The sequence below is a fragment of the Tyto alba genome, unplaced genomic scaffold, assembly GCF_018691265.1.
Source record: "Tyto alba isolate M040663 unplaced genomic scaffold, T.alba_DEE_v4.0 Super-Scaffold_16, whole genome shotgun sequence".
Lineage (NCBI taxonomy): Eukaryota > Metazoa > Chordata > Aves > Strigiformes > Tytonidae > Tyto > Tyto alba.
Window position 1 is genome coordinate 21,564,780 of NW_024881278.1, and position 288,358 is coordinate 21,853,137.

The 288,358-nt window shown below is 39.4% G+C and overlaps 1 protein-coding gene across 5 annotated transcripts; it reads left to right on the plus strand.

Annotated features, from left to right (window-relative positions):
* Positions 1–27,897: 27,897 nt before the first annotated feature.
* On the plus strand, positions 27,898–194,086 carry EML4 (EMAP like 4). Of its 5 annotated transcripts, none has more exons than XM_042789489.1 (24): positions 27,898–28,232; positions 118,237–118,419; positions 129,855–129,984; positions 135,605–135,778; positions 137,860–137,988; positions 141,042–141,067; positions 141,528–141,560; positions 154,367–154,490; positions 159,573–159,722; positions 161,215–161,284; positions 162,668–162,778; positions 165,127–165,222; positions 167,381–167,515; positions 167,733–167,868; positions 169,668–169,819; positions 170,942–171,067; positions 171,187–171,318; positions 171,946–172,013; positions 178,998–179,086; positions 180,266–180,363; positions 184,739–184,826; positions 186,084–186,182; positions 190,522–190,652; positions 191,172–194,086. In XM_042789489.1, exons 1-24 carry the CDS (start codon positions 28,208–28,210, stop codon positions 191,634–191,636), a joined length of 2,970 nt encoding a protein of 989 aa, XP_042645423.1. In that variant the 5' UTR covers positions 27,898–28,207; the 3' UTR covers positions 191,637–194,086. The 5 variants fall into 5 exon arrangements, with proteins under 5 accessions (XP_042645423.1, XP_032845110.1, XP_032845108.1 ...); XM_032989216.2 differs by lacking the exon at positions 27,898–28,232 and adding an exon at positions 96,851–97,060; XM_032989217.2 differs by lacking the exons at positions 27,898–28,232; positions 141,528–141,560 and adding an exon at positions 96,850–97,060.
* Positions 194,087–288,358: the final 94,272 nt, after the last annotated feature.

Genomic DNA, 288,358 nt, shown 5'->3' on the forward strand with positions numbered 1-288,358 from the left:
AGCACTGGGCTGGCTCTTCCTGCTCCCGTGGGTCCAGGTGATATCTAGGGTGTGCTGTGAGAGTCTGATATTGTGACCCATGTGGAAAAGGATGCCTCCCTTCCCCTACCTTCTCAAGCACGGGGTGTCACTGTCTAACCTTTATCAAGAAAGTTAAAATACAGGCCGATGCAGCTCCCTGTGCTACTTTTAAATTTGAAGATATGCAAATACACATGCAAGCAAGGCATGGCCCAGGAGACCTGGTCTGCTGACAGGGTACAGCTGCAAAATTGAGGGGGTTCCTTGATTAGGCAATTGCATGACTATTCCCCTTAAATAGTCTAATAATTATAAGATAAATTCTCTGGATGAGTCAGAAATGTATTTCTCTTCCTTCATTCCATGTTGTTGTGATAGACCCCACCGGCACAGTTTTTGCCTACAAATGTATCACAGGGAGACAGGTGAAGATGGATAAATGAAACCATAACTTATTAAATACACTTTCTACTTGTTTAGCCTGTACACTATCCATTTCCAGATGTCAGCTTTTCCAACTATGTTTTATTGATAAATTTACTCAGTATCTCTCTGATTTCATACTTGGCGCAATGCTTGTGATGCTCCCCAGACAGAGTTGTGTAAGACAGCACAGAAGGCATCATTTCTGTTTGCTGGCTATAGGAGATAATTAAGCTTCAAAAGAAAATAAGCATGATTAGGTCAGGTTCTAGAAATAGGCTCATTTATTTGAAATGTGCAAATCTTAGCACTGGTAAATCTTTGTTGTTAGTGTATTGCAAAAATAAAATCTGGAAACAATTTCTTGGTTGCTTATTTACTGAGCTCAAATAAAGGGAAAGGACTTTTGGTACAGACAAACAAATGTAGAGTGGACTGGAGAGAGATGTTTTTGCTTCTGAATTTTTCCTGTGTACCTCCTCCTGACAGTCCTTAATAACAACTCTTCCCTGAGACTTACAGCTATTGATCCTAATTTGATTTGTTAGAAATATCAGCTATTTTGGATAGACAGTCTGGCATCTCATTTGATGTTTGAATTCAACAGTTCAATTGAAGAGGTTCTGCAGTAGCTGAGGCTTTGGAATGTCCTGCCTCCCCTGCATACCATGCAGGTGTTTCCAACAAGTCCTTTTCTCTTTTCATGCCTTGTCAAGGCATGAAATGCCATCCCAAGAAGTGTTCTTCAACTTTTTGTAAAGTATCATCAATTAATTAGCAAATGTTCAAGGCTTCATGAACAGGCACCTATATTTGCATATGCTTCCCACTGGTTTATCTTGCAGATCCCTACACTCAAGATGATAGAGTTTCTCTATTTGTCTATCTGCATTTTAGTGAAACAACAGAGCTCAGGAGAGAAGCATCACATAAAACTGAATTGACTGGCAAAGTTTCAGCCCTTCTCTACATAAGTCTTTTACACAGTGCCTGTCTGAGCTGTGGAACTCTGTTACAGGGTGCTGCAGTTCCTAAAGGATGACATGATTTCATAAAGTGGGTGGATTAAGATATGTAAGTAAATATTTGGGACTGTGAAAACCAAAACCATTACCTCTAGGAGAGCAAGACTTCAAGCCATGCTTTTCTAGAGTTGGAGGAGATACTCTCTGGAAGTTCTTAAGCTTCTCGCCAGGACCTGATATTGGCCACTGTCTGTGGGAGGACAGAGAGTGAGGCTAGACAATCTTTGATTATCCCTTGTCCTCTTTCCTTATCAACAGATGCAACATATAAGAAAGATCTATAGGTATTTTAATTCACTTTAAATTTCCCAATTGACCTCTGTATGCCATCATACAACAGCCAGTAACAGTGCTTTTGGCTTGTCATGTTTTCTTCCCTGAAGCTAGTTCTTGACAGTTTTGCAGAATCTGATGATCCTGGATCCACAGGAAAGCTCCAACACTACCTGAGACCAACAGAGAAACTGAGGAGTTCTTGAGCAAACCTATTCAGAAATCATCAGTTACTTCAATGTAGAAAGAACTGGCCAACAAGAAATTGGCTGAGAAGTCAATCATTTATATCTAGGACAAGTAAGAGGATGAACGTACTCCTCACATGGTGGAAGGTAGAAAATGTCCATCAAGCCATGACCATGAAAGGGAAAAGAACTGAGTAAAATTCTGCATAGCTGGAAGACTCGAGCAGCATCAGTAGCACAGAGAATGTAGAAAGCAGCCTTGAAATTTTAAAAATAGCAAGTGACAGGAAAAAAGGAAGTTTATGATAAAAATATGCATCGGAAATGTGTTTCACAAAGCACTGTAAAAACTTGAAAGGGGAAGCAAAAGAATTAAGGCCAGCACAGTTAAGAACAGTGAGAAGAGATTTTTAAAAGATTAGGAGTGAAAGGACTAAGTAATTCAGTGCATGTATTGGAACAAACAGTCAACTTCGAGAAAATGGCCAAATTTTCAACAGTGATAAACAAGTGAGAATGGCTGATATTAGTGGGAAGGCTTGGACAATTTCTATTCAAGAATTTTACAAGAACTGGCTGAGGACTTTTCTGAACTCCCTCCTTGAGTCATTTTTTGTTGTGGGTTTTTGTTTTTCTTCAGTAGCTGTTGGAATGTAGGGGAAAACCTGGGAAGAGAGGTGAAAATCATTTAGGATTGTGCCAATATTTAAAACAGGTAGGTAAGATGAAAACTATTACATGGATGCTTGTCTCTGAGCCTTAAAGGATATATCCACATATCTCTTATCAGTCTTAAAGAGTATATCTATATTGCACAGTGCAGCTCTTTGCTGAGATAAGATCTTGGTTTCAGGAACAATATAGCTGTATCATTGCAGACTCTGCCCAATTCTAACTAGCCTGGGCATACCACTGCACTGATGCATCTGAACTGTTCCCAGTTCTGGAGCTGGTTCAGTTGGAGTTCTGTCAGTTATCGTAGCATATATTGGTATTGCACTATTAAGACAGAAAGGCTAGATTCCATATGTCTGGCCATGTAGTATATTGCTCAACAGAGGGGTCATTCCTGTACCAGTAAAGAGAACTTCCTATTGGAAGAACAGGCAACAATACAACATAAATCTCACCAGCTATCCTTCCAGCAAGATAATTTGTACTTGTCTCCAGCAATCGTGCACTTAGAGTGTTACAAACAATGATACATGAGCATTCATGTGAAATATGGTTTAGATGTTGCCACCATATCATGAACTACTTTGGACAAGACTTCTTAGTGCAGATGAGGTCAACAAGAAGGTTCCAGCCATGATGATTTATGCACACAGAACCAAAAGGAAAAAAAAAAAAAAATCTTGAGAGAAAACTCTCAATTAGAAGGGGAAAGAAAAATACTGAAGACATAAAAAATCATCACATATTCTAGAGCATGGTTTGTTGAAGAATATAAATTGGATCTCTCATCTGTGTATCATTTTGTTTTCCTTTTCTGTAGTTAGATTTTTAAAAATTATATCTCTTGGAGTCTTATGGGACTTCTTCTACAGTAACTGCCCTGGAAGCTATTATCCTAATTGCACAGATAATTTGTGCAACCCACAGGCTAGTACTTGGGCTTGGCTTTCCCTTCTGCCAACTTTTCTTTTTTCCCATCAGATTTTCTTCCTTGTTTAGTGCCACACTCGTCATCTTTCTCTTTCCCTCCCTGCTGTGAAAATATGTTTCTTTTCTGCTCTCTCTAAATCTCCTCTCGCCTGAGGAGATCTGGGATCCTGCAAAGCCATCCACAGGCTGCTTGTAAATGGGAAAACAGCGGCTGAAGCGGCCCCTTGCAGGGTTTGCTGTCTGCCTGGGGCAGTACCCTCCCAAGGTACCCAAGTCACCTCCAGCAAAGCCCTGCTAGCTGAGAACCATCACCAATTACTCCCAAAGAAGTGAATACATGGCTATCCTGCTCCCGCATACCCTTATGACAGCCGCTGAGAGAGGCCTGGTGCCATCAGCCTCTGATGGTCAGGCTCTGGCGCAGCCGGCACAGGCATGGCTGTGCCCTCCACAAGCATCTGCTGGCACAGGGGAAACCCCCGGCTCGGAATGTGTATGGCCACTTTGCTCTGAAGAACATCAGCACCCCAACTTGAACATATTTAATTGCTTTCATCATTCAAATGAGAAGCAGATAGGATTCATGGGAGCACAGACTAGAGGTAAGCCCACCTGGGCACAACAACCAGCCCTCCCTCCTGTCCTCCAAAACATAACACAGATTACAGACTCCCACTGCTATCTGCCCTGATGTTGCTTGGCGTCTGTCCTCAACATTCATGAACTTTCACTCCTAGTTACTAAACATACTTTCAACATTCCTGAATATGCATGTAAAATCTTAAGAACAAAGCCATAGGAAGAAAGAATGAGAAAGAAAAAATACTGTCTCTATCTATGACTCCTTCAATGAAAGGGGAAGAGTGAGGTAAAGTACAAAGGGAAGCCCAAGACTATTTCATGGTGGCAGTAAGGCTTTCCTTCCCAAGCTAACACCCAATCTGCTTCACCATGAGATTAAGGAAGGAAGAAATACAGTACTCATGATTAGTTCCAGAATTTGCAGAGAGAAGCTTAGGTCTCCTCTTGTAGAAGGGCTTTTGTGTGTATACGTATGCTTTTTAAAGTATTTGGCAACCTCCCATCAGTACAATAGATTCACTGCAAACATATGCAGCATATTAGTAAGTTATATTGTCCTTTACCTTCCCTCATCATGTCAGCAGTATCAAGTTCTGGAATTAATTTGATGTCCTCTTTCTTCATTCTAATTGTAATAAAATAATCCTTCCCAGATACTCATGTAATATTTTGAGTGATATATTTCTAAATCTTACCTTTTGAAGGTTTGTTGTATTTTTTTAAACTCTGGTTTCTAGAGTCCTGTGGGTTTCATTTAAAAATTAATTTGCCCTTGGGATTGCAGAGAAAAGTTGAAATGAAATTGAAAACATCTAACAATCCAAAGCAAATGAAAAGAATTGCACAGCTGGTATTTTTTCATCTCATGATTTTTAGACCAATCTAGTGATTTTTGTGATCTGCCTTTTGCTTTTTAAATGTAGAGGGTTGGTGCATCTGCTTCAGTCCCTGTTGCACTGAGTGGGCATGATGTTCACACACTGAAATTCTGGCACTTCTTAGAGAAGAAACCTCTTCTTTGGAGGTAACTCTGCCACGTAGTTCAGGATGATGCCCATGTGCCCTGAAGAAAGAATCAAATACTGGGCAACAGCAGCTCCAGCTGAAGGATTGTAGGTGTTCTCTTTTCTATCAGTAATTAAAGGTGGATTTTTGTTTATTAATTTTCTGCCCATGCTTCTTGTACTCGCTCAAGCATTACCTCCCAGCCTTTGCTCTACGAAAAGCTTGCACAGAGCAGACATGAGTTTTCACTTATCAGACAAGGATAGCCCATTCCTTCAATTTAGATCTTAACTTCACTGGATCAAAAAAACATTACTCCTGATTTACATCTTTACAAAGTAGGAACAAATCAGGTTTATGACATCCTATGTTTCTCCTGAGTTTTTTTCAACAAGTGAGGTCTTGTTACAACTCTGTAGGCACAAATCAGGGTCCGTCAGCGCAAACTGCTCATTTATCTGTCCCGTGGACACCCGTGTACTGCCAAGTCTCAACTCTAAGCCAGTTCCCAATACACATGCTGTACTACGCAGCCCAGTACATATGCATAGTTGAAGTAAAACAAGCCTTTTCCTGCATTCTCTGCACGTATTGTGTATCTATGTTTCGTACAGCTATAGTAGAAGTTATTCCAAAAATGAAGGTGCTAAAAATATCTAGACTTCAAAACTGAAATGGCATCCACATACTGCAGCTTTTTTTCCTCTAGGTATAGGCCCTTCTTATCAAGAAATGTTAATAAGAGTCCTGTACACAACCACATTACAAATAAAACAATAGCACACGTCTTTTTTATACTATTATATTTTTTAACAGCATATACACAGACATCTGACTAATAATCATTGGAAGACATGGCACAATACTGCCCCAGTTCTTGCATTTATACAAAAAGCTGAACCAAAAGGAATCTAGAATACTCTTCCTCTCTTCTTTAGTTTCTTAAATTAAATACATAACATGCCCCTTTTGGAAAATGCACACCACATTTCCAACATTTAGTCATAATGAAAACCAGAAGGCCACAGTCTGGCTGCTCTGGAGCGTGTGTACACTGTGGAGAGAAGGAACAAGGACCATTTCCTCTGTTTGCATGTCTCATGAAGGAGCTGAAGTCTCTGAAAAACGGTGGGATTGAGAGGCTGCAAGCTCCATGTCCTGAGGTCCAGCCATGTGAGCCCTGCAGGGTCTCAGCCTCGATGGACATCAGGGCCAGGGAGGAAGAAAAAATGGGGAAAACCCCCCAGCTTTTATATATGAACAAAATCTGATTATAAAAGCTCCGGGCTGGAGGAGTAGGAAGTGTCCCTCTCATCTCAGCTGCATGCTGATGCACATGTTGGCCCCAGAGCCGAGGGCTCCGGAGGCGATGGCCATGATGGAGACGGCACCAGCAGAGACCTGGGATGGCCTCGCCGTAGCTAAGCGGTGTGTGGGCAGCCGGGGGAGTGCAGGAGAGCCCCTGGCTCTGTGGGCCTGCCGGCAGAGGGGAGGCCCAGGGAGCTGCAGGCTTCCCCACCAACCTCCCGCCTCCCCAGGTGCCTGAGGACCCCCTGCTACCACCACCACCTCCACCTCCACGGGCAGCAATGGGAACAGGGACCTCCTGCCTGCAGCACAACTCAGCCACCCGTGAAATGGTGAGGAAGTGGCAGTTACTGGTCCACAGAGGTCTTTTAAAATAATTTTTTAAAATTGGATAGGAATATAACGTACTCTTAGCTAATATAAGTAAGAGTCAGCTGGAGCCACTGGACACAGCCAAATCCTTTTCTCCCTCTGTAAATACACATGATTTCCCTCTGTCTGTGCACAGCACGGCCGGATAAGAACAGCCACAAACTGTACCGAAATGTACTTTCCAAACAGTAATCAAATTTTCTTAATTTATATTCACATCCTTTTTGGATCCTCCTTCTGAAAACATCCTGCTAAAAATGTCTCTTTTCAAGACCGTTCATGTCGAAAGATCAAATGCTGTAGAAATTCATAAAGATACTATGTAAGGGTTTGTAATTGCAGATTTGCAGAGACTAAGGGGTAGGCTGAGATAGAAGGGTGTCCCAGTCAGGCATTGCTGGGTCAAGAGCTGGGTGTCAGGCTCGCACTGATAAAAAGGTACCAGCAGGAGCTGGTACTCAGGTGTCCCTCTTTCACTGGGGGTCTGCCTATGCAGAAGCCCATCTCCTGCACCTGAAGTGAACTGAAAACTTGGGATGACTGCATGGAAAAGGAAGAGGCTGAGACAAACATAAATAATTAACTCCGTTGCCTCTCAGGGAGACTAAGAGCCCTCTCAGGCTGCGAGTAACACCATTAAAGACCATGACTGGCAGGAGAGGTATTTCGTTGTGAGGGAAGTATTCGTTACCCCCTCAGCATAACAAGTGGAAAATTATAAAGAAGGGAGAGCACTAAATTACATATGCAATCTGCTTGAGGAACAGTTTGGAGACATGGAAAGTCAGAGGTGATGTACTGTTGACAAGCAGAGCACAGGAAAAGGAAAACATTGTCGTGCTAAACACATTACACCACTCTCCAAGGACTCGCAGGAGAGAACACTGAATTCTCCAAAGGATGCCAGCATGGAAGCAAGCAGGAGTGAAGTTTCTTTTCTAGGAAGCTCATCAAATCCGAACATTAGACTTTAAAACGATAGTAAAGGGACATTTTAAAAGACCACTGAAATAAAAAGCAATTCCAAGTATTTTACCCAATGAACCATGACACAGAAATTAATGGTTTGACAGATGCATCCAGATCAAAGCTCCAGATCACACTGTTTAAATAATAAGTGTGGTTATTTTGTTAGCATAGAAATAGTTCTTGCAAAATACGTTCTACATAATTAGAACAACCCATATATTCACAGTCTATAAGGAAAATGATAACTACACTGTAAATACAAACAAACACATAGCTTTGGTTTGACACTATATGCTGCTGAAATATGCTTAGATTTGCATGCACCAGAGGTGGATCCAGGTTCCGGTGATTTTTAATGCTATTTCATGTTAACTGGTGCAGGAGATCTGATGGTGTTCCCATCTATTTGCTCACTCGAAGCAAGCACAAGCGATCTCTCAGACACACTTTCTGCCATGGATTAGGAATAAAGATTGGGCTGCTGACAGGGTGGCTGTTGCAGTGAATCCATTGATGTGATTAGGGCATTACAATTGACAAAAGAGGAAGAGAGATTTTTATCTAACCATTATCTTCCCAGCCTTTTCTGCCAGGTAACATTTTTGTATGCCAGGTAACATTATCTGTTTGCCACTTTATAACTCTATAGCACTTTTTTCATCATAGATATACCTGCTTGAATATAAGATTAAGGATAACAGCTATATTTAGAAGGATTTGGATGACATCTATATTTGAAAGGGAATCTTGGTAATGGGAGCTTTAGGAAAATGTTAAATATATACGATATGGCCAAGCAAAAAGCTGTTAATACATTTAGACAGAGAGTTTTGTCATGAAAAATACTTATGGATATTTCATACTTATGGTTTGACTACAAAGAGAGGATATGGTGCAGTAACAGATCGTGTGAAATTATAGAGCACCAATTATCTAGCACTAGCTTCCTGCCTGGACACCCCTAATGCATAATGGATGTGAGGTACCTTATTCAATTTTTTAAAGTAAAAGGGGTAGCTTTCATATGAATACGTAAATCCAAGACTTTGTCTTCTGTGGCAGAGTGATAGAGAGGATAGAAGAGGCAGTTCGCAGAGAAATGTGTTACTAAACTGTTATCTCACCCTATATCCTAGATGAAAACAAGGTATCCAGAGTGTTCACAGCAGGTGCTGAAGAGGGTTCAGTATGATGCCACATACCTGTGCTTGACCTCTCTTATGTTGTCCAGTAGCAAATGCACAGCGCTGTAGCTCTGTTTTATTTTCAAAATGAGACAGCAAATGTGCAAGAAGAAAAAGGCCATTGTTTCATCTCTAATGTTAGAAAGGCATATTTTCACTGTGTGCTTAATTTCCCTTGCATAACCTTTGTGGGTGCAAAGCACTGAAGATATACTGGAAGGGTGAAAGAAGTAAGGTGAGCCATCAGTAGATATCGTGCTGGTCTGTTCTTGTCTTAAAAAAAAAAAAAAAAAAAAAAGACAACAAAACCAGTGGGTGCCTTTTCTTCACTGATATTTTACGATGTTATAACAATCCCACAAGCACTAGTTGACTTGTAGAAACCATCCTTGGTGCAGTGAAGAGAAAGGACCAGGTAAGGTGAGTTAGTAGGAACACAAAGCTCTACTACATGAAAGGGACCAGTTTTTCCAGAGAGTAGTAAAGCTTCAAAACTTCTTAATTCAATGCAACATTAGCCCAGCAATAATTTTCAGCAGAGTCATATACGTGTCATCTTTATGCAACTTCTTGCTCTAATGCAGCACTATTCCAAATAAAAAAATGTTGCATTAAAGCCAAACTCTATGTGGTTTAAAAATATATCTTAGATTTTGACTGATAGTGCTTGGTGAGGAATAAATTCCTCTTTTGATAGAAGACAGGAAAAACTGATTTGACAGCCAACACAGGAATAGGAACACTCTTCCTCCCAGAATAATAACACCAAAAGGACTACAAGAATTACTGTGGATATTAATAAAAACAAAGAGGCACTGGAAATTTATACCTGATATTTATTTGTGAGTTCAATCATGACCCCTTAAAAGGAAGGAAGAATAAGAAACTTTTAGGTTCCCACGGTATCGTTATAATCTTGTACTACATATCCCACCAACTACAGGTAGAACTGTAGTGGGAAACAGGAGTTTGGAAGTTTGAAGACAGTGCAGGAATGTCTTCTACCAAGTCATTTATGCAAGCAGTGAAAGGGCATAGGCTATGTCATGGTAGTTTTCCAGTACAGGTAAACACCTAGAGAAATAAATTAAGATAACACAGATTAGGAGGTGGATGTTAAAATCTCTTCCGGATTTTTTTTTTTTTTTGCATGTTCACAACACTCAGTGCCTGAAATGTGAAACTCTGTCTGTGTTTATCAGACCAAGATTCAGATTATCTTGACAACTGATGGCCATCTCAGCATTGCCTTGGGAGATTCAGATAAAAAAAAAAAAAACAAAAAACAAAACAAAAAACAACAACCAAACAAACAAAAAAAGCAGAAAAAAAAGAGCTGATTTTAAACAGTGAAAGAAAAAAATAATTTAATTAAGGCACACAGTGTCCTAAGAAGTTTTTCTTAAGTATTTCTCTCTTCTGTATGCAAGCGAATGTAGCTGCACAGACTTTGAAATCTCTTTTAAACAATAATGGGGACATATAATTATATAAATTGAATTGAATTCCTGGTGGAAGGTTATCTTTGCAACCACTGGCATTAACACTTAAATAAAATTGTAGTTTTATCATTGACTTCAAAGAAATCAGGATTTCATCCTGAATTATGTTTTTCAAGTGAAATTATAGGGCTTAATACAAAACCTTCTGAAGCTAACAAGAAAAGAATGTGGTTGATGTCAATGGATTTAGTGTGAGTAAGTGGTAAATTAACAATGTATAAAGGAGCTACTGAAAATATGCAAGAATATTTCCCACATCTTCTAGAATGCCTGTTTCAAATTCTGTACAGTAGATTGGTTATTCAGACATATACCAGTAAGTGTGGGTGAAACAAAAGGAGTGTTTTAAAGTTTGAGCGTACTGTTTTTGGAGTAACTGAAGCTTCGTCTCTCATTTTTATTGGAAGCAGTCCTAGCCCTTTCCAGAGCAGCAAAGCAGAGCAGATAATGAAGTGAATTGGCAAAACAGTATTGCTACTCTAGGTTTTTTTAATTAAAATTATTCTTGTGGCCTAGTGTTTGCTAGACACAGATCTTTCTTCGTTTTTATGTAGTTTATCACAGAATCTCCTTATCTCAGAAATTATTTCATTAAGCACTCAACTGATAGTTTTAATTTGTTCAAGAAAGGTTGGAAAAGCACATTCATGTGGTACCATATTCGGTATCTTTGCTTTTCTTGCTCTTACTATGCAGATTTGCCCTTCTTTTCAAAGACGTGAAGAGCCACATGTATTTATTCCAAATAAGGTCCAAACTCAAGGCCTCCGCTCAGCAGCCAGCCTGTAGTCCCTTCTTGCGCTGAATGTCCCTGACTTCCCCAGGAGTCCCTCGGGCAAGGCCATGAGCTGGGGATGGTGTCCGTATCAATCACAGCCAATTCTTCCTCATAAGGCAATGCTGGTGTGGTGCAACTGATAAATAACAGGTGGTTAGGGCAAAGGAATGCAGGCACATAACAAAAGCTGTATAGGGTTAAAACATTGGGATTTTGCCGGCAGCTGTCCACAATAAATATGCATAAGTTCATTTTTTGCTTAGTTATGGATTCATCCACCTGTTTTCTTGAGAGTGCCAGACATTTTGCACTCTAATTATTACCAGGTCCTATCCAAAGTCCATTTAAGTTGACACAAAAGAAGTCGTCAGTGATATCAGGGAACTGGGATCAAGTCATATGGAGCAGTTTCACTAGCATATTTATATTACAGGTTCTGAGTTTTGACCTTACAAGAGCAAGGCCTTGAGAAAAAAAACCCACATCCATTCTCTGTGCAAACGACTTACAGATTCTGTGCTCTTCTTATTTCCACATAGTTTTTAAAAATAAACCTGTGCTCCTGTTAAATTATTCCTGTAGATATCTTTGCAGAACCACAAAGCCAATGGAGTGTTCAAAGCTGCGGCCCCAGTCAGCAGAGACTGAGGTTGCTCTGCTGATGGCTCCCATCCCAATTCAGGCTTCAGCCCTTCCCAGGTCAGCTTTCACACTCGCCGGAGCTGCGGCACAGCGCTGCAGACCTCCACTCCTTCAGACCACCACTTTTCTCCCCACTGACACTTCTGGTGCTTGTTGCTTTCTACCTGTTCTCTTTGACTGTTGTCTTACCAGTTTATGACTGATGATTATATCTCTATTGTCTTTGCACCCAAGGAAGGCCATGTGGTATCCTACAGGCATAGTTAATCAGTGAATCCACAAGCAGGATAACAGCCCTCAGAAATATAAACTTATCAGAAAAATACATGTAAACCGTGAACGCTCCAGAAAACTTCACATATAGGGGTCAAGATTTACCAAAAAAACCCCAAAAGAACAAAAACAAAAAAGGAATACCTAAAGGTAAGTTCCCATAGGCACAATTCAACAAGTCTGTAGATAACCAGATGTACAAAGTATCAAAGTTACCAGTTTCCAGTGAGTTTCAGAATCCATTTTATAAATCTGGAACTGCATCACATAATATACTATGTATCACTTAATAATATATTTAATGATGTAAGCCATCACATCATGCAACCTGGCCTTCTACATACTCCATTTTCCCGCTTAGTGAAATAATCAGTGAAGCATTTTCGTGAACTCAACACTATGTGGCTACTCAGAATCATTAAATCTCATGCCTTATTTTATAAAAAACTCTGTAGTTAATCAATATCAGACTTATCTCTTTTTATTACTGTCTGGTTTTGACACTGAAGATGTTGGCTAGCCTTGAAACTGAGGTGGTAGAAATGTGGTTTACATTTAAAAAATGAACCCATGTTCACTGACACCTCTCTGCACAATTATTTTCTGGTGTGAGTCCCTTGGGATGGAGATCCTTGTCAGCCAGGTTTTGGGAGGTTCATGGATATGATTAGGTGACAGTGTCCCAAGTGGCTAGTGCACACAAAACAATATGAAATCAGTCTTCCAGTCTTGGCAAGTAAATGGAAGAAGAGCTGACGTAGACTTTTTTCTTTAATATAGCTTCAGTTGTTATTTAATTTTTTTCATTCCTCCTTGGTACTTACATTAGCAGACTAAGCTAAAATTTTATGGGTAGTTTTCCTCTCTGCAATATTGTAATTTGCATTAGCTGTTAGCGCAGACCTACTTATGTGACCTGTCAGTAGCAATCAATGGTTTGGAGCTGGAAAAAAAAAAAAAAAAAAAGGGAAGATTATTTCCCCCAATCAGTTTGCTTTTTAAAGGCTGGAACTGAAAGTTTTAAATATCTACTTGTAATATCACGTTGGTGAGTCCAGATGTATTTGCTTGCTGCTGACTACTTTTCACGCAGTACTCTCATGACTACTTGTGTAAGATGAGCAACAGGGCCTCTCTGACCCCAGGCAGGATGGGAATCCCTCCGTCGGATCCGGATGCAGAGAAAGACAGCAGCTTGCTCAGGGTACCCCAGAAGAAGCTGAGGAGAGCTTAGTTCTTTGCGGTCCAGATTAGTGCCTACCCAACTGATCCATGTCCTCTCTTGCTAAGTGCTGTGTAATCAAATCTAAGATCAGATCTATTCCCTTGATAGATGCATTTTTCAAAATCAGAAATTGCACTATGATTATTTTGGCATAGAAACACCGTGCGGCATTTTCTGCTTCTGAAAATTGCTGCAGTTTTGTGGATGTCTAATGATTTACTCACTGGGAGTTTTTTTGAGACAGACATCAACATTTCAGAAAAGGCTATAAAGCCTAGTTATAGATTTGTATTGCAATATATTGCATTAAAATACAATGTATATATAGAATACACATTGCATTAGAATACAATAAATACATTATTACATATCTGTCATACCATTATTCTTGTCATAAGCAATTAATATTCTGAAATTGATGGTGAAATTAGAAGTTTTTTCTGAAGACCTGAAAATACGAATTCTGATAGAAGGGAATTTCAGGTATCAGTTAAAAGCGATTTCCATCTCCCCTGGTGTGAAGAAAGCTCAAAAATCTAACCTGAATGCAAACTGAACAGACCAAAGAGAAGAAAAATACACATATTTGTTAAAGCCTTCAGTAAGTTGATTTCATTCAGCGACTAGATGCCTGGTAAAAGTTGATTAGATACCTGATTGATTAAAAATAGTAAAAATTTCTAGCAAGGAAAAATTGAAATAATTCTTTGCACAGGTATGAAGACTGTTATTGAACTCTGGTATTGAAGCCTGAATGCCGTCCAGACTTCTCTGGTATGGCCGAGAAATTTTAAGAGCCATATTTTCCTTTTAAACTAATATTCAAAAGAAAAAATAAAATAGGACTTCTAGAAAAGAATCTCCTGGGAGCTGAATAATGTTTTTCACTGAAGTTTGCTGCAGCAAGTCAGACTATACCCACTACTGCTGAGATTTAAAGAGGTAATCAGCAAAAAAAACAGAGAGAAGTCTAACTGGGTGAAACTGTACAGCTCCGATGCAATCCACAAAGACTGCCAGGACAAGGTGAAGACAGAGTTAAGACTTTGCTTTGTATTTTCCTTTGATATAAAAATACATGTGCGTAAGATTAAACCTACATTTTTAGTAAAATCATATAGCTATAATACCTGATGCAAAATTGCACTTGGCTTTAGAGGCCTGGCTCGCATCATAAACCTTATGTATGAGAAGTTAATAATTGATTTGGCTCTGTATTCAAGACAAAGCCGTATTTCTCAGAAGCATCAGCATATGCTGTAAAGGGACTTGAAGCTTATGGGAAAAACATGCACTGCAGAAGCATGCTGATTTTACCATAAGTGATTTGCCTCAGGAAAAACGTTCTGTAAAGAAATATCCCCTGAACTTAATAAAAATACAAAGTGCTTATTCCTAGTAAGCCTGAACTTTTTCTGGTGAAATTATCCCATGCAATAAATTTGGCAGGAATCAGCCCTTAAAAAATTAACTGGTCCTACTAAGCATCACGAATAATGTATTTAAAATATAAGACATATATGCAAAGAGAAATTAACCTAGCAAAAGAATTCTGAATCTTGCATCAAATGATTTTCCTTGCGGTTGAGCATCCAGAATAATTTCAGTGTAAGTGGACATCAATAACAGAAGACTTAATGGGCACTAAGCAAGAATTTATCCTTGTTTTTCATAATACTTCATAGGTAATGAACCTAAGAACGTGGAGTAGAATAAACTACATAGTACTAATGCTAGGAAAACTAGTTCTGTTTCATCTAGTTAATGGTAGTAATATTGTTTGCAAGTGTGGATGTTGGTATCTTAATGATAAGAAAAAGGATCTTTTATAATTTAAGTGTTCTTTTATTAGTGTCTTCAAAGAGCTTTAAATAAACTTAAATTGGGATAAATCTAGTTTAACAGTGAAAATCTTGATGGTCTGTTTTAACGCTGTGTTTGATATTTCTGTGTGTCCTGAGACACTATGAAAAGATTACAACATTCAGAATCTGATGTAGCAAATAATCGAGTATAATTCTGCTAGCAGATGAATCTACTATTGACTGGTACTGATTCTTCATCATTTTGCATCTAGTGTAATCATTTAGAGATGTACAGAGTCGGTGCAAAACATCACAAAATTAGAATCAGATTGTTCCAAATCCTTTATGAAGGTGAACAAAATGTAACACAAGAAACTAGAAAGTCACTGCCAGTGACTTGTGGATCTCCTACTGATACTGGGCTGGATTCTAATTTTATTCAAGTAAATTCTGCAGATCTGATCCATTTTACCATTAATTCACAGTCAAAGATTAAATTTATGGACCTGACCTCACAAGTTCAACCATGTACAACATGGCTTCTCTGAAGAAAAAGTAACCAGCAGTAAACAGGGACAGACCCTCAACTATTCTCCATGAGGTGTTATTTTTAGGCATTTGGTAGAATTCATACAGAAAGAGTCTGCTCTGTGCATTTTGCTGGAGAGAATATGCACAAAAATATTTTCAAACTAAATGCAGCTGGTTCTAATCCTCTGATAATTCAATCTACATGCATCTCTAGCTTTAACATGAACCAAGCCATCTGTAAAATGTTAGTCACATTAGAAGACACGAATCGAGTTTTTGACCAGACCCAGGCCAATCAATATGACTTTCTTTCTTTGATCTTTGTATTTTCTGGAATAATGGCAAGAAACCAAACAAAAGTCACCACAAAAATCGATCCAAGCCATAATGCAGTCTTAAAACTACTAGGAGCTTTTTGATGAGGGGCTTCATTGCTGGTAGAGTTTCTCTGCTTGCCACATGCATTCCAGTGGTGATTCAAATTCTTCTGCCAAAGTGTACTTATAAGATAAACTGTATTTGCAATTGTATAGCAAGAACTAGGAATACTAAAAAGGAAACACAAATTTTATCTTAAAAGGCATATATGGCCCTCCTTGCTTTTTTCAGGTAAATCCAGACCAAATTTGTTTAAAGCACCAGTACAGACAATACATTAACTGAGCACAGGAAAAATGCTGAGAAAATATAAAATGCAGCCAATTGCAAGTATACCAAAAGCATTTTATTCATACTGTATGTTCACATTACATTCAAACTGTGCTTATTCCATGCTCTCACATTCCAGCTATAGTGTGGTTTCAGCAACAAATAACAGTTTGTATTTAAAAAAAAACCCAAGATCGATTTGTTAAAAAGAAATGAGTTTGCAAGACAAATGCCATTTTTTTGGTGAAAGTCCCTTTATGCATCATGTCTTTTTCCTCCATTTGTGAGATGCATATTCTTGGGTCAGAATTTTCACCATCCTACATTTATTTAAGTGAGAGCTAGCTAAGTAGGAATGGGCATAAAGCACTGCTGCTAGACTAGGGTAGTGTTTTGATTTTGCTTCATGCAATTGCCCATGCAAAGGACAGATGAGCTGAGTGAGAAACTGGTAGCTGCCCACCAATTCCTCTCTGGACCTGGGGGAAAGACAGTAGCACTTGAAATGCCCTCGATTTTTCTGGCTACATACCAAGATGATTCAAATGCAGCTCTTCACTTGCTGCCTGCAGTACACAGCATGTTTTCAGCAGTATTCCTCCTATGAACCTAAACCCATAAGGCATGGAAAACAAGAAAAAGATGACTAACTTGACTCCAGGTCTGCTAAAGAAAGGCTGTTCTGTTCCTTCCATTATCAGGCATAATTAATAAGTTCTCCATTATGTTTTGGTTTGTTGTTTTTGTTTTTGTTTTTTTTTTTTTTTTCAGTTGCTGCAATCTTGTGTTTTTCTTGCCATTTTTCTCAGGTTTATTAGATTTAACCTACTTTTTTTTTTTTTTTTGCAATCCTCAAGATCAGTCACTCTTTTCTACTGATGTGGAACCAGCTAAAATAATTTTAAAGCCCTTCCAAATGCGTGTCATCACAACCAAACTTTTACTGTTTCATTTACCTGAAATCCTTATAGTCTAAGTAGTGATGTTTTCATTTCGACTACTAATTAAGGTCTACTAGTGCCTAATGGTGCTTTCTGTCTTTTCCACTATCTGTTATCTCTACAGTCTCCTCATAAACCAGAAGACTGGTTGCTCATCCCCTCTTCCATGTTGGTAAAAGATTTGGGCAGATTCCATGCTTTCAGCTACTCTGCTGGTGTGGTGTGCCATGGCAGAATGGGTGGAAATGGTCTTATCCAGGTATATGTTGAGTACAGGTAACCCCTCTGGTACTCCCAGCTCTGAAGGATGCTGGAAGGCTGACATAGTTAGGGAGGGACATAACAAAAAAAAATTCAGTGCAGATCTGGGCTTCAGAACATTACCTGATGCACAAAATATAGTAGCAGTCATACTGAAGTCAGATGAATAAGAGAAATAGATCAATTCCCCCTTTCCTATGCTGCCACCTGTCCTCTCCCAGCAAGCTTCTGGTTTGACAGTCTTTGTATATAGAACATTTAAATCAGATTTTGATCTTCATAAATCATAACACCTGGAACAGCAAAATATAAAAGAGCTCATGATGGTTTTCCATATGAAGAAATGCTGAAGACATCTCGAAATCCTTTGATTTGGCAGAGAAAAATGGTATGTATAGCCAATATAGTCTGTCTGGTGCATCTTTTATTCAGAAATAAAATGTCATTCATTATCATGCATATGTCAACCAAAGCATGCAGAGATACAGAAAGAGAGAGGAAACCTTTAAAAGGCTTACACAGGAAAAAGAAGAGCACTGTAACTTTGAAGTCACTAGGAGACCATAAGAAGTTTTCTTGTTTAAAGCTGCAACAAAGAATCTTCAGAAAACTATTATCAGTTCTGAACTGGGACTGGCAGGGCCATCTGAGCCAAAAAACCAACTCTTATATCCCACAGTAGACAAGAACATGGTGAGAGAATTAGCAGAGTAAAGAGAAAAAAAATTTAGAAAAATATGGCTCTGAAGAGCACTGCATTGCCTGATCCGAAATGTGGTAAAGGAATCTGCAGACTATGAGACATGTACATAGGTAGCATATAATGTGCAGGAAGAATAAGAAAAAACTTCACATAAGAATGTCCATCAAAACAATGGAAGTGGGGAAGTTGCTCAAAAAAAAAAAAAAAAACAAAACAAAACACCAACCTAAAAACCTACTGTTCATAATGTCACCAGATTGGTTGAGACATTTTTGCTAAATTTGACTCCGTACTGTCCCAATGCACTTGCTTTCCTCAGCTATGAAGCCCTAAAGGAAACTTGCCCTTCTCACAGTTCAAGCTCTATTTCCTTAACACATATTATACCTCTGCAGAGATGGAGCTGCAGAACCTAATGTTGATGCCCTGAACTACCAGTGGAAATCTTAGCTCCACTGGCTGCTCTTTAAAGGCTGAACTGATGAGCACCTGGATATTAAATGAAACTTTTATCTTTAATGCCTGTCTCACAACTTCAGCAATATTAGTTTTTGAATTACATTTTTCTTTCTCTTTTGAAAACCATCGCCTTTGTCCGTGACTCCATTTACTTATCACATGATGCTCAAGCAGCAATTTTCTCATATGTTGTCTCCAGTCTAATATATTCTCTGCATCCAGCAGTAAACCCTGGGAGTTGTGGCCCTGACAACGTGAAGGACTTTGCCTGAGAAGTGTGTTTAGAAGGAGATATGTTCCTATTCACCAATATTATATTTAAACAAAATAAAAAGATCAAGTTACCCTGGGCATTCACCCTTGCCTTCAGCATGATTTCTCAAGCATTATAAACCACAGAAAAGGATACTTCACTGCCAGGCCAGAGAGACTTGAGCCAAAAAATACCTTTCCAGGATGAAGATCACAGATATTGAGATCACATGCCTAAAAGAAATGGGAATTTTCAACTTTTTTATATTTTCATGACCAACTAGAAGATATATTAGCCAAGAAATGATCCAAAGCCTACCCACCAAAGCAAGGAAGGCAAATCCCAGATCTGGATGCACGCTGTCTCTCTTGCTGCCATCTGCTGTTTTCATGTGGAAGCATGGAAAATTTCAAATACTATACTGTGATTCCTCCCTCTACTTACTGCATTAACCCTACCTATAATTTGGCAAGCCTTCAAGAACCATGTGGGGAGGTATCATTCATACCGATTCGTTCACTCTGTGGTTCCAGAAAACAGCAAGCACAGCTCTTCCATTTGCAGAGCTACTGACAGTAGCTGCTCTTACTGGAGATACTGGACTCACATCACTTTTCTCGTAAGCACCAGCAAGAAAACCGACCTGTGGATAGGCTAACACTAGCTGCACACCTGAAATGCTCTGCAAAAGCTGCTCTGTTCATCCTTCAGGAGCAGAAGGGCACTGGGAATGCACTAAAGGGCACTGCTCAGGACTGAGGAGCTGCAAAAGTTATTGTACATATTACTATGGTCTGACAAGAAACTTTTCATGGATGCTGCATGAAAATTGTTCCCATGGTTAATCAGAAGACTATATGCCAAGAAGCTTTTGGAAGTAATTTTTAATGTGTCTTTGTTTGGGAAGTACCTGGTAAATTTTGCTCATTAGCTTTAAAAAGAAAAACTGAAGTAGTTCATGGTGCTATTATTGAATGACTTGCTTTCTCCAAGATATGGGCCATCCTGTGACAGAGGTAGCTCAATCCTGTGATGTTTTTCTCTTGACATGAGGGGGGATTGGTATTGTGTAGGATCAGACCACATTTTTTCAAATTTTAAATGCAGTTATATAAGCAAAATTAAAGCAAAAGCTTTCATTTTCCCAATTCTCTATTTAAAAACTGTAATTTTCTAATTTGACCTGGGAATTTTTCCTTTACTTTTTCTGCCTATTTCAGGTGTTTTTTTAACATGAATTCCCATTTGGGGCAAAGGGCAAGGTTGTTCACTTCTGCTGAAAAGCAAAGCAAGCAGATTAATAGGGGAAATAATGTATTCATTCTAGCGTATTATATACTTTCTATGAGTAAATTTTAATTGGACGACTTGCATAAATGGAATGTAAATGTGTCTACAGCACAGCATGGGTCTGGTGCTTTAAAAGCCAAAGTTCAACTCCTGATGTCATTAATTAGGAACTATAATTTGTAAATGTCGGGTAGGTAAAGGAAATTAAAACAAATGTGCTTTATTAACTAATTCTTCAGGCACAGGTAAATCTGATTCAAAATGAGTTCATTCACCCCAGCTACACACTGAATGCCTAAGACAGCCTTATTATGAATAAGTTAATAATCTACTGCCTTTGACTACAGAATATCTCACTCCTTGGTTACATCTGTTAGGGACCCACATTCCAGGAATCACGGTGTAAGACAGGTTTGAAGCTTCATCTTTGAGTCTTTACAGATTTGGTCCAAAGAAATCAGCTATCACCACCCCCATTACACTATCTGCGTAGATGACTTTGAAGGCCTTCTCAAAGCGGGAGATATTGAGATGAGACATATGTTTTGATGACCGTTAGGAAACCAAGATTAGAGTTTATATTTTCTTGATTGACAGTGATGGTCCTGATATCATTAATTCACAAAGATTCAATCAGATACCTCATTAGACTTTGCAAGTAATACACCATTTCTGTATGACCCAGCCTGCAAATGCAGTAACAGTGTAAGCGTGTCTGAGAGCCTGGCAGAAGTCTCCTTCCTAGATCCATGTTTTCTCATGGAGTAGTAAAGTAAATGCCTGATATGGTAGACGTGGAAGATATCAATACCTAAAAGCTCAGTTGTGCACTGCTGGTATACAGAGAGCAGCCATGCCCTTAATCCAAGCTGTCTATATATAGTTATTATTTCAGGATTAATATTTTTTTAATGGGAATAGAGTTTCTTCTTATTTTATTTCACTTTAACCTATGCTGACCTGGTTTTGGTCATCATTCTCCAGCCTATGGGCTTACATTGACATCCTTGTTGGTGTTCTCAGTCTCTAAAATGGAGGATGATCACTGTGCTGCTCACTGAATTTGGGTTCTAACATTATCATTTCTAAAAGAAAACATCGCACACCTGCCCTGCTAGCTAATAACCAGGCAATGGGATGGTTGTCACAGCTTAAAAATGTAGAAATGGAAATGGGAAAGAATCCCAAACTCCCAGAGGGGAAAAGGCCAAATATAAGAGAGAAATTTATTGCTGAGTAGGGCACAGCTGAAAGACAATAAAAGATTCCTTAAACTGGGCATAACAGCAGGACAAAAGAAAAACAAAACCTCCTAAACAATGTCTGTTCATTTTTATTATGGGGACGGCTGCAGACTGCCAGCCTGTTTTAAAATCAACACTTCACAGCAAGAAACTATACAGTAATGTATCACTTCTCTGCATGCACTTCCTTCCACTGACAAATGGCTCAAGCGGAGTAATAGCTTAAACAGAATTGCACAGAGGGGTGACCAGTACTGATGAAGGATCTGTATGAGTGTATTTATTTACAGATACATACACATGCACACAAGCTATTGTGTGGACCAGCTTCTTCTTGTGGATAATGATCTGTATAAAATGCAAAACTACAGGAGATGTTTTAACACTCAAGGGAAAAAAATATAAATTACACATGTAATGCTAATTTACTCTGTCTCCAGGGGGAATCTCCATAAGCTCATTGGTCTAAAAATCAGCTCCTCTTCCAGCAGTTTTAACACTTACTAGTTAGCACCCCCAGTTAACATCGCTAACCTGCTAGCTTTACCTTTTCCTAATTTTTCAAAGTAATGAGAACAGAAAAGGGATTGCTCCAGAGCTCATCATAGTGCTCCTGAGTACAAGCTGAAGCACATTTTTTCCTGAGGTAGAGAAGAAACTGCCCCCTAATGTAAATGGCTGATACAAAGCCAATGCACCAATTTATGCCTCAACTAAATCCTTAACTTAGCACTTATGTAAGACATTAGACTTTTATAGGGCTTGGACCAAGGTATGAATTTCATGAGGAGCTCACTAATTTGAGAAAACAACTGAGTGTGCTCTTTGGTATGACAAACCAGACCACTTATCCATTGGGGAGAGATGAAGGAAGATAAGAATCTATTTTTCCAGCTTTCCGAAATGTTTTTCAGATTTCCTCATTTAATACAAGCTCGATACAAACAAAGTTTCAGAATAATATTTTTAACCTGCTCTCTAGATAAAATGCTAAGCCTTTCCCCTCATAAGAAAAAAAATACTGTGCACACAGTGTTTCAACTATCTCTGTTCAAATTCTGCCAGTTTTCAAATGCTTATAACCACACTGAATCGGCTCATTCCCCACCTGGGCTGGTGAATGAATTAGCACTAGAACTCTGCTATTTTTCTCTTACTCAGTAGTCACATTTCTAGGAGACTGACGTTTTCTAAATACATTAATACAATGATGTGAAATCTAGCTTAAGCTAACAGGGTTTTGTAGGTTCTACACTTGAATCAAAATGTGCATTTAATGAGGACCCCAGGAAATTATGCAGCTCTTGCCAAAGTTTCATTAATGTCTTGGAACTGCAATTTCGGGATAATCAATAGAAAGCAGCAAACTGTTGCTTGATTTTTCAGGAAGCGGGTGTTCAGCACTTCCTCAAAATAAAACCATCTCTATTGAGTGTCCATAACGGAGGCCCACACAAACCATTAGTATCTTTATAAAATATGGGGTTTTTTTCCTGACCCTCAGTAAATTGTATTTATCCTATTAAATGAAGACATTTCTGAACTTTTAGGAACAACTTTGCAAACAGTGATCAAAATCTATTTGCAATGAACTGAAAAACTAAATGTGCAGAAGAAAATTAAAGATCAACTATATATAACTGCAAAACTTAACCCTGAGTCTTTGAGTTTTTATGTTAATCAACAATGAAGTAGTAGCATTATAGAAATAAGACTATGATCCATCCTACTACAATAAAGTCCACCTAACCAGAGTTTAACCAGTTGAAACTTTTTGTCAAACTTTGATATTTTTGTTTCAGAAGACAATTTCTGTTCCTACTTTATACCACAATGGAGGAAGACTAGGAGGTGCTTTGGTATGCCTTAACCTCAGACCTCTAGGATTAATTTACAAAAACGAGTGAAGCAGGTACACAGCAACAGCAAGAAGACTGGCTTCTAATGTGTATTATACAGTAGCAGCTAGGCATCTTTATCAATGAGCATAGATACAGCAGTTAACAAATTCAGCCCCATTTTAAAAGCCCTATGTCATCTTTTCATTAAACACATAATTAAAAGCTTTAATGGAAGCTCTCTAGTTCTCAAGTCCTTGGCAAGACTCCTAGTGCCTTCAAGCCCATTCAGCATTGCAGGTGCTGATTCATGCCCCTGGGTAATTTAGAGGGACTGAATCTTATGCTGCTTCTGTGGGGAGGCAAAATCCCAGCCCAGAAAGAAAAACTCCAGAGACTGTGTTGGAGGTAAGAGGAGTACCCTCTATAAATCAGGAAGGAGTAATTTAATCTTCCTCTAGGTCAGGCATCAAATTTTTTCCCTTACATCAGTGACCCCTGGGAACTTGTTATAACTCGAGCCTCACTTGGGAGAATTAACAATATCCCATGCCTTCTGGCAAGCCAACAAAGTTGTTCCTCTTCAAAACCAGGCACCATAAAGAACCCCACATATCTGCAAAGGAACATGTCAAACAAGCCTGGGGAGTGACCCTACACTGATTACACCACACCCCCCCCAGCTGCGAGGCACAGCTTCTTAGAAAGAGCAGCATTTTTTCCTCCTTTTTCAGCTCTGTAGGTGGGAGCAGGGGCAAAGGCAGGATCAGACCTGTGGGACTGGGGCTCTCTGGCTGCTCCTTGCCATGCATCCAGGCTCTTGCTGCTCACCCTGAAGAGGTGCATCAGAAAAACTGCAGGAGGGAGAAGATTTCCTTCAGATGTTTCCACTTTGGTCCAGGAAACTAGACATCATTGTAAGTAACAGGAGGCAAGTACTGTGGGAAGCAGATTCCTCTTTCTAAAGGGTAAGATGAAGCAGCTCATACGTTCAGACTCCGAGCTTCACGTACAAGAATCTCAGCAATTTCATTTTCAGTTGTTAGTCATTTTTATGTTTCCTCTGTGGAAAAATGCTTAAATATAATTTACATTCAAGCCACCAAAAAGTTACAAACAATACCCAGGCTGAATGTTGCCAAACTATGTCAGTTAAAAAAAAAAAAAAAAAAAAAAAAAGAAAACAAACAAAGGTATTCTTACAAGAAGTACTGAGTACTGTTCAGAAACCTGTAGTCCAAGGAAAATGTGCCAGAGGAATGAAACAATGGGGGAAAAATAGCCTATTTCCTTCAAGGGCTGGGTAAAAATCTCTGGAATGTGTGTAGCCTCCACTGTGTACTTCAGGGTGACGTCTTTCTGTGGCTTTCGTTTACTGTAAGTTTCTTCTAGCAAGAGGGAGATTCCACACGTATGCCCGGGCCCTCAGCACGGGTACGTCAGCCTTGTCTGACGAAGTCTGTAACGCCAAAGCGATTTTTGGGCAGCGGGGGTGCGGGCTGGGTGCTCGGCAGCTGCTGGGAGCGGTGCAGGGCAGGCTTTGGCCTACCCCGGCCTGGCCGCCTCCTGCACCGCCGGCACCCGTAAGGGTCAGGCTGCGCTGCCAGGAGAGGGGGAGGCTGCAGACGAGAAATTTTTGCATTTCCTAAACTGTCAATCTGTCAAACGGATGTAAAATTCCTGCCCTGCGGTGTTGCACCTGTCTTTATTTACTATCTCTGTGTGCAAGAAAGCACTGGACGTTTAGCTGGTTTGAAAGTTGAGGTGACATACTCTAAGTTTACTCCAACCCTGAATAATGGAATCTTTCTTTAGCATCAAAAAGTAAACTAAAAGGAGACAATCACTGAGATTGTTAAAACTTTGTAACAACTCTTTGGTTCATGTTTTTGAATCCTTGTCAAGTAAGGAACAGAAGTTAAACCCCTTGCAGCACTGTACAACTCCCTCCTCCAAGTTAAGCACTAGGTAGTATGCCAGAGGTAAGAAATCACCTGGTCCTTAGGGTTTGCACCTGGAACAGTCATACTGTTTATTAGTCTACAGGCTATATTGAGTAATTTGCCAGTACCTGTCTGAAATATACATTAAAAAAAATAAGTTATTTTTGCTTTAATTGTAAATTATTCTGCTCAGCAGCCAAGTAAAATTGTTAAACATTATGAACACACACCCATATATGTATTTACTGCAGATTTTCTGCTAAAACTCTGATTGTGTATTGTCAATACCACAATTACATCAGTTGTCTACACTGCAAACACAACCAATAAATAAATAAACTCGCCAACCCCCATCTAAATTCAGGCAGTGTTCAGAAGTTGGCTTAGACTGAAGAAGGTAACATAAGAACTTAAAAGCTGGATTTTGCCATATTTTGTTAATTCCTCCTTAGTATTTACTCTTCAGAAATTCCTGATTAACAAGTCACACAGAGGTAAACTTCCTTGCTTTTTAATTTCCTTAGTTTTGTTCGGTTCCTTAACTGCAGCAATTATAGAGCTTTATTTTTAAAATGCTAGCACCAAAGTTTAGGTGTTCCACAGTATGTGAGTAACAAACGCATCTTGGGTTTAAGACAATATTATGGAGAGCTAGCTTTCTTTGCAGCTCTTGAATTTTTTTACGTACTTTTATGCAAGCTCTGCAGGACTTGGGTAATAAAAGGAATTCACTCATGTTCCTAACCACTTTCAGTAGGAATTAAACATCTAGATAGAGATCCATGCTGTTGTCTTGACCTCAGTGCCTCAGTTTCCAGTCTATAGAATACAGGCAACACTTCTTTACTTACAAACATAAGGATGTTTGTAATAACTCAGTGTATCTGAAGGATGGTCCTGCTGAGAGATCAAGAAGGCAGCTGGGCATGCCTTTTGTTTGTTTGGGGCTTGTTTGTTTAACAAAAAAGCATACTGAAGCACACAAGGCTCACCACAAGCATCTACATAAGGCCCTGCCTCAGAGGGAAAGGGTCCTTTTCTGAAGGAAACTGGCCACAGGCTCTGAATTCCCTGGACACTTTTCCTAGCTAGAGATTTATACCTCTGTACTCCCAACGCTGTAAACATCTTGAAAACCCGGCCTGAGACAGGTAATAAATAGGGGGTAGGGAGATGGGACTGAAGTTGTCGTGACTTGTTGTTCTTGCTTTTGTTTGTCAAATAAAACATTTTTGAGGGACCTTTTGCTGGAGTGAGTGCAGCACTCCTTTTGCCATGGCAAAAAGACCATGGAAGTAGGCTATACAGAGCCGCTCTACAGCAGTAGACCCCATGAGCAGCTAGGAAGTCTAATACCTGCTAGTAATTAAGACCAGAAAAAATAACAACCAAGGAAATTATTGGCTAATGATGTCCCATTTATAGCGTGTTAACTGAAAGGCACCACTTTTGAGAAGACTACAGGATGTATGAAGACGGATTATTTATGTTTGTAGGCAGCCACACTCAAATTCATAGCTGTGCCAACTGTGCAGTAAAACTTGCTGGAAACTCTGCTGGAGATTAGGTTTTGATGGAAAATTTCAAGGTGTTTTCCTCAAATGTGAGCAAGCATAAACCTCTTGGGTTTTTTTTATATTGCAGATCAGTAACAATGCTTTTGCCTGAACAGATGGAAGGTGCTAGTGGAAACGGGTGCTGCTGCTGCCAGGCCTGTGCTGCTCTCCAGCAGCACGTTTCTCCCCAGGCCTGTTCAACAACATCCACAGACCGTCATCAGAGCACATGGCTGCAAATGCCAGGGCCACAGTCAAGAGGCAATTACCCGTTTCTCTGCACGACTGCAGCACTAGCACTCAAATGCGTTACAGGAAAACACTTACAGCAAAACAGGATGTTGCAATGGGTACGTAGCTTTTCCTGACCAAGGGGAAAGCACTGCGTCACACAACTTGATGATGTTGCTTAACATACGAAATGCTCTTGGCTAAGAGATTAGATGGTGGGCAGCATGGCTGACTCGAATTTCTGGTTCTACTTTCTATTTTCCCTCATCGCCAAGCACATGCGCAGGAGACCACAGAGTGCAATGGAAGGAAAAATTGCCTGCACATGCCATGAGAAGCCTAAGGTTACAGAAATGACAGTTCCTCTGGTTTAATAGCCAGCAAGGAAAAGCTTCCCCAAACTAGTTTCAACGAACGTTTTTAGATTAATCTAAGAAAAATCTCTGTTTTGATCGCTGGCATCATTACATTAAATCGCCCAATTAATCCTCCCACAAACCGCCCGAGAGTATCGACTTCTGAACGTCAAAGCGAGACGTTACTCCTCACTGGCTGATCCCGGCGAAGGTGTGCTAGCAAAGACGGGGCAGCGTCACCCCCCCGGCGGCGGGCAGCCCCCCGTCCGCCCCCCACGCCCCCCACTTCCGCGGAGGCCCTTTGCGGCGGGCGGGCAGCAGCCCGGGCTGTGGCGGCTGGGGGCTGCCCGGGGCCGGGGCCGGGGCCGGTGCCGGGCCGCCCGCAGGGGAAGCGGCGGCTGCCAGGGCGGGCGGAGTCGGAAGCACGACAGCACGGGGCGCTGGGGCGGCGCTGGCGGCGGCGGGAGGAGCTCGGCACTGGCTGCCGTGCTGGGGTCGCGGCGCACGGACGGAGCCGGGCAGCGCTGCCGTCGGCCCCGCAGCAGCAGCAGCAGCAGCAGGAGGAGGAGGTGGAGGAGGAGGAGGAGCCGCCGGAGCCGCCTCCCGACGCCGCCGAGCGCGGGGAGCCGCCGCAGCCGCTGCCCCGGGCGGCTCATGAGCGCCGGGCTGCGGCGCCGCCGCTGCCTGCCGCCGCTCCGCGAGTGAATGAACCTGTCCCGGCCGGCGACGGCGGCTTCGCCTCGGGCTGCGGCACCGACCTCCCCCCGCACAAAATGGACGGTTTCGCCGGGAGTTTGGGTGAGCGGCGGCGGGAAGGGTGAAGGGGAGAGGGTGGGACGGGGCAAGGGTGCTGACAGCCGCCCGCCCGCCCGCCCTGCGGCGGGGCCGGGGGGAGCGCACCTGCGGGCGGTGGGGTGCCGGGGCCGGGCGGCCGGTGGGGTGTGCCGGGGCCGGGGGCTGCCCTGCGCCGCGGCGGCGGCCGGGGGCGATGCGGTGCCGACCGGGCCGGTGCGTGCGTGCAAACACTGGCCGCGCCGCGGCGGGAGGGAAGGAGGGAGGGGGGGGGGATGCCAGCGCGAAATCTGGTCAGCTTCAAACCATCTGTTGCGAGAGCTCCGGCTGCACTTGCCTCCTTTGTTCTTCCCTCGCCGTGGGCTTGCGCTGCCCCAGAGTGAGTTGCTTGGGTTTGGGCTGTTGGTTTTGGTAGGTGGTTTTATTTATTTATTAATTAAAAATTTTAAAAACCATTATTCTTTTATTTTTCGCCCTTCCCTTTTGCCGCGGGGGTGGGAGGGACCCCGGCCGGGCGCCGCGCTGCCCTGGGAAGCGGCGGAGCAGCTCTGCCCGTGGTCCCGGCCCGGCTCCGCGGGGCCGGCTCGGACGCCTTAAAAGTTTGGGAGCGGTGGCGGTGGCCGCGGAAACGTCCGAGGCGGCGGGTGTGTGTGTGTGTGTGTGTGTGTGGGTGTGGGTGTGTGTGTGGGGGTGTGTGTGTGTGTGGGGGTGTGTGGGGGTGTGTGTGTGTGGGGGGGTGTGTGTGTGTGTGTGTGTGGGGGGGGTGTGTGTGTGTGTGTGTCCTCGCCTTCCCGGTGGCTGCGCATCCCTCGGTGAGCCCCGGCAGTCCGCCCGGCTCCCCGAGCGCCAGGTTCCTCTGCGCCGAGCTCTGCCGTGTGATCAGAAATATTTACTGCTTGTTTATCCAGATATATGCCAGAAAACTTGGCAGGCTGCGTTCTCCTCAGTTTTGTTAAGGCTGAGGCAAATTGTCATCGGCTTCTTTACGAAAAAATACTTTGCCATCCCACTTTCTGAATGATTTGGAGGACGGATTGCATGTAGTATGAAGTCATCCCGATTAAAAGCGTGGACTGAAAAGGCATCCAAACGTAAGAATGGTAAAGCCTGTCCATTCCTGTATGTTTTCTGCAGATTATAAGGGTGATATGGCCCTGACCGCTCACTTTGCGGTGAGGTTGCATGTGGTGCCTACCTGCCGTGCTCTTGTGTTAGCTTTCTGCACCGCCGCCGCTGTGCGGGCGGTTTGGGACCGGACTCACTCCAGTTTTTGTAGAAGCATAAATCCGTGCCTCTAAAAATTAGATTAATTTATTTTTACAGCACTCCTGTGAAATCTGTAATAATAGTGAATAGTTCTCAATTTTCTGGAAAAATTGACTCATTTAAATACTTCTGAGTGTGATCCTAACCTTTCAGGTTTTTGAAATGTCAACTCCAGCATTTTGGGCACCTGTCCAAACCAAACTGGTGCACGGTAATTAACAGTACACTTTGGTAGTTTGGCTCTTTGCCTGATACGCTCTCCTCGCTCAAGTAACTTCCGTGGTCATTTTATATCCGATGATCAAAAAGTGACACAGGGAGGATTTGTACGGGTTCTGTTCCCGGTTTTCAGAGGGAAGATTGTGCCTGTGGGTGACATAAGCAAATGTGCCATGGTTAATATTTATGAACCTCTTTACCCGATAGTGGAACCAATCACCATATCAAAGGGCACCGATACTGCTTTTAACTCATGGAGTATTGGCCCCACTGAGGCTGGTATTTAGAAATAACTGTTTTCTGTTGGAAGTGGGAAAAAACCCAATAATTTTGAAATAACAACGCATCATTTTCCTGCGCGGAGGCTGCTCGCTGAGCAGTGGTGTGGGCTGGTTGGGTGGCCCTGTGCCGGAGCAGTGCCCGGCTCTCCAGAGCATCCCGCTCGCCTTATTAAGGGAGGCTCCATCTGGACCTTTAATTTGTTTCGCTGTTTGGTCAGGAAGGCACTGTGATTTTATTAGAATTTAATGAGGATTAAGCTCAACTCAACCTTTTAAACTGTGTGTCAGGATATTCACTGTTAGTTGGGCTTTGATTTTGTTTTTATGGCAAGCACTGGTGCATGGTGGTTTTCTGGACTTGGCCTGAGGAGGGGGCATTCCCAGAATCTTCGGCTTTGAAGTATGAAACTTTATATTATGTACTTGTTTTCGGGTTTGAATCGTGCTGCTTAGTCCATTTCTATAAGCACTTGTTGGTTGCTCTAGCTGCTAACGAGCATGTAGTGTTCAAAAAAATGTGTGAATTGTTCTGACATTTTTTTTAAAACATCTCTAATCAAAATCTAATGGCTTGAATTTAATTAGCTGTCTGCTAAATGTCTTTCAGGAAGGCCATAAATTAATGTAATTTAGAACGAAATGTAAAAATTAATTAAAATTATAGTTGGCAAAACTGTGCTATCTATGTATGTGCATGCTCAACCAGTCAGGCGAGCTTATTAGAGAGCAAGTTGTCCTTTTAATGCCTTTTGTCATTATCTGGAAGGCAGAATGTTATTACAGATTGTGCCCTCCAGCACAGGCAGAAATACCTTCTTGCATGTCTCTTGCAGTTGAAAATACTTTATGCAGCTGTTTTCTTTTGGCTTTCACATTGAAATTTTTATGAGAATAAATGGATGAAAGAAACCATTTTATATGTAATTTAGAAAATTGTTTTGGTTATTGATTTAGTAAATGCTTATATAGCACTTTACTTGAGTATACAATTACTGTATACAGTAAAAAAACAAAACAAAACAAAATCTATGTTATGAGTTAACCTGCACAGCCAGTGCACTTGCACAGAAATAGGTATTGATTTACTCTTTTGATAAAACTCTGAGTTATTTCACATTTGCTGGGATTCCAGTACCTTTTGAATATCATCACCAGGAGCAAAGAGGTTATTGAATCTCATTTATTGTCTCAGGTAGGACAGTCATTTGAGCATTTCCAACACAACGGTCGTCAGAGGGCTCAATGAATTCTGGCCACCTGCTTTTTCAGATGCATCCCTCGAAGTGAAAGAGCGTGCTTCTGAATGGGAACAAGGAGTCCGGGAACTTGGACTGAGCGCTCGGACTCTCGCCTCATGCCCTGGCCGAGACAGGAGCACAGCATGGGTGTCTGGCTTTAGCTTTGCCAAGTTCTCTCCTGTCTTAGGGTCCTGATCAAAACAACCTGAAGGAGGGAAATAGTACAGCCAATCCTGTTCAGCCCCCCTCTCCTCTTGGTGCTGCGCCACAGCCCTGCATCCCTCCCACCCTCAGGCTGGTGCCTGCAAGCCCGTGGTGAACTGGTTCAGAGATGCCCATCAGAGAGAGGGCTGCAGGGCTGTGGGAGAGTTTTGCCAACAGTAATTATTTTGATTTTTATGTGTCATCATGGATTATATTCATTTACAGCCTTCTTGCTCACCCCAGCTGTTTTGGTGGGTTTCTGTCTAAATTGTCTCCTTAGAGGGTAGGAGAAGCGTGACAGGTAGTGGGAGGGAAGCGTGGGAGCCCTCGGCTGAGGGGAGGTGGTACCTGGTGGCACCACGCGTAGCTGGCAGCTCATGGGTTGGCTCTGCTGTGTTGTCAACCTGCTGCAGCGTGGAGTGGGATGCCTTTCTTGGGCCTAAAATGTAACTTTGTGGTTCAGCTAATGTCCACCTTCAGCTGAAAGGTGTCTTGGACTGCTGTCGTAATATGAAGCAGTTGTCACTCTGTCACCTCTCTGTGGCAGCTCTTAAGCTGTTAATTTATTTTACTTTCTGTAAAGTTAATTGGCTAAGGTGTGAGATCTACTAGATTTAGGTTTATAAAGAGTGACCGGCTGCCTGGGGCTGGAGAAGGGTGCTCTTTGGCGGACAGTTTTCTATTGCTTTTAGCTGTCACATTGTTTTTGCTTCTGAGTAAGATTCTGCTAACTGAGCTCTGTAACAATAACTCATTGTAAACAAAGATATGGCAGCATTCATCAGATTACATTAAAAAAATGGCTATAGCTGTTTCCAAGTTTGTCACCAGCGTGTGATAACAACATGGTATAAAGCATTTCAATGGGACTGTCTCCAGCAGTGAGGTCTGTGGCAGAATAGTAATGCATAAAAATAAATGAAAAAGTCTCAACTTCTGAATTCTAACCATGGTTTCTGTTCAGCTGTGCAGGATGCCCTGAAGCTTAGAAGTAGTCTTTGCTGAAAAAGTCTCTATGATTGATTTTAGTTTCTCTGTGAAAATATTTTCAATCTCCTTGAAGTCTCAGGCAAACAGGATAGTTTAGGATTTTTTTTAAAGAGTAGTTGAGCTTATGCAATTTTTTCAGGGAAAGAAGGTAAAGGAGAGCTGTAATGACTAAATGAAGACCAACGTTCTGCTCTGCTGCTGATGTTATTGGAGAACTGGAGAAGAAAAGAAAAATTCATTTTTTCATTTTATGTAGGATCTACATACTGTTCTGTCACTGTACATGTACTGCTACTAACTACAGTATATGTACTAACTATTTACTGAAGGGGTGGCATGTAGATCAGTTCCTGTTTTTATTTTCCCCGTTTCTTTTACTGGGTATTGTAGAAAAGTTGTTGGAAAACATTCTTGTTCTATAGGTATGTCAGGACTGCATTGGGTAGCTACTAAGGCAGTGTTACAAGTATGTGCTCCTCCGCTGCACTGGAGGAGCCAACAGTGTCTGTTGAACCCATGGCTTTGCTAAAATCCAGTAAGTCTTCTCTAAAGCCCCCCCAGTGATGTGCAGGCAGGTATACTGGAGGGGGCGGGAGAGCTGGAGCAGAGAGGATCTTGTGGCTGCCGGTCCTCTGAGCATGTGTGCATTGTGATTCATCCATGGCTGGGTTCAGTACCAAGAAAAATGAGCATGTGGAATGAATAGCTACAGCAAGTCGGGGTATTTGTCATTTATTTGGGCTAGAATATGAAGTTTTATGGTTGCCCGTCTAGACTGCAAAAGTGGTTGTGGTGCTGCAGTGCAATTGCTCATAGTGACAGCAAGTTCAGCTTAATTCATGGGGCTTTGTTTGTGGGATCGCTGTGTGCTATTGTCAGTGTGCTAATCTTCTTAAAAATAAAAACTTTGGCAGGATGTCAGTCTATCCTGCCTGAGAAGGATGGCCTTGGTTGGTGCCAGGGGTGATTAAACTATAGCAGCAAGGAGGACAGGCTGTTTGCTTTAGAAACTCAGCGGTGGCCCACCTTGTGCTAAAAGGGTCTTTAGTTACTGGGCAGCGAGGAGGAACCCTCTGCTCTGTAGCCAGCTGAGAAGCAAAGCATTGTGTGTTTAAAAAAAACAATCCTTTTTTTGCACTGAGCAATTGGCAATATTTGGCCTGGTTGTGAGTAACATTCTTGCTTTTAAAAACAAGGAAAGAAACAGAATCCCAAACACAGGAGTCTGTATTAGAAAGTTTCTCTTCTCTCTCCTTTACAAAGACTTTTAATGCCTGGGATGCTGAGAAGAGTTTTTGGTCTCACAGTGTGTTTTCCATACTGCTTAAATTAATATTTTTGATAGCAGAAGCAGTTATCTGACAGGATTTTTTCTTGCCTGAATAACCTACTCTGAGAGATTTTTTTTTTTTTTTTTTCCTGTGCTTTATATCTTGAGGTGTATAAGAGGGGAAAAAATTGGTCAAGAACAGTGTTCTTACAAATCCTCTGAAGCGTTGTTTTGTTTTGTGAGCAGCATTATGTTGCTAATTGTGCTGTTGGTAATATACAGGGAGATCTGTATGTCACTCCTTGCTCTTCAGAGTAGCTGTCTCCTTTCTTGGTGTAGTTTTCTGTCAATTACTGAGGTTTATTTTTAGCTCCTCTTTTTAGGTCCTTGCTAAATCTAATCCTTAATTAATATGATTTTGAGGCCAAGAACTGTACCTGTTTTACCCATACATAATGTAGCAGGAAGGATGTTAGAGGATAATTAACTTTATAGCACATGGCATGTATGATGACAGTGCAAGTCTGCTCTTTCTGGTATTGAGCATTTCTAGTAGGGACAGGCTTCTGCTTAGGAGATGAGAAGCACCTGATGAACAACTTTTTATAAGCTTCCCTAACTACTTTTTCAAGAAGTCTTTTGGCAGCTTCTTATGAGTGAGTGAGCACAGGCACCAACAGTTTAAAAAGGAATGGTTTACCTTTTGTCTTTCATCAGCTTGTTTAAATGGATGCAGAATTTTGGTTTTCCAGGCTTTTCTTTCATTGGGTGCTGAAGGATGGATACCTGGAAACACCACGTGGTGATGTGCAAGCTCTTCTGAGAGTTTTGAGTCATTTTTAGGAAACACACATGCATATGCTCAGATTTAAAAAGGCTGTGTTTGTGGAGAAGCTTGCAGTCTGAGCTGGTAATTCAGACAGTCAGTGGAAGTAAATGGGTGGTGCTCCTGGAGGGGTGGGATGTGAAGAGAGACACCAGAGTCATTAAAGGCCTAAGTTTATTGCTAAATCTTGGAACATACAAAATGTTTTTCTCTTCTGGTTTTGCCTTTTTTTTTTTTTTTTTTTTTTTCTCTTCCTGTTTTTTTTTTTTTTGTTTGTTTGTTTGTTTTTTTTTCGTTTGTTTGTTTGTTTTTTTTTTCTCATCCTTCCCATTCCCCCTTGCTTCTTACTTTCATTTAATATTTCTTTTTTCTTTTTGCCCCAAGTGATAAGTATTCCTGCTACATACCATCAGTGAGTACTACAATATTCTTTTTAAGCTTTCTGCCTTACGACTTCCTACTGAGTTGGATGAACTAGGGTTTTTCTATTAGTTTATTCGTTGTTTTGCCTCTCAGTGGGTTGCCTCTTCTGGTCATACATAGTCAATAGTTTCAGCCTAACTTGTTTACTAAATATAGCTGTGTCTTAATGTTATTTAACTACTATTTTCCTGACTACTCTCCTAACTTTTTAATGTCTGTACTGCTCTACTTTGTATGACAGTGCTGTTCACCGAGAAAGACAACATTTGTTTTTAGGAAGTGTTGGAGAATCCAGTTTCTTTGGTTAGTGGTCTACACTGCCTTTCTGCCCCACCTAATGATGTGGATTGCATACTCTTGATGCTTTTAGGCAAGATACTTCTGAGTGCGAATCTGTCTTATTGTAGAACTAGTCATACTTTTTGCATTTAAATTTTCTTTAGCTTTCTGGAGCTGCTTGTACATGTGAGTGACTCTTAATGCGTAATAGAAGTGCAGTGGAAGGGGCAAGAGATGAAGCAACATAGCTATGCTCTATAAACGGTTGCAGTATATTTTGGAGAGGTACAACTACCTTGGATTTCAGATGTTGTATTAAATTTAAGTACTCGCTGTTGTCTCTCGCCTGGTTCTCTCATGTTTCACTGAAGCTCAGCCTGTAGCTGTGAATGCAATGCTCCAGCCTGGAGCTGCTTTCTGCATCTGCCAGTTACTTTGGGCTTTTTTTTTTAAAAAAAGGGGAGGGGGGAATGAAACCAATCTGGTTTTATGTTTGAATGTATTTTGGATGTGTGTAAACAGTTTTAATGCATCAAGCTAAATTGGCAGGCTTTCGTAATCCTCTGGGAAAATTGGGAGTTTGAAACCCAGTGGATAAATTGAAGACACAAATGCTTCTAAGCCCCAGATTTGGTTCCCTAAAGGGGTGCTGTAAATTAGTTAGGCCTAGAAATGTGGTTTAGTTAAAGTAAGTGAAAATGCTTTTTCATGAGAACTTTATAATTTTGAAGACAAAAGGGTTGGATTTCTTTATTCTGAGTTGAGGAAACAAAAGCAAGAAAATGGCTATTAGCAAGAGAAATTTCTATCTGATGTCCAAACACAAGAGATAATGATTTCACCACTTTTTATGGTTTCTAATGAAATTATGACATAAGGGTAATAGAAATTTTTAAATGCTTAATTTCAGTCAGTGGCTGAGGTAAGCAAACCCTCATATGTGTAACTAAACTAACAATCCCAAATATATGGAAAATAAATGGTAGAACTATTAGTTTGCTTATGGTTTACTGTATGTTACTTTTCTCCCCCCCCCTCTTTTTGAGAACAAAAGAAAAATGTTGCTTTTTTGTCAAGGTTCTGACGAGCTTTGCACCCATCGCTGTACAAAACAACAGCAGTAGGGTGGGCTCCAGTTTGTTTCCTTCCCCCTTATTCACAGTCACAAGCAGACCATGCCATTTGCTTAAGAGGTTTCCTGTTGTGTGCGTTATATGGATCTTTAGTTAATTAGATCTCTGAATTTCATTGGCAAGCTCTGTTTAAAAATGGCAGAATATAGCCCAGTCTTGCAAGTTCAGTTTTTAATAATGGAAGTCACCTCCCCAAACTAACTGCTTTTTCAGACTTTTATTCTACATCTTGTAGTACTTCTGGCTTTTATTACTAATAGACAAACTTCGGAGTGGCTTTGAATTGTAGACATAATCCTTTAGGTAGGGCATGGCCGACCAAATTCCTTTCCAGGAGCAGTAGGTATTGGAAACCTGACCATGTAAAACAGAAGGAAAAGTGTTGCTGTAAGAGATTTTCTCACACATCTCTGGGTTGATGTAGCTGTGATAAAATCACGCTTTAGTAGAGCGGTTCTGAGATGACTGCTACACAGTGTCTATCTGGGCTTCTCTGGAAGCAAAGTCCGCTTTAGATGTGTTAGCATGCATTGCAACTGTTACAGTTTGGGGGTTTTTGAGTGCACTTTGAATGAATGAACATTCAGGAGAGCATTCCTAAAAATGTGCTTCTCTGTGTTTCCAAAGAGGTGTGGAAAGGAAGAACCTTCAGTGGTAGCAACCATAAATTAAATTCTTTCAGCTGCAAGATTCAGACACATGGCAATACTCATGTCTGCGCAGTATCACTTAGCTTTTTTTAAACAAGAACTCTAACAAGGAGACAATTACAACTTTGTTTAGCTATGAAATTGTGCATTGAACGGCTATTGCCTCCTCTCCCAACATGTACTGTGCAAATGCCATCAGAGGGATCTAGCAGGAAATCAGTGCTTTGTACGGCTGTAATGCTGGATTTCTGAACTCGAAATGTGTCCATTAAAGTCATGAGGCAAGAGGGACAACAATAGCAAACAGTCCAGATGATTTGCCCACCTCCCCCTCCTTTTTTTTTTTTTTTTTTTTTTTTTTTTTTCCCTGAATAGGATAAGCAGGAAAGATCTGAGAGTCCCTACTGTCAGGTTTGCGATAGTTGTAATAAGCACTGCATTGATATGGTTTTAGACTTGCATGCATTGTGATTGGTGGTGGGGAGGATTTCTGCATGTCTATTTTCTAAACACTTAACATGTGGGATGACATTGTTCCATGAAAATGGTATGTCATATTTAAGAGAGTTGATTTGTTGGCAGTGCTGTTCTCCAGATCTGAGTTTTTTGCTGTATTTTCTATAATCTGTGTCCATAGTATTTTCTGAAAGTTGCTCAGAGGGGTGAGGGGTTGGTTAGCATGGATAAGGTAGGAGTTAGGCTGTGACTGTACTAACAGACTGCTTGCTCTTTGACTGCCACAGGTCTTGGACTGAATCCTTGTTAGAGGAGTGAATGTATAATTACTGTGAATATAGAAGTTGCTTTTGGAGGTACATATGGTGAAATGCTTAGGAGCTTGATTTCTTTGAGTTTATTCTTTACACTAAAAAAACAGAGTAATGAGGCCATTTATTTAGCCAGTGTAGACTTGATGGTGGTTTTCCTGATGTAAATGTGATTTTTTTTTTTTTTTTTTTTTTTTTTTTTAATGTACTATCTTTCACAAATGTTTAGCCTGAAGCTAAGAAATACCTGAAATCTTTTTTCTGAGTTTGGTACATGTGTTTTGTTTTCCAGGAAAAGCTTTCTGGAGGATATATGCCTTTTCTGTAGCATCCCTCCCAGGTTGTTTGTCACCTGTACCAGAAATCTGTTGTAGCAGGTGTGGCTACACGAGGCCTCAATTTTTGACAGGCTAGGTTAGAGGAAATAGGAGCTGCACAAATAGGTGTAGGATTTGTGGTGAAATGTGATAGGCTGAAGGTACAGTGTGCCCAGTGGTGATGAGGACAGACCCAGTAAGGCAGGGTAATGTAGGTATTTATATAATTCCTTGTGACTCCAAGTTCTGTATAACATCATAATATTCTTTAATTCTACAGTTAAACCCATGTTTCCTGACTTTGGTAAGCTAACGAAGCTGGATTCTCACAGTTTGTACTGTTGGTTTGTTTTTTCCTTTTTTTTTTTTTTTTTAATTATTTTTTTCTCCGCAATGTATTTAGCCTTGATTTATGCTTCTTGTTTCAATTCTGCTCGAATTTTTAAATTCTATGAACACTCATGTATTATTGGTATTGTGAAGTTAATGGAAGCTATAGCTATGAAGTGTTTAGTGGCTCTGTAAACAAAGAGGTAAGTGATTTGAGGTATTTTCAGAGTAGCCTTAAAAAAGAAATTGCTTGTTTTCCTGTTAAACATAGAGAAAAATGGGTATTAGGCATAGTAGTAGAAAAAGGTGATTCAGATCCTTGGAAAAAACTTTTTTTTTTTTTTTTTTTCGGAGCACTTGATCTGGCTTGGTAGGGTTTCATTAGAAATGATGCTCCAGTGTGGCACTATTCCTGTGCTGTTTGCTAGTACAGCTAACCCGAATGGTCAGGTACAGGTGTTAAATAGGTGTGTATCCATATCCATTACTGCTCGTGTGCCTCTTCAGTTCTGGAAGTGAACGTGCTCACCAAGTGGGACCAGTACAGCTGGGTAACTGGGATGCTCTGTGGATCGTAAGCTAAGGAGCGTCAGCGATGTGCCTTTTCTGGGGGACTACAGCACCACAGAAACGAATCATCTCCCATGTCTTGTGTGCCAGAGAGTTGGGAGCTGCTGTGTCAGGAACTCTGTCCTCGTCCCATGGTGGGTTTGGGAGGAAACAGTTGCTGAACCCCTGGTTCAGTACAGCCTCGGGTGGTGCATCTCCAAAATCTACCCAGCACCTTAGTCAGCAACGGTATTACAAATTGATAAACATTTTTATGATTCGATTTGAAAACTTTCAAAGTGCGCAGAGTACAAATGATTTCTGTGTGAGATTAACATCAGGCCTCAAGATTTTCCATACTAGCTGGTTTAGATGCAAAGACAATGGATCTAAGCTTGAAGTCTGCAAATTTATAAATTCTGACGTTCAGAACAGCTGCAGCCAAGAACTTAAAAACAATCCAACTTTATTTATGATGTTGAAAAATATATACTAGAAGTTATTGTTTAATCATAAAATGGTTTGGGGTGGAAGAGACCTTAAAGACCACCTAGTTCTAACCCCCCTGCCATGGGCTGGGACACCTTCTACTATATCCCGTTGCTAAACTGTTCCAGGTAATCTGCGTCAGTTACTTCTTTACAGCTGTTAGGTACACAGAGTGCATGGCACAGGAGGGGAAATAACCTTTCTGTCCTGGTCTTCTGAATGTGACAGTTTAATACATTTAGATGTAATGTTTTCAAGAGTCCTACCTGTAAGAGGGGGTAGCTCTTGTTACACTATTGCACGCCCTTCTGGGCCGTTAGGCCAAACAGCTTTGTCACTGTGGGTCTTGCAATTATTTGGGGTGTATTTTTGGATAATTTTTTAAATGATAACTTGACGTATGGCTCTGCTTTTCTCTCTGTTGCTATTTAAGTAGAGAAATGGGATCCTGTGCTCTGTTGCATCAGTAAGCATCCTACTAAAAGTTCTATTTAAAAAATATTTCCAACCTATATCCTAACCCTACTTGGCTTTTTTGTTTGTTTGTTTTTTCTGTGCCAGGCCAGCAATGCTTTACATGATATCAACATGCTAGTTTCTGCCTACCTGATTTTGTGGGCCCTTTTGCAGTAAAGCTGCCAACCCTTTCCTCAAGTGAGAACTCAGAGTTGTGGTCCAGGCAGCTGGTTTCTTTGTGCCTCAGTGGGAACCTAAACTCCAGCTCTGAGAGAGGCAGGGTGGAGGCTGGCTCAAATTTGTAGAGGATGCTGCAATCCTTCATCTGCAGTGGAACCCACAAAAGGTGCTTGCAAACCTTTAAGAATTGCTGACGATGCTGGTAGGAGAAACGAAATGTGCGTGCAGAGTCTGTTTTGTGTGAATGTATTACCAAGGTAACTGGTGCACACGTATTTAAGCTGTGGGCATCAGACTGGCAGTTGTTATCAATATCTGATCTTGGTGTACTGCAGAATCGTTTCTTTTGGGTTAAATATCCTGGTGTGCACTAGCAAACGAAGAAAATATGATTCACTTGGAGACACCTTATGTTGCTTTTTCATTGGGATAATTTGTCAGTATATATGGTATTGGGTGGGATTTAATCTGGCATCCTACTTTCTGAACTGGGATGAGAGATAGTTTGTTTTGGGTTTTTTTTTTTTTTTTTGTATCATAGAATACCAGGTTGGAAGGGACCTCAAGGATCATCTGGTCCAACCTTTCTTGGCAAAAGCATAGTCTAGACAAGATGGACCAGCACCCTGTCCAGTTGAATCTTAAAAGTGTCCAGTGTTGGGGAATCCACCACTTCCCTGGGGAGAGTATTTCAATGGCTGATTGTTCTCTTTGTGTCCAGTTGGAATCTCCCCTGGGGTAACTTGTACCCATTACCTTCATCTTTTCCATGTGACTTGTTGTAAAAAGGGAGTCTCCATCTTTGTAGCTGCCCTTTAAATACTGGAACATGGTGATAAGGTCTCCCCTAAACCTTCTCTTCTCAAGGCTGAATAAACTCAGTTCTCTCAGCCTTTCCTCACATGGCAGCCTTCCCAGTCCTTCGATCACCTTTGTGGCCCTCCTCTGGACCCCTCCAGCCTGTCCACATCTTTTTTTGTATACCAGGGACCAAAACTGAACACAGTATTCCAAGTGTGGCCTGACAAGCACTGAGAAGAGTGGAATAATGACTTCTTTATCTCTGCTGGTGATGCCCTTGGTGATGCAGCCCAGCATCCTGTTGGCTTTCTCTGCCGCAGCAGCGCACTGTTCACTCATGTTGAGCTTGTTGTCCCCCAGGTCCCTTTGCAAGTCATCTGAGTTTTGAACAGACTTTAAATAATTCAGTTTGCATGTTTGTGCCAAGCTTGTGGTTCCGCTACAAAAAAAGCGTTTGTATGTGTGTATTGCGCTCTGCTCTCAGAGGAATATGGGTGAGCATTTATTTCAAATTTTAAGTCAAATGTTGAAATGGTTATCCATCTCAACCATGAAAAGTGTAAGTTGTTTACTACAGTGTTAAGGTATTTCAAAACACGTGCATGTAACCGTTGCAAGCTGTGCAAGCAGTGTCTCTTTCTCTGTACCTGCAGAAAGCCCTACAGCTTAATGTGAGACTTGTCCCAGAATATGGCTGGAGCTGTAGGAGGGGAGGGAGGCTCTGAGCTGCAGGGTGAGCGCTGCGGTACGTCTGTGCTCTGAACCCGGGGCGCTCGCCTGGGACTGGCCAGGAGCTGTGTTGTGAGAGGGAGGACATTGCTTAGTGGGTTACGCAAGAGAGCATCTCTCTGAAGTACAAACCCGCAGCTTCCCTGTGCAGGGATCACTCAACACTTTTTCCTGTTGCTTCTGCAGGGGGCTTGGACCTTTGATGCCCCTGTATTCAGTCCTTCTCCTCCCATTTACTCATCAGGTCTTCCTATTTCAAGTGGTACCAAAAGTGTGGGCCACCAAAGAGTTACATGTCTGTCCTTTAACTTGGGTATTTATGGGTTGTACACTGTGCATTTGAAATGCTGGCTGTGCTGAAGTCAATAATAAATAAAAAAAGATGTCCTGTTAGTGTTGACAGAGCGAAGATTGTTTCTGTTATTTCCCTGCCCCGAAGGAGGTCCCGTTCCTGTCCCTGTCCTGGGCCAGTTCTCTCTCAGCACGGGGAGTCCCTGCTGGCCCCTGTGGTGCCAGAGCTGAGCGCAGTGCGCTTCCCCGAAGCCTTACAAATTTGAGGTAAGGGCTGGAGAAAGGTAAAGAGGGGAGATGATATCTGAGCAGGTGAGATTTGAACCCCAGGTGGGACTTACTTGATCATCTTCCCCCTCTCCCTCCTCAGCATATCTAAATAATGGTGATTTGATACCTTCAGAAATATGAAAATGAGAACTACTATTTGTGTGCTCGCTGGATATCAGTTAGTTATTGCCTAGCTAAATAATACAGGTACATATTTAAGGATTCTTGCTAACATGCTTTTAATTATCTGCATTTATGTAATTATTATTTGCAGTAGAAATTTCAATTTCCTGTTCCTACAGCTGTAACAGCTTTACCAGCAAAAGGGCTCTACCTTTGCTGCTGTTTCTGTGAATTAACGGCATTTACTGTTTACCTTTTATAGACCACAAAGGGATGTTTTTTTCAAAACTATAGATAAAATGACAAAGGGAATTCTGAGGAAGCAAAAAGGAATTGACAAGAAAGCATGCATAGAGTAATGCAGCTTATAGCATACATTATATTTATCAGTATGTGCAGATCTGTGTTTTACAGCTTCACTTATATCTGCCTTTCGGCCTTTAGTTGAAGTTAATGTCAACAGATAAAATGTGTGTGTGTGTATTCTGGACAAAATCATTATATAATGCTCGTGTAATCTCATTAAAATATATATGCATTCTTCAGTTGAAACATTTCTATTGTATAGCCATATTTTTGGGTACCTTTTGTATGTATGATTAATTCATATTTTAGTTTCTTTTCAATATTACTGGGTCTTGATTATCTTATGCATTGAAGTATGTATTTTGGTTTTACAAAACTTTAAGCTAGCTTTTTTCCTCTTTGCCATATTGCTATTTACAAGTCTTCTGCATACAATGTATGGATTACAACTCAAATACCTTAAGCTAATTGGCAGGTAAAAGAAGATAGAAATCTTTATTAGAAAGAAGTGATTTGCCTAAGATGAACAAGAAGCTACATTTTGGGGAACAGTTCTGTACTATCATATGATCTTTGTGCATGTATTTTAGAATAAAAATTGATAGGGATGATGTCATCTAAGAGTTGCCTATTCACTCATAACTCTTCATCATCAGCTTAATTGCTCTGGGATGTTTTGGATGGTTAAGTTGCAGTACTGGCTGAATAGCCTCAGGCACTGGCTTCTGCTTTTGATCTGCACTATTGTGGAATAGTGGTGTAGAAATAACCATTTCATAGTGATTGTCATCATCTGTTTCACTGGCTTTGATGTGTGTGTGTTAACGTCCCTTCTCCTACGCAGTGCCTAGTACACGTTGTGTCCAACATTTTCCTTTAAGCTCCACGAGGAGTGGCTGATGGGTGGCCTTGAGCCACGTCCTACCCATGGGCACCGTCACGCTGGGGAGCAGAGCTGGGTCTCCGCTGGGGTTTGGGGTAACATATCTAGGGGAACATACTCAAGGTGTTGCTCAAGATGAAAACTATCCTTGTGACTGTTTGCTAGTCCCACTGCACACGTGGTCCTAAGCGGTGTCTAGGGAAGCTGGAGGTGGGTCGTGTGACAGCAGAGACTTCTGTGTGCTTGCACAAAAATAGGGGTAACGTTAATCATCAGATATTAAATACAGTTTTGGCTTGCTGTGAACAAGCAGTGTTGTAGCAGGGAAGGGAAACGCAGACGTCCACCCCTGGGAGAAAGGCCTCTGATCAGAGACTGTGGGAGCCATCCTTGGCTACTCTCTGGGAAGCATCACGGGGATGCTGACAAGCTGCAGCTGGCTGGAGTGGTGCTCTGCAGAGCAGCTCCTGTTTCTTCCTCTGTATTAGGCTGCCATAACATGTGCTCCTCACTATAAACGCCAAGGTTGTCCAAACCTGTATAATTTTGTAGAACTTCCCCCAGTATCTGTATGGATGTTTTGTTGTGGGTTGTTTTTTGTTGTGTTGTTTTGTTTATTTTTTAAAAAAAACCTTTTGTTCCTTGGGGAATACTATTTTCTGTTTTTCACTGACTGCCATTTAACTTCAAGTTTTTGCTGAAAAATTTTTGGGGTGGGTCTTGAGTATTTTTGCTGTTAGCTTAGCAAGTCTGCACTCTAATCCTCCAAGAGGAGGCAGGGAAAGGTGATGACCATCTTGCCAGCTATACCTGACAGCAGAGAAAGATGGTACTGTGGTCTTCCTTCACAGTGATGCTGTGCCAGGGAGAATGGTGGAGGTGACATGCACTTTACATTTCTTTTTATACATTAAAAATATATTAATTTTGAAATGGGGAGTCCATCTGTGCTGTCTCTAACTGGTATCTCATGAATTCCTTAGCCCCAGCTGGTGACCGCGCTCCTGTTGATGCCCTGGCTTGGCATCCCTCACAGCGTGTCCCGGACCTTCTGGTGGTGACAGAATAGTCATCCCTCAAATCTGGGGGCCGCTGTAGCATGCAGGCAGCAGGGCTAGCACAGCCTTGCTCTGCAAATAATTCCGTTCGTCCAAACCTGGTGGTGCACAACATGCACCCCTTATTCTCCTACTGTGCTTTTGGTTGCCATATGCTGTTTTATGTCATGTCACTCTTTTTCTAACCTGTGCCCTCCGTGGATGCTGACTTTGAATGGTTTCAGCATTGTAGAAGCAATTTTCTGTCATCTGAAAGCAGCTGTTAGAATAGGCTTAACCATTGATATTCTCAAAATAGAAAACAATCATGTTGATGCTCCGAGAACTTGATGTGTTGCTGGGCCAATTCCAGGGAGCTTAGAGCAGGAGGGTGCTGCCACTGCAGCATTGTACTGACTGTTCAGTCCAACAAGAATCTTCAATTTTCTTCTAATCAGAACCATCCTCTTTACTATGATGGCTGCCATATGCCTTTCTTCTTTCCCCTCTTCCCTTCTTTTAATTTTGCATGTGTGCTCATGTACTAAAAGCATCAGGAAGACCATTTTCCGTGCCAGTATAACACTGAAAGTAGGTAAGTTTCTACTTGTTTTTCAGGACAGTTTACTCATAGCTTAGTGAATTAAGAAAATGTTTTGCTGATGTTTGTTAATAGACTCGGAGAGTTCCTGAAGACTTTTACATTTTTGGGGTTGTTTTGATGTTTGGATTTTTGATGTTTGGATTCTTTTGTTTGCAGAATGGTTAATGCATTTTAAGGTAACTAGCTATGGAAAAATGACACATGTTTTTGCAAAATAGAGCTATGCTTTTTTAACACATAACGCATAATCTTATTTTTAAAGCATTTACATTGGAGAAGAGTGTTTTTTTATACTGCAAGGTACATTCCACTTCTTTGTTAATCATTACAGTTTGATTATTTTGTTTGACGTGACTCATTTTTCCAAGGAGTTTTATTACAGCGATTACACATGTACAACAGGAAGCTTAGAAGGAAGTGGAACGTCAGATCACTGAAGATTCTCTGCAGCTTTTACAGCTAAATTTAATGTTTGGTGATGTTAGTTAATGATTTCTTGCTGTGCATGTTCTGTTTCATATGCATAGTGTATATTCTGTCTGCTTTATCACTGGGAATATTTTTTTGAACCCACATGCATCAACATAATTACTAGGAAACTTATCTTTGGTTTTGTAACTGAACACACAGTTGTACCTAAGTGCTTCCTAGTGCTGCTTCTTTTGTTGATCTAGGATGTGGTCTGCAGTAACCATATAAAATACTTAAAATTATCAGGAGGTGGTGCAGCTCTTCTGTTACATATCGTGTCTTGTTGTTGCCGTATGTTGTCTTCTGCACTCATTTTGCTTTTTTCTTTCTGCTTCCTTTTGAGTAAGCCTTAGAGAGGAGCTGCATGTTCAGCAGTTCAGCTAGTTTCTACCTACCAGAAAAAGCTCAGTTTTAGTTTTGGGGACGTGTTTATAATCCTTTGGTAGGTCATTGCACCTGTTTGGTTAAAAACATTACTAAAAGTGTCAGCGAGAGCAAACCAGATGGACTCAAGTTCTGGTTGCGTTCTCACTATGTTCCTGCCTTGGACCATGGACGATAAGCTGTTGCCTCTGGGACGGTGCTTTGATCTGCGTGTGTAAGCTCATCTGTGTGGTACCATGCCATGCTGGACCCAGTCTGGAGGTGTTCCCTGATACTCACGACTCAGACTGCATGCTGTGTGAGGCTGTGTTGGAGGACTGCATAGGGCGGTTCTGGCAGCAGAGGACAACAGGCTGCCCAGTCCCATTCAAGGAGAGGGCTCCTGAGGGTGGCTCTCCTGCCTTGGGAAACAAAGGTTTTTTTTTTTTTGTTTTTTGTTTTTTTTTTTTTTTTTGTTGTTGTTTTTTTTTTTTTAACTAGTTTGCTTTACAAACCCTCTTCAGGCGGAGGCTGAGCAATGGCTGCATTTAATGGCAGAGGGATGAGAAAAATGAAAGGTGAGTACTTAAAGCCCAAATGATGTCTTGTACAAAATGTTTAGCATTACCCATGTGCCCATGATAGTGGGTACATTCCTGCATCCTGCAGAAAATTGACTAATTAATGATTTGGGTTGCCACACTAGATGGTTTACCTCATGGTAACTGCTTTCTTACATGTCCAGGGATGGCAACAGTAACTATTCTATCCTTTCAGTTATGCTGGAGAAGCCTTCCAGCCTTTCTGAGGTGCTTTGAGACTCTGAGCCTTGTAGGCTCAGCTTTGCCGAGGCGCAGGAGGTAGCGCTAGTGTTGTACCAGTGCTGCTGTTGACTTTGGTAGGTCACTGTTAGTGACTGTATAGGAGATTACTGGGAGGATCAATTTATCATCTTATCTCTGAAGGACAGAGGACTTGAGTCTTGGAAGTGAGCAGGCAATGGTGGTCTGAAACCTTGGTTTGGAAACTGTAGAGATAACACTCTGCCTTTGCCCTTTTGAAGATCTCTTGAGTTGAGGAAAAAGAAGTTAAAGAAGGTGCCCAGCTGTTGTATGCTGTCTGGTATGGCCAGCCTGTGGGCTGGTCCTCCTTTGCAAGGACCTGTTTGTATCCGTCGGGGAGCTCCTGTCTGCCAGCATGGTGAAGTTGACTCACTTCCTACCCCAAAGGTGAAGATACCTCCTTGAGTCATGGCTGCAGGGCTAATGCTGAGAGGGAGGAAAAAATACTTGGTATGGTCGTAAAGCAGTTGGGGAGCCAGTTGGGTGCTGTTGAACATCCCTGTTCCTCTCTCCAAAACCTTGAAGCTTTCTTCTCCTTCTGTTCCTTTTCCTCCACTTCTTCCCTTCCTTCTCCTTGTTGCGCCATCCTCAAAAGGGTGTGTGAAAACAGACACCACGTGCTTCTGTCTTGGGAATGGATTTTCCTTTCCAAAGCCTTGTGAAAAAGGTGGATGTGGAGCATTAGGCTATGTCATTGTGTAATCTCAAAGATCATATATGAGCAAATGTATTACTGTTTCTTGAAACAAACAAACCCCAATCTTAAATGCAGCTAATGATATAATTATCCTACTTGTTTATCATTATTTGTCTAGGTGTCTTTTTTAAGACCTTTATGCATATGTTCCAGATGAGAAGATATATTTTAATGTAGTTTTACTGTTGCTGTGTTCTAAAAATAAAAAGAAGCCAATCTCATTCAGTCTCTTAGCATGTATATGTTTTATGGAAATAGTCTCAAATTAATGAATTAATAACTTTAACTTAATATTTAGTTTAGAGGACCAGATTGCAAGCCCCATATTCTAAAGCTAATATCTTGTGGAGCAGCTAATCATAAGAAAGGCAAATAAGTATCAGATTACAGAATTTTTCTACATTAAAAATATGACCATATGTGCCTTTGAATAATTCCAGATGGAAGGCTGCTGGTTTATAATTTGTTGTTTTGGATTTAATTCCTTCAGAACTTTTTTTTTTTTGTTTAAACAGGCCAATCCATAGGTATATTACAAGCAGAAGAAAATAAAGAAATGTATTTGGTTTGCTAGTTATATAAATCTAAACTTTTCACCTATTCATTCTGCTCTCCCACCACCCAACATTTTGGTTGCATAACTCGGCTATCAAGGACGCGTCAAGTGTAGATTGGTTGTATAAACCTTTACATATATTATCTTTATGTGGTCTCAAAGTCATCGCATTTTATGGTATGATTATTTTTTTAATATGTATTTTTAAGAAGCATATTCAGATGCTTATTGAGAGCATTCCCAGAGTGAATGTGAAACCTTTCAAATAAAAAGGTAAATATTTGAGAAGGTTACAAACCTCTAAAACCGATATTATAGTGGAAATTGTTCTACAACCTTGGCTCTGGCTGCCCACATGAGTGTACCCTACAACTGCTGTTGAAAGAAACGTACTCTGAGAGCTTCCCATCTTACTCTTTTTAATGATTCACTTCTGGGAAAAAAAAAAAAAAAAAAGTAAAAATTGAGTACTTTGTGTTTATCAGGTAATTTTAAAGACCCTTTTGTTTTAAAAGGAACCTTAGAAATAGGCATAAACTTTGTTCATGTTGTCAAAGGCAGTGGTTAAACACTCTGTTTCAGTAATCGCAACTTCACTTTCATGTTAAGGTGAGAAGAATGCAATTCTGTGTTAGAGTTAATAAAGTCTTAATGGTTCCTGTATCTGAGGCCACTTGGGACTCCTTTGCTTCAGGAGCGGTTTGTAGTAATCCTCCAGTGCTCTTACGTCCTGCCCTGGGCAACTTGATCATTCTTGATCCCCACAGGGAATGCCTGAACCACGTTTCAGGTCCTTACTAGTCCTTGTTTGCTTATTCTTTACGATAAGGCACTAGGATATCCAAGGGTAATTCAGGATGATCATTGTAGTTCTTCATATGCATGCCTATTTGTGTTTTCCTTGGGGTTTTTTATTTACTACTTCCTCATACAGTTTTAACAGGATTTTATAAGTCAGTATTGTAGGAAATAATAACTATACCCCTGTTGATAGATTCTTTATTTTTATTTCACTCAGAGCATCACATGGGGTCCGTGTGTGACCTATTAATAACACAGATGATGGGTTTGGCATCAGAAGTGCCTGTTCTAAGTTGCTTTTTCTTCATGCTCACTTGTTTTATTTTTGCTGCCACAGTCAAATTTCTGGAGTTTAAGAAAGGCTATGTACTGTATTTACTTCATGGCAGAGAAAGGTATAGGATTTAGTCTTGGCCATGACAGTTACAAACTCAGAATATCTGGAAAACTCATTTCCATGGCTGAGAACTTTATCCTTCTTTTACTACTTCTTGGGGCTAAAAATATTGTTTATTGATTGTTCAGGAGTCATATGAAGTATAAAACGGGACTTTCAGAGCCTTGTGGCTTTTAAGCCTTTATAAGCTTGCCACAATGACTTTCAACTGGTTGTTGTGTAAAGACATTCTTTGTGTGCTTTGCGGAGGCATTAGCTGTTCATGTCTGCAAAATGTGGGTTTTCTTTATATAATGTAAGAAAACACTTCTGTGATATGTCATTTTTACAATAAATGTAAATGTGAATAAAATTTGACGTCTGAAAAAAATCATCAGTTTCAACCAATGTTACAAGTATGTGTGAGTCAAGAGAAATCATCATGATTTCTCAAGAAGCATCATCTTTGTGGAAAAGTGCAATTTGAGTAAAATAGTTTCTGGAGTACAGAACCTACTGTACAGTGCTATTTCTGAAATATCGCTAGGAAAGAGGCCAGGATTAGAAGTAGAGCAAAAATTAGCAGTATGGAGGACTGGGATTGCTAACGGTAAGCATTTTCTCATCCTTGTGACTGTACCGTTTTTACACAGCAGTCTTAAAATTTTCAGAGGGGAGCGATAACGTGATATGTCTGTTTGGGCTCAGGTATTTCTGTGGTCATCCTTATCTATGGTTTAGACTTTGTGGGGTTTTTTTGTTTGTTTGTTTGAATTCTGTATTCTAAAGAGTTCTGTCACTTTTCTGTGAAACTTTTGCCCTGGCCCTTCAACATATTAGATGGAAACAGTCCTTTGCAGCTAGATATTCCTGTTGACTGGCTTCTGTGTCATTCAGTGTGTAAGTTTAAACATGGTCACAAGCCCTTGTATATAATGAGGAGGGTATTTCCATGCAGTTGTTTTGAGAAACAGAGGACTCAATGAGCTTTTGCAATATTAGGCTTGTTTGATCAGTCACTATTGTAAGAACCTCCTCAAAAATGCTGCTTTGCAAATGGAATCTTACCTACTGTTCGATTCGTTTTGAAATTACAGATGACTTATTTGGTAAGCAGTTAACCTGGAAAACTTGCCTTGACGTGTAAGGCTGGTCAGCGTGTATGGTGCAGTTCTCCTTGCATGCATTTTTAAAATTTTTAAACAGCTGATGTAGCAGCAGTGAGGCACCATCTGACATTTTTAAAGCTCTGTTATTATTCCTCTGCATGTGGGTTTCGGGAGGACACTGTCACCACACCCACCGGCAGCTCCCTCTTCTCTGGGGACTCTTTTTCCTCAGATTTCCTACAGTACCTGTGGGATTTAGCCATTCAGAAGTATTTGTTTGACTCGTTCTAGAAGGCAACAGGATTTTTGCTCCAGAGTCAGAAGCCCTTGAGCAAAACTTGCAAGCTGACAAAATCTGCCAGCATGTGCCCTTGCAAGGAGTGTGAGGCTAGTGGGGTGTGTGTGTGCACCTACAATCTTGGAGTAATTTATGATAGAAACTGTGTTTTGGAGCAGAAATGCGTAGATCACTCAATTACGTCAGCACCAATTTTCTGTGCAGAGCATAAGGAAGATGCTGTGGGGTGGGTGCATGGACAGCTTAACCAAAAAATGGCTGAATCAGTTACATTCAGTCTTACTACAGAAATTGCCTTTGGGTAGAAATTGGGCATGAAGAGCACAGGCCAACGTGGAAGTAATTTGCTGGAGTTATGAGTAATTAAGATTTGGAAAAAAGACAGGGTATGCTGTAACAGGAGATGCAGTCACCTCCCCCAGCATATCTTTCCACACAAATTGTGTTCCTTCAGGTAAAATGTGGGCTAGCAGAAGACAAAAGACAGCATTATATCTCTAACCAAACATTTAAACATTTAATTAATATACCAAATTAATCTATGTAAAACTGAAGATGTGTGGAGGAGAGGATGCATTAGGATCTATTACAAAACATTGTCAATACATTCCTAAAGGGAGATGGCAGAGGTGAATTTTATTTACTTTAAGAAGTAAAGATTAATTGAAGAAATATCAAATATTATTACAGATATGAGAACCTTGTTGTCCTCCTATGCAGAGCAAAATTTGTTATGTAAGTATGGATTTTTTTAATATGTAGTAATTTTTATGCTATGCAAATAGTGTGTAGTCTCACTTCTTTATAGTCTGGGTTGCCACAGGCAATTGCAATAACCAAAATGTGTTGAAAGACAGGGTGATGCATTGCATAAAAATCTGGAGTTTTGTTGAATGACAAAACTTTGTGATACAGTTAATTTCTTCATTGAGAAGTTTCTCTGGGTTACTCAAAAAACATGGTATGGCTTTTGGCACGGATATGTTTATAAATAGATAATATTTGGTCTGAAAAGCACCTTTTGATTACTTTGCTCTGCCTATATGAGTGTGTGTGAAATTTTTAGTTTGAGACCTCTGAAGAAGGAAATGGTAGGCATGTTCTTGATTCTGCAAAAAGTTGATGGACCTGACTAAAACTGTTAACAAGGGGAGTTGTAACTGTTTAAAAATTACCTGTGGGTAGGTGTTCTCAGGTTAGAACCCTTAAATATATAGAAATGTTTAAAGTTTTTGTTTTCCTAACTGAATTAGACAGTGGTTTCTCCATCATTTTTTGGTGGTCTAATCTGATTATTTTAATTGTCCAAATAGGAAAATCTTGAATGACATAAGGAGGAGACCACTGGGGGACAAAATAGTGCAATTGTAGAATTAAGTTTTCTTGATATTTTTAGTAGATACATGTAAGCCTCTAATCTGTATAACCTTCCTAGTTTAATGAAATGTGATATTGTTATTAGATGCAACTACATACTTTCTTCAATTGTCCAAGTGGTTCTTCAGTTTTTCTCTATTTTCTAAATGGATTAACCAGATGCATCTTTTAAATCCTGAATTTCAGATGCCATGCTACCTTGAGTCATGAAGTGTCTCATTCACTCAGACTGCATTTTCATAAATGGTACTTGACAAGCCTGCAGACAGGAATTTAGAAACTGATAAGTCTTGGCATCTTCAGTCACTGATCAAAATCTGCCACACTTGCTCTCTCAAAAGGCTTTAGTGTTCTGAGGGTTTTTTTTTTCCCCTCCCCTTACATCTGTTCATACAGGGCTTGTTCTTTGCTTGTTAGCTGATTTGCAGACATATGTTAGTTCAGTTATTTTTGTGTTTATTTCTTTGCAACCAGGGAGCTAGCAAAAACTGTTGGAATTAATGTGTATTTGCACATCGCTTATGTTGTTGGTGTAGGTGGTTTTGCTTTGCATCAATGTAATGCATGCTCAAAGTGTTAATTTGCAACTCAGCAAGAGTGGTGAGGAGTATAGTGTTTAACATCTTTCCCACGTTTTTTGACAGCATTCCTGCAGTACCTATTCAACACGTTTGAATGTACTCTTTTCATCAGATGTCTCAGAAGACTTAGTATTTTGGCCAGCAAAACAGGGAATCTTCTGCTTAAATAATTCTTCCCCTCTTCTCTACTATTTTTGTGATTTTTTTTTTTTTTTTTTCCCTTTTCTTACATGTATGCTCATATCAATTGCACCCAGCTCAGTAACTTTCTGTACAGCTCACGCAGAAACTCTTACCATAGGTGCTGTATTTTCCAAATGTCAGAATTGACATTCTTGCTAATGGTTGAGTATTTTCTCTGCAACATGCCTTAACTTCCTACAGACCTTCTAGTGCATAAATTCTGTGGTATTTTAACTTCTAAAGTCACTTTCTCCCAAGTCTGGTCATTTCAGTCTCCTTGATTTGTTTGCGGGCTTCTTGTTTGCAAGTGCCCACAACCTTAAGCAACATGGAGTGAGTGAATATTTTTTGTGGGGTGTAGTGCTGGACAAGCCTGTTTGCTTTTATCTCCCTGCCTTCTCACCCCCAGGCTATCAACATTTCCTATCCCAGAGCAAGGATAAGATTTAGACTCTGCAGCTAACAGCACCATATTAACCCTTTAAAACCTGCAGTCCCCAAGTGAAAACAAAATTATTCAAAATAGTAGTTTTCAAATTAAAATAATGTTTTCAGTAGAGTAGATGAACAGTGTGTCCTTGTAATTACAGGAAGCAGGAAGATCAGTATCTGTAAGATCCAGCTTATTACTGGCTCTCATATTACCAAGTTCTACTGGTACCTAAATTTTTTATCAGTGCAGGTTCCTCTTACTTGTTTCACCTTGCTAGGAAACCTAAATTATGGCCAGATTCCAGTCTTTGTAGTAAATTTCAATTAGTCTTCTAAAGCTCACATGGACTTTAGATACGTAGTATCTTAATTATATTTATTACCAAAAAGCAATAATCACTTCTATGTATAGACTGGTTTCACAGTCTTCAAAAAGGTGGTATACTTCTGTCCACCCCCGATTTAAACTATCAGACATTTAAATGACCAATCTCTTATCCTATTCTCCTTAGCAGACTGTTGTGAGGACTATCCACCAACATAAATCAAATTTATCATAACAGACTTTACTGATTTTTTTTTTTCAATACATGCAGCAAAAGCACAGCAGGCCAGATCTACTCTCCATGATGAGTTTCTATTGGTTAACATCAGCTGAATTTCTAGCCCAGCATGTCCAGTGCTCTCAATTCCCAATCATAGCCAGACTAGCTCTGAGAGACACCAGGAGGACATGTATATTGGAGGAAAGTTTGTTGTATCAGCTGTGTTACAGAAAATCTATTTTCCCTGAGCTCTTTGTTACAGACTTTTTATTGTGACCTTGGCTAGCTATTGGGTGCTTCTATTGAAGGAAACAAGTTTCTTTCCTGAGTTTTTCTCAAGATGTTCTGCAGTGAAGTACCTCTGACTGAGACAAAATGGGTGATACATATGTATTTAATAAGTGACATCAGGATTTCTTCAAACACATTGGTAAATGAGTCATTGAATTGTGACTTTAGATGAGGTTCTAGTGGGAGTAAAGCAGCGAAGGGCATCCTAAAAAAGAAAATTTCCCTTTCAGAACACTTATCTTTTGTCCCAGATATTTGTTCTCCTTCAAGCCAAGTCTGTGCTACCAGCACCTGCGCTGCCTGTTTCTGTTGCTCAAGAGTGAGCTGCAAAAAGGTATGATCTGCTGTATTTAAGGTAGAAGTCCTTATGTACAGATGTGGCAGAAAAATTCTCTTTGCTTTCTGGATTTTTATTTTTTTTTTATTAGTTCCCCTTGCCCTTTGCCATGAGTTTTGACCCAGCATTTTGGAGCATCTGCCCACAAGGTTATGTCAGAAGTTTGTAGAGTAGTATCTTCTATTCTTGTATTTTGTCTGGCAGTTCATTTTGACTTGCTGGTATATTACATTTGTAATCCTATGCCATGCATACCCTCCTAGAATAGATCATAGAATCACTGAAAAATGTAGTTTGGAACCGCTGGAGGTCATCTGGTCCAACACCCCTCAGCCCTGGCAGTGCTGGCTTCAAAGACAGATCGTGTTACTCAGGGTCTTGCTCCAGTTGAGTTTTGAATATCTTCAAGGAGGGAAAGGCTACAACTCTGGGTACAAAGGAAAACTGGATTGAGAGCGGTTAAGAGCTAAAACAGGTTGCTGAGTTGGTGTTTCCCTTGTTGTAACTTGTGATGGTTGACTTGTGCATGCCCATTCCCTTTGTACTTCTGAAGAGAGTTTGGTGCACTTTTCTCTGTAGCCCCTGACCTCCAAGGTAGTGAAGAGTAGAATTAGATCCCACTTCAGCTTTTCTCTAGGCTGAACAAGCCCAGTTCTCACAATCTCTGGTTATACATGCAGCCACCTTACCTTTTTTGTGGCCCTCCACTGGGCTCTCTCCAGTTGGTCAATCTCCAACGCTGTATTTGGGCACCCCAAACTGGACATATGTCTAGCTGCCACCCAGAAGGGAGTAATAATTTCTGCCAACTGTTGGCTGCAATTCTGTACATACAGCCTAATATGTAGTCAGCCTTGGCTGCTCAAGGGTGTTCTGATGACCCCTGTTCAGCCTGTCCACCTGGATCACCAGCTCTTTCCTGCTGGTCACCGCAGCCCGTGCTGCTGCGTGGGGTTATCCTGGCACTGCTGAAAGAATTGCATTTGTCTTTGCTGAATACTGTGAGACTTCTGTCAAGCCAGTCTTCCAGTTTGTCCTGATGCTGAAGAGTGGCAGCCCTATGCCCCACCATTTCAGTCCTTCCCCAGTTTGATGTCAACCACAAATAGGATGAGGGTGTGTCCGTCCCATTGTGATGACAAAGCAGTATTGATCTTGGTACTGACCCACGAGGGGTGAAATCAGTTGCCAGTTGGACCATTAGACCAGAACCATTGACATCTGGTCCTGAACCATTAGACCACAACCACTGCATCTGAAGCCTGATGAGCCAGCTGGATTTTCACCCAACTTCTAAAAATGATCACGGATCTTCTCTCACCCAATCCTTGCATTTCAGAAATGCAAATACAACAAACAGATTAGTGGAGAGCTGAACAGTGGAGTAGAAATTGTTTGTATTGTAGATTTATAAGAATTCATTGTTGCTTTTAAGAGGGAATTGGGAATTGTTAGTGAAAAGGACAAAGTCCAGCAGATGAACGATTATTTTAATTTTTTTTTTTTTTAACCAGCTTATATTCATGTTGAAAGTGATACATTCAAAGTGGTTTGAACTGGAAAGAAATTAAAGGGAGAATTGCAATTGTTTGGAGTTAAATTTTTTTGGTATGAATTTACATTGCTTGAGCTTTATTGCACTGGTTGCGTGTGGAGGACCTTTACCGGAAAAGCTATTGAGGAAGAGCGATTTTAAAGGAAATACATGATAGTAAAACCACAATGTATCAGGAGGGTTCAGCAGATTGGAACTATTTTAAAATTTTTTTTTTGCTTTAAAGTCACTGAAGTTTTAAAGTCTTCTTTATGTATGACTTTTTTAAATTTTATTTTTCTTTAAGATTTGGGAGACCCTTTTTGCACAGATGGTGGCAAATTATTGTTAGAATTTGTTCTGTAAATTTTTCTTCATCTGGAAATGAGCTCGGGTCTGGTTGGGTAACCCCAAGGCCTGTGAGCGTGGCTGTCCTGAGAGGCCTGAGCTCACTGGAGCGGTGTGGTGCGGCGGTGAGCAGGGTGTTGCTGAGGCATGGTGTGCACGGGAGGATGGTTTTCCCGCCCCATGGGACACCCTTAGAGGGTGTTAGGAAGTCACAGCTGAACACTGTGGAGCTGTGAACTTGCTAGGGGGAAAACCGGGATGGGAGAGCATGTTTCGAGCTTGGGAACAGCTGATGTCCGTGAACTTCTGGGAGCGTTTTCCTGACATATGAATGTGAATGATGGAGCAGGGAAAATGCTCTCTGGGCAGAGGCAGGGTTTCCAACATTGCACAGCAGCTTAATGCTGGAAGACTTCAGTCCAACAGTCCTGTTCCAAGGGAAGATTCATATGAAAATCCCGTGTTGTGTTGACTGCAGGGATTTTATACCTCTGTTCCTGTTCTCCCTCCCTGACACCTCTGCCTCCATCCCCCTTCCCTCCTCGGCGCCCACCACAACCTGCCACATTCACAGGCACGTGTGTTCAAACGAGTATCTTGTTTTTCAGATACATACACATAGCTGTGCATAATTCAGGTAGGTCTTACATCATGCCTTAGTACATCCATTTTGTGAACCTCACTAGTTCCATTATTACTTACACATTTTTTCCTTTTTTTTGTTTGATTTGGACTTGGAAAAGTTTGCTCAACAGCAAAGGTGTATTTGCATGTCTTTTAGCTACGCCAAGCAGCTTTGATCGTCAAAAGATGCACAAGTATGTTGACTTCTCAAGCAGACAAGCATTTGGTAGTTGAATTAGATGGATCTATGGAAAATCTCTTCTGTGAGGCATCTTGATGAATGAACGTTCATTTTCATTATGCCACAACTGATTTGTATTATCAAATTAAATGCTCAGAATATCAGGCACGAAAGGAAGTTCTGTGGCAGAGATCAGAACTAGTGTTCCGGAAAAATTATTATTGAAAACTTGCATATGAATTTTTGTGTGGTAAGCATTGATACAATTTGTTTAAAGGTTATAATAAAACTGTGTAAGACATTCTCTCCAAATAGCACTTTAAAGAAAAAAAAAAAAAAAAAAAAAGAAAAGAAAAAGGAAAAAAAAAAAAAGAAAAAAAAAAGAAAACCAAAATCCTAAGAATTCTTGCACTAAATTTGGAAAAACATACAAATATGAATTTATAAAGCTATGCATGGTACTAGAGATGTTGACTTGTCAAATATAAAGGAGGCTGGAGATCCACTGACCTTTTATTCTCAAGTTTGCTGGAAGCACAGAATAAAATTATGATCTGTTGCTTAAGGTGCTGGACATATAGATTGATGCCATCAGGAGTACTTATAATAAAGGGAATACCTTCAGTTTTGAGTAGAAGCTTGTTTGCCATACCTGGAGGAGTAGTCACTCTCCTAAAGATAATCCTCTGTGAAATATTAATATCGCTGTGAGAGCTATCAACTTGCAGTCTAGTTTACCTAATGGAAGATGTGTGATTTTTCTATTTAAATTTTCTTTAAATTATTTATTTTCATTGTTGATATCGGAAAGTAGTGGGTGTTTTGTTTGGGTTGTTTTCCCCTCTCTACATGTTGCCTGAATCTTATCTTGATGTGGTTGAGTGTGGAATTGGTCAGCAAGCTGGAAGGAGCTGCAAGTTCACCTTTAACTGCTGTTGCAACAAGAGAGGACTTTGGGGAAAATGGGATGGGTCTCTGAGAGGGAAAAGCATGTGTGCAGTTGGGAATTTCCCTTGTAGTGCCACAGGCAGAAATAATGTATTCTGTTTTCACTGAATACGATCGCTGGAGATCTTGGTCTTTGTAGTGACTTAGTCAAGGTCATGTTATATCTTCAAGTTTCTGACACATCAGTAACTGTAGTTTGGAGAAGACCACTAACTTTTAAGCAGTTATGTTGATCAACAGGTACATGTGCTGCACAAGGGCTGTAACCCTTGATTTGCAGTTACAGAGGTATTTAAAAAATCTTGGTCTTTCAATCTGATTTAAAAATCAAGTTAATTGTGGAGAATATAATTGCTATTCTAATATAATTTGCATCTGCATCAGTTTAAGGAACACTTGTGTTGAGCTTTTGGTTGATTTATCTTTTGTGCCATTAGAAATAAGCAAAAAAACCTTCTGATAAAAATCTGACTCTGATCTGTAAATTTGGTAGACGGAGCTAGTGAGGCTGAGTATGACTGCATCTCACAATTTTTCAACACTCAGCTTTGTAAGAAATTCCAGAGGAAGAAGCTTTATCAGGTTGCTTGTAGGGTTTTATACATTATTTTTTTAAAGACAGAAATATATTTGAGGGCACTGTTATCTTGAGAGCTTGGTTTTTTACTGACAGCACCACACTTGTGCTAAATAGAGGTCTTTAATTAAAAACCAATTTAGATGTGAAAATATACTTGTAGCTTGTGAATGTGATACTATGTAGAGCACATTATTAGATAATGATGTAAAAGTTTTGCTCTTTCACTAAAATTTTTTTTTCCTCAGTGCAATAAACGACATGGTATAAATATTGCACTCCTTTTGTCAATTACACAGGTTTGAATTTTAGTAGCAGTTTTGAGAAAGATAAATGCTAGAAGCTCTTATTGTGGTCCTCCAAAAACACCCTAGTATTTCACATGATGCTGAGCCTTAAGCCTACTATTCTACTTTTTTTTTTTTTTAAAGCTTTGCATAATTTCAGTGGATCCTGTGTTTTCAGCAGGTATATGGCAGTGGATTCTAACTAAAGCACTTGAGCTCTGAAAACATCAGGCTATAGAACCTTCTCAGGTAGAAAACTGGCAATGAATTTAATATGAATTTTGAGCTTGTCTTTGTTATAAATTGCTGAAACAAAGGAAAAGTTTGTGTGTTGTTGGAGCTGAGCTTTGCTACCTTCCTGTTATAAGTGGTTTTATCTGAGGTTGCCTAAAGCCAGTTCTGTAATGCAGGATCTCTTGGGGTTTTCTGTTGTATGGATGCAGCAGATCTGGAGCTGGTGTTCAGTCCATAACAGCATTACATTTTATATTCAGTGAACATCATGATACAACAGGAAGAGGAAACTTAATTTCTGCAGGGGGCAGAAAGCCTACAACAGAAAAATATTATTTTCTGTTTCTGTGGATTACATCAAGAGATGTCCAGAAACTGTCAGAAGAAATGAGAGCATAGCTAGAGTTAAAGAAAAAATGGAATTAAAAACAAGGTTGGAGCTTAAAGGCAATTTAAGAAATTGGTTCACTGAATACTCTGTGACCAGTCCCCAAGATTCATCCAGTTAGACAGGTCAGTCACTTTTACCACAAAGCAAAAGAGAAATGTAAAAGTTCCCATTACTTTCCTGAATGTTTTTTCCCCTTGCAGATTTAAAGTGCTGACTGGAGTTTAATCTGCTCTGTGTGTATACATATATGTGTGTCTACCCATAAATAAAATTCAGACTGTTAATAATACTTTGTAGCACGAGAACTGGAGATCTCCCTTGGTGATGCACAGCCCTTTTCTCCCCCACCATCTCTTGCTGTCCTTCATCCCTCTGCTTCCCTGGTTCGGCTGCTCCATTTTCTTATTTCCCCAAGGTGTATGCAGGTGCTTAAAACTACTTGCTGGCAGGGACCAACAGCTTTTTCTCTTTGTTGGTGGGATTTGGTGAGATCACACGATCACTTGCTCTGGGAGCTGGGAAACTGTGTTGCAGTCTGTTCCAGTTAGGTTTTTATGAGTAATCACAAGCTTCCCACATCTGTATTGTCTTAAGGTTTTCTATTGTTAATTGATTCAGTCACATGAAGCTGTGACAGCTATGATAAACCTTACCATTTTTACTTCCAGTTAAATATTTATAAAAGGTGAATTTCTCTGTATGTGGCTTGAAGGTCAGATGAGGAGTCTCTCAATGCATTTGTTTAACCATCTGTAGCCAAGTACAATTAGCATGTACTGTAATGGCAGGGTTAATTATCCTGTCTAGAAAGCATGCAGAATTCTTTCTTACTGGAAGGTTATTTTAATATTCTCTTGGCGTAGCTTGGGGCAGCAGGGAGGTGGATCCCCATGCTAAAAATAATAAAGAAAGAGGTGCGTTTGTCTGTTGCATCAGCTTTCATCAAGCTTAAAACAATGTGTTGTGCAAGAACATGTCTCCTTCAGCTGATTCTGTAAAGACTATCGACAAGTTTAACTTCTTTGGACAAACACCCCCACCAGTGTATGTACACAGGAATAGTTCATAAGGAGAAAGCTGTGTTCACCATTCAGGTTATAAAATAATTCATTTTTATGTGTTGTTCAAAATTCAGGAGGATCTGCACTTCAGGTGCAGATTAAATTGCACTGAGGAAAGGAATCTGTAAATTTTATCAAATGGTGCAAGTAAGAGGTGACTTTAAATGTCTCCTGGCAAACCAAGTTTGTTTGCAGTTTCTTGCTGAATGAAAAGGCTAGTGGTTTATTTATGTGGAAAAGAAGAGGTAGTGTTAGCTTTAACTAAACTACATTCTTTTGAATTTGACTTATTTGACATGAGCCCTGCTCTAATTAAATAAGTGCTTTCTGAAAAGGTTGTTTAGGTGTCCATGTACTTTGGTTTCTTTGCTCCCCATGGAATAGAATTGGAGAATGGATGTGTAATGTGAAAAAAATGTTTTGGAATGTTACTGTGTGTGGGGGGCTTGGTCTGGATTTTTTGTTTGGTTGGGGTTGTTACAAGTGAAATCATATATGAGTGTTTTGTCAGTTTTGGATTTCTGGGTAGTCAAGGCTTATTGTATTGCTTACATTAGAAATGATCCAGTCTTATAGCCTATTTATGGGACAGGACAAAAAATAGTTAAAGGATTGGGTACAGGATGGAGGAGATCACTCCCACACTAAAGTACTTCTAACCCTCAGCTTGCTGTTTAGGGAAGAGAGAACTTGCAAAAAAGTTGTTACTGTAACTTTTCCAAGTTGAATGGATTATTGCCCTTGTTGATGTTTGAGTCAATACTGAAACACAGATTCTAATATCTTTTTGTATTGGCAGTGGAGCAAAATGAACCCATTTCATGGAAAGACTCACTGAACTTTTTAGTTTTAACTTGCTGTAACAGGACTGATTTGAAATCATATGTCTCTAATTCTGTGTACTAGAACCAGAATCTCTTGTTTACAACTCTTGGAGGTTTAGCAATAAATGCATCCTTCCTCAAATACCAGTTAATCATTGCTGCGTGTACTTGCTTGTAAGTTGACTAAAGGAACTGTAATATGAAGTATCTCGTACAACTTCTACAGAGGTGCTTAAAAATAACTACACATTCCTCTTTTCTCTTTTGCTTTAGTTCTAGAGTAATATTTTTGTTCTCTGCTTTGGCGAGTTTTGTGTTTTGCTTCAATATAGTTGATATTTTAAAAAAGAGCATAAATGGTTGTTCCAGTAGGCTAAGTAGCTATTGACCTAAATGTTTAAAGCTTATCTTGAAGATACAAAATTAACGTATAAATTCCATAAATGAAGTGTCAGCTCCAATGTTTGAGACCATTTATTTACTTTCTGCTGTTTCTCACTGTGATTTTTTTTTTTTTTTAATATATAAAGTGACAATAGTAACATTATTAAGAGCAAAAAACAATGCAAATGTGATTTATATCTGTTAAGATAGTCACTTACACGCACAAGTTCACATACGCTGTTTCCAAGCAGGTATTTTCCTTCTGAGGCATCTATCTCCCTCAGCTGGACCTTGCTTAGTGTCGTACATCACTGCTCACTTTGGTGCTTCTCTTTTAGAAGAAACATGAGATCGCAGCAGGCTGTAAACCTTATCTGTAAACTCCCCAGGACCTTTTGTCTGTCCCATGCTTATTGCTATGATCTTCATGAGGAATTTCTTGGGGCGACAGCACTGGAAATAATCATGTGTACAAATATCTAAACTCATCTGACTTGAGCAATTGGTCTGTTGGACATACAGTGCGAATACACGTTGCAGTATAGGGTTGCGTTTAAAAAGTATCAGTGGATAGTAGTGATGGGCTCTACTGTACGTTACTTTGTTGGGCAGGTACTGAATTGTATAACAGGTGTGCTTGAAAAAGCAGGATTACATTTAACTTGGAAGAGAAAAATGAAGAAGCTGAGTAAAATGTTTTAGAGTTTGATTATAATACTGTAGAGGAGGCACAGCGCAGAAAATTGCACTTTTGCCCACGTGGTTTATTCATGGTCTCAGAACCAGGGAATAGGTAGGCATGAAAGAGAAGGTCTTTACCCTCTAAACTGTTAAATAGAAACTAATCCTGAATAAGGTGATTTTTATATATTTTTTTTTAAGGAAGATGTATATATGCTTTCAAAACATGAATAGAGAGTTGACATTTCAGTGCTTTTGTAAAACTCTCAGCATGTCTAGCAAAGTGAATTGAGACAACAGATCGATGCTATTTTATGATAATTATTTTCTCAACTTGAATCAAAATTTGAACTTGAGTGTAGTCGACAGAATAGAATTAAAAGTGCAAAATTGATTTTTGTTTATAAATAATTAAAGGTTTCCAGATATTACCACAAATGGGAGTCTGAAGTTACAATTAATACTCTGTTAAACTATATTAAAATACTGATATATTAAAAAAAATAAATCCATATAATGGTGTGGAGTAGAAATGATGCCGTATGTATTGGCTCTTGATGTCCTAATGAAATTTAATAGTCTACAGTTAAGAGTAAATAAATATAAATCAACACTTGCTTTTTTTATGGCTCAAATTTTACATCAAATTATATTATAAGGGCCTTAATCGTGAGCCCATTGCTCTTTACCTCTACTTTTATGTAGAGTTCAAGGTCTTTTAAAAATAAGTAAATAACCTCTATCTACACAATGAATGTTCCCAGCCTTAACTTTTTACTGATACAGATAGTATCAGAGGTGTAATTAGAGTTGTGTACCTTAGGGGGTTGGTTTTTGCTTATGGTAAATGGAATATTTTCTCATACTTCATTCGGGTTAGCTTTAGGATTTTAAACCTCTCACTTTTGAATGACACTTTTTGTGTTTTGCTACTTCGTGTTTCTTATCACTCAGAGTATGAAGGAGGGGGATTTTTTTGCTAGTATAAAAACTATTTTATACAATTCTGCATTAAAAGGTATTTACTGGATTTCAGTTGTATTTACTAATCTGGAAAGATGAGCTAAGATGGGCACTGTGCTTTAACAGGTCGCTGCAGTTTTGAATTCTTGCCTTTTGTGGGCAGTAAGTACAGAGGCAACTGATTGGGGTTGGCCAAATTCTGCCACATCAGTTGCAATTTTTTAAACTTAGATGTGCTAGCTGTGATTTTAAAAAAAAAAAAAAATCAATCAACATTTTAGAAAGGTCTCCTTTTCTATCTCCCTCCCTGCCCCCATTTAAAGTGAAAGTAGATTAGCTTGGAGTAAAAAATGTTTTGAAAAATCTGTGATAGACAAAGGAAACTAAGCCATGATAATTGTCTTTTTTATATATGAGAGGTTTTTCTAGATATTTTTCTAAATAGAACGTGCAAGAGTACTGCTGAAGTGGTAACCCCGAACTACTAACTAATTCCATGCCCAAACAAGCCCAGTGAGTTTATAGAGGATGGATTTAATTCCTGCCTTCCTACCCCTTCAGACAGAAGTGTGTCTTCAGTAATTTCACTTGGGAAGCAAAGAAACTTGGATAATTAAATTTAGGTCATAAATATTTAAGTAACTTCCAGTCTCAGAAAGGATACATGTGTTGGGGGGGCGGGGGGGGGCATGCAGGGGGAAATTAAAGACAGACGGAAGGGAAGCAGGAAGACAGAGTGGTATACCAGGGTTGAGTCCACAGAGGCCCTCGAGAAAAGGGGAATTCAACCCTAGTGAAACCTACAGAAAACCATAAGATATATCAGACAAACCCATGGGAAGGAAATCAGAAGGGTGATATGTGTATGAAGCAGATGGTCACCATACAAAAATAGGAAGTAAATAAAATAGTTCCTTCTCCAATAGATAAAGGAAAAAATTAGATGAGACTTTGTTAAGTATTCTAGTTCTGTGGGAGTTTTGTGTTGCCTTGTTTTTTTCTAATTTTATTTTGTTTTGGTTTTTGTCTTGTTAATAAGAATTAATTACTGTCAGGCTTCAGGATGTTAAATAAAAAGATGCTCAAGCTGGTGCATTGAAGCAGAGCAAACTGTCGTGACCAGCTGGATATGCCAAATAATCCTGGTAGAATTTAAGGATGACAGGGTTGCTCTGTTTCAAACGTGTGTGTTTTACTGTTAGTGTGAGCAGCTTGGTGAAATGACAAAACTTGTATGAGAATAGTAAGTTATTTAATTTGGTTAAGACTAGGCAGGTTTATGAGAAAGTACAGTGTAACCTGATGAAACAGCATCAGTGAGCAACAAGGAGACAAGGACAGCATGGTGGGTCGAGGATTTACAGGGGCTTAATTACTGTCTTAATTTTTAATTATTGTCTTAATGTGTGAAGGAAGGGGGTAGGACAAAAATGAATTTACAGATAAAAGAAGACCTTGATGTAGATTCTAAATCTAGAACTGGGCAACCAACTTGTAAGTACATGGAAGAAAACAGATTATTTTAGTGCTTGTCTTCAAGGGATCAAAAAAAAAAAGGGGTGGGGGAAGCATTATGAGACAATGGAAAGGTAGAATGTCTGTGAACAATGAACACTCAGTGAAAATAAATCCAAGGAAAAGGAAATATTCCCACCCGCTCTTTTTTCCTTATCCTTGTTCTCACAGAATTAGTGTTTACATTGAAAAACACATCTCCTTTGGAGGATACTGAAACTGAGAACTCTCCTGAGTATTGAGATGATTTAGACATTCCTGTGAGTAGCAAGGAGGAGGTGTTACAGTAAATAATCTGTTTTCAGAAAAGCATAGAATTGTCACGCTTTTGAGCAGAAGCACATTTCAGAGGTGTGGGTTGTTTTTTTTTTTTTAAAAAAGGTTTTTTTTTTGTTTGTTTTTTTTTCCTTCAGAAGAAAGCATCTCTGAATGTGTTGTTAACATCAATGGAGAAGCAAATGCTGTCCATTTTTAGAAACGTGGTGTAGGTTAGATTCACCAGTAGTCTCACCAGACTGAAATTATTTTCCTGAAGCACAGCCCTACTGCATGGGCAGTTCATGACCTCAGTATGTGTCAGGTCCTCCTGAGATGGGAAGAAGATTCATTTGCTTCCTTTAAACAAAACAAACAAAAAACAAACAAACAAAACAACCAGAAACCCCAAATCAAATGCTTTGATTTGTATGTTGCTTGACTTTTGCTTGGGAAAATCATCAGGAGCAGCTTGTCTTATGAACACATGAGTATCTTCTCTTCTGCTTTTCCAAAGTTGGTACAAGGCTGTAGCATGAATGGAGATGTCATGGGCTATTAGCTCTGTGAATATAAACAGAATTAAACAGGAATTACTCTGGCTGGAAGCTGAACTGCCTCAGCAGTTTGAGTGCTTCCAAGCAGTAGTGACTGTTGGAGCCACGTTGCCTTCATCTGCCCAATTCTGGTTACTTTTCAACCACTGCTGTCATCAGGGAAAAGACTTGTGAGGAGATCTTGAGTTCTTGAGAACTTGAGATCTGCCCTGTAGCACATGAATTTGCATCTCAGATATGCAAATAAAAATCTGAGGGCTGAGCAATGGCTGGTGCAGTAGAGTTGGTCTTGAAGTTGTCAAATACACCTCTTGACGTCTTTCTTCTCTTACTAAATAGAAACGTGAGTTAGTTGATGTCAGGTTGGGCATGTTGGACCTTCTTGTCTTTCCTTGAGGTTTCTGAGATCTGCTGGGCAGCTTCAAAATATGTAGAATTTATAAGCTGAATTTGTATGACACGGGTATTTTGTCAAATCACACTGGAGAACCATCTAATCTAGTGCAGATGGTGGCTGGTTGTCATGCCCCCCTCTGGTGGCACAGGGAGCTCTGTAGTTTGTGATTATGAAATCACCTTCTTTTGATCGCCAGGTGAAATCCTAACCAGTTGCCATTAGTAAACAGTAAATGCAATGGAAAGTTTCTTTAGAGGGGCTTTAAACTTTATGGTGCACTTAACAAGTATTCTTCTCTCATTGCCTATGTGTTACAGAGCACATCTGCAAAGCAGTTTACATGCCTACTGCATTTACACTGGATTGGTTATATTTTTTTACCCAGGTATGTGTGTGTTGTAAATCCTTGATGTGTGAATTGCTCGTGCAGATGTGTTCAAGTAGAAACCTCACAGTTAAAAGTCTGCATGTTACTGGTGTAAAGAATTTTCTTGGGTATGAGGAGGCCTCATGTCAAAGTGTTATCTAAATACACATTTCTGATACTTGTAAAAGGAAGGTGCTTAACTAACTTTTCTGCTGGGGGGGGGAACCCCACCTTTTATTACTGTTTGCATTGTGTTATGGGAGTTAATAATTGCTTGTGTGTAGATGTGTGTTGACAGAGAATGTGTTCACTGAAGGCAGTAAATCTAACGATTCAAGTTGTTTTCTTCAGCCCTGTGGTCTCAGTGAAATATTCAAGTATGATTTTCCTGTGTTAGGTGCTTTGAAAAGCATTTTTAAATCCAGTAACCACTGGTGAACAGTGTTTTACCAAAAATACTCATGTAATGTTTGGGTAGTGTTGTATATTCTGAAGCATAGTAAGGCTGAAGTATAGTTGTGCATCCTGAAATATAGATAAATCTACCAAAGCATTAGATATGACAACTCATACGTTTGTCAAAGGCAAAAAAAAAACCCCAACCAGCAATTGCCTAATTTTTTCCATTATCACTCAGTAGTGGGTTGGCAATATTCAGTTTACCATAATTGAAGGATGAATACACAGGTGAATTAAAAGAAGCTGCTGCTTTTAACAACTATATAGGAAAGCCCTTAATAAGAGTTTCTGCGCACCTGGTGACCTTCAGCATGTTGTCTGTCTAGTCCAGTATCTTGTGTTTAACTTCAGGCATCATCAGCCGATGTTGAAAAAGGTGTTAAAACCACCCTGCCAGACAAATGTGAAATGATCTTCCTCCTTATTCTTAACAGAAGTTGCTTTACATCCTTAAGAAGGGTGCTTTGTATCTCTTTTAAAGCACTTGTGTTTGGGTTTTTTTATACTCCTCCCTGTCATGTCTGTTTTTAAAACTGGCTTTTCTTTGTAGCTTTTTTATGCCTGTTTTTGTCAATAGTAATCTGAATGTATTTATTGTCCTGAAAAGAATAAGTGGTACTTGTAGGAATGGTTGCAACTTTTGACTTTGCATGTATTAAATGTAAATGTTTTTATTAATATAAATACAACAGTATTTGTAATTAGAATGTTGTTCTCTTTTTAAGGAGAATATTTATACAGCTTACATAGCCTAACAATAACAAATAAGAAAATGTTTTTTTTCCAAATATACATTTGCACTGGGGTTCCTAATATAAAGGAGAACAAAGTCCCCAGTTAATATTTTTTCTCCTCTTAAAATTTTTTTAAAGGCAACATTTTCTTATACCTAAATCATTAAAACAAGGCATTTAATTTTGTTTTACTTTGCCAATACAAAATTAATTTTGATTGTAAAGAATGTTAAAAATTAGGTGTAATAGAGAAGAATATGAGTCTCTGAAATATTGATTGCTTTTTAAATGGATCTTTTTATTAATGTTTATTTGTGGTCAGTTGGAAGGAAGTAAGCACTTTGTATCCTGCTAAGCGTGGAAGGCTTTAAATATGTATTGCTTGGTGTTAACTTTTTAAAAACATTACTTATGAGTGACACATCCTGGTGCAGTTTGCTCTTCCTGCTAGTGACCTTGAAAGCACGCCTGTGCAATAACTGCTTATTGCTGGAACAAAAGATAGTTCTGTCTAAGATTTGTTTGAATTCAAGAAGGTGTGTTTGCCAAAGGAAAATCTTGGTGACGCAACTATGTCAGGTTTCAGCAGCCACACCTCTGCTAAGCAGTTTAAAGTTTTCAGTTTTAACCTTTGTTCATGGCTATATTCCTTTTCCAGCAAAACATCTGAGGCGGTTTTCTTCCTTTTGCAATGGAGCTGTGCTAAAGATAATGCAGAGTTTCAGAAGAAAAAGTAACAACAAATACTGGTGAGGTTTGTAGTAGTTCTGTGTTAAGGTAGCTGGTTGGCAGAGGATAAATGGATTCTCCTCCCAATCACTGTGGTAAGGATAACTCTCAATATTCATAAGTATCGAATGGTATAGATGGTGTGGTTTTTGTAGAATAGGATTGCATAATGAGCTATACTTGATACCTGAAAAACAATGTGAAATGCCACCACTGGGCTCTGCCTTCCATCGTGAAGAGATACTAGATCAAATTAAATACATACATCTTCACTGTCATAATACAATTTTCAGCATGGCTCGAGGGTATTGCATTAACATTTGTCTTTGGTATTGGTGTTTAATGCAAGAACGCCTTTCTAATGAGCCATGCTGCTGAAAGTGCTCCCTCTAGGACTGTGTGAATGTAGTTTTCCCTGCTTTATGACGAGGATTTGCTTTTCTGTAATTATGGATTTGTAAGAATCCCTTAAAAATTAATATTTTTTGGATAGCAATTACAGTTCTGAAGCTTATTTCACTACTAATGTGCTGAGCTGCTGAGTTGGTCCCTTTGTCTGTGTTGTACTTGCATGTACTGACCTCTGATCCCGTGCTGTACGTGCTCTGGTGAATGCAGGACTGGGCCTCTGATTAGCGTAACTTCTCACCATTATCAAACTGAAAGTGAGCATGTAATTACAAATTAGCTGTTCTAATTGCTTTTGGTGAAAACCAGAGTTTTGAAATCAAGTCCTGAAGGATCAGCATTTCAAAAGCAATTCCATCCGTTTCTGCCTGGAGCCATCCGTATTTATGCGTGTGCATACACATGCTGCTTTTAATTATTAAATACCGAAGTTTTGTACTAAGACTTCTGAAATTTGCCCCTCAGATGCAAATGCTAATTTTTGTCAAGCCCGTAAGTGCTTTAAGCATCCTTTTTGAATGTTTGCTGAAATCAAGAGTAGTGGTCTTGGAGAGCGTTCAGTGCATCATTAACACTCCTCTCCAGCAGGATGCGATGCCAGAGGTCGAACCCTTGTTTACAAGCAGCGGTATATAAAGCACTCTTTTCACAAATGACTTGTGAAGAAGTGGTAGTAGTAGTGTGTGCAGCTTCCATAGTTTGTTGCTGCATTCATCCTCATCTTCGTACTGCCCCAATTTACTGCCAAATTACGGGACAGCTGCCAGAGACCCTCACTGAAAGCAGTTTGTAATCTTCTTCTGTGGTGAGTTTCCTTTAAATATGGCACCACATTGAGTACAGTGTGACATTCATCAGCACAGTCCACTGTTGTTAAGCTAAAATGGGCATGCAAAATTTGTCATTTACAAAAATCGACGTGTTTTTTTTCTTTTTTTTTTTTTTTTTCCCCTTTAACTTGCCAAGAATGCCACGTTTCTTTCTCTTTTCCTGCTTTCTGACTTGACTTTTTCCAGGGCTAATCAACACTACTCCTTTGCAGAGTCCCTTGCAGGAGCTGGTGAAGTATACAGTTATATTGAGTGCACTGAGGGACTAACCTGTAGTTTCCACTAGGCCCGGACTAGGAAAATTAACTTACCAACTCAGGGTTTTTTCATGCACAGTACTGTCCCACTAACGGAGTGGTCACCAGATTCAGAAACTTTTTTTTTTTTTTTTAAAAAAAAGATTTTTATATGGCTACCAAAATATTTAATGTGGTTTTCCATTAGAAAAAAATAAATCAGTTTCCTCATTGAATACATTCCCAGTCATTGATATATGCTGACTTGTCTGCTGAAATGCAAATAGGGATCTACTCTGATCAGTGTGGCCAGAGCTTGCATTTGTCTAGGAGACAGTGTGTATCTGCAGAGAGAATAGCTTCAGCTTTACTTGAAGTAAATCTTACGTTGTAGATAGAAATGACACCTGGAATGAGATCCAGATGCTCAAGAGTGGTGTCTCCCAAATGGTAAATAAAAGGAAAACTCTGCATGCTGCAAGTTGTTTGGGGAACGTACTTTCGCCAGGAATCCAGATAATTTTTCAAGTGATGCTTATTGAAGGTTTCCTTGAAAAAAATTGAACTCCCCCCCCTTATAATAATCAGAGATTTCAGGTCTCACATTAAAATTAAATAAAAACTGCTTGCTGTAAAAGACAGTGAGAAAGAGGAAGTATACAACAGCTGTTATAGATGAAAACCCTCTTTCAGCTTCCAGGAGATTGATCCAGAAGATTGACTCTTACCTTCCCCTTGGGCTGCAAAGTGGTGAACGCTAAGGCGATGTGAAAATGGGATGGTAAAAAACTTGGAAAAAGCATGAAATAATCTAATTTAAGAATGTTTTAATCGAGCATTGGTTTTCTGGCTGTGTTTAGCTATAACTGATACCATTTACCTAGTGTGTGACAACCTCTAAGAAAGGCTAGGGTATACGGTGGGGTTTTTTTGTGTAGTTAAGAAATATGTAAAATTAAGAGCACTGATAATTGTGTGCTTAAATTTATTCTATGCAGATGTCGTGGTTTGAGCCTGGTCAGCAGCTAAACACCACGCAGCCGCTCACCAACCCTCCCCCTACTTGGGAATGGGGAGGAATCGGAGGGGCAAAGGGAGACTTACGGGTTGAGATAAAAACTGCTTAATAACAGTAATAGAGTAATACGGTGACAGTATAAACGGGTGATGTACAATACAGCTGCTCGTCACCCGCCGACTGACACCCACCCGCCTGCTCCCGGCTGGCGATCCCCAACACAAAGGCTCCACGGCACCGCTCCCGGAAGTGATGCCACGCCCGGCCCACTCCTGCCTTTATATAGTGAGCATAATGTCACATGACAGGGGATATCGGCCAATCCGGGCCCAGCCCTCCAGCTGTGCTCCCCCCACCCCCGCACACAGGTGAGGGCACGTGGAGCTGGAGAGCTGCTGGGGTCTCGGTGTGCTGCAGCACTCCTCCCGCTGCCAAAACAAATGTGAACTCTATTCCAGCCCGAACCAGGACAGCAGAGATGATCCTTGTACTCGAAGACAGCTTTACGTGATATTCACAGCCCATAAATCATTCTTGCATTGCCTCCCTGCAAGGCTATTGGCAGTAGTGTATGTTACTGAAAATATGCCTGTTTTCAATTAGCTTGGGTAAAATTCTCTAGTCATGGAAAGAACATCCATCCTCTATTACTTGCCCCTCAAATTAAACACCCAAATAAGTTTGCGTGACGGTTACCAAAGTTAGTGTGCATAAGTGGTGATAAGCGCTGATTTTTAAGAAGAAAATAGGCAGATTTAACAGAACTGCCTTTGAAATGTTTCTGATCCCAAGACTCGGCGTTGTGATTGGTTGTGGGATAGCTCCTAAGAAATGGAGAAGGGCGGTGAAAAGTGTTTCTGGCTTGGAAAGCAGGGAAGATTTCCGAGAGTGCCTGTGGCGAGCCCGGCGTGCGTGGGAGCTGCTCGGTCACTGCTGTGGGGTGCTGGGATGGCTCCAGCATGATGGTGAGGTGGGGTGCTGCCTCGCTCCTCCAAAATCCCTCTTCTCTGCCCGATGGGAGAGCAGGGCTGGCACCTGTGGCTTCTTCTTCTCTTTAGCGGCAGTTTTCTGTATGCTCTGTGTACAACCTTCTCTTTTTATCTCTGGGGTGAGAGCGTTGAGAGCTTTTTAGTTTTGTTCTGTCATGTCTTCTCTGTACAGCAGTTAAACACCCTTGCTTTCTGTTTGTGGCTTTGAGCATTTCATCGTGCTTTGGTTAAAAAAAATTGGTTGGTCCTTGCACTTAGAGGTGCCAGCACAGATGGTTCTGTGCTCTCACGGTGTTCCTCCTATAGCTGGTTCCACCAGCATCGACTTTGTTCTCTTAATTGGAAAAAAGGCAAGGGGCATTGCCAGCTTTCACATAAAGTTGCTTTTCTTCCAAGGGGAATTAAAATAGTTTTGTCTGTGACTTTTTCTATTGAAAACCAAGTTTGTGTGAATTGGCATACTTAGAAATGAACAATGTCCCATTAACGTGGTCAATCCTAAATCCCTTTTTGAAGGCAGAATAGGTGATCTTGATTTGTGCGACGTTGCCAAAGTAAATGTCAGTTGAAGGCTTGTGGCTCACACTTAGTTGGAACAATATACTGGGCCTTTAAATAAAGCTTTTTTTTCATTGCCTGATCCAGGTTGAAGAGCTAATTTTATTCTGTTTTGCTGTTAGTGAACAGACTTCTAAAGGTATCGAACTAATAAGCACAACTGTTTTCTGTTTTTCCAACGAAAAAGGCATTTACTTCAGCATGTACATTTTGATGTGTAAAACTTGTGATGAAGTTAATGACATTTTTAGGACCATCCTGTGAGCCTGTTCTAGTGGGGAGTACAGGCTGCTTGTGAGCACATGTGTGTGTGTGTGTGTGTGTGTAAATTTGGAGGAGTCTGTTTTGTCAACGTGTGTCTGCTGTTTCTAGAAAGTGAAAACTTCCATAAAGTAATATTGCTACATGTGTTTAGATTAAAATCATGGTGGTGTTAGTTTGGGCTGCTAGGGAAATCGTGTTAGGTAGAGTTGAGGCTAACAACTGAGAGAGGTCCTCCTCCTTTTTGAGCTAGTGGGAGCTTTGCCCTTGACTTCTGGGGATGGGAATGGGTGAACTCCCAGAATAAGTTGAAATCTGTGTAAAGCTAGAATTATGTGCATCTTAGATGTCTTAGTAGTTTGTTGCTGTCAGAAGTCTTTTCTAGAAGAATTTTTGTGAGGGATTACTGGGTTATCACCGCAGCCCTAAATAAAAGCTGAAATGTTACACTGGGCCATGAAAGGTAGGCAAAACTAGCACAACCCTTTGGGTTGCTTTTCAGGAACTGATGACACTCTTTAAAAAGCTTTTTTTATGCCTTCCAGAGAGCAATTTTTGAATTTAAACATCCTGTCTCTTCAGGTTGTTTGAATAGAGCTCACACAAGCACAGGGAGGAAAGAATAGATGCTTTATGCATGAGGAAGCGCTCTGTTTAGCATAATCAAAAGCTGGTATGTGCCAAATACATAAAAGCAAGAAAACTGCTCTGTATTACTGAGAGGTTATGTATTTAAAAAGGAAGGAGGGGAATAAAAGGAAAGGAAAAAGTATGATGGTTTTCTTCCAGCCCTGGCTGATAGAATCTCTGTTGCTTACATAATTTGTGAAAAGGAAATAGTCCTAATGGTTTTTCATGGATCATTGGTTTATGGGCTTGGCTCCAGAAAACCTTCTTGTAGAGAATAATTTAGTTAAAATGGTGACGCTAATCAGGTGAAACTGAGAGGGTAGATGCTCAGCAAGTTCAATAACAGGATGTTGGTTCTTCTGTTGATACTGTCTCCTGAGTGCCCTGTGGGCTTCCTGGCGTTACTTGACTTTCCTAGGTAACACATGAAAGCTTCATCTAATTTTTTTTTTTTTTTTTGTGTGTGTGTAAGTGGCTGCATTTGCCAGGAACCAGGGACCTGTGCATACACCAGGGTCCAGCCTGGAAGGCAGAGGATCTTCAGTGAGCCTTCTGAATTTGAGGCGGTGCTTTTTGGAACTCATTTTCCTTAATCTGTGTCTGAACCACCTTTGGCTCTAGCAGAGACAATGTTTTCTAGAAGACTGAGTGTGCTAGCACCAGGTCCTGCTAATTTTCTCAGAGCAAGGAGCAGCAGCAGACAGTGCCCAGATTCAGCAGAGGGGTCCTGGCTCCCAACCCCATATGTTAATGGGTCTTTTCACCATCCTTGGTGGTCTTCCTCTAGATTCCCTAGCATCTCCCTTTTGCTGCTTGGCAATGAATACAGTTCAAGAGTGGATCAGGTCAAAAAAGCCCCAAATAGTGGGACATTTGAGATTCCCAGAATGATAAAATTCCTGTTGCCTAAAAGATTTTTTTTTCTTTTTCTTTTTTTCTCCCCCCCTAAATGCTATCATAGTTTTCTGAATGAGTTCCTTTTTACTGGTAACTCCAGTACCCTTCCATGAGCAGGCTTATTTTCTCCAAGTTACAAGCTTGAGCTAGAAATGGAGATTTTGTTCTTTGGCTCTGATGTCAGGTCTCTGGAGCAGAAGTAGGTGGTACCACCAGCCGGTATGAACATGTGCACAGGAGATGTTGGGACTAGCAACGCAGCGGGGGAGGCAGTAGCTCCTTCACGTCATACTGCTGCTAGTCACAACATCACGGGGAAAAGCTGTTGGTGATAGCTGGGTGGTTCCTCTGTGGTTTAAAATGAGTTCAGTGCGAGCAGCAGAATACCGGTTTGAAACCTCCCCTGAACTGTGCATCAGCCAGTTCTTCCAGTGGGGTGAGGGTACAGTGCCGGGTGGGGGGGCTCTGGTGGGGCCCCAGCCCGTCACAGACATGCAGGGCCAACGTCTCCTTACGCTCCCCCCTGCAAGCCAAGGCTGACCTTCAGCCTCTCTCCAACAGTGAAACCCAGCTCCCCGTTAAGCGTGGCGATGAAATCCAAACCTGCCGGCTCTCTGAGCAGTAGCTTCCTGTATTATTAAAAGGCTAAAGGATATAAATGGGGGTTTTATGCATGAGATTATCTGCTGTTCATGCGGGTGCCAGATGGGTATCAGCTGAAGGATGTTCCATTATGTCGGTGGAAGAAATTGGGAATGATTGCTAGAGGAAGTTTCAGATGGCACCAGTATTTAACCACTGGTGGTAATAAACCCCATATTTAGCCCTTTCTATTTAAACAAAACAATTTATATATCAGTTTTCTGTGAAAATTTTCAGGCTATCTGAGTTTTCCTTCTCTTCCTACTGCTTTGTGAAACCAACAGGTTTGTTCAGGAAGAGGTTTTTTTTGCTTTTTGGTGTGGAGGGGTGGGTGTGTGTCTGTCGTGTTTGCTTTTGTCTGCATATAATCCCCAAACAAAATAAATTTGCTGCATATATCTTCAAAATCGATTTATAGCAGACAGAACGTGTTAACGTGCTGTCAAAAATAACCACGTGCTCCTATGGAGGAGGGAGAGTAAGGACAGAGTTCTTGTAAGCGGGACTAACTGCATACTTGTAAGGCAGAGAAAGCTGGTGAGAGACAAATATTAAATACTCTGGACAGTTTTGAATAGGTTGTATACTTTCTTTATGCTTTTCTTTAATAAAAAACAGCAAAACATCCACTTCTGCTCTGTAAAGATAGTTTTGTGAAACATTGCTAGTGCTTCTTCTAAAAGCAAAGAAAAAAATAATTAATCTGCAGTTAAAGTATTAACTTTTTTGTTTGAATTTTTTTTTTTTTTTTTAGGCTGCTTGTCCTACCCAACTGCTTTTCTTGTATCTTGTATCCTTGCTTACTTTATCAGGTTTTGAACAGCAGAAACATGAACTTTTCTTATACACCAATCTTGTCAGGGCTTTTCAGTGAGGTTTGAACCTCATAATTTATACATATTAAAGAATGAGAAAATAAAAAATGCTGAAGTAGGATTAATAAAACTTTTGCCCTTTATTCTTCCTTTCAGTTATCTTCTGTTTGGGTTGGTTTGTTGTTTTTGTTTGTTTTGTTTTGGTTTGGTTTTTTTGTTTGTTTGTTTTTTTTTGTTTTGTTTTTGTTGTTGTTTGTTTGTTTGTCTTGTGCTTTTTCTTTTTCTTTTATAAAGTCACCATAGAGCAGGGATAAAATCAGAATCAGTTATGCAAGTGAAGTGCACTTTCTTCCTTTCATAGTTCATCTTACTGCTTTGGACTTTGACAGTAGCCTGCTGCTTTTGGACAACTACAGACCATCTTCCACAGCTTACCCTTATAATTTATTAAAAAACAAAACAAACACCACTCCTACAACCCCACCCCTCCTCCCAACTCAAAACAACTAAGGATGGAGAGCTGAAGTTCATTTTTAAATAGGGTGCAGACATCTTTGCAAATTGGAGAAAGGAACGTTTTTCAAAGCTAACTACTCCAGAGTACTATAGCATATGTCAAGCTGTACTCGTCTTAAGAAGAAAAAAAGGAAAAATAAAAGTAGCGGAGAGGGGCGGGGGGAAGGATGGATAGAGTTTGCCAGAAGAATACTGTCATGCTTTCAAGTAGAGGGTAGGAATAAAGGTATAGTACATGCAAAGTAATATGTAAATTTGCTGAAAAACAATAGTTTTGGGGCATGCATATAATTTCTATTGAAGTTTCATACAGATATCTTTTTTTAGGTCTTATGCTTGCCTTACCAAGAATATGAAAACAAGTGAAGTGTATGTACGTTTAACTTGAGAATTTAATGGTTAAAAATTAATTTTAGATGCTACAGTATTGTACATACTACACCCAGTGCATGTAGTCCTGTTTCCTGGGTGCCATGCAAACTTGGGAAGATAACAAAAGTTACTGCGAGACATTGCTAACCAAGTGAATCCAAACGAAGTGTAGGTTTTGTTGGTAATCCAGAACAGTTAAACATACCAAAAGTGTTGGCAGTCAAATGGGGTTCAAATTCACTTTGAAACATCTAGAGTTTGTGTCTGTGAGCTGCTAATCGTGTGAGCCTGCCTTGTGGTAGGGTAAGTTGGGGGGGAGTTCCAGTTTAATTTTGAAAACTTATTTCTGTTTGAAATAAAAACCTAAATAAATATTTCCTTTTGTCTTTTAGCACTGAGATTTTTAGCGGCGGGGGAACTTCTTGTCAAAGTGCTTAGTGCATACCTTGTAATGGAAATTGTGGGAGAATGTGAATAGAACAGAAATAGACCCAGCGTTTATCTGATAGTTCCACAAAAAGTAAATATTGAGATTTGTTTCTCTTCTTGTAATGGACTATTAAAGTACAACTGACTTGGGAATGGAGGGCTGAAGGGGGGACAATTTCCCCAAATAGTCATGTAATAAAGAAAAGTTTAAATCTAGGTGGACCTGTTGCTCCCTCTCCCTACGTGTTCTAAGAAATTTAAAGCCTTAATAAAAGTCTGAAAGAGTGAACAAATTGTAGTGTGCCCTAGGGAGACAGCAAAAAAAGATCAGACGTTTTTTCTACATCCCTGTTATAGCAGGGAATGTACTAAATGTAAATGTCTAGCTGAGTAGGGGAACAGACCATACCTAAACTACAGAAGTACGACCCAGGAAAGATTCACTCAAATGGTAGTAAAAATATGAATGAGGTGCCGTGCAGACCCTGCTGAAGTTTGTTTTCATGTTGAAGTACAGCTTGCCCATCATCTTTCCAGCTGGAGAGATGCTTGCCCCTCTGGCATCTGGGCAGTGGTAGCCCTTCCACTCCTGAGCCAGGCAGTGGGTTGTTGGAAATTTTTCTCTCAGATAATGAGCAGAAGCTATCAGTACAGAATTTAAATTACTATAACATAGTATGTGGCATATTAACGAATCTTCTTTGAACTGCCTCTTAGGAAATTGGTCAGATTGAACACCTGAAGCCTCAAACCAGGAGTGCTTGGGTCGCCTTTGTTCCTCGCATATTTGAGATTCTGTCTTGAAACAGTTTTTACTCCTTATCTGCCCCAGCCAGTTTGACAGGCACTCCCACTCTCTGTGCTGTGACCAGCCTCTGCTTTTCCCCCCAAACAAGCCTTCCTTTTCCTGAGGCCTACTCTGCTCTATGCAAGACCTACCTACAGAGCTGTGTTGCTTTCAGCATTTAACTGCTAAACAAGAGCATCCCAAGTGCTTTACCTTCCCTTATGGAATAGATTTTCTCTGTCCTCTATCAAGTCTTCTTGGCACCTGTTTCAGTTAAATTGATTTTGGGGGAAGGAATGTGGTTTTGATTTGCTGTGGACTAGCTAGCCACAACTATATATGTATAAACTTACAAACAGTGGTTTACCAACACTTTATATAATTGATCAATCCTGATTTTCTACTAAAAATACATTTGGTGGTTTTTTTTTTTTTTGTTTTTTTTTTGGTGCATAGAACTATTGCAAAGAATCAACATCAAACAGATGTTAAAAGGGCTAATAAGATCCTGTGATCTTTTGATGCTCTGACATCTCCTTTCTCCCCTTTATCTCCTGTTAATGAGTCCCAGATCACAGCAGAAGTCATTATTTATAATTGTCTTTCACTTTATATGCTTAAATTCTGTTGCATTTGTGTTGTGCTCCAGCTAGCCCAAAAAGACTGATTTCTGTGCGATGCTTTCACAAACAGCGAATTCTCCAGACTTTGGTCTCTGGGAAGTCATTAGTGGATACCTGCTTTTTCATATGGTCACTCTGCAAGTTATTTAATAGCCCTGATCTCACAAAACTGAGGGAACACCGTACCTTCTCTTTGTCTAGATATCTTATCTTTTAATTGTCTGTCTTTAAGCTAGTGCTTTGTTCATCTTTTTAAAATGTCACAGGTCCGTACCTCAAATATTATTCCAAGGGATATCACATCAGTTCTTGCTTTAACTCTAAATTAAGTTCACTGTAATATCCTTTTTTGAGGAATAAATTACCCAGGTAAAATCAGATTTGCCTTGTCCTCATTCCACTGTTCAATTACATTTCCTTGATTTTTTTTTTTTTTTTTTTTTTGGTTCAGATCTTGTATTATCAAGATCATGCTTATGTGCTTGTAGTGCCAAGATTGTTTTCTCTTCCCTCCCAGACTACTTCCTTTCCTCCTCCCTCTTTTAATGAATTTTGGCATATCTGTCATTGTTGTGTGTGCTAATTATTTCAGTGCTGTGGGGTGGAGATTATCCAGATCCCCTTATTTCTTTATTGTAAATGGTCTAATTTTGTTGCCACACTGTATGTGGTAATAACCATCATCCTATCCTCATTTTCAGTGTATCATTTTATTATCTTTATTGAAATGGAAGCCAAAAAAATTTGCTTTGATTGTTTGTTCTTGCTTATTTTTTTCCTAAACATACTCTTAAACCTCAGTGTGTAGGTAGCTGCCTTTCTCTCCCGCTTTTGAAGCTGCAGTGTGTAGTAACAGTGATGCCCCCAGTATTTCCTTTGCACAGCTGAGCTCAAGCAGGCTCCCAGTTGGTTTTACTCTTCTGTTTGTACCTTGTAACCTCTGAAACATGCTTTTCCTTCTTAAGCTTTTTTCCACATGGGAGAAAAGGTTTCCCTGCTTATTTTTAGCATTAGAGGTCAGGTTTTTATTCGTTCAGGTAGTCTGGAGTTGTCCTCACCAAATTTGTTCTTTAGCTTGGAAAACAAAGCCAATGCATGGAAACGGGTTTCAGCTGGAGTGCAAATACCCTCTGAAATCTGTCTACTGCCTCATCACCCCCATTAAGAAATTCCAGTTTTTTCTTGAGCTTTGTCGTTCCCAAATGTCAGACTGTTTGATGTGTCACTGGGAAGTGACTGAAAATGGTCAGGATTGTCTTGTGATCTCTCCTGTCCAACAGTGTGAACTGACTTTGAGATGGTATCCCTGTTGACCAAAGGAATCCTGCAGCAACCATGTCCATGCCATTGCTAACATTCATGGGTTGGTGTTTTGTTTTTTTTTTTTTTTTTTTTTTTTGTTCGTTTGATTTTTTTAATAAAATATATTGGTTTCCCAGGAGTTCACACTTTTCATCAGGATTTTAGGAGGGGGGTAATCTTTGGACCACAGTCTGCATGCAGGTGTAAGTCTCTGTAGAATCCCAGTTGCTCTCCAAAGTGGTAACTGCCAAAAGTCTGTTATGTTTCAGATGTTCTTTAATTCTTAACTGCTCCATTGGTATACTGTACATCCTCATTCCTTTTTTTTTTTTTTTTTTTAATTTTGTTTTATCCAGCTTGAATACCTTGCAGCCTTTGGTGCCTGTGTTGAGGTTGCTGTTGGTGTGTAGAGGACAGATGTTACCAATGTGCTGCTGCATGGCAGCCAGCTCTGCGTTCTGCAGACAGCCTCATCCTCCTTGGCTGTAAAACAGCAAGCTGAGCTCTTAAACTCACTGATACGGTCAATTGCTCCATCTTTCTACACTAGTCGGTTTTGATGGATGATTTTGATCCACTGATGAAGATCTGTGTGTGTTTAGTATTACTCTTCCTTTATTTTTTCTCCTCCCTTGTTGACCATTATAGCCAAAAATTTTAGCCATTGTGTAAGTATTGGCTACCTCTCACGTTTCTCTTAATCTGCTTCTTGTATTTCATAATGTGGCAACGGCTCATCTTTTGCGAGACTAATGCTTTTTCATTTGAATCTCTTAATTGCCCGCTGTGGCAGGACACTCCAGTGCTAGCGCTGTCTTCTTAATGTGGAAAACAATTCATCATACAAGAGAAATGTGTGGCTGAATTATTTTCTGTGTGTGTTTGAAAAAACCTGTTCTGCAGGAGACTAGGACCAAAGACTGTGTAGGAGAGCTGAAATTGCTGGAAACATGTTTATAGGGGAAATTCTGGCAGATTTTTAACTGCCATACAAGAAGTATAGCTGTCTAAAAACAAGAAGTTGTACGATTCCTTCTCCAGATGTGATCCCTTTACCTTTAATTGCAATGTTAGTATATGAAAAGGTTTAGTAATGGAAAGACTCATATAAAATGCCTTATCACACTGATAATTACCTCAGTTTTTTTCTAACTCCATGTGCACAGTAAATGCATCTGCTTGAAGGTGCGTGTATTGTATATGCAGTTGGTAGTGGTTATATCTAAAAGTGGAGTGATAGTTGTTAATTGTGCTGTAAAATCGTGTAAGCTTTGAATGGTTAAAATTTATTTGTACATCTGGATGTGTTATATATGTTGGTATACCATTTCCGAGTGCTCCTTTCATTGAGTTGCCCAGACCATCTTCTGTGCTTGCTGGGTCTTTGTAGCTTTGTTCTCTTGTGTGTGTTTGGTTTTTGTTTTCACTTTTTCCCCTTTTCTCTTGCCTTTTTTCTGCTCTTTTTTTTTTTTTTTTTTTTTTTTTTTTTTTTTTTCCCTTAGCTTTACTTACCTTGTTTTATTCTTCTGAGTTGATGGTGAGGAGAGATTGGCAGAGGGATAGCATTAGCAATTCGTGATGTCTGGCAGGGTTTGATTGCATTTGAAATAACTAGTTGTGATTTATGTTGTTTAGATTTTGATGAGGAGGAAGAGGAAGTGGGACACGTCCTGCCCAACAACTTCTTGTAATGCTTTATGATTTATCTTTGCAGCATGTGCAATACTGTTCGGATTATTTTACGTGTGAAAAATGTTCAGTATTGTCAACTGTTGAGACTTCTGCCTAATGTTGTCTGTGCTGGTGGACAATTCCAGGCTTGATTCTTCTCTGTAGACTTTTGTAGTCAAGTAGCCCCAGGCATATTGTTGTTGCTGCTTTTTCAACAGGAGAGTGTGTTTTTAATGTTAATGCCATCACATACAGGGAAGGATGTAGGGTGATTCAGAAGCAGGGTGAGACAAGGTCTCTGTTACTCTTTCTAGAGCTCTACAGAGATGTTAGTATAATCTGCCTTTGACCAGTGACTCGTACCAGAAAAAGGATCTCAAAGCTTTTGAACCCAGAAATAACTCATTTATAAATATTATTTTGTCTTCTCACTTAACACAGTACTTCCTTCCTCTCCTTTATGATCACTGAACAGATGCAGCACCTGTGAAAACTCAGTTGCATTTTACAGTACAGAGTCTCTGCCTTGGTGCTAGGTTTGTCATTCATGCTCCCTGACCAAGCTGCTCTGAGGGGCCAGGTAGGTACCTGGCTTTGCAGGTCACAGATGCACACGTGCATATGTACGTATACGTGCAAATTGGGCTTGCAGGCTGTTTTAACCTAAATTTGGTGTTAAGTTGCTTCAGGGCTGTGGTGGTTTAAGGTGCTACTGACCTGGTGGGGCACGTTGCTCAGCGTTGGTGTCGGCAGCTGTCCGTGAAGCCGGCTCGCCCCGGTGAGCGCTCCCCTCGCCCGCCGTAGCGTGAGGTTTGGGGCGCAGCCGAGTCCTCGTACCTGCCCCGGCAGCAATCAGGGGTTCCTCCATGGCCCATCGTGTCTGTAACTGCCACAGGGGCATGGGTTACATTGGGGTGATAAACTTCTTAAAGCAGTCTGCTAAACCTCGAAGGCTACTTTTTTTGACCTCTGTGCAGGTGGAAACTTGTTTGCTCCTATCACTAAGTGAACCTGCTTAACCCCATAAGCAGGTTATTTCTAAGGATGACTTCATGTTGAGATCCAAGGACTATTATAACCAAGTCCTGCTTTGTCAAGAAAGGGAGCTTTTGGCCTTTATTTAGGGAAGTACAGATCTTACTGAGTGTTGGGTTCTGCTATTTGCCGGGATTAGTGACAGGTCTTTGAACTCTCTGCTTTTGGGCTGGGGAGAAGGGAGAAAAACAAGAATTAAGCATTTGAAATAAATCTTGTTAAAGTTTGCTAATACAGGTGTAGGTTTCATTTTTATCAAGGTCCTTTTGGGAATGTGGAATGAAGTGTAAATTTTAAATCTCTTTTAAATCTCTTTTCTCTGTCTGTCCTTTTGATGCTCAGGTGGGGCTGGATTTGTGTATGTTGTGAGAAATCCTGGACTAAGGGTATATGTTTCTAAGCAGAAATACTAAGAAACTTATGAGATTGAGAAAGTAAAAAATACCATATCTTGGCATAATAGGAGTCTCAAAACAGTTTCTATCATCAACAATTCATGCATTAAATAGGCAAGAAAAGCAAAAACGGGATAAAAGGAAATATTTAAAGGAAATAAAGGTATTTTGTTGGCCCTCCGTTCTCCCCTCATTGCCAGTCCCCTGTATATTATTTTCCTGCTTGGTGCTTAGTGTTGAACAAGCTCATTTTACACTATCTCTGTTCCCAAAGCTGTGGAGTTACCACCTTTGTGCATGTTGACAAAGAGGAGTGAACAGTTTTAGTGTCATTATTTAAAGGCAATCCCTGGAGGAATTTGGAAACGGACCCTTTGTGTAAGTACTGCTTGGGAGTCTGTGGCATCTCTTTCTATGGTGCTCCCAGGAGATCGTCATTGTTTTGGAGAGACTGTGGGGCTGGTGTCTGTCACGTCTGTCACTGAGCTGGAAGTGGCTCTTGTATTTGCTAGAAAAGCATTGCAGCCAAGGGTTCACCTTTGGAAGGGCCTTGTTCAGTGCAGGGCTTGGGAAATAAAATACTGACTGAAGTAGAGAAATCCATCCTATCGCTAGGAGAGAATGGGGGGGGGTGTGTGTGGTCTGTGTTCGTGTACCTTGTGTTTTGGTTTTTATTTTGTGTACCTGGAGTACTGTTGTGTACCTCTGAACTGTTGGCCATGGCTAATAAATGACTACTTTGCTAGATTTTTCCAGTGGATTGGAAATTTGACTGTTCCCTTAATATGGAAGAAACATGAGTTTGTTTTCATTGATACGTTTTACTTCTTTGTTTTCAGGATCTGCAAGGGAATTAGAAAATTGTAATGGGCACAGAATTTTGGTGTACATCAAGAAGAATGAATAGAAGCAAAAAATATGCAGTCTTGTCTGGCTTAAAATGAAACTTTAGGCATTTTGCACTGATAATTCAGAAATGTGGATTTGCTGTTAATACGCAGCCCCTCCTAACTATGCTGGAAATAATCCAGCCATGTCAGCAATTTCTAGAGTAGGGTATGTGGTTATTTTTCAGGAACCTGAAATTGTGTTAATCTATGGGAAGGTTAGAAATGCAAACTCGTAATTCTTCCTTATCAGTTATGTGTTTTGAAATTACTTTGGAAATGTACCTGCCCATATATTACAACTACAGGTTATTTTGCAGAATGACACACACTTCAGTCCTGGCTGATACAGCCACTTGCAATTTAGATAGGTTAAACAGAAAAGAGTTTTAAAAGTTCTCTGCTTAATGCTCCAGTGAAATTAAATCCTAGCTTTGTTTGTAGAAGATACAATCAGCATGCATTGGAAAAATCAATATGACCCATAAAAATAAGAGGCTTTGTTAATTTGTTATGAATGTTTGAGTAAGCCAAAATGAAGTGAGCTTTACCAAGAGCTGTCTGTTCAGGGGCTGAACTCCAGCAATCCTCCTGGTAGAGGAGGCCTTGTAAAGCTCATGACACGGAGTTTTTTACAAAATCACCAGCTCTCTTGCTAATGGGTATGACTTTGTTGTGAATGTTTCAAAAGTTTGGTTTTCCTTAAAGCCACTCTTGGTAAAGCTGTAAAGTAGGAGGAAGATGATTTCTGTGTTTGTTTAATAAAACTGGGAAGTTAGTAGCCCTCAGTTGCAAAATGAAAAAGCATGAGAATCAGACATCTCAGGGATGCAGTGTTAAAGGAAAAAAAAATAAAATCCTGAATTAACAAACACAAGATGACAAAAAAACATTGCCCTTGTCCCAGTAATTCAGCATTCCAAGACTGGCCTTGTATTTAAGATCTGATTCACAGATTATAAAAACTTGGATGTGGTAGATACCTGTCCTATAGCATATGGTTTAAACAAACGTTTAATTTAAACTAGCACTGTTTATAGCTGTTCTCTTCAAGCTGCTGTCTCACTGAACAGATCCTGCTATCCAGTGGCTACAACCTCACTGACCTCTCGGGGGGCTTCACTCTGTTCCAGCTACCGCATATACTGAAAAATACTTTTGCAATTGTAGAAGCAACTCCCCTACCCCAATAGGAGCCTGATACTCCTCCCAGCCCCACTCTCTGGAGACATCAGATCATTTCAAAAGCAAACCCGGAGTACTGATGCATCAGTGGCTTATGTCAGCTGTGGTGAGGTCAGGTGAACTTGAAACATGGATTTACCTGTGCTTCTTCTGTGTTTTGTGAAGCTGTCAGAAGGCTTTGAGTAAGTTAATGCTTTGTGTAGGACGGTGCACCGTCTTGCTTATGCTGCTTAGGTTAGATCATAAAGAAACCCAAAGCACTGGAACATTTGGGGAAAAAAAAAAATATATATATATATATAAAAATGGAATGCCTTGCTTGGGGAGTTAGTTTATATTATTCCATAACATGAGGGGTGGTTTCTACAACAGTACTAGGGCAGCAACCTATAGGGGGAAAAGATGGCTTTCTGTTATTAACTACAAAGATATTTATTTTTCAGACTTCAATTATACCATCTTACTTGTTCTATTTCAGATAGAGCTAAAACATAAAGGACAAATCAGTGGCATTTTCTCTCTAAGGAAAATGTCTCCGACAGTAAACTAGTGTTTCAGATTTTAGTAATGAATTAACAGATAAGGACCAGTTTTCAGGTTTACAGACTCCTAGAAGGCAAAACTGTCATTAACATATTACTATATAATACCAAATAATTTTAGTATGTAGACTCACTTACCAACATTTTAATACGCATCAGTGGAATTCATATGGTGAAGAAGCAAGTCAGTAAAACCTGTGCTGGTCCTATTTCATGGGGTACTCTAAAGCAGTTTTTTCTATGGAATTCAAAGTCAGCATATTTTTGATTTTGTCATCTTTATGAATTTTTTAAACATTTTTGTCTTCTAGCAAAACAAGTGTGAGAAATAAAAGTACTTGAATAATTTACAAAAGCAATTTTTTTTAACTGATGCAGTAATAATATTAATAGCCATTCTTTTTACAAAAGTATCTCAGTTGATCATTTGGAGCATGGTGCTATAAAAGAAGGAATGACAGTATCATTATAAAATTTAGTATAGCCCAAGTTGTCCAAATGCTATGTAGTCATACATTATTAAAATGATGTTTTTCAAAAGACACTTGTACCTGTGAGGATGCTGCATTTTAATAAGTTGTTGGAATTGCCACGTTATGTTAAATTATATCAGAGTAACGGGTGTAATAGTCTTGAGGCCAGTCCCAGTTCTATTTTCAGTCAGCTGGAGTTTCTCACTGTTTTTTAGCCTGTCCAGCACCTTACTTTGAAGATGGTCTGTGTTCAGAGCTGTGTCCCCCTCCCGCCCAGTGCCGCAGCTGCCAGGCAAACTCCTGCTGTACAGTTTTGCAGAGAGGATCTAAGAACCTCTTACCAAATCAAATCTTCCAACAGTGAATCTAGTTTAAATGACTAATTTGCTAATGATCTGAACCAAAGTCCTGACTCAAGAGGTTCGTGCCAAGTACGGGTTATTTCCACTCTAATCCTTTTACTGAAGAGTGGTACCTTGAAAGCAGTTATCTGCAGGCATTTTCTGGCGTGTTCTCAGGGGTGGCTGGATTCGTTCCCACAGCCGGTGCCTGGTTCCATCCTGCCTGTAGGCGAGAGGACTTGTGCTGAAAAGCCACTGCGCGCTCCCCACCTGCCTCAAGGTGCTCCGCACCCGGTGTACGTGTGTGCGACACAGCCAGGGTGGTGCTTTGGGCTTGAAAATCAGTAATGTGTTCTTGTAGAGTGGAGGACTTCACCAATTAACATTTTAAAATTATTGCTACTACAGATTCAGGCAGCTTTTATTTTTAAAGAAAATAAATGTCCAAGTTCTCTGTAGACCAGGTGCTCATGACATGTTGACATGTGATGCCCATGCTCAGTGGCCACAGATGCAGTCTATCTGCAGAACATTTTGTTATAGCCCTGGGGGGGGGGCAGTTAGGATCAGATTGCAAATTCAGTTTATTGTTTTCCAATGTCTATCCTGCCTAAGGGTAGCGATTGATTTTTAAATGAGAAAAGGAAGGAGACAATGCAAATAAGATGTGTTCTCTCACATCAGTTTTAATGCCACATACCTGATTTCATCAGTGGAGACAGAAAACAGCAAGATACTTCCTCCAAATTGTTGCTTAATTTAATCCTCTTCTCTCCACCTCTCCCTGCCTCCCTTCAATGCACGTATCCTCCATGGGTTTTAAGGATGCTGCAAGAACAAATGGATTTTCTCTGATTGCAGCTATGCATTAAAACCTGTAATTTGCCTTAATGGAAGGTAATGCTGACCACTTGAGAGCAATGAGGCAGATAAAATCAGTTACCTGATTACCCATAAAATGAGTTAATCATTCAATCAAATACTCCTCCTTTGGTGAAACAAAATGAATGATTTGAATTCTGTCAAGAGATGAGCAAAGATAAATACTGAGGTATAAATCCTCTGTTAAGAAAATCTTGAAAAGTATGATGTATACTCACTTGCAATCCACAACTGCTCTCTTTTGACCTTGTTTTAAAGGGGCTGAGGGAGCTGCCCCCTTGCGAGCCACCTTGCAAGGGGGATAGACAGTTTTCACCAGAGATGTATAGCGACAGAAAAAAAAAAAAAAACAAAAACAAAAAACAAACAACAAAACAAAGGCAAAGCACTTATTTCAACAATTACTTTTGAGATATGAATGTGTTTATGTTAAAATGTAAATATCCTAGCTGTTCAAGTGTAGGAAAGTTGCATGAGTTACTTGGAACAATTCATTAATTCCTGATATTGAGCAATTTGACAGAAGAGTAGAAACCTGTATTTTTGATTGGATGATGCCTCTAAGGTTACTTCAAATGTGTTACATTAAAAAACTGAATGCATCCTTAAATGATGCCAGAAGAGAGACAACATTTAGTGAAAACTTCAGAAAAAGGGACTGGAATTTTCTTTTACTTGGTATTTTAGCCTGTCTTCTCATTGCTACCTATACCATTCCTTTTGTTTGGTTGTCCTGCAATATAATTTAGTAGTGTGTGCTTTCCTGTAGAAGGATTTTCATTTACATTGAGAATAGAAAAAGTGTATTCATGCTGTAAATACAGCCAGTGGAGATATATAATACAATGTCCAGCATTACAGGTTTGTTACTTTCAAGCAGATGTTGCTGCAGGCTCTGTTATGTGAGTAATTCTCTAGCGCTTGGTTGAAGGAAATAGCTGAGTCTTCCTGTTTATAGAGAGAGCAGACAAAACATTTCTACTAAATAAAACTTAAGCTGAAAATGGAGTTTTGTCAGTTGCCTAGTGTCCTGTAAACTCCCATGTCAATTACAAACTAACTGATAAATAAATCACTGTTACGGTTTGTCTTCTGAAGCTTTGTTTTGACAAAACCTTTTTTAAAACAATGAAATTCTTTTGGCTTGGGGATAGAAAAAGGAAGAATGTGGGAGTTTTGGGGGCTTGCATACTGGACTGAGTATTTCAGTGGTCAGTTGTGGCAGACGGTATATATGATTTAAAAAAAAAACCCAGTAACTTATTTTTGTTAACTAATGTAGAGCACTTCACTAAGATTTGGACATCTTTTATGTCTCAAGGCTGTCTTCAGATCAAGTCTCACTTACTTTAAAAATTTGGAATATGAAAGAAAAACATAGACTGTGAATATAATGATGTTTTATTATGTCCAAAAATTAAAAACTGTGTAGCCATGTGCAGTTACCATTCTGTGATCCTCCGTTTGGCTTTGTGGGGTGCTTTAAACATCGTACGAGCTGATACGAGAAAAAGTGTTCGCAGCCCATTACATTGGGAATACATAATTCAAATCCAAGTTGTATGTTCAGGTTGTCTGTAGGATAAAACTTTGTGTTAAAAAAGAAACACACACAAAAAAATCCCAAAAACTTAGATTAAAAAAATAATGTGTAAAGGTATTTGTCAAGTTTCTATCTAAAAGTCCTGTGGTGGAATTTTGCTCATATCAGTCTTGATCGTGTAAACTTGCACGTAAGCAGCTAGTTACAAGAAGTGTACTGACTTTGTAGACTGGGGATACCCTTGTCTAAAGGAAAATACAAATGCCACCATAGTCTGTATTTCAAAAAAAGACAGGGGAGACTAGTTTTTATTCTTTTCGTTTACTTCCTATTCAACTATATATAGATTATTCCTTATCCTAAGCCCTCAGGAACTTAGAGCAGTCAGCACTGTTGTCTCTTCTGCTAGAGCAGAAGTTGCTTTTAATTATAGTCCCATCACCCCTGGTATTTTGTTCACTTAGATCATGGACTTTCATCCTTTTCAAAGAACAGATGGGTAAACTCTTCATTTGAGGTTTGATTAAATTCCTGTTAAAGTTGTGACTTCAGTATGTTTTGGGTTGTTCTCTTATTTTCCAGCTCTTCTTACTTGAAGATGACTGGGTAGATCTGGAATACAGAATATCTTGTGGTGAAGTAAGGGCATGGCAAGCTTGGTCATACACTGCTGTAAGTAACCATCCCTACCTCCAAGGGCCAGTGGTTTCGCAGTGTATGAAAATGCCTCTTATGTAATACGATACTAGCAAATTCCTGCTGCTTCTGACCTTTAGTGGGTCTCCTGAAGCTTTGGTAATTTGGGTTCTTGGAAATCACAACTGCATTTCTTAAAGCCACCAAGGACCTTCTCCATTTTTCTTGGGAGGTGTTTTCCCCCACAGCATGGTGTGTCCTTGCCTACACCACAGCTGTTTGATCTGTCAGCTCAGTGAGAGCTCTGCCGCTGCACACCAAAGTTTCCCATCTCTCCTTCTCCCTCTCTCTAATTAGCTTTTTTGTTCTTTGCTTTGACTTTTAGCTGTCGTAACAGGATTGATGATCCAGGGGAAGAAATTATTTTTTCCTGATCTACAGAATGTTTTTTCTGGCAGTATCAGTACACATTTCTGTAGACAAAAGTTGACCTTGGTCTTGACCTGTGAAAGAGCTACCAATTAAAATGGTGGGTTGCTTGTTGTCTCTTGCTGTCCCTTGTTTTTTTCTCCAGAGGGGCTGGCAACAGTATCAGTTGTGTCAGCTTTTTGTAACATTGCTGTTCCTACGGGAAGGATGAATTGGAAACAAGCACCTAATATTGTGTCAATAATGTTGTTAAGACTTTGAAGTTAAGTGTGACTTCTAGTCTGGCAGGTTTAATTTGTTGATGTAGTTGAAAGGTCTCTTTTGACCTCTGTGTGTGAACCAAGCCGGTTCCTTCTAATGACAATTTTTAATCAAGGAATTCGTGGAAACAGTGTGGCTTGTTCTTCCCATTTTATATTCACCAAGTTTTAAAGCAAAACTGAGATATAATACTGAGAACATTAGTGAAAAACAAGAGAAGTAAACAAGAGTTTTTGTAGGTGTTTTTTTTTTTTTTTTAATAAATAATATATGTATATATTTTATGTTCTTCCAGCAGCACAGGTCATAAGCCCTGTCTGAGGATTTCACAACAGTTCAATCATGTATTTGTAAACAAGCCATGATGTTTATTATTGTGACCCATTTTTACTGAGAGTACAAAATTATTATCAGCTAAATTTAAAGGAATTACATGGATATAAAACTGTCTTTACAGGTTCCCTTTAAACCACTGTTTAGTAGTCTGTGCCATCAGAAGGCTAATTAATTTATGGACTGTACAGCTGCTATATATAATATGTCAAAGCTGTGTGGCTGTAAATGATCTTTTGATAAGGACAAATTCTGAAGTGTTGTAATAGTTTAAGGTCTGACACCTACATCACGTTTGCGTGTACTAGGTAATATTTAAACCAGAGATACTGTGTTTATACTGCGTGGTCACAAATGGAGATGATCACCCCACCCCTCAGGTGGAAGATTTGGGTTCTGCTGGCGTATGCAGAGGTCTGGAAGCCAAAAGATGTTCTTTGCCATCTAGATTAAGCCAGACAAGCGTCTGTGGTTTTTCTTCCTCATTTATGTGCTGTACCAAGACACGTAGTTACATCTGAGCCACGCTCTGGGATGCATTTCCCATCCCCGTCCGCTGCCCACAGAGTAGCTCTCAGTGCACGGCAAGGTTTGCATCGTCCCAGCACGCTGCCGGGCCGGTCACCCGCTGTGCGAGCCCTTGGTGCCCCCGCAGCTCTCGCGCTGGACATCCTCAGTAAGAATTAGTTTTGTCTGAAAGATTGCCCTTTTATTGATGGTGGTGTTTTCTCTAAGACTCAGCATCTTAAAGCAGATAGTGAATGAGAAACTCTCTGGTCTCTGTCACAAGTAGTGGACTCTTTCAAATTCTGTTGGGTTTTTTTACACTTAATTTAGTTTATTTTTTTACTACTGGTAAAAATAGTCAATATTGTTAGTGGAGACAGCCAACATTTGGAGATGTTTTGCTATGCAAGAATGACATCTTTTTTTTTTGAAAGAATACAAAACTCTTCATCAGTGTTCTAGAAGTTCTATAAGTAGATACTGTATTTTGAAAGTGCTTTGTTAGAAGACAGTTTTGCAGTTGGTATCTCCCCTGCTGTTAACCCACTTCTGCGTGGCAAAAGCAACATTTTTCTTTCTGTTGACATGAGCTAAATGATTAGACAGCAGTTAACTGTAGCTAGTCCATAACCATAGCTTTGGTATGACTAAGACTTACCAGTTAATCATCTTTGTTAAGAATCAAATCTCTACTGATTGCTTTCAGAAAATGGAAATGCTTCATCTTTAACAACTTTGTGTGATTTACTTGTAGCTTTAAAATTTTCACTTATGCAAAACTGCTGTGTTCTTGACCAGAGACAAAACTGATTATCTCCACAAAAATACAGATTGCACCTAATAAGGATGCTGCTGTTCAGACTCTTTCCTTTTCTCAGGGACAGGGTTGCATGCTTTCATGGGCCACCATGCAGGGTACGTGGTCTGGACTGTGGTCTGCAGCATATGCCCAAAATAAAAATTTACAGGAGACAACTTTTTGTGGATGTGTTTTAGATTTAATACATTTTCATCGTGTTTGCTGGCTGTTTCTGTATTGCACTTGATAGGTAGGCAGGAAAGCAGCTGCAAGCAGTCTGCTGTGCAAGTGCTCCAGGCAGGCAGCGGAAGGCATGCTATGGCTGTGGTTTGATGTTATGCTCAGTGAAACACCAGCCTTAATGCCACCTTTCCTACTCTCCACATCAGCCTGCTGCCACCTCCGTCGTGTCTGTGCAGCTGCCTCTGCAGGTCTGTGGCAAACCAGAGTAAGCAGTTGATGCAGTGGAAGAACCACCTGATGAAAATAGGTGTTCAGGTGGTTATTCTTAAAATATGCCTGTGCATTTGGAGGGCCTTTTATTGTTTGTGGGTGTTTTATTTTTTCAAGTTAGGTAATGTGGGTTTGGGAAAAAAAAATCCCCCATTCAGATCCCTTTCCCGGGATGGTTGACCTCATGGACATGAGTATGGTTTAGTTCTGGAGGACAGCCTCAGGACAGCTTTTAAGATAGATGTGATGCACACCTATTGCTTTTTGTGTTTTCTGCGCACTAGCTCTGTTTCAGAAAAATACCCGTAAGACGAAGGAGCTCAGTTTGGAGTGTCTGGGAGGGGTGATAAGGGACGGCCTCTGGCACGTCTGTGTGCTCTCTGACACGTCCTGCCCTGCCCTGGCACCACTTGCTCAAGGACTTCACTCTCTTCTGTATCAATTCTTGTTTCACTCAGTTTTCTGGCACTGAAATGTAATTTACAAGTGTAGCTGTTTCACAATCACCTTAAGTCATCCAAGGGCAGAGCTGCTGTTGATGGACATGGTTCCCACTGCTCCTTCCAGAGGGGTGCTGCCACCTCCCTGCTGCTGCAACACGGTTCATTGTGCCATACGCCATGCGACCGGCCTGGTAAGTTTTCCAGATTTGGTGTTGATGGGTTAGTTTTCATGCTGTTCGGTCTCCCAGTGTGCTTCCCTGTGCAGCCCCTGCGAATGGTTGTGCCAGTGGCAGGAGCAGGATGAGGCTGGGGATGATGCTGAAGGGCAGGCAGGGATGCTTATTTTAGCAGTAGCACTGCCATATGCCAACTATAAGTGACCTTAATCATAGCTGAAGGTCCTTTCTTCCGTCACTCCTGGTGTGAATGCTTCAGAGAATGGGACTTCAGTAGGTTTTATCACAGTGCCAGCACCTGCAGCGAAGAGGAGGAGCGAGCAGAGGCTGCTGCATCCCACAGGTGTTAGTGAGCACACAGGCTGCTGCAAGGCTGCCCTGGTCCCTCACAGCTTGCTGACCTCTGTGCACTGCAGCGGGCATCCTTAACTGAAGCATGGGTTCTAAAACTGTGCTTAAGTATTTTTTTCCTCATCTGATGAGATGGTTTTGATCTGTTGCTCTAGTTAGGTGATTGCAGATAAAACATGGTTTTAAAAACAGTCTGTTGATTTCGGAAAGGATTCCACCCCCCCCCCCAAGGAAGAAGGAATAAAAATCTTCAAGTCTTTAGGAGTTGGGTAGTTATTAAAGAATTCATTGTTACTCTCTCTTTTCCATGGGGTAAAGGTAATACTGGAACAGAGATGCATGCAGCTGCTGAAAGGTGATACTGTTTGGCCATGAGATTAATTGCCAACTGAAACATTACTGCAGTTTTGTTAAAGAAAGAAGAAAGCAAAATAATTGAATGATTGTTTGCCAGTGCAAACACAATTAGTTTTACACATATGAAGAAAAAAAATTAACTAGTGCTGCCTTCTTGCAGTTCAACAGCAAGACAGTCATTAAAGCAGTGTCAGTACAGTTACCTCTTTATATCGTTTAGGTAGAGTTACAGCTGCAGGTTTTCTGAAGGAAAGGGAGGTAGGGGGAGTTTCCAGTAATCCTTTGGAGGGAAGATAACAATGTGATTGCCTCACGCAGCAGCTCTTGGATCTACACTCTCCTAAATTTGAAGGAGATAGAGACCCATGTTCTGTGAGAACCCGTTTCCAGATTTCATGTATCTGCAGGTATTTTCTTAGTAGCAGGATAACTTGCCAAGGAAACTCAGTAAATAATCTTCCTCTTTGGTTTTTAATTACTAAAGGTATCCTGGGGATGAGGTGTCTGTTCTGCAATCTGTGCAGCTGGGGGTGCAGTGGCTTTGGCGGGGGCACCCCGGTTTCCTTCGCTGGCTCTGGGTCACCAGAAGGCAGTGCTTGAGGTGTGGGGCAGAGGGCCCGCTGCTTCTTCCTCTTCACAGGGAAGTGATGACTCCAGAGAGTGCATGGCTTCCCACGGCTCTCTTCAAAAGCTGGAAGAACCATTGGCTCCCACCTCTGAAGAAAAGGTGGGTTGGAGTGGTTTTTGGTGCGTGAAAACCTGAAGCGTGTCTAGAATTATTCCTTTTTCAGGTTCATAATCTGACTGATGCTGCTGCGGTCTTTGAGACATCTGCTGTTCTTGCCAGATACATAATGTTCCTAAATATATGTATGTTGGGGACAGACAAACAACAAATGAATCTGTATTTGTGCAATATGCAGAGCTCTGTTCCTGATCTTTAATTGGCTTTATTACATTAGATTGAAGAGGGTTGGCTTTTCTCATGGTGTAACATTGTACTTTGCACCACTAATATTCAGAGGTTTTTTTCTAGGCAAGGGTTACTTGTCTGCATCAAATGCATTTTATTTTGGTCTGTGCCATATTTTAAGTACTTGTTTCATCATTTGTGTCTACGTAAAATACTTACGAAGAGTACCTCCTCGTCCCCCCATCATGCATGTTAAATAACAGCAGGGAAGAGAAGCCTGAAAAGGTTAGAGGTAGGCAGTTGTTGAAGACAACGAGATTGCTTAGCAGGAGAGGTATGGGCCAGAGCTAGAAGAGTAAAAATCCTAATGAGGAGTTAGAGCTTTCATGAAAGAGTTAAAGGCAAGTCAGGGAATTTTGATCCAAGTCCTCAGTCCAGCAGGGAACAGGCAATGGGTAGATTTGGACTGCTTCTGCCATTTGCAGGGTGAGCTGTATACAGTGGGCCATCTGAAATCTTATTTAAAATGTTAGCATTCAGAGGATCATTCTGAAGGTGCTCTAACATTTGCTTTCGTTCCTTCTGCTTCACCCGGTATGCTCTTGATTCAGCAGGCACTAAGCTCTGTTTAAAATACTTAATGTAATGCAACTTTTTTTCCAATGCTGAAGAAATCCATTCTTTTTAGAGCTAAAAATGGATACCTGGAAATCTCAGTATTTCATATCTTTTAGTACAGCAGGAGATCTTAACGTTTTAAATACAAAGTGTTTTACTTTAAGCATGAGACATTCTAAAAAATTTTTTTAGTTTGAACTACACTGGATGCTTCTTGCCAGTTGTATGTAATCTGTTGTAGTTTGGAGCATTGTGGCCACTTAAAATGGCAAGTCAAGCATCTTTCTGCTCTCAGTGCCAGTCTTTGCCAGCACATACAATGTCTGTTTGGCCTCATGGGGGATTTTTGCCCGCAGTTTCTTTCAAGGCTTCATAGTTGTATTTGGAAGGATGTTCAGTTTGAAGGGATACCAAAATGTATGTCTGTGCATGTTAAATAATTCCATGTGTCCAGCCCACCCAAGGCAAGACTCAGCATTTCATCTTGAAACGATTGTTTAATCTAACAACGTGATGCAATGTAGTAGTTGGGACAAGTTGAAATCCCGGGTTCTTGGTCAATCTCAGTGCTGTGGCTGTGTGGTGAGGCCCATGGCTTCATTAGGGCTCTTTTCCTTAATTCTGTGCCCTTGTCTTTTACCCTTTATCATCTTCCACCATTCAGTTTCTTACTCCCTTCCTTTTATTAATCATGGTAGCTATCTGGCTGGCTTCATGCTGCAGAGCTGTGTTCAGCTGCCTGCCTTTTTTTTTTATGTCACTGCAGAAGTCGATCCCTCCAATGTGTCAGGAGCCGCTGAAAAAGGTAGTTATGTAGATTGATAATTCTGGGGGAAACACACAAAACCTATTACATGCTGTCTTAACTATCGTTTTTTCAACAGAGACATGGACTTCCCCCCCACACCCTTTTTTTTTTTTTTTTTTACTATCCCAATGTTCTCTGGAAATCAAAACTTTAATCCATAGTTATTTAATATGCTTGCAAAGCTTGAAAATAGTAAACTATTTGAAGTATGATAGAGCGAAGAAGCACAATATATGCAGTACATAATCACAGATCATTTTGTTTTGACATCTATCTTGCTGTAGTCATTCTGCCAATTGGCTTCAGGCACGGCTACCAAAAGAATGAACACATGTTGCATTCATTAGTGCTCATCTGGTTGTGGTGCTTCTTGCAAGGCAGACAAAATCATGATCATGCTAAATAGATTGTAACGCATTCGTAATATGAGTTCGCTTCTGCCGGACAGAACGGCAGCTTTGCAGAGCTGCTGCTTTTAAGCCACGATCTTTTGCTCCATTTTAATATAATGGATAGGAGTATATTGCCAGTGATGTCATTGCTTTTTCGTCTCGAAAGATGTCATATGAAAAATATTCAACTATAATACTAAACATGCACACACACGGCCCCCTGTGAACTTTTCACGTCACGTTGTGCTTTGGCTGACGGGAGACCTGTGGTGTTGCTGACACAAACGCGCTTCGGAACAACAATGGTTTATCTGAATCGGCCGAGTATAAACCCCCTTCTCATTAGTCAGTTGGTGGTGGCTCTTTATGCTCAGGGCGAGGGCAAGGCGACCGCTGCTGGCTCTCCATCGCTCGCGTCGTCACAAGTCTGAAACCGGCGAGGTGTGGGGGGGGATGGCGGCCTGCCGGGGCGACCGCTTCCCGCGGGCAGGGCGCAAGGCCGCGGGTGGGTGCCCGTGAGCCGCCGCCGGGCCGGGCCCCGCCGCCGCGCCTGAGGGGCCGCCGCGCCTGAGGGGCCGCCGCCTTCCCGCCCTGCCCGCGCGGGTGCGCGGCTGACGTCGGAGAGTTGGCCACGCCCTGCCGCGGCCCCAACCGCCGCGGTTTGTCGCCCGCCCCACTCCAGCCTCTGGCCGGGGCCGCGGGGAGCGGCAGCCGCCAGCCCGGGGGCATGCCGGCCCGCCCGGGGCGCGGGGGCTCGCCCTGAGCCTGGCCGGGAGGGCGGCGGAGGGGCCGGCGCTGGGAGGAATGGAGGACAGCCTGCCCTGCCTGGCCGCAGCCTGCGACCCCTCGGCGCTCGCCAGCTTCTGCGCGGGTAAAGTACCACCGCCGGCCCCGCTCCGCCGGCGCGCAGCGCCTGCCGGGGGGGCTCTGGAAACGCCCTCCAGCTCCGTTCGTTCAGCAGCTCCCTTCCCTCGAGGGGAGCCTGTAAAGTAAATGCCGGGGGAAATGCTTGTCTCTGTGATTAAGTTAACTCTGCGCCCTCGCTAGCAGCCGGTGAGCGTGCTTACTCCAGGGCTGAGGTGGCTCCCTGCCGCGGAGCAGCCAAACCTTCAGAAAATAATAATTAAAAAAAAAAAGTTTTTGTTTTTGTTTTTTTTTTTTTTTTTTTTTTTTTTTTTTTTTTTTAACGTGTGCAGATAGCAGAGAAAATGACAGGAGGATAGTGGCGAAGTTAACACTTGCTGGACAGCACGCCGCGGCAGCGTGGGTCCCGCCGGCGTCCCCGCCCGGCCGCCGGAGCGGGAGGGGGGAAGGATTTTGTGCACGCAAGAGACTCCTTGCAGCCCTCGGGAAAGAGCTGCCTCTGCCTGCCCAAGTCTTTCCCTTTCGACCCCCGAGGTTCGCGCGGTGCGAAGGAGAAGGGCAGGCGAAGCCCCCGCGGGGCTCAGGCAGGCGGCAGCAAAGGCTCGTCCGGAGCTGGGAGCTCCAGCGCTGCGCCTGGCTCCCCTCCTGCCCCGCGGCTCTGGAACGCGGGTTTGCGCTTCAGAACTAAGTTTTATTTCCCCCCCCCCCCCCCCGCTTTATTTTTACTAGTCTCGTCGTAAAAATGAACGCGTACGTCCTTTCTTTAAACAGCAGCTATCGAACTAGCCTCTCTCGGCTGTAAATCGGGCGATTACTTGCAAGCATTCTAGCTGCATCAACCTAAGTATGCGAGTTAAGTCTTCAGAAGACCAACCGAACAAATAACCCCTACCAACAAATCAGACCAGGGATAAAATGTATTGTTGCTCTTGTACATGGCGGAGAAGTGTGTTACTGTGAATGAAACAAACGTCGCTGAGCAGCTCTTGTTTGCTGATTTGTGCCGTGAGGTTTTGATACTAATACAGCATCTTGCATAGAAAAACTTGGACTTCTGGCCTAAACTATGATGGTCAACAGGAGGGTTTATTTGTGGTTTTTTCTTTTTTTGTTTTTTTTTTTTTTTTTTTTTTTTAAGTAATAATAATAAAAAGAGGGCAGGTATTTACTGCATGGATTTCTGTGTGTATTTAGTGGGAGAAAAGAATGACCTTGCTACAATGTACTTCCTTAAAGTGAGCAATGCACTGTACTTTATCTGCTTCAGCATTCAAAGCATTTGGTTTAGCATTCAAAATGTTGCAACCCTCGGGAAAGAGAGAGGGTGAATTGGAAATTTTAAAATTATGAGCACTTTATACAATGTTTTGCAGGCTTGCAAGGAATTTTTGCTGTAGGAACGGAAGGCTAATGTTTAGCTGTTTATCTTCAGGACAAAATTCAAAAGAACAGCAATTTTTACGGCTATTGCTTGTAACTTTGTTACTAATGAGTAAATGTTTATGTTAAGACATTTCCATTGACCTTATTGACTTTTAGCAAGAGTTTCTGTGATCATCTGTAAAAAATATAGCAGTGTTTCAGACTTCAGGTTGAGGCATATCTTGAATTTCAGATGCGAATGTGGCATAATGGACTAACCTTTGAGATTTGTCTAAAAATCCAGCAGAATATGGTGCCAGAAATACGTTCTTTCTCAGTGCATATGTTCTACTGTAATTTTTTTCTGCATCTTGGAAAATAATTTTGACTTGATGCAAGACTGAGGATTTTGCTGAATAATAGTTAAAGACAGCATTTGTAATTAAACGAAAATGTGGTTTTGGATACTCTTAGCAGTGTAATGTATTCTGCTCATTTAAAACTTGATTCCTGCTTCTTAAACCTAATGTTTCTTTATATAAAGTTTTCTGAGGAATGTGTGTTGGTGGGCAAATAAATTTACAGTGATAAGAAACGTATGGTGGAGAATCAACAAGTGCTTTGTTCATACGAAATTTCTAACCTTATTCTTGAGAGCTCCTTGCCTTCAGGGCTTTTAGCAACTTTACAGTGGTAATAGGTGGGAAAAAGCCTGAGATTAAACTGTAGAAAGAATTAAGTTGTGGTTTGGTGTTGTGTTTTTTTTTGTTTTTTTTTTTTTTTTTTGGCAATACTTGCTCATTCTTGCTTTATTCAAAGGAGATTAAGGCTTTGTACTAACAGTAGGGTATTTCAGCTGAGGTTTTGGGAAATAACTTAGCTTTTTTAAATATGTATCCTATAGCGATATGCTTTTCTAAAGGAACTTCTCTACTTCACCCTTAATTGTGATTTGTTTTGTGTCCAGTTATTATTGTACTTATGTCCAATTGCTTATGTCTTGCCAAAGCTAAAAATAAATTCCTAATTCAGTGAAGAACTAGAACTGCCTTTTAACATATGGGATATCAGTGCTGATGGGCAGCTTAATCAGATTTTTAAAATATCTTGTTTGATGTCAATAAGAGTGACTTATTTTTTCTGCTTGTATTTAATTAGCCTTTTATAACTAAAGCTAAGGCAAGGGTTTATGTCATAACATGTCACTTCAGGAAGACCTTCTCAAATTAGATCTGGGCTGGAATTTAGCTTAGGTGATAGAGATCAGGATAGAAAATTTCATTTGACCAAGTAAAATATTTACCTGTAAACAAAACTTTAGTTTGGCATGCTTCTTGATTAAATATTTGCCTCCAACTGGCATTGTAAACAGTATTTATAAATAAAAAAAAAAAAAAAAACAAAAACAAAACCAAAAAACCAAACACCCAAAAAAACAAACAACCAGCATCCCCAGATTTGTAAACTACTGCTTCCAGACTATTAAACTGATTTGGATACATTTATTTTAATAATGACCAATAGTGAGTTGGTGTCGGTGCTGTTTCACAGTGAAGATTTGCTAGTTGCTGGAGGTGATGGTGTGGTGACTCTGTAGGGTTTCGCAGGGGTGAGGCAGAGTCCCCTTTGGGCTTGGTGCCTCTCACCCAGGGGTTGTCACCGTGCCTCAGTGGGCACCTCGGCCGGCACAGTCTTTGCCCTCTGCCAAGCTGGCAGCGGGGACAGAGAAGTAGTACTTACTTTAAATTACTACCCAACGTAAGGAACTTTGCTTTAAGTATTTAGATGTTACAGGGATTTTTTCTTTCTATTGCCTTCAGGCAAAATTAGAAAAATTTGACATAGAAGTCTTAATTTCAGCTTGATATTTTACCTAAAATGGTTAGGTACTGGATGGGGACCTGTTGAATAAAGGTAGGATCAGCCTATGTCGGGGGATTAGCTCTCGCTAAATAATGTTTTTCTTACAGTCCTGGACTGCCACAACTACAGCGTTTGTGTGTTGATGCAGTGAAGGCTTTTTAAATGAGGCGACTTTTGCTGTAATTGCATTGAAGACTTTTGAGCTAGCCTTACTCTAGGTGCTGCCAGTAATAATGATGATAAATATAATATAATCAGTCCACATTACTGATTCCATCTCCCCAGAGTATCAGACGCGGAGCAAGCGCTCCTCCCTTCAATTGATACACTATTATGAAGGAGGAGAGAATTCCCATGAGCGTGCCTTACAAACCTATGCTGGCTTACCTAGTACAGGAATTCCAGCTGGCAAGAGCCGGGAAAGCTTTTGACTTACTGTGAGTGCTGCTGCGGGTCCATATGCAGTATTCAGTGAGCAGCCCTTTGTGCTGGGGGATGAGGGTCAGGCTTGCTGAGTGGCCCCAGACTCATGTAAGCAGTTTTTCTGTCGGGAAGTTATATTAGTGAGGAGGTTTAAGGAATTAAAAGCTGTATGAAGATGATATTGTTTGCAGTCCTGGGATAGAAATGTGATGTTTCTCTGAACTTGGTTTCCTGTTTTCCAGAAAAAAACGTATTTGATAGTAGCACACTTAAAGAACCACAGTGTTTCCTGGGTGAAGGCGGCAGAGTATTTTATTTTCTAGACATAATGAAATGCAACCCAGCTATTCCACAAGAACTGGGGCTTCTTCAAATGCTTTAGGCTGTATTTTGGGAAAATTCTGTTTCCTATTGATCCTCCAACAGAAGGGCAAACTGGTCCTGCCAGGAGGAACAGTAGTCACCAAGAAGTGAATGCAAAGGGTTGCATTTTTCTAGACGTGGACATTCATGCTTATAATAGAAGAGCTTAAGTGCCTGGAAATGGGGCTTTCTGAATGTAGGGATGGGTGGGATATTACTCTCCTTTTGCATGTTTCTTTGCTTATTATTCCGTACTTTGGAGAAGGAAATTTTGACAGCTGCTGCTCTTTACTGGCATAATTTTCCACATCAGTCTGACATCTTCAGCTAGGGTCCTTGTCTTACGTCTAGGGGTGAAATCCCATCTCATTATAGCTTGTGAAAATACCATTGCTGCCTCTTTTGCAGCTGTAAGTCTACTAGAATTTGCAGGATAAGTCATACTTGTTTTTAAGTTCTACTTCCTTATCAGGTTAATAAAGTTTTATTTACCACCTTGTACTAATTTGGCAGAGTTAAATGAAGCTTTTATTGAGTGGTTATACTGAGTAATTATAAGCATAATTGGACTAAGCAGAGTTACTTGCTTCATGAGTTAGCTGAGCCTGTGCTTAATGAAGCTGTAAGCTAGATAGGCTAGCTGTTTCCAGGCTTCATTACATGAAATTTATTGTCCAAATGCTATTTCCTCTTCAGATACTACCTCCTTTTCCAGGTAACCGAGGGAAGGGACGTGCCCAGTCGGACCCAGCCATGAACAGTACAGGCTAGTGCAGTGGCATCGCACAGAGCCGTGGGGATCCCTCTGTCACGTCAGACACAGTTTTTTGAGTCTGCATATAGCCAACTGTAGATGTGCTGTAATTGTTTGCATGTACACAGCCCATTAAAAAATCTTTCTATGTATGCGTTGACTGAGAAACAAAAAAAAGTATATCTAGTACATACTTTGGTAAATAACTGCATTATTACTCTATAGCATGTGTTACAGTCTTGCACTGTAACAGCAGTGCTATGTAGATAAGACATAAAATTGCAAATATTGTAAAGGTCTGTAGGGGTTTTCATCTCCCACTGATTAGAATGTTAATACCCTGACTCAGTGGAAAAGTCTAATTTCTTTAACTTGATAGTTACCTTTTAAAAATGCGGTTACATTTTTTGGTAATGTTTCTTCTGCTTTGCCTGTTCAGGTCTCTATCTTGCTTCTAACAGTTCTAGGAATATTATTAGTCATCAAAAGGGGGTTGAGAAGATAATGATGACTGTGCAGGGTAACGGTTAGCATTTTCTTAGCAGTTGCAGAAAGTAATTGCAAGGTGAAGTAACTGCAAACCATGCTCGAAGTTGCGGAAGTTGGTGAAATATCGAAGGTGCAGTTGATGCAGCAAACTTGTCATTAAAGGTCAGATAAAAAGGTTCAGACTGCACATGCTTTCTCAGCACTGAGTCTTTGCTCTCAAATTTTGATTAATGCCCAGATTAAGAACCCTAAGAAAGTGTTTTTGTGAATGCTACATCACACCCCTGCTTCACACAGATAAGTAAATTAATCAGGAAAGCAGCAGCATTGGATACCTCCCTTTTGCAGCACGGAGAACGAAAGTGCTGCTTCAATGTACTCCTTCTGCAGTGAGACAGCGGCTCTGAGAGCAGAACTTGCAAAGAAACGCAGAAAAACTGCTGGCCATGCAGATATTGCCCTGTGAGCAGGGAAGAAGAAGGAATGACCAGAAACAATGATCATTAGTCACAGTTGTTTATTGTGTGATGAGAAGATGCTCTGCTGTATCATAAAACCAGATAGAATTTAGGTGCCATGTCTTCTGCCATTGCTCTTCTCTCCCAGCACCTTTTTTGTTCTTCATATGCTCTAAAAATACATGAATTTGTTGGGTTTGCCCTTGTTTGTCTGTGGTGCTCTTCAGAAGCATTTAAAACCATGAGAATACCTACAGCCAGATTTCTGATACCTATGAAACGCATCAAAGGGAGTGTTTCCTTCCACGAGAAGCTGATTGAGTTGGTCCTTCAGGTTTTTGCATGCTGCTGCCACTGTTGCTTTTACCAGTTCTCTCCATGGCTTAAGTGGCACGATGTCTCAAGCAATAAGGTTTTTTTGAGGGTTGGTTTTCTCAGATGATAAAGGGGAAGAAAATCCGAGCTGGAAGTGTCTTCTGATTCCAGAGTGGCTCGTGCTGATCATGTGCAATTTCTGTTTCGGAGTGGCATTACACGGGTGGTGGTAGAGTGGCCCTGGGGGCTGTCTGGCTGGGGTTTGGCAGGAGCTGGGTGGGGGCAAAGCCATGTTCCTGGCTCTGCTCCCTCCTCACCAGAGCAGTGATGCTGCTGGGGCAGGGTCGCTTGTCCTCTCCGCCTGCGGGTTGACGCCAGGAGGTCGTCCCCAGCCCTCGGAGGCGTACAGGCTGCGTTTCATGTAGCGCACTTGTACGAGGACTTTTTGCTGTGCAAGCTGCGGGTCACAAAGGATGGTCACACCTAGAGTGTGGGCTTGCACATGAATTGCAGAAAGGCTAAGTGAACATGGAAACTTACAGCATATTGACACAGTAGGTTAGTAAATGTGGATTAATAGGTTAAACAACCTGGCATGTGGTCTTGAGTAAGAGTGTGCTCTTGAGTAGTTGCTACATGAAAGCTGTGATGCTGTTAACTCCCTCTTGGTCTCACTGCCTCGTAGTTCATGTGGCTGTACCCCAGGTCATAGCCCACAGAACATGCTCATACTAGCTCACTTTGAATTCTTTCCTGCTAATGCTAAAAATAAAGTAAAATTTGTAAAATAAGATTATTAGAAAGGTTAGAAGATGCTGAAAATATATAAACCAATTTTGTTCTTATTGATGTATTCTGTTGTGTTGTGGGGGATCCTTTTCATGTTTGAAGGTTCTTGTTATTTTGGCTGGCAGTATTATGCAGAAATAGCATGTTCTGTATGTTTCTTTTATATGTATAAATAACTGAATTAGTGTAGCTAATGCTTAATAGGTGTACATAGAATTAATCTTAAAACATAAGCATTAAAGGAATAAACTAGGTAATTCTGTGGTTTAGGATGATAGCTACTTTCAGAATATTATTTTTTTGGCTTTAGATTGTGTGTCACCCATCCCCCATGTCCGTGTGTCCTGTCCGTTGTCATCCGTCTGTTCCCCCACCTGCTATCAAACAAAATTATACAAATCTCCAGGATTTTGAAAGGGAGAACTGAATTGCAAACACTGGAGACCTACAATATATAGCCCTTCCCAGTATATTTTTCACTTCATTAATTTGAAGTATGTCAGTATGAAACTATAAAGTTTCTTTTTGTGGGTTGCAGGCAGGCCTTACCTAGCATTGCTGTTCCTGATCTGTTATAAAAAGCTGGAAGTGATCCCCAGTGTACTGAAGGCTTTGAGGTAGGTGTGCGAGGGAGCGATGGCCGGCGTGGCAGTGGCAGGCTGAGCGGCAGCGTAGAGGCTGTCTGGGTGCATCGGTGCTGGTGTACGTTTGCAGAAAAATGTTCCTGCATTTTTTGAACTTGCATATTTTGGCACATAAAGATTCCTCTTTCTGAGGAGGCTCTGATTGATGCCAGTTCTTGATTAATTAATGCCTTGATTTGGAGGAAGAAGGAAAAAAATGGGAAAAAACGCAGCTTGTGTCTGGTTTGTGACATGGATGTTACTTAGTCCCAACCAGATTTAATTCTTGTTTCCCTGTCAAGTATTTGTAGCACTTGAGCATTTCTAATACCAGACACATCCATGATTAGTCCTACCTCTCTTGCTATTTGTAGGGATGTTGTCTTTACCTAAAAACTGTTGCTTTGTAGCAAATAGTGGGAAAAGAAACCTGATGGTTTCTTTCACTTCAGAGGCTCCATCTGTGGAAAGAACAGAGAAGTAATCTGTTTATGATACAAAATGTGATGTATTTAAGCAACTTTGATATAAATCTGGTCCCTTTTGAGTTTACAAAATTTGGAAAACATTCTGCATGAGAAAAATGTCTGTTTTCCTACAGGGTCCTTTGAGAAGGAAGGAAAAGGTATCCCTGTGAAAAGACATATGTTTTTCCTGTGCAGGCAAATTCCGTGCACGCATTCATGGTGGTTTCATATGATCTATCATTAGCAACTTCAGTTTTGTGTAGGACTACATAAAATATGCTCAAGGTGAAATTTTAGAAGGTCATAGCCTGCCAATGTCATCCAAAATGTTCTGTTCAGTGATTGATTTTTCTTTGGGCAGTTGTAGTATCACATAACGCTGTTTCTCTGTGTGTTTGCTTGTAGGTCAATTGATTCTGAAACCTGCTTTGTGGCTTAGCCTAAATAAAGATGAGACCTAATTCCTCCCTTTCCAGTGGAGTTTTCCATTTTAGGCATAATAGTGCCAGGATTAGCAACTGAAATTATCAGTGAAACTGGTTTAGCGTTTATGTATTAATTTCTGTGGAAGCAGCCTTACTATAGCTTTTTAAAATATATGTGTAGTCACATACATAGGAGTCTGTCATGCTGTTCAAGAGTTCTTCCTCTTTGCGAATTAAAACCTCATGTGCTTGTATAGCATTTGTTGAAACCTACTGTTGATAGTGTCCATGCTGAGGAGAATGTGCTAACACTGGATGGTAGATCTACAGTCTAAATTGTTTAAAAGAGTATATTTTTTTGTGAAATAATAGACATTAATATTAAATGTTTCTATTAAATAGTTCCACAGCTGTCCAAACACAGCATGTTGCAGAATGGCAGGACTGATGATGACCGGGCTGTCAGTCTCCTGTCAGGCAGCAGCAGCCACAGCGGCAGGAAAGGTGTGAGCAATGCTTTCCACCCACATGTTGTTTATAGGTGTTAACTTCAAAGCTTCACTGGGGCTGTTTACTTGCTAACATACTAAAACAGAAGGAGCTTAACTAAAGAACTAGTCAGTTTTTTAGCTGTATTTATGATCAGTTCCCCTTTTTGAGGATGGCTGTTGATTTACCTACCTTGGTGTATTTCTGCTTGCTGTCTGGTCTGAAATGTTTTCTGTGACAGACAATGTGCAAATATTCCCTCTGTTTCTCAATACTTGCTCCTCTGTAGTAACTGAAATGGAGATTGTGACTAATGTGTGATGCATAATTGCAGATACCACCTTACAGGTTGGCTGTGTGGGAGTCATGCAGCTTGTGCTTTATCCTTGAAACTAAGCAGATAGCTTAGCAGCGTCTGTACTGTGACTAGTCCATATGGCAACTTTTTAGTTCTTTTCTATGCCAGAGAAACCCCGAAACTGCTGTTGATTTGGTTCCACCTGGAGTAAGCATTAGCGGTTGTAGAGGTGTTCCTCTAGTACCAAAGCTGCAAGTAGTTGCAGAAGTCGGGGAGGCATCTTGGTGGAGGTAAACAAAGTGGGATTTTGACTGCTGCAGTTGGAAGTGTCATCTTGGATCTAGCTGGTAATGAGAGAGATTTAGTCTCTCACTCCCAAGAAAAAATGGACTTTTAAAAATATCAAAAGCAAACCTTATGTCCGTTCTTGCCTACAAGATACAGGAGAGGTTTAATGACAGCGAGATGGTATCCCCTGCTGCAACAGCGAGCATAACATTTTCAGCACAGAGCTGGGGTAAGGGGTGCCTTCTGCTGGGGATGGAGCACGACAGGCATGGAAGCACAGCCGGTTGCCCTGGCCTGGCTCGGCAGCGCCTCAGCCCTGGTGGGTGGTCACGGGAGAAAACTTAACACTGGAATTAATACTCCTCCAGAGGGCTTGTTTCCTAATAGAGCTTATTTTTTACAAGGGAGGGAGTGTATTGTCATCTTTAGCTTTTGGATAAGAAAATGACAGGGAGGACAATAATTTTTCAAGGTCACTGTAGCTTGTCGGAGAGAAAGTTGGCATTTTACTGAATGAGATCTGGTATTGAGAAGTAATAATGCAGTGGTCACATAGAGCTGTGAATAAGGGAAAGAATTGTTTTACCTGAAATATCAGAAAACTAAGACAAGGCAGTGAGTTGCGAAGTCTCTTTCCAAACAGGTTTTACCTTTATCTGAAATCACTGTGTCCTTTGACATGGAAAGATAAGAGCCACCAAATACCCAGCTGTGTACACCAGCCCTGGTGCCTCTCCCCTTTGGTGTAAGCACATTTCTGCTGAGCACAAAAACCCACTAGATCCTGCTCTTCCCAGCAGAGACAAAAGGGAAGGCTTCCCCTCATGAGGGAGAGGATTGTTTTGGGAGAGGGAACTTCAAGTGCCTGGGGGATGCCAGCTCCATGGAAGCAAATTGTGGTGGGTTGGTGGCCTGTGAAGAGCCGCCAGCCTCCCTGGGAAGGGGGTGCAGGGCTCAGGCCCATGGGAAGAGCATGACATACTGCCCCACTGCCCTGGCACCCATGAGAAGTTTGCTGTGAATTTGAGAGAGTGCTGATAGCCAGGGGTGTCTGCATTTTAAGGCTGAATTTTAAGCCTGGGATGACACTGCAAAGGACAGGCTTGGGCAGCTTCCCCTTAAGCATGAAGGAAGATGAAGACAAGTGTGAACAGCAGTTGCTGTGCTCTGTATTTAATATCAATATCAAGAAGTGCATCTCTTTAACATGTCAGTACCCTAATACTGATATTTCATATGCATTTCCATCAATCCAATAGAAGACTATTTTTTTTGTGTAAACATAATACTAAATCTACAAGATAACATCCTGTTGCCTGTGAAACACAAGCAACTGCTGACAGCTGCCCAATCTGCACAGCCCAGATTCATAAGTGGGCAGTATGGACAAAAACATATTTTTGGGGAAAGGAAATTAATAAAACAGGCCAGGCCTAGATTTTTCCTGACTTGATGGAGTTTTGCATAGTGGCATTTATGATAGAGTGCCTTAGAATAGCACAGAATGAGATCAAAGAAACTTAGTTTGTACAGTGGTATTTTTGATGTTACAAATTAGTTAAGTCCTGGGGGAAGGAAAAAAGAGCAGCACAATGAAGCAGCCCATACAACAAATTTCAGAAATGTTCCAACACTTTTATTTACAGACATAATGTCTAACTTGATTGCGAGATAACAGAAGCTGGAGATTATTAATTTGTGTTTTAGGATTTGAGATGAGTAAAATTTTGCAAATAAACATTCCATAGTACAAAATAAATTGTATCCATAAAAGAAGAGGGTTTGTTGTTTTGCCTGATGTTATCTCACTTAATGATTTCAGTTCTTTTCTGTTTTGCTGCTGAAATTATACACTGGAATTGACAAGAGTATAGCGAGCTTAAGGAGTAGAAAGAGCTTTCCTCCAGGGCAAAAATGTACTTGTTAAAAGCACACCACAAACAAAAACTCAGATTAGTGTGTTGCTTGAATAAGCAATAAATATTTAAGATGTTGGCAGGTTTCCGTAAATTTCAGATTAAAAGTATGTTTATACTAGTGAATTCAAATGTTTTGCAGCAGAGGATATGCACTGCAGTGATAGGGAGTGTTGGACTTGCCCTGTGTTGTAATCTAAAGTTTGACTGGTTTTCAAACTGGATTTTATTTGCATGTTTCTGGAAAAAATATATTGTAAATACATTTTGGAAATACAGCTTGGAAAATCAGAGGTAACCTGTATGAATTGGGGCTTAAATTCTAAAAAAAAAAAAAAAAAGACACCCTAAATATACAGACACTTATCTGAGAGGAATTAGCACCATCACTGACAAAAGCAGTGATAAAATAAGTGGCTCCTGGGTGAGGAAAGGAGGGGTTCAGAGAAAGGTGGATTACTGGTTCTGCTCCTCTTCCCCCCCCCCCCCCCCCCCCCTCCATTTACCAGCTTTCACACCAACTTGTCTACCAGGTAACTGGTGGATGCATGTCTGCGTGAGTTTGCAAAATACACCAGGAAAACCAGTGTGTTTCAGATGATCCCCTGTTTCTCTGTGAACTCTTTACAACATTTGCTGGACTTTGTGGTGTTTTGGATAGTGGTACTTTTGTCTGAGCCTGAATGTGGTTATTATCATTCACTGTGTTAAGCAGTTCAGAGACAATTAATGCTGCTGTCTTTTGTAGATTTCTGCAGTAATGAAATATGGCTGAAGTGTTGTGAGTCAAAGACTGAACATAAAAGCCAGAATTGGGGTAGTCCTTCAAGCCTATATTTAATCTTCTGGATCATACAGGTATTAAGACACAGCCTTTAATTACTTGATTGTAGTCTACCCCAACTCAGTCAGTACTTGGAAGAGGTGATTCTGCCTAAAAAGCAGTTGCTCAGTGTTGTGAGTTGCCTTAATTTTCTTTGCTTGGCTCCCTGTTATTTTTATGTCAAGGTTCTTAGTCTTCCTTTTCAAAGAAATGCATGAATTTCAACACTGACTTTGCTTCAGCATTTTTGGTAGTGCCTCAGTAGCCCATAAGCATTTATTAACCTTTATGTGTGTGGGAGGATGCTTACATTTAACAGATAGAAAGTGAAGTTAAATAGAGATTAAGGTCAAAAGCATCTGCTAATTACCCAATTTTCCAATTAAGAAATTGCCCAATTTGAAACTTGGAAAACTTGATTGTCAAAGTGCACAGGTAGGGCAGTCCTGTATGCTTCAAAGGCCTGATTGCTGCTGGTGTGAGGCTCCTGCCAGAGCTCAGCACTTCTCCACGCTGATGTCCCATGTTTCAGGTTAGGCAGAACATGCAGGTTCTTCCCCTGTGTGGCCTCGGGAGTGCGGGAGGGATGCTGTCCTGCGCTCACTGTCCTGCTCGGGCCGCCCTGGAGCCCCAGGCAGCTCCTGGCTTTGCCTTCCTCCGGCAGAGCCCGAGCCCGCTGGGCATCTCCCTGGGGCGGTGGGCAGCGGCAGGGCCCCTGGTGAAGAAGAGGGCCTCAGAGATGCGGTCCCTCTTCAGCGTGTGAAAAGTGGTTTTCTTAGAAAATTGTAACTAGATCAGTTTGGGTATAAGGAAGGATAGGGGAGAGGAGCTCCAAGCGCTGGAATCTTTAGCCTGTGTAGTTTCATGCTTGGCAGAGTTATTAATTTGTAACTTTTAGATTAGCGTTTTATCATGGGAATGTTCTAACACTTAAAGCACAGCATGAAATACTTTTGACAAAGGAATACTAATACATGTGTGCTAAAGTGTTATTTTTAATGCATGTGTAACTTACAATAGAGCAGTTTGTCGCAGCTGTCTCTGGTTGCTATGTGAAATTCCAAGCATATGTGTTAGAAAAGATGCTCTCTGCCCCTTGTTTTCTTACTGTGACATGAAAATAGGGTGGCATCAGATATCAAAAAGAGCTTGGGGTGAGTGGAATTGCTGCTGAGCAAATTGTAAGGGAGATCCCAAGCAGGTGCCTGTAGCCACCATGAATTCCATCTATGGCGTGTAGAGGTCACTCATCTGTTTGGTAGAAACGTCATTTTGGAAGGTACAGACCTGTCCTGCTGGTTGAAGGCCAAGGGTAGAGGAGTCCTGAGCTTCAGAACAGTATCAGGAGTATCAAGAGCTAGGCAATGCTAGGGGAAGAAAAATACTTAAAAACCACAAGGCTTTTTAAGTAGTGGGTGGTAAAAATCCCATGAATGGTCTTACTGTTGAGGTGCATCTTAATGAAGGTGGAGCTGGTACAAAGTATGCAGTTAGGGAAGGATACATGAGAGAGCCAGCACAATTACCTCCTTCGTCAAGTAATTATATGGATATCCATGTCAAATATGAGAAGTGTATATAAGTGTTGGCTTTCTTTTGTTTTCCTGATCTACGTATCAAAACTACTATCAGCATGTATAAAGTCTGATCTGTTTCTTCTTAAAACTTGTGTGCCCAATAAATAATACAGTTACTGGAAACTCAGGCAAGCTGAACACTCATACGTTGGTCAGATACAACAATGGGTGGAGTTGTGCCCTGTGAATCTCATGCTGATATATTTCTGGATTATCTGTATTTAAAATAATCCGAGTGTTTACAGCAGCAGATGCGCAGGATTATCATAAAAATATTTTTGTCATAACGGCTGTAATTTGTGGTTATTATGAAGTTATTTTTTTCAGGATGTTTTTGTATCATCTTTTAATCTTTCTCCTTCCCTTTATTTTTCATGTCAGAAAAAAAAAAAAAAGATCTGAAAGCCTTGGTGCACGAATCTGTTTAGCATATGCAAGCAGAATTACTAATTACTAGCAATGAAGTGTTAGATCATCTTACATGTCAGACCAACCCTTTAAAGTGAGATTGCCTGAAAAGGCAGGTGGTGGTCTCTATAATGTAGTGGTGCAGTAGTAGGCTCACAGGCATGAACTTGTTTTAAATAAACCATAAAGCAATTCACAAACAACAAAGATCAGTACTGACTATTGCATTGCAGAATGTTCCTGTGCTAGGGTAAGATCTTCTCATGGATCATCTACAGGCAAAACGTTGCAGTTGTGTAAAGTATATATGTTGTGTTTGATTGAAAAGTCCTAAGGAAACTTTGTCCAGTGTAGTTAATATATCTTTTAAAATTTAATGCAGTGCATCTGTGATTTAAATGTGTAGTTCATGGCTTTTTTTTTTTTTTTTTTTAAACTGAGTTTTGGGGTGTCTGATTATCTATATACAGATATATACAGACCTGTATTGATCTATTCCAGATGACGTGGTTTACGTTTATTCAAGTCATGCATAAAGTCTTCACAGCATATTCCTTTCAGGGTTTTGACTGAGGTTTTTAGGCACAGTCTAGATTTTGAGACTTGAGTGCAGGTTTGGGTTTTTTGTTGTTGGTTTGTTTTATGGCCAAGTTCTGTATCCATCAGTTAACATAGTGGATTGCACTGTTATATTTTGAAGTGAACAATAAGCAATCTTTTTATATGGCTTATGATTAAAAATGCAGATTAGTCAATGGGATGATCACTTTTGATGTTTAAGGCACTATCCTCTAGATGTTGCACTCTCGTTTTATGGTCTGATTCTGCAGTAAGATCTGTGCAAATAAACATACTGCTTACTGTGGAGTTGTGTTTAAAGTGGCTTGTGAAAGGCCAGTGGAGAGTAATACATCTTTTTTAATTAACTAGCATGTAGGGGACTAAAATAAGATAGGACTACGAAACATTAAATCTAATGAGCTGCACAAGGAGTGCAGTTTTCTCAACATGATGGTTCTCATGCAGCATCAACCCTGAGCAAGTGAGTGGTGTGTAACAACTTGTGTTCTTCCTGAAAACCAGACAAAATGTCTGTGGAAGAGAAAAATAGAAGACTTAGCTAGTGTTGGAAGTACTAGCATGCTGCATATTTGAGAGCTGTGAGTTGGGGACCACTGTCTGCAGACAGTGACTTAGGTGTACCCATCTCAAAGCATCTGCATTATTGTTCTACAGGAAAGTACAGAAAGAGCTTTTACCTTTGTCTTCACTAATTAATGTGAGATCAAGCAGTGCATTGTTTTTAATTTTGAAAGGAAAAATTGTGATGCCAAGCAAAGATAATGGAAAAGTAGGAAAGGAAGTAAAAAATATCTGGAGTAATCCGGAGTGTTAAAGGCCAGAGTCTTGCATTTGCAAGAAAGGACAACTTGGGGACAACTTCCCACTCCATGCCACCAGATCTATCATCTAGGGACACATGAGAAGTTAATATACTATCATTTGGGGAAGAGGGGGAAAAGCTTTTTTAATCTTCAATGTTTGTGTTATGTGTTTTAATTCCCATTCTCATGCTTCTTCCCTGACTCACGTCCTTTACAAAATTGAGATAATTTGTGTGTGCTGGCATTTGGAGGAGGTAAGGGAGATACTGTGGGCAAAAGTGTAGAGTCTAACTCTGTTTTTTTGGTTTTGGTTGTTTTTTGTTGTTGTTGTTTTGTGGGTTTTTTTTTTTGTTGTTGTTATTTTTTGGGTTTTTTGTTTTGTTTGTTTGGGTTTTTTTGTTTGTTTTTGTTTTTTGTTTTTTCTAGATGTATGTATTAGAATTATGATACAGAATTCCTGATCTTTTATAAGCACCTTTTCATAACCTAGTCTTAAGTAGGCTGCAGAAAACTGTAGAGAATTTTATTTCACTTAACATGGTAGGAAAAACAAATTTGTCAGTTATCTCCCTGGAAATACAGGCTTCATCCAGAGTCAAGTTATTCATGGCTTTTCAGAATAAAAATTACAAGTTGTGTAAATACATACCTTCCTGCACACATGGGCAAATCATACTCCTAGTGAGAAAGGGTTCTTTAGGACCAATTACCTCCTGAAATTGAGAGCCAGACCTTTATACCAGTCCAAGTAATTTGTTGGATATCTGTAATAAGACTTGTACCACTTTGGGGAAAACATAGAGAACTCTGTGGGTGCCTTGGCAAGCAGGGATTTAAAAATATCTGTGGTTTGTGTGGCTTCATTGGATAAAATGTAGGATTTTCCACCCTGTGGTTTAAATTTCCATGTGCTGGAGTTTGTAGAATTTGTTTTTCTGAAATGTTGCTTATATCTAAAATGAAGCCCTTACTTATGTTTAGTCAGGGCTGGGAGGAATTGACTCAGAGAAGTGATAATGGATACGCTGGAGTTGTTGAGGGGCCTCCAGAATAGATTGTTCAGTAGTAAGATACTTTTTTTTTTTTTAATGCAGCCAGCTCAATTTTCTCCTAAGCAGTGAGTGATGAAGGGTGATACTTTTCAAATGCTGTTATCCTCACGTGCCTGGTTGGCAATGTGTAAGGAGAGGAGTGATATGTGGGTTGGGAGGTTTGTTGAGTACCATCTCTATGTACTGGATACCCCTTTTGAAGTTCCTGGCCAAAATCTAAGGGGCAATTTGAGCTACTGCTTTGTTCAATCTGCTGGGAATGGTTTGATGTGTGTGACTGTGAGGAGTCCTATGCAGTGTCTATTTAATGCTGTTCATTGGCTATGAAAAATGAACCCTAATTTTTAGGGTCATCCAGATGTCTCATGAATACTGAATGCAAGCATTCCATGTACATCCCTGCTTACTCCAAAAGCAGGGGAAGAGTTGATGTTTTAATGGCTAAAAATAAAAATCAAACTAGTAAGCTATGATAAAATAACAAGACATCTTATTTTGAAAGTTACAGTACAGTATATTTTCACTTAGCATGTTTTTGATGTCACTGGAGTACCTGTACTCTTATCTTAAACCAGTTTTTATGATTGAAGGACCTTAGATCCACATCTATGTGGGTGTCTCCTCACTGCTACCAGCGAGCACTGCAGATGGTGCATTTTTCACAGTGGATCTTGTTCCCAATGGCTCTCCTGAAGGCATAGGTCATGAACAGCTTGGGAAATGTGACTAACACATCAGAAATGATGCTATTTGGTTATAATAAAAATAACCAGATAACTAAACAGGTCTCTTTAAAATTAATTAAGTGAATGAGTCAATAGTCAGCTGCACTTAAAAATGTCTTGCTATATTCCTGTAACTGGTTTCCCTGTTTAAATCAATGAATCAATCAGTCAGTCTCCCTCTGGTTTAGTAAATTGAGTGGCTCATGGAAGGCCTGGATAGATTTCTGAGGCAGCACAAAGGAAAGGCCAGATGTTTAGGAGTGGCAGAAGAGGAAGGGAGGAGATGGACTTCTGCTTCGCAAGTGACTGACTTTGTACTTGCATAAGAGCTCTTTCCTCTCTGAAGGTGGAAGGGCATGCTCTTGAAGGAAACTTTTTATTTAAACTCTTTTTGAAGTAGTTCCTTAGATTATAAGAATGTATTTTTAATGGAAGATTAAATCTGAAAGAGATTTTGAAAACTACTATTAAAAAAAAAAAAAGGTATAGTTCTGCATTGTGCAGATTTGTCAAAATGATCTCAAGGATTGCAGTTGTGTTTACTTTCAAGGCATCTTCTTTTACAGTAATCCCTTGTTGATTTACTTTTCAAGACACTGCCAAGAAGGGCATGTTGGAGTTCAGTTGTATTTTTGCTGTCAAGGATGAGGTATTTGGGTTGGGAATCATTCATTTTAATTCTCTAATAGTTGCCAGGGTAATATATGATTGTCATCACTTGAAACAGATGCTGCTTCTGTGGAGTGATAACAATAAAATGTCTTCTCCCAGTGCTACTATGTTCTTTGATCAACCAAAATATTCTTGAGTTCATAGTGATCTTCTTGCTATCCAACTTATATCAGTTGCTGTGTCTCATGTGCCCTCTCTGCAATGCAGAGTAGCTGCTGATGGTTTGAAACATCTTTTCTCCCATTGTACACACACATCCCATGACTGCCTATTTTTGAATTGGCTAAATGGCTTAATCTTCTTGGTTTCCTACCATTTATACAGCTGCAACCTCTGACAAGATATTGGGATGAAGTTGAGTTTTGAGGGTCCTTCTGCCTCTCTGTGCCATTTCTAGGCATTAAGCCTCCACAGCACAGGTCACAGAAGAACACGGTCTCATTTGATGTGTTGAGGAGGTCAAAGCATTGCAGCTCACCCTTACAGGGCAGAAAGATTTGCTCTCCTGTTCTCATTTGAAATTTCTAATTAGTGACATAGCTGTGGCTTTGGTAGCTGCAGGAACCATCGAATATGTCCCTTTTTTTGGGGTCCTGGGGTTCAGCAGAAGCAGTCTAGTCAATGTTAACAGTCGGTGGGAAAAAAGCTGCCCACATCAGGCAGAGCACTTGCATCTGTGCTCATGAGAGAGACCCATCAACAGTGGAGCCTTTCCTGGTTTGGTAATTACTATTATTTGGACTCCACACAGGGAACATAGTAATGTCTGGCTTCTAAAATGATGATTTGACATAGCTAGTTACTCCCCTTACACATGTTTTATAGTGATCCGCTGTATATTTATACAGCGTGGGAATTTATCCACAATTTATCCATTATAAGACCTTTTAATAGCTTATTAATTGAAGGATTTGACAGACAAGAAAGGGAAAAATTAAGCTTTCCTTTTATTTTTTCTTTTTCTTTTCTTTTTTAAGGAAATTTCAAACTTCTCTCTTCTGTTTAGACTGTTGTCCAGTGTAAGATGAGTTACAAAGATCATAATATTTTGAAAATAGTTGTCATTGTTTTCTGCTGTGTTCATTTTGACTGTTCCACTGCATATGTTTAAAAGCTAATATTGTAAGAACAGCAAAAGTATGAATTATATGGTACTTCTTCAAGTCCAGTTACTTCCCTAAAGTAAAAGCTTTTCTTCATGAATTAATGTAAATTTATCTTAGTTCCTTTTTATATGATGCATAGGTACGTGTGCTTGGAGGAACTTCTCCTCCTAGGTCCTTAAAAGAGATGGGTTTTTATGTTTTGAAAATGCAGGTTTTAATAAAAGAATCTTACAAAGTGCTTCTCAACCCGAGGTAGCTGTCACTGCTCTGGATTTGTAAAGTGCTATTGAGAGGGCATTGGATATGCTGGGCTGTAGAGTTGTTAAAAGAACTTTTCTGCATATAGGAGCTACAGTTCTGGCTGGTGATATTAAAGTCATTTTGTTCAGAGTTGTTTTGATCTGTTGTCTCTGGATCTCAATGTGATTACATGCCTTATTAATTTTCCTGCAGTTCTTATTTATTAGTCTGAATGAATACAGTATTAACCATGAAGTGATACACATCTGCTTTTGGTTTAACCAAATATTGACAGTTTTGCCTATTGATTTAGTTCGTTTTGTAGGATTTGTTTTATCAATGTAGTCTTAACTGTTTCAGCTTAATAATGTGAATATATTTCACTACTATTATTAGCCTGTTTTACTAATTCCTTGTAGGAATTTTGTTAGTGTTGTGAAAGTATTTTTGTGATTTTTGGTTGGGTCAATTTTTGGCCTATATTAGTGAGTGTCGTGTTTTAACTGAATGGAAGTTGGCATTAAACTCTTAATCTCTTTCATATTTAATTAATTGGAGGGGATTGGCTCAGTGTTTCTTTTGCTTACATTTATTTTAAAAGTTCCCTATGCAAATATTTCAAAGATTAAGGCTTTTTTTAGTGAAAAATTGAGTTTTAGGATTATGGCTTGTATTAACTTTTTTCTCCCTTGGTATGTCTACTTAAGATTGGTGAACTAAAATTTAGATTGTGTATAATCATAGTAATAATGTCAGCTTTTTACACTTACGTGTACATTTGCTGTTTGTATATATTTCATAGAGTATGGACTTACACTATCTGTTTGTATAATACAGGTAAATTTCATAACCTGTATTAGAAGTTCCTTCCTGAATTTTTAGTAAGCGTAGATCAGGTTGGATAAGGAATTTAGTGTACCTTGTGATTGAGCAACATATTCTTTTATGTTTGTGTTGTGAGGTTTTTTTGGGGGGGGGGTGTTTGGTTTTTTTTTTGGTTTTTTTTTTTTTGGTGGTTGGCCTTTGATTTATTGGAACAGCCAAATACAAAAATCTCTTACGTGTTATTTTGGCTTGGCAGAAATAATGCAAAGAACTGTCAAAGGCAAAGAGTATGCAGAAGCTGTCATTTCCTTTTTACCACTGAAGAATAGATTTGTCTGGATTATGCCTTCAATGCTAATCTATTTCTGTGTGGCCAAACAGATTTTTGGAACCTTTTGGTAGCGTATTTATTTTCTATTCGCTTCAAGCCAAATGCTGTAATGTCATATGTTTTTTTGGCACATACAGGGTGATTATGTGAAAAAAGTTAGAGAAGGACTTTGAAGTTAAGAACTCTGATTTAGACCACTTAAATTGAGATTGCCACTTAATGCAATTAGGTCATGGCTAGCATTACTTGTACGTTCAACTGTGGATTTTTTTTTTAACTTTACAGCTTGCTTTAATATTAAGGATCATAGTTAAAATTCCTCATCAGTTCCAAAAGAACATATTGCAAAATTTTACCACAGTTTTATACCTTTTTTGTTAATTCAGTTGGCTATTTAAATAAGCTTAATTTCAGTCTTCCTTCTACTGGTAAGCATGTTTTTCTTTCTATACTGTTTCAACAGAAAGCACGTTGCCTCTTCTGATTGTAATAGGGCCATGCTACTGAAGCCTTGTGTCTTAGCTAATGATTATAACATTTCTGTTTTGAGGCATTGATACGTTTAACATAATACCCATTCTTTATTTGTTTGAAAGTCTTCAGTATTTCAAAATGATGTGACAGACATGCTCACGCTATACATGCTTCTTTCTGCAGCTTTTGGTTTAGAATAAAACAGTTACATGCCTCTTTCTACTCTGCTTTCCCACTGTACAGATGACAGCATCTCAGCTGCGAGCACGTCTGATGTCCAGGACCGTCTTTCGGCCCTGGAGCTGAGAGTACAGCAACAAGAAGATGAAATCACTGTGCTAAAAGCAGCACTGGCTGATGTGCTAAGGCGGCTTGCTATCTCTGAAGACCATGTAGCTTCTGTGAGAAAATCAACACCCAGTAAAGGTAAGCCCATATTTGACAAATTCTTCCTAGAGTCAGACTGCTATAATTTAAAATGTTCTCCACTGATCACTTCTTTTTTACCTTTTCAATCTCATTTTCAACAGCAAGTATATTTTGAGTTGGAGGGGTTGTTTTTTTATGAGTGGCTTTATAGTATATAGCTAATAGATACCCAATATATGCTCATTAATTTCTCTGTTTGTTAACATTTTTATGTACTTAACACCCCTGAAAATCTACCTTATTTCTTTTTAAAAGGTTCCTCTTTTAATTTGAATGGTGAAATGCTTTACAGCTACAGTCTTTAACCTGCCACTGGGGGTTCTAGGGCTTATGGGCAGTTCTGAGTCTCAGCTTTTACTTCACCTAGAAGTTATTCCAATGGAGGAGCATATTAGAGGCTACATTTCCCTCTGCTCCTAAATTAAAACCAAACCAAAACAAAAAACCCCAAAACACATTGCCACCAAATAAGGAAGCTTTCTGAATATAGTTAATTTTTGTTTGCCTACAGAGATAACTCACTACCAGTAGGTTTCTTGCAAGAGGCAGCCATGTAGCCACTCAGTGATATCTCTCTTGGTTAGTGCCTAGTAACTTTTACATTGCAACTTTGAAGTATATAGGATTGTTTAGAAGGAAAGAAACTAGATGCTGTTTGCACTAATTTTTATATACATTTTTTCCCTTGTAGACATTTCCTTTTCTATTCTGAAAAACTATTAAAATAGTTATTTGCATTTACTCTAACTTAAAATTATGTATTTGGAGAGAACTGTAGCTATTCATGTTTGTGATGTATATTAGGCCTCTGATGAAATAAAAGGTTAGGTCATATTTCAGATAATTCACAGTCCTAATTCACCATAAATGCATGTATCCCTATCAAACCATGCAGTGCGGAGTTCTCTGGGCTCAATCCCTGTATTTCAGCCTTGAAATACATCTATTACACCAATACCAGTAAAATACTGAACTGACCCATCATAACCTATGTTTGTTTGGGTGGCTATATTATACAGGCTGAAAATGCAAAAGCTGAAAATGCTGAAAGTTTGAATTATTTTAGATGTGGCGGAGAGATCAAATTCCTTAATTAGGTGTTTTTGCAGTCTCTCTGCCAGATGGAAGGAAGTGATGATGCTTAATTGGCTTGTACTCTGAATCCTGCCATTCTGTCTTGCTTGCTAAATGGTAGGCTGTTGTCATCCCTGCTTATAAATGCAGCTTTTATCTACCTGATAAGGTGTCTCTAGTCTCATCAAGATTGAGACTTCCTTCTCTAACTGTGTAAATAGACCTTTAGCAAGTATTTAAAATAAATCACTCTTTGCTGTCTGCTGTCCATTATTACAAAAAGAAAACATGCAAGTGGAAAACTGGGCAAAACATGCAACAGAGGACCTTATTCTTCCCATTTAGGTGCAGAGGAGCTGGGATACACACAAATGTGGTTAAAGACCTTTGGTTTGGAGCTAACACCCAGCAAACCCCATGCACAGGCAGGTCAAACTTGCTGTGTTCTGCAGAATGCCTTGGGCCATCTCCTTACTGGGACTCTGGGGGTCTTGGGGCCATACCAAGTTCTCCAGGTGAATTTGTTCAGTGAAAAATAAATTCCTTCTTTCTTGGGGGGAAGAGGAGGGTGGAATATCTAAATATCTTCAGCTTTGTGCTGTTACTGCTCTACCAGTTAATGACAACAGCATGTTACTGTGAAGAAAGAGATGGAGTCGGCGACAGAGATGTACGCATATGAGCTAATACTCTGAACTTAAATGAGTTATGACTTATTGGCATTGTATTTAATTTGTGGTGGATGTGTCCCCATTGTGTTCAGTTATCCAGTACCACTAGGCAACACATTAACTTCACTCTTTATCGTGAAATCAGATGTATATAGATGGCATAAAGATGTCACAAAATAAAATGTTCACATATAGTTGCTAGAATTTTGTACAAATCTAAAGTGAGACTTGAAGAATGAGCCTGAGATTAATATTGATTTAAACCTAAACATCAATATTTTAATAAATATGTCAAACCAAGTTCGTACATATCTTTTTGCAATACCTTAGGTTCAGCTTTTGATTTCTGTATTTTAAATTCATTCAGTAGATAAAGAACTCTTGAAATGTTTTAACAAAGAGAAATGTATTATTTTCGTGAACGAGTAAGATTGGCAGAAGATCTGAATTGTCATACAAAAATAGTACTTGAGGAAGTAATTGTTAATTTTTCTTTGAAGTATTTTGTGGATACATAACAGGCTCTTACTAGTCAAGTCATGGTTTCTGCAAAGGTAATTGTACTCCTCCAAAACTTTTTGGTATTTGTGGTCCTATCAAGAATCTGGATTTCTGCATTACAACAATTGTAGTTTCATGGTAAATATTACAGGTGGGTTTTCTTTAAAAAAAAATGCTGAGGCTTTGATTCACAGAAGTAATTGCAGCAGCCCTTTAATACATGCTGACATGAAAAATGAGTAAAGAGAATAGATGTGTATATATTATGTGAATACACTGAGAGAGATGTATTTAGTTTGAAGTATACCAACACAGTGAGATAAATACTTTTAAATAAGTTGAACTTAAAAGACTCATAGTACTGGAAAAAGCCATATTGAATCTTTACATCGAGCAAGAGTTTTAATCTGAGTAAGAGATACTAACCTTGTTTGAAGGAGTCTTTCCCGCTTACTGCTGAAATGAGTTCTCTAAAACCTCTCAATTTTTTGTTTTGCTGTCTCAGCAGTGTCTTTAAAGAGAGGTTTTTCACAGGCTAAGAACAAGTGTTCTGAACAGGCTGTGTATCATGCTGAAAGGGAGAAATCCCGATCACTTTTTCACTGATTTTTCTCATGCTCAAGTTGATGGTCCAGCTTAGTGCAAAAAGATATCTCTTCATCCTTTGTGTTAGTTTGCATTGTGTATCTGGTGAGCTAATTCTGTTCTCATTTTTCTTATCCCTTTATTTTAGATTGACAGATTGAACCAACCACAGCTGAACACAAATTTCTTTTCATTATCTTTGTTTTTCTTTTTTCCTCTATTTTTGTTGCATGCTTATTTTGTAGTCCAGTCTTCAGTGAGAAAATTCACATGGGCATGGGCAGATTTTTATTTCTAACCCATGCGCTATCAGTCAGGAGGTTACTGCCTGTGATTTTGTCTGTCCAGCCCTGTCTCAGAAGCAAGCTGCTCTTCATACAGGGATAGCTTGAGATAAGCTAAAGGGTGAGATTTTTTTTTAGCCACCTTAGTGCCTCCTAGTAAAGCATGAAGTGGAAATACTGTATGAGGGAAATGCCACTAGCAAGGATTGCAACAGAATTAGCCCTTGTCTGTTATTGAACAGTGAAAAGCAGACTGGGATTGTTTGTATGTGGCTTGTTTTCTGATATAGTATTTCTCAATGCAGTCATTCTAAATAGAGAAATCTTTTAAAAATAAAAAGGCTTGGATAGTACTTCTCCATCTCTGTGCACAACTAAGAATAACTACATGAAGGAGAAATTACCAGGTCCACAGATAGTGTTGAGGATTAGAAATGTGAAAAGGCTTGGTTAGGGAACAGGTCCCCAGCTACAAGGTTTGGGGAGTTGTAGTGTGTGAGTGCTTTTGTGGGGTTTTTTTTCCTTCCTTTCTATCTTTCTTTTTGTCTGTCTTGTCTTTTTTATTAGATGGTTTGGTAAGAAGAATTTCTTTGGTGGGAAGTTCTTTGCCTTTGGCAGCTCTGCTCTCTTGTTGCCACATGCCTCTGCTGTTGATGCATGGTTGATGCTGTTAACATTCACAAAAAGTTCCAAAAACAAAGATTACCTGGACACCAAAGAAAAGGAAAGCATAAAGCAGTCTGCTACTTGCGGCTGCCAGCAAGATAGATTGGCTCACAACTGGTGCCTGGTAAACCTATTAAAATCTTCCATGGTATCAAAATGTGTGTAACAGGAGAATTCATCCCTCAGGCTCCTGGTGTGGAGACAAGTTTGTGGCGCACAGTGGCACCAGTAAAGTATCTCAGACTAATCATGTCACTGGGGTATGAGCTCTTGCCTGAAAAAGTGGCCATCTACCAGAAAGTACATCTGGTATCTGTTCATAGAGAAACAAAGAGTTCATGTCCTTTTTCTGGACGCGGAATTAATGAGGAGGCTTGTCACAGGTTAAACCTTTGGAGGAACATTTCCTGTTGCTTGGATAAGAGTTGATATCAAATAACTCATACAGAAATTCAACTCACAAAGTGAAACTGAAGCAGTAGGCGTCAGTTTGCAGAGAGGGTCTTCCATGACAGTGCTGACTGGCAGACTGGGAGGCATTTATTTTACTTCAAGCAGTGATCTTGAGGACCTGCAAAAGCCACTATGCACTGGAAATGCAGATATTTATTTTTAAATTATTTTTTTCATTTATGCAGTAGATTTTTATAAAACGAACCTGTAGAGTTTTCATTCCTTTACTGCTCCCTTCTCTCCTGTGAAATAGTGTGTGGCTTGAATAGGAAATATCCTAAGTAGTATCCCACATCAAATTCCGTCTCATTGCACTAATGTAGGCAAAGCACTTCAGATGGTATTTTCACCTGATCTCAACAATAGTTTCATTTCAATAACATTAAGTAATTTTGTTTTATGTTAACAAAATTGACTTTAGGTGTTCAGCAAACTTCATTAATGAAAGCATGATAGACTTGCATTTGTGGTTTTAGTCTTAACACATTTTAATGTGCAGAATTGTTCTAATAACTGGGTACATGTTTATGTTGTTTAATCAGTGAATGTTAGAGGAACAGAAAATAGAAGCATAGATAGGAAAATTCTTATGGTAGAGGTAGGATATAGTCTATTATCCAGAATACTAAAACCTAACCTGTCATGCTTGCACATGGGAATAGTCCAATTGAAGTCTGCAGGCTGTATGCTCTCATAACAAATAATGATACTCTTGAGGTCTTAATGGATTTTCCAGGTATGGGTTTTAGTGCCATCTGTTCTTTCTGCATTAAAATTATTTTTTCTGCATTTCTTCCTTATTTTTTCCTATCTTCTTCTCTGTTTTATTTAGTATTTTTTTTCCTTCTATTATACTTACTATTCTTTATGTTCTTGATATATTTTCCTTTATTCAAAGAATATGGATCTAGAGGGCATTAATGAAGTAAGGGTTACTAACCAGCTAAACCAAGTTTAAGATAAGATGAGAAGAAGGAGGAAGTTACTTTTTTTTTTTTTTTTATTTAACTTCTGTAATTTAATAATCTTGTTCATTGGAGAAGATATGGAGAGCATTGTAGACGAGTGTTTTTCAGTTGTGGTTATACGTGTCTTTATACTTTTTCTGTATGCTTCTTAGAGTTTTGGATATGTTTTGTGCATTTGTGTGCTTTTCTTTGAACAGTGTGGGCAAATTCTCCTGAGTGGTACTCTGCTGTTCCCTGCGATGCTTCTCAAACTGAGAATTGCATTGCTGGAAGAGTTAAACGGGGCCACTAACTTTTTCAAATAAAAACTGCTTGTTTGTAATGCTTGAGTAGCATTTTCATCACTCTTTGCCAGAGTATATCAAATTGTTTCAGATTACCATAGTTGAAATTTTATTTCCTTTACTTGAGTATAGCTCATTCAGCAATTGGTTGAGGAAGTAGATGTTGCCTCTGGGAAAGTATAGCAAAATAAGATGGCAGGGAGGAGGAAAAGGGTTGTGTAGTTTAAATAAGCAATTGGCTGTTCCACACCAAAGAAGTCTTCAGTTTCCCTGGGTAGTAAGCTTTAAAATGCCCAAAGAGATACGTGTCAGAGCAGGGGCATGGATCCCCTACACTTCAGTTTTAAAGCTGAAAAACTAGTTTTATGTCTTTAGGAGGATTAGTTACCATTAGAAATGTATGCATTGACAGGTTAAGTCACTAGCTATAAAAATTCTGTAGTAAATCTCTAAATAAATATTTAATTATTCTTAACATTGTAGTTAATTTACCTACCTACTGGGAGAAATTCACTTGCATCTCAAGATGTTTATGCATTAGCTATACATTCTCAAACTGTTGCATATTAACATGCCTCTATTCAAACAGTTCTTTCCCTTTTAATAGGAAAAGACAAACAATGTATGTTTAATAGTTGTCAGTTGAGATTTGTGAAATTGGGCTTCAATAAAAAAAAAGTATAAAGCACGTTGGCTTATTTCAGCTATATATAATTATTGTGTAAGAATAATAAAATTTGTCAAAACTTAGTCTTAAAATTGGATTATTAAACAAGATGAAATATAACCCACAGCTAGTGAACCAAAATATTTTTTCCTGATTTATATTGGTAATTATTTGAGAACTCATATCTCACCTTGACCTTTAACATTTGTTCATGTGATAGAAGATGAGAAGATTTTTTCTACTTAAGAAGCCTCAGTCAGAATTTGACTGGAACTGTGTGAGTGAAGTAGTTGAATAAAACAAAATGTTAAAGAAGATATTTCCCTACCCTTAGAATACAGTACTCTTTTTGAAAAGAGTCTTAGTGCTCCTGAGCTATTTCTGTGCCAGTGTCTTCCATGAGCAGAGGGGCTTGATGTCCTTTGAAACTTTGGAAGCAGAGCAGTGACTTCAGTTAGTTGCTTTGGTACAATTTAACATCTTGAAGTAAGTTTAGGATTTGTCATAATTTCTAGTTCGTTTTTGATGTCTTTTTTTAGGAAGGAAGTACAGATAAAATCATATGTTCTGCTACGCTTAGAACTATTTCAGTCTGTTTTTCTGTGGCTTACCTGTGTGGGTTCTCTGGTGACTAATAGTGTGGTTGAACACACACTGTATTTTTCTTTAGTAAGAGTACTAAATTGGGTTTCAGTCCTTCAAGCCATCAGTTTTATTTGTACAAAACCCCTAGGCATGTAGTATATTTGAAGTATAGAAATCTTTGTCATTTTGCTGAAGATGAAGTACTCTGAGGTTCGTGAAGCACTTGGATATTGTATGCCTTCCTATAAAATAAAAAACAAAAACAAAAACAAAAAACAAAAAAACAAAACAAAAACAAAAAAACAGCCAAAAAAAACCCACAAAACAAACAAACAAACAAAAAACAAAGCAAAAAAACCCAACCAACCAACCAAACAAAAAAACACAAAACCAACCTGGTATAAGTAAATCCTTTATTTTTTAATTTGTTGAGCTTTTACTTTTAAATTCACTGGAATGAAGTGTCCAGAGAAATTATTTTAATGTAGCTGCAGCTACTTTAAATTGAAATTACCTGAAGAAGAGAAAGAAGGGTTTGTTTTTTATTTAGGAAAAAGGCAGTTCACCTGTCAGGGTATCAGCAAATACAAAGGTATTAAGCAAATTGTCGTTCCAGGTAATGCAAAGAATTAATAACATAATAAACTATACTTTAACATTAAAAAAAGTAACTTTGGGGTTTGGGAAAAAGAAGTGAATTGCTAACTGATCCTCAGCTCTAGTACCCTGTATGTTTGGAAAGAAAAGCTATCATGTTATCACAGGACACACATTTTCAGAACTTACCAATCTCTTTACAACTTGGCTTCAGTTTTTCCCCTAGCTAATCAAGGCTGATAAAGAGTTGAAAATAGATTCTTGGTTTATTGTGGACTTTTTTTCTAATCCTACTTATCTTTCATTCACACACTTGTATACTTGACAGATGTTAATGAAATACTTCTTTTGAACTCAACAGATACTATTCTCTGAAAATTATCAGAACAGAGATGAATCCATTAACCATAAAAGACATTTTTTACCACTTTGATCTCTGACAATTTGGCTTTAATCCTGGTCATCACACACTGGCTTTCACTCTACATTCAGTTTATGTCTGGCTTTTGTTCCAAACTAACAGATAAAGCTGAGTGCTATTCGGTCTGAAAAATTTCAGACTGTTTATGCTAGCAGGTGATGTATGACATGATATTGGCAGAGATGTGCAAGCCAAGTGCTGGGAGAACTCAATTGTTTTGCTCTATTGATCTGGAATTTGTGTTTTCCTGTGCCACCTCGTTATTTCCCAGGTCTCTGAAGCAAAGTTGCTTGACTGCTATGAAGGACTTATCTCTACAGTAAAGAAGGTTATAGCATTGTTAATTTTTGACATTTTTTGGCTGTAGAGGTTAAAAGCTGTGAGGTGAGCTGCGTGGTTTGGACTGGTGGGTTGGCTTCCCCGGGCTTCTGACCCCGCTGGGAAGATCCCGACGGTGTGTGTCTGACCCCGTGGGCAGCCAGGCTTCACTGCTCCACTGCCTGGGATGTGCACAGGGCCTACGCTTGCCCTTCCTCCTCACGGTTTAAAATTTAAATGCATTTTCTTTACATATAATTGCAGAGGAGGACTCAAATTTAATTTTTTTTTTCCTTTAAAAATAGCTGTTCTAAAGGTAACTTTTGAATATCTAGTTAAAATGGAATGTATAGATAGTCTGGAAGGGGGCTTAGAAGTGTTGGGTTTGGGTTTGTTTTTTGTTCATTTAGGTTTTTTTCTTCATTGTTTTTGTACACTCAACTGTGAGTGGCCAAGATTTTGTTCTGGAGTGTAAGAAAGCCTGATATATTTTTTGACACTTGAAAAAAATCTGTCAGTGCAGCTTTTTGTAGTTATTGGTGTTTTGGTCTGTGTCCAAATGTTTTGGTCACTTTTTCAAGAAATAAATGATTCAAGAGATCTGGGTTATGTGAAATTGTTAGTCATTTTACAAAAAATGTTTTTACTTTGATTCAAAAATCTTCATCTCAAATTTTTTTCATCCTACTTGTTGAAATTATGAAGTACTCTGCAGATCTACTATCAATATTCACTTTATTGAAAAATAAAAAACCCCATAACTTCCGTACAAATTCTTTTTTTCTTCTTATTATTTCATTCATCATTGTGTGGAGCAGTGCACATTCCTGTCATGAGTATACACTGATGTGCAGTTTATTTGTAATCAGTTTTGTCCTTGGACCTAGAGCAGGAACTAACACTTTTTGTACCTAGTAGGGGGAATTATTCTAGATGTCATCAGTGAACAAAATAGCAATGTGTTCCTTGCTTGAGAAAACTGAGCAATTTGTTCCCCATCTTACTAAGTTTGTGTATCCTGTCTGTAGCACTTGTTCTTTACACTTTCCACACTGTTGTTCTTTACATTTTCAACTGAATGCTTCCCCCACTGTACTGAGAATTACTGCTATTATGTCTCCTGATTCATGTTTCTGGAAAGCCATACTAGTGCTGGTTAGAGAGGCATTGATCTATTACGATGAGCAGACGGAGATGTGAAGGTCATATGCAGTTCAGGAGTGAATCATAGGCCTTGATATTATGCATCTCCACAAAGAAGATGATTTACTTTGTCAATGAAAATAAAAGAAGCTAATTTATAGGCTTCTAATACTAAAAGTGTTTTTTTTTAAGGTCGTGTGCTTTTGTTCTTGCATCTAAGTTACACAGGGGGGTAAAAAATATCTTAAGCTTTAGAGGTTATGTACAGTATATCAACTTTTAAAATAAAATCTGTATTCCAAATGTGTATGTTGCAAATAAAACAGTCTCTAAGAAGTGCAGGTTGGAAGGAATCACACTAAGTTGATTTAGGCAGAATTTAGGAAGAAGAATGATCTCTCTAGTGTTTCTGTATTTAAGTGTGTCTTTACTTTCTTCAGATTTCCTTTATTCTCATTTCTGCCTGGGATATTTTGTATGTTCCTTTTGGCTTTCCTGGTCTGAATTTCAGATGCGGTCACATACTTCTTGGTGTATTTGAAGCAGTATATGGTTAGTGCAGGTCAGCCCATTTCTGCTGTCTTCCAAATGGTTCTGAAATTTAATATTCCCTTGATGGGTATCTCTCATATGTAAAGTGCTTGTTTAAAATAAGAATTAGTTTGCCTCTCAGCCTGCCTGATAGAGCTGTGGTGTGACAAATGGACCAAATGCTGGTATTGTTCAAATGATGCATCTGTGTGAGTTTGCCCTCAGTGCACAGAGCAGTCAATTCTCCAACTGCTTTTTTACTTCTCACTTTATCTTCAGTGTGTGGCCTCATGCCTTATCTGTCTCACACTATTCCAAGCTTGCCATGAACACAGACCTGTTATTTTCCTGTCAGTCATGTCTTTTGTGCTTGTTGCCGAAGTCAGAGTGACTGGACATCGTGACCTCATGAGATGCAGTAGCAGCTTGCTGTTTGTGAAACAGGGATGTGACACAGAGATGGGGTCAAAAGCGACCACTGATTTTTGGATGCTTACTGTGAGATTAGCCCAGGCCATGTAGTGCTTCAGAGGGGAAAAGCACAAGTTTAGCACTTGGGAGAGCAGGAGGAGGCAAAACTCTTTTCTGAGTAAGACCTTAGAAATAAGACAGGCATGCAAAAAGGAGACAGACACAACTGGTGGGAAAGGGTGAAATGTCGGGTTCGAGTAAAATGCCTTGTATTTCACTGATGGTCTGTGGCAGAGGCGAGTCTGGGAGCCAATTGCCAGGCTAACATTCAACTCTTTAAATAGAAGAGCCTTCACTCCCCCGTCTTCCTTGCAATCCCCTCCCACATTCACTGCATAGTTTCAAACTTCTGCAATGAGTGAAGTGGGCATCTGACAGACAACAGCCTTCTTCACATATACAGTCTTGATTCATCCCCAGAGGGAATCTGTAATGTTCACTGGATGTGGCAGATGTTCTACGGAGTGAACTTTATCAGAAACTTAATAACTATACCATAGTGCATATACTCAAAGGTTGATACCTTTTTAAGATGGAAGGGGCAGCTGAAAAACTTGATTTTTGAATCCTTAGAATCACAACCCTTAAATAACTTAATAATTCTTTCAGTATAGAGAGGGCTTCTGTCTGCAACTTCCTTGAACTTTAGTGAAAAAAAAACCAAAACCAAACCCAAACAAACAAAAAAAAACCAAACCAAACCAAACCCCAAACAAACAAAGAAAAAAACAAGACAAAAAAAACCCACCCCAAATTGAAAGCAACAAACCTTGCGGTGTTATCTGAGCTGTGATGGTTTTGAACACCAGAGTTGAAATAATCAGATCTGCTGCCCCACAGCTGTTGGAGCTAACCAGCTTCCCAAGGCTAGCTGTAATATATTATTCTCCCTGTGGATCACAACTGGAAGGAGATGTGGCTGAGTTAATGTCACTGAATTGATGTATTTGCTGGCAGCATAACAGTAGAGAGAAGTTGACACCTATCAGAGTGTATTCTTGCCTGTCCTAATATCCAAGGTCTCCCGTCTCCAGCTGCCTAGCTTAAGGCTTTCATGAATTTTTGTCACTGGATATAGGCTAGATGGTTGTCCTGAATACCTGGGCTGCTGCCATGTGATACCAGATCCACATCTGAGAGCTTTTGTTTTTTCAGATGGATCTTTGGATACAGCTGTAAACCCTTGTGTTCTTCAATATTTTTTTTTTTCTAGGTCAGACAAGCCTCCGAGAAGCTATCTCAATGTCCTGTATAACAAATGGGAGTACAGGAAGCAGGAAAACAAGCCACAGTTCCTCTGTTTCTGTTGCCAGAAAAGAAACTCTTTCATCTGCTGCAAAAAGGTACCAACCTTTTATTAAAATTGAAATGTTTTTTTTTTTTTTTCTTTGAAAAAAAATAAACAGACCAAGAGTATGATTTTTGCCTCTGCATGACCCTCAGCAGAGCTTCCTGAAGTCTAGTAAGGCACAAATAAATTTTGGAGATGTACCATGTTGTTGGGCTGCTTACAGCAGGGTTCTAAAAATAATTCATAAATGGAGAGTATTTCTATAGTGTACAGTATCCAAAATGCATTCTCACTAAGGGACAGAACAGGCAAATGTATTTCCAATGCAAATGAAAAATTTTTCCTTCTGCTATTCATCTGCATCTTTATTTTTTTTTCAGGGAAATTAAAGAACAAAACTGACTCCGTTGTCTGGAGTGTAAATAGTAGGCAATAGCAAAATAGCTATGAAACAATAGTGAATTGTGTAAGATAAAAGTTTACATTTTTATGTAGAAAACCTTAACCCAAAATATGGCCACTTAGACTTTATGAAGAATATCTGTATCGTATCTCAAATGTATAGAAATAACACTGTGTGAGTACTTGTAAGTTAAATGAGATAAGCACCAAACAATAGCTTTTATTCTTCCATGTGATGGTTTCAGTTGCATACAGTAAACAAAGTGTTTGCATAACTACTTTCTTCTATGGGTCTGTTAGATCCTAATTACATGGCTTCTTTAATCAGTAGGTTTTGCACCAATTTCTGTTTGTTGGGAAGAACCGGCTGCCCGGTACAGCGGCAGGACAGAGAATACTCTAACGTATAACAGTGGTAAATTATGTGAACATATTCTTGGCCTCTGTAGAGTACTCTGGTAACTCCAGTGGCTGGTTTGTCTTCCAGTGTGGATGTAAATACTGTGCTATACAAGACGGGAAAATGATGTACTTCAGGGAATAAAAATGCTGTATGCAAATATAAACTGTATGAGAACAAACCAGAAGAAACTTTAGTGCCCTTTGGAATTTGGAAAGCAAGGGTAATACCCCGCTCTTCGCTCTTCTCCATTGTGTAGCATTGCATATCTTTCTTTTTATTGCATCCTTATGTTTACTTTTCAACAATAAATCATAAAGTGATCACTGTATATCTCTGCTAGTGTGACAGGCACTGGGACAAAAGACATTCCTGCAGGAAGGTACTGCTTAGCACTTTTCCATTAATCTTACCCCTGCGGCTCTTGGTACTTTGACGAGAGCCAGTCCGGTTCCCGTGGTGTTCAGCTTGCGTTTGTGCTGAATCGCCGCCTTCTTGATTCATTGGCTGCTCAACACTTGACTACAGAAGAAGAGCAGAGTAAAGTGGTTGGCATCCCTTTCATCTAAGTTAAGGTCTTTAAAAGGAGACCTGGATAGGCCAAAAGAGGAAGGACTTGATATACAGAGGGCAGCTCTCCCCAGGCACCCAAATAACTGTCCAGGGGAGGTTTTGGTGCTTCTAATGCATCTGAAGATAGACGACTCCCTTCTTCAAGGCTTATTTTAGGAAGGCTTAAGTCCTTTCTCTGGTTACCTTTTCAGCAGTTCATTTCACTTTCCTGTCTTTATACATTCTTCCATTAAATTTGTTTGGTATTTGGAAGAAAACAGACTTGCCCTTTTGTAAAAGTACCAGCTCAAGAAAGGTGAAAGAAAATGTAAAATCTTGGGCTTTATGGTTGTGTTTTTTTAACAACAGCAAAAGTGTTCAGTACCAAGTAGTGTTCCTAGTAGGAGACATAAGTGAATGTCAATAGTAGTCACATTTCCATAAAGTTAGGGTAAAGTTAGTTCTGACATTCTTGTCACAGTTGAAAAGGAGGGAGGCCAAAGGAAAGAGTATCAGCTCGTCATGGGATGCTTTACCTCAAGTTATCTAGGCTTTTCCTCAGGCTGGAGGTGAACTGGTGCAGCAGGTAGACATGGTCATCTGTTGATGTAGAATTATACTTTAGTTACCAAACAGCCCCCATAACCTGCCTATAGCTTTTAACGTTCTAAATATATGTAGCCATACATCTAGTCACAGATAACAGAAGGCCTACTTATGTCTAGACTGTTACTGTTAAAGTTTAGTGTCTGTATTTTGTGCGGTCTTAACGTTGGACATTTGTGGGGCTCTGGCCTCTATAGACCTGCCATCTTTGAGAATTTCCTTTCCTGGAATGTTCAATCCTTGTTCCACCATGTTGAACACAAAGATCATGGAGAGGATCTAGTGGCTCAATAACTGCATAGCAGCAGCACGTCTCATTTCAACAATGTTATGCTAAAGCATCAGCTGTCTCTAAAAACAGAGCTCAAGAATGCATCATGAACAACAGGTAGATGATGTCCCGTTGACAGAGTTGAAGTCACACACATGTTGGGAAAATTTCAGCCCTGTAGTCTGGAACTGATCTGATAGAGATATCAAGACACTTCAGAACAAAAAGCATGCTGCATACCTTGTATTATCACTAGAGTTGGAAACATGTTTGTACTGTGTTCTGCAGATGACTGTCACAAAGACCTGCTTGATCATTTTCCTTAGGGACTAAACATTCTTCTGGAAATGTCTTCCGGTAAGAATAGCCTTCATGTTTCAGAATGACCACCCTCCAGCGTAGCTGCTAATGTGTTGTGGTCCAAAGGATGAAACATTGTGTTAAGAGAAATTAGAGAATCTGCAAAATTAAGACAGATAGTAACAGATCTCAGCTACTCACATGTAGACTGAAGAAATGCCTCATCAAGTTGGGATTTGGAAAGAATTTTTGGATGCATTAAATGACTGCTTCCCAGAACAACTAGTCTTTAGAAACCCACAAAAGTGTTGTGCTTGATTTGTTTTCAGCTGTTGTTTGAGACCTAGTTTAGGAGGTATTAGTGGGAAAGCTGCTCTGTAATAGCAGTCATAGTACAATTAAGCTGAAGATTTCAGCAGGAGAGAGCAAACAAAGTAAATTCATCACAAAAATATTCAGTACCAAGGCTGCCACACATCTACATAATTTAGTTTCACATTAAAGTGGCAGTCAAAAAAAGAAGACCATTTGCAACCTGGTGGTAGATGAAAGCACTGTGTTGGAACCCAACTTTGTGCTTCAACTTGGAGGAACCAGAGTGGTCCAGTGACTGTCATGACCCAACAGAGAAGTTAAGGAGTGAGCCTAATGGCAGAGGTGTGAAACAAATAGTCCACAACGGATAAGCTCAGTGAAGCCCTTGAAAGACATTCCCACTCTGAACCTGTGGTTTCTAGGAGATGGATCAGTTGAACTAAATGAGTTTGGGTAAGAATACAGAAAATATGAGACCGAGTTGCTAAGGTAGATGACATGCTGCTGTCAGCAGGTGGCATTCACCTGGGTGTGGTGGAGGAATACAGAGGTGATTTTCAGGATTACTGGTGTGTCATTGTAAACAGAATATTACAAAAAGTATAGGGAAAGGGACTGCAGGTAATGACCTCACTGATGAGCTCTTCTGTGCCACCATCAGAGACAGAACATCATGCCAGGTGAGCCATTGTTCTGACAAGTAGGACTAGTTTTTGCAGACTTGCAAGTTGGAGTTACAGAAGTCATTACATTTGTGTGTTTTCTCCTCCTGTGTCTGTAGATAGTATTTTAGACTGTATTTTGAAGTGCCCAAGTAGAGAGAAAGGGAAATTTGGAAGCATGTCTTCCCGAAACAGGATTTATTTTAAAAAAAAAAAAAAAGTAATAAATAAATAAATCTGTGTCCTCATAGATGAACTTCATTGTGAGAAATCTTGCATTTATGGGAGAACAAATGCAGAGGTCTATAAGTGTATCCATCAGAGTAGGAATAGAGAGACTCTTGTTTAGTGACAAGAGATTCCAGGAACTTACTTGGCTATACTGCATTTCTTGCCACAGACTGCAAAAAGATTAAGATTGAGTAGTGTGGTTTTGCATCCAGCAATGCAAGCTAAGTGTTCTGATTAAAAAAGAATAATAATGTTTATGCTTCTTGTTAATTAAGGACTTCTGGCTATAAATTATTAACCAATCCCCCACAGTTCTTCAAGCTCTGTAATCACGTATGTGCCCTCAAGAAATGTGAAAGCTCTTTCTGTTTTGTTTTCATCTGTTCTTCTGTAAAAAAAAATGTAACTTTGATGGATTATATTCACATTTTAAAGTAGTTAGTATGGTTTTCAGAAGAAATCCTGAGTGATCCTGATGAATGTATTTGAGGTTTTATATTATTGTTCATATTTTGACCTGTTCTGCAATGCTGCTTTGGAAGCATTTAGAAAAGCTAAACTCATATAAGTCTTGAGGGCTTTGTCTAAGTGGTAGATGATACACTTTAATTAAAGTAACAAATGAGACAAAAAGAGGGCCCTATGAAAGTTATGTTAAAATTGGGGGCCCGTTTTTATTTATTTATTTTTAATATTGTCTTACTGTTTTTCATTGTTTTGTGGGGAAAGGTAAATGGAAACACAAATAATTAAGATTATACAAGGGTTTGGGGGGGGAAATTGGTGTAAGGGAATAGAGATCTGGATTCTCCCCTTCAGAAAGATATTATTTTACTTATTATGTAAAATGTAACTTATTATTTTACTTTAAATCTAAGAGAAAAATCTTTCTTTTTTTCCTTTTTAGCCAGTGTTTGTATCTTGCCTTGTTTGTTTACTGAGAAACTTATCTTGTAAGAATTTTTTTAAAATCTTAAAAAATATCAAAAAATAGACTTTGTAGTACAGAATACTCTTCTCTTTCAGGTCCTGCTTTTGTCTGTGTAATTCAGAGTATTGCAAAGCATGCTACTTTATAGAAGAGCCTTTTAATTAATCTTTCTGCTTACTTAGTGGACCTTTGTTTAGGTTGTCAATGACATGTATTTAAAGCTGTTTCAAATGTTAACCTAATAAACACAGCACTATGAAAATAAGATGTATTCTTAGCTGTCTTTTACTGAAGGCATTAAAGAAGTGGCAAGACAGTCTGACGTTAGTCAGCTACAGATCAAAACAACGGTGAGTTTTCAGGGATGATTTCTTTTGAACTCTGGTGCAGGCAGGGAGAGCCCAGGGAGCAGCAGCAGCAGCATCGTACGCCTTCGGTGACAGCGCAAGGATAAGCGGTACCACATGTGCAGAAATACAGAGAGGGGTACAGTTCCATGGCGGGCTCCAGCTAATCGGAGATAGTGCAAATACACTCCTGCCTTTCGCTCGCCCTGAGCCTTGGCTGGCAGCATGGTGAAGTGGCCCCAGAGCTGAACCAGAGGATGTGGTTTTTTGTTCTGAGGGACGGCAGGCTTGTGTTGCCTCACCTTGTGTCAGCTTTGAATGCTGTAGAAGCGCCTGCAAATGAAGGACATGCTCAAATCCAAGTTGTATTCATTTTAAAATCAGAGTAAACTTAGTAAAAGTACGCAGTAAAATAAGTAAATAATCTTCCATGCCTCCCTTACCTTTTTTATTTTTGGAGCTTGTGACTAAATGTTATTTCAGCAACACGCTAACCTGAAGAGAGTGAGTAAACAAAGCATTCTTCCAGTGATTATATATAGTAAGTTTTTACATGCTTCTCCCATCTTTTCACAGAGGGCGTTTTCTCCAACCTTTTTAATTTATTTGCTTGTTCTCTTTTGTTTTCCCCCCTATGTTATACTTTATTTTACAGTGGTACAGAAAAAAAGAAGGAAAAACCTCCAGGACAGAAAGAAAAAAAAGAGGAATCTCATTCTAATGATCAAAGTCCACAAACTCAAGCATCACCTTCTCCCCAGCCCTCCTCACAGACTCTCCAAACACACAGGCAAACTCAAGAAAGCAAGAGTTCTGCTCCAGCTAAAAGGTTTTCACAGTACCACAGTACAGAACTGGAAAATGATTGTTCATATTTGACAACAAGTCATGTGAAATAGTTCCAATCTCAATCAAGTTAATGTTTGATATTTTTTGTGCTACAGAAGAGGCATTCAACATGCATTGCAACAGAGCAAATACGTAAAAATGAAATTTTTCTTTGAGTAAATTTTTAAGATTACAAAGGGGGTTTTTTCTTCTCTGTGATTGAAATCCTAATATGGTAGATTACCTCTAATCAGTAATTATTCTAAAATTTTTAACGATGACTCTAACTTGATCCTTCTCAAAATACACTTCACAGGTAGCTGAATTGTGGAGTGTATTTTGCACATGGCCATTTACTGCCTCTTGCAACAGCATTTGTTAAATACTATTATAATTGCAACTCTTCCTTTGGGAGTTCTCTTCTCAAATTATTCTATAAAGTGTCTGCAGTTTGGATTTTTTTGCAGCCCTTCCCTTTTGAATTCCTTCTAGGTTACAGGGTGGTTCACTTCACTTTTATTCTGATTCTTTACATGAGTGAAGTTGTGGTTTTACACCCGAATCATAGAACTGCTTGACTAGCGTGAATGTAGAAGTTTATTTAGGATTGCCTCCAAGTTCCCACTCATTTTAGTGGGAATTAGGCATAGAAAAAATGGTACCTTTTTTTTTTTTTTTTTTTTAAAGGCTTTTTAAAGTCAAGGAAATGGATTTGGGTGATTACTTCTGAGTTTCAAAACTGTGGATGACTCAGTGTGCAGTTTTTTTTTTTTTGGTTCATTGTCATCTTATTGTTTTGGAAGGTATGAAATTTTATTTCACTGTTTGACATTTAGGAGACTGAAACAAGCTCTTAAATAAATTAAATTTCTTCTGGAATTTACTGTAGTTCACAAGATTATGTTGTCTTGCGTTGCTCGAATTCACAGCTCTAATAAATATTTAAACCTTCACTTGACTGATGCATGTTATAACACTCCATAAAGGCTCTGTCTCCATGTCTTGCACAAACTCTTAAATTGTCTGAAGCTGAACTTGCGGCCTGTTCTCCTGCCTGGTATCTCACTATAAAGATGTTTGTCTGAAGTCTTGCTTACTAATCTTTTGCAGTGTGGGGAAAAAAATAAATGCCTTTTTTTGTCTCCTAATGGTTTAACTTGATTTGATTAACTTGTTTGTCGCAGGACCTTTCAGCCTCTTGAGGTGCTGTGGAAGGAGCTTGCCATTTCTAAGGTTGCAGTTCAGGACTTACTCCTGCAAAAAGCGTTTCTGACAGGATGAAGTATAATACTGTTAGCAGGACATGTGCAGACTCTAAATCAAGTGGTTGAACAATAATTGGGATTAGATCACTTTTAAACATGTTTTTCATGATCAAGATGTATGTGAAATTAATGAACTAGTGACTGAAAAATTTGCAGGTTCCCATTAGTATAAGTTGGCTACAATAAGATTGCTGAAAAATTGTATCAGAATTCATGGATTTAGTAGTCTGTAGTATTGGTCCAAACCTAGTTTGCCTTATTCATGCAAGAAGTTTATAGACATTTGTTGCAAAAAGATTAAAGCCAATACCGTGGTTTAGAATGTGTTATCTGCAAAACAGCCATATGAAGCTGTAATCTGATAGAACTATTCTGTCTCAGAAATCAGTGTGTTAAAACTGGTGAACAGTTAATGAGGGAAAAAAATTCTACCTTTCTTTGTTACCTTCTTAAGTGATTTTTTTTTTTTTAATTATTCTTTGAGGCTAATATACTGTAGCCTCATTTTTTTTCCACTTTTGTAATTTGTTAGCAATATCGTAATGAAGTATAGGGTTATTTTGTTCAAATCTTTATGTAAGAGCGTTTGGAAATTGAAAGGAATGGATAAAACATTTGGCAACTGTCTTGCTCAGTTGTTTTCATTCATCCAGTTAGAACTTTTTGACTAATCTTTTTTTCCTGTTTCATGCTTCAGCTTGAAGGAAGACCTAGCTCTGCTTTTGTCTCCTGCTGCTTGATCTGTCTGTGCATACCAGTTCCATTTACTGTTATCTTATTATCTTGTCATTTTAAAATATATTTTTGTTTCTTCTAGCATAAAGAAATCCTTGACTGCTGAAAAACATCACAGTGCTTGGGAGAGTTCAGATGACAGTCGTAACAAGCTGCTGAGAGTAGCATCAACATCTAAATTAATATCAAAAGTGGCAAAGAATGCAGACAAGTATGTATCAGTTTGGTAGATAAAAGCAAGTGAACTTTAGAGTCAAAATTACAAAATTTCATAATTTTAGTAAATTTATTTATGTATATGCTAAGACCGTTTGCATCTTTGCTTTTACCAGGAGTAATTACTTGCATAGCCTGCCAATGTGGAGCTCCAGGTACCTTTGGAATCATAAAATTTTTGTAAAATGTCAATGCAGGATTTGAGTGTAAATATATGTTAATGTTACCCATTCGGGTTAGTGGAATTATGCATTGTGAGTTAGTATTTATGTCTTAATGCCACTGTTGTGAAGCCTACAACCAGTTTTTTACTAATTAAAACTGATTTGAAAATGCAGGTGTATTTCCTTGAAATTAATTTACTGGATTTGACATAGTATGTGTGTTTCTGAAGTAGACTGTATTAGTAGGAATATAGTTTTATGATTTCAAGTGGGTCTCTCAAATGATCTGTGTAACAGGTTTCTGATTGCAGGTTCTAGATGATAGGCAAGGATCTTCTTTTCAGCTTCACCCCAGTAGGTGATGTGCTGTAGCCCATTGCTTCTCTCAGGCTCTTCAACAGCAGGTTTTCTCAGTTTGTGGTCTCCAGTGAAGGCCTCTCTCCAGTGAATAGCCTGAAGTGTAGTTACTTTTCCTACTCCTGTCAGCACACAGACAAGAGTTTGCTTTTTGCTGTAACTCCACATTATTGAGCCCTATTGGGACCCACGTCTTGTCCTCAGTACCTGTTGCCTGTATTCACACACTTAGTTTCTTTTTTTTTACTTTTTTGAAACTTTGCCGAATCTGTTGATAATTGCTGTGTTGGATTTTTGACTGACCCCCTCGTATTTGCTGAGATACCCCCAGTGTGCTGGCAGCTTCTCCTAGCTTGGTATTGTCTACAAATTTCATATATCTGTTCATTAATCTTCATTCAGATAGCCATTAACTGGTCCAAGAGAACTATCTGAAAACCCCTCTCACTGTGACAAATAAAACTCTTCAGACCTTTCAAAGTAATTTTCACTCTTTTTATGATTGTGTCTGTAATGATCTCCTTAGCTTGCATATAAGGCATACTTAGAGTCAAGAGCAGTGCAAGTGCATTCCTTCTTTCCTAGGAATGGCAAGAACAAAATCATCTTACATTAATCTTGGGTGTGGATATCAGCACATTTATTAAAAGCTTTATGTTTAGCCTGAAGAGCTCTGCAGAGCAGTGAAGTGCTGTGTGTGAGGGATTATGGGTTATGTATTTTGCAAGTATTTCTTTTGCTTTTGTAATTGGTTTTCACTGTTGAAATTTAAAAGCCCTTTGGCAATTTAGATTATTGTAGGGTACTGCTAGATAATATTTTGGAATGAAAAAACCCTCTGTCTTGATTTCTACTTACAAAGGTTCTTGGTTTTTGTTATGCTACTAAAATATCTTTCACATATTCTTCAAATTTTCTAATAATAAAAAATAAATTCTATATTTATTGACATTTTGTATATTGGTTAAGTCATGGTCAAAATAGAGGTATCTTGTTTCATTTTCATGTGATTCTCATTGTTTTCTAAAAGATATTAATGCTGCCCTTCTAGTGTCTAATGTAGAAAAAAAATCAGATATCTAACAAAAGAGCAGACAAGGAAAGATTAGGATTAAAGTTGTCTGTTCACAGCTTGATGTATTTTAAAGCATTTGGCAAAAAACAGAGTCAAACATTATCAATTGTAGACCATCATCTGATTGAAGGCTTGGTGTTGTATTGTTTGTGTACCTTGTTCTTATGTTCAGCTTTATAATAAAGGCACTATTTGCATTCTAGAGCACACATTAATACTCATTTCTTACTCACATCCTGTGTGCCCAATTTATAAAAGAATTTATTATATTGCCATATTGTTATATTGCATTTATCGTTCCCAACTAAGAAACGTTGGCCCAATCTGCCTGAAGTTACCAGTCTTGTGCAAGGGAATAGAATTCAGCCCCTAATGTGGGCCCCAGGACAGAAATGTTTTACATATGCTTTGTGCTACCAGCCCAGGATGTGAACTTTGTTTAGTAAGATCAGTCTTTAAGCCAGCACTGAGCTGTAAATCAGACTGATAAAGCCTTAAGAAGTTAGAGGGTTCCCACGGCAGCCCATCATTCAGTGTTTTTCAGGCAAGACTGGGAATCCAGCTTAAATTTTTCATTTGGCAGTGTGGTGAAGGGTGATTCTACCAATAACCAGAGATGACTTTCCTCATGCATATGCTTGACCCTTTGTCACTGTTACAAAAACTTGACCTCCATCCAGCTAAAAATACTGGATGCCACTCATACCTTCCTGCTGAATTTCAGATGACTTCAAGAGGGCTTTTTTATGCAATACATTCTCCCATCATGGAGTGTTATTCTGGTAAGAAGTAGCTCTGATGCTGGAAATGAGTATTTCTTCCCTCTTCAGGAAAACGGATTGAGATTTTCTGTGCATGGTTCTGGCAGGGAGAGACATCTCAACTGCACTCCTGTGAAGACTTCGTGTTGTACACCCAGTAACGCTACGTGGATTCTGCTTAAATGAAACTGCAGCTTGCTTACATTTAATCCATGTGTCCAACAGGGTTAATTCCTAGAAAAAAATGTGTTGTTGTGTGCTGACAACTTATTTTGACAGGTGTTAAATGCTTTGCATGCAGGCCTGAGGGTGTTTGGCAGCTTAAAACATTGGGTTATTACAAGTTTGCTCTTTCAAAATGGAATTTTCTGTGCACAAGGAATATGCCCTCCATAATTTACTTTTAAGAGCTTTTTGTATTTTGTTGTTATCAAAGTAATTCTTAGGAACCTTTGCCACAGGGCCAAAGACTTTAAGTTACTCAAAAGATACAGCGAACTGCATAAAATAATATATGGGTAAAAATGCACTTTGATGACCAAGATTAGTTACTTAACATCCTATACTACAGTTGCACTGTACACAGAATCTGATGAGATTGCCAAATGCAGTAATGTGTAAGAACTGAATGGTATTGGCTTGATAAGTGTTTCACATATTATTAACAATATTATTTTTAATTTTTTCCCAGGCACAAAGATGTCATCATCAGCCAAGGTAAATAAAAACATTTATTTTTAAATACTGGATGAGGTTGAAAAGATTTGCTTTTGACTGAATAGTATTTCTTGTAAATAAATACACTGGGACATGTGCTTATGAAACAGGGATACAGAGCTAAAATAGCATTAATATTTACTACAAGAATTCATCTGGCCAAATGTTACTCAAGACCTTAATTAGGATCTTTGAAATAATGGAGAAATGCCTCATCAGGTTGGATCTTTAGGAAGGACAGGAATTTTTGGTGGGTGGTGGGAGGATTTGTTTTAGTTCTGTGAAACCACCTTTTTTTATTATCTTCTCTGTGCGTATGGTGCATGTGTATGCATAAATAGAGAGAAGTGATGGAAACAAAAATCTAGAGTTTTGACCTATGTGCCAGTCTTCATCCAAGCAGGTGTAAGTGAGACTTTAGAAATAGTTTTAAGATATTTTATTTCTGTCCCATAACCAGCAAAAATGTCAACTCGTGAAAAAAACAGCCAAGGTAAGAATTAAGCTATGCCCTTTGGTCGCTTCCTAATTTAGCGCTCTCACGAATCTTTTATTTGGCTTTTCACCATCAAAGAGCATCAGTGCATGATCTTTTAAAAATGTTGAGTGTTTAATATATGCATATGCACATTGCAATCTGTGTGGGGATTATTTGGGGGTAGTCTAAAATAAATTACTACACTCGTAATTTCCTCAGAGAGGAATGTGTGTTCAAATAAGATTCTAGAAGTCTTGCATTGTTGCCTAAGATATCAGAATATTAAGAACTGCCAACTAAAAGATTGTTTTTATCTCAGCTTTCTGTCTTGCCAATATTACAACATATATGCGCTGATTTGATAAGAACAGAGACTGAAGGTTTTAATATAGTCTCCTAAAATGAAAAATGAGTCTCTTCTAAAGTGTATGTCTTTGCACCGGTGAACCTTGCATTCTGTGGCTACCTGCTGCTACTGCCTTGTACTGACAGGAAAAGGAGCCATCTTTCTGAATATGGTGGGGTGTGACAACAAAAGAAATCCACTTCTTGTGTCGCAAACTAGTCTGCCTTGATGTCCTGCAAACTGTACTGAAGCATGCAGTTTCAAAACTAAAGCATGTAACCCAAGTGCATGCTGTACACAACATATATCTATGTACAGAGGTTCTGTCTTGTGCTTTTTTGCTGCTAATTAACAAATCTGTAGTCTCCAAATTCTGTGCTGTAAGCAAGATTGCATTATACACAGTTTGATTACTTTCGATCTCCTCTGGATTTTCTTTCAAAAAGAAACAAACCCTCAAATTTTATGGAAGTTAATATATGAATTGTTGTAATGAAAGCAAAATCAACTTGAATCCAATTGCTTTATCTTTCTCTAATTCATAGAGAAATTACAGATTTAAAAATATTCTAAACTGATGCTTACCAAAGCACATTTCAAAGACAAAAGGGGTGAAAGAAGGTGCATAAGCATCCGGAACAAAGAATAAATGTTTCTTTATGCCAGGTTGCTTAACACCAGCTGTGGAACAGTATACATCTGCAACAACAGTTAATGTAAAAAGAAATCTAATCAGTAGTGTCCAGACCAGCTGCAATTTAGATTTGCACGAATTAACTAAAACTGTTACATTAAAAATACCCTTCTTATGAAACTCAACTTTTCACAAAAACAAGTTGCATACAGCTAAAATACCTTCAATGCTAATCCTTTCCTTACAATATCCTTCTACAATTCCATATATTCTGCACAGAATGGGCTGTCCTTTAGTTCCCTCATTCTGGTATCTGTAACTTCATGGCCTCAGTGTGTACTTGATCTGCTCTGTCGTGTGACTCTGTAGATGATGGGAGCTTTTGGGTTACTACCATGCGTGTCATGCCATAGCCTGTTCTGAGACCAACTGGAATGGAAGAGAAATATGATGCGTAAGCAATGGACCCACATATATGGAAGATAGAGAGAAAGTCTTGTCATAGAACATGCATTTACTGACGTTTTAAACACGTGTAGTGGCAAAACATCATTCTGCCTTTAATTTGGATGAAGTGGCGAGTAGCAGGATTCAGCCTCCAAAGACTAGTTTTTTTTATATATAGACCAACAAGTATATTTTTTGAATAGCTTTTCGTGTATGTGCCTGTGTGTATGTGTGTGTAAGGTGTGTTAGGTTTTGTGTTGTGTAGTTGCAAAGGGTCCCCCCATCCTTCCCAGTATAAGCTTGGCAATACTCAGCCAGTTTTCTGTAGTGCAATGTACTGCTTGGGGCAGGTGACTTCAGCCTGTTTTGTACTTGATAGTTGCCACATAAATAAACCGATTTCCACTTGGCACCTTGACCTACCCAGTCAGAACACTGCACAGACAGTGAACATGGTTTCTGGAGGTGAGTCCTGTGCAGCTGGACAGAGTTGTCCTGGGCAGGGTGGGATGAAGGGCAGCCTTTATTCACGCCATTCATACAGAACCTTGCTGTCCTGCAACCCAAAAGCATGAAAAGTTGCTGCTGCTTTAACACACTCCTTTGTGGCTTTCCAGCCTTTGCCTCTAGAGATGAGCGGTCTCTCACATGGTGTTAATTAGGTTACAGCAGCTCTCCCGAGCTGCTCACATCGCTGAACTGTAGGTGAAACTGCATATGCCCTGGCATGCACCTCCCACGCTAACAATCGTGTCAGTACACTTCCTAGAAATTGTGTGAAGGAGACTCCTGGGAAGACAGCTGGTGTGCAAACTGTCAAGCTTCAAAGCAAATCTCTGTAAAAATACCTCAGTGTCTTTATAGATGCATAAAATAAGTTTGGAAACGCAGTGAAATTACAAATCATCATAGCAGAAGGTGTTTGCATGGGATAATAGGAGGGAAGGTGACCATTCTCTGTAGCTTTGAACATCCTAGAATCATTTATTTCCTTTTTTTGATTTAGCTATTAAAGAAACTGCTTTGGAACATGTTGGTGTAGTACAGCACCACCAAATGTAGCGAAAATGTTTTTGCATGTTTCATTCTTGGAATCTTATTTTTCTAGCACTAGAAGTTAATGCAGCATCTATATTGTGACCATCTGTGCATGTTCGTTGTGATTTCTGTTGGCAGTATGTATTAGCCATGAAAGTGAAAAGACTTGAGGAGCAAGTGGGAATCTTAGGTGAGCTTCAGTAGTGAAAGGCATTAGCTTTGATGTCCAAATTGGCATTGATGTAGGGTATGGAGTCCCCCAGAGGGTGTGCCACAGGTATTGCATCTAAATGTCAACAAGACCTGGGCAATCCTCTTCTGCCAGCCGCAGCGTGGGGAGCCGTGGCCGGCAGCTGCCTTGCGGGCAATCACTTGGGTTTCCTCTGCTCAGCACTGTGCCACGGCCAAGCATGTTCCCACTCTTCATCACGTACCTTGTATCTCAGTACCCAGTCTTGTTCCCTCACTGCCTTTATCTCCTACTTGGGCTGAGTTGCATCCACTCCACGTTAAGGTTAGTCCTGAGCTTTATGCATCTGGGTATATGCTGCAGCAGAAGTAATACAGACAGGAATACCTTGGTGATGTCAATCCAATGAGGGAAATGTTATGCACACTTCCATACGTTTGCTGAAGAGATTTTGGGGTTTAGGTTTTTCAGCTTATTTTTGAACATTTGTTTGCTTATCCTTGTAAACCAGGACAACGTTTTTACAATAGAATCCAATACTAAGGAGGTAGTAAAATTCTGTGAAAATCCAATAAAGGTGTGGGTGAAATGAACAGGTGCTTACTATAGTCTTAAAAGGACACTAGCTGAAGTTATTCCTTTAAATTCTTTACCAGCAGGTGTTTATAATTGCCTATAAAAACCATCTTGCTTTTCACTTCAGCAGAGACATTTTTAAATATTAATCAAAGCATTCATGGTTTTATACCCAGAAATTAGACCTGGCTTATTTTAAGATAAAAGGTAATTTTTTTCACTGAGATTCTATGTTTGAGTTTGGTTTTCAGTGATAGCAGCTCCATATGTGAATCACTTGTTCACTTATTATAAAGCAATAAGAGACACTTAGTCATTTTCAGATGGCAGTAAAAACCATATGTGAAAGAATTAATGAAAAACATTCACTGCATTCCTAACTTTCTTTCTTTTTCAGATTGTGCTTTATTAGTTTCCAGTACTTTGTCTGCTCTTAGTTTAACTGTGCTATAGTTCTAGCTTCACAGAATGGGGCAGTTGTGAAGCACACAGTGGAAAAATTTACCCTGCTGCCAGTGTGTCCTGTCCACCGAGAGTGCAGAATTCAGTAACTACCTCAGATCATTTTTTCATCAGACAGATGTTTTCTGTCAGATGCTTATTGAAGGTGTTCACGTACCTGAGGGCAAATGGAGACCCGGTCTATCTCATTATTATTGGGCTGCTTGCTCTTATTCAGGCACAGTGCATATTATTAAAAACCATAGATACTGTCAGAAAAACAAATTTGTATTTGGGAGTTTTTATCATTGATTTTTCGTGAAGTCAGGATTTTATTATTTAAGCAGGAAGCATTTAGATACAATCTTATTGAGCTTGTTTGTGTCCGATACTCCTTTTTGAGTCCTTTCATTTTTTTAATAAAAAGCTAGATTTTATACTAAACTTGAGTTATTTCAATGCAAATGGTAACTGTTGTTAATGCCCAGATTCCTAATGTCACCTGGTACATGTGAAACCAGTGTTTTAACTGTGATTTACTTACCAAGGTATATGAAATTAATAACCAAAAATCTATTCATAAGTCACAAGGCAAAGATGTAAAATCATTCCAAACTGAGGCAAATCTCTTGTCTCATCTGCTTTTTCCAGCTGTTTGGTTTGCATTGCACCAGTTCTCAACAGCAACAGTGCATGTCCGCTTGTCAGGTTCAGCAGGCATTGACACAGCTCCGGGTGAGAGATGTCAGACCAGCAGCCGCATCTTAATTCCACTGTAACTTAAAATGTAATGGTCTGTGCATGGTGGCTGAATTTGGCTGTATTCTTCTCTGTGCTGCTAGCACTGGTTTAAATTAGAAACAGGCTTCTAAGCCTTTGTCCCTCAGGTTAGTGGTCCTACAGAGTTGTTGGACACACGCCTGAAAGCAGAAAGCTTGTGGGAAAGAAGCTATTTGTAGTATTAAAAAGTATAACTTCACTGGTCAAGCAACTAGAAGGTGAAGACAGATTAATAAATGTACTCTGGATGTGGTAGTTTATTGTATATTATTAGAGAGTTCTACTTGGCCAAGCTAGTTGGAGTCTTTTGGGGTTTTTCATTTGCTTGTAAATCACTTTAAGGGTAAGATTCAGATGCTAAATACAAGTAGAACTGAGCTGAGGGTTTTGATGCATCAGTCCATGTTGCTCTTTCAAACTAGATGGGGTAGGACCTATTGAAAATTAGTCACTAATAATTTTCAGGATAAGATTATTGTGATGATTCCTTAAGAATTTAACTTACAACCATGTAGAAAATTAGATAATTTTGTTATTTATTCATGGCTATCTACTCTGTGTGTGTGTATATACATATAATTTACTCTGTGCTCGTTAGACTTCCCATGATGCACACACTTAATAGATGAAGAGCAGTTAATTACATCACAGACTTGCAGGACTACCTCAAAGTCTGTCTAAATAATGAGGAATAGTGTGATATAAAATAAGTTCTTCTAATATTATGTCCAGTTTTGTTGAATAAATCAGTAATTGAAGATGAGGACTTCTCACATGCTTCTAGGAAACTATGGTGTATTCCTTGATGATTTCATTTTGAGGCATGTTTTTTAAGAAACCAGGAGGATTTTGGATTTATGTCACTTCAGATTTCTGAAGGATCTAAACAGTAGCTTTCATGTCTGCTGGATTGCTCTTCTCTGTAGATACTTCTGAGTTAAACCGCAATGACTAATTTGATCTTTTTTTTTTTTTTTCTCCTTTCAGTTCCTATTATTTTTATTTTCCTCTGAAAACCTTCCATATTCCCCTAAGAATAGGAATTACAGAAAGTAATAAATTGTTTAAGTGTAATTGCTTGAGTCTTTCTGTGCTGACTTCGTGGAAGGACTAATTTCAGCTTTTCAGGTGGTTTGCATTGCCATATCTTTGCTGTCTGTTATCACCTGCAGTGTTTTTCATTGGTCTTACCTTTCAGTTTGCTTTCCCTGAATAGCTGGGTTTTAAACTTCATTCCAAGAGCAAATTAATAGGCATTGTTTGATGTTGAATTTTACTGTTACCTTTGTGCTGCTTTTTTTTTTCTTTTCTTTTTTTTTTTTTTCTTTTTTTTTTTTCTATTTTTTTCCTTTTTTTTTTTTTTTTTCCTTGTATAAGGCCTGATTTTTAGAATTTATGTTAATGGCATGTTTCTTATTTATGTTAATGGAAATCTCCTTTTGATACAAGGAGGCTTTCCAGGAAATTTTCAGCCACTGTCTACTGTTTGTCTGCATTTTTTTTTGTTTGGCCCTAGTCCTAGTCCTGGATTCTTGGTGTTGCATGCTTTACTAACAGCATGCAAGGTAGGTACACTGGCTTAACTTGCATGCTTACCATGACTGTTCATGAAGAACATACACTTGTTTCCTTGCAGATCAGGGAGGCTTCTAGGGTTCCCTCTCAGTAGCAGTGCCTTGTTTCACCGACATGTTGAAATTGTCTTTTCTCTAGCAGGCTATAAACTATCAAAGAACCTACAGTAGATACTTTGGTTGCTAACATCTGCCTCCAGCCTGTTGGGACCTATTTGGCTAGTGATTACATTAATGAACTTAGCACAGGAAAGCAGGAGCGCTGATGAAATTTCACTGGTGACTTGAAGCTGAGAGACCAAACTGATACAGTGGAAGCTGAGATTTTAATACAGTAAGACCTAGATGTTCCTGAGGCTTAGAGTAGTATAAGACAAAATGAAATTATTCAGAGTGAAAGTTCACACATGCAGGAGTTGCTAGCAACATTTTAGCTGTATAAGCAGTTTGTCTGCCTTCTAGAATTAAATGGTGAGGAAAAGGGCTCTGACATGCTAGTTATTCATACAAAGGTTGAACCGCTTACTTATTATGAAAACATAGATGTAATCCCAGGATCTATCAGAAGTGTAATACTGATACGCAGATTTATGGAAAATGTTAATGCATCAAAACCCTGGTAGGTTCTCCTCTGTAACACTGCATCCAATTACAGCTATCCACAATCTTAAAAGGTAAATTTGTGGTGATGTGGAGACAGACTGAAACCTTACCATGCAAAAAGAGAATGGAATAGCTAGGTGTTTTTATTACTGCAAAATGAAGGCTGGGAGGAGGAAGGGCATGATTGCTGTTTTCATGCTCACCTGATGCACTATCAGACAGCAGATGGGCAGACCTGTGCTGAAATCAACAGCTATGCTGTCACATGCACAAAAAGTAAGCAGCCGGGCCATGCTTTATTGTCGCCTGGAAATTGAGAGATTCCCAGCTATTAGGAGATGGAGGGTTTTGTTTGTTATTCTGAAATCAGCGAAGTATGTTTGTGTGTATCCCAGTGACAGCCAAGGCTCTGCTGTCCAAAGTGAGCACTGCAGTACTTTGATCAGAGTAAAAAAACAGAGTGCTACAGTCAGAGAGAGGGCACTGCAGTCATGTTGTGCATCCATTAAACCGGGCTCAGCTGTGATGTTCCTTCAGCTTGTGACCTGGTTTTGCAGAGGTTCATGGCTGATCGGTGCTCACATCCACCTTTAGGTGGGCCACCGCCAAGTCACTGGGCTCTGTCTTTGTGTCACTCTTCCTGAGCAATGTTTTGTGTCCCTTCAGCTGACTGGGGCCACAGTGTAATCAGATCAAGTGTTTCTGCATCTCTGGGGCTGAGTTAGTAATCTCCCTAGACTTCTGGGGATCCCACAGAGAGCTGAGACCTGCATGGGGTTTGCTTGATTCCAGCACACCCGCGGGCTAAGCTGATCCTGGGAACAAAAACTGGGAGTGCTGGTCCTATATCACCTGGCACTTGCGCAGAGAGATTGTTGAGGCTCCAGAGGTGAATTATGGTGGAGCCATGTAGAGTTTGGCAAGGGCTGTGAATTTGAACTCAAAGCTGCACAAAAGCAGCTACAGCTGTTCCCAGTGAAGAGCTGGTCCCTGAAGCCAGAGCACTGCATCTGCTTGATTCTGCCTTTTGTAGCAGCTCTGGGCCTAAGCTGCTACTCCTTGTGTGGTGTGGATAGTCCACAGCACCTGGGTGTGCTATTTAAAGAGCTTCAACTGTATTTTTTACATGGGTTTGATCCATATTTTAAAGGATTTATAGGATGTCTGCAGTTGAAGATTAATTAATTTAGCAAGCACTAAGGTCCTTTAAGGGATGCCCTCCTGCCCCTTCCCCCCCAATCCCTACCCCCAAGTGCTTCTGCACGAAGGGTAGTGGGGTCTGAACATCTCTTTATATGGGACAGAGAATTTTTATTTTCATACCTACTGTTTTCAGGCTGGTATATACCAGAACTGTAGAGGATCTTTTGTTTGTTAGCTTCCCTCCCTCCTTTAAAACTTCTAAATCCCCTTGCCTACATATCTGCTAAGAGATGACCAAGGCTCTGCTCTTCCAGAAGATCATCTGAGGGGGAAAAAAGTCTTGACATGCTGCTTTGTACCTGGAAATAGTGAGAATGCAGGAAAGAAGCAGTCCAATGTTTTTGACCATTCAGTTGAGCCGGTATGCTGTGGAAGAGTTAAATCTTAACTTGCAAATACAAGAATTTGGCCTCAGGCAATTAGTTGTTTGAGAATGGTTTTGTTGATATGGTGCCATCCTCTTTATTATTTCAAAAGATTTTTACATTAATATTCTATCTGCCCTACAGGTTCTTTTGACGAAAGGAAATTTACAGTCAGTCAAAAAATCTTTCAGTGGGTTGTTTCTTTTTTTTATCCTTCCCTCTTCTGTAGAGAGAGTCTTGATCAAGTTATACCTAGCCTATGTCTCTCTAACAAGCGTGTTAAATGTGTATCTTCAAAGGTAATCTTGAATAACATGCAGCTAGCTAATAAAAGCAAAAAATGTTCTTTCTTTAATGGGGAAGTTCAGAGAGCTAATTTGTAGCTGAATGCCGTGCAGGTACTCTTTTCCCTGAGCTCTAGGAGAGCCTCTTTTCTGGCCAAGGACCTGACTGAATTCCTCTTGTGCCAGGGGAGGTTTAGATTGGATATTAGGAAAAGTTTCTTCACCTAAAGGGTTGTCAAGCATTGGAACAATGCCCAGGGAAGTGGTTGAGTCACCATCCCTGGAGGTATTTAAAAGTCCTGTAGATGTGGCACTTAGGGACATGGTTTAGTGGTTGACTTGGCAGTGTTAGGTTAATGGTTGGACTCAAGGATCTTAAAGGTCTTTTCCAACCTATGTTTCTATGATCTGTTTCTGCTGCATAGTCTGACAGGTGCAACTGCCTCCATCCATATGAATTTCAGTTGCAGCTTGTCTCCACTGTTCTAAGCAGTGATGAGAAATTTGATCCAAAATTTGTGGTGCCATTTTGCACTGATCTTGTGGAACCAGAAGTGCCAAGCTCAGTGTTAAGAATTTGACTCGCACAAGCAAATGGTCTTTTTAAAATACCCTCAGGCTATGCTGTGTTTGAATTTCCAAGACTGCAAGTGCTAGATTTTAATAAAAAGGTTGTTATTAATACATTTCTCTTGATTTGGACAGTGTTATTTTATCTCTGTAAAACACATACTATAAAAAAAGATATTTCAGTGGAAAAATAAGACATTACTAGTTTGGAGTAATTATCTAAACATTTGTGTCAAACCAGTGACAACACCGAACTTTAGCTGTTCTCAGCAATGCAATTACGCAATGCACATTTAATAAAATGATAGTTATTTCTAATTTAGCTACTGGAAGTGATTTTCTTTGTTCTTTGGTATTTGATCTGAGGCGAGTTTTCTACTGTTAGTGGATGGACTCATGGAGCTGTGTTTGTTCTTAGAAGTGGGACAACAGTTTTTCATCTTCTTGGTATTTGTTCCTTTGATACTGGACTTAAATGGCTCAACTTTCATTGTATTAATATTCTAAATAAGGAAAAACATGTATGCATGTGTTAGTTTTACATTGCTCAATTCTTATGGTTTCTGTACAGGATTTTTTTTTTTGAGCTTGTGGGGTTTTGTTTGTACTAGATTTCAGTTGTATTTGGACTGTCATAGGAAAATTCCCTTCTCTTGCTCCAGCGTAGACTAAACCTACTACCAGGGTCAAAAGCAACACAATTCAAGTAAAATGAGTTCTTGATCTCAGGAGGTTGATTTGCACACACTAAAAGTAGAAAAGGAGCCATGCTAATCATATCTTTTAAGTCTGGGAACTTGGTAAATTTGATAAACTGTGATGTGTTTCATCAAACAATTACAATAAAAAAGTTAAAACTGTTAAGCAATAAGAAATCAAATTACAGTATGTTAAGAGGAAAAATGAAAATTTTTGACAAATTAAGCTATATGCATTGTGAAATCTTCAAAGTGAGTATCATGCATGTAGCAGAATCCTTGTAACTAGCTTATGTTCAGGTATGTGGATTCATTGACGTAGTTAAGTTTGAGAAATGCTGTGACAAGTGATGTTAAAACCACACAAGCTCATGAGTAGTTCTTCCTCTGACTAGGAGTTACTGAATGTAGTACATGATTTGGTTACCATAGATTTTTCCTGTATGTGTCAGTGCTGTCCAAGTCATTGGTGTGTGCTAGGATCATCACTGCTGTATTCAAAGCTCGTGCTTTCCAGGGTTTTCAAAACTGGTGTGGTATTCCCCAGAATTTCACACAACTCTGATAAAATCCTCTATGATCAGAAATACTACTTTTAAATACCCTAGCATATTCATCACATTTTTTCATTAGACTGATGATTGTAAGTCTTCTGTCTTGTCTAGCTGTAGAAGACCTCATTTCCAAACTTTGTGCAATACTGCTTTATATCGCTGATGTATGAAAGTAGTTACAAGTTTTACCTTTATCCTTCTCTTCTGACTGCAGTAATACAGAGTATGTTCCTGCAGTCTATATACTAGGGGTATTTCAGATTCAGAGAAGGGTAGAGACCCTTGCTTAAGGTTGGCCTTGCTCACAACTTTATTTCTTGATCTTTGCATCTTCTAAAATGTTTCTGTACGCAAGAGACTGTTTTGGAGTCTACATTGCTTCTGCTGTCACTGAAATGATCTGTTTCCTCTTACGTTTTTAGTTCTCCAAGTTTGACTTGAGCTATTAAGCTATAATTCTGTGAGGATAAGTCTGAGTTTCTCATAATTTCAATTTTAGATGTTTTAGGGAATGCAAAACATAGATTGCACATTCATGCAGTCAGAATAATAATCTTATGCTTAATTGGGTAAATATTTACAAGCATTCCCTGGGCATTTACAGGAGAGTCTGTCTCATGTTTGTCTTTTGAAAGAAACACAAAAGTAATTGTTTAAAGATCTTCATTTTAGAGCTCGGTATTGGTTGCGTCAAACGCAATTAGAGATTTCTTAATACTCTGCTGCTAATTCACAGCTATCCTTCTACTCCAGTCCTACTCAACTATTCATATTTTGGTTTGAAACTTGAGAATTCCCTCTGTCTGCTGTGATTTTCAAATCCTACTCATAAAAAATATCAGAGTTTAGATTAATATTACTTTGGGTTTGTGACATTAATTACATTAACAATGGATACTAATTACTAAAGAAGTTGAAGAATGATAAAAAGTTGCCACTCACTGATGCAAAATTAGTGAAATACTTGGGTCTTAGTCATCAGTGCTTTTTGAAATGAAACTCCTCTGTCAGCAGAACTGGAGGCTGGCGTTAAATCTGGTGGATTTGAGGCCTCATTTAACCATAGTTAAACAACACAACAGTGCTGGTTTTGCTGTGTGGGTAGGGCATAAAGGATTTTTAAAGTCTCCAAGGACTTTTCTGGTCTTCTGAAGTTAGAAAATTATTATTGTCATAGTGTGAAGGGGAGACTTCTGTAGGGCACCCTTCAATGACTAGCTAATGTGCTTGACTAAAACACATTACTCTGTAATTAATTTCCCCTGGAAAATAATCTCATGTTCCTTGGAAAGGAATTACTAAAGGTTTGTGAAGTGCTCAGATGCCCCAGCAAGAGATATGCATTTATTTTGTCACAGCTATAGACAACAGTGTTATAGCTGGAGTCATTAGGAGCTGTTGCTTTCCGTTCTTCAGGATATGATGCATTATGCAATAGCATGCAATTGGAATTATTCCAATAAATTAATAATTCATGTTAGTGTATTAGTTAGTGATGATATATAATTTCAGATTATATTCCTCAGCAAAACTTTTGACACTTTTTCCTGCAGTACCCTTGAGTCTTAGCTTGGCCATTATGGTTGGGATAGCAGGGAGCAGGGTGGGTAAAAAAACCAGTTGGATGATTGGCCTCAAGAGCATTATAATTGATGGGTCATACTCTACCTGATGGCCAGTAGGTAAGAAGTGGAGTCTGAAGGGGTCTGTCCTGGACCTGTCCTGTTTAACATCTTTAGCAATGACTTGGAGAAGGCAACACAGTATGCACTCCAGTTTGCAGATGACAACAGACCAGGGAGCCCAGTTGGTATGCTGGAGGGTAAAGCTGCCAACCAGGGGTACCTGGGCAGGCTGGAGGGATGGGCTTGCAGGAGCCTCACAAAATTAAGCAAGGACAAATGTCAAGTCCTGCATCAGGGGGAAAGAAGAGCCGCTGGCAGGGATGCAGGCTGGGGATGGAGGGGCTTCAGGGAGCAGCTGTGTGGGAAAGGCCCTGGGGGTGCTGGCAGACAGCCAGGTGCCAAGAGAGGTTGTACCATCTCCATCCTTAGAGGTTTTCAAGACTGGACTAGGCAAAACCCTGAGCAACCTAGTCTGACCTCATGGCTGAGCCCGCTTTGACCCAGAGGTTGGACTTAAAGACTTTCTGTTGTCCCCTTCAACCTGAAATACCCTGTCCTGTGGTTCTATGACTACTTCTTTATCCAATTTCAGATTTTAATTTGAATTTGAAATTTGCCTTTGTAATTTAATTTGCATGTCTAAAATGTTACATGCTCAGTCTGTTCTATCACGAATTAAACTAACGCTTACTCTGTCTGTCTGTGCGCGCGTGTGTGTTTCAGTCTTCTGTTTTTTAAAAAAATAAAGTCTGGGTCTTTACCAAGCTCTCATTTCAAAAATAATTGTTATATCACAAGTGTTATTTGCATCTGTGTGCTTATTACTGGTTTCTTTCGTGCTTATTTTGTGTGTTGACTTGCCACGTGGTTAATACGCTTTTTTGTTTCAACAGAGGGAGAGTATATCAAGATGTTCATGCGGGGTCGACCAATCACAATGTTCATTCCTTCTGACGTAGAAAACTATGATGATATTAGGACAGAGCTGCCTCCTGAGAAGTTAAAACTGGAGTGGGTGTATCCTTGATATCAGTAAATACTTGCTGTTCCCTTTTTGCCATATCTTGCCTTTTTTTTTTTTTTTTTTTTTTTCCTTAGAATCTGGTCTTGTGAATTCTCTGTTCAGAGGATAAAGATCATTTAAGAGTGGGGAAAAAAAGTTCAATCTAATATAACAATTGAAATAGTTTGTAGCTACTGTATAGTATGACTTTGAGCTGCAAAATATGTAGGCACAGAAAAGCCAAGTTTTTTCTTTGTTTTGCTGTTGAAACTGCAATTTATTTTTAGTGTGAAAAAAAAGTGTCTTTGGAGAGCTACAGAGTTGCAGAAATATCACACTCCGTCCCCTACTTTATTAATGGTGGCTTTGGGTTCAGGAACATCATTAGTTTTCAATCTCTGCTCATTTTTAGGAGATGTTAGAGCTATGGAAGATCTTGAGTATCTCGTCCTTACCTACAGAGCAAGGATTTCATAAGGAGCCATCCTTTGCACTGCTGGTGTGTTTCAGCTCCAAAGTAAAAGGTTTAATTTCTTGGAGACTAGTTTGCATTAAACACACTAAGTAAATTTACCATTTGAAGAATTGAATTGGTGTGTGGCTGACAATAAGTCTGCAGGCTTAGCAGATCAGACATTAAGTTCATTGTAAGAGACATGCTTTTGCACACATTTGAGTCTTCCTGCCATCCCTCCTTCTCTGCAGATTCTTCCAGTAAGCTCTGCTTGCATAAGTAAGTTTCTTAGCACCTCAGTAAATAGCATGTCTAGGCAGCACTTGAGTTGGTGTAATAATCTCAAGTTTGATCCTTCTGATGTTGCTGAAAGCAGGAAGATTTTTAGGAATGTTGACGGTACGCTGTCATATGTCAAGGTAGTACAGACAGAGACTGCCCATACCTCTGTCAGCATATTTGTTAGTGGCTTAAGGCACACATATATTTTAAGCTACCCCTTGTTACTTGTTTTAGGAAAGATTTTTCTTATTAATTTTTCCTGCCTTTATTAACTAATAGATGTTTGAAACAGGTAATATTGGGTACTTGGTTATGAAGAGCAGCTGTGGAGCTCATGTTCTCTGAACTTTTTGGTGAGATTGTGGAAGCTTAGACCATAAAGGAGGAAACTTTTGGATTAAAAGTCTGACTGAAGGAGAACAGCTTTTCTACTGCCACAGCTCTTGAGTGCTGATTCTGGCTCTCCTATGATTGTGGAGTGAATTGGGTCACTGATCTGGCTGAAATGTAATTTTTTTTGCAGAGTTAACTTTCATCAGGAACAACTCATTAATTTGATTTGCCCCACAAACATGCAACAGCTAGAACTGGCATACTGGAGGAAGATCAGATCTACTTTTTCAGCAGCAGTGAGCAGTTTGGACTGATGAAAACTGATCATGAAATCACACCCTCAGTTAAGTAGGTTCAAATCCCAGTGTGGACACACTTATTTAATGTCCAAGGACCCTAAGTTCAGGTTAAACCAGTTTCCTGATGCCGGCTAATTAAAGTGAAATTAATCTAGTCTAAACAGACTGTCCATGTGTTTTTGGAATCTGTTTAAGGAAATGTTATCCTAAATCAGACCAGTATATTTTTGAGTGTAAGGTATCTTTTGGATACAGTGGTGAAGAAAACATTGAGGAAAAGGCAGTAAAATTTATGAAGGCTTAATATTGGTCTCTATGAAGTTGCACAAAATTACTCTTCTGGTTTGGAGACAGGGAAGATATAGCAGAAGATAGTGTACTTCATGCACAGGTCTAGCAATGGGAAGAAATCTGCAAGCCAGTCATAACTGCCAGATATGATGGCAAACTGAAGCCTGTGCATCTTATTAAAAAGACAGGGACAGTGGTTCACATTTAGTAATGTCAGTGTTTAGCAACTCAAATCTCAATTGAGTGTTGAATTGTTCAATCTGTAAGTTTTGTTTTGAACGCCTTTGATTCTCCTGCCTTCCGTATTCTTGTTTATGATTGGGTTTTCCTTTGGTGTTATTGTTTTGGAAGATGCTGATCAACTATGAACAACTTCAAGGCAAGAACAGGAAGGTTCTTGGGGTTGAATTTTTTCAGTTGTTTATTGGTTTGGGAGGGGGTTGTCCTTTTTAGATGAACTATGTCCTGCAGGTATATTCAGCTACTGATACCCAGTACTGTAGATTCAACACAACACACATAGCTTTTGTCTGCTCTGCAGATTACTGTCAATTGAAGAAATACTTAAGCTGCTTGGCAAGATAAAGTAGCTCGTGTGGAAGTCTGAGCTCTTGACTGTGTCTGGTTCCTGAGTGATTTCATGTAAATTAAATAATTTAGTTTGGGTATCCCTGCTTTGTAGTGCAATCTTTCGTACTGCACTTCAGAACTGGTTAAAGTATATCTGACATTCTTAGTAATATCAAAATGGGCTTACTTAACAGCTACAGAGGTCACAGTCAGTGCTGCTGTTGACAGGCAGTGACTTATAGACTCTTTCTCCCAATGTATAGTGGCTCAGTTTCTTGAGGGTATTTCTTACTCTGTTTTATAAGATTAGTTTTAGCACTGGTGCTTTTCTTTCTAAGAATATTTGAAGCCAGCGGTAAATATACTATTGAATTCTGGTGTACAGTGGATTGCTTTTCATGAGGGCCATGGCTCATCTTAGCCAATTAAAAACAAACAAACAAAAAAACCCACTAAAAGCAGTTCAACATATCAAATGTGACAAAACAGTCCTTGGAATGGGTGAGAAACATTCACAATGTGAAAACAGCTATCTGAATCTCCGTGGTTGAAACATCAGTCTCACTGAAAGATTAACACTGAAATTTAGTGGAAATTAAGCATCAAAGTTGTCACCCCTCTTTTCCGCAAAGGTAGTCAATTATTGCATTAACATATCTGCTCTGTTGGTCTGATTGTGTGGAGAAGGAAAGAACCCATGTGGAGCAACAACACCTCTCATTTTCTCTCAAGGTAGTCTGAGATGGAGAATGAAAAAACAAAAAATTTCTTCCACAAAACAGGTTGTTCCTTTACATGCTCCTAAAAAATGCTCCTAGAAAATGCAGATGCTCTTTGGTACTTTATTATGTAGGAGGTGTAAAAGAAAGGAATAGTCTGAGAAAATGTAACCATTTTTTGCAGCCTCATGAATGCCAGAGCTCAGTGGTGGGTGCCAAAATATTTAGCCTTAGCTTTGCATGGTAGAATTCTGCCATGGAAAGGCGTGTTTGTATAAATTATTAATACTTTTCTAGGATGAATGTTCAAAGATGTCAATCTTACTAAATCCTTACCAATACACTCCCTACTGTATACAGCAGATTAACAAGATCTGCCTTTCTCTTCTGAGAAGGTATTTAGAATAGTGTTCTTCATGCTTCAGGATAGAAAAAATATTTTCATTGGTTTGTAGCCCATCGTTTTTCAGAGTCTGGTTGTTTTGATTTGGTTTGTTTTTGTTTATAAAAGGCCATTCTGGAATTTCTTTTTGTTCCATCAGTGTTTAAAAGAAGAAGAAAGAGGCAAATTTAGTGGGAAAGTTAATAGTGATGGAGAAGAAACAGAGGCAATCCCTTTTTTTTCTGCCCTCGGCATTGTGTTGTATCAGCTTTTCTCTCAATATCATTTGCTAAGCAAGCCAGTGAATAATCTCTGCTTCAGAGGAGCCATTGGGTTCTTCTGCAATAATTGGAATACAGCAAGATATAAATCTGTTTTGTTTTCCATACTCTTTGGAGATTTGACAACGCAGTGTCCCTCTTTGAACCATTGTTTAGTTACAGTGTGTGTTTAATTTTGCAAGTGTTCCTGTGGTTTACCAGTCCTGTGGTTTGATGGGACTGCAAAAGAGGAAAGGTGGTGTGGTTGGATTTTTGGTAGAAAAGGGTAGCCCTTTCCCAAGAAGAATAGAGGCCAGGCTGTCAGTTTAGGAGATGTCAGTGTAGATACTCCCAGACTTGGACTACTGCACCTGCTTTCATTTATGAGAAAGGGCCAGCTTCATCCATCCAGCTTTCTCCATGTGGGTCTTTGACGTCTTTTTTATTCACCTGATTAACCAGGACCTAAAGCTGGAATTCTTTTATCTAAAGTTGCTTAATGTATTTCCCATATTTTCCTTGCTGTTGCAGGTGTATTAGTTGCCACTGAAGTGGAGAGCTCTCTAAAGTTCAGGGCATAACAGGAAAATTATATTCTTTGAGGCTACAGAGCTACTGTTAAAGTCTGAGTTATGATGCTAATTGTACCTAGTGACCCTGGGAACTGAAATACAGGCAGCCAGCCACATGAATAGTCTAGATGAAGAAAATTGTACCTGTTTCAAAGAAATAATGAATTGTAATTACATTTGATCAGTCCTAACCAAGGCTGGTTCGCAGTGTATAAAACTTATGAATGTCATTAGGAGTCATGCAGCTTTCTTACAAAAATCATCCCTTTTATATATTTTGGGTAGATTTGGATACAGTATTTTTCACTGTGTCATTTCCTTTTGAGTTTTGTTTGGTTTAAAAATATTCTAAAACAGTCTAAAGAAATATTTCCTGAACTTGGCAGCTGCTGTGCAGAAGCTTGCCTTTTTCTGAAGAGCATGAGGAATTTTCGCACGCTTGTTTTTAAAAGGCCAAATGAAAGTAATACTCTGGTGCCCAGGGTGCAGATGTACAATTCTGTTGCTGTAAAAAATGTTAAATCAGAACAGTGAGTCCTGCTGTTACCTAATGAAACTTCACATGAAGGTTTTTATAAAATGACAACACTGTATTTGTTTTACTTCAGTGTGCCTTACATATTTTATTTTTAACATCAATGAGCATCACTTTTTGGAGGGATTTGGTTTCCTGAAATCCAATTGTATGGGGTTGGGTTTGCTTTGGTTTGTGTTAAACTGTGTTACTGAAACTGTGCAATAGTTCCAGAGGAAAAACATAAAGGACATTTCCTGGGAGGCATGAGAGCTCCCCAGGAAAACTTTAAGAAAAAAAAGTCAATGTGTTGGTTTGTTTTTGTTTGTTTTGTTTTGTTTTGTTTTGTTTTTTTTTTTCTTTTCTGGTATGCACTGATTATAAAAACCTTGACTTAAAAAAAAAAAAATATATGTATAGATATGGGTATCGTGGAAGAGACTGTCGAGCCAATGTTTACCTCCTTCCTACGGGAGAAATTGTATATTTCATAGCATCAGTGGTGGTACTATTTAACTATGAGGAGAGAACTCAACGACACTACTTGGGTCATACAGACTGTGTTAAATGGTTAGTATATAACATTTGCGTGTAAGTATGTGTGTCATAATGCAGAAATGTATTCTTTTATTCTGTCCTACTGTATGTATGAGCTCATTAATGTCATCATAATTCTAGTTAGTTTCTGTTTCATCAGTCCCAGTAGATTTCACTGTAGTAAACACTGAACAAATGAATGGTGCTAGAGCAGTCCATGCTAGTTTAGGATTTCTGGCTTATTTGTAAAACAGCGGGATATGTAGACAATCTGAGTGTCAGATTAGAGAAAGGAACTTTGCCTAAATTATTCTAAATAGATGTCCCAGAAATTAAAAATTGTCAACCTAAGTCTAAATCAGTGATTTACAGGCAGAGTGGCAAAAGCATAGTCTGCAAGGAGAATTAGAAAACTAAATGGAAACCTGAGCAATAATTTTCTAATATTTTAATAAATGCCCAATCCAAGTACTAAGACTGTCTGGGAAATCAGAAAAATGTTTGCAAAACAAAAGAGAGAAGGAGGGAAATTAAAGCCGATGTCATTGGGATTGCAAAGGCAGTTGCTGATTTTACGATGTTAGTCTGAAGAGTAGAACACATAACGTAATGGCGAACGTAAGCTCCCTACTGTACCTGAATGGATAATACTTGTCATCTAAACCTCTTTTCTCCTGGCTGTGCTTTAATATAACTGTAATTGCTTCCTGTGGGAGGAATGCTGTCAGTCTTGTGTTCTTCCCTTTCATTCAGAAAACTGGCTTGAGCTGTAAATGTGTTTGGTGTCTGTCATTCTGACCTCTTCAGTCAGTCCCCTGCTCCACCTTTCCTGTTTCAATGTCTTTCTTCACCTTTGTAATTTTACAGAGAAAGCAAATAAGAAGGTCAGTCAAAAAATCACTAGGTCTAAGAGGATGCGTACTCTGAAATGTGTGTTTTCACACCAGCTCCAAAGCAAAATGTGATAAGCAGAAGCAGATTTTTACTTACACACACTAGCAGTGCACCATACGGGAGAACTTCATTAGTACAATTACATCAGTAATTCATTTCAAGTGGCAGTAATCCCTGACTCCTGGGTGCACAAGCCCTCAGCCAACTTTTCAGCTGTCTTTTCCCTAGGTTCATGCTATCTGTAGGTTTAGGCATAAAATATGCTGTAGTGTTTATAAATATGGCACATAACCATGTGTAGGAAGTTCATCATGAGACAATGTGTATTGTGTTACAGCAGACTCCCGAAACCTTCGATTTGTCAGAGCACACGTGGAGGTGGCTCTTCTGGCACTCCTGGTTGTGTGCCAGCAGCCATCACAGGAACCTCAGTACAGTGTGTAATGAAATAGTCTGACGAAAACCATTCGAGCTGTCTCATTAAAAGTGGGATTTAGGATCGTAAGTGTCTTCATGGGCTTCTGTTGAGAAAGGAAAAAACAAAACAAAACAAAACAAAAACATTACAAAAAACCTCTCAGTTTTGAAGACCTATGACAGCAAAAGCAAGTCATATTTCTGTCTGTCTTAGTCTTGCAGTTCATCCAGACAAAATTAGAATTGCAACAGGACAGTTAGCTGGAGTGGATAAAGATGGAAGGGTAAGTAATAGAGCTGTTGAGCAGTAGTATCTTGTTTTGAAAATCAGGAAAAAGTGTTTGTTTTTTTTTTTTTTTTTAATCTCATCATCACCTTCTGTTTGCAGTTTATTTTATGCAATGCATTTACTGAGATATTTTGCTGTTTCTAAGGTAACAGCCTATATCTCTAGCAAAAGACAATAACAACTAAGCACTCAGCCATCATGAAGAAGAGCAGAAGCTCATAAAGTCCTTTAAGTGTGACATAGGAAACTCAATTTTAATTCTGCAAACAAATGTGAAGCTTGTAATTGATTTATAAGGCCACATAATTTCTGTCACATTTCTTTCAATAAGACTCCTCCCTCCCAGAGGAGAGCAAGTTCCCAGTTCTGTGGGTCAGTGTACTCTTAAGGCTTCATGGAAGAGGAAAGCAACTTTGAGAATTCATGGAAGGTGTGTCAAGCTTTCCTACAAGCTTGCTCATTTGAGAGCAACTGCATTTAAATGCTCTTGTCCCTGGCTCTTGGCAAACTGCCAGAATTCGAATAATTGGATTTTCTTCATAAAGTTACAGGCAGAAAAAAAAAAGGGGGGGGGAGAGGAGAAGAAGACAGATACTATGAGGTGTAGAAGTATGTTAACTATAACCCTTATTCAGATCTTCAGCTTAATTTCTTAGATGTTGTAAGAAGTTGATGTGGGGTTTTTTTGTATAGATGTTATTATGATTTCCACTGAGCATTTGTTGACTCATTTGTTAGGGCTGATTGGTTTGTTTTTCCATCAGTGGGATGATTTACTGTCATTTTCTATGGTGAATGCTGTCCTTGAACCAGCTTAATTCCCACTTTATTTATGATTGCTTCACATTTATGAAGCTAAGCTGGTTTGGGATAGTACTTGTGTGAAATATAACCATGGGCATTTTAACTGAGTGGTTGGTGATGGTTAGGGGACTTGGTGCACCAAAGTTTATTTTTTTTATTTTATTTTTTTCCTACTTTATATATTAAAAAAACCAAGGTTTGATCATTATTTTCAGTTGTTACATAGGATTGCTAGGTCTGCGGTCTGAAATGCAAGATGACTCTTCCATTATTTGTTCAATGACATTAATTGGGTAAAGATTATGTTTTCACAACTACCAAATGCCACAATACTGAATTTCCCACCTTGATGGCACCTCTGCCATGTTTGTAGCCCAGACACAGGAAGCAAGATTGTCTTGACTCTCACCTTTTGAACTTCAAGATACTATCCAGCAGCACCATTAGCACAGGTCATCCTGCATTTCTGTCTGCAGTTTGTCACTCAGGTAGCACCTGCTTCACCAAACTGTGCACCTGCACGTGATGCTTTCACTGTTGATGACGCTGTTTGTCCCGTTGCTTTTTCACACAGCCTCTGCAGCCCCATGTTAGAGTATGGGACTCGGTGAGCCTGGTGACGCTGCAGGTTATCGGCCTCGGGACTTTTGAGCGTGGAGTGGGGTGTTTGGATTTCTCAAAAGCGGTAAGGCGGGTGCGATTACTTGATGTGTTAAATAATTCACCCAGTCCTATGTAAAGAGGAAGGAAATCTCTGGACATTTTGTATGTGGTCATCTAGCCAATCTGTTTTGGTATTAAAAGTGTGTCGCTAAAGTTTATGTATACTTTATAAAACCGGCTGACAGCAAGCTAGCTGGAAAAACAGGAAATCGCACATGTAAAATTGCGGTAACAAACAGCACAGTGAATAACTAGCAGGCAAGAAGAACCTTAACTAGAAATTGAAGTCCGTGCTGGGTTTGGTGATGTAGGTTTTTTTGCAAGGGGCTTGGTTTCTTGTTTGGATGTTAGAAACAAGCTTGTTGGTGAGGTTTGTGAAGACAAATTTTAATGAGTTCTGATAGAAAGGGTAACTTTTCTGCTTGCACGGCTGGAGTAGGTTTTTATACACCAACAGGAAATTAAAAAAAAAAAAAGAAACAACAGCATTATCTTGTACTATTTTTTCCCTGAGGAATAATTTGTTCAGTTTGTGCCTCTACTTTTACATAGAAGAAAAAAAAAAAAAGTCGTCCTTACTGGGCCCACAGAATTTATCAGAAAAACCAGTAGCAAATGGAGATGTGCTACTTGGCATTGATAAAGTTCTCACTTCAAAATTGGCAATGAGTTTATTTTTTTTGTAAAATATGTGTATATTTTAATCTTTAGGCTGCCTTTGTATTTTCTCCAAAGCACTGAGACATCAGACCTCCTGAAAATGCAGTCTGTGATTATTGCATCCCAACAAGAAGAATTAACACGTGTGTTTAAAAAAAAAAAAAAAAAAAAAAAAAAAAAAAAAAAAAAAAAAGGAGGTCTGGAGATCACCTCGTGCACCATGCTGCTGACAGCGGCTCAGCCAGAGCAGGCTGCTCAGGGCAGTGTCCAGCTGAGTTCTGGGTATCTCCAATGATGGAGACTCAGCGGTATCACTGGGTGACCTGTTGGGAAGAAATGCTTACAGTCTCTTGCAGCAGTTTCACTTAACATTGAAATGCTGCTAGGTTAGTTATATCTAGGTTTTGCCTTAGTAAATAAGAGAATTTTACTGGTTTTTTTTCTTACAAAGCGGGGGTAGCATAAATAAAACAGAATAATATGAAAGGAGTACTGTCATTTCTGTCACTCTAACAAATCAATAAAAGTTTTGAACTCTGATACTTTTTTTTTTTCAAGATTAATAAATGTACATTTTGTCTTTTTAAAAATGAAACAAAAAAATGAATTTTTGAGGACTACATTTTAGTTTTTATTAGTTCTGTTTTGCAGCTGAAACTGATTTTGGTACCTTATTACAGTCTCACATGCATGATTCCTCACTAGATAGAAACAGTAAATGCGCAGTTATCTAGAAATGTGTTTTTAACCACATGATTTCATTAACCCACACAAGAGCTGTGTATATCGCCAATGCTGTCTTCAGAGTTTCCTTCTGCTTAATAATTGACGTATATTTGCATATTACTGCTCATAATAGTATTTGGGAATAAAAATTTCAGCCACCTCTATTTTCATAATTCGTTAGAGAATGCAGTTGAACTGCAAGAATCAACTTTAAAATAAGGCCTCCTCCAAATCTTTCTACGCATGTCCTTGAAACAGCTGGTTTGTACAAGTGTGTGTTGCTGTGAATAAGTATGTTTTTGTCCTAAGATTTTCTGTCTGCTCTTTTAATTCCGTATAGCCATATTTACCATTTTGTTGTAAAATTGTTCATAATAAGCCACTTCAGTTATTTGATGCCATCGATGCCAGTCTTTCTGTTCTTTTCTAAAACACATTTTATCCAGAAAGTGTTACATTTTCTGCAGTTTTACTAACTACATAACGAAACTGTTGATACTTAATGCTCCATGAGCTAAAAATGAGATGTGCTTACAAAATTCAGTAATGTAAAGTTGTGTGTATGTGATGGTGACATTTAAGAAAAAAATGCAAGCGTGTCTGTCCTCTGAGACCTAAGGAAAACCAAAGCACTTGCAGAACAGAAAAAGGGAGAAATCTCTTTGCTACTAGCATCCTATTGCAAACAAGAAAGCAAAAACAAAGACAACAAAACCAAACTAAAAGGGACAAACTTGGTATGATGCTTTTAAAGCTTTTGTAGGATATTATTTGCAGTGTGGTTATTTTTTCTGAGATCATGCAAAAATCTATGGCTGTCTTTAAGAGGAAAGGAAAATACCAGATATATCAAGCTTATAGCTACTTTAAAAGGACTTGCTTAATTTATATTTCTACCTTTGTGTTTTTTTAAAATACTGCTCTGCCCTGTTTTGTAATGTGGTATGACAGTACTTTGTTAGCACTTCTTTTTTTTTCCTTTAGGATTCTGGTACTCATTTGTGTGTAATTGATGACTCAAATGAGCATATGCTCACTGTGTGGGATTGGCAGAGGAAATCAAAAATAGCAGAAATAAAGGTAATTATTGAACAAGTTAATATGCTGAAATACAACTGGTTTTATTCCCATTAATACAACAGTTTGAGACACACACATTTGATCTTACTTGGAGACTTCAGCTGTGTCATACTGCTGGCTTGTGTAAGGGCACAAAAGAAATGTATTATTAACTTCTATATTGGAAAGGTTTTGAACATTGGAGCACTTGTAATTACAGTTTACTCATCCATAAGAGGCAATCACAAATAAAGCAATTCTCTAATATTTTCCTAATTAAAAAAAAAAAAATCCTGGGAACTTCAAGAAACTGAAGTGATCATTCAGTCTGTGGTTGTTTATTAAAAAAAAAAAAAAAAAAAAAACCACATTTTTTTTAGACATTCTTTATTTTAATTTTTGTCTAAATCAAGTTCCAGACCTTGATACTCAGTACATGTGTCTCTTCTCACTTGAAGTCCATTAGTACTTTTGTAGATTGCAGTCTTGTCTGCTTTCCTCTTTCTTTAGTAACCTTCTAAATTTCTGATTGATGACAAGCGTTCAGAGGTGTTGCGCTCAATGTTTATGTAAATTTGATTCCTCTGGAAACACCCAATCCAATAATAACTTACTAATGAAGTCCATATTTTGAGACATCTTGCTTTACGTTATACAATATCAAGCAAGGATGTATTACATGGAGGTGGTACTGAGTGTTTTTTATTTTTAATCGTGAATCAGGAAGTGGAATACTCTACAAGTATGTATGTCTATATGATTACAAACTTGAAATTTTAGATAACGTGTTGGTTTGACCCATTTTCTTTAAATTATATTGGCCAATACTAATTATATTCTATTCTGTAAGTTTTAATGTAATTCTATGTCAGTATTTTAATTTCGCTGTTGATATTTCATGTGAAGCTATTTGGCATATGCCTTGTATTTCCCATTTTATTGACATTATGTTTTGACTATTTTCACTCTCCAGGGAGGTCCTTGGTGTTTCAGAATTGGCTAAAAACAATTTGGCAGGGACAGCTTGCCCTTCAGTATTTATTCATGTTTAGGACTCGATCTTGCAGTATCTCAAGCACCATCCATGATAGGTGGTAAGAGCAGTTTCATCCCTTGAGCTAGGGTGCAGAACAGAAGCCTTTTCCCAGCTGGACTCCATTAAATTTTTCAGTTCTTAGTTTTCATACAATTTGTGGATGTAGCTCGTGTGAAGTAAACTGTATGTGAGAAACATAGTTCTCATGCGATATGGCCATCATACAATATGTCCCAATAAATATGGCCATCAACAAAAAATGAAACTTAAGAAGGTTGTTTTCCTAAAGTGAGCCAAAAATGGTGAGGTGGAAAAGGATATTCCCACAGGTGCTGATTCAGCAGCCCTTTTATATACACTCCTTTAAAGGATGGGCTTAAATCTCGTAGAAGTAAATGCGTTGATGCATTTAATTAAATGTTTTCTAAAGTCACTACCTCCAGGAGGTTGAATTCAGAGACAGTTTGGTCTCTGAAGTTAGATAAATGACCAGTCAGTTTATGTTTGTAAAATCTATTGCTAAAGGATGAAATACTCACTGAGGTGTCGGTAATTTGGTAGAAATATATGCTGTTCGAAAAAATACTAGCATGGGACCCTGTATTTCAGAGATTTGAGTTATGCAGGCTTCTCTTCTTTATGGGGAGGAAAGAAGCCAGAGTAATTGAGCCCCACAGAATTTGTATAGAATTTCAGAAAGAGAATGATGGATATAATCCTACTATGTTACCATTGCCTCAGTTGCCTCTGTCACAGCTTTCTTATGTAGAATAGCAAACTAGTCTGCATAAAAACTAATCAGAGTGTTCAACCCAAAAGTTTCTTTTATATATCACCCACTTTCCATGTGAAAAGTCTTAGGTATTCCATAGGGCAGAAGCTTTTGTGATTTAAAAAGTGAATGTAAAATCCTGACTTTTCTATTGAAGTTTTATAAAGATCTCTTATGAATATAAAATCAATATATAAAAAATGATACGTGTGGTCGTTCAGACGGTTGATTTCACATGGAACGCTTTGGGATTCTTTCAAGTATACAATGAGCTGTCTGGTTCTTCATATCTCTGTTCTGAAACTTGAGATTTTACATGTTTTTCCAGTAGTTAATGTGCCATCTGAAAAAATATTGTGTTGTTATTTCAGACTACAAATGAAGTTGTTCTTGCTGTAGAATTCCATCCGACTGATGCAAATACCATAATAACATGTGGCAAATCTCATATATTTTTCTGGACCTGGAGTGGCAATTCATTATCAAGGAAGCAAGGGATATTTGGGGTAAGAATGTCTTGTTATCAGGTCAGTTTAAAATCAACAGAATATTCTGCTTACGCTTTCAGTAAATTTGATCCATGTACTGTTTGAGCAGAGAGGTAAACAAACAAAAAAGGTTGAATTCGACTTGTGTATGCAGGGTGTATGGGTGTGGATACATTATACTAATTATGTAAAGAGTACAAGCAATTATCCCTTTCTTTTACTTATTTTGTTTCAGAAATATGAAAAACCCAAATTTGTTCAGTGTTTGGCTTTTTTGGGAAATGGTGATGTGCTCACTGGAGACTCAGGTGGGATAATACTTATATGGGGCAAAACTACTGTAGAATCTACTCCAGGAAAAGGACCTAAAGGTAGGATACATTCACAGTTGATCACATATGTTAGTCTATAGAAGGCAAACATGAAGGATTGCGTTAGAGAAGCAGGCCTGACTAAGGGTGTACACTTCCTATTATTAACAGGTGGTACTAAACTCCTTTAAGCCTCATGAATTTGCTGACTTAAGAGCAATCTAGAGTTACTCAGTAATTAATGGGACTGTGCCTGAAATGGATGAAAACTACTTTATCTAAATGTTTTGCATTTAGAAAAATGTGCAGTTAATCAGCTTTCCTTTCATCCTGAGATTTGAAAAAGGCTGTAGGATCAGTTTGAATATTCTGCAGGCTACCTTTGCCTCTTAAGGGGTATGTTGTACCATGCATAATCTCAGAGGAACCCCATTAAGTGTGAAAGCTGATGTTAATAGGACCTGTATGTGAAGGAAAAATATAATGCTCAGTTGTACCAGTTATGCAAATAACGGTATCTGGTTTAGCAGATATTCAAGTCTTGACTGTAAAATATGCTTTAAAAGCCATCTTCTTTGAAATTTGTGTTAAACTTACTCTTTAGGGCAAAGCTTTTGTAAAAAAGAAAGGAAAAAGATTTGTTACCCAACATATGCAGACCTGGCACAGTTGAGCCCTAAGGTAACTTTTAAATTCAAGGATAATTTATTTTACTTGGCAGCTATTTCAAACACTCTGGTTTAAATTGGTATGCCAGGAAAACATTCATGTAAAAAGTAAATTTTTAATGGTAAGTCTGTTTTTGTAGGTAAATCTTGTTGTCTGTCAAGCTAACTGCAATGGAAAAGTAATTTAACAAATTATCTGATGCTTAATTTTGAAGTTCTTATGCAAAAAATAACCTTTTCCCAGTCTAATCTCAAAAGATATTGAATAAAACATTTACATTTTCTTAATTAAGTTTGGGATCTTTTAGTTGGTTTATCACATAAGACTGGTCACAGGACTTGATCTCAAACTCTTTCAGAGTGTGAGGGCATGCTGACTTGAACTGATTTGAGCCATAGGCAGAGTCAGCAAAGTTAAGTTCATACTTATTTGAGTGGTGTTTTAGACTTTCTCTTTGACTGCTATTTGAAAATATGCAAGTCTTAAAGCACCAGAATCTTGCTTTTAAAAAATAAACTTTTCTACAGCAGTTCTGTTGACATGAAGACCTGATTAGGATGCAAAGGTCTTCCTTCGCTACCTCTTGTTAATTTTCTCATCTCTCTTTCATTCTTCCTAGTTTTTTCCTTTGGGTAGACTGCTATATTGATAGATGCTAAATGCTGGTTATACTGTTTTTAAGTGAGGCAACATCCAGCATTAGATACTAGGTTCATGCATCCTGGAAACTTTGCTATAAATAATGTGCTTTTTATTCCCATAATACTATAGGCAACAAGTCTTTGAGTTTCTTTTAATAAAATAACTTTAATTCTTTTCTAATCATGATGTACTAAATATTTATTGACTCCAAAGGACAGTTTCTCTTGCATCTGGAAAAACTGTTCCCTTGGATAAAAGAGAAAGGAAAGCATTTTGCAAATAGTTGTTCTTTCCTTCACAAGTTGTAGGACGATCAATCTCAAAAAAGTTTCTATTCAGAAAGGCAGGCCCTTTGTTTTATCTTTTAATCCTGCAGGAAAACACTACCACCTTGTGTTTGCAATACTAATGCAATACTAATAGCGTGACAGTCCAAATGTAATTATTTATCAAACTGTTACTTTCTTCTTCTGCCAAAAGGCACAGCTTCTTGTAAACCCCAAGTGAAAAAACGAGTAGTATTCTTTATTATTTTCTTTTGCATGTAGGAGTATATCAGATAAGCAGACAAATCAAAGCTCACGATGGCAGCGTGTTCACGCTCTGTCAAATGAGGAATGGGATGCTACTAACTGGAGGTGGGAAAGACCGAAAGATCATCCTGTGGGATCATGATTTGAATCCCGAAAGGGAAATTGAGGTAAGAAAGCAAGAATGAAAAAGAAATTATACTGAGCAAGGTACTGACTAGCAAGACAGAACCCTTCCCACCCATTGGAGGTCAGTAGTTGGGGTGATAGAGTATCTTCTGGTTGCTGTCTTTTTGAGCAGATGAGAATGTTGTATTATAAAAGTGTTTAAATTTTCAGCCTATAAATGAGCCTATATGAGATTTCATTCTTAAACAATTACTCTAATAATGGTTTACTCCACTTACCTAGTGTCCATTTATAGGAGTATTTTTTCCATAACATGTATGTTTAGTTCCATCTAGAGTTTGTTATTACCTTGACTATAATATTGACCTTTAGAAAACATGGCTGAGAGTAAGCAAGCAATGACTATTATATAAAACTGTCATATACTTAGGCTTAAGTAACATTCTATCCATATCAGTGTCTGTTTTCCTTTTGTTAATAATGTTATGTTAAAGCTATTTTTTTATGTTGAGAAATATTCCCAGAACCCTGACGGACAACTTTCTGAATGATTGCGTTGATTTTCCACCTTGTGTGTCTAATATTAGTGTATTTTCTAAAGATAAATCGTTTGGAAAAACAAACAAATGCACAATGTAAAATAAAGCAATGTATTAGAATTCAAGAGTGCAATAAACAAACTCAATAAAATTAGGAGTCATTGCTGACATAAGGCGTATGAACATTTTCTTAAGGATAATCAGGAAGCATTTAGTGTGTGCAACAAGATTTTTCTTATTTTTCACAATGTGTTTTGAAGAGTAAACAGTAACTGTTTATTATTCCTATTCTTATAAGCTAGGATAAGGTTGTGGAGTGCATTTGTTTAGTGTATTTCACGCTTAAAAGTCCATATAATTTAATTTGTAATTTTTTCTGCGGAGACTTATTAAAATGGCATAACTGTGATTGTTTTGGAGTGAGATCTTCTCGTATGCTTGTACTAAATAAATAAATGAGGTAGGTGTCAGGTCAAGTCCTGATCTAGTGTATGCATGATTAGATTGTTCTTTTTACTGGGAGAACCGCAGTTCTGGTACTGTCATTGTGTGCTATTTGTGGCCTTCAAAAATAAATGTCTGTCAAGATGCATGATGTGGTTTTACAGATATTTCTTTTCCTAGGTTCCTGACCAGTATGGAACAATCAGAGCAGTAGCGGAAGGAAAAGCAGATCAATTTTTAGTGGGTACTTCACGAAACTTTGTTTTGAGGGCAACATTCAACGATGGTTTCCTGGTAGAGGTACAGGTGAGTACGACTTTTTCTTTTAAACTATAACCCAAAAATGTAAAGGCTTTCCCTGCAAGTGTATTATTTTAAGAGAGTCTTTATTTTATTCATTGTTAAATCATGTGTTTTCTTTCCAGGGACATACAGATGAGCTCTGGGGACTGGCATCCCATCCTTTCAAAGACTTATTTTTAACATGTGCCCAAGATAGGCAAGTTTGTATGTGGAACTCTGTGGACCACACACTGGAATGGACCAGGCTGCTAGACGTATGTCAACCCTTTAATGTTAAATATAAATCTGGAAATGGAGAAAAAGCATTAGTTTTCTGCAACACCCTTGTCCCATCTGTTTGCAAGAGAAGCAAAAATGCTGTAGTGATGGATCCAAAAACAGCTGTTTGGAAGCTTTGATAATCTTACCCAGGCTCATCAGACATTGTGCAGACTGTAGTCTGGTTACTGTTGTCTGATGCCATCCTGACAATCCAAGCTGAATAAAACTTAGTCCTCTGTTCTTGTAACAGTTTAACTTTTTTCCCCAATTATTCAAACAATCTGAAGAGGATATCACACAGTTGTGCAAGGTTTGGCTTTAAATGTCCTTCCTTACCATCATTGTTCATTTCATATTTTATCAAGTTCTGTCCTAATACCCAAGCAAAAGTATCTTTTTACACAGAAATTTAGGCTTTCTACTTTCAGGAAGGTCAACTGGTGCATGTCACTGATACTTCAAAAGAAAATCTGTCTGAGGCTGGATAGGCACTCTGCTGACTGATTGGTTTTTCCTGTGTCAGTTCACCTCGGACGTGTAGGGTAGCTCTGGTGTAAGGAGAGGTGTTTGGCGGTGCGGAAGCGGGCGGGTGAGTGACGTGTCTGTGCCTCTCCGTTCAGGAACCGGGGCACTGTGCTGACTTCCATCCCAGTGGAGCGGTGGTCGCCATTGGAACGCACTCGGGCAGGTAAACGCCTTTTGACTGACTTGTGATGGTTGAAAACTTAAAGGAGACAGCTTGATACTGTACATTGTATATGCTAGAATTTATTTGCTTTTTATTCTTTTTGCTTGAGGTTATGTAGCCTAAAAAGCTTGGGGGGAAGAGGATAGATCGTTCTTACATGGGTTAGATGAAGACAGAAGGTTTATTTAACTGTTGTTAGGCTGTTTTGGTTTTTTTCATTCCTTTTTCATGAAAACCCAGACCTTCATTTTTTTAAAAAACTATTTTGCAGGGTTACCATTAGCACTCCTTACCAAGTATCATATATTTTAATATTGTGTGTGTATGTTATATTGTTATGTGGTTATAAGACAGATACAGTACAGATCTTTCTCTTTCCCAAATCAAACACACTTGCAACCTTTTAAACAGATGTGGAGGAGCAAGTGAACAGGCTGGTATTTTGATTTTTGTGTAAGACAGATTTCAACATGGCGCACTGCTGCAATGAAGTGCTATTGAGCTGTTCACACTCTTCCTGAAATTGTTACATATTTGAAAGCTATCAAAACACAAGCTGAATCTTTTAACCCAGGCTTCTTTCAGTGGTGGAAAAAATTTGGTTTAATTCATAGTCAAACTCTGTCTGGGTGTCATCTCCCAAGAAAGGAGTTTCATGCAATGGATTTTTAGCAAGTAACAATTCAAAGAAAAAACAGGATACTCATAGCATTAGAAAGGTGAGAGGAGCAGATATTAAATCTAGTAGCATATTTGTTCTGGTTTTCAGTTTCAGCATAGTGCATGTAAGAAAATTGGGAATTTTTTTGTGTTTAATTCACCTTCTAGAAATTGTCTTATACCTAACCTCGTGCCTAAAAACCATTTAAAGTTTGCTTTTTAGAAATTGCTGAGCATGTGCAACACCCTTAAACATGCCTGGAAAAATGAAAAGTTCAGTACTTTTTAGGGAGTTTCCTTCTCCAAGATGAAGATGCACTCTGCACTACATTAATTAGGTGTAACTTCAGGCTAGAAAACCTAGTTTACCTTCTTAAGAAAAATCTTGCTGAGCTCTTGTATATTTGGTTTCCATGTTGTACCTTTCCATTTTTTTATCTCCTTCTAGTTATAGCATTAAATTGAACGAATGCTTCTGCCTTCATTAAACAGAGCAGAAGGTACAGGCTTAATAGTACTTGTAACAAGGAAAAGGGAAAAGAAGTTCAGGCTACATTTCTTAAGAGTTATTAGACATTTTTGAAATTACATCAAAGCACAATCAAGGCATATTAAGCAGCTGAAGCATTGTCCTGGGTTGAGTGAGTGGTGGAGTTTTTTGGTGGCAGGGGAGGGGGCTATCGGGGTGGCCCCCTATGAGAAGCTTTTCGAAGCTCCCCCAGCTCCAAGTCAGCTCCACTTCTGTTTGGAAAATTGAGCCAATGAGCTGCGCCTTTGTGATAACGTATTTAAGAAGGGACGTGGTGACGGGCAGTCGGACTTGTGAGGAGGAGTTGCTGCAGCTGCATGAACACCAAGGTCAGGGAGGAACAGAGGAAGAAAGGAGGGGGGAGGTGTGCCGGAGCAGAGACCCCCCTGTATCCTGTGGTGAGACGGCAGGGCGGCCCCCCCTGCCACCCATGAAGATCTACGGTAGAGCAGACATTGATTTATGGCCTGTGGCTCCTGCTCACCTGATCAAGGTGCTGTACCAGAAGAAGGCCGGGGTCTCATGGGAAAAGGTAGCCCTGCTGCTGTAATTCAGTGCTGGGAGTATTGCAGCATGCGGGGGAGTCCGATGCTGGAGCACCTCGGGAAGGGCTGCAGCCGTGGGAGGGAATCCAGTCGGAGGAAGTTAGTGACCCATGACGGAGCAGTATGGGGAACACTGTGGCCCATGGGAAGAATTCAAGTCGGAGAAAGTTTGTGGAGGACTGTCTCCTGTGAGAGGGGGACCACGATGGAGCAGGAGGAATGAGTTTCGGACACTCCCCTCACCAAAGATGAAGGAAGTGGCAGCACTGACTGCACCCCCCATTCCCTGCCCCTGCGCCACTGGGGGAGGAGGTAGAGATATCGGGAGCAGAGCTGAGCCCAGGAAGAAGGGAGGGGTGGGGGGAAGGTGTTCTCAAGATGTGGCAATGCTTCTCACTGTCCTACTCTGTTATGTGTTGTTAGTGTCTGTAATAAATGTATGTTCTTTTTTTTCTTCCCCTAACAAATCTTCCTTTTGCTCGTGATCATAAAAGGGGGATTTTTCCCCATCCTAGTCCTATCTTGAACCCCAAGCGTGGCTCTCTGTCCCTTCTCATTGCCGGAGGGGATGGGAGAGAGAGGTGCTGCATTGTGGTTGGCTGCCAATCAGGCCTAAACCACAACAAGCATTCAGTCTGTTACTTGCTTTTGACTGACTTTTTTTTTTCCCCTCTCCAGAGCATTTAGCATTACTTCTTCAGTTCATCACTTTTCAGTTTAAATTCTTATTTTTAAATTAATTGCGGCAACCAGTTTATACTGTTTGGTAAGTTTAAGATGATGGCCTTGGGTTTTTTTGTTGTTTATTTTTTACCCTGTTCTTCTTGGAACTAAGCAGTTACATTTTCACCATTAAATTTTTGTTGTCTTCTCCAATTGCATGATTCAGTGATAGGTTTGAGATATACAAATAAAACTGAATTGAAATGAGGCCTGGTAAGTGTACAAGCGGATGAGAAATAAATGGAGTTGTGAATCAAGATAAACAGACCAGTTTTAAATTTACTGCCTAGCCAGCAGCATCACACAGTCCTTTCTGTGCCAGATAATCTGGTCCAAGGGAGTTACTTCCCAAAGAATGAGCACTGTATGGTATGTCTCAATTAATGTAGGTGAAAATAATCTCAGACTCATAACAAGTCATTTAATAACTTGATTCATAGCCCAAAATGCTTAAAGCAAATGTTAAATGAGTCTAATCTGTTTAGGACTCAGTAAACCCAAACCTTGGATGTGTCTGTCTGTCTGCCATTCTAGTACTGCTCTAATTCCAGTACAGAGGTCAGTAAGACAGCACTACAGAATGTAGCTTTAAGAAAGTTGGGTTTGATGGTTAAAATTGTGACATCTGAAGAAAACTGGATTTTCTACCTCTCTTCCCATTCTTGTCTGTTGTTTCACAGCCGTGTGTTTTTATCAGGCCAATGTGCTGTAGTTTTAAACGTGTGTTTTAAACGTACCACTTCCCATGATGAGTATTTCGGTATCATTTCCCTTTTGGGGCTGTCTGCAAATGGCCTGCTGCAGGTTTTGTTAGCACTTCTTTAAATACCTGCTGTGTGCCTGGTCATCAGTTGTCTGGGATTAAGCCTGGTTTAGAGAGAACTACTTTTTGTGGACCCTGATGCTTACTGGAAATGCACAGCTGGAAAAGGAAAAAAGGCTGGCAATCAGAAATCCTACCATAAAAGTGGGGTTTTCAAGGCACACTGTACAGATCCTTTTGCCATGCTGCCAGTGGTATTATTTGTAGGGAAGTAGACCTTTCTATGACTTACCATGTAGAATACCTTGAGTGCTGTGCATGTGAGTACCCAAAAGCACTGCAGACGAAAAAGACTAATAACATTCTTACAAAAATACTAACATTATTTAAAAAAACTGAAGGCTGAAGGACAAGACCAGTGTAAGCCAGAGCCACAAGGAGGTAAATCAGTCAGTAGAGCTATTGAGATTTATACCGGTTCAATGTCTGTTGTGTCTGCCATTGGTCAGAACTGGTTTTCCAAGAGAGAGTAGTTTAAAGGTTTTTGTTTCTAAAAGATATATTTTTAAAAACAAAGGAATGGGAAGACAGGAAACAGATGAAGATGGCAAATGTTCTGTCTTGCTTACATGAACTCACAAACAGGTTAAGCATGTTCTCTTCAGTAACAACTGGGAGAAAAATCAACACAAATCAGAAAAAGAGAAAGAGCCACTATCTTATAGCTGGGATACCATTCATCCATGTATTTAATCTGATCTACAGATCAGAAGTTGCCTTGGCAGCCAAGCCTTGTGTTTTACAGCCTTTAGGACTTTTTCAGGGTCAGCTGCAGTTTGCATGTTGCATACGTTCGTGCTGGAAGGAAGATCCTCTCCTGAAAGTTAGTCTCGAGGTGGACCCAAGGTGTTGGGGAGCAGCGCCTGTGTGGGGCATGCTGATGAACTGCTGGAGCTGCTAGACTGGAGACACATTTCATGGCAAAGGACTTTCTTGCTGGCAGTGACAGTGTTTGCCGTGGCATTGAGAGAGCTTGGAAGATTAAAGAGAGCATGTCTGATTACAGCTTGTAGAACCATCAAGAAACAGCTGAACTAGATGTGACCAGTGCTTTCTTTCTTAAATTACTATCAAAATTGTCATGGTGCGCTGACTCTTTCCATGGTGAGCTAAGATTGCTGCTAGTATCTCCTGTTCAGAGGAATTTTTGGAGGAGGACTGATGTCACAAAAATGCTGTTTCCTAATGCCAAATGAAGTTCAGTGTGCACTCTTAAGATCTGCAGAAGTTTTGCGTTTTGTTTGATACCACTCCATACCAGCACTGTGCTTTCAGTAAAATGAGAGGGGGTTTGCATGTTTTTTCAGTTGCATTTTAGGCTTTGGGTATTTCTAAATTTTACATAATATTAACTGGAGAATTACCTGGTTCAGGTAGCAGCCTCAAAGGACCAACCTAAAGAGCCGGTTTCAGGGCCAGCATCAAGAGGCATGTCCCTGCCACAGCAGCATCCCTGCCCTGCCCCGGTTGTGTATTTTGGAACACGGAGGGCAGAAGTGCTGTGCAGCACAGTCACCCGTGGGAAGGGGGTACCCATCCACTTTGTGGAAGAAGGCTTCTTTTGGTTGCTACTGTGCTGATCATCAGTTTTTATATCCAGGCACCACAATTACGCTTCTCAGGATAAACAAGCAGGCATCATGCTGTGTCATCTTGCTAGATAAATAGATTTTACAGTATAGTGCTTAAGTTTTTCTGGTAAAGCAAAAGATCTTCCTATATCTCCTGTTTTGTTGTCTGTGCACAAGAGGTATGTTGCCCACCTGGGCTGACGCAGCGAGGAACCTCTACCCTATGCTGGATTCAGGAAAACACAAAATAAGGATGAGACATTGGGGCATTGCCTTTCAGATCAACTTCTTGTGTTACTTGAAAATCGGATGACTTCAACTCAGTGATGCTTCCGTGTGTGTTCTTCACACTTCTGTTGTCATCCCATCAGGATCTGCTTTTAGAGCAGTTTTGCTGTAGTGATGGAGTGACTGTTTTTCTTTCCATGGTGGCAAAATAACATAGGTACCCTCTCTCTTCCCGCCTACCAAACCCTTTTGTGGTTGCTTTTTTGTTGTGTTTGGGGTTTGCTTTTTTTTGTTGTTGTTGTTGCTGTTGTTGTTTTGTTTTTGTTTTGTTTTTGGTTTGGTTTGTTTTTTTGTTTTGTTCTTTAATATCCACACCCCTATCAGGGTTATCAGCCAGGTAACATTTTAGTGAAGCATCTGTCAGGGCCAAATGGGGACATAGTTTGAATGAAATAGCAACTTGTAACTCCTAATGCATTCAGAGGGCCTGCAAAGCTTTAGTGTGTAGATTGGAAATCTAAAGTCCACTTTCAGCAGAGGATTACAGCAGAGGAACTCTGAGCGTGGTTTCTGCTGCTGTCCAGTGCAAACATGATTAGCTGTTTTCCACTGCTTCCATCTGTCTTGCACACATATTATTCAGCAGTCCATGGCATGTGAGGCTGGGGTTTTTTGTGTGTTTGATTTGTTTCATGTGGTTTTCTAACCACAAGCTGGTTTTAAAGCATTGGGACTAGGCCGCTTTCCGGATAGCTGCCGGACACTGGATCAGCATGAGCTGGAATCTCATCTCCATCCATAGAAAGCATCAATGTGCTGTTGTTCCTGGAGTTTATTTTAGGTTATATAACCTAAGTTTGTTATGGAATAAATGGTCCTAGCTTTAGCAGTGTTCCACTGAGTTCACTATGAGACAGCGGGTGGAATTGCCTTACTCATTTCCACAGTGTGTGAACTTGCCATTTGCCTAGAGGGATGGAAACCTGGCTGTGAGGTATGCACATGGTTGTGAGATCAGAAGTTTGGAGCAATGAAATTAAATGCTGAGTACAGCTTTAATGTATTTAGCCATGTTAACATCTTACATTTTCATGACATGCATATGTGTATATATTTTTTAAGTAAGATTTCATTGGCTTTGTTTTGCTAATGTTCACTGTATTTAGGAGTTAGGTGGGCTTCAGAACCATTGCAAAATGCTCAGGTTCTGCTGATCTTATCTGTCTTCCTGTCAGTGGCGTTTTTGGTGTATGGACCACTGAGATTTTATAAACTTCTCTCAGCTTCTTACATGTGCCTCATAACTAATACTGCAAGTTAAAAGTTATTGTTAAATAATAAAAAATGCAATTACTCGCCTTAGTTATAAATCATCCAAGCAGGGGTGGGAGAGGAAATGCTGCGTTATGGACCATCAAATTTCAGTAAATGGTTATTCCTTCTTACTTTGATAAAATTATTCATAGAAATTGAAAGGACTGAGGAGAAAACACCAACTTAGAATATACTTTGTGTTTAAAATGAGAGTGGAAAGGTTTTCCGTTCTTAAAAACAGGGAAGTAGTAGTAGATTAAAATTCAGTTGTAGCCTTAAGGCTTCAGGACAATAAGGTGCAGTCATATTAGCTATCTGGTGGAATGTTTATCATACGGTAGGTATTTTAGTGATTACTGCAGTGTTCGAGTAAGGAGGAAACAATTGGGCTGTATTTAGGATCTTTATATATTCTTCACGGAAGCTTGTATCACGTTGTAAACCAGAAAAGCGTTCCATTGAAAACAGATGTTCACAGTGCTGCCCTTGAGGGGCTAGCATAAGAAGGTGAAGGCAGGCAGTGATTATTCCTCTTTTGCTTGCTTTTTTGTCTAGTGGCGGTGATACTCATTGGAATTCTCCTCTCTCTAGGTGGTTTGTCTTGGATGCGGAAACAAGGGATCTGGTTTCCATACACACTGATGGCAACGAACAGCTCTCAGTGATGCGCTACTCAGTAGGTAAGCAGACTTGTACATTCAGAGTAATTGCTGATAAATGAGATGTCTGTTCTGTTAAATGGTGTTAAACTACTCCCCAGTCACTAGAAAAGGAAGAGCTTTGGAAAAAATTGAGATGCTTAATATATAACTGAATACTTGCTTACAGGTTTGTTTGTATACTCTAAATCTTAGAGTTTTGTAACTGCAAACATTACAGTCGCCTTTCCCAGCCTTTCCTTCATGTTGAACTGTGCCATTATAATAAATGTTAGGTTTGCTCCCAGAAAAATTAAAAGTTCTCAATTAAATAATTGACTGGTTAACAGAAGGGTCTGTAAAAAGTTTAGTATTTCAGTGATATTTTAATATACTCGTAGTTAATTTTCAAGTTTATTAATGCAAAACCATAAAACTAAGTTCAGGTGTGTCTGAAACTGAGAGCTGTTTGTTAATTATTTGCTATGGGATTATGTGGAGTCCAAGCCAGTGTTGAGTCTCCTCTTCAGACATGACGTGACAGATCATCAGAGGCTGACTCCTCTCTGTTAAAACTAGATGGAAGAACACTCTCGTAAATCTGTTCCTTGTTTGCTTTTGGATAACATGCCATGTCAGTGGGCAAAACGTTACTCTGCTGCTGCCGTATCTGCCAAGCACAACAACTTATTTTAAAGTACTGATGTTCATTGACACTGGAGGCGTTTGATCTTGATTCAAGGCAGCTCTTGTCCACGAACTTCGTTTTTTAAATGGAGACAACACAGATTAGAAAACTGCTTATACTGCTTGAATGCTCCACTTCCTCAGGCATTATTTAGTGCCGATTTATATGCAGCCCACCAGCTTCAAAGCTAAGCTAACTATAGAGTAAATACTGTTCTGCATTTTTTGTGATGCAGAAAACTCAAGCCTGCCTGCTGTCAACAATTTCCAGTAATCCAGTGCAATTTGAGGATTTATACGCTGTCCATTGGACACTTACTTAAAAAAAGAAGTAAACAAACATTCCCAAAAACTATACCCACAAAGTCAACAGATACTGACTAAAAAACACATAATGCAAACAGTTATGTATCCTTAAATACAGTTTGTAAGCAGTAGTTTAATTGAGACTATTGTCTTATTGATAAATTTGAAATCTTTAAAATTTGGAAAACAAACATTCTGTTGATTTATATCAAATATTTTGCATTGTAGATGGCACCTTACTTGCAGTTGGATCCCATGACAACTTTATTTACCTCTACGTAGTAACAGAAAATGGAAGAAAGTATAGCAGATACGGAAAATGCACTGTAAGTTTTGGAGCAAATATAATCAGTTCTTGCATTTTGATGTTACAAATCCATACACTAAGATGTTAAGCAGTCGCACTCCCTCCGGGTTGATGCTTTTTCATTTTTAGTTTTGGTTATACATTTTACGGGGGGGTTTACCAGCATTTGATTGATATTAAACTTCAGTCTGATAGGTATTGTAACTGTTAGTGCTAAGTGAACACTTTTGCATCAAATATGACTACTCTCTCAGATTATTGACTTTTTTTTGAAATGGGAAGTTATCAGTAAGATGGAGAAATGCCTTGTACCTATATGCTGAAACTCTTCTGGGGAAAATATTACACTTGTTTGGGGGTATTTTGCCACTATTGGTAAAGTACTTCTTGAACCAAAATTACATTAGATCATGGAATTTCATTAGAATATGTAATTTTGGAGGTTGCAAATATACACTGTTTTCAGCTGCAATTGTTACTACAGAATTTGGAATTGGGGGATACATTAACAATAAATTTCTGGCCCAGGATAAATAAGTGTAGCACAAGTGGGGTTTATGTTAGTCCTTACACTTACGGTAGGTTTTCCCAGTGCTAAAAAGGCACACTTTTTTTTTTTTTCCTTAAGTGCTTAGTTATCTAACATCCTGCCCTTAAGATCAGCTGTCTCTTTAAGTTAATGGGAGTATTTACATAAAGAATATCTGAACCTTAATGGGATTTGCAAGTGATATCGTAAGAATAGGTTCACATTTGAAATGCGAAATATTTATTTTAAGGAATGCATCCCCTGCTCAAAACACTTTTCATATGTTTGTCACCAATTGCATTTCTTCAGTTTTAAAAGTAAGCAAACTTCTCAAGTTGCTTTGTTAATTTGAAAGTGGGAGGTAAGGGGAGCATAAGACTAAATTGTGGGGTTTCTGGGGTTTTTATTTCTAAGTTGTTTTGTTGGGTTTTTTTCTTCTGCAACCTTTGATGCAAGACTTGCAGTAGAAACTTAGTTAGGGGAGAACGAATTGGCACTAGCCAGTCACTTAGTGCCCCACATGGTGTGTTTGAGAGATTTCACCCATCATTTGGCTGAGGATGCCCCGTGCTGCTAGAACATGGGGGTCCAGAGCAGCCTGTGTCCAGCTGCTGCCAGGGTGGCCGGCGGCACAGAGCTTGCCCAGTACCTGCAGTATGCAGGCTGGCAGGGAGGGCTCGGCGCTGGCACGGGGTGCGGCCGGGGGAGGAGGCTGTTGGGGGTGCTGGGGACTCTTCAGTGGCAGGGTTGTGGCAAGGGGTGAGGCAGGGCGTCCTGCGGCCCCCGAGCAGGGTGGTGAGGGGCTTAGTCCATAGCACAGTGGTCGTGAGATGAGAAATCACGCTTGCAAGACTTCCCGGGGAGCTCAGGCAGTGGGGAATGGGCTGAACCTACAGGCAGGTCAGACCGGGGGGCTGGTGGGGACAGCAGTGGATGGCTGCACCTCAGTACAGCGTCTTACCCCATCACTTATTTTTTAACCATAAAAGATAAAATCACTCAGAGATGGCAAATCTTAACATATGTAATATTTAGCTTCCTATGTACTTCAAGGTCTCTGTGAGCTCTCTGAAGATGTATGAGATCATTTATTTCTGTATATCATATGTATTATGTATCAGGAGAGAGTGTATTGTAATTTAAAACCAGCATCTGTATGTCTGTCTGTCTGTCCCTCTGCCTTTGCAGGAAAGGGGTTTGTAAAAACGGGGATGGAAGAAATCCATATTATTATACTCAGGCATAAGCATTAAGGCTTCAAAGCAGATTTCAGTGAACTGGTTTTTTTTTAGTCTGAGTGCCTGTGTGCAGAAGCCAAAATTAGCAACCTGGTTTCTGTTGGGGCTGAGCTCCCCTGCCCCTCCAGCCTGCGCCGCGGGCAGCAGCACGTTAGCTGACCCGGTTTCCCCACGCCGCCGCCGGCCTGTACGGCCCGGTGCTCGGCAGGGAGGCACCCAGGCACGCTCGGGACCCCGTCCGGCTGGCGTTCTGCGGGCCTCACGGGTGACCTCCGGCTAGTGTGACTCAGTCCTCGTGGTAGTCAGCTCTGGGTTGTTTCTTCCAACTTGAATACGTTATTTGAATTCTTTCAGAAGGATTTTATCTACTGAACCAGCATCAGCTTGTGCATAAGGGCTGTATGCCCACTATTACATTTAAATCCCCTTCCAGTCACGACCAGACTTTCTGCTGCTGCCAGAGAGGCGAGCCTCTGACCTGTGAGCATGTTTCCACAGTGAGGGATGGTGTTGGTTGTGATCAGAAAGAATTTCAGATGAGCTGAAACAACCGTTTGGACTAGCGCAGCTGTTTTTTGAGGGCTTCAGCTATGCAGACAGCAGTGTGAAGGTATGGGCTGGGGTATGAACTTCCAGCACGTCAGCAGCTCCAGGGTAGCTGGCGCTGTCTCTGTTTGCCTTACATCAGAGATATCTGTTAGCAAAGGAGAAGCAAGTGCCGTGCATTTACCGAGAGGGTTGTGGAGTGAAAGCCACTCAGGCAGCCACACTGAAGTGTTTGATACACTGGACTTAACCGGAAATAATTGTGTGCTCCCATCCTGTAGGCTATGGGCATTTCAATTCTTGCACCACTTAAGTCTGAAACAGATAAACATTGCCAATGAAGGAGAGGGTTTCCATTTGGTCAGATAGTTTTATTAGCCAGTGACAATATGAGTAATTATGTTCATTGTATATAAAGGTACAGAAAAGGAAAGTGTAAAATGTTGCCTTACGAGTAGGCAGCTACCAAAGAAACATTTTAGTAGAAAATGGGATCGTCCTATTGAAAATATTATGACAATGTTATGTTCCAGTTCATCGTTTGGTGATTGCTTGCCTGAAGGGATTTTGCAGCATGGAGCCCCCTGGCCAATTGCTTTGTTCCCCTCCCACCCCCACCCCCCCCCACCGCCCCCAGGAATTTTAACAGCTGCCAAATGTCTGGCAGGGTTTAGTAAATGACTGACCAATTCTTTTCCATGTTGGAGTTCACTTGCAAATTTGAAGACTTGGAAAATAAAGGGGGGAGAAAAAATCCTAGCCAATTGTGCATTTATTTTTTTTTTAAATACCAAGTTTGCATGTCGATATCATATATCCCACCCATGACTGCAAAGCAGTTATGTCAATACACAGTTCCTCTGCTTGAGGCAGAGACTAGTTCATAAGTAAATAAATCTTAAAGTCTAGCTTTTCTCCTAAATGTTTTTGCAGTCTCTCACAGAGGACCTGGGGACAGGGAGACAGACACGGGTGTATTTTTACATGTAATTCTGGAAGCAATCAGCATCTCGTAGAGATCCCTGTGAAGGAAGCTGGCGTGGTGGGTGGCGCAGCAGCCAGTGCCGTGTGCCAGCATGGGCCTGGCACGGTGGGTGCAGGCTGGACCAAGAGACCTTGCGGGGACTGGAGGACACCATCTTCATAATGCCCACTGAGAGAGGGAGATGAATTGGCATCTGTCAGTCAAGAAAGTGGCAGTTTGTTGCCTGGCAGAATGACTAGGAAGGGGAGAAAATGGGTGGTCTTACAAGGGGAATAGGAGCATTAAGAAGTAATGGAAGGGTGGAGGAAGAGAAGAGTGACTGGACATCACTGTTCTTCATTTCCTACTCTTTTATCTACAGAGAAATAATTTAATCCTATGTTACACACATTTGTGGCTTCTCTGGATCCTCTCATAGCTTTATTATTACAATTGTTATTACTACCAAGAAGAAAGTTCATGCAGAGGGAAAATATTCTGACCGGCTACACTTAGCTTCTTTCTCAAAAACAAAGATGGGTGTTTAGCCCTCAATGTGCTCTTGATGGTGATAACTGAGCAATTAGACTGTAGTGGTTTTATTCTTACATAGATGACCCTCTGAAAGGAGGGAAGACTCCTTTCAAAGCTGGCAGTGATATGCATACAAAAAACTTATAAGAGTATTCTTGTAACACCAGTTCTTGATCTTGTAGTTGTACGAGGATGAACTAATGGATAGAGAAATAAAATAGAGTCCTATCTGTCACTTTTCTGTTGGGATCTAAAAATGATCCTGTGTAAGTTACTTGCCTGTCTCAATTAGTAGCAATGTATACTTTCTTAATTCAAGTACAGATGTGAGTTCATCGGTTTACAAGTGAAGAATCCACCATGCGGAGTGAGAGGCATGATGCTCAGCCTGTGTTTCTTTAGCTGTTAGCAAGCGTGGCACTGTGGAGTAAGGAGCCTTTAAAGGAGCTCAAGTGAATTGCAGCAGATCTGGGGGCGGGGGGGGGAGGTGTTTTTATGCTATTAGCTGTCCCCTGCATGGGTGCAACTTCTGCTTCTTTTTGAATTAAGTGTTTCACATTGGTGTTACTGCATTCTTCTCCAGGGACATTCCAGCTATATTACACACCTTGACTGGTGCCCAGACAACAAGTATATAATGTCAAACTCAGGAGACTATGAAATACTATACTGTAAGTATGAAATTAAATACACTGGAAACAGAAGTATGTATTAGCTGTCAGAATATTTAGAAGAGTATGTTTGGTCAGGGCTGAACAAAATGCTTACTGACAAAGGAACCAACTTGGACTCCTGTAACCTGATACCTTGATGTTATTCAAGTTGTGTATTACCTAATGGCAATGCTAAATATAGCTTACTTCTTTACAAGGTCATAAATCAGTTTAACAGCATAGAATGTACAGAACAAGTGGCACTATGTTTTGATGTTGGCCCCAAATTCTGTAGATTGAAAATAAAACATACCGTTGTCTAATTAGTGTCAACAATACCAGTTATTTTGGGGGAATAAAATCAGCGGGTCTGTGTCACTGTTCTGTTCAAGGGTTTCTTTTTTAAAACTTTTATCTTGGCTGGTGGTATTGAAAATTAAACAAAGCAATAATACTACTGCAATTAGTTAGTGGTAATAATGTTTTTGTGTTTGTCTTTTTTTAATATGTGAAAATATGAATTTAATATATAGTGGTTATGTCAGAAGTTCAACTTCCATAGTGTGTATCAGTCTGTTTTTAAATTGTTTTTGTATTCTTGTCTTTCTGTGGCTTTAACTAGATCCTAGAGGATTATAAGTTTTGTTCCTGTACGGGCAGGAAGAGCCAGCAGTTTAAATATGTCACCTTAACATGTTTGTTCTGCCTGTCACAACTTAGGTTTCAAATCTGAATAGTGTGATATCTCAGTCTACCAAAAGGAAGTGTTGGTTCTTGTCCAGGGAAGCAATGAGCTGTGACCCATTAGTATTGGGCTGGTGTATTGAAGGATAGACAGTCTTTCCTTTCCTAGTTAGAAGTTGAAAAGCAGTCTAAAGCTCCTCTGGCAGTAGTTGCTCACTGTTTTAAAAGCAGAGCTTCCTGGATGATTGATTGAATTTTAGCATGTCAGTGGAGCTGGTAGGAAGGAGAAATTATTCTATTACAGACTTTATTAAAGCATTTTATAGAGTAGGTAGCAGGGGACTCAAGCTGCAGGGAAGTGTTTTTGAGGTGTGCTAGTCTGAAGAGGGAAATGAGAAGTAAATGTCACTCAAATACCAAGTGAAACTTCAAGTATCTGGAATTAGACAAAGGTATTGGTCTGTCTTTGCCTCTACAGTGTGATTCTAGATTGGGTTTAAGATGCATTTAGTTACTATCTTAGCAACTTCAAAGAGCACATACGTAAATATAACTTTATATGGTATAACTCATCATTCACTTTTTTTACAGGGGACATTCCAAGTGGCTGTAAGCTTATCAGGAATCGTTCTGACTGTAAGGATATAGATTGGACAACATACACTTGTGTGCTAGGCTTCCAGGTCTTTGGTAAGCACCATTTAACTTGCTTTTAAGCTGTGCTTTTGTGTTTTATATTGCTTCATTTTTGTCATTAGAAATTTGCTGTTGATGATTATTGAGGATGGTACTGAGATGATCGACCAGACTGACCATAGACAATACTTGTCTATGATACAAATGGATGCTTTAAAGACAAAGTACAATTGATTTCTATTTAGTCTTTAAGTTTGGGATTTGATTTTCCTGCTGTCATATTAGGCTAACAGTTTGGAGACACTGAAGCAAAAACCTGGTATTTTAAAGTGGTCATATGGCACATGTGCATTTTCCTTTGCTTACCTTGTTTTGGGATAGGATCAAGACTATGTGAGTGTAGGTTATAGCTCATGGCTTAAAATCATGACAACAGTTTGATACCTGTGGTCAAAGGTGAGTAATATACACTATTTCCAAAGACTTAAAATGCTTCAGACAGATTCTTGACCTAGTAGTTTATTTTTAAATTTACCAAAAAATTTACAAAGCCAACAGATCTGATTTTAATAGTGCAGGTTTGAGACTGTGGTCAGACAGCTCAAACTGCTTTTGCAGCTCTGTTGGCCATAAAGGAGGATCCCCTCTGTGAGGGGTTGAAAAGTATGGTTCAGCCTGTCAGCACTGTAAAACCAAGTTGTCTGAGCAGAATGCTGATTGTCTCACTTCCACCACTGAGATCGGATACCTGACTCTGTTCTTCATGTTGGAAACATCAAAAGCAGGTGAATCAGCAAATTATTTAGAGGGTAAGGGTTAGGTCTACAAATCTTCTTCACAGCTACTAGGAGTTCAATATGCAAGAGGGGAAGAAAATCAGTTAAATCTGAGTGCTTCCTGTAGCTTCCTACACCTATTGTGCATATTTTAGGACCATCGTGTGCTTAATGAGCAAGTAGCCTTAAAAGATTGCAGTTGATGTGCAGGCTAATGCTGACGCTCGCCTGTGGCATACTGGTTGGGTGGAGGGCATTTGGTGCTTTGTAAACGGGCTTGCTTTCCTTTCTGGGTGCCAGAGATCTGAGGCAGAACAGAGGGATTAAAGGGGTCAGAGAAGGAAGCTGACTGGTTGATAAACTGCATAAATATTTTTGAGTTGTTTGGAGCCTGAGGTAAGTAGCAGAAAAAAAAACAGGAATGTGCTGTTTCTGGAACTGAATACGGTTGCTTACTGCTAGTTTGATGAAAATATTGGCTCCCATTAGCCTAAGAACTGTGAACCGGGTTGTGTACGTGTTTGTTTTTATTCAGTCTGTCTGGGTGAAGTAGAGAGTGAATGGCTGTTTCGTCCTTGTGCTCTGTGCACGTAAACCTATGCTGACAATGAATTGGTCCAGGGCAGTCATTTCCTCACTGTCTTTGCTACTGCAACTGAAATAATAGTGCAACACAAATGCCTTTTTTTAACATGAAATATCAGAAGATGCAGGAGATGCTAGAGAAAGTGAAAAGAAAAACTCTGATGCTAATATGACGTCTTTCTCCAGGAGCAATAAAAACACTTTGTAAGGACTGAATATATCCTGTGGAATAGCCTTGTAGCTGAAGACATTTTACATTTTATGCAGAGTACTTATATCTACCCAGAAGCGTGGAGGTAGCAGGTGGTGGCTCTGTTGCTACTGAACTTTTAGCCCTACATTTGGTGGTAGAGCAGACAGAATAAGGGAAGCAGCTCTCTGAATCCCATCGCTTTCCCAGAAGTATCCTTTACTCCTGCCCTAAGAAGACGAGCTGCAGGAGTGCAGAAAGAGTTTGTTTTCACATCTAGACCATTGGGTTTGGCTCTTTAACAGCTGTTGGATAGAAGCTACTGGTGGCTGGGGCCAGGCTGGAGATGAGCAGTTCCCACAACCACTGTTCTGAGAAGTTTTTTTACTTTCTGTTTTTAAACAGTCTGCTGATCCTGTCTGCATTCCCTTTTGGATTAGTACAAACTTTAACCACTCTGGATTAAGTTTAATTAGTCTCAACTGCTCTCAAAATCTTCAGTATGCCAGAGGACCTGGGAGTGAAGTAGATAAAGCAGATAATGTGATGTGGTTCAGGGGCAGAATAGAATGTATTTAAACTTCCTAGCCAAGATTCATCATGCCTTAATTTTATATTGTCTGGTAGTCAGACACCCTTTGCAGAATCTTAAAATCATGGCTTAGTCTCAGACAAAGGCAAGTATTTTCCCATTAAATCAGACAGTGCAGCTAAGCCAACCTAGCAGTTATTTGCTGCCTAAAGAAGTCTGGCTTTGACCTGAGGGTCAGCTGGCTCAGGGATCCAAGCAAGCCTGGGGGCTTCTCACTTTGATGTTCAGGAGAGAGGGTTAAGTTTGTGGGATTTGGGCTTTTGGAGTATGTGTTTTACTAATTTGCCTCTGTAGATAGTGTGTCCATAGGCTCAGGCATTGCACTGTTGTTAGTAGAAGGAGGATGGAAATGCATGGTTCGGATGAGAATAGCATCGCTCCTTTTTGGCAGTTGATACCACTATGTTGGCTCAGCAGTATCATCAGTCTGCACCCCCAGCACTTGAAGTCACTGTCTTGTTTAATGCACATTCCCCACACTTCTTGTCTGATTCTTTTGAGAGGCTTACTGCTGGCTAGCAGAATTTATTAAAATTGAAGTGCTGCTGTCATACCTAATAACAAAGTCCTGTGATTTTGGGGTTTTTGTTATATTTGTAGTTATTAAGAACTAAGAACTTGGTCTTAATGTCTTGTTTTTACATGCTTGCCTGATGCATTGAAAGCAAATCTTGCTGTCTTATGACAAAGGGTTGTCTTACCTTTAGAGCTGCTAAAGGAATTTGTGAACACAAAGGATGTTTAATAAGAGATGCAATCTTGAATATTAGTCTTTTTCATCTTAATTTAAAAAGAAGAGGAAATAGCATAGCTGTTTGGCACAGTCTGCGTAAGGTAGTAGCTGAAACTTCAGGAAATTGATTTGAAGTTTATTTATTACTCCCACCTGATGACAGTATTTTATATATAGAATGCAGGAGAAAGTTAAAATGTATTCTTTTTGAGCTACTTGAAAATTCTTAAATAGTATATATTTTTCAGATTTATTTCATTGATGTGAGAGCACTAAAATGTTTCTGATTACTTTCCTTAGCATTTCATGTCTTTATTTATTAAATTACCTACCATGTAGCTTATTGGCATTATAACAAGTTTAACAAGCTGCCTTTGTTATTCTTCTGAAAAAATAAAGTTCTTATTCCACCCACTGAAGAATGGAAAAAACAACTTTAAAGTTAAATGCTATTTGCCATTTTGCTTAAAAACAAGAAGAGATAATGTGGGAGTTTGAAAAAGACAAGGCAATTCTAAGTTGGCATTTTGTGCTGTATAAAATGGTAGACAGCACATGTTTTTTATTTTACCAAAGTCAGTGATTGTAAGGGAGGAAGGTGTTTTCATATCTGGTAATGCACATCCCTCTCAGTCAATCAGACACACAGTTTTTTGGAGTGGAGGTGAAATTTGAGGGGGGAAAATTCCTTCTAGCTCCTGAACTAATCAGAAACCCATGTCTGAGCTATAAAAATATGGTACCTTTGGCATAAATGAGTATTTTATAACACCTTGTTTACCTTTTGTTCAGCTTTTCTTGCAGATGTGAATCATCAATTTTGTTATGGGAATCTCTAGGGTCTTTATATTTTGGTAAAACTAGAGCCTCCCCACTCCCCAATTTGTTCAGCACTTTTCATCCAGGCAATGTTGTTATTCTTTTGTCTAGACATATCTGTGTCATTCTTTTCACTTAAAAGCATATTGAATTGTACTTAAGCACTTGACAGCACTTACATCTATGAAACTTGTACAGGCTGGGTTTCTGTGCAAAGTATCATCTATCAGTTGTCTTCTTTGAATCATACAAATGCTAAGATTTAAAGTAAAACCAAAAGCTCTGCGTAATGTGCGGTACCTGGGCTTGTTCCATGCTTCAGCATCAGTCTTGGTTTTAAAACGTTTGTGCATGATTAAAAATGATAAAATTAAGAGTTGCCAGTTTGAGCAGCAAACTTAAGATTAAGATAGGCTTTAAACAAGACTGAAGTTTTGAACAGGGAATGTATGTTAAACCCGAGATGTTATCTTGGCTGAGGCTGAGGGTTTGGGGAAACAGGGGGTGGGGGAGCACCATTAGACTAGCAAAATATTAATGACATTTAATGCAATGCATATTCCATTTTCCAGTTGAATATCTTACCGTTTAAGCTTGCCTTTTCTCACAGCTTTATAGATTTTATTTTTGTATATAGATTGTCTTTTAATTTGTTTCTAAAGCTACCATCACTAAATATCTGCTCTACTCTCTCCTAGGGGTTTGGCCTGAAGGATCGGATGGGACAGACATAAATGCTCTTGTCAGATCCCATAACCGAAAGGTGATAGCAGTTGCTGATGATTTTTGTAAGGTCCATCTCTTTCAGTATCCCTGTTCCAAGCCAAAGGTAAGTCTAGACCAGTCTAGTCTATGTGCTTGTTTGCATTGCATGAAGCTTTCCTTGCCAGACACCTGCTTCTATCTTGGTCATTTTGGAACCTGGCAGCCAAATAGCTCATTTATATCTGAGAACAATGCTAGAGACAAAAGCGTGGTGTTCCCCATTAAGTTTATATATAAAACAGAAAGTGTAAAATAATATAAAATACAGAATAATATACTTAAAAGTGAAGTGGCAATAATTACCCCTAAGTTTTAGAGCATAGGCTTAGTGCCTTCTGTTTGCTGGCTTTGGTATTAAATCCATTACCTTTTTCAGAAAGATCTAAATCTGTCCCAAGTTACAAGCCTTAAGAAGAGATCATGTATTGTGGAGGGAAACCTAATATAAATACAATTCTTTAGTTTTATGTGAATAAAGAGCTCTCTTTAAGGGCTAAGTGAAAATAGTTGTAGTTTTGTATTTCGGTATCCTGTGCCCTTCTGGTCAAGCCATGTGATGTATCCTTCTGCTTGTTTTCAATAGGCTCCAAGTCACAAATACAGCGCTCACAGTAGCCATGTGACAAACGTCAGCTTCACCCATCGCGATGGTCACTTGATTTCAACTGGAGGGAAAGACATGAGTATTATTCAATGGAAACTTGTGGAGAAGGTAACTCTACCACAAAATGACATTGTTGTAGACATCGGTGCCACCAAAGTGCCCATCCCTGCCAGTGAAAACGCTGTACAGTCTCCTGCACCTCTCCCACAGCCTTTTAACGAAATGAACCAAAACGAAAGTGTAACTGGCAGCTCTCCGGCTTCTTTGGAGAGCAACTTGGAGCAGTCTGCGGAGGCCAGCGAAGAGCAGAGCGAGGAGCAGAGCGAGGGGAGCAGCCTGGATCCCGCCGAGCCAGGCTATGAGGAGCCCTCCAACGAGATGAGTGAGGAGCACAGCGAGTCCACGGTCACTGAAGAGCAGCAAGAGAACTCACCGGTGTCTTAATGCTCTCAGCTCAGGCGGTTCTTATTTTCCCTTGGTGTGCGTGCTTTCATTACAGGGTGAGGGTTCAAATAAGGAAAAGTAGCTGAGATTCATGACCACTCCAGCTTTTGAGTTTCAGTGAGATTTTTAGTCTGAGCTTCAGTTCAATGTGTGGAACCATCCCAAGGGCCTGGTTTGATGGTCTCTGTCAAGATCTGGTCACAGTTAGTAGTGGACATTACCATAGATCCATTTCAGTTCTGAAATTGCTGTCAGGACGTGGCATGAAATATATACTGGAAAAAAGGTTAGCTCTGAGAATTAGCTGAACTGTAGACCACCTTAACTATGTGAAAGTGCTTTCTGAAAGAACTAAGCTGATGGGAAGCGCTGAGCTGTTCCAGCTAGGGAGTACTGTGCTGCTTTTTCCAGGTGTGAAGACAAATGAAACAAACAAAAAAAAAAAAAAAAAACAAAAAACCAAACAAAAAACCAAACAAAAAGCTCTTTGTATGACTGTCTTCCTTTGTTTTTTCTTAATGAGAAAAATAGAGGAAAATCAATGTAACAATGTAACGGTGCCACGTGTATGGCAATGCCTTCTTGATCTAATGCATATGCAATTTTCTAACACTACTAATTCCTAGTGGAGTCTGGATGTGTTCGCAGTTGGTCTGCCCTGGGTGCTGCTAGTTCTAAGGCAAATCCTGTCGAGGAACGGTGTCGGCTGTTCCATTTTCACAGGCTATTTAATAACAGACTAACCAAATACTGGTGTGTTTCACTTTTCATGACCTGAAAGTTGATTTAAACTGTAGGATGTAACTGTCTCTTCAAAGAATTGTTTGCCTAGAGAGTTTGAAACTTAAGAGAGTCTTTACAGTGACTTTGGTGTGAATGTGAGAGGTGTGGCAAGAACACAGAAGTCAGATGGGCTCCAGAGCTAAACTTTAAGCCTTCAAGTAGAACTTGCTCCATCCCTAGTAGGAGAAATATAAATACAGTTAACTTAAATTATTAAATTGGTGCTTAGGATTGGTATATTAAGTTGATATTTTTTTCTTCTGAATTTTTAGAGGTAACTCTAAGAATCATTAAACTGCAATCTCTACTTCCCCCCGCCACCCTCCACCCCCTGGCTCCTTTAGCAGTTGTGATATAAGCATACAGTAATTTAGATGATGATGTGATTTTTTTTATTTTTTTTTTCTTTTCCTAGACTTGCTGATTTATTGTTTTTATGATTTTGTTGTTGTTGTTGTTTATTTTTGTTTCCACCCCCACCCCCTCCCCAGGTTGCTCTAAGCCATGCAGCTCTCATGTGGCTATACCTGGCCAGTTACGGGATATCTTGGCATTTGTTATGCATTTGGAAAGTACTTTTTTTACGAAGTTTGTCAGATAGCTACATTTTTTTCCTTAAGTGCATATGTTTCATACTTTAAAAAGATATAGATTTACTGACAGATATCCATTTCCTATGTACTTGTTTATATTTTGATTACATAGAATTTTCTTTTTTAACTTGCTGCATTGTGCTGATATTTTAGTTCTTAGTTAGAATATCATGTTTAGAAACTTTGGATGAGTTCATAAGTCTTAATTGTGCAAGCGTTTACGTGATTGTGCCATTCCAAAGTGCATCAAAACTGTCATTCCCTTACTAGTATCTTCTCAGGAGAAATGCTACAGATCAGGTATTTAGTCATCATTTGGAAAGATAAAAACAAATGGACTCCCAAAGGACATTTAGAACATTTATATATAAAATATATAAATATATATATACACACATATATATATAAAAAAATATCCTCTTGTTTACAACAGTTCCAGAAAACCTCAAAGTAGTTCCCTTCAGATGGAGGGAGATATGGATTCCAAGCAACCCATCTGTTTAAACTGTGCTCTGTACATAGAGTTTTACTGGAGAGCTCAAGTATGCCTGGCTTTCAGATTTGCCAGATAGCAGCAATGGAAGATACAGGTCAACTCATCAAAGTCCTTGGTTCCAAATGAGGAATATGCTGTAGGTTTAGAAAATAATCTTAGTAAAGGAGAAAGGATTTTAGAGCTAACGAGGCACAGAGCTCTCTGTCACTTTTAAGAACTCCACATAAGCAACACATTTCTTTTTGGAACATCTGTCACCTGGGGTTGCCATATAAAGTGAGAGTTATAGTTGTGATATTATTGTGTTTGTAGTTCAGAAGACTCTACTAATATGCAAAAAGCCTTACAGCTTTCAATTGCTGGCAACTACTGTTTAACAAGTAATTAAATCTGTGATAATGGATGGAAATGGGTGGGATTATGTAACTGTAGATGTTTTAGAAAAATAATTGTGAATGAATTATGATTAAGAGTGTTTCATGTGAAGATGTTTGAGCCATTTCTATCTATCATGCATTCCTGTCTCAAGGCAGAAAATTTTGAAGATTAAAAAAAAATAAAATAATCAAAATAATCAACTGCAGTGTCTTTCTCCATATCTGTTCTGGTTCCTTCTGTATATAAAGTGGATGCTGTGATCACAGTTGCGATGTCTGGGTCTATGATTTCAGAAGAACCTTTTTAACTTGTGCTTTTTCAATAACCTCCCGGACTGCCTAAAAATAAGTTAACTGAGCATCATGGATAGTGGCAGGCATTCCTAAATATTGATCTTGTTTACTTTTCAAAAGTTTTATGACATTTTTATGACGTTTCCCTTTTCCATTTTTGATTACTAGCGTTATCCTACTGTAGCTAATTGAGGGGGTGCAGAGGATTATAAATAGATATTCATCCTGATGCAAAGTGCAGTCTGTCTTCCAGGGTTCTGCCAGAAGCTTGCTGCTGGAAGTCACGCGAAAAGTACAAGGTTATTTTGGATACTATGTATTAAATACCATGATGCTACCACGTTCCTGATAGTGTCTGTCCAGTTGCAGATGCAGGTTGCAATATGCTTAATATATTCCTGGTGAAGGATTCTTAGTCTTTCAAAATGCTTTGAATCATCTCCATTTCTTGCAGCTGGTTTCTGTCCTTCACAAAAGGGGAGGGTGGGACAGAGAAGAAAGAAACCTGCATGATAGACAAATACCTCATGTTTATCCTCGCTTAAAGAAAAAACAAGCAAAAAAAAGTCATTGCCACCCCCTGAATTTGACTGCAAGCCTTCAGCAACTCTTCCACCAAATTGTCAGGAGAATGCTGGTGTTCTAACTGGAGCAGCAAGCAGGTGTGCTAAGGCCATGCTGCACTTCCCCAGCGCACCTGCAGCATCCTGTACCACTCTGCCCTGAGAGCAGCTGTGCCGTGGTGTGCTTCTCCAGGCTCTGCTCCCCTTCTCTCTAAATTCAGTTCCAGGCTTTTGCTGCCTCTTCTCCTGGGATGCTCGGTGAGGCAGGTGTCTTCTTGAAGAGTAGGTAAGCTGGTCTCCTGTGAGCCTCCCTCATGGTGGATGTGGGATAGGGCTCCAGGCGCCCACTCTTCTATTTGGATAGGGATCCACGAGCCCACTATTGTATTTGCTGTCAGTTTAGGCAGCTGCAGCGATGGTATTTGTCAAGTGGAGCTGAAGTTCAGGGTGGAAGCTCCACTCAAGGCATAAAACTATAGCAGCACCCCATTCTACACAACTGAAAAATTAAATGCAAAATTGCATTAAAATGTTCATTTAGGTTGCAAGGTAAAATACCTGAACGTTACGAAATGCCAAGCTTATAGATTCTTACAGTATGCATCCATATTGGGTGCATGGCTTGGAAAGTGATAATTGAATTCTACATACAAATTACACTTTTAAGGATAATACCAAGTACTTTGGTTTGGGTTTGTTGTTTTGTTGTTTTCTTTTTTCCCACAGAAGTTCCATGATAGGTGAAGAAGAGGCTGGGAGTGTGAATGGGTAATGATGAACCGAGCATTTCTTAGGTTCGATCTTACTGTAATTATTTTATAACAAATACTAGTTTTTGTATATGATGCATGTGTGTCCTGGTTTGGGCTGAAATAGAGTTAATATTCCTTTTCAGGGACTAGATGAGTGCTGTGTTTTGGATTTAGCTTTGGGTTTGGCATGAGAAGAATGCTGATAGCACACTGATGTTTTCAGCTGCTACCGAGTCTTCAAGGACTCTCCGACTCCCCGTGTCCTGCCCGTGCGCAAGGGCACAGGGAGCAGGGAGGGAGCACGGCCAGAGCACCTGACCCTAACTGGCCAGTGAAATATTCCATATCATGGAACGTCATGCTCACTATATAGAGGAGGGGTGGTTGGGAAGGGGCTCCCTCTCTCTCTCTCTCGCTTCCGGGATTGCGATTGTGGGATCTTGGTATCTCGGGGTCGCTGGCCGGGAACGGGCTGGGGATTGGTCAGCGGGTGGTGGGCAATTACGTTGTGCATTGCCTGTTTATATATATATATATATATTTTTTTTTTTTACCTATCATCATCATTGTTCTTGTTTTATTGCCATTATTAAACTGTTCCTATCTCAGCCTGTGAGACTCCCTTCACCCCTCTAATTCCCTCCCCAATTCCCAGGTGGGGAGGGGGAAGGGAGGGTGACCAGCTGTGGTGGTTGGTTGCCGACCAGGCCCAAACCATGACAGTGTCAAGTTCCAGCCTTTTACTTTGTTTAAATCATCCCCAGAATGCATAGATTCTGGCCTTGTCTCTGAAAATAAGGCAAAATTAAAATTTTAATTGTTATATTGATTACAGTCTACACCGAACAATATGTTGTATTTTTTTGCTTTGTGCTTCAGCCCCTAAGATGTGTTATATCCCCTTGTATTTCCTTCAGTTCAGTGCGGTAGTTCAGTTGAATTGGGATAAAAGTAAGTAGAAAGTCCTTGTGAAATTTAAGCTTGGCTGAGCCAAACAAACAACAAATTCTCCTTTCCGCTGCCTCATGCCAATAAAATGTTGGTTCCTGGCAATGAAAGGATTAATATTACATGAGGTGGATTTTACTTGCGCGATATTTGTACTGCTTGTTTGCTTCTTTCCTGAACAAGTCCGAGCCCATTGCCTAATCTTTATTTTTGACAGATGTTTTATGTACTAGTACTTTCATCAACGGAGAATGAAAAACTGCTTACAGTAGGATTATACAATTTAGAAGACTGGGCAGTGTATACATTGTAATGTATTTCATGTGCATGATATGTCTTGGTGTGCATGCATACATATGCAAGTATCAAATAGATATGGCTGCTGAAGGCTTTTTTTTTTTTTTTTTCTCCTTTGCTTGAAAGACAAACATGGATGACTTTGTGCTGCAGTGAATTCAGAAGGTTTAGGAGCACAGGGGAAAAAGCATTCCCAGTAGGACAGCAAGGCAAGAGGACTGGCTTCAGGCAAGTGGACTGGGAGAGGAGGTGCAGTGGTGGGACAGCGGCTGCGCCAGAGCTGAGTTTCCTAGGTTGGGTCCCCAGTACCCTCCTGTGCAGGTCCGGCTCTCCCCCTCTGCCTGGGTGGACTAAGCTGAAGCTCCTGACACACCCCTAAAGTTTGAAGTCCCCTAAGCGATATTTCACAAATGCAGGATGCTTTCAGATAAATAAAAAGCCCCTTCAGAGGTCTTCTAACCTCACTACCTTCAACTTGTATAGTTAAACGGAGCACAGACCTTGGATTCTTCTTTATAAAGAGAGAAAACTTGAAATGGGGAAGCTCAGCTGCCCCCTGACATGGCTGAGCGTGTTACAGGACCTCCGAGGGGGAGGAGGGATGAAATCCCCTATTAAAGAGAGACCCCAGTGGATGGATTCTGGTTGCCATTGAAAAAGAAAAGGAAAAAATCAAAACAAAATAAAAACCTCCTGGTACTGTAAGGCACTGTGTCAAAATTACTAAATTGATTTTAAGGGAAGAAGGGGATGTTATCAATGCACAATTCAAAAAAGGAAAAATAAATTAACTCTTTTTTCCAGTTCCACACCCAAAATTGCCCTCTGTTAGGTTTTGCCTGTATGCTTAAACCTAGAAAAGTTTTCACTACTTTTGTTAGATGTACTGGGTAGTTACAGGGTGGTTTTGAGAAAGAGCAATTTTATGGAGATTTTGACTGGGTTTTATTTTTAAGAAACAATTCTAAAAAACAGGTTTTTTCCAGAAAGTTCTTCTAACAAACCAAAATCTGGAAAGAGCCTACATCTTCAAGAGATATGCGTGTCCTTGTGGTTTAAGTGGTGGGTTTTACAGCCCAGTATCCTCTTCAGAAGGGGGCCTCTGGGCACTTCCCAGCTCTCACCAGGCAAGTGATCTCCAGCAGAGTCAGCAAGGCAAGGCTGTGTATGTCATGTTATTTTCCCCTTGGATAATCACCACACTTTGTTGGTTCTTTGGGACAGCTGTAAAAAAAACACTTTCTATAAATTCTTAATGACTCTGAATTATAGTCAATTACATTGTCCCAGCTTTATATTTTGATAAAGTGCTTTTAAGTTGCTATTTCTAGAACATGCTTTTGTATGGTGAGCCAAATAAGTGCTTCAGATAGCTCTTGAGATACTCTCTTCCCTATTGCGGGATGTTTCAGCAATTCGATGTTTCTGTCATGCATCGCTTGTTTTGCCAGTCAACCTTGCTCTGAATCCTCCTTGTCACACAGCATGCTCTTCATCCTGTGTACATCACTGCCCTCCCAGGCTAAAAGCAAGAGGTGACATTTGCTTTAAATGCTGCTTCAGAATTTATTTTAGTTTTAAAATTCTGTCTTGTCATTCCAGTTAATATATGTGTGTGTGTATCCCCTTTTTCCCCCTCCCATAGCTCTAACAAAGAAGAGATCGGTCCTTGCTCTGGCAATATTTTTTCCTTTTAGTTTCTCTTAAGTCCATTCACAGTTTCCTGTGTATCTGTAACTGCACGCAGGAAAATCAGAGAAGGAAAGTCATAAGCTGTGTGCATCAGACAAGGGTTACAGCTTCAAGTGCTACCTAGTATATAAGTACAAAAATCCTTAGTATTTTGTATTCTGTAAATGAGAATCTCTGGTGTTGTGTGGATGCTGACAGTAGAATTGGGAACTTGTTAAAAAAAAAAACTGTTTATGTCCAAGGTAAAACAAACTTGGAACAGACTTGATGTTATTGCTACATCAGAGAAGCCTGGAGGCTTTCCTCATAGCTCAGGAAAACAGAAAAACAAAAAAACAACAGCTAAAGCCTTGGCTTTGGCAAGGCAGACAGAAATGTTTTCAATTTGACAGCGAAAAGAGAGGGAGCAAGCAAAGCTAGGTAGAGGAGGTAAATGTATGCTTAACTTGCTCTTACAAGGTTTCTCCTGGTCCAGAGGTGGGTCTGAGCTGCCTCTCTGCTGTGGGCGGGCACTCTCATTTCTAGTGATGCTGCAGATTCTACCGTAGGCAGAATTTATTTGGAAAAGCTTGTTTCCAGCACTGCATTGATTAGAATTTTAGCTTGAGGAATTGGACAGTGCAGAATTAAGAGTGGAGAGGGCAGTCAACATCTTGCCCACACACAGGTATCTTACACTGCTAGTGGTAAACAGAGATTTCTCGTGAACGTTTTAACATGAAATGGCTGCACTATAGGCACGGCACTTGAAAGGGTCCTGCTTGCCCTAAGTTTAGCAAATGGAAAATTAAATGTCAGTTGAGTGTGTGAACCTGGGTTTCTTTTGTCAACAGTTGCAATGCATTTTTTAGATTAATTCACAGATCAGGAGATCTGCAGCCCTGTGGATTTTCTGCCAGCTGGGAGGGAAACAGACGTGAAGCATTTTAAACTTTCAAGAAAGCATACCTAGGCATGATTTTTCAGGACAGATGTCCATTCCACCCTTTGCCAGGACCATACGGATCTGCTTATGTTATATTTTCTCTGTGTGTGTACACATGTAAATTCTGTTTATATTGGAGTATTTTGAATTAGACTCAATAATTCTCAAGAAAAAAAAAAAAAAAAACAAAACACACTGAAATCCATGAATAATTATCTTCCAAATTGCTCTATCAGAGGCCTTCCTAGATTTGTGCCTCTGAAACATCTTTCCTTGAGTAGGCCTCTTGCTCTGATAGATTTTTATTCAATTATACATAATGTTTCAAAGTGGTTTTTCCTGCTTAAGAATATGATGACCTTCCGGGTTATTTCCAGCAGTTAAATCAGTCTGTCTCCCTAACCATCAAAGAGGAGAATGGCTGCCACTTGTGTAGGTCTCCTGTCTTCTAAAAATTTTGATTAAGACTTCAGCTGTCAAGACCAGGTTAGTCCTGTGTTGATGTTGCAGTTAGAGACTAAACAGGGCCGGTTGTGTACGTAAGCACACACATAAGGGCTCTCCAGCCCGCGGCAGCTCGCAGGGCTCCATCGAGCTGGCCCTGTCTTGGCAAGCGCTGTGCTACGGCGCATCGTCATTACCAGCCCGTGTGACGCTCCTGGAGTGGTTTCACTTCCTTGGATTACTTTCTCCCGGAGTGTCTTCATGTTAGCAGCAGCATGCAGGCTATTGCCTTCTCAGAGAGGAGGGGAAGAGGTTTTTATATGCAGCATTGTCATTTACTGCTACAATTTTTACTTTTATTTTCCTTCATACTTCCACAGATTTAAATATGTTTGACCAGAAACAGGCAAAGGAACACAGTGTCACACAGCCTGGCACAGGTTTGACGGCAAAGCTTATTCCTGTGTTTCCCCCGTCTCTTTGGAGCCTGACCAGTGTCACAGATTTTAACGTCACAGATAGTACCACGGAAATTCTGGTTTACTTCTGCTATAAGAAAAGACCTAGGGGACCTATGGGTGTATCCCATGTTTGGGTCCTGAATTATTGCCAACTATAATATCTCCCCAAGCATGCACTGTCTCCCCAGAACCACCCTGTGGGAATAAATCATAACTCTACAGCAAAGAACAGAAAAAGGTTTTGTGCATAGGGGAGAGGGCTGCAGATGGGGAAAGCTGCCACAAACAGCTTACTTGGCAGTCCAGCTTTCTGCTGAATTGAAAATGCTTCTAGAGACTTGTCTCATGGAAAACCATGGGAATCAGCTCACAAGTTTCAGGCTAGATATATCAGCATGAAGTTGTATGTGCAGAGAGCTTGGCCGGGGGTTGCTGTGCGCTGTGCGCATGTACTTGCTGCACATCTGTGGCGCCGTGTCTCTGTAAATTATGTATTTAATGAAAGGTACATGAAATGGAGGGAATGAATATCATGTGTGCAAAGGGATAGGCAAGTTTTTGATCAGCCCAACTTGCAACTCTTTTGTAATCGTTAACCTGATGTGTTTGTTTTCTCTCGTTCCTTCAGATTTTCAAATGCTTTCCATGAGGTTTATTCATGGTAGTTCTCAAGGAGTTCCAGTTCAGAGTAATTTTCAGGACAGAGCTGCATTTAAACAGCAATAAACTGCACGATTGTTTTCTCCTGTGAACCAAAATCGATCAAGCTGATGATGATGATTTGATGAAACATTACAGTAGGGGGAGGCTCCATAGTTGCTGAATATAGTAGTGAGAAAAAAAACAGTCAAAATAGTAATGGCAAATGAAATCCAAGTGCAGTAAAGGTATACCATTTTTAGTGCAGGTATGTAGACATGATCATTAGATTTGTTCACCTTTAGTAGTTGATTTGTCTGAGTAACACTGATACTTGTTTTTCCCTCATTCTCATGCACCAACCACTGAGAATGTATGAATATAATGACAGTTCTTGCTTCCTGACCTGCAGTGCTGCATAGGAACTTGTGGCTTTCTGTTGACATTCATTTGGAAAAAGATCCTCCCCTTCTTATCATGAATATAGAAATTTCACATCAGGCAAATTTTAAGATATTATTAACAAATATTCACATAAGAAATTTCACAGGTACAAATTTAAACTTTGAAGTGGAAAGGTGACTCAGAGTTGATTATAAGGAAATATGTGGTCTCATATGACTGACATGACAAGAGAGGGGGTTGCACCACTGAATTTTCTTAATCATAAAAGACAAGTGGTCTCCAAAGGATAGTATTAGGTAGCTGGGTTAGTCCAGCAGTGAATGTATTCTGGGAAATAATTATATGTTTCTTGAGTAATTTGAAAAGTGAAAGGAGGGAGAAAGCTGTAAAAGGGGATTTGCATGGATGGGTCATCCTACTTTTCTTAGGAATGGAGCGTGTTCACCATTACAGTGTGTTGCAGGCTAGACAGTGGTTTTGTGATTCTCATTCTCTAAACTACAAGAATCTGACCTTTTGAAAGGGTCTTTTACATTCTAGTAGAGAAAAGGCAATAGGAAGTATGTTGTGCAATGCTTTGTCAAAACTTGTTACAAAGCAGACTTTCCTAAAGGATATTCCTCACTCATTATTTTTAACCATTTTTTTTTATTTTTTTTCAGTGTGCTTTTTTCTTTTCTTTTTTTTTCTTTTTTTTTTTTTTTTTTTTTTAGATTTTTCCCCTTTCTTGATTAAATATTTTGATTAATTTACAGTACTTTTGTTATAGCTGTGATTACCTAAGTTGGCCCTGTGTAGGCTTGAACTAAGACTGAAACTAAACAGTGCTGCACAGTTACTTTTTATCTTTGGAAATGTTTTCCAAAAATATATCCTCTTCTGGATATATTTTTCATGGATTTTTATTTTCTCATTCACTTGCAGAATTTCTCTTTGCTGTAGGTAGAAACTAATTATTTAATCTCTCTACCAAAACTATGACCCCATGATGAATTGTATCAATCATCAGAATCTCTAGTCTGTGCAGTGGCCAAAAAGATGCTTCTTTCTCTTTTTCACCAGAGTATACTGTGAGTATATGGAAATAGGATTTTGCCTCTCAAGAATATTTAGAGATGGATTTTTGTCATTGATGGTTTTTTAGGGGCAGGGGGTGGTTGGTTTTCTTTTTTTAATTATCAAGTTGCGTTTTGATGTAGCTGGTCTATAAGGCTCAGATTTAATATGCTCATTTTCCGGGAAGGAATGCCACAGCTATCCTGCTAGGGCTGACAGCGTTTTGTTGCCACATTGGCTTGTGAGCAAACGCACGCTTCTAATGCACAGGTTGCTTGCTGTCAGCTTTGCCTCTGAGGGAGGAAGCAGACCTTCTAGGTCAAGTGGGATATCCCTGTGCCCGTGGGCCTCCCTGCCATGGGCTCAGCGCGAGGCTGTGGGGATCAGGAAAGGGTATGTATGGGCTCTGCTCAGTGACATCCCGCTTCAGATCAAATCCAAAATCCAGACACAGGCCTTCCAAAGGCATGCTTGCCACGGCAGGCTGTAGTACTTGGTCATCACTACCTCACATAATCACAGTCCTTTCAAAAAAATAAACCAAATAATTCACCACCCTGTCTGTCTTTCTCATCTTAGGAGACACAGAGTGAGAGTTGCCCATTAAAATAGCTGTTCTCCTCTACTAATAAGCTTCTCTAAGTAGTACTTAGTACTAAGTACCAATAAGCTTCTTGTCAGAGAGAACAGCGCTGAAAAGGTCGAGTTTTATAGAGAAAAGGTTTACGGGGAGGTCTGTCTGCATACACATGTGAAATCAAACCTGCCATCCTAAAATTGCTGTGAGGTGGTTAAAGAGTCCTGCAGAAAGTGGGGTTGGGGGCTGTCCTAGCCCTGGTCTGACACTAGACAGCTCCAGTTGCCATCCGGGCTGGCAGGGCTTTTCTGCCCCCTGCTCTCAGAGGTGGCCCTCCTACGGTGGTGGGTTTTGCAGCGTTAGCTACATAGGCTTACCCTGAGCTCTGTAATACTGCAATAAATGTTGAAACATTTAGACACTAGGGATATGACTCGGATGCCTGTGCCAGATACGTGAAAAGAAAATAAGAACAAAAAGTAAACCCTCTAAAAGGAGGGGAGGGCCTGTGTGCGTATTTAATTGAACAAGAATCAGGCATTTTAAAGTCTTTCTGAGAAAAACAAGCCTAAACCTTGAGCTAAAATAATCTACAGCCAGTTTGAAAGCCATTCCCTCCCCTCCAGCTGATATAACAACTGGAACTAGTTTCCACCCCCATCCCTCTTTTATCTGTTTCCTTTCAGTAAAGTCTGAAGAAAGTATTTCCGCTCCCTTGTCCTCCTTAAACCAGGAGGCTGCCTGATATCTCCTCGATCCACGGGAAATGGGGTGAAAACTGCGATGGGATGGCTTGTTCTGTTACAGACGTGCACAGCTCCTTATCCCCAGGACACAAGGTGCCGAAAGGTGACAGTTCTGTGTACGCCTGTGACTGCCTCAGAAAACATGGTCTGAAATATGTATATGTTGTGGGAGAGAAGCATGAGGTTTTTAAGCACACGTCTTTGAAAATATGAGAGCTTAAGAAGAATTGGGTCACATCTGACTGCTACCATCTGGCCCACTTCACTCCAAGATTATCCAGGAATGTATTTCACATGTGCCTTTGGAACAAGATTGTGAGCTGCCAAAAAGAAAATATTTTACAGCTGAGCATTGCGTTTTGCTCTGAGCAGTTCAAATGCAATAACCCAAGGAGGAGGATTCCACCGGAGGGTATCATGCAGGCCGTTCTGGCTCAGCCCCTTTGTTTTGTCTGTGCAGTTTTGTAAGACAGGACTCCTCGCTGATTGCTGGATTGTGTTGGTTGGGACAGCAGATTCCCAATGGAGAGCGGTCTTTTAAACTGGAGTCCTGGGTAGGCAGCTGAGCTTGTGTTAAACTGGAGCCCCAGCTCAAACAAGGCTGCTGGCCTTATGCAAATCATGCCTCAGGAGTGCCTGGGAGGAGTCGGATGGAGGCTGGAGATATCACAGTGCTGCTCCCAACTCCACGGGGAAGCTTTCGCCAAAGGGCTTCACCCTTGTGTCCCAGTTTCCCTGTGTGTGGAGTGAGGGCATCTCACTTCTGTAACACTGAGGTGTGCTGCCCCACCAGAAATATATGTATCTTTATATAAAGATAAATATTATTTAATATTATATTTTAAAACATATAAAAATAGGTGTTGTGGTGATGATGATATTTACTTGCAAAGATGCACAAATTTCTCCATGACAAACTGGCCTGTGGGCCAGGGACTTACATGATGAAAGAACACATTGTGCCTGTTGTAGTCAGGCTGAAGGAGGTTCATTCCACTGACCATGACAAACAATTCTCAGCAAAATGAGAAATATGAGGGACAGAAGCGCTTCCCTTTGCCTCCATCTGGGAATCCTGCAAGAGGAAAGGGATCTTTTTTTTTTTTTGCAAATTACTCTAACCAGGATAGAGTTAATCCTCTCTCTGCCTCAAACAAGAAGGTTTGCAGGACCAGAGAGCTGAGCTGGGTGTGGAGTTTTCATTTCTTGCAGCAGGCTGAAGACAGTGGGATGCTAAGATTAGTGAGAGATATAGGGTCTATGGGATAATCCTGAGAAAGGGTGGGAGTACATCCTTCCCTTTTTTTTTCTTTTTTTTTTTTTTTTAAATAATTGGAATCAGTCAGACTACAAGTTCAATTTTGTCTTAATTATCATTTTAGGTTTTGAATGAGAGGAGTTCTGCTTTTTAAAACTTAAAGAACAGGGCACTTTCATTTACTTGTAGTCTCTGTCACACAGAGTGCAGTAAGAAACTGTATACAAGCCTTTTGCTAGCTGGAGCCACCTATCCTGAGCTTTGAGGGAGTGGGAAGGTTCATAGTGGGACCAGTTTGATGCTCCAACAGGGTGGTCATGAGCAAAGCCACTAGCCTACAGAGGCATCTCCACACCCTGCCTGCTAATGTGCTGATGGATTTGCACCAAATTCTTCTACTGTGGTAACAGTGGCTACAAATAGTCATAGTCTTACCTGGGTGGCACCTCTCTGATCTTTCAGGATAAGACTTTTGGGTCAGAGCAGATGACTTTTGGTTGCAACATGAGGAAAGTAGTTCAAGTTGCTTTTGTTCACACAGTAGTTGCACAGCAGATGAAGGGTTCAAATTGCTACACCTTTATGCTTCATCCCTCTTGGGTTTAACCAAAAATGAAAAAAAACAAACAAAAAAAAGCAACTCATGAATGTTGCTAATTTCTCCCACTGCAAGGGTGTATTTGCTGTATTTGGAAACATTTACTAAGCAGCTATGAAATCTTGTTTGTCCTCTAAAATGGAAGAATTTGATAGCTTTTATGTTGCAGTCTGTACTTGTAAATTATAACAGGCTCCAAATACCAACAGTGAAAGTGCTGTTTTGTGGCTTTGCTGCAGTCTGAAAGCATTGAACAGGATGAGACAAGAATTGGAATAGTAATTTAGAATAATTCCTTGAATTATTTATTGATCCATTCTACCCATTCCTACTAGCCTAAAGATAGGCTGTGTTTTTCATAATAAATGTCAACTAATCTCAGCTTTCTCTAAAGGCAGAAAACAGAACTGAGCAGCAAATAGACTTTACCTCAGACTGTGTTCTCCTGGGAATATCTGTGCTCCACCCCGACAGTCCGTGTGAGCCAGTTGTTCACAACCACATGTAGGGCTTACCAAGAGAAAGGACTGAGCTTTCTGTGGTCTGAGTATCATTTTGTGGGAAATCTTGTTCTGTAAAACACCTGGTTTTGAGTGTGTTGAAGGTTTAAGTAGTTTAAAAAAAAAAAAAAAATTACACTTCTCAATTTTTCCTTTGTTGGTCTCAGAGAAGAACATTTACAGCATGGGAACATCATCCTAGCTAGGGAAATGTTTTCCCTAGCTTAACACTTAGGAAATGCTTAATATCTGTCTGAGCTATCAGGGAACTTCTTCCTGCCCCCTCACTCTGCCAGTTTAAAATCTCCCTTGGATCATCAGTAAAAGCATTTAGGGAGCAAAAAACTTTTGTGTTTCTCATGTCTGTTCATGTCTAAGGCCATTTTCAGAGCCCACAATCAGAGTTTTCACCTTATATCTCTTTAGGAAGCTGTGGGACGTATAAAGATTTCAGCTGATGTTTGCTGGGGTCAGTAGGTGTCTTTCTTCTGAAATACAGATGGTGTTCCTGGCCCTGTGTGATGTGTTCACTTCAGCAGGAGATTTAGATTTTCTGTTGATGGAACAACAAAAAAAAATCCTATAAAACTAAGTTTGAAATAAGTATGTCCTTTTTTTTTTTTTTTCTTCCTCCTCCACTCCTTCATTCTTGGGCATTTCTAGAGCAGTTTGAGCATATTTTTGCCACATTTTCTTCTTCCATTTATATGTATTGTGCTAAAATCTAGAGCACAAGTAACAGTCTAAATGTACTCACCTAGAACTGCAGGGCTTTGTTAACGGCAGAGCCTTGTCAACTTTACAAAGAACATAATTATTTCAGGCTCTTTTATAATCTTCCCCTATGTTATTTCATATGATTTCCTTGCACCCTTTCAAGGAGGATGTGTTATACTGCCAGTACAATTGAAGAATGAATTTTTGGTCAATAATTTCTTACAGATAAAACCATGCCTTTTGAACTCAAACCTGCTTAGCACTAGGTGGCACTCTGCTATAATCTAAATTAGTTTGCCTTAGTTTTGAAGTTTGGTAAACATTTTAGCAATGAGAACTACAAAAAGAGATTAGATGCATCAATAAGTTACCAGGATAGGCACCCATCTTGTGATATGAGGGGAATTTTAACTAGGTTATAAAGCTGTCTGGGCCTTTCCAATGTTCCCTGGATGACAGAGCAGGGAGGAAATTAGATCCATGTACTTATTCTAAGAAGTTTGTTGTACTTACTGCTGAGAAATCAGTATCGTGTTTTGTGGGATAAATAATGTGGTGCCCTTTAGGGGAGTGTTACAGTCTGAAATAATTCAAGGTCATGCCCATAGAGAATAGGATGGCGATTGTAAGACACGTACTAAAAGAGTGGCTGTTCTGCCCCCTTTGTCCTTAGTACATTTTGCGTCATGGAGGCTAGGAGGGGGGAAGCTGTGCTATTTATAATTTTCACAGTTTTGCATTACCATGCTTTTGTGGTGGGTTTTGTTGTTGTTTTTCTTTTTTGTATTTTATTTTATTTTAATGGACTGAGTGTATGGTATGTGTGAAGATTTTATAGTAAAGTGGATTTCTGTGACAAATACTGACTGGGTGGGTGCAAGACCACCTATCAGTAATGATGTGGGTGTTTGCAGAGTGAATCATTAGAAGAGGAAATTAAAGCAATGGATGTAGGGCTTGGGTGCTAGAACTCAGTTTCCAGTGATAAAAAATAATCTAGAAACTCTGGAGTGAGGCACTGTGATCCATCCAAGCTCTAATTTCAGGAAGAGGTGTTGTCTGGGAATGCTGCTCAACTTCTCCTCTAATGACATCAGTAGCATGACAAATGGAAGAGAAGTGTCTCATGCACCACATACCCGAGAATGAGCTCTGAAATTCTGTCTTGCGGGGCTAACTATGGGCAATAAGACAGTTTCCTGGAATATGACTGAGTGAAATTCCCCTGCAAACAAGTATTTCAGGGATGGAATCAGGTGCCTTACTTTCAATTAACAGAAGTTGTGTCTATGTTAAAAAGTAATGAGGCCCAGCAGGAGCAAACTTGTGGACCTAAACACTTGGAGCTGAACTCCTAGCATCCATGCTTTATAGATTTTTAAGTACATATACTTTGGGCTAGCTCTAGACTGGCCCCACTGAGTGCCCCCTACCAGTTGGAAGATGTTAGGTGGCCTCCTGAGGCTCGTCATCTAAGCAGGTTTCACATGAAAGGAACCTGGTTTGCAACCTGTGAGACTGCTTGGGGACATGAACTGAAGCATACTCAGGTAGTAACAAATCAGGAGATTTGTTTCAGAAATTATCTCCTGATCCAGCTTAAAAACACCCCTGCACCCTATGGCAGCCAACATCTAGAAATGGAGCCCTCCTACTTCCCTTGGAGGTGATCAAAGCATGGGAAGGTGTTACCATTCTCAGTAGCTCCTACGCCATCCCTCCTCATGCAGCTGAGTTGCTTGTCATAGCCAATATCAGTGATCAGCCCTGAGAAAAGAAGCACAAATGCCACATATGCTCTCTGCATATATTCAAACCCTTTTTATTCATGGATGGGACAGAATTTGTATTTGTGCTGCTCATCAGGAAGAAATAGATAGTATCAGAAAAACTCAGCTCATGAGTCCTGATAAGAAAAATATGTGACTTGGAAAATGACTGTCAACCACTGATCTTATGTCAGTGTTATTTCTGGTCAGCTTCAGAGGAAGGGTGACCTATTGCTCAGGACAGAAACCCAGCCCTAGAATTACTGCTTTGATGTTTGAAGTCAGATGGTACAGGCTTCCTATGTGACCATGAACACTGAAGCTGGATTCAATCAAAGGCTCAGCTGCTTTAGCATAACTCAACCCCTCCCTTGCCGTTTAGGACCTGAGAATCCGCAGCCAATATGTGACCAGAGTTAGGATGCGAGATGGGCAGATGAGGCAGCTCTACTGCTGACCAGAGAAGAGAGAGTTGTTGGTTACAATGAGGCATGTGGGGAAACTTCTTGTGTTTGACAGAGCTTAGAAGCATTTCTGAGGCTGCTGGAGGTATCTGTCCCCTTGGGAGCCAGAGACTGGAGTCCTCCCAGCAGGGAGGCAGCTGAAGTCGTTTTCTGAGAAAGCTGACCAGAACTCACTGCTCATCCTTGAAGATGGGGCTGGTGGTGGAGGAGACGGGCACCAGGTTTTATGAACTAATTTAGGTGTTAGATATCATCACTAGATATCTCGGAGACTCCGGGCTGACTTTCTTCCTCGGCACATGGAGGTGCATGTCCAGATTCACTGTTTGTCAGGACAGAGCTCCAGGACACCCACAGCCCCTGGCTGGAGGAGCTGCAGGGCTTCCACCTCCAGCTGGAAGCAATGCCAGTGGGCAGGAGGAGGGAGGGAGAAGGGAGACAGCCCAGCCCAGCTCAGTGCTTTGGGCATTTGCTCAAGAGGGAGGATTGGGCTTCAGGTGCCTCTGAATGCCAGAATTTTCCAAAACAGAATGAATGTGTTTCATATAAAGTGGGTGTGTGCCTGCATATTTCTTGCTGGTGAAAGTTGATTTTTTAATGCTAGTCTACAATCTTTGTGGTTTATGTCCTGTCCCTAGCATTAAAGACTACCTCCTAAAATTCTTCTTCTTGTGCTCCATGTAGACCAGTTCTTATTGCCCCAAGTGACTTGTGCCATTTTCCTTGGGTATTCAGACATATAATTTGTTTAGCAGTTATCTTCCAATAGTCATTTTACTGGGTTATTTTCTTTCCCCCTGAGCTTTAGCACAGGGGTTTTGTATTTGTCAGATCTTTTGGAATGCCTTTATTATTTGCTCCCCTTCAAATCCTTGCAAATAATTAACTTAAATTTCTGTTTTATATCATGTCTTTGGTGGTTGTAATGGCAAAAAGAGGCGTATTTTGTAGATTTCTTTCATAAGGGGAAAAGAAAGCTCAAAACCTCTGTGTTTCTACCTGGAGGTAAGTGGGCAAAGAAAGATAAAGACAAGAGTACGTGTATCCGTACACAATTGTGTAAAGGCTATTTTTTTTTCTTTAATCTTTCTCTGAGCTATTGCTTCCCTCCCTGTAAAGATTACATTACAAAAATTTCCATATAAATTCAAATCCTTCTGAGGTGGTTCATGGTGAAATGTGCCCAATTTAACTGTTCTTTGTGGTGGAATACAACTGCAATTGGTGGTTTCAAATCAGTCCAATATGTGGTGGAGTACTGGTAAAACACACTGAGGTAGCCTGTCTTCCAGTGTATATTTCTGCTGGCAGAGACCCTAGATCTCTTTGGCCAAGCATTCAGCACTGGGATATAATCTAGATTCCCAGCAAATTCTCAGTTAAGTGCAAGATGTTTCTTGAGCACAGTGCCAGAGATCAAACTGAAATAAGGCTTACTCTCAGAAATATCTTGAAAACTGTTTGAATAACCTAGTGTATACAAATATTTTAGGTCAACTATCATATTCTCTCAAGACTTGTAGGCGTTTCTGTATGGGTGCCAGCAGCACTGCATCTCTAAAGAATGGAACCAATGCTGATTTTGTACTTCCACTACTGTGTCAGTGAATCCACCCACGGCTTGATAATGTCAGTGCAATGTGATGGAAAGTTTTAATTATTGTTTGGCTCTTGTGTTGTTTTAGTGATTTTTTTTTTTTTTTTTTTTTTTTTTTTTTTTTTTTTGCGTCAGCACTGTGAGAAAAAGGAGAGGGTAGTATCCAGGGGTATGAGTCAATAAGTCATCCAACTGTTTGAAGACAAACTCACCTGGTCTCAGTTTGCAAAGTGGTGCTGGGAGCCAGTCTTTCCTTTTTTTTTTTTCACCTTTAAAACCTGGCCTTAAATTGGAGGATAAACAACCCTCAACAATTTCTTCTGCTGCATTCCTGAAGGTCTATAGCATCACATCTGTGAATAGCACACACCCACTCACATGCCTTCCTGGAGCCACAGACACGTTCAGATAACTCTGTTGATGGGAGAAAATAGGACTTGGGATGTATTATACTGAGAGATGAGCCTAGATCAACAGACTGTACCGCTAACCAGCTACCAGCTTGGTTATATTTGTGGTGCAGACAGTGCTTAAGCTGGTGTCTCACTTCATCACAGTAACCACTGTGCAGTCTGCTGACCAGCTATATTTAAGTATTTTGGCAGAATTCTGTTTAAAATTGGAAGGAATGCTTTTAATAGTCTGCATTTTTTTTGGAGGCCTGCATTAAGGATATAGCTGCATCCCACACGTGCATAAGTCTGATTGGAAAGCACGATATGGCATGGAGGTACCTTGTGGCTACTGGATGTCAGCAAGACAGATTTGAAGTACTGTTGGATTGAATGACAGAAGAAAGATTTAGATGTTTTAAGGTTAGAGGCCAGATTCAGATTTTTCATATGAAAGCAGCAGCAACTTTGTTGAAGTCAGTGGTGTTACTGTGCTGTAATGCATGTGAAAAGATTCTGCATACCGAATTATTTGAACCAAAGCACATCTGTGCTTTTATGTCACTTTGAGATTTTGTACGTGGAACTGTGAACCTCCTAAGAAGTCTCTACACTTGCCAGCTGCTGTTAGCTTTCACACAGGAGAATTTAGCTCATCCAGAATTCATGCAGCAGTTGAGAAGATGAGAAATCCTTTGCTACTCTGTAGTCTGTGATATCTGAAAAGGGATGAGGTTTCCATATACCTCCAGTCAGATTTTGGTGGTTGTTGAAAAGCTACCTTGTCAGCTTCTGAGTTTTGTGCAATTAGAGCTCTGTGTTTTGCACATACAATGCACAGGTCTCACTTTGCATAAAATGTTTGCAAATAGTGTAATGAGGCTGTATCAGCATATGAGTTGGATGAAAGAGTTGTCACCCACAAAAATTCACAGCTTAAGCATTAGTTCCTTCTCTCTCTGCCTCCCCTCCCCAATTAAATTAAAATAAGGAGAATTTATTTTCATATTAAATATTTTGGCTTTTTAATTTTTTTTTTTTTTCTGGCTCACAAAATGAAACTACATTCTTGGATTGTACTACAAAGCTTTCCTTTACAGCTACCAGGACTAGAAACTTATTTTAAAAAACAAGAGAAAATGTAACCGAGACATAAAAGCGGGGATCTTTCCACAAGTTGCTGATTCTTGAAAGTGGTTTGAGAGAAAACACCAACAAAGAGAACACCAATATCCAGAGCCTATTGATAGGACTTCAAGAAGAGACAACAATTAAATAAAATATCCTTTTTTTTTTTTTTTTTTTTTTAATAGCATAGAAGCTAAATCATGAACAAAATGAGAAGAGTGTCAATTATGTCTTGAGCGGGAATAATGATTTCCTGGAAAAAGTGATAAGTCAAAAGTGCCTAGAAAGGGAATATGTAAATTGTCATCCTGCCCATCAGAATTTTGCTGAGCAGAGGAAGATGTTCTACCTGGTATCACAGTGAGTGTGTAACTTCATGATATGCTATTTTTCTTTGAAGGATCAGAGAACGTTCTACAGAGTGAGTCTACTCAAATTAGGTGATGTGGATCCAAGCTTACTTTTCAAATGGGAACTTTGATAGCAACTTAATATTTTGTGGTACTTAAATATTTTTCTTAGACTTCCATGCAGAATTACAGAACCAGATGTTGGTCTGTGCTGTGGATGTGCCTTCTCTTTTTTATATACAATTTCTCTATTAGTGGCAGTGAGGACCTTGAATTATAGTCATCTCAACAAACCTGAGTGTTTTAAAGACTGCTGATGAGCCTTTGAGTAATCTGTGCTATATGGATATACACTGACTGCATGTTGGCAAAACAGTTTCTAAGCATAAAGAGATGTGTGAATCTGTAGACAGGTGATCTCATCTTTAGAAGGCTTGGTAGTGAATTCTGCAGCACACCCATGACTTTGACAGCATCTCTATGAGGACATGTGTTAGAAAATATTTCCTGAGATTAAGTTTGTACAGCTATGGAGATCCACAGACCCACCTCTTCTAATAGTAATCGTGGGACTCATTGTGACAATGACAAATATAGAGAGGTATAAAAGAGGTTTATTTGAGAGAGGTATATTTGTAGGTGAGATGTTGCAGGTGGAAAAAACAGTCAAAAGAAGGTGAATTAAGAATATATAATATCTATGAATAGACAATACAAGGTGAAATAGATCTTTTCAGGTCTCACTTGGTTCCTCTTCAGATTGGTTTGGATGAGCTAATTATTCCTCTAAGGTTATGCTGACATTAACAGAAAATACTCTGCAGTAGGAGGTGATCTGTAAGGTAAAACAGTTAGTTCTCCGGAGTTTGATGTCTGCAGCATATGCTTAGGGGGAATTTATTTTTGAATAGCTCTAGTCTGATCCTGTGGACTTGTTGCCCATTAACACAGTATGTGCACTCTTGAAGCGCATCATCTGTTGAATTTAATGCAGAGGGAATTAATTGTGTGCTCTGAGATATTCTTGGGATACAAGTCAAAATGCAATGAGTGGGATCAACCAGGAGATTTGCTTCAAAATTGTGCTTCTGACCCAAATGAACACAGAGGCACTCCAAGCCACACAGTTTATCCTCTCCCCTTTTGGGGGAACTGTACCCGGGAATCTTAACCCTCCTCATGTCTGTGCATCTGTCAACCTGTCCTGCTGGGGACTTTGCATGGCCAAATAGCCCTGATGCCGGCAGCTTGACTGTACAGAGACGGGGGATTTAACCAAGGCATATTCCATTCCAGGGAATTCAAATCAGAATCGTCTGGGTCTTGGCTCCACAGTGTTAAGTACCAAATCAACACAAAGTCAGTCAGAAAGAAAGATTGGAACAAATCTGCCTGATATTTGCTATTTACTACACAAACATTTCTCTCAAAGTCAGGAAACCGGAGGGAAGGCTCACCTGCTGACAGCAAGGTTTTTCCTATATATTAACACTGCATACTCACATGCTGAATCTTAAAATCTACTGTTTTAATATCATTAAAAAAAGGTATGTGTTCAACATTACGGCATATTTTCTTGCATTAATAAGTCTTAAAACTTCCTTCCCTATTGTCTGAATTTCCATTTTTAGCTTACATTTTTATATTCCTATGGGAGGTTTCCCACTTTCATTTCCACGCAGTCTTGAAGCTGGGAATCCCATTACCGTTGTTCGTATGACCTCCGGAATGTGAGTAAATGCTTCATAGCAGTATATCTTCTTGGCTATTCTCCAGTGCCTGTAATTAACTCCACATATATTCCTCTATCTTTTGTGCTGGCTTAAGATCTGATCTAATAGAAGCAGTGGAAGCCAGAACAAAAAGTAAAGCTTTATGGAAAAAATCAAATTGATATAAAAGGGTGCCTGTCTAAAGAAAGTGCTTTGCTTGCTGATAAGTCTTTATCTGTTTACTGCACACATTCTCTCCTTTTAACAACATTGCACTTCTAGGAAAACGTTGCAAGTATAAAGCAGCCCTTCCAAACAATTACAGCTACTCTCAGTGTGCGAGACCACGCGAAATGGTTGGGCATCCTTAATTTTTTAAAGCATGATGGTGAGCACATATCACTAGTGAGTGGGTTGAATGAACCTTTACTTAGATGACAAAAATTTTTCATTTAATAAGTCATTGAAATATCTTGTCATCCTAACTATCTAGTGCATTTTTCAAAAGTAGCTGCTTTTCAAGTAATATATTATGTCCTTTTTCCTTTTATTTACTATGATATTTGCTTCTGGAAAATACTCATTTAATCTGTATTTAATTCTCTTCATGATTTACACCAGGTTCTAGACAGGACTGAAATAATTCTAGAGCTGGTGGAGAAAAAGGTAGATTTGTAAAAGATTATAGGTACAGCACACATCCTTTCCTGGGATATCAGTTAATTCTTGACCAATACTTAGATCAGACCAGATTCAGATTTTAGCTATGCTGCTGTAAATCTGGAGTGATAACGCTGAAACCAGTGCAGCAGCAGAGCTGAAAGCAGACCTTTGTTTTGTTTTGTTAAGTACCTCATTAGAATTTCATATCTTTGATTCATTTGTTTTTCTGTGCACTCAGTTTATCTTCAGTATCTGATTATGTATATTTAACCTTGATTAGCATAACTATTCAGAAACAAAGGCTTTCTTATGGTTTCTAGGCTTAGGCTATTGAGATGCATTAGACACCGCTTGAAGAGAAATATTAGTGGCTCAGCCAACCTTTGTATCATATTCCTGTTGATGGCTTTTATGTATGTCATTCACCTGCAACAGATGTTTTCCCTCCTGCTTTCACCATTCACCAAACATATCATCTGAAAGAAAAATTAAAATACAATTAATATGCATGTCTAACAAATTAATTTAAATAAATTAGCATTAAAATTGATTCTGGATTTATTTAGACACTTTCTGCAGTAGCCAGAAATAATCTTGATGCAGGACTGAATTTTATCATATGCTTCAGTAAACAGCAGAGACATTTTTTTTCAAAATAAGAGTCTTTCTTACAAGATGGTAATTCAACACTAGAACTGGCCTCTGTTTTCTGTGAGCAGTGTGAACCCTTGGATTTTGTTCTGCTGGGAAAATGGTAGAGAAGAGCACTACCTTGAAATAGAGAGGATGACAGTCAGTTGAATCTATTGAGGTTTTGGGAGATGACAATGCAGATCAACTGTATATAATGATGCTTGACAGTATGGACTATTTTAAAATTCTGCACTGAGCACTAGTTAGCCCAGCAATTCCTAGCCTAAGAGCTATTTCTAATATGCTGGAAATATGGGGTTTTGGAGACTGAGGTAAGGAGAATTGTCCATCCATGGTCAAAGGATTTGATATCCAGGATATCAGATTGTTGAGTGGAATGAGGAAAGGGGATGATATTCAGACATTTGAGGAGGACCCTGCATTTGCATTAAGGGGCTCTCTCCTGGTGTAGGAAGCTTAGTTAGATATGGACATCATCCCATTGCTTCCCTAGCTTTTGCTTTCTTTTGTTGTATGTAGTGAGGGAATTGATAAATAAAATATATCTTTTATAATGCGCCTTTGAACATTTACTGCTTTCCCCCTACCCCTGAAAATTTGTCAGCTCTTCTAGAGACCACGGGCTGTCATGACAGTATTGTGGCATATTTAGAGAGAATCTCCTATGAAATAAGTCTGATGCCAGCTCCAATCATTTTGCAACCAAAGCTACACAAATATATTTTTAAGATTGTCCATAATCCCATAGCTAAATAGCTAGCTGTTTTGGACTTCCCTGACTGTAGTCTTAATGGAGATAGAACATAACACTTCTCTCATTTTTAGGATTGTCAGAGTTGGAAATGTCAATGTGGAAACCAATCCAGGTAAGGAAACCAAGGATACAAGGGCTTTTACTGGGGAAGTTTCAAACTCAGTCACAAGATGATAATGGAGTGTGAACACTAAAATATTGCTTACTCATAATGTGAAAAAATCAGGAAAGTCTTGAAGCGGCTGAGATTAGAGTGGGCTGTACTGTCTTGCATGGTGTTTTCATCCTCTCCAGGTTTCTTTCTGTGACTGAAGATCCACCCTTTAGGTCATGGCACTGCAGTTTTAGGAAGCGGACTGGAGAGGACAGGATTGTGCTATGCCTTTGGCTCCTGGAGATGCCAGCATCCCAGAGAAGTAACCACTCCTGGCAGTGCAATAGGTCAGTTGGGAGCTTTGTCACCAAGGAAGGGGTGACTCCAAGTTCTCTGCTAGAACACCTCTCTCTCTCTCTCCTTTGGATTTGCTTTTGTGCATAAAACCACTAAACCATCAAGAACGAGTAGATTAAAGTTCCCTCATTGTACATTCTAATGAAGCCTATAAAAATAGCAAATAATAACAAGCCATTTTTTAAAAAAACTACAAAATTAATCATGATCATTTTCCCTTTCCTCCCCCAGAATATAATCTTGTTCCTCCCTTAGGGTAGTGATAAAAGATCCTTCAAACAACAGGTGAAAGCTAGAGTTGAACCAGAATACTAAAGAAAATTTACTCTGAGATAGTCAGAAAGATTTACTAAGTAAGCTTGAGTCAGCTGTATTTTTTTTTCTTTTAATCTAAAGCCTGAGCTTTCTGAAAACTGATAACTTGGAATTTGTACCTCACTGCAACAAAAACAACATAAACACACCAAATATTTGTCATTTTCTTTTAATGAAATGATGCAGTGAAAGATCCATTTTGCTGGTTTAATAAAGGTTTTGTCAGCATACCAGTGAAAATGATTAATTATATTGTGGTTTGTACGTACCTTTCATGGAAAGTTTAGTATACTCCTATATGCAGCAAACTATTGGTAGGCTTTTGGGATTCTGCAAAAACAAATACATAAATGAGCATGAGTCATGATGTGCTTGCTGGTCATCTTTCTTTCTGGAATGATTTAGTGATAATTTGTTGATGTGATTTGGCAGTTTATTGCTTTAATTTATAAGACCTTCTGAGCTGAGTAGGTGTGGGGGCAGGTGTGGGATGAGCACTTGGGATGTCAGAGCTGCTGCTTCCCCCACCCAGGGAGATGCTCTGGTCAGGGTATGATATGGTGGTGTGTCCTCATTCTGGCAAAGAATCAGCAATAATGTAATTGATTATGAACTTACTGCAGCGATCTTGCAAAAACAGAGACTGATCATATGATGCAGGTAGCCAACGCAGCTGTCAAAATTACCTCTTTTCATTCAGGCAGAATCTTTCCCTTCCAAGGATAATATGTGGCTTAGGAAAGGCATCCCTTTTTTGTCTTTCAATAAGTGTTGATGAGATGCCTGTATTCTGTTTGTAAATAAAAAAAAAAAAAAAAAAATATTGCCCTTCATGAAAACATTTAAAAATTAATATTTGAATATCTCAGTTGAGAACTGACATTTGGCAGGGATTATAGCTTTCATTGGGAAGGACTTTGGAGAGTTTCAGTGGAAATTTGGTTTGATTTGGCCAACTTTCTGGCCTTTGAAAAGTATAAAATGGATAATGCCCAGTATGTTTTTTCCACTAAGCTCGTATGGATGTATTCATCACGCATTCCAGTGCGGATAACTAGTGGTATTATGAAATAGGAAATGAAAGTCCACAGGAACCCATGGCTCTCAGTTTCTGGTAAATCATCTGTTCCATGAGCCACGCAGGACAGACAGCAGCAGTGAGGCACCTATGGACCTTCCCAGGGAAGGGAAGGTTTCATGGTGGAGCTTTGAGCGGAGCTGCGAGATATTGTTTAGTGACTCATCTCCCTGCAGTAAATATTGGGCCTGCAGCTGTTAGGAAATACCAAATGGAGTGCTGTGACCTTAACTTGGAACTTCTAATGCATATGCCGCATTCGACTGTTTGGCTATATCTCTTTATGAAAATCCAAGGTGCAGTAACATGTGATCCTTGCAGCCACCCTCATTTTTTCTGCACTGTGCTCGGTCATGCTGTGGCCCGTATGCCAACGCAAATAGGAGAGTATGGCTCCCGGCAAGAGCCAGCAATGCTTCACTGAGGCATGTCACAGGGAAAGCGTGCCCATGTTTATAGGCCACCAGTGTTCAGAGACCACCTGCATTTCCAGTTTATATAGTTCCTTTGGTCCTGTCCTTGCCTGAGTTAAGTCTTGATCTTAATATCCCCCCTGACTATAAATTTAAAAACACTGTTTTGGTAATCTGCTCATGTGTTTCTCCACATCTGTTGTTAGAACTGTGTCCTAATACTTGACTTCCTACCTCTCTGGCAAGTTGGTGGGGTATTTTTGTTTTTTGGTTGTTTGTTTTGTTTTCAGAGAACAAGGTATTTACATCCTTTTTCATAACAGCCTTCTAAATATTACAACTGTCATTGTTGCCTCTTTGCCTTGACTTTTGTCAGCTGGACACACTGCTCAACTTTTTTCTTGTGTTTTACACACAATTCTCCTTTGCTGTCTTTGCAATCAGCTCAGGGGGTCAGTTCAGTAGGAAAAACATGTCCAAAGAAGTTTGGTAAGTAATAGCCATGTGGGTAGTGTTCTCACACAAAAAGCAGAAATGCTGGAATGAATCTACAGGCCTCTTTTTTTCCATTTTCTCTTCAGTTCTCAGAAAATCCTACTGGTCAGGGTAAGGTAGGTTGGAGGACCTCTGTGTCTCCTTTTCAAGCACAGCATTGGCTGGTAATGAATTAAAAATTGCAAGAGTAAGTATGAACCTGGTTCAGCAGCCCAGTGGCTTTCGCTTAGGAGGAGGAAACCATGGATTCCCAGCCATGTACTCTGCATCTGTGACTTTTTATGTAAAACATAAATAAGTTTCAGGAACAGAAATCAAAGCTGGGCACCCCAAGATATCTGGCCTCATCAGCTGGCTACTGGGTCGACACTTTTCTGCAAACCAGGGACTCGGAAACCTTATTGCTGAAATCATCTGCTAGTGAAATCATCAGCTGACACATATCCTGGGGCTGCAAGTGAGGAACTGGAGAGGAAGTAAATTGGAGAGAGAAATTCCTTACCAGTTTCATCTCTAGTGTAACATTACTTGAGTGGCTGCAAGGTCAAAAGCTGGCAGGAAGCAGGATGACTCAAAGGGGAGGAGATTATGTAGGAGAACCTAGGCTAAAGATAGGCTTCGCCATGGGTTGCGGTCTTCACTGGGAACACCATTGATATCCCCTGGGAGTCATCATGCTCTTTCAATAAATGCCTCTCCCCTTTTTATGAGAAGAAAGAACTTCACAAAATACAATCTATTTTTATTTAAAACCATTCAGTAAATTATTAATATAAAAGTATTTATTCATATTTTTAAGTGTATCCTGAGAGAGTGTTCTCTAAAACACTTGGCAGGCTTTCCACACTTCTTTCCACGAAAAAATTCTATTGTTCTCCATTAACCATCCCCAAAGATTTCAGTTGCTCTCACATAACAGCACAGAGCTTTTCACATGTCAGGGGATAATTTATATCTTGAATTAATGAATGTAATTTCATTGAGTTTAATATTTTAGCCAGGATTTATTATGGTGCAGTCTCTAATTTACGTTCAGCTCAGGTGAATAGTGCCTTACATTTGTCATTGTAATGATGATTGATTGGAGGTCTCTTTTACAAAGCAGTGGTGTGATGGCTCCCATTTTACTCTGAATAGTAATGACTACAAAAAACACTGCTGTATGTGACACTTTCTTGTAATTTTTCTGCAATTCCAGATGAGGCCATCTGAATTGGAAGGAATTAATTTATTTCTGAGGTCCTCTTTCAGGCCCAGTTTTAGGGAAGTGCATCAAATCTGGGACATCCCCCAGCCAAACTTTGCATTTCTGGTGTCTGCTATTCACTTGTGGTCTTTGGCTTTTAAGCATTCATGTTTCTTGAGCCTGAAACTCACTCCTAGGAAGAAACCTAAACAAATCTCAGCAAAATTTAATATTCTGTGAATTTGACTAAATCATTGCTCACCTCTGCCATAAAAATGATCAAGGAAATAAAAAATGTCTCTATCATTTTTTTATCGTTGTAACATGACAGCAATTATCCTTATCTAACTAACTTTCCAAAAGAAGCGCTGAGTACTTAGAATATTCCACAGCTGCATTTTCTGTCTTTGTTTAGAGGTATGAATTTTGTTTTTAAAGTATTTGTCAGTATTATTTGTGTCAGCTAGTTAAAGTAACTTCAGTCAGGGTATTTGGTATTTGCAGTATGGAAAAATAGCAATTTACTGACTAAAGCTGCTCTTGTTGATTGCTGTTGTAAGTAGAGTAGAAGGACTGCTCAGGTCTGAAGAGATTGTTAGGAGACATCAGAGGCCCAGATGAGGAATAAAAATGGTCCCGCTGAAGAACAAAATTATGTTGAACTGTGTTTAAGTGTGCACGCCACTCTGGACATGCACATCAAAGACTGATCAAACTTCATAACTGTACGGTGCATTAAAGTTAAAACCCCATAGTTTTTCTGGACAGACTGAAACAGTACCAAATCAGTCATGTCTTCTACCAAGATTTAAAAGACTTCTACTGATGTTGTCTATGAGCATAGAGTACCTTTAGGCCAAACTGGATCTGATAATCAAAACTCTTGTGGTCCTTGCATTTGCTGCTCTCTTGCAATTTTCTTGGATTAAAGCACTGTTATATAATCAAGGATCAAAAGCATTAAACCATCCTAAAGAAAAATAAGCATGTAATCTTGTCCAAGTTACCATATAATAGATCTGGAAGCATTTTTTGATTGTTTAATTAGAACATATACCTTGTTTGGTTTGGACTGACTAGCCAAGTAATTTAAAAATAGATTATGAAAATCTGAGAGCTTCTCTTCCACCCTTCCATATTTGGCATTTGAGAATATGTCACAGGCTGACCATCTTCCTGGTATACTTCAGCTTCAGTCAGGTTTAAGTGTAGTCAGCTCACTAAACTGCAGTGACATGTATGCCCTACTTGATCATGTGAGAATTATAGCTAGGGGTTAATCCAGCCAGATATAATCCTAATGACTAAATTTAAAATACAAACTTAGGTGATTGTTTGTACTGTATTGATAAACTGTGGGTGTTTATTAGAATCATTGTAAACTCTCTTGGATTTCAAAAATAATAACTTCATATATTTAAATTTAATATTTATTCTAAATTTAAAATTAAAATTTATATTAAATTGGTATTTAACAATTATTGATATTGGTATTAAAACAAAAATATTATTGGATAAATTCACAAAACAAACCTAAATTTTTTTAAAATAGCCTACATAATATACTTAAATGTTAGACTGAAATACAGAATTCATTTGGTGTGAGAGATTTTGTAGCATGCACTAAGAATGACTAGGTTAACTAGAGTATAAATTTGTCAGAAGGTGTCTTATATGAGCTGAAACAGCTAATCGTGGTTTGTGAGAGACGCACACAGGATACGCTCAGCCAGAAGAGACCTGTTCTTGATTTCCACAGTGGGAATTAAATCATTCCAGATCATAAAACAAGCTGTCAGAAAAAATGCATGCTGTAAGGAGGTGCGTGGCACTGACAGGGGAACACAAATCTCTGGTGGCATTCAGGGAAATGGGGTAAAGGACATTCAGATATTAAATCCAGAGTCCAATGCTGGAAAACACAGGCGATGTGGTTTGTATCCTAGTGTTCCTAGACTAATTTAGGCAGCTCATGGGGTTCTAAATTTTAATACCTCCCCAGGTTTGCCATTGGTCTTCCTTTTCGTCACCGGACACACCTCTGCCTTCTCCTGTGCTTTGTGTCAGTAAGGTAAGGTCAGGGTGCACCCAGCGCCTGCGGGGACCTGGGCTCGCCAGCCTTGGACAAGGACTACCAGGGCAAGCTGAAGCCTGTCTCCAAGCTGACAACTGTTGTTTTCAACTGGTATTGAAGAATAGATTAAAAATGTGATCATTTGTTAAGTGTAATATAAGTGATTGTAGGCAGGCAATTTCTCCCTTGCTCTCCCAGTAATTACATTTTACTATTTTGTGGATGTATTTTCCAGGCTTCTCAATAATAATAAATACTTTCTTACTGGCTCTCAAAGCCAGTTTTGATGGCAACTACCTTGCTTGTACTGACTGCTGTGACCACAGAGAGGAAATACTGTCCCAAATGCAAAAAGCTAAGAATCAAAAGACTTAACATAAAATTTATTATTCTCAGTAAATATCGTGATGTGATCTTGTGCAAACATAATTACTAGGTCTTTATTTCCACGTATTTTCTGTTCTTTGCTCTAGGAGTGGTGTACTTACAGGAGTGGGACCTATATCCCAAAAACATATGACTTGTTTCACCACAAGCTCTGAAGGAATGTATTTATTTTTCTACAGGTGTTCTGCAAACATTGGTCAAGTCACAGGTAGAAAGGATTATTAACTATTTAAACTTGCCCTCTAAGCATATGACTCGAAGTATTTTGACTGGACATATCAAATTTTCTAGGGAACTGAAGATAAAACAGCCGAGTATTGAACTGGTGGCAATTTGAAAATTATTTTTTTAGCTACTGGTCACCAAATCACATGAAACTTGCAAAGACAGGCACTTGAAAAAGATCAGGAAGTTGTCTAACATTTTGTGTTGTGGATTTTCTGAAAGAAATTTTAGCGGGGACAAAAAACCACCAAAGAAACCATCCACTGTCCTGTTCCATTTGTCTGCATTAAATTGACAACTGCAGTCTAGCTGGTGTTCTGCTGATAAAACCAATTTCCAACCCTGCAGCTTGACCATGCCAGTACTTTTCTGTTCCTCTTCTCCTGTCTCCATAAAGGGCCTAGATTTCTGAACTGCCTTCCTATTCCTCACCGGCTTTTCTGTCAACCATCATATGCTGGTGCTTCTTGATCTACTCTTCTCTTGGATGACCTTTTCTTGTGTCTGTATTCTCTGAATAGCTTTGGTCAGCTCTTTTTATCTTGCTCTTCATTCACAGTTATTCTTAGTAAACAGCATTTCATTTTTCCTTGCAAGCTGCAGAATAACTGTTTTATCAAAATGTATGTATCATATAAATGCTTATCTCATGATTTTTGATGGTGAATAATCCTGATATTCCATATTTTTCCCTAGTTTGCCATCTGGTCTTTGAAGTCATGGTGCTGTAGTCCTTTATTGATGATGCCTTACAAATGCGACCCTGCAAGTTGAAATAATTTTGTTTAATCTTGGCAGAAAGCATTATGTTCAGGAGTGAGTGTTCTGATTTAGCATCCTGGGGTAGATATTCAGTGTGGGAGTGTTTTCTAACTTGACTTTCGTCAGCAGCCCTGACAATAATCCCATAGGACAAGAGGTTATTCCGCCATCAGCCCAGCTGTCAACCTTTGCTCTCAAACTTACTGGTAAAATGCCATTTTCACCATGAAAGATGCCAAACAAATATTTAAATTAGCTTATCTTACATAGCCAAACAGTTTCAAATTCATCATGATCTAGGGAGAGATACTTACCTTACGGTTATTTAAAAAAAAACACTGAAAACAGCTTGTATTTGTTAACTGTTTATTTCGGTGAATATTAAGTGCAAAAGAGTGGGCTGAGTTAGTACTGTACATTAACAAAGAAAGGGAGAGGATAACACAGTAACTGATATCATTGTTCAAGCTCATACTTTAAGTAATATCACATTTGTGGTAAAGAGATAAGAAGTGACTAGTCGGAGGTACCCTCAGGGAACTGATAAGTGAACTACTGGAGCAAATGGAAGGAGGATTATAAAACTGGGAGGGAATAGAATTAAGACTGATAACATATGGAGTCTTGCAGCTATTTCTTCTGCCTCCCAAAGATTAGTTTTAGCTGATGATGTTTTTTGGAATGATTTAATAATGAACAGAGGGTTATGGCTTAGAATACTGGCAAAGGGAGGAATTTAGCAAATGACTGCAACATGGAGGTCACAAGAGCTGAGGATTGTCTTGGCAAATTGCTACTAAAGCAATTTGCTTGTAAGTTGAGGAGTGGTAAATATATTTCTGACTCAAAAAATAAATAATCAGTGAACAAGAGGAGGTACACACTATAATATGTTTGATTATGGTCAAGCACTTATATTTACTTTAAAACTGTGGATACAAGTTCTTGTACTGTTGCTTCATGAGGTGCTTACAAGATTTGCAGAGTGTGTGATTTCTGTGCAGCAGTGGATGCTGAATAAAGGAAGCCCTCAAAGACAATGATGTTGCTCAGAAGGGCAGGTGATGGCAGACACGTTACGATATTGTCATATGATATTGAACTGAACTGAGCTCAAACAGGATTCAGACTTATTCATATTAATTTCTAAAAAGGAGTAAGATAGCAGCTTTTTGGGTTTAGCTTTATCAGGCATACTGCTGTAAAATATGCCTCTTCATCACTCCAGATTCAACACAGCTTAATGTTAAAAACAAAAAAAACAAAACAAAAAAAACATAAAACCCAAAAAACAACAACAACAAAAAGCAAACAAAAAAAAAAAAAAAAAAAAAAAAGCGTGTGGGGGTGTAATCTAAATAGACAGGATTTTGGCGGGAGTTGAATGAGAGGAGAGTCTCCTGTTCCTAATGCACAATGCAAATATCTGGGCTGAGGAAAGGAGGGGGGAAGGCTGCTGTCTCTCTGTGGTCTTTATCTTGTCTCCTGTACCTCACGGTCCTCTTTTTATCTTTCCTTTTACAGTCTGTAGTCTTGTCCACTGCCTCTTTTTTCTATGATCTTCCTGAAGTCCTTCCACAAGCGTTTTCTCAGTGTAGCCATTCACCTTCTAGAAGTCACAAGTCTCTTTGGAATAGCCCCTAAGTCTCATCACTGCTCTCGGTGCAGCAAAGTCTTTCCCTCACTTTCAGAAACTATCAGGTGTGTCTCGTTAAGTGTCACCAAGCCTGCAGTAGCTAGAGCAAAGAAAAGAGAAGGCCTGAACATGTTCTGAGTTAATGACACTAGTTTGAATTTGCTACTGACTTGCCTATTTCCCTGGAGAAAACCAGTGTACATCTGGATGTGCTCCTACGATTTACAGCTTAAAACCTTGGTACCCTGTGCACAGAAAAGAATTTGCACAACCCAGTCCAGCCCAGGGTACCTCTGAGAGGATGTAATGCAGTTCTCATGGAACTTTTCTGTAGCTAGAGGAAAGGCTGTCGGGAAAGCACCTTGAAGATGAAATGAATCTAAAATAACATTTTCTGAAAAAACATAAATATATGAAGGAAGGAAATTTGGAGGCAATGGTTCTGCAAACAACGTCTACTCTGTCACTCACTTGCCCATCAAGTCCCAGGTGAATGTCTATAATGGCCACAATATACATCTCCCTCACCTTTCACCCTTTTTACAGGGTTAACAGTGAAGTATACGTTTGTGATTGAATGACAGCTGTATCTCTGAATCTCAGCAGGGCTGGTGTGTGAGTTAGACACCAAACTGACAGCATCACTGAGATGTAGTCCTGGTCATTCTTTGACATTTCAGTGCATGGCTTAAATCTAATCTCCTCTAAGGTTATGTGGCAGCTGAAAAGGGCATCACAGGTACACTTCATGTGCCTCAGGAGGGAATGTATACTGTATTTTCCTATCTTGCGGACAAGAGTTTGCCTTCAACCAGTGTTGAGGCCTGTGCAGCATGTGTTTTACCTTGCATGGAGGGGTCTTCCATGAAATTTCATGAGAAAGAGGTCAAAACTGACTCCCAGGAAGGAACTGCAATTGTATTTTATCAAATTGGAAGGAAAGAAAAGCATCTTCCTAGTAAAAAGGACTGACTCTAAAACTATTTTTCAGCATATAATATATTTTATACTTGTGTGTATGGTTTCTGTGACTAGTTCACTGGGACCAGAAATTCATGGTTTCAAGAAATTGGCTTTAAGCTTCCCAAACTTAAGAAGATAGATTGTGTAAAAATCAAGCTATTATTTTGATAGGCATTTGTTTCTTATATTTTGCTTGTCTGATAGATCTCTCTTTTTACAAAGAATAGAAACTCCCACTGGTGGGGCTATTGAAATCAAACCTTTTTCCTAAAGTTTTCAAGTGGATCTGTGGACTCCGTGCAAACGATGTGAACTTATGGACAAGGTCCTTGCTTTCCTTAGTTAACTTTTGTAGCTAACTTTTAAAAGTATTCAACTTAGTTAATTTTGAGAAGTATTTCGGAGATCCCCAACAGACTGTGTACCACAGGCTGAATAATAACTGCTTGGGTTGACTTCATTTGTTTACATATTATTTCTGTAAATTTTGTTATTCTTAAGGGTGAAATATAGATACTATTTATTATGATTTGGCTTTTTTGTATGTGTGGGAACAATGGAGGGTAGATGTTCTCTGGTTTCAGTGCGAGTTGTTCCTGGCACCCCTGGTAGCTTATACCACACCTGCAGACAACCCTTGCATTGATGGGAGTGACCAAAACGTGTGCCATCCTGTGCCAGCAAGCAGTCGACAGTCCCTTTGCTGTCCTCTCACAGAAAAATCTCTCTTAATCCAATTTGTGCATCAATCAGAGGAGAGAAGAGTTTAAAGTGTCAGAGGATAGAAGGAAGTGTTGAAAGAGCTTGTTAATGGCTTGCTTGAACATTTTCATGTACAGTACAGACTGAACCCCCTACTCCCATAATTTAAACTCCCACTGTCTGCAGAATGGAGGCTTTGTGCCAATATCAGTTAAATGAAAGTGCGAAACAATTAAAGGCTGATGTATTCAACTTGTCGTTTTTGCTGGACTGCCACTGCCAGAATCTGTCACTTCAAGAAATCTATTGTAATCCTATTCTTCTGTTTTTGTAAAGCATGTTTATATAAAACCCCACTCACAGCAGTTACTCAATCAAATGCCTTTGTGAACAGATAAATAAAGAAGAAGCAACAGGATTGTGATAAAAACAGTCATTAGCATGTGCCTCACATCAAATAAAAAAGTACAGCAATTATTCATAAGGACATCATTTTCCTTAACCCCATTTTAGATTGCTGTTTTAAGTGCACTTTATGATACACACCCACCCATCTCTATTTTAATCAAACATTTTGTAATGATGGGTAAATTAGAAGAGAATAGAGCTATGTGATAGAACAAATAAAAGGTTTTTCAGCCCCTCATTCCAGCACTACAATGTTCCAGATAAAAGAGCAAAACTAAAATAGGTAACTTTTTATCAAATAAAAAGACCTATGAATGTTTCAAACTGGTCTGACAAAGTCAAAATACCATAATGTCTTTTCCATTAACCATTTGATGTCACCAGAACATCCATAAAAACAGTAGAGAAATTTCACAATTCCCATGCAGACAGAAGCTGCCCCGATTGTGGCTCGTCTCTTGCAAACATCATAGATGTGGAAGAAATAATTTCTTTTAAATACAAGTAGTTTTGTTTCACTGACAGACTCTTCCTGTATAACCATATGAGAGAGTCATTTTTGTCCCAACAGTTCCATATAAATGGCATTGATCTATTGATGTTCTCAGTGCAGATCTATTGTATGTTACCTGAAATTGGCTGCTACTTGTTTTTCAAAGAGGAAATTATCTGTATGAGCAACAGTAAAATTGGAGAGAGTGTGACTTGGCAGCAAAAATTTAAAAAACACTGATGTAAGCTGTCTCACTATGTCACTAGCCCTCCTACTGTTTCTTGTACTTAATTTCCTCTCTCTGAACATACCATCCATCTGCATGTATGTGCTGAAACTTCAGTCCAAAGTGTAACAGCTGAACTTGTGTTAATGAGAAAATATAAGTGTAAATCATTTTTGGTTTTGCTACCAGTCTAGCAAAGTCTCCCTGTCTAAATCAACAGGAACCATTCCCAAAATAGTTGCATCAATGACAATTCCCCTCACAATTGAACGTACTGGGAAATTGTTGCTAATATTGGTATTTTTGACACCACAATATAGTGCTGTAGCTCAATTACACCCACCCACCCCCTTTATTTTCTTCTTTTGGAAAATGTAGTTGTTACACCCCTCTACGATGTTCTTTTCTGGCTCATTTCATTCCATTTCAGACACCCAATTATTAAGATTACTGTTTTTAATTTATTAATAAATAGTCTGAACTTAGTTATTCAGTTGTCTCAATTCAAAGCATTACAAGAATCCATGCTGAAATGTTCAAAATACTTGTTCTAGTGAAATTGTCAAGGTAAGTAATCTCCTGAATAAAACAGAAGGAAAAAAAAAAAATAAAGAAGCCAGATTTCCATCTGAACAGAAATTATGTTTAAAACTACTTGCTTCTGAATGAATAACAAATCTGTTTCACAAATTCACTTTCCTTCAGTTACTCAAACAGTAGAACAGATGTATCATGACAAAGTCCATCTAACCCTGTACTGTATCTTTGATGCAAAAGATAACTAATACTTAAGGAAATGTATAAGAACAAGGGAGGCACAGAGTGATAGGCATATCACGCCTTCAGTCTTGAAAATCTGTCTGGAAACTTCCTTAAATTGTAACAAACCAGGATTTCATGTCCATGTTAATGCCCAGTAGATGAATCAAAACTGGTAGTTTGCAGAATTTGTCTCAATTTTTTATGAAAAACAGCATTTCCAGCATTACCGAAAGAAAACAGTAAGTGGTTTGCATATTATTTTCCAACCAACTCTGACATTCAGTTGCAAGCAGAGTTTGCCTTTATTGATGTCAGGAAAAAAAAAAAAATCACTGCAGCCCCTGCAAGGTTAATATCAACTATTGCTAATATGGACTTGAATCTACTTTGGAGGCAAACTCTTCATAAAACAGAAGACTTGAGACTGTGTAGAACACCATCTATAGGCATGTCTGATTTAAAGTGTTAAAAATGTTGTTTGATCAGTTTCTCACTGCTTCTGCATTGATTTGTTCGCCTATGTCGTTAATGTGGTGAGAAGTGTTCTGAAGAAGCAGTAATTATTACAATGCAGCTCTTATCTGTTCAGTCTTGAGAGAAAAGGGCCACAGCAAACAATTCTACTTTTTAAGCCCTAGGATGCAGTGTGGATATTTGCACTGGCAACTCTATGCCATTGTTTTTTTTCACTCCTAAAATATCTAGTGTAGCTGCACTCAAATCTTCCAGCAGCACTTGGGAGGGTGACAGTTACCTTTCTTGAGCTGTCTGTCGTGGGATGCTACCCTTATTAATCAGCGGCTGTGTGTGGAGAGGGGATTTGATGGTGATCTGGCTTGAGCTGTCTGCATGGTGTAGTTTGCTGCAGGCACTGAGTTTGTGTTTCATTGGGCTCTAGCGATACAGATAATTCATTTTGCCTGGCAGTTGACTACACCCAGGCTTGGTTATGAAGCAGATAGCTGCCACTTGATTGATCCTAGGAGGTTAATTAATATCATGCTACTGGGTTGCAGAAAATACTACATAACTATGATGGAAAAGATTAATCTCTTGACTGGGTTTAGAGAACTCTATATTTCCTTGAAGATTATAACTTTGTTCATCTCTAGAGAAAGCTGAACCACCACCATATATACATAGATATATGCACATCCGTATTGTACCATTTCAATCCCTATATGTCCATACATCTATATTGTGCCATTAAAATCCCTCTGGCAACATTTCTGCCTGTTGATCAAGTCTTTCCCTCTTCAGAAGACATCTCCCAGTTCCTAAATCTTCTCCATTGATGAGCTATTTTTGTGATGCATCTGTAGAGGACAAGTCGTCTTCAGATCTTTTACTTTTGTCCCCTTGCTGCAGCTTGAGTGCTGTCAGAGGACCCCGAGGGGCTAGGCTCCAAGGGTGACCCTCACCCATGGGGTGCAGTCCCACGGTGTCTGGGCACCACAGGCAGAGCTGGGTGCTGCTCTAACAGGGTCCAACGACAGTCCCTGATGCTGTGAGGTGACAAACCAGCTCTGGTGTCCATGTGGGGAACCCAGCCAGGAGTGAAAAGAGATAGGGCTGGAGGCACAGCTATAGGGTACATCCAAAGAGTCCATCCTGGAGGCAGGCTACCCACAGCGTAGGGTCAAGGTGCATCCAGGAGGCAGGGCCAGAGGAGGGGCTGGAGACCAGTACTGCTGCAGTGTCACCAGTGCAGGGACTGACAGACCCGGGCTGAGCAATGGGGAGGCTGGGGGGAGGCCTAGAGGAGGCTCGGCAAGGGCATTGAGGACTGTCAGTGACCTCAGAGTCCTGATATCGGTGCCCAAATCACTAGTTTGGGTTTTAGCATTTCGTATTTGTTTCAAGTATGTTTTAAACAAATGTGTATTTGTTTAAAAATAATCTCAAAATGTTAGTTATAAAAAATCATTGTCAAAACCCCGGGAGAAATGTAACCTTCCAGAGCCCCAAAAGGTATTGTAATTCTGAGCTGGTGACCAAAACTCCTGAGCAGGAGTCAGTGGCCTCAGAAAATGATTCTGAAAGGCAACTGGGGTGATGGCATGGCCCTGCACCGAAGAGCCGCCCTGCCCTGTGCCCCATGGTGACAGTACAGCTAACTGGTAAGAGCCGGGGAGCAGAGGCTGTGGAGCGGGGTCTTGTCTCCTTATCATGTCGCAGAAAGCAGCAGATTGTGTTTGCAAAGAAATTCAGGGCAATGAAATGAATGACAGAGTAAATAAAGTGGAGCTGTAGTCAATAGCCATTGACTACCAGCTCGCTGCCTCAAAGAACTAGGAAAATCTGGAAAAAGACAATTGCTAAGTTAAACTAAAATAAAAACCATGTAACTGTTTAGTTACCAGAGAGTTTGCTTTGCAAGCTCTGACTTGTAAGGAAAGTGAAAAAAAATGAAGGGGGAGATCTAAAGCTGGTGCTGCTGGTAATTCTGCTATCTCCTCTTTTTTAAACCAGGAGCTAGGTCAGAACTCTCCTCAGGGTGCAGGAGGTTTATCCTCACCCCTCAACCTGTCTCAGAGGACCTGAACCCAGACAGGCACACACAGGCCTGTTCTGCCTCCCAGAAATCAGAATTCATACAGAGCTCTCATTTTCCTTGTGTCCCTAACAGACACTTCAGCTATACTTGTTTCTTACAGAATTTTCTGTTCTTCAATGTTTTGGTTTAAGCTCTAGCAAATTAGAGTTGCAGAAGTATTAGTTATGTTTCTGTAAATCTCCATTGCCTCCCCTATATGACAGATGTTAGAAGGAATAGAGATGAAAGATTGCACCAAATACTCCCAGACATCTTGATTAGCAGAACAGTTTTCAAAAACAGGCTTATATTTTACAACATTTGAAACCCATCTAATTACCACAAAACAGCAGAATGACTTCAGGATGTTGAGAGGATCTGGAAGGCTGTTATTTTACAGTAAATGGCTTTAATCATCCTGATAACAGAACTGTGCTTTGTGTGTAGAAAGTCATTTCCCTTTTTTTTCCCCCACCAAAATGTTCCATATCAGCTTTCTCAGCTCAAGCCACAGAGGATGCGGACAGCCATGTTATATCCCATTTGCTCTGTCTGCTGATTAAACAGGAAAGATTAGGCTCATGACATGTTATCCTTTTAAAAATTATTGATTGTACAAGTATGTGTTCTGTATTTTAAAGACATTTACCCTTTGAAAGAGAGGTTACAATTGCATAAAATCAATGTAAAGAGCAGTTAGAACTGTGCCTAGTCTACATTTTTGCCTTTAAATAAAAATACCTTCGTATTGTATTATATCTTGCAGTTCTTCCATGGCCTCAGCTGGATGCTTTGGAACAGATCATCTTTCATAGTCTCAGATGTGGATCTGGCAAGGAGCTTCTGTTCTGAGGTTGAATTCTGGGAAGTCTGAGCTCCTCACAGTCTGCTTCTGTCAGAAGGAAGAAGGTCACAGATAAACTTAATTGTGATGTTACCGCACAATTAGGGTTATGAGACAATGTCTGGAAATAATTTTATCTGCAATTAAAATCCAAAAGGCAGCAGAAAGAAATTAGTATATTTATGAAAATAACAAAAGGCATACAACATCCTATTGAAAGTCAGTTGGACAGGCACTAGCTATTTTTGTCTTTCTTGATGGTAATGGTTCATGGAAGTCACTCACAAAATGTAAATTTCACAAACTGGATTGAATATTATTACTAGTCTGCATTTACACAGAACCAACAAATACTTTCTCTACACAGTTATGCTTTACTGTGGAAAAGTACATCTCCCCCAGACTTCCAAACCCCTCCACACTGACTGTGTTGCACGGGCCTGGGCCCTGTCCCTCCTGCCTCCCGTCGCGGGTGGGCACCCCGGGCTCTCCAGCTGGGACCCTGAGCCTCTGCTTTGTCTCAGGTCCTGCTTCTCAAGACGTGCTGAGTTCAAGAGAGACTGAAAGTGATGGGAGAGAAAGAAGTCATGCATGAAAGGCTCACATGCCAATCGCCGAATAAACCATAACTTCACCCATGTGATTCCTTCATAAAGAGTGTTCCCGTCATACCATTTTCAATCGTTGTTTACTTCTCTTTTCATTACCACAGCTGGCAATGTTTTAAAATGCACACAGGTAAGTCTGAAGGCAAATCCCAACAGGAAGTCAAAAAGCAAAGCCTAACAGATTGCTTTGTTTTTGTTATCAACTATTGTGAATAAATGTGCATGCTGGAATTGATTAATTGCTTCCTATCTAGTGCAAGCACAATTATTCACTGATTTGTTTTTGTTAGGCAAGTTCCAGATCACTTTATGTTTCACAGCTTCTCATAATGGAAAAGGGAGGTTTACCAGTCATGTGAATCACTTCACTAGGTATTTAAGAGCAAACAGGCTGTGGGAGACAGAGGGCAGCAGGAGGATCCAGAAGCAAATACCCTGCAGCTGGGGCACCTTTCCGGTGCACACCCCAAAAGGGTTGCAGCTGGGCAGGCAGAGAGAGAGAAGGGACTTCTCCCTCCGCATTTGCACTGGCTTTCCAGAGCTATTTAACAGAGAAGCAGGAAAAAAAAAAAAAAAAAAAAACAAAAAAACAACTAATACAGTTACTGGCTGGTTAACCTTTTAATTTTCAGATGCTCTTTTTTTCTCTCTGTAGATCAAGATTTAAATGTTGCAGCAGAGCTGCCTGGAGGGTACACAGATCTTCCCCAAGACCTCAGTATGTTTTTTTTCTCAGTCACTTCCATAGAAGAAAAACAGGCAAGAAACTTGATCTTGTAGAAATCTACTTGGTTGGCCAGCTGTAACTGATATCAAATAGTCTTCGTATTTTGCTTTCTAACAATGTGTATATGACAAAAAGCTGCTTTGGGGGGGATGTGTGTTTCATTTGTGGGTTTTTTAGCCATTGTTACAAGTGACACAATAGTTGTATCTTTAGTTGTTACAGCAGGAATTTCCTATTTAGCCATCAAATTTGTTCCTATGGCCTAAGATGTCTCTTGAGGAAGATCACTTTTAGTGTGCTGGTAAAAGATGTCCAAAAAACCCAAGTGATCATCGCTCGTGGCTAGGTTACAATTATCAGGGAAATATGTCCACTGTGAACAAATGCTAAATAATAAGCATGATAATTCACTGTTTTGTTAACCTCTATAGGACTGGATATGGCTTGATAAGTGCTGTGACTCGTATCTTGAAATTGTTCTCTATGTCTTGATAAGAAATTATTTAAACTAGACACATCTCTGTCCTGCCATTGTTGGGATGGTTTTACTGATTGTTTTACTGATACTAAAGATCAACTCTCCAGTGATAGTGCTGAGGTCTGTAAGTACCTAATGATTGTTATAAAATTGCACCCAAGAAGGTACTTTAAACTCCCATGAAAGTCTGGTTAAGACCAGGGTTTCTGAGAGGTGATGGTTGCCACGTAAGCAGATTTGGTATGCATGTCCCTCTAGAGATTTGTTCCTGTTCTCAGCTACCTGTCTGAAATCCAAACAAATTTGTCCTCAGTTTGGTATGATGAGTCTTATAGCTCTGTTGTTTGTGGTACTTGTACTTGCATGTGGCTCTGGTTCATTAGGCAGCTTATTTCTTGTAGTATTTCTAGTAGTAAAACCCAGAAAAAAGGCGTACATTCAAAGGTAGTGAAATGTATACCTCTCTAGCCTAATATACAGTCATGCTTAGCTCCTCTACCTGACCTCAGAATCTGATGGGTCTGGTGGATTCTAGTGTAGGTTCAGAATTATTGCTTTATAAAAAAGTACAAAATGCTACATGGTTTTTATCATAGCGGTCTCCCAGCTGGTATATAGGACATCCTCCAACATTTTGGTATTGATCACATGCAATCTTCAAAAATTAACAAGTACAGAGATCTACTAGTAGATTAGTTTATTATTAGACTGTATACAGTTATGTTCAGTTATTTTTATTTTTCCCCAAAATTTCTGAGGATCTCTGGTGCCCAAAAGCCTAGGGTCATGGGGACATGAAGAAACTGCTGTTGCAGATCATTCTGCACAATACAGCCTGAACGTTGGAGCTGGGACATGTTTCTGAGGCTGTCAGACAGGGACATGCTTGGTATTGCTGAGATTTTGAAGACTAAAGATGCTTTAACTGGAGCACCATTCAAGTATCCTATACACATCTAGGAATAAATAACGAAAGAATAAAGAGAAAGTGAGAATTTCCTCTTGTGATGAATGTGTCTGTGGCTAAGCACAGAAGTACTGGGATGAGGGAGGGTCTATCACAATGACTGCCCGCGTCTCCTGATGAAAGTTGCGGTGTTACGGCACAGCCTCCCACCCACATCGCAGCCACAGGCAGTTACATCCAGCCCTCTCTATAGCAGTCCCAAAATATGTGTCCAAACACAGCTGTGAATAATATTTTTAGACATGCACAGGAAGACTGACTATTCTGTGTTGTGTGATTGGAAGACTATGAAAGGTTCTGGGAGGCCTCAGTAAATCCAGAAGGGATGCTTTCAGCACAGTGGAACATTAAAAGTTCCCAATATTTTTAAAGTTTTATACTGCAGTGACAAAAAAGATCACTCAGACTAGGCAATCTTCGTGGAAATATTTAGTCTTCTATCATGTGGGAAACAGACTGCAGCTCTTAAATTCTGTTCTGCAAATTCAGAGTCAAAGGGTAATGATTTCCCACGTGGGATAAAATTGATATATTATATGCAGTGGCTGAGAGCAATGATTAGGAATTAGAAGAAGTCCTTGCAAGACTCCTGAACTCTAACTTTTTATTATGTCAATGATATTGCTTTAACAGAGATAATTTAATAAGTAAAACAATACTGTCCCTAAAATGGACATTCTTCATTTTTTCCAATGCTTTGGACTTTCTCTTGCATTAGACATACTAGCCTAAATTCATCCCTGCCATAATTTCATTGGTGTGACTGGAGCAATGTGAAGGATGAACATATATGCCAGTTCGCAACTATAACACATTATGAAACTCTTCATAATAAATGGGACAGTCTGGGTTATGCAATCTCTGGTGGTTTTCCAGTGCAATTTCAGCCTCTTTAAACTAGATGCAGACAGGGATGGGCAAGAAACCTCCTGTTTGGATGATTGTGCTGTTTGGAGGTTCATTGCAACACCAGAATTGGTTAATTACTCCATGATGCTTAGATTTTATCTTGGTTCTGTTCTCAAATGGATTTATGCAAAGACATTGTATTTCAGGAATGCTCATGGTTTACTTTCATAACCACAACTTAATTAAGCTATATATTCATTAAAAAAAAGACCACAACACACTCTTGAACAATATACTTATGGTATTTTTGCTTTGCTTGAAACAGATTAATATTTTGTACCAGTACCCTACATTTTAGCAGTTTTAAAGAGCTTTAAAACAATGATTACTAGTATATACTTGCATATACACCTGCTTAGGTGATGCTGTGTATGTAACATCTGGTAATCACAATTAACCTTTCTAGACTGCCCACCACAAATGTCAAACAGCACCAATTATCCCTTTCCTGATCATGTGCCAGGTTATGTATATATATATATATATATATATATAGAGAGAGAGAGAGAGAGAGAGAGAGAGAGAGGTAATGATGCAATTTCCACCTTTACTGAACTATGGTCTATGTCTTTTTGTCCCTCTCTCCATTTCTTGCCTGGAGTTCACAAAACAAAACCAAAAAATCTTCACAACTGTTAGGTTGAATTAGATATTCTTAAAATATGACCCAAGTACCTTTTATTTCAGATCACTAGTATTACAGCAGGTATACGATAATTTCCACATTGACTATAAAGACAGAAAGAGATCCTGTAAGATTTTCATAAGCTGGAAAAAGTGCTGCCACGTATAAAGCTTATCTCTCTCCTCCTCTCTAGAACCTGAATTTGCTGCTCTGTAGCTCAGGGCTCTGAAAGTTGTTTTTTTTCCATGCTCAGGAGCAAAGTAGCCCAAATTTAGTCATAAATCTGCCGTGTATGCAGCAGGAACTCTTTTTTTGAAAACACATGAAACAGAGACCTTGGGGAGGAAGGAATGACTAAATGACACAGAAAATCTGTGCTTTACCCGAGATGGCGGGGAAACGCGTGCTTTCTGTCTGTTACGGGGAGCTGTGGGAGAGGCTTGGGTGCAGAGGAGTTTGGGGCTGTCAGGTCTCCAGGCAGTGACTGTCACAGGTGAGAGGTGTTAATTAGGCAGCCCTGCCTTGCCCCGAGCCCCAGCTCATCCTCACTCTGCTGATTCACACAGAATAATTCAGTACCCAACACTGTTCTTTGACTGTCACAAACAAATCATGGGCTGGAATTTTTTTGCATCCTTCTCTCTGTGTAGGAGACTGTATTTTCAGTGTAATGAAATCTTTGCATTACAAAATGATTTTTTTTTTTTAGGGTAACAGGTCAAGAATTAAGATTTTAATATGGTTTTGTTTATTCTTATAGCATCTAGTGCACCTAAATATCATATCCACTTGAGGGAAAAATCAGTATGGCATTACATTTATCTCCTAAGGTTTGATTTGGTCACTGAAATTTTTTTTAAGCTAAGTTTTATTTTCTGTTGCTGCACTTATTCATCCTACCTGAACCAGAATGTGTCAAGACAATGCAGGAGATGATCTTTCTCTTTAGAAAAAAGATACTGAAGAAATTTCATAAGAAACTCTCTACAAAGATACCTCTTATTAATGATTAAAAGAATGAGCATGTGGATATGATGATGATTATTCAAACAGAAAAAGAACTTGCCCACTGTCATTTTAAGACATATAGTGCATTTTGCTGCAATTATAGAGACAACTGGTTCATGTAGTTTTAAATCACAGAATTGTGGACCTAAGTTCCTTATAATTAAAGGAGCAGTTTTTCACAGATAAAGCAGAGTTATACATATGGAGACGTAATTCAGTAATGCACTGGGACAGTGATGAATAGTATTGAAAACTGTCCTGTTATGGTGCCACTGCGGTGCCCACATGGGATGTTTCCAAGTTTGTAAACTATGAGCACCTGGGGAGGTACTCTAGCTGTATGCTGATGTTTAGCACATCAAAGACTGTGGGGTTTTGACCTTTTTTACCTTCTCCTGCAGTGCCGAGACACGACTATTGGAAAGTATGGAAAACTAAGATGAGGATATTTGGACTTAACTGTATGATGAATTCTTATTCCAACATACCACAACGATTACTGTGAGATAGACAGAAATTATCCCACCTGCAGACAGCCCAGGCAAGACCTCAGAAGATCAGTGCTGCAGAAGCAGCTTAGGCAAAACAGGCATTCGAGGGTCCTTTTTTCTTTACACGCTTCCCAGGAACTTGGCTGACATTTCTAAGATGGAGAAGAGCAGTATTCCTCATGCTGCAGCTAGGGTAAGCCAAGTGTTTTCAGGGGACTAAGCTACAGCCTTGATCATTGTTCTCTAGAAAGGGGAAACTTTTCTGTCCCCACTAACTGCAGAGTTCTCAGCCACAAACAAAATATTTTTGAATCACACAGAAAATGAAAAGATATTTATTTCATCCTAAAACTTCCTCAAACTTTTTTTTTTTTTTTCTTCAGGGTGAGAAGAGTTAAGCTCTTGCTTTGCAAAGGGAACTCAGTTTGGCTTTTAAAATTTTATTCTTACTCTTTCACCTGCACGCAATTATTGCTAGAAATACATATAATTTCTTTCACTGGTTGAAGGCTAAGCATGCATTTGTTGGCACAATCAGATAATTATCTATCCAAGTAATATAAAACAATCGTAAAGATATTTGTAACCCACTTCATTTTATTCACAATTACCATAAAACTAAGGGAATGCAAAGAATGAGGTCTGGCTTCATCCTTGAACAAAGAAGAAACTTTGAAAAATACACTTTAATTACATTCCTCCTGTTGTTGGAAAGGTTGTGCATCAAGAAAAGTCTTCTGAGTATTTTCTGTGGCAGAAATGTAGCCACCATATAAAACCTGTGCTAAGAATTGTCAAATATAACAATTTTATGTCTGTTTGTCATCAAGGCAGTAAAAGGAAACTTTCTTTAATGAACATATTGATGTGACAGATGAGTGCCAAGGAAGAAGCAGCATAAAAGCAATACCACGCCTTCACAGCACAACACAGAGGTGAATATTTGAAAGACAGAGGCACGAAGAGTTTTTACGAATGTGCAGTTGTTTTGCCATTGCTGATGGCGACAGGGTGAAGGTGGATGGTGGGTGTGAATTCAGGCAGGAGGGCCGGACAGGGTTGAGAACCTGGTGTGTATTGCCCAAAGAGACCGGGGGAGGGGAGGGGGTCAGAAGCACAGGTTATCAGATATCTTGGTGGGTGTGTAAATCAAGAGGTATGCTATTGAGGTTTGGGTTCTTGGATTTGTTTAAAAACAGAGTGAGATTACAACTGATTCCTGTAGATTATCTATTTATAGTAGGCTGAATAAAATAGCAAAGATTTTGGAAAAGCATGTAATTTTCTCTCCATGCTGAAAATGTAGACTTAGCTTCTGTGTGGGTGGCTAAGAGAATATCACAGTGCCAATAAATGATAGGCACCTTTTTTTTTTTTTTTTTTTTTTTAAGCAAACTTTCCAGGAGCTTAGAGACATTATTATTAAAACAGACGTGAATGCTGCATGCTTCCACTGACATCAGTACAAACCTGCCAAAGTGGTTACGCTCCAGTAGGATCAGATCCTGCTGGCCATGTCTCCAGTTGTTTACACAGGTGTAAATTAAGTGTGAATCTACTGCGGCCAGCTCAGGCATTAATCATCATGTCAGCGTAATAGAGAGTTGCCTTCAACCCTCCATTGAACTTGCTGAGGTTCCTTCCCTGTGATAAATGTACCATAGCAAAAGTGGCGTGGAACCGCTCATCACACACCACGATGCCCCTTCCCATACACACAGGCGCCTGGGAGCTGGTGCCTTCATCACCAGTGATGCTTTAGGAAAACTCTCTGAGGCTTGTGCTTTGTGACCGTGCGGCACACTGGTTGTCACTCATTTGGTCGGGCTCAAAATCCATTTGCTGAAGCTCTTTGCTACTACTTGAGACCTTTCTCCCTCTCCCGCAACCTTATTATGTCAGATTTTGGTCATACGAGCTTCCAAGGAGCAGTGGTTCAGCTGAGAGCGTGGAGCAGTGTCTCCAGAGGACAAATTAATTCAGCCACAGCTCTGAGGCAGTAAGGGCTCCGGAGGACAATGATGCATCAGCTGCTTGGAAAGGAGCCTTAATGCCTGGTGGAAGTAAGATTTACACAGTAAAGTAGCCTATAGCTACTACAGTAAAATATCTGTAGGAAAATGTTAGGGATCCATAAGAAGATTGTAGGTGTTATAAGAAGAATTTATTATTGCAGAGGTCTAGTTTTTTCTTTCTCACTGAACTGTAAAACTGAGGTTCACGTTGAGACAGACTCAGGTAGTTCAGACTGTTCTTAACAATTTGTTATTTATTTTAGTAATACAGATTATAAAATATAGCTGAAAGTTTTTGTTCATCTTTAAAATACAACAGACAAAATTGTTGTTCTGAAGTTCATGTTGAAAATTTAGCTCCTGATGTTTGTAGACATGCACACAAATACAAAGGGAATTTGCTTGCACTTAAATGGGTCCTGAGAGTATAACTGCTTTCTGTATGTGCTTTATTTTTTATGCTGAGTTCTGCAAGGCTGGTTAAAACAAAGTAAAAAAAGAGATTTTTTGATTTTTTATTTTTTTAAAAAGAAATGTAATTCTTCATAACTGATGACTTACTTATGGTTCCGGAATGTTCAAGAATGTTGTTTAATTATTATTGTTGTTGTTATTAGGAAAATAAGCAAGGGCCAAGGGCACAAGGCATAGACTTCACCTAGAGCAGACCACTACTTGTTCCGTGTGTGTTGGAGCAGTTTGCAGCTGTGCTATGGGGAGGAGGAGTGTGTGTCTGTGCAACACAGCTGGTATGCAAGAGTCCTCTGGGGATGCTGTGAGTGAGCCTGAGACACAGGCTCTGCGGTCATGGTCATGCACTGCTCAGGTCAGGTCCAAAACCTACCAGAAGGTCACAAGAATGGGCCATGTCTATTACTGTTTCCCATTTTCCTATAAACTTTAAAGAAGTAACATTGAATAAACAAGGGTGCGTACTTTGTCCTGTGGTCTCCAGAAATATAACATTGCATAGTTTTAGTCGTGGAATACACTACTGAGGAGAGATTTTTTTTTTTTTTACTATCAGAACATTCTTAAATCAAAAGTTCTGGATTAAAGGAACCATTTGGGAACTGAAGCTGAATCTTGCTAGAGGCCTTATGTATAGGATTTTTACATTCAGATTTTAGGGCTTTTCACACATTTTATTTGGAAAGCTCAAGTTTCTCTTTTTGGGGCTGAGTTTGTATTTTAAGGAATCAGCAAGTGTGAAAGCAATATGAAAATAAGTTGTTAAGTCTTGGGAGGAACAGTCATTCAGAACTGGCTATCAGTAGAAAACTGCCTTCAATAGGCTACAGCTTTGCAGATGTTGAAGGGAAAAAGGACTAACTATATAGGTAGTAATCTCAATAAATATAACTATTTTAAGACTCTATAGTGCCTGCCTTTGTCCTCAGAAAGAATGGTATGAATGAAGGCTTAGTATTTTCTGTGTTAGATAAGTTTTTATCTATTTATTTCACAATTAACATAAAAATATAGAATGTATATAAAGATATAGCTAATATAAAATTCTTAGTAAAATTTAGAAAAAAAAAAAAAAAGTTGAGTCACCAAAAGCCTGCTCAAATAAATTGGGACCTTGATTCCTAACTTCCCAGGCATTGGTCTTGTGGCTGCCCTGGAAATCCCTGGCAGGCAGCTGTTCTGAAGACTGGGATGCTACAGATTGCATAAGCAATGCAATGCTGCAAACCATTTGGATCTAGGAAGTTGTCTTTTTCCTTCTTAACTTGAATTACGAAGGAAATTCCTCCTGGTTTTTCTTTTTCCATCATGGATGTACTGAAAGGTGGTTACCCAAATGGTTTTGCTTACTGATACTGTAATAAGGCTAAGAGATGAAGAAGGTGGGCATCAGTATCCCCAAGCATTCACTTGGCCCAGAAGTTAAAAAGGCAACAACAAGAATAAAATCAACTTTTAAATAGAATAAGAAAGAATCTGTGGTGTAGTTTGGCTAAAGAGCCACATAGAAGAAAGCACAAGTGAAACTCATAGATGCAACTTCTATGAGAAACAGTAGCAGCATCGCAAGATTAATGTTTCCATTTTTAGGATGAGTCAAATTAGATTTTTTTTGTCTAATTTTTACAATAACATTCTTTCAGGCCACAGAATACAGTATTAAAGAAAAGACAAGACTTGGGTTACTCAGTGATATCTGAACAGCACAGGGTTTACAAGTAATCTGTAGTTTTAAATTAGGTTTGCCAAATGTTACATAAAACAATCAGACTTGCACAGATCAAAGCTGTTGAAAGCTGTTTGCATGCTGGATTATAGGAAGATAAAGCTCAATGAACATTACTGCCAACAAATAACATCTGACCTGTTTCTGCAATGAGTATGGAGGACTTGAGATATCTGGTGGCACATTTTAGGTAATAGTGTTGACTTAAAATAAAAAATAACCCTACCCTTCCTGTGACTTGAAATCAGAAAAGACTGTTAATATCACCTGCAATTTTTCAAAGGAAGGCAAAGGCAGTTTCATGCCAACAATTTTATTTGTCTTCATAATTTTGAGATATAACAGCACCTTGGCTGTTACTAGACTCTAAGCAAAATAAGAAATGTGTCCATTTTAAAAATCCTTGCTTAACTCTTTAGTCAGCTCTACTGATCACTGTCCTCTTATAGTGGAAAGATAATTAGGAATCTGTCTTGCTGGAAATCCTGGTGTAGTTTTGCAATTTTTACTTTGATTTGCCAACACGTCTTTCTTTTGAATCCTTGTGCTTGTCTAGGTGGCAAAATGCGGTGCTAGTTCAATCAGCTCATGTGCAAAATAGTCCAACCTTTTCTCTGGGCTTTCCAGCACAGCTAATATTTTGGAATAAGCAGTACTCCTGTGGTTTTATATCTCAAATAAATTTTGCATAAATTGGAGGTGAATTGGGGCCTGCAATGATGTATGGTCAAACGTTATGTCTTGAGATATAGGTCTTCTTAGTTTTCCTCAGGATTGTGAGAATTTAGACCAACCTGTGTGTTGGTTTAGACCAACACAAAACAGATGATTTGTACTTGACAACGTGGGGAGACCTTGGCAAAATACTGTCAGTTAGGTTTTGTCTGTCACTGGAAGGTAGCAGGAATTTTGCCATTAACTTCATCTGGGACAGATTTCTCCCTTTTGCTTCTCATTCCTGGTGGACTGTGTTTAATCCCCTCTCGGGCCAGTGAGATGGAGCAGCAATGAAGATGGCATGGCGATGTAAAGCATCAGGAATAAGGTATAAAATGTTGAGTCCAGAGAGCTAGATAAATATTAATCTGTCCTACACCCAACCGCAGAAGGGAAAGGGACTGATACATGTAACTCTTTTCTGGAACTGATGGAAATCCTTCTTAGATCCTTATAATCCCAGAGCAAAATTTATCAAAAACCCTCTTTATATTGTGGAAAGACTTTAAAGTAGAGTAGAAAGTTTTGTTTCTTAGGGAAAAAAAAAAAAAAAAAAGAAAAGAAAAGAGAAATAAGAAAGCCCAACTGCTTAGCATAAAAAAAATCACCTGTTCATCATATCAATCAATGAAAAATCTTCTATTTCTTAATTTAAATGAGTAAAGTTTTATGTATGGTGGAATGAAGTAAATTCAGAATATATAAAATATTCCACAATTGTATATATGTTACAATTTACTATGTCTGAGTAAATTATCTTTCCTGGATTTATGTTGCAGCAATATGCAGAGTTTCAGCAATACTATAAATTTGTCATAAATAATCCTTAAGAAATGTGATATTTCAGTGAGGAGACTTGGCAAATGTGTTTCACATGTCAATGTAATTTTGAGGTTCATGTGCAGTCAGCATTTCCTACAACTTGAGTCTGTCAGTCCCCATTTAGGACCTGATTTTCAATTTACATTGCTTTCAATTGAAATTGCTAGATCTGCCAGAGAAACAAATCTCCTTAAAAATAAACCCAGAATTATTAGCAATAGGATATTTACAAAAGAGCCTAATTTCTGTCTCTTACAATTCTATAAGTGATAGCTAAGACAGAGATGGATCTTTTGATATAAAAAAAGAACAAATTGGGAGAAAATGGTACATGTGATAGGAGAACGTATTCTGTATTGTCTGCAAAGAACTGTTTCACCCTTAAAAAAACAAGTTTTGCTAAATTACCAAGATGAGTGTTATACTACACGCAAACTGTAAAATCTTTTAAATATGTTTTAAATGGACATCTAACTACAGGTTGCATTTTAATTCCCTAGGTATGCTCAAATATTTGCAGACTAGACTGTGTTTAGTCCAAACATCCAGTGTATAAATTTACATCCAGACATGGGGTTTTCATGGATGTATTTGTTGATTCTTGCCCCTTGTAAGTTATAATGTATTCCACACTGCTGTTTTAGGTATGAATATTGTTGTTAATTTTTTTTTTTTTTTTTAATCTTGGTAACATTCAATATGTGGTCTGTGAGAATGTCCCCAAATATACCATGAATGCAGATACCTTTTCCATATGCTACTCCTTGTGGATGACCTCTCACTGCAGTCTTTATACGAAGTCTTGGTCCTCAAGGCCATGGGAAATGTCAGCCTGTGTCCCAAATTATATGAATAATTTTAGGAATGCTCTCATTATACAACGAGATAAATTATTACTCTGTATGTGTGAAATACCATTGTAGTAGCTGAGAACCTCAGCAATGGACTGACATTCTATTGCATTTGGTATTGGAAAAAAACACTTAAACTGCAAGATTAGCTACTAATATCAAATCAACAGGTTGTTTTCTAGCACTTCTATTCTCTGAAATCTGACTTAATTGGTTTATATGAAGCATTAACTACTGAAAGAAATTAAAAAAAAAAAAAACAAGGGGGAATTCATGTGGTCAAAGTTTCTTCAGTGATAACACAGTGGGGTTTTTTGTGTATGATTTGGCAAAGTTTAGTTGGTGTAAGTAGGCGAGTTCATATGAATCTCTTGGAACTGATATGAGATCCACTGGATCTCATTCTTGAACAGATCAGCTGTCAGGTGCATAAGACATTTGATGTCTATGCAAATTAATCAGTCTTTTTACCCTTTAGTACAATTAAATAGTGTTTATTAAGAAGAAAATGCCAGAAGAACTTGAAATACCAAAGACAAGAATTCATCTTTCCTTTCAGATGCAGATATTTGAAACAAATTTGAAAAAACTGTTTCAAAGTTTGGAACTTCTGATATCTTTTTCAAGTAATCAGTTTTAAACCACACATGCTTACAGTCCCGTCTCAGTGGGGCAGAACACAAATTGTGACAGCGATGTTTACATCTCATTAGAGATGATGAATTATAAATTGCCACAAAACCACATGGTGATAAAAGAAAGTAGCCAAGTTTAACTCCAGTCCTTTAGTGTTGCAGCAAACAAGTGAAAAAGCATTGTAATCAGTTTTGCTTCTTTTTGAGTAAAATCTATTTTTTTGCTACAAGCAATCTTGCAAGAGCAAAAGATTACTTTTTACTGAAGAAATCTGAAAATCATGCTGGTTTAAAATTACATTACTGAAATGTAAACACACTCACCAGGACCAAAAATGTTGACTATGCAGTTACCCAGTAAATGAAATGTATTTTCACTTACAGGAGCTACCATAGTAAACATAATTTATATAAGTAATAAACCCAATATTCCAATACAATCTAGAGTCTTTACATGAGATAAAATTTTTCTGCATAAAACAGCACCCCTGTCTCCCTCTCTCTCAGAATTCAGGTCAGTTTTATTGATTTCAGCGAACCACAATGAAATTTATTAGAGGCTGAATTCATTGTAAAAAGTTGCCCAGCTACATACTATGGAATTTGGTTGCTAGTGACCCCCCCAGCTGAACATCTGACAGAGTGGATCCAAATCCCTAGTTTCTATCAGACTGAAGTAGCTACTAGGCTATTCATATTTTTGAGATGATGTTCGTTAAGCTCCATTTACTTACATGGTTCCCCCTTGCATGGACTGACTTCCTAGCAGCTTAGTAACTACAGACTGGTAACTAGAGAGCCTGTGGAAGAGAAGGGCTGTAGTTCAGTTCCTTTTCCCGCTTATGTTTAGCTAAGTACCTAAATAGATGTTGGAGTAGTGACAGGGAGACAGGTTCTCTACTGAAGGAAAATTTCCTCTATTTTTAATCATGCTTGAGATCATTCTCTGTGCACAGACATATTTAAATAGTCTGTTGAATTTGAATTGTTTCTAAATAAGAGACTAATAAATGTAGTAAACTGATTACAGGTGTGGCTCAGCACAGGCATGCTGGAGCTGATATGTGAGGTGCCAAATAGAAAAAAGAGATGGCAAGGTTGGAAGGACAGAAATGGAGAGGCAGGGAGGTGTAGACGTTGGCAATGAAGCCAGCCCATAAAAGCAGACTACTCTGCTCCTCTTCCTTTCAGGGTCAAACACAGCAGATGTACTTTGATCATGTCCATCAGATCAGGCTTCACAGAAGAGCCAGAGCAGTAGCAAGTTCATGGTTCTCAGTAGAGCTTAAGAACAAGCTTGAAGTTCTGTTGCTCTGCCTTCTCTTGTAGGTAGCTTGTGGATGCCCAGAAGCAAACCCTATCCTCCCTCTCTCTCTCTCTCTCTCTCGAATTACCCTTCAAGTGCCACAGGACTCTCAAAACAGAGGAACATGGGGCTTGAGGAGACAAATTTTACTCTTTGATGTTTGGCTTAGCGGTTAGCCTAATTATTATGGTAGATTTGGCAGGCAAGTTGTCTTTCTAACGTTCCCACTCTTTTGAACTATCCATATAGATTGTGAAGATTTTTTCCTATAATGCTTTAAGATGCCAGAGCTCAGTTTTAAAATGAAAGAACCCAGAAGCCAGAAAGACATTGCTCTGGTGTCAAGCATAACTTCACCTCTCAAACATTTGGAAGCCTGAAGGACTTGGAGAGAAAATCTTCAAAGAGTGTCTAACTTTCATGAAAACTTGTATTTCTTCCCTGATCTCCTTATTTATTTTGGTGAGAAGTATACAGAAAGCAGAAAAATATGTTGAAATTAATCACGTGTAACTGATTTCTGCAGGAGAGGTAGTGAGATAACTTCAGGAACCCAAGCAAGGCCCAGATCCTGCTGCTGTGATCTGATGATGGATGGGAACCTGCGTGACAAGCAATGAAACGTGCTGTGACATACACACACAACTGAGCTGCTGTCAAGGCCACAGTCTGGTTACAGGGGGCAGACCGAACACCAACTGAAGGACAAAATCCAGTCCTCATGTAATGAATCACTAAAGTAGAGAGAAGATGAGGTAGAGCTATAAGGTAGCGTTCCAGTGCCAGTGTCACCAAGGAAAGTGTGGGTGACAAATTGTGACCTACATTCTGTGGCTGGTAGACACCAACTTCACCCCCTTGCAGCAAAGAAAACAGCAGCTTCTGGGTAAGGAGACTGCTCATATTTAAACATTTTTAATGTATTTTTATGGTATGTCATCACCAGAGAGTAAAATTCCAAGAGAATTAGTGTTTGGTCAATGCCCAGTGGGTACAGGAGAAGTATGGGGGCTGAGCATTCAGCAAGCCAAGCACTGAATCTTTGGGAAGATTTTCTCCCAGACATGAGATGCCCTTGTGAAAAACACATAGCAATGTAATATGTGATTTATGAGATTGAACTTTAAGAGTGAGATCTTCCAAAATGCTATCAGCAAAGTCTGTGCAATCCTGGAACACTTAGCTCTTAAGTACTGTCTTTTTTTCTCACTGGTGGTATAATTTGCATTTTAATTAAACTAGCTAAATATTTTGTTGAACAAAAGAGTATCTTAGTAAATGTAATTATGTTTTTGGTCTACATGACCTTTTTCCTGAAACCCCCCCACCCATCCTGGTTACCTTTTCTATTAACAGAAAGTTGATTGATGTAGTCGGTTAAATTAATAAAGAAGAGATAACTGAATTAATCATACTTAATGTAATAGCAGATTGTTAGAAGCTTATGGATTAGTCTAAGAATTTCCCTTCATGTTATAGGTTAATATAAATAGACTATTCAAAAGCACTATGTCAATTTTTTTCCTGGCCTTACCCACAAATTAACAGTGCACTAGTAAAAAGTCCTGGCATATAACAGACACAGGATAACACTTGGGATAAAAGGACCTCAGAGGCCCATGGTTTTTGCTACTTGTTTTTAACAGGAACTGGAAATCCGTTCTGATTGAAAATATAGATTTTAACTGTCACACAGAATTCAAGTCTGGTATTGATTCAAGATGGATTTGGAGATATTTAGACCTTGTGGCTGATGAATCAGCTTTGAGCTGCTCTTTAGCTTTGTTAATTACTGTCTTGTAGGTGTGTTTCCTGAGATCTGAGATAGATAGTGCAGCAGTTGACTGACACGCTTTCTCATGTTCATACTTTAAGAGAAAAGAAAGTCAATTATATTTTTCCTTTTCTTTTGTAGACCTTGCTATCACACAACCTGTAATTATATTGACAGCTGGGACACAAGCAGGGGATGAACAAAGCAAGCAGGAGCCAGATGATAACGTTTTTCCACTCACTGGGAGCATGTGATTCTTCTTGAGGAAGAGACTGTCTGAAACTGTTGGATTCCAACATAGCTCAGCCTATGATAGACTCAAATGTATAATCACAGCCCTTAAAATGTAATGAGTCCCTACTGTACAGTGAAACAATTCCAGACATACATATGTGACATAGGAAGAACCAGGTGCCAAAAATTTCTCTTTTGTCTGGCCATAAAGTGCAAAAATATTCTCTCTAAAAGGTAAAAATCCAGTGAGGTCTCTAACTTAAAATTTTGTTTATATATGTTCTTATCCACCATACTTCTCTGCAGAACTTTTAAAGCACCTTTAGAAAAAAAGTGTTTTTTTAAAAAGTACTTGAGTTCTTTTTTCCTGTTCAAGAGGCTCCTTGAAAAAAAACATACAGTTTTTATGTATATGTGTGTATGAGCATGTATGTAAATCTAGAGTTGTACTGGACCATTAATAGCACCTAGCTCAGCAGATGGTGACCAGCAGAAAAGACCTGACCAGCTTATCTGCACCATCATTGGCAGCTCCCACATTCACCATGAGCTTGTGGAAGAGATGAAAGGGTGGCTAAGGCACCACCTACCAAGCAGAGACAGAGGTGATGGCTCTGGACAGAGAGGGCAGAAGCATGAAAAATCAGGTGGTGTTCAAAAGAGGTTGTGCAATAAGCAGTTCGGGAGCTGACCACGATTTCAACAGCCAGCTCAGCTGAATGGGGCTATATCCCATCCAACAGGCTATACACTTATGAGAGACAGACAGGGCCCTCTTTCTTCTTGTATCCTGAGAGCACCGTGCAAGGGTAGTAAAATAATTCAGCTGTTGGAGGAGAAGCCTGTCGGAGAGATGGCCAGCTGGGCTGAGGCCAGGTGCTTGGCTGGTTTAACGTCTTTCTTGTCCTTGGGGCCAGCTTTGAGCATGTGAGCAAGGTGCAACAAACACAGCAGAAAATTGAAGGAGGGCAATCTAGTGGTTGTAATTGGCCTCATCATACCAGGCAGCCTCTGTGTTCAGTTCCATTAATCATTATAAACTCTGATATTTTTCATATCATTTGAATGTCCAGCTCTCTTTGAACTTAGAAATTCTGAAGCAATGAGGTCTGTAATTTAATCATGTGCAAGGTATACATGCTTGTGTGGGGAAGGTTGGGAGGCACCTCTTTTATTGGTTTAGAAATTTGTAAATTCTCAGTTTTGTGGAATTTGAATTTTTGGTTAGATCCAAAGCTGTGCCCAGTGCTCTCCCTGCTTTAATTTTGGTCTAACGGTTATAAATAGAAATAGCAAAAACAGAGCAAACAAGCAGAACAACACATTGTATTTGCTCACAATATTTATAATACGACCTCTTAAAACATTCCCAAGATAAATGTTTATTTATCAAAGACTTTTGCAAACTGTATTTGGAACGTTAAAAAATCCTTATGTTTTCTCCCAAAAGCTTCTTTATGCTTAGCTCCAGCATAGTCTGATATTTTCTGGCTGTAGAAATTAAGAGTTCACATTAGAAAACCCAAATAGTTCTAAAAAGACCGTTACACATAAATTTTTTTTTTAAAGAGTAGTTAATCCCAACCTTAAAATTCCCTACAATCTGTTGAACAGCTCTCAAGACTGATATATAAGTAGAATAAAGAATGGTCTCTAGAGAGCTAATCTTGCAGCTAGTAATCCTTTGGGTTTTCAGCCAAATAGGTTTGGAAACCAGGTTTTCTATGAAGAAAGATTAAGTTGTCTATATAAAGCTCAGATTAGGAATTAAAAAAATTAAAAAAAAAAGAGGATGAGAAAAGGTTTTAGTGGAAAACTAAAATCTCACAAATCTCCTGTTTCATTAAAATCAGTACTCCTCATTTCAATGGAAGAATTTTTGTTTTGTTTTATTTTGTTTTGCTTTCACTGCATGCAGTTACCATGGCTGTACTTCAAATTGCAGAAAACTGGGTTCATACAAGAGACATTATGCATCTGATGTTGTATTCATTATACCCAAACCAGTATACCAGCACAGCCTTCTGGAGCATGCATGGGGCTGCATCTCCTTATTTCCATGTTCAATCCCAAATACTAAAGTGAAGCAGAAATATCCATATATTCTTTAGCAATACCATGGAAGTGTGAAAAATGTTATACATGAGCCAAGCAGAAGAAAACCTAATTTTTAAATAGGCAGTGAGCCCCAATTTGGACACTAATGAACCAGTGGAAAATTATGAGAATATTCTGGTCCAAGAAGAAAGTAAATTTCCCAAGAGTAAGTATACATTGATTTCATGCATAACCTGGAGAAGTTAAGAGTGGGAAGCAGGGCAAAGGCTTGAGAAAGACAAAGCTGACAGCAGTATTAAACCACATGCTGAAGTTTTTCATTTTTGTATGAAATTAGCTTATATTGTAGATATGTAAGATATAAGCATTTTTCACAAAAAAAAACAAAGTGGACATGAGGTTGCAAACTGTTAACAAGGTCAGATCTTCATAAAGCCAGCCTTTGTCTAAGAATAGATGAAAAAAATATAACTATTAGTTGGCAAGTCCTTAAACGACTATGATTTTGGCATAGTCTTTCTGATCATATGATGCATATTCTACTAGGGAAATCAGAGTTCTGTAAATTCTTGCAAAGTATTTTTAGAAAGCTATGAAGAATCGTCTGCAAGCAAATCAGAGGAGGAGAGAATTGCCCTAAATTATAGAAATGTTTTAATTTCATTGTTGAGGATCTGAGAAAACTTACAGGAAAAATAACAAATGTCTCTAAAATGGGTATAATAAATCACTGTGTATAAATTTTCCATTCCGTGTATTGTTCTTGTCTGTGTTTGCTGTTTAATTTCTACAAGTACTGCAAGAAATCACTTTGCCCAGAAGGTTTTCAGTGCTGCTATTACTTTTTGGAAACTTAAAATCCCTACACAACTCCATATCCCAAACTGCTATTCTGCTGTTAAAGCTGTGAGTTTGATGAACTCTCAGTGTTACAATAGCAACTCCAAATGTGTAGTTGCCTAAATAGGTATTTATATGTGTTCTAAAGCAGCAGTTTTTCTTAGAGATCATTGAAATTACCATACCGCAGCTTTCGCATCTGCAGGCAGAGAACTTCTGATGTGGACCAGTTTGATTCAAGCAAGTGCACTTGAGCCCATTTGTTTATATTTCCTCTATTTCTGATGCAATGGGTTCTGGAAATTAACATTTCCAAACAAAACCTTGGTTTTATCTGTAACAATGATTTGCCTCCCTCCTTTCTGGCATTTAATTGTTCTAAACAGTACCAGGACATTATTTTCTTGCATTTCAGTAGTGTTTTGCTGCTGTCATAATGATTTCAAGACTAAAGGAGGCATGCTGACTATCAGGGCCAAATTGAGGACCTTGGCAGTAGAAAATGGTTACTGCTCTCTTGCTGGAGACCATTCCATCTCTGTTCTCAAAGGTTTTCTGCACATCTCCAAAACTGCACATGACATAATTGGTGAATGAAGAAGGAAAAGGTCATCCAGGGGAAGATGACAGCTCTAAATTATCTTGCATTGTGATGTTCAGTGGTGGTTTTATTTTCACAGCTCTGGTTAGGGTGAATTTCGTGAGGCAATGCATTTTTCCTCAGTGATAGCTTCAGCTGAAGGTCTGCAACCTTATTCAGCATTTTAATACTATCCAGTCCTAAACTGGTACCATAGATGGTGGTGAAATAACATTAACAAACCCTTTTTTCCAGACCTGTAAGCTGAATGTTTAACATATACTTAAGTCCTTAGGGCTCCAAGGTACTCGGCAGCTTGAAATCTGACCTCTATTCCACTATAAAGAATGGAAAAAACTATTAAGAGATTGGGACAGCAGGCAGTGTGCAACAATGATTACAAGGGCAGAAAGAATGGAGATAAATGACCGTTGAAAGTCTAATTTTGGGGCAGGTCTGAATCAGAGCTAAGAAAGTACAGAAAAGTCTAATTAAGTGAATGTTCTTTCCCATAATCTTCATATAATCTGTGAACAACAAATGATATGAAATTGTTTTGTATAAAACACAGTTCTCCAATCAGGATTAAATCAGTAGTCTCCTTCCTCTCACTGCAGCATTAAAATCTTTTCTAAAACTGGGGATGTTCTAGTTTTCACAGTTTCAGCCTATTGTTAGTGGGAAGGATGGCCAATATAAAAAAGTGGAGGAACTATCAGAAATATGATCAAAATGCCAGAAGCAGTAAAAAATCTCTTTAGTAAACTCGACAAAACAAAGACAGTTTATTCTCTTTATATCAAGCAACAGCACTTGTCAATGTCTGCGGTACAATGTATAATCACAAGATGCTCCGTGAATGAGCTGCTATATATTTCTCTATTACTATCTGTGCAAAAATCTGTCAGCTGCAAAAAATTTCCTTTAAGAATCAACCAAAACAACTTTTTAGACTCCATTTATAAAATAAATGTAATCAAAAAGAGTGAAGAAAAATACATGAAGTAAATCAATCAAAAATGGTAGTGTCTCACCCAACTTCAGAGTAGGAGCTATCTTCATTTTATACCCTTAATGAATATATTTGTAAAGCCTAAGAAAATATCAGTCAGTAATTTTACTCAATGTCCCTTCCCATGGTGATTTTGTTATGTATTTTGCATTAAATAAGGAAATGCATAACTGTGTAAAAATATTAGTGGAAGTGGCAGAATAGAAGTGAAGATCCGAGTAATGATGCCAGGATGGTAGAGCTCACTTGAATGAATGTGAATGAGAGAGGGTTTCCCTGGCAAGCAAAAGTGGTAGTAGGAGAGACACTAACTCAGTTTAGAGGGGATGAATGTTTGATGGGTGTATGGGGAGAGTAAGAATGGGGAGTAGTCTGGAGCATTAGTTGGAAAGGTAAACTCAAAGAAAGACATACAGCTGAACTGGAAGGTGTTACATATGTATTCTAGGATGTTGGGTAATAATACTGGAGGATTCCATGTATATGAAGCTAAAATAACTCAAGTTAAATGTTTACATACTGCAGACTTGTCCTATTCCTGACCATATTCAGTACACACTTCCTGGCTTTCCTCTAATCCCATCATACAACAGTGTAAGATTGCTTCTCCAAGCTTCAAAAAGGTGGCAAGTAACAAAACAAGAAAGGTCTGGCTGAGCTGAATAGATAACAAGCCCAAAATTTTCAGATGCAGCTGCCTTAGAAATTACCCATTAATATTTTCAGTAGTAACTGAGAGTTTTGACTGAAAGAGGCATCTTAACAAGAAACTGTTTAAGCTTATTTTATAATCAATATATTTTTTAATCAAAGACCTCCAGATGCTACTGTGTTCTCCTCATTCAAAACCATCAACAGCCATATGCTACTGAACGAAAGGCTTAATTGCAAGGATGTATCTGGAATCCAACAGAGTCAGGGGAGAGGAGGTGGAATTTTGTTAGTAATCAGGCAAACAGGCATGGGCAAGATGAATAAGTAGTGAAGAAATATGCTCAGCATTCTCGTTATTGAGCAAGTTTTCAATTACTTCAAAGTCCTATAAAAAAAGGAAATTAAATTGGTGTCTCATACACACATATACATTCACCCCTTATTTCTGTAAGTATCAACCAGTAATTGTTACAGGAGAGGTGAAATTAGGACACACACAGTGAATAAAACACATAAGGCTCCATTTTGGTGATACCTCAACACTGATCTTGTGAGAAACCAACCTCTGCCTGTCCTGGGTTTGAGTGAGTGGAATCAAAATGGAGCCAATGGGAATGTGGCCTCTGGGGAGGGATGAAATTGATGCATAAAGATGAGAATGTATGAGGTACTGAGACAGCCTTTGTGTTTATTTATAACGACTACGTGGTTTTGACCAACACAGAGAAAGTAGCATGGTCTGTACTCTATTACAGAACACCATTAGCCTGGGTCTGTGTTACTGGTATATTTCACATGCTGCCATTTTAGAGTTACTTAGTTTGAATAAAACTTAAAAGTTGGTTTCTGAATGCGCAGCATAGTAGTCATTGTGATTAATCACTGTTGTTCTGGGGTCATTGAGATTCCAATGATGTATTTAGCTATATTTTGAGAATAAAGGTCACATGTACTCAGATTTGGTTTGTATTTTACACAGTCAAACATATAATGCTTAGAATACATTTTTAGCACCCCAAAAATCCCATAGTCCTCATAATATCCAGTACCAATTAAAAAATTATTCAAAAATTTACCTTTTTTCCACTAGAGGTCAGTCAATAGATGGTAAGCTTTCATGTTGTAGAAATGTATGTTGTTAGCTTCCTTACCTGCATAACTTGTGCAAACATGCTGAACAAGAAAATTATTGTATATGAAAAACTTATGCAAGAAGAATTCTTTTAATCATATGCCAAATTTTTAGAAACTTATCCATCATTATTGTAAGGTGAAGTGCCACTAAATGTTTAACTGTCAAACAGAAATCTTGTGTGAAGAATTGCTGTTGTATAGCTGCAGCACAATAGAAAATATAGATGGATAGAAAAACTGCTTATTGTGGAGTGTTTTGTAAATTATAGAAACTGATTGGAAATCTACATAAGCCTCTTACTAAGCTGAAAACTCAGTAAAACTACTGGGCTTTTAAAAGGCAATCTGTCTTAACATAAAACTTGAATGTAACAAAGTGCTTTAATACAGCTGTGTGGAGTTAAAGCTATTTGTCAGGTGAATGGGAATTCAAAATAGATTGCACCAGCCTCATTTATCACTGCCCTCATTTGCAGTCTCCAAATGTGGGGTATTTCCTAGGTGTCTCTATGTTGAAGGGATGTGGTTGTTTGGTTGCTTTATTTATCATGGTTTCCCTTATTACCTTTTCTGCAAGTATCGTATCAAGAATTTCACTCCTTAACATTGTTTCTGAATATTGAGGTTTGTTTATTTTCAATGTAATTGCATTGTTTATTGGTCTCTCTTGTCTCAGATAAAGCCCTGATTAATAATGAGGTCCTCAGCCTCAGATGCTCTTCTCTGGCTCCAGATGGTAGTGGATCTTCAATCTAGAAAGCAAATCTGTTGTCCAAGATGGTCTCTTAGGAACCATTAGAACTGGTCAGTATCTATGCCAGCTGCTGTGTTTTGTTCTCAGTGGGTATTTACCTAATATTTCAGTTTAAATGCTTCCACTGTACTTGCAAAGATCTCCCATTTTCAACTATGTGTCACCAATGATGATGATTTTATTCATACTCAAATACACTTTTTTTGTTGCCACCTATCTGCTGCAACTGCATCAAGGCTGAGACAACAGCAGTTTGTCCTAGGGATTCACCATAACATTATTCCCATGTGAACTGAGAACGTCATAAGTGTGAGCATCAATACTGAATCTATCAAGATATTACATATGTACAAAGGCTATACACCTTCATATCTCTGCTTGTTACTCAGATATAGATATAAATTCTACCTGGCATTACTCAGGTGTAACACTAAGCTCTTTAACCATCCAACTTCAGGAAAGCTGAGGTGCCATTTTTCTAATTCCGGAATTATTAGCTGGCCTCTGCTTCAAATTGTGTGATGCATGATTACAAAAAACTTTTAAATACTTACAATATTTTAAAAAGGTTTCATAAAAGATAATTTTTATGCAGATCTTGGTAGCCACAAACTGCAAGTCACTAACATCTTAACCAAGATTCATGGAGTAGGAGTGCCATTAGTACTGAAACTGTTTCACTGTAATTGAACTTGACAGTTAACTGCAAGACAAAAAAGCTCATCTCTGTGAAGCCCCTGGAGGAGCAGAAGTAACATTTTCAAAACTTCTTATTCTCCAAAACCTATCTATTGGATTGGACCTCTCAGTATTAAGCTAAAGTGGCATGCACAGTTTTGGGCACAGATCAGAGTATTTTAAAATTCAGTGGCAGCATTTTCAAAAGGTGTTAATGTCTTTTGCCCTGTTAACTATGCTTTTTCTGACATATGACATTTGAAAATCTATTTCTGGCTGTTTCAGCAAGAGAAAGATGAGCTTTTAGAGCTCTTGAATCCAGTTTAAAATACATTACTTTTAATGTTTCGCAGCCAGGATGTTATAAAATAGAAATGTACTTTGAAATAAACTTGTTGAATTGGTATCTGATATCTCAAAATGTTTGATTTTTTTGTTCTTTGACTTTCAGTCCTTTAAAATACTCTACTTTGATCTAAATCAGCTGAAGATTCAGCTTATGGCATCCACATGAAAATGATGAAGCAAATGTATCCATAATCTTGTTCATTTACAGCAGCTGAGGATTTGACAGTTATATCCCTTTGTTCCTTTTGTTATGACCCGCAGCAGAAGACCACTTTCAGAAACCTGGGTAATTTTGACTCTGCCACATCCCTTTTGTGCTTTTACTGTGACAGATAGCTTTTCCTGAGAGAGAGTAGGAGGGGTGGTGGGAGGACAGCAGAACTGCACAAAGTGATGAACATGCATGAAGGGTTTGTAGAAGAAACTCATTTTGTTTGCATGTCAGAAGAGGTGGGACGTGCCCAAGGGAAGCCAGTTTAGGATGAAAGTTGCTGAACTTTCCATCTGATGCACAGAAGTGAGCACTTTGCCTAATGGCTACTCTGGGAAATTTACTCTGCAGCTCTTTAAACAAATGCTGACTACAATAAATAAAGGTATTTGTGTGGGGGGGGTTTGTTTGGTTGTTTTTTTTTTTTTTTTTTTTTTCTTAACATATGAGGCAAGGCTAAATGAATTTGAGTTTTCAGTAAATCAGCTTTTTCTGAAGATGCCCATCACGCTTTGTTCCCCTCTTGGATGGATTTACTGAGGAGGCATAGAGCTTTGTAGACCATAGGCCAGTGGTCTCCCTCACAGCCCTGCTTGGTGCAGCCACAGACTCCCTGCAGTAGCGAGGACCTCCAGCCTGCCTTGGAGCTGCTAAATTGCAGTGCCACAGCTGAGGTGTGTTAGCTCGTTATCCCAATCCACATTAATACCTGGGATATTCTCATCCCTCTTTCTCCTTACTGTTCTAGGTCATTCTTACTAGGTTGAACAGCCAAAATAAACTCTTGTGAAGACCTGATATTAAGAGCTTTGTTTACTGTAAAAATTTTTTACTAACTGTCTAGGCTACTTCTGTGCTGGTATGAGTAAACCTGTATCAGTGATTCCAGAACTGCATCAGGGTTTGGCTCCAGTGATCTTACCAGGGCTTTGTCTATTTAACCAAACTGTGAACTCCAGCTGAACTGTGAACTCCAGCTGCATGTCCTGAAAGGAGGTAAGCTGAAGAAGTGTCAAGTGTTTCTAGGGATAGTGTTTTGCTATGAATATCTTGAATGAGCAAGACCACTTTGGTTGGGTTTATAATTCTTGATAAATTATGACCCCCCTCCCTCAGCATGAAGAACCCTTGAGAGCTCTTCAGATACATCTGAAAAAATGCTATATATCCTTCAGATTTAAATTCACATAGCTCCTATGATCAAAGTGCAATTTCATTTTATACCAGTCTTGCTTCAGTCTCTGCCATCTGAAGTTCTCATCTAGTAAAAGCGAATAAAGAAAATGCTATGGTGAGAAGCCTATTCATTTATATCAACTGGCGTTCAGAACCAGACTGGCTATTTATGCATTTTTATTTGAGGACATATTAAAAATCATCTTGGATATATGGAGGACTAATATATATGTATTCATGTGTATATAACAAGATATTATAGCCTTATCTATTCAGTTACATAAATTTTTGATTGGGTTCAGTAGAAAGATGAGTATAGAAGGGTAAAAAATAATTAAGAGTTAAGGATTCATAGTTTAAAAAAAAATATTATTTTGGAATAGATTTTAAGACTAGGTAGTGCATGCTTTTTCATGTTAGCTTTACTCTAAGTTCAACAATCCACTGTGCTGTGAAGGGTGGCTGTAGACAATACTGAATAAGTCCAGCTGTTAGAGTGTCAGGTAAAGCAAGACTCTGGGGAGCATTTTTCATTGTATATCACAGCACAAATTGATATCAAGAAAATACGCTGATGTTTTTGAACTCACAGTGGCTGATGCATCTTCTGAGAGGGAAGACGTTCAGTTTGAATGCTATTCTCTTTGCTAGTATGTACAAGAGTGCAATGTGAAGAACAGAATACTTTAAAAGCTGATACAATAAGACAGCTGCAAAATTCCATAAGAAAAAATCCAGAGAAGGAGAGATGAAAACAGATTGGACATATGATACCCTGTTCAGAGCTGAGAATCCAAACCTCGGCTGTTCAGCCATAATCAACATCAGTCTGCTACCTGATTGTTTTGATTCCTCACATACCCATAAGAGAGAAATTAAGAAGTGCTGAGAGTTTGGATAGCTGGAGCTGCTCAGATGCATTTGGTGAAAAAAAATAAGAGATTATATGGTTCTGTGAAAGGCTGATTATTTTATGACCAGTGTACCACACTTTCTCCTGCCAAATCCATGACAATGTCAGGATGCTAAAAATACCCCAAAGGGTTTTGTGTCTCTGTCCTCCTGCATAACCCTAGGAGCTGGAGGATTTTGTATGATTAACAGCTCACTCTCATAGTCAAGTTACCACAACTCAGCAAGTTAAGTTGTCAATGTGTGTCAGCTGAGCTGTGGCAATTGTTCATGTGTGCTGTTGACATGTAAAATGCCAAGCAATGTTATTTAACTCTCTTTCTTTGCATCAGATTACTCCCAGTGTGCCATGAGTTAGTGCATTGGGAGGGATTCACTGCTCTAAATTTAGATTTCTGTATTAGAGAGATCTACATCTGAGCTAGTTGTCTAAGTTCATGCTAAATTCAGTGGAAAGAAACAGGTGCTTCTGGAGTGCACTTCACCTTATTTTGGGATAGCTGTTCAAAACAGAGCGGGTGAATCCTGCTCTTCTGTGTCTAAAAGGCATCTACATGATCAGATATAATTGTTTAAGGTTAAGTGAGATTAATTTTTGGAGAGCTACTCTCAGCTGATGACTTGATCATGAATCTGAGAATGAAGATAGAGTAGTTGGTTTGGTATAATCTTTCACTGATGATAGCAAAAAGAAATTAAGATTTTATTGAATATCAGCAAGAAAAATCTTAATCCAGTTATTTTCAGACTTTAGACGGGATTCTTCTGGTTTCTTAAACTGTCTAAACAGGCAGGTCATATAGAGAAATCAGTCAAACCACATCTGCCAGATTTCCCAGCATGCTTTGCTTTTAGCTACATTGTGATTCCTCCCAGCCAATTACTTTTTTAATCTTTTTGCTGCTAATCCTGCGGATACTGGATAAACTTTCATTTTGCAGTATGAATGGACCTGTTGCAGCAATCCAGTGATGCTGTGAACTCAAGCATCACTAAAGGAAACGTACAGCTCCTCATCTAGTATGATGACAGTATTTTCAGACATTTACTGTGGTTTTACTTCATACAGTGTTTCTGAAAGCATACTGGCCCCAACCTTTCCACATGGTTTGGCAGTTTTGTTCTTGCAGTAAACTTGTAAAATATCTGGAGATCTGGTTTTACTGCCTTATCCTAACCACCTTTGCCCATGAGTGATTCCTATGGGATATGAAGAACCCCTTCTCCAGCACCCCATCTCCTCTGTTTGGGGTGGGAGTCAGGGAGAACTTTGGGAAAAATTGCTTCCCAGAAGTCTTTTTCATGGGTATTTTAAAAGGTATCTGAGAGCATTAACTACAAAATATAAGGAAGCCCTCAGGTTGTTCTAGATTATATATGGTGAACTAATGATGTTAGATGAACTAGGTAAAGCTGCCTTTAATAATTGCACTCCATTTATCTAATCTAACTCAGTCTCTACTTCATTCTCTTTTCATGACTTGTGTGAGTATTAGAAATAACTTTACTGCCTTGTTGGTTAAGCAGTTGCCACTTTGTTACTATTTCCCATTAGGCTTTCCAGTCCAATTGTATAACCTACCTCATTCTGGTATGAGATTGGTTATTGAAAAAAAAAAAAAAAAAAAAAAAAAAAATGGGGGAATCATTTTTTTCCACATGAATCTGTCTCATAGTGTAGCTACTGAAGCACTTCCTCCAGCACAGCAAAAAAAGAGGGAGAAGAAGCACAGCTGCTGAATATTTGAATAGAGCCTCACAACTAAGGAGAGAAAATGTGTTTGTTTTCTCCTCTAGAAATCTCCAAACACTGGGGGAAGATGAAAAAAAAAAAACAAAAAGAAGTTTAAATTCAGGATTATGATGCTGACACGTTACAAAAGCTTTAACCAAAAGAAACTGCCTGAGAGAAATATTTGGGTTTCTTCCTCAAACTCTGCATTTTCTGTCAGTGCAGAACTTCTGTGGTTTATTTTTATTCTACAACCTTTGCAACATTTCCTTTATTTATGTTATCTCTTAGTTGGTCATAAGAAACCTAAATCTAATCTTGTACTCATATGAGACTTGGATTCATCAGGAAAAACCTGATGACTGGCTTGCAACACATTTTCTTTGTACACAGATATCCCTCATGCCTCTGGAGTGGTCGGTTGCACTCTGGCCTTCAAACGTAACTGTGAATGATCACAGTTTAGTTCCCTCCTCTTGGGATGTGCTGCAGCTTTTCTAGCAGCCTCCTGTTGTGTACAGCTGGGTAAAATCAAAGAGGATTTCACTCTTTGATTTCAGTGGTGTCAGAACTAAGCTCCAGATTAGTCCATTACTGATAGTATTGTGAAATAATAGGATATATCCTGTGTATGTCAACTGTGTTTTGTAAATTAGATGTAAATGTAGTTCAGGCCCTTGAAGAGCTCATCAAATTCCGAAACAGCAGTAATAATTTACTTGTTAAGTTCACAGAGGATACACTGAGGTGTGTTCAAAAGCAGTGGCACTCAAGATTTCACTGTCTGCTTCTGTAGGCCCAGAGAAAATTACACTAATTCTGCTAGGTTTTAGAGTGAGTTACTTAGGGCCTTATTCTTTGTTCCTTCACTTTGTCTGGACATCTGCAGAAAGGTCGGATACACACGCAGGGATTCACCATTCCTTTTTTTGTAGTGTTTCCCATCTCCTCTGCACTGTGGCAGACATTGGGATAATGATCTGATGCTGGGTGGGTACCAATCACTTTGCAAGTATTGATGTGCTTTGTGATTAACACTGGCTTGTTCCAAATGTTATTCTGTCTCATTTTATACATATCATTATGCTGCTTTTAATTGCAAAATAGTACAAATTCTTTTGTGCAATATAGTATAAAAGGTGCAGGGTTTGAAATCCTTGCTGACTTCTTCCTCTGAACTGACAGTTTGAGAAGCAAAGTACTATAGCTTATGATGACTTGTTAGGACTTCCTTCTTCCGACAGTTGGGGTTTTTCTGCTTTTCTCCTTTGAGTAAGAAGAAATCGTAATTTCTTAATTAGTTTCATCATTTAACATGAGATGTTCACTGATGATAAATGTAAAATAGTTCATTTGCGTTTTTGTGACACACACCAGAAATATACTGCCATTGAGTATTCACCTGCCATGTTGTTCTTTAGTTTCATGATGGAAATACAGCCCTTCTTATGTAGGGCATTTTCACGTTTAAAAAAAAAAAAAAAAAGACAGCAATGAGAAGGTATTTAATATGAGAATACTTCCTGTTCTTACAGCTGTTGTTTTTCTACCCAAATTATTCTTCCAGTATTGGGATCTAACCTAATTGACTTTTAGAGAGATTTGTTAGTATTACACTCTGGCTCTGCAGATAAGACTTTTTGAAAGTATAGGTTATTAGTGTAAGAAATGGCTAAAATGACTGTGATAAGCCTGTTTCCATGCTGTCTGAGACAGTGTTATGTGAGACGCTGGCCTTAAATGTTTATGCTTGCACAGATGATTGACTTAAAATCCCAGCACCTGTGATCTCCATAATGTTCAATCTATTTGTGTAGCTGTTCCTCTGAGACTGTTACATGTAGTAATTGATTAGTTCAGCAGTCCTTCAACATCACTGCAGTGTTATGAAAGCTGGTGAATTAATGAGCTACATTTCAGCAGCATACAGCCTCTTCCTCTCAGCTTGAGTGATGCTTCTCGGGTACCAATATTTTGCTGTTGGAGCCCTACTTTTCCAAAATGGCTAGAAAACTTAAAAATATTGATTTTTAAAGTTAAGAGGAAAGAACATTTGTCGTCTTCATTTCCTTTCCCAAATTCAAATAGTCTTTCTATTTCATTTTCTCCCATGTTATCTAGTTGTCAGAGAACACTTAATTCACATACATGTAGTATGAAAAACTTTTCTCCTGCAAAACAATGTTTAAAACAATGATATCATATAGTCTGTTCAAATTAAAAAGGAAAATAATGCAGTCCATGTTCACTTCCTAGTCTGATGTGCACAACTAAATTTATTTTTCAGATTAAACTTTTTCTAGGAGTATCACAGCAAATGATAATCAAGCTGCCTAAAAAGCACTGCACAAGTTACAGTTCTTATATACATAAAGAAATATATTACTGTGCCTATGCAACCTTAACACTCTCTCTTAGATGGATGTCATGTCGGTTCCTGCTTGACAGTTCTTCAAGTTCTCCACAGTAAGAACTGACTTAGTCCTAAAACGGTTTTACATTTGGCAAATCACATAGGGTTTGACAGGGGACACTTTATAAATATGAGAACTAAGCCTCATTCTTTCAAGACATTTCTACCCATCTTCCTTCAGCTCCCAGATCTACTTTGGGCTTGTTAAATGCATGCCTGCTTTTTTTTTTTTTTTTTTTTTTGGTGGCAATAGTTAATTGTAGATACAAATCTCACCATTTATATTACTCATCGGGTCATAGTCCTGCAAAATACTGGACATTAGGCATGTAGTCATATTTTCATGCTGAAGATGATCGTGCATGCATACGTTTTATTACACCAATTATTGATAAAGTCAGATTCTGCATCATTTGTATTCATGCTCAGGTTGCATACATAGATAAGGATTAACCAAGTGATGTTTAGGAGAATATCTTGATTTAGATCAAATGAGTAAAATTGCACATGTAGGTGCAGATGCCAAAAAAGGCCAGTGGCACAAGAGACTGTAAATCTGGGATTAAGTATTGAAAGAAACTCAAATACTCATGATTTAAATGGAAGGAGTGGGGGGGGAGGAGGAGGAGACAAAGAAAAAAAAAAATCTCCATGAAAATACATCACTGTGATGTAATAAATAAAAATCAGTGTAACAGAAATATTGTCACTTCAATGAATGCAAAAAACCCCATGTATGTTGAGTAGTAATCAGCATGTATTAATTTAACTAGGGTAACTGGATGGTGACAGCATTATTCTCCTGTCATGTAAGAGATATGAAATGATGCCTGTCAAGGTGGGAGGAACATGTAAAACTTATCCAAGCACTATGTCAAGAGCATCATATTCATGGATCACCCTCTTTTTCCAGTCATGCTGTTGTAAATTGACAGAATACAGTCTGACATAATTTACAGCTATTCTGGGTTTATTTTTAAAAAGTTAAAATCACTTGTGTTAGGAATAGATCTGTGTTATGCTACATGATGTCATGTAAGTCAGTTCAAAGTGACGAAGGGTAGTCCAGGGAGACCTGGAAGAGGAGGCCTAATTAAAAGTTTTTGTATTATTTCTTTCAGTATTGTAAAAGTAGATCATTAGGAGCTTAAGACTTGAGTTGCATGGTTAATAAATTCCTGTTACTTTATTGCATCTATTTTTGCCGATGAAAATCATATTAAAATCCTTAAACAATGGAAGATAATAATAGGATGCTTTAAAACCCAACAAAGAGAAGTGAATTTAAACTTGGCATTTTTTTTTATTTAAATTCTTTTTGATACTAGAATAAACTACCTATTGCTCTTTGTCTCATGACCAGTCTTGAACATTTCAAAAATAATTCACCAAGCTTTTGAAAATCAGTGTTACAAAAAATGAATCACATTCTCTTTGACTTCTGAGTCTTAGATTACACTTTGGTCACATTGCCAAAATTTTTCTCTATAGCTGCAAGGACTATAAAGTTTGAGGGGAAGCCCCTCTTTTATTTTTTAAGTGAAAACTAGTATTCTCATAAAAACTTATGACTGATGAGCTGAGGACTTAAAGTCACTGAATACCTTGAAAGTCCCCCTAAAGTTCTGAACTGGCAAGAGTTATGATAGATGTCTGGAACTGCTTTTGAAAACAATATGTGAAAATATACAAAAAAATACACTCCTAAAATACATGAAACACAGGATCCAAGCAAAAAAGAGCTGGAAGATATCTCAAGTTTTGATATTTCATCTTCTTGCTCTGACGTAGAAGAGGTGACACTGAAATGCTCTTTAGCAGATACTTACCTGATATGCTATTGAAGACCTCCAGCTTCATTTTCATAGCCTTTGTAGGCACTCTTATAGAATTTTGCTGTCCTTGTTATTAAGTAGAAAGTTGCTCTAAACTGCAGTCTAGCCTCTAACCTTTCCTTGCTGTGAAACAGGCCAATTAGTCTTTTTGACCCGCAACAACCTTCGAGAATAGTTCACCGCTATACATTTTAAACCATTTGGAATATACATGAAAACTGTTATGTCTACTCTATCACCTTACTGTCTTTTATGTACTTACAAATTTATCATTTAACATTTGCTCTGGTGTCTTTCAAGGTATGAAGTAAGCTGAGATATGATTCCCTGGACCCTTTCTATGTTAAGGAAAGTACAGTGCTTGCCTTTCATCTGCTTCCCATGACTCTTCAAGCATAACGATTCAGAAGAGATTCCTTTGGCTTTAGGGTACAATTCATCATGCCCCACTGACTTTAATACAGTCAATTTATCTATTCTCTATCATGCCTTTTAACTGTTCTGCCCTGCTCTCTACCTACCTGCTAATACTAATTGCCTTAAGTGGTTTGTCACAGATTTTGTGAATGCTAATGTGAAAGGGCAACTCAGCCTTCTCCTCCTCATCCGTTATGTGCTCGCCGCCAGCTCCTTCAGTGAGGAAGTCTGGGTCAAACTGCCTGTGCAGCCTCGCTCCCTCTGCCCCAGCCCAGGGCTCCAGGTCCCCTTCCCTCTGCCTCTGCGGGAGTGCCACCACCTCTCCTCCTCACACCGACCCCCCCACCCCCGTGTCCTTCCATGGCCTTGGGTGCTATTGCTCATGACATGTTTCATCCAAAGTGCATTCTGCCTTCAGGATATCAGACATTTCCTCCCTATTTTTCAGGCTTGAATAAAAAATAGCTGCCCACCTAGCTGTTTCTTTTAACTTAGAATACATAAATAAATAAGTAAATACAGGGACCTGGGGCATCTGTGCCCTGTTATATTACCTTTCCTGTAGCTCTAAAGTTAGTTAAAGCCTTCCTTTATTAAGGTTGTTAAGGGAATCTGCCCCTGAATGCTTCTGTTGTCTGTTAGAAAAGTGGCAACAACAAAATTTGAAAATATAAAATTAGATTTATGTCCTCTCAGATCCAACATTTTGAATAGACTATCTTGAAGGTAATATAAAGTTGAATACAAGATTATTTTCCTAGAATACAAATGAAAGTGTTAAACAGGTTGTCTTCAAAAAGTAGAGATTCCAGAAAGGTATTAAAAAACCTGGATGATCTGGTCATTACAGAAACCAACATCCTGTTAGAAAAATATAATTTCCTGATTTCAGGCTAATAAGGCAAAAGTAACTATCTTGCTTGCATAGTGGTCGTAATGAATCTTCATGCATTGTAACAAAATGTTGTGTGGGTTTTGTTTTTTTTTTTTACTTCTGTGGAGAAGAGATAAAATGGGTCTCTAAACTCTGAAGCTCATATTCTGAAAATAACATCTTTATGAAGGGGGTATGCAATCAAAACAAATCCTGTGTTTAACAAGATCTTCTAGTGCTGCTCAGAATGTTTCAATCGCTGGTTTCTGAAGCCCAAAGAAATTTTCTTGTGCCTTTGCAGGCAGGCTTTCTTCTTTCCTGTCAGAAACAACCCAAGCCCAAATGTTACGCTATTGGTTTTCCTTCAGGTCAAATGCATGAACAATTTAAGACACAATAGATTCTTGTTCACATTCAGATTTATGTCAGGTCTTTTTTTGACTGGTGTGTTGTACAGAGATGAACTGAAGAAAAGAGTAGATGTGCCATGGAGATACCAAATCAGAACATAAATTGTATATTTAGAATAGTAGAGAGAGAGAGTGGAATTTTAAAAATAAACAAAAATCAAACCTTAGCCCTGGATGAAGGTACATAGCAAATTAATGGATTTTTACCTTTTTGCTGCTGAAGTGTGACTGTGGGGTATAAAGGAATATAGTAAAAGAAGATAGGGCAAAAAATGACATTCATCTGTCCTTTGAGAGGGTGGTGAACCCCTGAGCACTTCACAGGTGTCCCTGCGTGGTGGATTCCGTCCCCTCTTGCATGTAATCTAAACCTGTACCTGAGCAGTTGTGATTCATACGCTCTCTCCTCATTTCTGAGACACTTGTACGCATTGGTACTTCTCCTGATTACCTCATTCAGCTGTCTTTCAAGCATTCAAGTAAATTAATTTAACTTAAAATTAATATATTGTCAAAAGAAAATGTTTTATAAATGCTCATTGCCTTAGTGGGACTTATCTGACATATTAGTCTAAGTGTTCGTGCTTTGTTATCTTTCCTAACATTTTTCTGCCTGTGAAATAAAAAAAATCAGTTTAAATGTAGTTCACCGTTGTCTGCCCAGAGATAATGAATATCTCTGAAGTAAATCCAAATACATTGACAGCCTGTTAAATAGACTTCATACTGCCATCTAGAAATCTTATTAATTTCTGTGTGTTGTAATATTTCACATTCTCCTTTGTTGACTGAGCTATTATTTTGTACATTAATGCAAATAGAAGTGTCAGTGCTACACTATTTGCCAAGGAAATTCCAGGTATGCCGATTAAGCCAAAGCAAACTGTATATCCTTTCTGACCCTATTAGATTGTTTAGCACTTTACACTTGTGGGCATCCTGTCTGTGAATGAACAGCTAATCATCTTGTTGTTGTTATTAAACTGCAAGGCAGCAAATGAAGAGCAACAGTTCAAACCTCCCCACTTGGAAGCTCGCTGCACGTGCTCGGTCCCTTTGCCGTCTCTTCTTTGGCAGCTCTCTGGTCACTGAGTTTTCAGTCAAGTCACCTCACCGCCATGGACCTTTGTAGCATCCTCCTTAGGTTGCATGCTTCCTGAGGCAGGGGTACTTATGTTATGCCTACACCATCTAGCAGGGATCTCAGGGTCCAACTGTGATAGATATCATCATGAACAATATCTTTAATGGAACCCTGCTCTTCTTTCAAAGTAGTTTTATTTTGTAATGAGGTAATTAACTACATGACTTGCACTCATTTTCATCAACAGGTTGTTTTCAAATGGATTTTCCTATTTACTATTCATTACTAACAATAATAGTGTTGCATGGCCATAAAACAGGTTTAATGGAGTAGAGAGCAGGATTTGAAATGTTCATCAGCCCTGTTGCAATTTACCCATGTGCAAGAGCTCTATGTACCATTTCTACATCATGATAGCAAGTGTGCTTTAAAAAATATTTGTCGGTTCTTAAGTTTTGCTATCTTTAGATTTTTGCTTCAGTTTACTGGGGGGTTAATTTTGAATGTGTAAAACCCAGTGCTGTCATATGCTAACACACACTCACGTAGGCCTTGTTTATGCACATTTAGAAACCATGCTTTCCAGTTGTCAGACAAGCTGCATGGTCTGTTTGTAGTAGTGTGTGGATTTCTCTTGTAATTAATATATAGTACTTCAGCATACGTTTTCCTGGTTTGAAGGATAATTTAAAGGCGTAACTATCCACACTCAGGCAGAAAGAGTTTTTTACATAGTTTTAAATTGTTTATAAACCAACAGCACACATGTACCTTGATATGAAAAGCTCACACATGGGTATTTTACATTTTAAAAATGCAACATAAGCAGGTACACCAAACATGGATAGAGCAAACCACCTGGTCAAATACAAGTAACAGACTCTCACTTGTCATTCTGGTCAGTGGGTGGTTGACAGCACCTAGAACCGAGGTTAGGAAAGCACCATGATATTCCCACGCAGGGAGAAGAGGTGTCCACTGCCTCACTGGCAGTGGCTGATGGGCTCCCAGCTTATGAACAACATGGGGACATGTTGGCACCTGGATGGTGGAGTAAGTTCCACTTTACCTCTGCAGAGTGCATCTGACACTATGGTAACTGTGAAAAAGGTATTTCTCAGGCCTGCCATATACATTCTGGGTATATTTTAATGGCAGCAAAGAAAAAGAAGTACTGATGTTCCATTTATAACAATGTCCTTAGGACCCATTTTTCCATATTTCTTTAACAGAAACAGAATTTCTTTAATGGAATACTGCTATAAAAACAACAGAATAACACCCTCTGCATCTGACCTTATTTCCTGAATTAGCAACCTTTCACATTTCAGAAAGATCTGAAAAAGCTGTCATAGTCTCTGAAAGCACCCATCCTATGGGTTCAAGTCACGTAGTTGACCAGTGCTCAGGAGTACTTGATTTAACTTATTTGCAGCTCAGAAGCATTAACATAGAGATCAGAGAGATGTTTTTAGTGTTGTGGGCTGGGAAAGCCTTCATTAACTGCGCTTTTCCTCCTAAAATAGCATCTACTTTTTGAACGGGGAAGGACAAAGGGAGGCCAAGTAGTCCCAAAATGCCACCCATTTCTTGAAATGTTTCAGTGCAGATGGTCCTGTGAAAGCTGAACTAGTCCAGAGATTCAGAGGGGCAGATTCAGAGATGCATGTGAGCAAAGGCAACTGCCGCCTCTGCTCTGGCTGGACACAAATCACACAGCCCAGGTGATTACAGCAGTGAAGTTTAGTCCAGTTAACTCAAGCCTTGAGTTTCATCCATCCTGCTGTGTCACCCTATTCCCACAAGTTAAGTGAATTGCACTTAAAGAGCCTTATGGTATTGACATCAGTGACTGGCTATGTGAAAAGTGATGCTAAGTCATTATATCTTATTAAACAAGATAAATCTATTTCTCTAATGTATTAGCATGATTCATACTATAGCAGTTAAAGATCCCACTAGCTTTCTCAAATCAGTAAAAGATGGACTGTAGGCCAATCTATCTTTTTCCTTTGCTTTTAAGAGTATTCTGATGTTATTTCTTGGTCAGTAATTTTTGTGCTCTCTCAGCTCTTGCAGAGAATTAAAGATTTAAGAGAGTCCTCAGAATTGCGCTGACAGTGTATGCGTTTCTCTTGTGCTATCTAGTGGAGGTTTTAGTACACAGGGTATTCAGTCTTCAGGTGAAAGTGTCAACAGCACTTTATAAATGAGGTTCTAAGCCCGTTTGGAACAATATGGGAGCTGGTTCTGATTGTGTCACAATTGGTTCAGAGATTCATTTTCCTCTTTGCTGTTAGTTTAAAGAAAATGTGGCTCCTAATAGAGAGAGACAAATTTTCCTCTTTTCAAAACCATTCCAGTGGCCCATATGCAAGAAGTTGCCATCAATGATTTTACAAAGAAGTACCTCTGATTGCTGAGTTATGCATGTTAAAACTGAAGTCTTCCCACCAGGAAACCAGCCTAACAAAGCTAATGTATTTTTACTTAGTTGGTCTATTCCTGTGAAATTTGGGCTCTTTTTAGGAAGCCACATTTTTCATAAATAACTTTCAACTTTGGTCTTAGATGATGCTGTCGTATTTTTGTGCACTTGTTTTTTAGCTTCAGAATATTTTGGCTACATCTGAGGCTCCACACTCATGAATGCATAAGCTGAAATAATTTTGCAAAATATTTGATAGGTCCTTAAATGCTGACTAGCACTCACAATATTGTATCCCATCCTTGTGCTCCTTTCTTGGAATATTATTCCCAGGTTATTTTTGTTATTTGCTGCTCTCATTGCTGGTTTGAGTTGTCATTCCCAAAATTTTTTACTTTCAAATAAATGGTCAGGTGACTTTTATGAATGTATTAGTAAGCAGGGTGTTCTTTGTTTGTTGGTAGGTATCCAGCTGAAGCTGAAAATGGGTGTATTGTATCTGGTTAAATTTCTGGACAGCCTCATAGACAGCATTTCCTCGTCAGTGCATTTTCACTGATACCTACAAGACTTGCATATAATTCATAGATGCTGCAGGGCAGATGCTAAAAATAGCTTGCACCTATCTATAAAGCACTGAGCAACAGGAAGTATTTTTAAATAAAATAAATTTACAGAAATCACTGAAGCGTAAGCAGATGGTAAAGATGTAATTCCAAGGTATAGAGGCAATTGCAGGAGAGCACCTAGAGACCACAGCCTTCAGTCCTCTGACTTTCTCAAGAAAAGCATTCCTAGAAAACCTAAAGTCTGTTTATGTTTCTATCACTGACTTATGAGACTGTGGATAAGACACTTCATCTTCTCTCGCTTTGCAACTCTGAAATAGTACTTGTCTCTCTTTAGGTAGTGCTTAGAGTTCCTAGGGAGAAGAGGCTGTGGATAAATCACCTCTTTATGTCCTCTTACCCATGCTTGTTGCATAACTTAGATACAGGTTTTATGAGGAGTTTCTCCTTTTGCTCTTGAAGTGTGCTAGAGACGGTTGTTGGGCAATATGAATGTTTGCCTAAACTATTATTTGCTCTGCAGGATGCATTTTCAGTCAAAAACAGTTTCCCAAGAGTTTGGTTTTGATAAGAATATCAAGTGTCAAAAAGGGCAGGACTGCAGTTACAGTCTTGAAGAATAGCAAGCCACAACTGGATACCTAGCAACTCACATCTGACAGTTAGGACCTGCAGTCTATTGCTTTTCTGTGGCACAAAAAAGTCAAGAAAATTCTGTATGTTGTACCAGAAAACCCCCTACATTTACTGTAACAGTCACAGAGTTAGAAATTATCTGTTAGCATTTCATAGCATCAAAAGAAGAATATTTTTTGTCTTATGTTTAGAGCCTGTAATTCCACTGGCTCAAGAAAGATAATGTAAGATCTAAAGTGATTCTATAAATATCTAATATTTTTGGTGTCTTCAAACAGCTCAGTAAGAAGTTCATAGGAGGCAATCACATACAGAAAAGAAATACCTGACTGAAGACAAAGACTATGCTCACAGGGAAAACATGAAAAAGGAGGGGTTGTGATGAGTCCCATGCACAGATCAAAGGAAGCTATGAAGGAAAGCAAGGCTATCTTGGAGAATCCTTTTTCTTATATAAGTGAAATTTCTGTCTCACTGTGGTAAAGAACAACATAACCTGGAAAACAATGAAGTGTATTGTCCAGAAAGAAATGTTCAGACCTTGTTTGTCACTGTGACTAGGTGGTGTCTGGAGGAAGAGGCTGGTGGAAAATTGTCACCCAGAAAATTTGAAGCAGATAATCTACTCAAAGCTTGCTCCTGCCTTTATTTCTCAAAGTTAAAAACATGCTTTTTAAAAGCACATATTTATATTCTCCTGTGCAAATCATGTTACATAGAATAGGTATAGTTACAATCATATTAGACAGAAAGTGAAGGGTTAAGACTTGTTCTGACAAGGATGATTTCACAGTGCCTGAAAAGAGGGTGACTCCAAAGAGGGGCACAGAAAGAAGGCACAAAAGAAAACTCCAACCTGGCAGCAGGATTTAACAGGGGGAGCCCTGGGCAGCACAATGCTGGAGAACCTGAGATTTGTTCCAGCTTCTAGCAGTGCTCGGTCTCCTAACTCCCTGGTGGGGAACACCCGAGACCTACATCAAACACACACCGTGTATTTTTATAAAGTCTAAAACTCCATTAGAAGAAGTCATTAAAAAAATGTTATTACACACATTACATTACAATTTCCTTTCCATGTTACATATTTGGATAAAAAAGATGGACAAAAGGAAACTATTAAGACCACAAAGTGGTAGATTATTTTCTTTGGTCTTTCCTCTTCCTGTAATGGATGGTGAAACTGCTTGATTTGCTTCTCTTCTGTTTGTGGCTGTGTGGTGATCTGTGCAGCAAAAGAAGCTGCATTTCTGTGGCTGTTCCTGTGTGGGGCCCTTCATGACCTTGTTATATTCCTATACTGGAGACCAATATGCAGAAGAAAACACAGGATGTGCCAGTAATCGGTGCACTAGCAGAGAAGCCAGTATTTAGGCAGTATATGTGGATACTTAGTCTATGTTTTTACGGTTGTTGCATTCCTTAAAATCTCTTTCTCTTGATAAAAACGAAGTTAGCTGCAACTTGGTCATCTTTACCTGTAAGAGGAATTGAAAGGAGAAAAGGTTGTAACTCCAGGAAAGCATCCTTTAAATATAATTATTTTCTAATTTAGTCTCTGATAAATGCTGCTAGGGAAGAAAGAAAAACCTGATTTTTCTCAGAATTTTTAGTGCAATATTCCTTTAAAGCTGAGATTAACTGTAAAAGGCTACTCAAGGTTAATAGTTTGAAGCTGTGAGGACACATAATAATCTATTAATTATTTTCAGTATCCAACAGCTGTCATGTGAAAAACAGTTCATACAGCTAAACAAAACAACAGATTCATTGGCTCTTTAAACATTAATGCAAAGAGTTAGCTTAATGGCATCCTGTCAGGCTCATGGGCACCCTATCATCCATGGCTTGCCTGCAGGGTCTACTTCATCAATTTTTTTCAGAGATTACGATAAAAAGAATACAGTTGTTATTCAAACAGAATTGTTCCCTGCCTGAGCTACTTGCTAGCTCTCACAGCATTGCAGCAAATTATTTGTATGAGTTCAGTAAATTAACTGAAATTGATAGAATCACATTCAGTAATGCTCATTTGCTCTTATAGCCTGGGGTTGTTCATCTGCTGATGTATGTTAAATCTCTGAAGTACTCTGGGGTCTACCCAGCGAGAAACAGAGGTGCTCTGTAAATGCAGCCCATCTGCCTCCCTCCATTGCTAAACGTATAGGGCAAGTCAAATTCATGGGAGTGGCTGCAGAAGCACCTGGCAGTGTGGGGATGGTCCATAAGATGTAAGTTCATCCTTCAGAGCCACCTAGCCTTGCTCTGAAACAGAAAAACAAAAATAACTGTACAAACTGGCCTGCAAAGGCAGAAGTGGCGGATGAATGATTCTGCTTGAGATGCTATTAATTTCTCACTCTATTGTTTCTGATAATTGCACAAAAGCAGAAAGGACAGCCTGGGCTAGTGATCAGCAATCACAGTGCTGTTCTTAAACCTGATGTGGACAGGAAGGGTCTTGTACAAAAGCATTATTCTTTCTTCTTTTAGTTTAGTTTAGTTTTGTTTTTGAAAAGGGGGTTATTTGACTGTTTTAATTTTCCTTACAGTTTAAATTGTGTATGATAGTTTGTTTTAATTCCTCTATAGTTTTATTGAAAGTTGTATGCAGTTGAGATCACCATATCCTACTGTGAGTACTACAAGAATTTTTCAACACAGAGAACATTACAGGAACAGTCTTTGCATTTGTAAAGAAAAGACTATTTTGGTAGGAAGACATGAAGTTGTTTTGTGGATGACCAGAGCAACATAATTTAATTTTTATGGATGAACCTTTACTTGGCTTCAGTACTCCTCAGAAGATTGGGAGAACCTTATCAAATGCTGAAAATAAAAACAAGTAGAGAGTTTAATATCTAGCATTAGATGACAGTGGCAATGATTATTTATGTGAACACTTCATGTATGCACAAAAATCCAAAAGCAAACCTATGCAAACCAAGACCCCATGGTTTCTACCTCGATGGAGCTTTCCTTATCTTTTGAGCTCTGGCCTATTAATGGCGCTCAAAATTTCTTAATGACAGCTATCATGCCTTATAAGAAGTTTCTAACTGGAAACTGGTTTGGTGTATATGGTACTGTCTAGTTCACAGCTCAGCTTGTTCTTAAAATTCAGCATCAACAGGACAAACAATATATTTTAAAATACCTGACTGTTTGTTCTTTAAAGAAGATGAGTGCCTATGGTTTCTAGGTTTCTTCAATGTGACTTTATTTTAAAGAGATGGCTGGTATGCCGATGTTGTTTTCTTGCTCTGGTAAGTAATGAAGCTTGGCTGGAGGAAAGGAAACACAATTCTAGTGAATAAAATCTGTTTACGGTGAAATTAGGCCTGATCTGCATTGCTTCATGACAGTTAAACAGAAAGTGTTTGCTTTCTTAGCACTGCTTCAAAGTTTAAAACTCTCTGGTCTCTGGCGAGAGAAGGAGAGCACTTTCTGCCACTTTAGTGTCAGGAAATAAACTATTGCCAAGGCCAAACCACCAGTGGTCTTCATAACCATTTTACATGTGGTGCGACAGAGATGACACTTTACCTCTGAGTTTTTGTATTTCAGTAGTTTGACGTTTCCTTGAATGAAAATATGTTTCTTCAAATAAACATAGAATCCATTTATTTGAAGGTAGTGTAAACACATCCTTGTTTACAGTGGAATAATTCTGAGCACAGGCTTGTATTGAAGACTGGGGAAAACACACACAAGCATGTAGCCAACAGCTACAAATTAATCAGGAAATGTTCAGAAGTCTCTATTTCTAATCCATTTGACTTCAGCATTTGAGTTAGAAGAGCTGACTTGCTCTGAGGTGCTTTTTATGTCCTTATGAAACCTTGCTTCACCAATCTCTCCATGCCCCTGCCCTTTATGATCAGAACAATTTATGTTCCTCAGATTTGTGCCAAGAAAACTAAACAGACTATTGGAAATCTTGATGGCATCAGTATGTGGAATGTCTCCAGATCAGCTTTTGTGATTTGTTTATTGCACACTATAATTTGGTTATGAGAATCCTTAACATTTTAAAAATGTTAAGGAGACAGCCAAACTTTAGGTGATTTTTTTTCTGATTCATTTTTAGCCAGCTCTTCTCAGATCTGTGGGAGAGTTGCTTGGAGCCTTAACCTTTCAATTCAGCTTATTCAATTATTCATAATACGAAAACCCTGCAAGGGCTAAAACAATGGGATTCCCCCTGCTTGTAGAAAAAAATCTTCCAGCTATATTTAATATTTAAAGCACTCTCAAGCTATTACTCAATGGAACTGGAAGTAAGAAATCACCATTCAGACACCTACACTGATCAATAAAATATCAGAAACAGAATGTATACTCACTGGTCATTCTCAGTTGCTCTTTATGAAGCTATAAATTGACTCAGCCTTCAGAAGGTAGTTGCTGCCAGCTGAGCTGAGTCACGTCATCCATGCATTAGACAAAATGGGGTGGCTACTTTATTTAGCTGCTTTAAAAATCCTTCTTTGTAGCAAGGGTTTAAGTAAAAAGGATCACACTGAAATGCCATAGATTATTTACTTTTTAAAGAAGACTTATGCCATAATTTTAACAGATCAACAATGTCTGTATATCACAAAATATTTAGGAGTAAGACAGCTGATAGTAATTGCTGCTGCCAGAAGCACTCCTCCTAATGGACTCCAAAGCCATGATGCTCTGCTTGCATGTGCAGAGCCTCTATCCTCATTTTCAGCTTCCATTCTACATGTGAAAACTATACTGGTGCATGTGCTATAGTCCTTGTTGGCATAAAATCTCTGTTAAAGATGTTAAAACTGTTTTCACTAACCTTGTCTTTTTTTGAGAAGTCAGATGCTGTAAGTAATATTTACAGAATTGCTAATTGTGATTACAGTGTTAAAAGAAAAAAGACATTCTTAACAGTGAACAAAGAGTTTAAGGGACACTGTGTTATCCCTAAACATATTTTTATCTTCAGTTTTGGATAACATCTGCCTAATGCTTTATCCAAGTCCAAAAAAAGTAAAAATGAGGATCTTAAGGCGGAAAGAGCAAGGCAAGCGACAGAATAACTACTAAAGAGAAGGGCAAGAAAGGACTGAATGAAACAGCCATTCATCAGGAGAAGTAAGGATTGTCAGGGTCAGAGCTACAAAATACTATTTATTTTTGTGTCCTGGCCCTAAAGGAATAGCACAGGGGCAGCTTCTACTGACTCACGAGAAGAGTCGTCCCTTTGTTACCTGGCCTCTCCTAGGGATCCCATGTGATGTATTAACTGTTTCACATTGCCAAGGTCTTGGAGACAAATTGCCACCGTAGCCTGGGTGATGGGCCAGGAAGGATCCAGGCTCTAGTGAGCTCTGAAAGCATTAGCTGGTTGCTTACATTAACAATATATTTGTTGTCTGGAATGGAACAGGTGTAGGGAGGTGTGCAGAGGGCAGTTTTTACTGTCCTGTAAGACTGAAAAGAACCAAACCAAGATGCAACGGTCCATGATAGTATGCAAAAAATCTGAAAATAAGAATTGAGTTCTGTTGTCCAGCTAAGGTAGACTAGCGTTACAAACCTTTCCTTTCTTTGTTCATCGTAAATGACTTTTAGAAGTTTTTAACCAGTCTCTAACTGATGACATTGTACTTTAAGATAATGACAGAAGCAACACATGAACTCATAGGTCTTATAGGCTGGTCCCTCTAAGGACTCATAGAATAATTGGGGATCCTAGATCAGCTGGTCACCCATAACCTCCCTGTACCTGGCTCTGAATACTATTTTCTGTGCAGTGATAGTAGTGGACTTGGTTTTTTGTTTTGCTGTAAATGGTCACAGAAAAGAGCCACTTTGTGCCATAGCTGGCAGGTGGCCTATCAAAGCATGTCTGGTGGGTATAATGGTTAATTGTCAGCATCAGACGTACCCAAGAATTCTATCTTATCATCGCTGTCACTACGCAGGGGCAAGCATGGGAATGGCCAATGCAAAGGACAGGGAGGACATGGGACATACTCTTTGACAATTTTATTTTAACAAGTGACTGGCAATACCTAGTGACGGTGAAAGCAAGTTCTGTCTTTATATCCTGCCAGGAAAGGGATTGTATGGCAAGAAGAGTAGCGCTTTATTGAAGTAAAGGTGAATGTCTGAAGTCAGCAGCAGGGAAGACCAGTTTTAAATCTCTGCTGGGCTATAAATCCTAGTTCTCCTTCTATCTGGGTTAAAGTGTTACAGAAATAGCTTTTTCAGACAGGTGTGGGTTTTCCTTCAGGCGTGAAAGCTGTAAAATTCAGGAGGTCAAAGGAAAGCTATTTGAACTCATCTAGCAAGTGTATTACTAAAGTCTGTGATATTGGCAAAGTGCTGCTAACTTTCTTCATTTCCAAATCATCAGGGTAAGCTGAAAAAAACACTCCATGAAATAAAATCAATATAAGAAAAAAAAATAACTCTTTCATGAAATTTGGCAGTACTTTTTGGCACAGTTTGCAAGTAGCCAAGCAACACTTTCTCATATACAGCAAATGATACAGGAGCTACAGACCTTTATCTCTCAAGATCCTCAGATAACAAATCAACCCAAGACTGGCGTGCATGGTAAACACCTCATTCTAGTGTTACCATCCAGGAGAGAATCTAAGAGCAAAGGCCTTGGAAAACATGATGATAACATACTGGAAGATAAGAACAAGGGCAGAAATGTATAAAGATGCTCTTTCTATGTCATCTAATTTGTGTAACCCTAGCCATTTGTACTGACCATCTAGTATTAGCAACCTTAGACCCATCCTGACAGCACACTACAGGAGTTCTTTCATTGTGAGCCATTTGCTACCTGGTGGAATTCAGATATCAAGGTCAAGAAACAACATGAGATACTTTATTCCCAGCATGTTCCAAAAAACATAAAGACCAACTGGGAAAGCCTTATCTTTCAGCAGAAGCTGCTATGACTGATAGCCCGTGTCAAAGAAGATTTTGGCACTTTTACAAATATCAAGAGTTCAACTGTCATTAACTCTTGCTAGTATTGTTAAACAGAGTTCTGCAAACATGAAAGGGAACAAAGGCAGATGCATCAAAGATGATATAAGGTTCAGGAAATTCTTAACTAGTCAATTAACAAGAGGAAAGCAATCTATATAATCCTAGATCAAAAGTAACAAATTGAGACCTCTAGATATAATTAGCTAAATTGTGTTGGGATTTCTTTAACTGCCATGGCATCTTCTTATATCATCATAAAGTTGTCTCCTTTTGACTCCTTTTAATATGCTTTCTCTTCTCTAGACTTGTTAATTAACAGCAAAAATGCAAAGGAAGTGGAAGATGAACACTTTTTCATTCAGTAGCAGAAAAGTAAGTAAAATTGTCATGTATGCATTCAGCAACATAGATATACTTCTTCTTTAAATACTAATCTAATTTCTGGACAAGACCTTACCATTTCTCTCTTGGATGTGAAATTATATCAGCAAAACAGGTTTTACACATGATTTTCTTTGCTCATCATCCAGGGCTTACCAATTAGAAGTCTACATAGATTTCAAGGAGATCATGGACACTGTATAACTCCTGCACTTTCATGGTCTTCTTTTTAGAAAACACATTCTTAATTCTAGCAGTTGTAGATGAAACCTTGGAGACAAAGTTTAAGCATAAGCATATGCAGCTTTGCCTCCTGCCACTGCGGGCAGCCTTCAGATGGGGAGCAGCACCCACAGCTGAGATCTCCTTGTGTGGACCTTGGTGAGGGCTTTTTTTAGGTGAGTATAAAAGTCTCCCTTATACAGTAGAAGTCAGTGAATAGAGGAGACTTCCAAGATTTCTTGGCTATAAACAACCCTGAGTGCCACCCCAACCACCCTATCTTTCCATGTTATCACACAGAAGAGAAACAGACTTTGCTTTAGACTTTTACTAGTTGAAGGTCAAATGTCAGAAGTCTTGCCTCAGGGAAAGCTGAGAAGGTGGCTACCTGCTGCCTAATCTCCACCCATTCCTGGCAGTGACGAGGCCCCTTGCAGTGCTTCTTGGAATGGAAATTCCCTTTTGTGATTCCTAAGCACAGCTGGAGCTCAGCCTCTCTGCACAACTCTCCTACAATGGGATCTTCCATTCAGTACCTCTCCTTCCATTGCCTAGGACTAAGAAGTCTGTTGTATGAAAGGTTTGAAATCTACTTACTTCCAATGTCTGTGGATACAATGTGATTTAGTTTGTCATGATAAGATAGGATCTGCCCTATGGTTGAAGTGTTCACATGGGTATTTGTAGGAAGGTGTTACTAAGCATACCAGTTGCTTACCAGCTGAAGCTGAAGGCTAGGAAGTTATCTTGGGTGCTTCCCTTATGCTAATAGTGTTTCTGAGGAGAGTCTAGAGTAGTGTTTCCTACAGTGAGGATTATATTGGTGAATATTTCACACTGGTGAAATAAATTACTTGGTTTTCAGGAGTCTCCAGCTGTATTCAAAATGTCCCTGATCAGTGCATCCCGCAATCATCTTCTGAAATCACAAATGTATCATCTCATAATAGGTATCTTTTATCGTTCTACATGAACAATTTTAAATAGAAAATATAATTCCACCTCTAGTCCCTTCTCAGCTTAAGCTCTGTGGAGCAAAGAATCAAGGCTATTATACTCTTATAATACTATGGCTTGTTTTATATACCTTGTTTTCTGAATATATTTTTCTGTAACAAATGAGAAATACTAAAGCCACAAGACTCTGAGCTAGAGCTGTTTTGTAAATTCAGAAAAAAACAGAAAGACCCATTAATAACCTCTCTTCATTTTATAGCAACAGTATCATGAGCAGTTTCTATGGAAACATCATTTGCAGGAGCAGGAAGTGTTCATTTTACAATTAAATTATAGGAGGTAGTTAAATTTTTGATCAAACGCACACTAGAGCATGGAGAATTCCCAGCCAAGTGCCTCACACTGTTAAAAATATGAAAAGTACTACAGTATCCATGCAGCACTGGCTGGAATAACGTCTGGAGAGAGTGAGAATCTGCAAAGTGAAAGAGCATCTGCAATTTCCACCAGTGAAAGACTCCAGGTTTCGGTTCCCATATGGCAAGGATCAAGCAATTGTTCGATCTGGCTCATGCTTGCAGTCTGACCTCAGATGCTCTCTTTGGCTCATTAGCCATCAGGACAGATGTAGGATGTGATGACCGTGGCATTTCACAATTATCTGGGTATCAGGTAGATAATGCTATAAATAAGTCTTGAACCTGAGGGTCTGCCTACTTACTGCTATCTTTACTTAACACAGCCCGTGTAGATTTGGCAGTATTGTTTACAGTTAACTAGCTCCAGCATATGTTGTAGTCCAGTCACAGCGAACATCACGTAGGATAATTAGATGCCTTGGATGTTAGTTAATTTAGGCAATTATCCTATGTAGAACACTCTATATTGCAGCAAGTAGACTGCTAGCGATACCGCAGTTAGCTATTTTAAGTTGAAATCAGATCTATATGTCCTAAAAGACTATATACATGCCCTAGTAAATTTTTGGGGGAGAAAGGGTCAAGCAGCAAGAGAAGCTATAAGAAACTGGGCTGAAAGGAAGAGTCTCAGCAATGGGAAAAGGCAGTAAGTAGGACACTGCGAATACGCTGCCAAAAAGGAGCATGTATAAAGGCACTTGGACCAAAGTGGAAAAGGTCCAGACAGAAGAAGGGGCCAACTCTGAGGATCTTTGGGTTGAGGAAGAAGCACATGGAAGATGAACACCCAGGTATAGAGTCTGGCCCAGTTGGTGGGAAGGAACAGTGGAGATGGTGGCATCCTGCTGAACATATAAGAACTAAAGGCAAGACCCTGTTGGAGTAGAAGGTGCAAGATCTGATGACAGGTTTACGGAGATATTGTCAGAAAGGTATGTGTGTACTCACAGCAGATGCCAAGGACGTTTTTGATATTTACCTTTCAAGAAGTAGCCTGCGTTCTGATTACTGTTTTGATCAATATGTCCTTGTGACACTGTCTTTTCCTGAGCTAGTTATTCACCAGAAAACATAAATCACCACCCTAAGCCAATGATAGGAAGTTGACGTATTTCTGATTTTAAAAAAAAAAAAAAAAAAAACACAAGAAATATGGAATTACTGTAATTAGATTTGAAATCCATAATTCCAGATACAGCAGGAAGTCTTTACTTATCTCGTAGTTTCAATGATCTTCATGATAACTGATTACAAGAAATGAGTTGCTGATCTTCAGAAATCGTGAGACTTGACATCTTCCAAACCATAGGAATAAAAAAACAGAAGTGTTAAATTTTTCTTAAAAGATTGTTTTCTCAGCCTGTCGTGGTTTGAGCCTGGTCAGCAGCCAAACACCACGCAGCCGCTCTCTCCCCCTTCTCTTCCGGCAATGAGAAGGGACAGATGAGCCAGGCTTGGGACTGGAGATAGGACTGGGAGGGGCAGATCACCCATTATGGTCACGAGCAAAAGGCAGACTCGTTAGGGGAAGCAAAAAGGAACATACATTTATTACAGACACTAACAACACTTAACAGAGTAGGACAGTGAGAAGCATTGTCACATCTTGAGAACACCTTCCCCCCACCCCTCCCTTCTTTCCGGGCTCAGCTCTGCTCCCAATATCTCTACTTCCTCCCCGCAGCGGTGCAAGGGCAGGGAATGGGGGGGGGGTGCAGCCAGTGCTGCCGCTTCTTCCATCTTCAGTGGGGGGAGCTTCTGGAACTTCTTCCCACTGCTCCATCATGGTCCCCCTGTCACAGGAGACAGTCCTCCACAAACTTTCTCCAACATGAGTCCCTCCCATGGGTCACAGTATTTCCTCACACTGCTCCGTCGTGGGACACCAACTTTCTCCAACATGAGTCCCTTCCACAGGCTGCAGCCCTTCTCCAGCTGCTCTGACATGGGACACCCCCCCGCATGCTGCAATCCTCCCAGCACTGAACTACAACAGCAGGGCTACCTTTTCCCATGAGACCCCGGCCTTCTTCAGGCACAGCACCATTGATCATCCAGGCAGAAAACACAGGCCATAAATCAATGTCTGCTCCACCGTAGATCTTCACGGGTGGCAGGGGGGGCCGCCCTGCCGTCTCACCACAGGATACAGGGGGGTCTCTGCTCTGGCACTCCTCCCCACTCCTTCCTTTCTCTGTTCCTCCACTGACCTTGGTGTTCACACAGCTGCTGCAACTCCTCCTCACAAGTCCAACTGCTCATCACCACGTTCCTTCTTAAATACATTATCCCAGAGGCACAGCTGATTGGCTCAGTTTTGGTGCACAGGTGGAGCTGACTTGGAGCTGGGGGAGCTTTGAGAAGCTTCTCACAGGAGGCCACCCCTATAGTCCCCTCCCCTGCTACTAAAAAACCCCACCAATCACTCAAACCCAGGACACAGCCTTTATGATCATGTTTTCCTGAAGATATGAGCACCAGAATTTCTTTTTCTCTGTAACAAAATTTGAGAATTTTGGATTTATTAGACCTTTAAATGACAAACTATCATAAGACTCATAGTGATCATGGAAGTTTAAGACACAAAAGTTAAAGTTCACAATTTAAAAGGGTTAAGAACCTAAACATTTTTTCTGGTAGAACCTTAGTCAACCTGACTTAAAGTCAACTTGATTCTTCAATGGTGCAAATTCTTTGTAAATATTTATGTCTCTACAACATGCTGGTCTGAAAAAGGAAATTGGATTGAGTACTGTTTTATGTGCATTGCTACATATTAGTGAGTCCATGAGCTGGGAAGTGCCAAGGAGAAATCCACTTAGTTTTCAGGTTAAAGTGAGACTGTGATTATGCTGAGTCCAGCTACTCAAAATACTAGAAGTAAGCCATAATTGTGTCTCCAGAGACTCTACTGCAGCTTTAGTATCTGTTCTCTTTTTCCACTGTAAACTATAGCACTAGAATTTTTAGTATCAAATGCAACAGTTTGCCTCAGCAGTATGGCTAGGTATCACTAATTACTGTGTAAAATGACCTCCCAGCAGTCCTGTGTGAGATAAAAATCCTATGAAAAATGTAAATAGTCATTAGTATTGCATCTCAGAAAGCTGTTTTTCTAAAGTGACCTAATGAGCATAAACCTCATTGTTTCCTACTGGTTCACTGGGCATCAAGTGCAGAGGTTTTAAATCTGTATTTATCTGCAAGTAGAAAATCAAATTCTCTTATGAAATAACTCCTAAGTTTTAGACAAAGTGTACCCCCTGTCATTGAAACAACTCCAGAAAACAAACTCTTCTGAAGATACAGAGATGCAAGCTTCAGACACAGGTATTTTGAATACCTGAAGCCATCAACACAGTAAGCTTGCACCAGCACAGAAAGATCTCTATGCTCAGTGAAGAGCTGGTTGTAAGGATATGACCAGGTCACACTCCCCAGCTCTGCAAAATGCTGTCGGTCTCACCAAGGAGCCAAGCTCTTTGGGGAGTAGAAAAGCCCATTCAGGCTAGCCAGCCTTTTACTGCTCCAGGTGCTGCTTCAGAGGAACTTATTTTCTAGGTTAAGCTATGATTCTCCCAGGCAAATCTTCAGAGACGTTGCTTCCAGTGTGGATTTTCTTTTTTTCTCGTCTTGATTTTTGGAATTGTGGATGGAAGGGAAATTGAATGGATTATGACCCTTCCTTAGTGTCTTGCAGCTATATAGATAACATGCTGAGAAGAAATTAATTTGTAAATAACAGTATTTCAAAAAAAGAACATTTGCCTTAATAACAAGACATTATAATCCCCCAAGAATATGTATTACTACTGTTAGTAGCTGTTAGGGGACACTGAACAAACATTTAACACAGTCTGAAATGAATAAGGCAGGACTTATGGTAAACAAATGCTCAATTTCTCTCATTAAGAGAATGAAAAACTTCAGCAATCAAAAGAGCCTGGTTTAAGCAATGTGTCATATTGCTACTATACTGGAAAGGCACCACAGGGAGGACAGGAAAAGTGCTGGAAAAACAGGAAAAAGGGAAAAGATCAGTTTTACTATTTTCCTTGCTCTTTCTGAAAATAGGATGGAGAAGAAAAAGAATTGTCTAGGTATGTAAGAGAAAAGCAGCATATGGATTTACTGACTGCAGAAGGGGAGAAACATTGGGTTTGCTTTGTAAAGAGGCATCAGCATTAAACTTTTCAACCTGAGGTTGGGGATGAGGAGCCCCAGTTTTGTGGGATTTTACATCGTGCTGTAGCCCCCAGAGAGGGGACCTGCAGAGGTCATGTAGAAGGACTTCAGATAAACATGTAGGATCTCAGGAAGGAGTCTTTCCATTTGCCTTACAGGTTTTTTGCATGCATCGATGGGTATGTGAAGTAACTAAATAAGACTGAGCTTCCCCAGGTGTGTTTCCACTTTCCAAAAGATATCTGATTTTTATCACAGCTTGCACATTTGATCAACAAATTAGAAGCATCAGATCACTGTCAGATACTTGTAAATCATTTAATTTGGTGCCGTGCAATGCATGACAGGTACAGTGTTTCAGCAATGTTTTGCTGCAAGGGAAAGTTGGTGATTGAAACCAGAACAGATAACTATCCAGTGCATGCTTTTTTTTAGGTAAAGAGCAAAATGTATATAGTTCCAATGAAAACTTGAAGCTTAAACAGACATATTCCTGCAAAGTATGGAATTACATTATTTTTAATATTTAATTACCCATTAATGCCTTCAGCAGGGTTTGGATTGTTAATTTAATTCTATGGCTCACTTCTAAAACCCTATTGCCAATAATTTTTCATTCTGTTCCATGTAAGTTATGAGACTAAAAGGATAAAATATGTAGAGTTTTTTAATTACTATTATTATTATTTGCCTAGAGTGAAAGCACAAATATTCCCTAAAGACTGCTGATGTTGTAAAAAGTACATTAACTGGTGAAAATATATAGATCTTTAAAAACTTCTGTTAACCGCAGGAATTGTCACCTTCAGTGATACCAAATCTGAACAGTGGTCATTTTGTAAAATAGTCAAGATGTTTATTCTTCAATCTATAGTGGTAAAGACTTTAGCTAAGTGTCCTGGGTTTGAGTGATTGGTGGGGTTTTTTAGTAGCAGGGGAGGGGACTATAGGGGTGGCCTCCTGTGAGAAGCTTCTCAAAGCTCCCCCAGCTCCAAGTCAGCTCCACCTGTGCACCAAAACTGAGCCAATCAGCTGTGCCTCTGGGATAATGTATTTAAGAAGGAACGTGGTGATGAGCAGTTGGACTTGTGAGGAGGAGTTGCAGCAGCTGTGTGAACACCAAGGTCAGTGGAGGAACGGAGAAAGGAAGGAGTGGGGAGGAGTGCCAGAGCAGAGACCCCCCTGTATCCTGTGGTGAGACGGCAGGGCGGCCCCCCCTGCCACCCGTGAAGATCTACGGTGGAGCAGACATTGATTTATGGCCTGTGTTTTCTGCCTGGATGATCAATGGTGCTGTGCCTGAAGAAGGCCGGGGTCTCATGGGAAAAGGTAGCCCTGCTGTTGTAGTTCAGTGCTGGGAGGATTGCAGCATGCGGGGGGGTGTCCCATGTCAGAGCAGCTGGAGAAGGGCTGCAGCCTGTGGAAGGGACTCATATTGGAGAAAGTTGGTGTCCCACGACGGAGCAGTGTGAGGAAATACTGTGACCCATGGGAGGGACTCATGTTGGAGAAAGTTTGTGGAGGACTGTCTCCTGTGAGAGGGGGACCATGATGGAGCAGTGGGAAGAAGTTCCAGAAGCTCCCCCCACTGAAGATGGAAGAAGCGGCAGCACTGGCTGCACCCCCCCCATTCCCTGCCCTTGCACCGCTGCGGGGAGGAAGTAGAGATATTGGGAGCAGAGCTGAGCCCGGAAAGAAGGGAGGGGTGGGGGGAAGGTGTTCTCAAGATGTGGCAATGCTTTGACACATCAGGATCAGTAACCGAGTAACAGAATAAATATCAGAAAGTCATGAGAAGAGTTGCAGGGAGGAGTTAAAGATATCCCTAGTCACATTGCCTGGACAATTTAACCTGGAAATTGTATATTTCCTGAAACTGTCTTGTGTGGGATTTCTCTTCTGCAGATTGAATTTTTTCTGTGGTGAATAGGTTTTAAGACTGGCTGATTTTAATTAGTCACTTGTTATTAATCAAAATCATGGTTCTGGCTACCTGAGAGTATGGGAACATGTGTTTGTGAAGACCTGCTTCTTAGGCCCATAAATAATTTTAATTAACTTCTAGTGGTTTCTTATTGGTGGAAGGGAGAAAACTTCTCTAAAATATAACCTACAGAGACATTTTATAAACCTTTCTATGTATAAGCAGATATTTGTGTAATGGATTGTACCTGTAAGGTCTCCTTAGTTAGAAAGACCTAGTTCTCAAGAACATTGATGTCAAGTGCTTCTCACAAAACCTCCATGGAAGTGATGCTCCCCTTCATGGTTATCCTGTGGAAAAGAACAGGACAACCTAAAAGTTCTCCTAATGGAGTAGACAAAGCGTGGTTATTTAAGAGGAGACGTTGGAGGCTGCAAGAAAACAATTGTGAAGAAATTGGTGGCCTCCTACAAGTGTCAATTGTCTGTGATGGATACCTATAAAAGTCCTCTTTTCATAGAAGTCAAAGAAGTTACTTCTCCGGTGACAATTTACTACTGAGGGGGAACAGCAAGCTTCACAACAAGCAAAAAAAAAAATTAAAGAATAGCCTAAAAAATCATAACCATTGTAACATCTGTCTAGATAAAGTCTTAATTTTCTTGTGTTTGTGTTAATATAGTCTCTCTAAATCTTTATCATATGTCACTGTGCAATTGTTTAAAACCTTCACCTCCAGAAGGGAACTGTAGAGGCTGTTTTAAGTTTTCCTAGTTTGGGGGGAAACATACATAGTGTTCATTCCTATGGTTTAACTTGTCCTTTCTCCTGGTTTTTGGAAATCCAGCAGTGTATAGTTGGATTCAATCTTGCTGAGCTGCAAGACAGGGTTATCATGTAGAGCAAGATTATAAAATCTTAATCTTATTCATAAAGGGAAAGGATATGTGACAGTGTGTGTGAGGTTACCCACCAACCTGGCAGGTCCCTCCACCAGGAAAAGGGAAAGGAGGAATGTTAGGGTTAGAAAAATCCTTTTTCCATGGTTGTTTGGTCATTATTTCTTGGAAAAGGTGCTGGATGGTCAAGCAAATTGAGACAAGTTGACAAAAAATTAACTTATGAAAGGATGATTTGGGGGTCTTTCAATTGAGCTGGTATTAGAAATTGTATGCTCATCCACCAAGCTGACCAGTTCCTCTGCTGCCATTCTGCGGTCCTCTCACCAATGTCCAAGTCTGCAGGGCAATTTTGGGGAACAGCCTTTCTGAAACACAAAAGTTTCCTCCGTCTGGCTTTTATTGCACAGGAGTTCAGTGTGTCTCCTGGACAACAAACTAAATGGTAACATACCAAAACTCTTTCCCATTAGGAAATGTTTGAAAATAACCAAGACCAAAAGATGACAGAGGAAAGAGGGAAGAGAAAGGATAGAACAGAAATTGCAAAGGGAATAACAATTTGAAGAAGGCAGCTGAAATTAAGGAGGCCTCAAGAAGTATCTCAAAAGACAGCTAGTTTCACTGAGGCTTGAGAGGAAAATTCAGGTGGAAAAAAAAGAAGAAATTAATGGAAGGGAAGAGAGGATATGCATGGAAAAATGAAAAGAACGGGGCTAGATGGCAGTTTAAACAGAATCTGTAGAGAATAAACTAGCAAGGAAAACAGCCTGGAAATAAGCAGGAGGATAGAGCATATGGGAGCTGGGTGGGCAGAGCTGAAAAGGGACAAGTGGCAGATGGGTAGCTTTGCTGAGACAACACGTGCATGTTTACACCAGTCTGCCTCCTCATAAGTGAATTGAAGGTCTTCATCAGACTTCTCAGAGATTTGCAAATCTTGGGTTTTGCTGAAGCTGGCAGATGTCTCCCAGAGATACTGTTGATATACTAGGCTTTTTGAAGTTCTGCTTTCCTGGAGTTTGGCACCCCAAAAAAACCCATTTGAATTTTTTTACTATCACCTTAGTATCCTTATGTC

Excerpts from the sequence above, each read along its gene's own strand:
- EML4 (XM_032989216.2), top strand. The coding sequence starts at position 96,994 with ATGGAGGACAGCCTGCCCTGCCTGGCCGCAGCCTGCGACCCCTCGGCG. Across the intron at positions 137,989-141,041 it reads GTGGCAAAGAATGCAGACAA|GCACAAAGATGTCATCATCA; the intron begins GTATGTATCAGT and ends ATTTTTTCCCAG. Across the intron at positions 159,723-161,214 it reads CATACAGACTGTGTTAAATG|TCTTGCAGTTCATCCAGACA; the intron begins GTTAGTATATAA and ends TGTCTGTCTTAG.